This window comes from Phyllobates terribilis, unplaced genomic scaffold (assembly GCF_046119375.1).
Source record: "Phyllobates terribilis strain yellow unplaced genomic scaffold, ASM4611937v1 Scaffold_5__5_contigs__length_657084704, whole genome shotgun sequence".
Taxonomy (NCBI): Eukaryota; Metazoa; Chordata; class Amphibia; order Anura; family Dendrobatidae; genus Phyllobates; species Phyllobates terribilis.
Genome location: NW_027362765.1, coordinates 202,122,754 through 202,411,111, shown reverse-complemented (window position 1 = coordinate 202,411,111; position 288,358 = coordinate 202,122,754). Strand labels below are relative to the sequence as shown.

Sequence of the window (288,358 nt, the reverse complement as noted above, 5' to 3'; positions counted from 1 at the left end):
TTTATTTTCAGAGATGGTAAAGCTGCCCATTCTTCTTGGCAAAAAGCTTCCAGTTCCTGTAAATTCCTGGGCTGTCTAGCATGAACTGCGTGCTTGAGATCTCCCCAGAGTGGCTCAATGATATTGAGGTCAGGAGACTGAGATGGCCACTCCAGAACCTTCACTTTGTTCTGCTGTAGCCAATGACAGGTCGACTTGGCCTTGTGTTTTGGATCGTTGTCATGTTGCAACGTTCAAGTACGTCCTATGCGCAACTTCCAGGCTGATGAGTGCAAATTTGCCTCCTGTATTTGCTGATAACGTGCTGCATTCCTCTTTCCTTCAACTTTTACCAAGTTTCCTGTGCCTTTGTAGCTCACACATCCCCAAAACATCAGCGATCCATCTCCATGCTTTACTGTAGAAATGGTGTTCCTTACATCATAGGTCTTGTTGACCTCTCTCCAAATGTAACGTTTATGGTTGTGGCCAAAAAGTTCAATTTTGGTCTCATCATTCCAAATTGCCTTGTTCCATAAGTTTTGAGGCTTGTCTCTGTGCTGTTTGGCGTATTGTAGGCGAGATACTTTGTGGCATTTGCGCAGTAATGACTTTCTTCTGGTGACTCGACCATGCAGCCCATTTTTCTTCAAGTGCATCTTGAGATAGCTACACCGCTAGTTTTCAGAGAGTCCTGAACTTCAGCTGATGTTATTTGTGGGTTTTTGTTTGCATCCCGAACAATTTTCCTGGCAGTTGTGGCCGAAATTTTAGTTGGTCTACGTGGTTTGGTTTTTACAGAGCCCCTGATTTTCCATTTGTTAATCACAGTTTGAACGCTGCTGACTGGCATTATCAATTCCTTGGATATCTTTTTGTATCCCTTTCCTGTGTTACACAGTTCAACTACCTTTTCCCGTAGATCCGTTGACAATTCTTTTGCTTTCCCCATGACTCACAATCCAGAAACGTCAGTGGCTGGATGAAAGATGCAAGAGTCTGTTTGGATCCCAGAAACTCACTCAGCTTTTATGCATACACACTGATTACAAGTAAACAGGTCACAGGTGAGGATGTTACCTTTAGTAGCCATTCAAACCCATTTGTGTCAAATTCTGAGCATGTTATCAGGCCAAAATCACCAGGGTATGTGAACTTTTGATCTGGGTGATTTGGATGTTTTTGGTTGTCATTAAGATTTAAAAAGAGAAAACACAGTAGTTTGACAATAAATGGCTTCACCCAACCAATAACCATGAGTGGAGAAAAAGTTTTTTTGTTATTATTCATATTCTCTGAAACAAGGCCAAGAAAGCAAAAATTCTGCCTGGGTATGTAAACTTTTGAGCACAACTGTACCTGGATGAAGTCTTGGCAGATGGCATGGGCTGCTGACTCAGTCTGATCCCTGGTTGGGGTTACGACTGAAAACTTCGTGAAGTGGTCCATCATCACCAGGCAATATTCACAAATGTTATGAGATGGGCAAACCATGAGTTAATCCACCATTAACACTTCCAGTAGCTCAGACATCCTTATCACTTGTGTGAGTGCCCTCTGTTCAAGAGGCATAGCTAGTTCACACTGCTGGCACTTCCAGCAATCTTCTTCCACCCCCCTAACGTAGTTGTGGACAATAAAAAAGCTGTTGCAGCCATTGGAAAGTCCTTTCCGTTCTGAAGTGCGCCCCCCTCTCATAGGCTTCCTTCGCCACACTCCACGCACCATTCCTTCTGGAATCACTACTTGCCACGTAGTCCCGAACTGTCTAGGCAACTACACTATGTGCAGAATTATTAGGCAAGTTGTATTTTAGAGGATTATTTTTATTATTGATCAACAACTATGTTCTCAATCAACCCAAAAGGCTCATAAATATCCAAGCTTAATATTTTTGGAAGTTGGAGTGTTTTTTTTTTAGATTTGGCTATCTTAGGAGGATATCTGTTTGTGCAGGTAACTATTACTGAGCAGAATTATTAGGCAACTTCATAAAAACCAAATATAATCCCATCTCACTTGTTTATTTTCACCAGGTAAACCAATATCAGAGCACACAATTTAGAAATAAACAATTCTGACATGCAAAAACAAAAATCAAAAAAATTAGTGATCAATATAGCCACCTTTCTTTATGATGACACTCAACAGCCTTTCATCCATAGATTCTGTCAGTTGCTTGATCTGTTTTCGATCAACATTGCATGCAGCAGCCACCACAGCCTCCCAGACACTGTTCCGAGAGGTGTACTGTTTTCCCTCCCTGTAGATCTCACATTTTATGATGGACCACTAGTTCTCTGTGGGGTTCAGATCATGTGAACAAGGGGGCCATGTCATTATTTTTTCTTCTTTTAGAGCTTTACTGGCCAGCCACGCTGTGGAGTAGTTGGATGCATGTGATGGAGCATTGTCCTGCATGAAAATCATGTTTTCTTAAACGATACCGACTTCTTCCTGTATCACTGCTTGAAGAAGTTGTCTTCCAGAAACTGGCAGTAGGTCTGGGAGTTGAGCTTCACTCCATCCTCAACCCGAAAAGGTCCCACAAGTTCATCTTTGATGATACCAGCCCATACCAGTACCCAACCTCCACCTTGCTGGCGTCTGAGTCGGAGTGAAGCTCTCTGCCCTTTACAGATCCAGCTTCTGGCCCATCCATCTGGCCCGTCAAGAGTCACTCTCATTTCATCAGTCCATAAAACCTTTGAAAAATCAGTCTTAAGATATTTCTTGGCCCATTCTTGACGTTTTATCTTATGTTTCTTGTTCAAAGGTGGTCGTTTTTCAGCCTTCCTTACCTTGGCCATGTCCCTGAGTATTGCGCATCTTGTGCTTTTTGATACTCCAGTAACTTTGAAGCTCTGAAATATGGCAAAACTGGTGGCGAATGGCATCTTGGCAGCTTCAAGCTTGATTTTCCTCAATTCATGGGCAGTTATTTTGCGCCTTTTTTGGCCAACACGCTTCTTTCGACCCTGTTGGCTATTTGCCATGAAACGCTTGATTGTTTGGTGATCACGCTTCAAAAGTTTGGAAATTTCAAGACTGCTGCATCCCTCTGCAAGACATCTCACAATTTTGGACTTTTCAGAGCCCGTCAAATCTCTCTTCTGACCCATTTTGCCAAAGGAAAGGAAGTTGCCTAATAATTAAGCACACCTTATATACGGTGTTGACGTCATTAGTCAACATCCCTCCTCATTACAGAGATGCACATCAATAGATTTACTTAATTTTTAGTTGGCTCTCAAGCCTATGCAGTTGGAGTAGGACAACATGTATAAAAAGTATCATGTGATCAAAATACTCATTTGCCTAACAATTCTGCACACAGTGTATATCCACCTGTGTAACAGGTCATTCTTCATACAAAGTCACTGCCATTGTCCTAGCATCTGTAAGGAACCAATAGGCAAGGCTGCACTCTGTTCTTTGCTAAGCTTCTGGCCTAGGATCATCCACTTCCATAACTTCGAAAGTTCTGGATTTGACTGTTGTAGCTATACCCATTCATCTCATGGGCGTCCCAGCACTCGATTTTTTGATTCTTGGGAGGCCACGGGAACTGTTGCAAAGCATCTGAAATCTGGGGTCTCATCAACATCCAGCTCTTTGTCCACATCCTGGGCCGGTCGCTCATGGGTCACTATGGATAGGGCGTCCGTGGGGGTGTTTTCAGCTTTCACCTGATATGCTATCTTATGCTGGTACTTGGACATCCTCATGACCCAACGTTGTTCCAATGCTCCCTGTTTCGAATTTTCTAAGTGGGCAAGTGGGTTGTTGTTAGTCTGCACATTAACTTCAGACCCCGACAGATATTCCGCTAATTTTTCGGTCTTACCAGGGCTAAGAGTTCTAGTTTAAATGAGCTATAATTTTCAGGATTTCTCTCCGTGTACCGTAGGAACCTGCTAGTGTAGGCAATCATTAGTTCTTCTCCTTCTTGGACCTGGGCCAGCACCGCTTCTAGACCGTAGAGACTTCCATCCATGTGTAACACAAAGGGTTGAGAGTAGTGATGAGCGAGTATGTTTTGTTAACCCTTTCGTCGAGTATGCTCGGGCGAGCACCGAGTATTTACAGCTGCTCGGTGTTATGTTTGAATCTCTCCCGTGTGCATGATTTGCAACTGTTTGACAGCTTTAATACATGTGAGGAATGTGTAAGAAATATAATGGTGGAGTAGATGATAATGTCGTCAAGGTATATCAGCATCACCTCAAAGTTCAAGTCTCCAAGACACCTTTCCATCAATTAAACATCCCTGGTGCATTAGTTAGCCCCAGGGCTGGCTCCAGGTTTTTGTGGGCGTAGGGTGAAAGAGTCTCATTGGGCCCCTTTAACACATACCATGATTCATGATGCACAAATACAAACAGAATAATTGACCCCATATAATGCTCCATACCGCATAATGGACCCCACAAAATGCTCCATACAGAATAATAATTATTATTCTTATAAAGCCATTTATTCCATGGCGCTTTACATGTGAAAAGGGGCATACATAATAAAAAACAAGTACAATAATCTTAAACAAAAGATGTCATCGACTGGTACAGGAGGAGAGAGGAGCCCATATGGACCCCAAAATAGACCCCATATATTGCTCTATACAGAATAATGGGCCCCAGATAGCGCTCCATATAGAATAATAGGCCCCACATAGCACTCCATATAGTATTATGGGCACCACATAGTGCTCCATACAGTATTATGGGCACCACATAGTGCTCCATAAAGTATTATGGGCACAACATAGTGCTCCATACAGTATTATGGGCACCACATAGTGCTCCATAAAGTATTATGGGCACCACATAGTGCTCCATACAGTATTATGGGCACCACATAGTGCTCCATAAAGTATTATGGGCACCACATAGTGCTCCATACAGTATTATGGGCACCACATAGTGCTCCATACAGTATTATGGGCACAACATAGTGCTCCATACAGTATTATGGGCACCACATAGTGCTCCATACAGTATTATGGGCACCACATAGTGCTCCATATAGTATTATGGGCACCACAGTGCTCCATACAGAATAATGGGCCCCATATAGCGCTCAAACAGAATAATTGACCCCATATAATGCTCCATACCGAATAATGGACCCCACATAATTCTCCATACAGAATAATAATTATTATTATTATTATAAAGCCATTTATTCCATGGCGCTTTACATGTGAAAAGGGGTATACATAATAAAAAACAAGTACAATAATCTTAAACAAAAGATGTCACCGACTGGTACAGGAGGAGAGAGGAGCCCATATGGACCCCAAAATAGACCCCATATATTGCTCTATACAGAATAATGGGCCCCAGATAGCGCTCCATATAGAATAATAGGCCCCACATAGCACTCCATATAGTATTATGGGCACCACATAGTGCTCCATACAGTATTATGGGCACCACATAGTGCTCCATAAAGTATTATGGGCACAACATAGTGCTCCATACAGTATTATGGGCACCACATAGTGCTCCATAAAGTATTATGGGCACAACATAGTGCTCCATACAGTATTATGGGCACCATATAGTGCTCCATAAAGTATTATGGGCACCACATAGTGCTCCATACAGTATTATGGGCACCACATAGTGCTCCATACAGTATTATGGGCACAACATAGTGCTCCATACAGTATTATGGGCACCACATAGTGCTCCATACAGTATTATGGGCACCACATAGTGCTCCATATAGTATTATGGGCACCACAGTGCTCCATACAGAATAATGGGCCCCATATAGCGCTCAAACAGAATAATTGACCCCATATAATGCTCCATACCGAATAATGGACCCCACATAATTCTCCATACAGAATAATAATTATTATTATTATTATTATAAAGCCATTTATTCCATGGCGCTTTACATGTGAAAAGGGGTATACATAATAAAAAACAAGTACAATAATCTTAAACAAAAGATGTCACCGACTGGTACAGGAGGAGAGAGGACCCCATATGGACCCCAAAATAGACCCCATATATTGCTCTATACAGAATAATGGGCCCCAGATAGCGCTCCATATAGAATAATGGGCCCCATATATAGTGCTCCATATAGAATAATGGGCCCCACATAGTGCTCCATATAGTATTATGGTCACCACATAGTGCTCCATGCAGTATTATGGGCACCACATAGTGCTCCATGCAGTATTATGGGCATCACATAGTGCTCCGTACAGTATTATGGGCACCACATAGTGCTCCGTACAGTATTATGGGCACCACATAGTGCTCCATACAGCATTATGGGCGCCACATAGTGTTCCATACAGTATTATGGGCACCACATAGTGCTACATACAGTATTATGGGCACCACATAGTGCTCCATACAGTATTATGGGCACCACATAGTCCTCCATACAGTATTATGGGCTCCATATCTTGTTCCATACAGAATAATGCCCCCATATAGTACTCCATACAGTATAATGAGCCCCATATATTGCTCCATACAGTATAATGAGCCCCATATATTGCTCCATGCAGAATAATGGGCCTCATATAGCGCTCCATACAGAATAATGGGCTCCATATAGTGTTCCAAACAGAATAATGGACCCCATATAATGCTCCATACAGAATAATGGACCCAATATAATGCTCCATACAGAATAATTATTACTATTATTATTATTCTTATAGAGCCATTTATTCCACGTCGCTTTACCTGTGAAGAGGGGTATAGATAATAAAAATCAAGTACAATAATCTTAAACAATAGACGTCACCGACTGGTACAGGAAGAGAGAGGACCCCATATGTACCCCATAATCATAGAATCATAGAATGGTAGAGTTGGAAGGGACCTCCTGGGTCATCTGGTCCAACCCCCTGCTCAAAGCAGGATTCACTAAATCATCTCAGACAGATGTCTGTCCAGCCTCTGTTTGAAGACGTCCATTGAAGGGGAACTCACCACCTCTCGTGGCAGCCTGTTCCACTCATTAATCACCCTAACTGTCAAAAAGTTTGTTTCTAATATCTAATCTGTGTCTCCTCCCATTTAGTTTCATCCCATTGCTTCTAGTCTTTCCTTGTGCAAATGAGAATAAAGATGATCCTTCTACAATGTGACAGCCCTTGACATATTTGTAGACAGCTATTAAGTCTCCTCTCAGTCTTCTTTTTTGCAAGCTAAACATTCCCAAATCCTGCAACCGTTCCTCATAGGACATGGTTTGCAGACCAGTCACCATTCTGGTCGCTCTTCTCTGAACTTGCTCCAGTTTGTCTATGTCTTTTTTAAAATGTGGTGCCCAAAACTGTACACAGTATTCCAGATGAGGTCTGACCAAAGAGGAGTAAAGACCAATAATGACTTCACTTGATCTAGACTGTATGCTTCTGTTAATACATCCCAGAATTGTATTTGCCTTTTTTGCTGCTGCATCACACTGTTGACTCATGTTCAGTCTATGATCTATTAGTATACCTAAGTCTTTTTCACATGTACTGTTGCTTAGCTCTATTCCTCCCATTCTGTATATGCTTTTTTCATTTTTATTGCCCAGATGTAGTACTTTGCATTTTTCCCTGTTAAAAACCATTCTGTTGGTTGCTGCCCACTGCTCCAGTTTATTTAGGTCTTTTTGAATCCTCTCTCTCTCTTCTCTAGTATTAGCTATCCCTCCTAGCTTTGTGTCATCAGCAAATTTAATCAGTTTACCCTCAATTCCTTCATCTAAATCATTGATAAAGATGTTGAACAATACAGGTCCCAGGACGGAGCCCTGTGGTACCCCACTTGAGACATTCATCCAGCTGGATGTGAAGCCATTTACAATCACCCTTTGAGTCCGATCACTAAGCCAGTTATGAATCCACCTAACAGTTGCCTGGTCTATTGCATACGTGGTCATTTTTTCAATAAGGATGGTGTGAGATACTTTGTCAAATGCTTTGCTGAAGTCAAGATATACTATATCTACAGCATTTCCCTGATCCACCCAGTCAGTGATTCTGTCATAGAAGGAAATTAAGTTAGTCTGACATGACTTGTTAGTTATAAACCCATGCTGACTCTGGTTAATCACTTCATTCTTATCCAAGTACTTACATACATGTTGTTTAATAATTTGTTCAAAGATCTTTCCTGGTATAGAAGTCAGACTCACCGGCCTATAGTTCCCTGGGTCCACTTTCTTCCCCTTTTTGAAGATAGGAACAACATTTGCTCTTCTCCAGTCTTCTGGGACTTCTCCTGTTCTCCAAGAATTTTCAAAGATTATGGAGAGTGGTTCTAAAATTTCTTCTACGATCTCCTTCAGTACTCTGGGGTGTAATTCATCTGGACCTGGAGACTTGAACTCATTTATGTTAGCTAAATATTCCCTCACAATCTTTCTGTTTACAGATAACTTGGATTCTTCTATTCCTTTAAAAGGACAGTGAAGATCAGTTGATGTTACATTTTCTTTCTGAGAGAAAACAGATGCAAAATAGGAATTAAAAAGTTTGGCCTTCTCAACATCCTCTCTTACCATTTCTCCATTTTCATCCTGTAAAAATCCTATAGCATCTTTGACTTTTCTTTTACTTTTGACATACCCCCAAAATCCTTTTTTATTGCTTTTGACATCTCTTGCAAGCCTTAATTCATTGTCAGCTTTAGCTAACCTGATACATGCCCTGCAGGATCTGCAGACTGCATTATAATCTTCTTTAGATATGCCTCCCTCTTTCCATTTAATAAACATTTCTTTCTTTCTTTTTAGCATGTGTTTAAGTTCTGTGTTCATCCATCCTGGTTTCCTTAAATGCTTCCCATTCTTCCTACTTTTCGGGATTGTTAACGATTGTGCTTTGAGAATCTCATTTTTAAAAATTTCCCATCCTTCCTGGACATTTTTGTCCTTAAGGACATCCAGCCATTGGATCCCTCCTATTCTCTTTCTGAGTCTTTTAAAATCTGCCTTTCTAAAATCTAACCTTGAAGTTTGAGTCTTCACATGTCTTCCTCCTCTAGTTATCCAAAATTCTATAATAGCATGATCGCTGCCTCCTAGGGTCCCAGCCACTTTTACCTCCTCAACCATTTCCTCCTTGTTTATAAGGATTAGATCCAAAGTAGCAGATCCCCTTGTTTTCTCCCCTACCTTTTGGAAGATAAAGTTGTCAGCAAGAGAGGATAAGAATTTGCTTGACCTGTTAGTTTTACTTGAGAGAGATTCCCAACAAATGTCTGGATAGTTGAAATCTCCCATGACCACTACGTCATATTTTTTTGAGAACTTGGTCATTTGATACATAAAGAGTTCATCCATATCTTCAGCTTGCCCAGGTGGCCTGTAGTAAATGCCTACAATGGTGTCCTTTCCGTTGTTCTCTCCTTGTATTCTTACCCAAACAGTTTCCACAGAACTCCCAGTCTCTGAAGCTTCAATCTCTGTGCAGATATACGCTTTTCTAACATACAATGCGACACCTCCTCCTCGTTTATCAAGTCTGTTTCTTGCAGATAAGTTGTATCCTTTTAGCCTTTTATTCCAATCATGTGTATCGTCCCACCAAGTTTCAGTGATTCCAATGACATCATATTTCTTTTCCTGCGTTAGTAGTTCTAATTCTCCTTGTTTGTTGCCCATGCTTTGTGCATTTGTATAAAAACATTTTAGTTTGTGATTGGTTTCTCTTCCTCCCATATTTTTATTATTTAAATTGTTTTGTCTTTGTTCTTCCTTTCCACTTCCAGTAGCAGAGATCTCAATAGTATTTGTCAGCTGTATGGCTTTTTCTGGCCTTTTGCTTCCCTTCCCACATTGTTCTAGTTTAAAGCTCTCCTGATGAGTGCAGCAAGGCAATTTCCAAATACATGTTTTCCAGTCTTCGTAAGGTGCACCCCATCTCTAGCAAGTAGTCCATCGTATAGGTAATTCATTCCGTGATCCAGAAATCCAAATCCTTGTTGACGGCACCATCGACGTAGCCAGTTGTTCACCTGTAGAATCTTATTCCACCTCATTGTTCCATGGCCATCCACTGGGAGGATGGATGAGAAGACCACCTGCGCTCCCAATTCTTTCACTTTCTTGCCCAAGTCTTCAAAGTCACTGCAGATGGTTTCCAGGTCCTTTCTTGCGGTGTCATTTGTCCCCTCATGTATTAGCAGGAATGGGTAGTGATCTGTAGGTCTGAAGAGTCTTGATATCCTGTCAGACACATCTTTAATTTTTGCTCCTGGAAGACAGCACATTTCTCTTGAGGTTATGTCTGGTCTGCAGATAGCAGCCTCTGTTCCTCTTAACAGGGAATCCCCCATGACCACCACTCTCTGTTTTTTCTTCACAACATTCTTCTTTCTCCATCCAGGAGGATTCTGAGGGCTTACAAGGTTATTCATTGCTGGCAAAGTCTTATCTTGCTGTATTTCTTCATGGTTCTCCTGCGAGAGAGCCTGGTACTGGTTCCTGAGCAGTATAGGTGCTGACTGCCTCTCTATCCTCCTGCTTCTCTGGGTCACATGCTTCCATTCCTCTGTTTCCTCAGGTGCAGTTCGAATTTCTTCTCTTTCTGAATCATAAAGAGATAATTCTGCTCTGTCTAAGAACTCTTCACCTTCCTTAATGATTTTCAAGGTAGTTAACCTCTCTTCTAGATTTCGCAACTTTTCCTCCAACAGGGACACAAGCTTGCATTTCTGGCATGTGAAGTTTGGCTTTTCCACTGGCAAGTCTGTGAACATGTAGCAGGATATGCAGCTCACCAAATGGCTCCTGGACTCTTCCATGTTTTTACTGTTAATGTTCTGAAAACAGTGAAAAAAGCGTAAAAAAAAAGCTTCAAAATGCGCGCGCCTACCGGCGCGCGGTTTACCGATATCCTCTTTTCAGCTCCAACAGCCAAAATCCAGTGTTCTTTGAGCTCGCGGAGACTCTTCACTTACCCCAAAATGCAGTGGGAATATGCAAATTATCTCCTCAGGACTCCTCCCCTGGTTTACCAATGTCCTCTTTTCAGCTCCAACAGCCAAAATCCAGTGTTCTTTGAGCTCGCGGAGACTCTTCACTTACCCCAAAATGCAGTGGGAATATGCAAATTATCTCCTCAGGACTCCTCCCCTGGTTTACCGATGTCCTCTTTTCAGCTCCAACAGCCAAAATCCAGTGTTCTTTGAGCTCGCGGAGACTCTTCACTTACCCCAAAATGCAGTGGGAATATGCAAATTATCTCCTCAGGACTCCTCCCCTGGTTTACCGATGTCCTCTTTTCAGCTCCAACAGCCAAAATCCAGTGTTCTTTGAGCTCACGGAGACTCTTCACTTACCCCAAAATGCAGTGGGAATATGCAAATTATCTCCTCAGGACTCCTCCCCTGGTTTACCAATGTCCTCTTTTCAGCTCCAACAGCCAAAATCCAGTGTTCTTTGAGCTCACGGAGACTCTTCACTTACCCCAAAATGCAGTGGGAATATGCAAATTATCTCCTCAGGACTCCTCCCCTGGTTTACCGATGTCCTCTTTTCAGCTCCAACAGCCAAAATCCAGTGTTCTTTGAGCTCACGGAGACTCTTCACTTACCCCAAAATGCAGTGGGAATATGCAAATTATCTCCTCAGGACTCCTCCCCTGGTTTACCGATGTCCTCTTTTCAGCTCCAACAGCCAAAATCCAGTGTTCTTTGAGCTCACAGAGACTCTTCACTTACCCCAAAATGCAGTGGGAATATGCAAATTATCTCCTCAGGACTCCTCCCCTGGTTTACCGATGTCCTCTTTTCAGCTCCAACAGCCAAAATCCAGTGTTCTTTGAGCTCACGGAGACTCTTCACTTACCCCAAAATGCAGTGGGAATATGCAAATTATCTCCTCAGGACTCCTCCCCTGGTTTACCGATGTCCTCTTTTCAGCTCCAACAGCCAAAATCCAGTGTTCTTTGAGCTCACGGAGACTCTTCACTTACCCCAAAATGCAGTGGGAATATGCAAATTATCTCCTCAGGACTCCTCCCCTGGACCCCATATATTGCTCTATACAGAATAATGGGCCTCATATAGTGCTCCATATAGAATAATGGGCCCCACATAGCGCTCCATATAGAATAATGGGCCCCACATAGCGCTCCATACAGAATAATGGGCCCCATATAATGCTCCATATAGAATGGGCCCCATATAATGCTCCATATTGAATAATTATTATTATTATTCTTATAGAGCCATTTATTCCATGGTGCTTTACATGTGAAAAGGTGGTAAAAATAATAAAAAATAAGTACAATATTCTTAAACAAGAGATGTCACCGACTGGTACAGGATGAGAGAGGACCCCATATGGACCCCATAATAGACCCCATATATTGCTCTATACAGAATAATGGGCCCCATATAGCGCTCCATATAGAATAATGGGCCCCATATATAGTGGTCCATATAGAATAATGGGCCCCATAACATGCTCCATACTGAATGGGCCCCATAATATGTTCCATACAGAATAGGTCCCATATAATGCTCCATACCGAAAAATGGACTCCATATAATGCTTCATACAGAATGGGCCTCATATATTACTCCATATAGAATGGGCCACATTAATTGCACCATACATAGAAAATAAATAATCAAATACATATCTCTCCTCGTTCCCCGTTGGCTGCTGCTCCAGTCTCCTCAGCTCACGTCTCAGCGTTTTCTGACTCTCTGCACTGCTCAGCAAAGGGTGTGCTGCAGTGACATCATCGCGCCCTCTGCCCTGAGACATCAGAGAGTCAGAAGACGCGGAAGACACCGGAGCTGCGGAGGAAGAGGTAGAGGTGAGTAGTTCAAACAGGTTAAAGCACGGGGGCCCATGGGCCCCATAGCATGCCGGTTTCCCTACGGCGAGTGGGCCACCCCGCTCGCTCAGGGCCCCGGCACTTGCCTGAGTGGTGATGCCACTAGCCCAAACGGCATCCAATAAAAATAGAACAGTCCCATAGGGAGGATAAAAGCTGTCTACAGCCAATGTCGCTCGGCCATGGAGACTGGCCAAATCGAAAGAGGAAAAGTATCTAGCTTTCCTTAATGCCGAGAGGAATTCTTATCACGCCGTTTTGTAGCATGTGGGCCAGCAGATCCTTCACTTTTTGATACATCTGGGGCAGAATCTGACGATATCTTTCTCGTATGGGGGCTGTATTTCCCATATTGATTTAATGCTGGATGGCCTATGTGCGCCCAAAATTGTCATTGTGTCGGGCGTACACCTCCTGATATTGCCGCAACAGATCTTACACTTGTCTGGAGGAGAACTCAGTTAGATCTGCTTCCATCTGCTTCAATATACTACGGCCATCCCATGTCTTATACTGTCTCTTCTTCCAGTCTATGGACACAGACAATGTCCATGGGTCCCTATTCACAGGGGTCAAGTTCACAGCATCAGATTTTTCAAAGTCTTCTTGCATCACGATGTCATGCCAATTCCTTCCTGGGAGCCAGCCATAGGCTTTTATTCCGCTGAAATTAAGGCATCTCACTAGCACTCATCCTTGGTGCACTGTCGTCACAGTGTGGGTGACGAGTAGCCCCAGCATCACTTCTTCTGTCCCCTAAGTCTAAACCTGTACTTCCACTCCTTCAAGGGACAGCGGAGCTTGATGCAGCATAGTGAGCACTGTTTAACTATGTGGCAAAGTCAGAGCGGTTGTAGTGGGTACCACCACTTTTTTCAAGGTTTGGGGGTGCCTGGCGACTTCTGGATTTGACTAGCCCAGATTAGCTGTTGGAATACTCTTCTACTAGGGTGGTGCCATTTCGCTTCCTTGCTGGCCAGCCGCCAGGACCTATCCTACTTCCTTCAGGACATTGATCATCAATGTCACGATGGGTCCACGCCCGATGGGGCCCTTCACTAGCACGATTCCCTTCTTTCCTAGATTCTGTCTGCAAACTTGTATCTCCATCCATACCACCCCTGCTACTGAGATGGCTAACTGATTGGCGAATCAGACGAATAGTCGGACCCCATCTTGATTGGGCAACATTTGGGAAGCGCTGTCAGAAATATACTTCTGGCATTGTAAGTCACCTGAGACCCCGTATCCATTAGGCAACAAATTCTTTGCCTGTTCAGTTCAGCCCATGTAGTGGGACTCTCAGAAGTAATGGCTTTAGAGCCTTCAATCCTTCTTACAGAGGGACCTAGACCCGCAGTATGCTCCTTTACCGCGGGGCGCTTTAATTTAAAGGCCGCCTTCATTTTTGACTATCATGTCTAGGGCAACTCCTTGCTATGTGTCCCATTGCTTCACAGGTCCAATACTCAATTCTGTGCTCGTCTGGTGGGCGCCTAGATCTGTATCACTGTTCTCCGACAGGGGGATACCCCACCTCTAGTCGTTTTACATATCAGGATACAGGATTTTGTTCCTGGGTAGCTGCAGGGGCTCTTCTTATACTCCGTAGCTTCCCCTTGATCTGTCGCATTTCTTGCTGTAACTCATAGGCTCAGTCTGGTTCAACATTTGGCGCCCCCGAAGTCATTACTTCATGGCTTCGGACCAAACTTGCCACAGTCGGGGCCTCTTGTTCTCAGACTCTAGCTTCCGCTACAACCTCGAGGAAGCTCATGTTGGGATTGAAGCACAGACGTTCTTTCAGGGCTTGTCTCAGGTAAGTGTCTCTTAAGCCCGCAATCAGCTGGTCCCACAATATTTCATTAAGGGAGCCTAGTCCCCTATATTTACCTTTAGTTTTCTTAGTGATGTGAGCCATTACGTCTTGCAGAGCATTTACATATTAGGCAATCGTCTCTTCCTCTCTCTGAATCTGATGGAAGGGGCGAATATGCAGATTACCAAAATCGGTCATATCATCCTGCATGTCCTCTAGAATTTTGATCACTTTATCTACAGTATCTTGGCTGTCTGAACATGACCGTCTGTCGGGCCTCTCAGTCTGTAGAGCAAGTGTCATAGGGTGCATATGTAGCATACTTTTTAGTTATTCAACCCAGTCCCACATCATTAAATTTTCACCTGTAAATTTTGGTATGTTGCTGAGCATCACTTATAGGGGGAGGCTACCCCCTGTGGACTTGGCTACCGACTGATCCATAATTTCTGTGCTTGTGTGTTGCATCCTGACGACTATGCCAAGTGTTAACAGGTACTCGGATGCAACAGTGCAGACAATGATGAGACAGTGGTAATTAAACAATTATTTATTTGGCTAACACTTTGTCAAGGGTAACAGTGAACAATGACAATACAGTAAAATATGTCACAATCAGAAAACAGTAATACAATTAAACAGAATATCTATAAAGAGAGATTATATATATTATATACTCATCATATGTATATACTGTATATATATTTAAATTTATATATATAACTCGCCCCCTGGGCCGTGGGGCACTCGGATCCGGGCAATAGGGGAACGATGGGGGTAGTAGTGGCTACCCGGTTCCGTGGCTCAGGGTGGTCAGACCAGTGGTAGTCTGCGATGCGCTGTTGGTATGTCCGACTACGCCACCCGTGGATTGCGGTCAGTGCGAACCGCCGCTGCCAGGCAGACCGCTGGGGCTGATGATGTATGCAGCTGGGGTGGTGTGACTCCCCACAGGAAGAGTGCGGCCCCAGGGCAGTATAATGGAAGATGGGGGTGATGGTGTAGGGCGTCCCAGTACCGTTAGTGCTGGAGGAGCAAGGAGCACACAGACAACAGGTTGCAGTCCAGGGTCTTTACTAGAACAGGTAAACTGACCCACAAACAGTCCCGGCTAGGAGGGGACCTGGATGTCTGAGAGCAATTGGGAAATTGGCCCTGGTCAGGGTGAGGGTGTAGGCCTACCGTGCTTTCTGCGCTCCTTCTGGCTATCTCCTCCTTATAGGGTAACAGCCCACGTTTCCGAGCTCTCCGTGTATTCTCGCCTGTATGGCCTGCAACGTGGGCTCCTTTCTGCTCCCGGCCTGGTACGGCTTTGCTGGTCCCTTCTATTGTGGCAGGACCTCCGGGCTTCTTAGGCCAAGGAACATACAGTCCCCTGTGGACTGGTTATCTGCTGCAGGACGTGGAATCCTCACAGCCTCAGAAACCAAAGTCTGGTAGATTCAGTTCTTTGTCTGCCAAGACAGGCTCACTTCGCCTCTTGTCTCTGGCTTGTGGCTCTCCTACTGCCACACTTCCTCTTAGGGTGCAATACAACTGTCCCTCTCTGCTCTGGGACACTTCTCAGTGCTGAGACAGGTCGTCCAGTTCTCCCTAACCCTGCCCCCAGTTCCAGCTTTTATAGGGGCAGCCTGCTCCCCCTACTGGCCTGAGACAGGAGGTATTGCATGCTAATGTTCCCCTGACTAGAGAACCTCCCCCTTGCTCTCAGACACAGCTTTATTAGATTTTGTGGCATCCAGGTCAGGGTGACACATTCCCCCCTAGTAAAATTTAGTACTCCGGGACTAAACAATAAACAAGGATTATATGCATGACCATAAAATATTAACAGACAGACGACGCACAGCTTGAGTTCTTAAGGTCACAGTGTGGTCTGTGACCGGGTGTCCATATCACCAACACAACGGGGAGCCTTAACCAGGTGGGGGCCTGTCCTACCCCAAGTCCTTTATAGTCTTAGTTCATTCCTTGGTTAGGCTCCGAACGCAGTCCATACAAAGTCCCGGTTATTAAAAGTCAATAACCTTTGAGTCCGTATGGTAACTGCAAGAAACTGAAATACACTATTAATAATCATGCAGGTAACTTGGCAAACATTTCAATATTTTGCAACAGGGTTATTTACAATTTTAGTGCGCCCTATATTTTCCAGCGAGCGGGTATCTGTCCCTTTGTGCTCCTGGTTGACCTCCTTAACCCACTGTCTGGTGGTGGACCGACTTGGCTTTCCCCACTAGCGTTAGGGGTAAAGCTACCAGCTGGACTTACAGGCAGGGCATGCAGCTGTCTGCGGGTCCTTTGGCTCATCGCAGCCATGGCAGGCTCACTGTCAGCAGAGGGTTGATTCTCCTGGGCTGCTGGTACAGGCTCTTCTGCCTCTGGAACTGCTTACTCTTCTTCACCTTCCGGCTCTGGTGTTGGTTGTTGCTGTGCCGGTTGCAGGAAATGCAGAATGGGTACCACTATGGCATCGTTTATGCGAGTCCAGGACTGAGGGAACTCTCCGAGAACGGTGCTGATCATTTCTTCCTTGTCCTCTGTGGGTTCAAGGTCACTTTGATCCTCTTCTGCACTACGGAGTTGCTCGGGGCACCTTTTGAGGTGGTCTCTGGAGACGGTACTAGTGGTTTCTCCTCCGTCCTTGGTGATCACGCACACCTTCGGGTTGTCGTGATCAGACTGCAGTACGGTGTAGGGTTCCCTTTCCCACTGGTCGTCCAACTTATGTAGCCTTCTCTTTCGCTTCAGGACTTGCTCACCAGGTTCTAGGGGACCAGCAGGGGCGTGTTGGTTGAAGAGTCTTTCTTGCCTTTCTCTCACCTGGGCCAGGCTCCTCTCCACACTCTCCTGTACCTTCTTGTACTGCAGTTGCCTTTCCGTATCCCAGTCTGCATCCGGGGAGGTGTCTTCAGGTGTTAGGACTCCCATCTCCAGGTCTACGGGCAGCTTACCCGGTCTGGCTCGCATCAGGTAAGCCGCGGTGCAGTTGGTAGCATTCACCGAGATATGACTGTATAAGTCTATCATGTCCGGCAGTTTTTCTGGCCACAGGCTGCGTTCCTCCAGGGGCAACGTCTTCAGGAGATCAATGACTATATTGTTCATTTTCTCACACATCCCGTTGGTTTGTGGATGGTAAGGCGTTGTCCGAATCTTCTTACAGCCATAGAGGTTGCAGAACTCTTGGAAGATTTCAGCCTCAAACGCTGGACCCTGGTCTGTCAGGACCATAGCTGCATCCCACCTTGGGACCACGACTTGCCAGGTCAGCTCATGGGTCCGGTGGTTGACAATCCTTCTACACAGCTTGCCTTCGTAGAGGAATAGCTAGCTCTTCTCTTTCCATAGCAGCTTGGCTTCCTCTGGAGCATCCGGATCCATGCGGGCGTCTTCCTGGGTCAGCAGATCTTTCACCAGGCGGATTGCAGGGTCACTATCTTGGGTCTCGGCCCAGCTGTGGTGAGGTAGGGGATTAATCATAACGGTGGTTAAATCTTCCTCCTTCACACAGTGGGAGTATTGAGCGGCTCCGTACCGGTGAAACGCGGGGAGTTCTACCTCCTCCAGCTCTTCTGGGTCTTCGTTACCTTCAGGTAAGTGAGGCATTCTCGATAGGGCGTCAGCGTTGGCATTCGTTTTGCCTGCCAGGTACTTGATCACGAAGTCATTATTGGAGTGACGGGCCATCCACCGCTGTTCCAGGGCACCCAGTCTTGCATTGTCCAGGTGTGTCAACGGGTTGTTGTCCGTGTACAACTTTGCGGAGGCCAGGTAATGCTTGAAGCGTTCCGTTATGGCCCACACCACCGCCAAGAATTCTACAGTCATGGCCAAAAGTTTTGAGAATGACACAAAAATTATATTTTCACATGATCTGCTGGCCTCTGGTTTTTATTAGTGTTTGTCTGATGTTTATATCACATACAGAAATATAATTGCAATCATATTATGAGTACCAATAGGTTATATTGACAGTTAGAATGAGTTAATGCAGCAAGTCAATATTTGCAGTGTTGTCCCTTCTTCTTCAAGACCTCTGTAATTCTCCCTGGCATGCTCTCAATCAACTTTTGTACCAAATCCTGACTGATAGCAGTCCATTCTTGCATAATCAATGCTTGCATTTTGCCAGAATTTGTTGGTTTTTGTTTGTCCACCCGTCTCTTGATGATTGACCACAAGTTCTCAATGGGATTAAGATCTGGGGAGTTTCCAGGCCATGGACCCAAAATCTCTATGTTTTGTTCCATGAGCCATTTAGTTATCACCTTTGCTTTATGGCAAGGTGCTCCATCATGCTGGAAAAGGCATTGTTGGGCGCCAAACTGCTCTTGGACAGTAGGGAGAAGTTGCTCTTGGAGGACATTCTGGTACCATTCTTTATTCATGGCTGTGTTTTTAGGCAAGACTGTGAGTGAGCCGATTCCCTTGGCTGAGAAGCAACCCCACACATGAATGGTTTCAGGATGCTTTACAGTTGGCATGAGACAAGACTGGTGGTAGCGCTCACCTCTTCTTCTCCGAATAAGCTGTTTTCCAGATGTCCCAAACAATCGAAAAGGGGATTCATCAGAGAAAATGACTTTGCCCCAGTCCTCAGCAGTCCACTCCCTGTACCTTTTGCAGAATATCAGTCGGTCCCTGATGTTTTTTCTGGAGAGAAGTGGCTTCTTTGCTGCCCTCCTTGAAACCAGCCCTTGCTCAAAGAGTCTCCGCCTCACAGTGCGTGCAGAAGCACTCACACCAGCCTGCTGCCATTCCTGAGCACGCTTGGCACTGCTGGTAGTCCAATCCCGCAGCTGAAACAGTTTTAAGATACGGTCCTGGCGCTTGCTGGTCTTTCTTGGGCGCCCTGGAGCCTTTTTGACAACAATGGAAGCTCTCTCCTTGAAGTTCTTGATGATGCGATAGATTGTTGACTGAGGTGCAATCTTTGTAGCTGCGATACTCTTCCCTGTTAGGCCATTTTTGTGCAGTGCAATGATGGCTGCACGTATATCTTTAGAGATAACCATGGTTAACTGAAGAGAAACAATGATACCAAGAACCAGTCTCCTTTTAAAGTGTCCAGTGATGTCATTCTTACTTAATCATGACTGATTGATCGCCAGCCCTGTCCTCATCAACACCCACACCTGTGTTAATGGATCAATCACTAAAACGATGTTAGCTGCTCCTTTTAAGGCAGGACTGCAATGATGTTGAAATGTGTTTTGGGGGTTAAAGTTCATTTTCTGGGCAAATATTGACTTTGCAAGTACAGTAATTGCTGTTAAGCTGATCACTCTTTGACATTCAGGAGTATATGCAAATTGCCATTACAAAAAATTAAGCAGTAAACTTTGGAAAAATTACTATTTGTCTCATTCTCAATACTTCTGGCCATGACTGTAGCTTAAAGGAGCTGTAATTCTCCGGGTTCCTCTTGGTGGGCCTCAGCTTCCGGCTGGTGTACGCGATCACCCTTTCTCTGCCCTGTTGGTTTTGGGACAGTACGGCTCCCAGTCCCACATTACTGGCGTCGGTGTGGAGAATAAAAGGCTGGCTATAATCAGGGTAGGCCAGGATCTCATCCCCCGTGAGGGCCATCTTCAACTGGCGGAAGGATTCCTCTTCCGGTTTATCCCACTTGAAGGGTGGCTTTTGACTTCTGGACTTAGACTGTCCTATCAGGAGGTTCTGCATAGGAGCTGCCATCTTAGTGAACCCGGGGATGAGCCTTCGGTAGTAGCCTACCAACCCAACGAATTGCCTCACTTCCTTGATGTTCGAAGGGGTTGGCCAGCTCTTGATTGCCGTGACCTTGTCAGGGTCGGGGGCCACTCCTTCCGCACTTACCACGTGCCCTAGGTACTGGACCTTTGGTTTCAACAGGTGACACTTCGATGGTTTCACCTTCAGGCCATAGCCTGCCAGGGCTTCGAACACCTCGGCCAGGTGCTTTAGATGATCCTCGTAAGTCTTCGAGTAGACGATCACGTCGCCCAGGTAAAGGAGGACCGTCTCAAAGTTTCGGTGCCCTAGACAGCATTCCATCAGCCTCTGGAAGGTCCCTGGTGCGTTGCAGAGCCCGAAGGGCATACAGTTGAACTCGCTCAGTCCCATCGGGGTGGTGAAGGCGGTCTTCTCCTTGTCAGCCTCTGCCACAGGAACCTGCCAGTACCCGCTAGTAAGGTCCAAAGTAGAAAAGAAGTTAGCTGATTTTAGTGCGGCTAAAGAATCCTCTATTCTAGGCAGCGGGTATGCGTCTTTATGGGTGATACGGTTGATTTGTCTATAGTCTACGCACATTCTCATGGTGCCGTCTTTCTTTTTTACCAGAACCAGGGGGGCTGCCCATGGGCTACAGCTATCTCTAATGACCCCAGCTTCTTTCATTTCTCTTAGCATGCCCTTGGCGTTCTGATAATGTGCAGGGGGTACAGGTCTGTGTCTCTCTTTTATTGGTGGGTGGCTCCCTGTGGGGATGTGGTGTTCTATTCCTTTTACTCTGCCGAAGTCTAGCGGGTGCTTACTAAAGACTCTCTCGTACTCCTGTACCACCCGGTAGACTCCTTGTTTTTGGTGCAGGGGAGTGGAGTCAGCACCCACATGGAGTTTCTGGCATCAGTCCTCCTTTTGTTTCTGGGAGCCATTACCCTCCGCCTGTGGAGATGGAGGCAAGGGTTCCACGGCCCTGATAGCTTTGTGCTCAACAGCAAACAGTTTAGCAAGTGTAGCGTACCTGGGTAAGTGTACCGCCCTCTCTCCAATGTTGAGGATGCGGACGGGCACCCTCCCATGACGGACATCAACCACCCCCTGGGCTTTAAAAATGGTGGGCCTGCTGTCTGAGTACACGGGTTCTACCATGGCTTGGTAGTCTCTACCTCTCAACCCGATTGCAGTCCGACACCAGATCATCATTTCACTTTTGGGAGGCATGGAAATGGAGAATGGGTCACTCATTCTTACGCTACCGATCTCACCACCAGACAGTTCTACCTGCTGCCGTCTCATCAGGGCTTTTATCTCCTTGTTGAGGACTCTCTGTTGGCTGGAACTAGCATTCACCGCCACCTGTTGTAGAATTACAATTACCTCTGAAAGACAATTTTCAATCACGTTAGTACCCACAGTTATTTTAGGGTGACTTTCACGACGGTCAATGTCCACAATAATTACTCCCTGTGCCGGTAGTTCAACTTTACCAATTTTAATGGTCATCTCCTTGAACCCCATCTGCGGCACGGGCAAGCCATTACTGGCGATGATGCTCAAGTCACTGTCTGGATACCGTGTTATATCAGCATCAGTCCAATACTGTTTAAAAAGTACATAAGGGATAGTGGTTACTTGCGACCCGGTATCCAGCAATGCACTCATGGGGATACCGTCCAGCACCACGGGTAAAACCGGGCGCCCCCCAACGTACTTATCACGCCAATTATAAGGGCCTAGTGATCTTATGCCTGGGGGTTGGCCCTCTGCCCCAGGTTGGACCCGTTTAAATTACAGTACCTGGAAATGTGTCCGGGCTGGTTGCATCGACGGCAAATGGGCTGTCCATCCTCTGCGTAGCGGTCTGTGGGCCTCCCTCGGAACGACGGGATCCTCCTCTGTCGGCGCCACGGGACATCCTCCGGACTTGAAGCCAGCTCGATGGGTCTTGACGGGTCCACTTGTAACGCCTGGACGGTCCTGGTCAACGCTGCGACACTCCTGGTCAGCTCCTGGACTAGGTGATGCAGATCTTTCGATGGGGCTTGGTTCAGGGCCTGTGCATCAGCCCCCACGGAGTCCATAGAGGAGGGCGCCGCCTCCTGGTGGTAGGTGAGAGCAGGGCGCCGGGGGTTTATAGCGCCACTTGTTGTGGGTTCACGGAGCACCTTTATGGCCCTGTCCTTGAATTGGGCACAGGTCAGATCAGGGTTCTGAAAGAACATGAGGCGCAGCTGGGTCCTGTGGGCGCTAGACAGCAGACCTTCTATGAACTGTTCTGTTAGTAGCTTATCCGTATCCTGCACGCTGCCAGGGTCAGCTTGTTTGATGGTTCTCAAGGCTTCCTGCAAATTTAGGGCATAGTCTCTGATGCTGTCCTGTGCCCGCTGCTTACATCCGTAGAATCGCATTTTAATTTCAGCTGAGGTAACTGTATCAAAGGTACCCCGCAGCCAGGCCAGAATACCCTTTACAGTTCTTTTCTCCTCAGCGGGCCATGACTTTACCTCCCGCTGGGCTGCGCCAGTTAACTGCCCTGTCAGTATGCTAACCTTCTGTTCCTCTGTCAGGGGGTAAACTTGAAACAGACTGTACAGCCTTTCCTTAAAGTCAGTTAGGGCATGGGGCTCCCCTGAATACTTAGGCAGCCAGGCCGCTCCAGGAATGTAGGGCAGGGAAAATGGCATCACCGCTGCTGCAGCTGCGCTGGTGGTAGTGGGCGCCTCCGTGTCCGACATCTTCCTCCCCCCTAGTTAAGCGTGGCCTACCTTCTGACGATCCTCTTCTGTAGGCCGCGGCTCCGCTGGTGCTGCTCTGGACGAGGACCTTGCGTTGCGTCCTGGTGACGTCTGTGTCGCTCTCTCTCCCTTCCAGGACCTTGCGCAGCGTCGGTGCTGTTATGTTCTGCTACCAAAGCTAAGGAAAGAGAGGAGATCTGTCCCTACTATGAGACTCAGCTGAATCCCTACGATGTAACAGGGAACCTGATCCTGCGATCAGACCTGCTAAAGTCCTAATCTAGTCTGTACGAAGACCTATAGATGTGGGGAGGGAATCCCTACAAGTACTAAGGACTGGGAGGAATATGGGACACCTCCTAACAGAAATAGTAGCAGACAGACGAACAAACAAAATAGATAGAACATAGAGGTCCGTAGACCAAGCAAACTAACAGAGTAAGATACAGAGCACAGGCTAGCTAGAAAGTAGATATACAATGAAGTCCAGCAAAGCCAGAAGGGCGGAGCAGGACTAAATAGGCCAACAAGGTCATGTGACCAGCAAAGGAAAAAAAACCTAACAGCAAGGTTCTAACAGTACCCCCCCTTCTAAGAGGATCCTCCGGATCCCCTAGGACCAGGCTTATCAGGAAATCTCCTGTGAAACGCTCTGATAAGTCTGGACGCGGAAACATCATCTGACCTCACCCAAGAGTTATCCTCGGGTCCGAAACCTTTCCAGGCCACAAGATACTGCAAACTACCTCTATACCGTCTAGAGTCAAGGATGCGAGAAATTTCATATTCCCCGTCCTCCACCACCGGAGGAACAGAGGCAGAGGCGTCACCATCCGACACAACAGCTTTTTTTAACAGAGAGACATGAAAGACCGGATTAATTCTCCAGGAGGTAGGAACCTCCAACCTAACAGCAGATTGGTTGACAACCTGAAGCACCTTAAAGGGCCCTACAAACTTGGGACCCAATTTCTTAGAAGGAATCCTCAACCGCAGATTCCTAGAGGACAACCAAACCATGTCACCAACAGCGAACAAAACCTCCTGTCGTTTCCTATCAAAGTAGTCTTTAGATTTTCTGTTGGCCTCCTGAAGATTACCACGCACATCCGTCCAAACTCTTTCCAAATCACCGGAAAAATTCTCCTCCTCAGGCACGGCAGATCCCAACTTGGAGAACGACCCAAACGACGGATGTCTCCCAGAACAACAAAAAAAAGGCGAACAACCAGCAGAAGAAGATGTATGATTGTTCAGAGCAAATTCGGCAAGTGGCAGAAACTCAGACCACCCCTCTTGATTGTCTGCCACAAAACAACGCAAGAACTGCTCAACATCCTGGTTTTTCCACGAATCCCCCATCAATTACATTCAGTGTAGACCCGCAATCAACAAACACCCGAAATTCCATTAATTTTTCCTGAGCAATCGTGGAAGCAGCTAAAAATATACCCTTGGAATTTAAACAGGCAATACGGGCGTGACTGACCATTTTTTTTTCTTTCTTCATACGAAGCTCACAGCCTTTAATCAAATGACCAGTTTTTCCGCAATAGAAACACAAGCCTTGCGAAAAACGACGGTCTTTTTCTTGAGAGCGAGGTGCCACCGATCCAATCTCCATCGGTTCACCACTGTTAGTACACACATTATCATAACCAGAAACTGACATAGCAGAGGATTTGCTCTCATTAACCCTAGCACGCAGTCTTCTATCCACCCGTATAGCTAATTGCATAGCCTGTTGCAAATCTTCAGGTGTAGGATAAGCAATTAGCAGGTCTTTAACCCTTTCACTGAGCCCAGCAAGAAATAGACTTTTCAGAGCAGAATCGTTCCACCCTGTTTGAGTGGACCAACGACGAAAATGTGTACAATATTTTTCCATATTACCCGATCCTTGTTTTAGACGTCTCAACTCAGTCTCAGCTGATGCGACACGGTCAGGATCATCATATAATAGTCCCAAAGCAGAAAAAAAACTATCCACTGATCTGAAGCATGAATCACTAGGTTGCAAAGAAAAGGCCCACTCCGGAGGCTCTTTGCGCAAAAGTGACATTATGAACCCTACGCGCTGGGATTCATCCCCAGAGGACTTAGGTCTCAAACGAAAATACAATAAGCAAGCATTTTTAAATGAAAAAAATTCTCGGTGTTCACCAAAAAACAAATCCGGCAAACATACCTTAGGCTCCAAGAAATGTGCTCCAGGACAGTTACTCACGTGCTGATGGAGCTCGGCCACCTCCAGAGAGAGTCCCTGCAGGCGATGAGCCAAATCCTGAACCGACACCATGATGGAACAGAAAAATCTTTCCTTAGAGAATTTGCTGGCTGGACTTACTGTTATGTTCTGCTACCAAAGCTAAGGAAAGAGAGGAGATCTGTCCCTACTATGAGACTCAGCTGAATCCCTACGATGTAACAGGGAACCTGATCCTGCGATCAGACCTGCTAAAGTCCTAATCTAGTCTGTACGAAGACCTATAGATGTGGGGAGGGAATCCCTACAAGTACTAAGGACTGGGAGGAATATGGGACACCTCCTAACAGAAATAGTAGCAGACAGACGAACAAACAAAATAGATAGAACATAGAGGTCCGTAGACCAAGCAAACTAACAGAGTAAGATACAGAGCACAGGCTAGCTAGAAAGTAGATATACAATGAAGTCCAGCAAAGCCAGAAGGGCGGAGCAGGACTAAATAGGCCAACAAGGTCATGTGACCAGCAAAGGAAAAAAAACCTAACAGCAAGGTTCTAACAGGTGCGTGGGGCGGAGCTTCAGGTCTCGCGCGGTTTGGACGTCCACGCCCCTCTTCTTCCCGCGCGGCGTCCTGAAGATGGCGTCCGATGGCGGGAAAATGGCTGAAGATGGCGGGAACCGATGGAAGATGGCGGGAGACGGCGTGGAAATGGCGGGAAACGGCTCCGGATGGCGGGAAACTTCACTCAGGTAAGTGCAAAGTCTTTTCTAGGCACGCAATACCCGTTTGTGGCGGGTTGGTTACAATCCTGCCGACTACGCCAAAGCTGACTCGCCCCCTGGGCCATGGTGCACTCGGATCCGGGCAATAGGGGAACGATGGGGGTAGTAGTGGCTACCCGGTTCCGTGGCTCAGGGTGGTCAGACCAGTGGTAGTCTGCGATGCGCTGTTGGTATGTCCGACTACGCCACCCGTGGATTGCGGTCAGTGCGAACCGCCACTGCCAGGCAGACCGCTGGGGCTGATGATGTATGCAGCTGGGGTGGTGTGACTCCCCACGGGAAGAGTGCGGCCCCAGGGCAGTATAATGGAAGATGGGGGTGATGGTGTAGGGCGTCCCAGTACCGTTAGTGCTGGAGGAGCAAGGAGCACACAGATAACAGGTTGCAGTCCAGGGTCTTTACTAGAACAGGTAAACTGACCCACAAACAGTCCCGGCTAGGAGGGGACCTGGATCTCTGAGAGCAATTGGGAAATTGGCCCTGGTCAGGGTTAGGGTGTAGGCCTACCATGCTTTCTGCGCTCCTTCTGGCTATCTCCTCCTTATAGGGTAACAGCCCATGTTTCCGAGCTCTCCGTGTATTCTCGCCTGTATGGCCTGCAACGTGGGTTCCTTTCTGCTCCCGGCCTGGTCCGGCTTTGCTGGTCCCTTCTATTGTGGCAGGGCCTCCGGGCTTCTTAGACCAAGGAACATACAGTCCCCTGCGGACTGGTTATCTGCTGCAGGACGTGGAATCCTCACAGCCTCAGACACCAAAGTCTGGTAGATTCAGTTCTTTGTCTGCCAAGACAGGCTCACTTCGCCTCTTGTCTCTGGCTTGTGGCTCTCCTACTGCCACACTTCCTCTTAGGGTGCAATACAACTGTCCCTCTCTGCTCTGGGACACCTCTCAGTGCTGAGACAGGTCGTCCAGTTCTCCCTAACCCTGCCCCCAGTTCCAGCTTTTATAGGGGCAGCCTGCTCCCCCTACTGGCCTGAGACAGGAGGTATTGCATGCTAATGTTCCCCTGACTAGAGAACCTCCCCCTTGCTCTCAGAAACAGCTTTATTAGATTTTGTGGCATCCAGGCCAGGGTGACACATATACACATATACACACACAGTAGTGTTCAAAATAATGACAGTGTGTACAAAAACATGAGTTAAATACACAATCTTTATACTAGCTTTTATTTCCATGCATTGCACACTGTTTTCTAATTCAAAACATGAAGAGAAATGTATATAATTTTTAACTACTTTACAGAAAATATAAAAAAATGAACATTGAGCTGTTCAAAAAAATAGCAGTGTCTGCATTTGTCTTTACAATCTCACAATATGTACTCTTTTTTTAAGATTTAGCATTCCTGTGAATCACTAACCTAATATTTAGTTGTATACTCACAGTTTTTTAGAACTGCGTCACATCTGTGTCGCATAGAGTCAACTAACTTCTGGCCCCTGCCAACTGTTATTCCATCCCTCGATGCTTTGACTACATCCCACAATTTTCTGGCATTTGTTGGCTTTGCCTCAGAAACAGCATTTTTTATGTCACCGCACAAGTGTTTTATCAGATTAAGGTCTGGGGATTGGGCTGGCCACTCCATAACCTCAATTTTGTTGGACTAGAACCAAGATTTTGCTTGTTTACTGGTGTGTTTAGCGTCGCAGTCTTGTTGAAACACCCATTTTAAGGGCATATCCTCTTCAGCATAAGGCAACATGACATCTTCAAGTATTTTAATATATGCAAACTGTCTGCGGCCCTTGGACCCAAAAAGAACAATTTTACTTTCATCAGTCTACAAAATGTTTCTCCATTTTTCTTTAGGCCAGTTGATGTGTTCTTTGGCAAATTGTGGGGACTTCTTGCTAAGAGATTAGCTTCATACAGGTGTCTTCTAACTGTCACAGTACTCACAGGTAACTTGAGACTGTCTTTGATCATCCTGGAGCTGATCATTGGCTGAGCCTTTGCTATTCTGATTATTCTTTGATCTATTCGAATGGTTTCTTCCACGTCTCTGGTTTTGCTTTCCATTTTAAAGCATTGGAGATCATTTTAGCTGAACAGCATATCAATGTCTGCATTTCATTATAAGTTTTACCCTCTCCAATCAACGTTTTAATCAAAGTATGCTGTTCTTCTGAACAATGTCTCAAACGACCCATATTTTTCAGGCTTTCAAGGAGAAATGCATGTACAACATGTGCTGGCTTCACCCTTAAATAAGGGCCACCTGAGTCACACCTGTTTCTTCACAGAATGATTGACCTCACTAATTGAACTCCACACTACTATTATTTTGAACACACCCTTTCAATTAATTATTCAAATACACAGACTTAAAAACATGCAGATCATGAATGCTGAGTCTGTTGTCTTTCTTAGAATCTACTGCACAAACTGGTAAATTATTTCACATGGGGTAATATAATTTATGCCAAAAACGGTGATTAATCTGGTTAGTCATATTGTACTGCTATTATTTTGACAACTACTGATTCATATAGATATATACACTGGTCAAAAAAAATAAAGGGAACACTCAAATAACACATCCTAGATCTGAATGAATGAAATATTCTCATTGAATACTTTGTTCTGTACAAAGTTGAATGTGCTGACAACAAAATCGCACAAAAATCATCAATGAAAATCAAATCTATTAACCAACGGAGGCCTGGATTTGGAGTCACCCTCAAAATTAAAGTGGAAAAACACACTACAGGCTGATCCAACTTTGATATAATGTTCTTAAAACAAGTAAAAATGAGGCTCAGTATTGTGTGTGGCCTCCACGTGCCTGTATGACCTCCCTACAATGCCTGGGCATGCTCCTGATGAGGTTGTGGATGGCCTCCTGTGGGATTTCCTCCCAGACCTGGACTAAAGCATCCGCCAACTCCTGGACAGTCTGTGGTGCAACGTGACGTTGGTGGATGGAGCGAGACATGATGTCCCAGATGTGCTCAATCGGATTCAGGTCTGGGAAACGGGCGGGCCAGTCCATAGCTTCAATGCTTTCATCTTGCAGGAACTTCTGACACACTCCAGCCACCTGAGGTCTGGCATTGTCCTGCATTAGGAGGAACCCAGGGCCAACCGCACCAGCATATAGTCTCACAAGGGGTCTGAGGATCTCATCTCGGTATCATCTCGGTACCTAATGGCAGTCAGGCTACCTCTGGCGAGCACATGGAGGGCTGTGCGGCCCTCCAAAGAAATGCCACCCCACACCATTACTGACCCACTGCCAAACCGGTCATGCTGAAGGATGTTGCAGGCAGCAGATCGCTCTCCACGTCTGTCACATGTGCTCAGTGTGAACCTGCTTTCATCTGTGAAGAGCACAGGGCGCCAGTGGCGACTTTGCCAATCCTGGTGTTCTGTGGCAAATGCCAAGCGTCCTGCACGGTGTTGGGCTGTGAGCACAAACCCCATCTGTGGACGTCGGGCCCTCATACCACCCTCATGGAGTCAGTTTCTAACCGTTTGTGCAGACACATGTACATTTGTGGCCTTGCTGGAGGTCATTTTGCAGGGCTCTGGCAGTGCTCCTCCTGTTCCTCCTTGCACAAAGGCAGAGGTAGCGGTCCTGCTGCTGGGTTTTTGCCCTCCTACGGCCCCCTCCACGTCTCCTGGTGTACTGGCCTGTCTCCTGGTAGTGCCTCCAGCGTCTGGACACTACGCTGACAGACACAGCAAACCTTCTTGCCACAGCTCGCATTGATGTGCCATCCTAGATGAGCTGTACTGCCTGAGCAACTTCTGTGGGTTGTAGAGTCCGTATCATGCTACCATGAGTGTGAAAGCACAACCAACATTCAAAAGTGACTAAAACATCAGCCAGAAAACATTGGTACTGAGATGTGGTCTGTGGTCCCCACCTGCAGAACCACTCGTTTATTGAGTGTGTCTTGATAATTGCCAATAATTTCCATCTATTGTCTATTCCATTTGCACAACAGCATGTGAAATTCATTGTTAATCAGTGTTGCTTCCTAAGTGGACAGTTTGATTTCACAGAAGTTTGATTTACTTGGAGTTTTATTCTGTTGTTTAAGTGTTCCCTTTATTTTTTTGAGTAGTGTATTTATATATGCACACTGTTCTTTATGTCTACAGTTAAGGAGTAGTGATAAGCGAGCATGTTTGCTACTGCTCGGTGCTCGCCCAAGCATCTCATTGTTCGAGATGCTCGGCGCTCGCCGAGTATTTCCAGGGTTGCTCGGCGGGAGCTCGGGTCTCCTCCCTGCATGTTTGGCGCCCTTTAGAGCGCCATATGAACATGCAGGGATTGACTGCCACTCACTGTAATTCCGTAGCCATGTTGGTTGTGGCATTACAGTGATTGGCTGGCCACACAGCGTCATCAGGTCTATATCAGACCTGGGGCCACCATGCTCGTCACAGTCACTCCGGAATCAGACAGTGTAGGGAGAGGTGCTGCTGAGCTAGGGAGAGATTTGCTTGTTTCTAGTTAGTGTAGGTGTACCAAACTATATTAGAGATACATATCCATCTCAACAAAGAGTCCTTCTGAGGACTAATCTATCTGCAGAGATATCAGGAAGGCAGTGTATATAGGCAGGCAGGGTATATAGCAGAGTGCAGTGCATATAGCACAAAAGGCTCTATTCCAGTTTTGTCTGCTGCTGTTTGATATTTCTAGAAATAGGCCCAGGTCTCAGGGGCCAGGAATAATTTTTTTTGGATCTTAATCCTCATTATTTGCTTAAAAAGCAATCCAGAGAACACCGTTTTTCTGTTCCATTTGCTTGTTGGCACTGCAGAATACAGCCAGATCCTTTCCATATTACAGCGCTAAAAATCCAGCTATTTAAAACTGTTGTTTGTCCGTCACACGGATCACATAAAATTGCGCTGAAAATACTGCCATTTCTGGCCTCCATTAAAAAAAATTTCAGTGTGTCAGTGAAGCAATTGACACCAGTTTGCTGTTCAAAATAGTTACCTACAGGCCAGGTATTTAAAACCATGTTTTCTCCATCACACGGATCACATATACGTTTTCGGAAAATACTGCCATTTCTGGCCTCCATTCAATTTTTTTTCAATGTGTCAGCAAAGTTTTTGACACCAGTTTGCTGTTCAAAATAGTTACCTACAGGCCAGGTATTTAAAATTGTGTTTTCTCCGTCACACGGATCACATATACGTTTTCAGAAAATACTGCCATAGATTGCTGTTCAAAATAGTTACCTACAGGCCAGGTATGTAAAACTGTGTTTTCTCCGTCACACAGCTCACATATACGTTTTCAGAAAATACTGCCATTTCTGACCTCCATTAAAAAAATTTCAGTGTGTCAGTGAAACAATTGACACCAGTTTGCTGTTCAAAATAGTTACCTGCAGGCCAGGTATTTAAAACTGGTTTGTCCGTCACACGGATCACGTAGAAGTTTGCTCCAAATTCAGTCATTTGTAGTGAGCGTGGAAGATATTGTCCTCCATTTAAAATGGGTAAGGCACGTGGAAAGGGACGGGGAACTGGACGTGATGGTGATGATGGTGCATGCAGAGGCCAAGGCCATGGGCAAGCTGAAATTATGCCACAACAAACACCCACATCTTCTCGCTCGACCTTCCTGTCCCAATTAATAGGGGACCGCCGAACCCCACTATTGAACACAGAGCAGTGTGAAAAGGTTATTGGTTGGATAGCCGATAATGCTTCCAGTCACTTAGCCACCACCACCACTACCTTGTCTTCCACACGGTCAAGTCTCAGTAGCTGTAAGTCTGGACCGCATATTCCTCACCCTGAACCTCCTTCCTCCCACCATGTCGAGTGACCAGAGACAACTGATCCCACACTTGGACACTCTGAAGAGCTGTCCACTTTTCCATTTATAGATTCGGGTCTCTCGCCCGGTCCACTTGAAGCGGGGCAAGAGGAGATCGCATGCAGAGATGCCCAAATATTTGAGCAGCCACGGTCACACGAAGGCGACGGTAGGAAAGTGTCACAAGAGGAGGACAATGATGAGACAATTGCCAGAAAGTCAGGAGGAGGACCAGAGTGCGGAAGTGGAAGACGAGGTGGTGGATTATATAGTAACTGACCCAACCTGGCAGGAGGACATGCAGACCGAGGACAGCAGCACATAGGGGGAGGGAGGCAGAGCACCCCAACAGGCAGGAAGAAGCAGTGTGGTGGCCGCAGACAGAAGGCAGGCAACCATTCCCCGTAACACCAACACGACGGAAGTTGCCAGTACAACTGTTAGGTCTTCCCGAGTCTGGTTGTTTTTTAGAGACCCTGCCAATAACCCCAAAAAAGCCATTTGCACCACCTGCTAGGCCAGCATCAGCAGGGGTGGCAAAACGACCAGCCTGACCACCACCAGCATGATCAGGCACATGGCAGCAAAGCACCCGACTTTGTGGGCCGAACCCCAGGGTCCAGGAACAGCGGGTGGCACCATTGCTTCTTCCGCTTTAGTGCCAATCCCCTGTCCATGGTGCATGCGAAGATGCCTCCTGCCCTGCACCTGTCGTTGCACACTCTCAAGTAGCAGCATCAGGAAGCATGTCCACGTCCTTGTACCAGCGCAGCATTCAGTTGTCCATACCCCAGTTCTTGGAACGCAAGCGTAAATCCGCAGCCAACGCCCCACAGGTCACACTAATAAATTCCCACATTTCATGACTGCTTGCGCTCGAAATGTTGCCTTTTAGGCTCATGGAGAAGGAAGCATTCCGCAACCTGATGGCGGCGGCCGTCCCTCGGTACTTTGTCCCCAGCCGACACTATTTCTCCCCGTGTGCCGTCCCCGCATTACACAAGTACGTGTCCCAAAACATCTCCCGTGCCCTCAACAACGCAGTTACTGGGAGAGTCCACCTGACAACGGACACATGGACAAGTGCTTGTGGCCAGGGACGGTACATCTCGCTGACGGCACACTGGGTTAACATAGTGGAAGCCGGGACCCAGTTGGATCTTGGGACGGAACACGTCCTCCCGACGCCAAGGATTGCGGGCCCTAGGTCAATCAGGGTTACCCCCACAGTCTACAGCTCCTGCACCTCATCCTCCTCCTCTTCAGCCTCCATGTCTAAAATGACCACATCAGTCACAAGCTGGAAGCACTGCAGCACTGCCTCGGCCAAGCGGCAACAGGCTGTGCTGAAGCTAATATGCTTAGATGACAAACCGCACAATGCTGAAAAGTTGTGGACAGCTCTGAAAGAGCAGGCAGATCTGTGGCTCACACCACTGATCCTACAGCCAGGCATGGTCGTGTGTGACAATGGCCAGAACCTTCTGTCGGCTCTGAGGCGAGGTGAGCTCACATACCATGCCTGGCCCATGTGCTTAACTTCGTGGTTCAGCGGTTTCTCAAATCCTACCCGGAGCTGCCGGATCTGCTTGTTAAAGTACAACGCATGTGTACCCATTTTAGAAAGTCACCTACAGCTTCTGCCACCCTTGCCGTGTTTCAGCAGCGTTTGCAGCTTCCGGCTCACAGACTGGTATGTGATGTCCCCACGCATTGGAACTCTACACTGCAGATGTTGGGAAGGATTTGTGAGCAGAAGAGAGCAGTTGTTGACTACCAGTATCAACAAGGCCCTCGGTATTCAGTTCAGACAGCACACATAAGACCTCAGGAGTGGACATGGATGTCAGACATATGTACCATCCTCCAATACTTTGAGGACTCCACCAAGATGGTGAGCGGCGATGACGCCATAATTAGCGTCACCATCCCGCTTCTCTGTCTTCTGAAAAGCTCTCTGCTCACAATCAAAGAGGATGCATTGCAGGCAGAGCACGATGAGATGGAGCAAGAAACCATACAGGGTGATTACACAGAGCCTAGCCCCATCTCATCCCTACGTGGATTGGGTGACAATGAGGAGGAAGAAGAGGAAGAACAGGAGCTAGTTTCATGCACTATAGACGGTACTACCTGCACAACTATCATACTGTCTGCTCAGCGTGGATGGCCAGAGGACAGAGAGGAGGAGGAGGAGAGCATGGTCAGTCATCCTCTTGGTGAGGACACAGAAGTCTTGCCTTTTAGCAATCTGGCACACATGGCTGAGTTTATGTTACGCTGCCTTTCCCATTACCCTCGCATTCTCAAAATTTTGGGTGATAGTCATTACTGGTTGGTGACACTTCTAGACCCACGCTACAAGGAGAACTTTACATCTCTTATTCCTGAGGCTGACAGGTCTACAAAAATGGGGCAGTACCAGAAGGCCCTTGTTGCTGAACTATTAAAAAAATTCCCATCTGAAAATGCTAGCGGCAGAGGTCACAGTTCGTTGGACAACCAAGGAGTACAGGTGAGATAGACACAAATGCAATCCAGCAGAGGCAGGGGAACACTGTCAAAGTTCTGGGACAGTTTTCTCAGACCATCCCATCGCACAGGCCCTGAGGTGCGTGCTACTCTCACAAAGAGTGCAAAGTTTGTGAAGATGCTGAGAGAGTACCTTGTCGACCAACGTCCTCCGTGATTCCCCTGTGCATTATAATTATTGGGTATCCAAGCTGGATACGTGGAATGAACTGGCTCTCTATGCCTTGGAGGTCCTGGGCTGCCCTGCCGCTAGCGTTTTATCAGAGCGGGTTTTTAGTGCCGCTGGTGGAATTATAACTGATAGGCGCATCCGCTTGTCAACTGAAAATGCTAACAGGCTGACTCTTATAAAAATGAGCAAAGGCTGGATTGGGCCAGACTTCTCAACACCACCGAATGATAGCAGTGTAACATAAACTCGAATCCAGTGTCTTTTTTTGGGAGGTGTATTCCCATGCACCTCTTCACACCCACACATTGGTATACGCTTCCTGATTTTGGCTATTTTGTCTTGTCCTCCTCCTTCTCCTCATCCTCATCCTCCACCACCATATCTCCAGGGTGACCGTGGTCCGTGATGCAACACCCACATAATTGTTTTAAAGGGTGTTTATGATGCCCGTAAATAAAAAAAATTATGCAGTATGTTCATGTATACCCCCCAAGGGTAAATGTTTGTCAGCCCATACACTTAGTGCATGGGCATTACAAGTATAGGAGGCCCGCTCCTTTCTAATGGGAACATTTTTTTATGAGGCCCTCTAAGTCTCTTCCAAGGGGCACTGGAGTGTCCCCCTAATTTTTGGCAGCCCTTGCATTCACAATGCCAACACTATCGGAGACCCTCTCCTTTGTAATGGGAATTTGTCGTTACTGTGGCCTTGCTCTATGTGTCTTTAAATTGTTAGTGGGGTTTTCCTAAATTTGGTCAGCCGTTGGACTCACTGCATACCCTATAACTGTATTGCAGACCCTCTCCTTTCTAATGGGAACATGTCGCACTTGTTACTGTGGCTCTGCTCTATGTGTCTTTAAATTCTTAGTGGGGTTTTTCCTAAATTTGGTCAGCCGTTGGACTCACTGCATACCCTATAACTGTATAGCAGACTCTCTCCTTTCTAATGGGAATTTGTCGTTACTGTGGCCCTGCTCTGTGTCTTTAAATTCTTAGTGGGGTTTTTCCTAAAATTGGTCAGCCGTTGGACTCACTGCATTTCCTATAACTGTATAGCAGACCCTCTCCTTTCTAATAGGAACATGTCGTACTTGTTACTGTGGCCCTGCTCTATGTGTCTTTAAATTCTTAGTGAGGTTTTTCCTAAATTTGGTCAGCCGTTGGATTCACTGCACACCCTATAACTGTATAGCAGACCCTCTCCTTTCTAATAGGAACATGTCGTACTCATTACTGTGGCCCTGATCTATGTGTCTTTAAATTGTTAGTGGTTTTGTTCCCAAATTTTGACAGCCCTTGCAGTCACAGCATGGGCATTACCACTATAGAAGACCCGCTCCTTTATAATGGGAACATTTTTTTTACTGAGACCCTCCTCTATGTCTCTTCAAAGGGGTATTGGGTTGCGTAGCCCTTGCAGTCACTGCATAAGCAATAACAGTATAGGAGACCAACTTGTTAATAATTGGAACAACAAAGCATAGCCAGCTGATGTCTCTCTAACAATAGCGAGGGCCGACTGCTGGCCTTTTAAGAATAGTAAGGGCCGCCTGATGGCCCTATAAAAATAGGCTTTGTGACTTTCAGAGTCCCTCCATCATAAATGAAACAGGATATGTCTGATGATGTGCCAGATAAGGTTGTAAAATGTTAAAATGACACTTCCCAGTGAATGCATTTGTCTTAAAAAATAACGTAAAATAAAACCTCTGTAGGATCTTTCTTTAGTATAAAAAACAGAGTAATATAACCTCAATGTAATCACATTGCTCAGCTCCTGCACCTCCTCCTCCATCTCCAAAATGACCACATCAGTCACAAGCTGAAAGCACTGCTGCACTGCCTTGGTCAAGCGGCAACAGGCTGTGCTGAAGATAACATGCTTAATGCTTAGGTGACAAACCGCCCACCGCTGCAGAGTTGTTGAAAGCAGTAACTCAGAAGCCTGATCTGTGGCTCTCGCAGCTGAACATACAGCCAGGTATGGTCGTGTGTGACAATGGGCAGAACCTGGTAACAGAGAAATGACAGCCGGAGTAGATACGGTTTCACTCTATGCCAGTCCTTTCACCGAGCTAAAGAATATGGCTGTGGTGAAATACAACTACCACTGAGAAGCTGTTTCAGATTGAAAGACAGCAGCTGCAAAGTTAGCGCTATCATGAACTCTCCTGATGTAGAAGCCAGGGCACACCAGAGGATTCTCTGGTGGGACCGTCCAACCCTGCCGAGAAGCAATCCTGGCTAAGAAAAGTGTGTGGGAAGGTTCCCGGACACTCTATGGCTGCTATTTTATTGAGGTGGAAACCCACGCAAACACAGGGAGAACATACAAAGTCCTTGCAGATGTTGTCCTTGCTGGGATTTGAACCCAGGATCCCAGCGCTGCAAGGCTTCTGTGCTAACCACTGATCCAATGTGCTGCCGTTCACCCTCTAATATCTAACAGGCTGGAGAAACTTGCACCTACTGCCACTATATCTTCATCTAATTTGTGAGAAACTAATGTATTTGGGCAGCCACTCAGTCTACCAAATAAAATTCCTGAAAAGGAAATTGGGGATGGCTTCGCTACTGGTACTGGGGGCAGTGCTAATACCATGGCGTCGTAACATAGTTTACTGGAAATATTCCAGGCAGGTAGGAGGCAAGCAAATTCCCACAGAAAAGTACCCAGCAGTAATGTTCAGGGACCCGCGCTTGTAGAAGGCAGAGACAACACCGGGAGAAATAGTGACGGCTGGGGACCGAGTATGGACACAGGGCATGAGGCATGAGGTTGTGAAAAGCTTCCGCCTCCACGAGCCTAAAAGGCCACATTTCAAGTGCAAGCTGTTGCCCAGAAATCTGGCAGTTTAGTATTGCGGCCTGTGGGTGGGTGGCTGGCTGCATATTTGCGCTTGCATTCCAGAAAACTAAGCAGATGGTGGCCTCTATCATCATCATGGCCTCACCTCGGCACTATGAACTCTCCTGAAGGAGAAGCCAGGGCCCACCGGAGGAGTCTCCGGTTTTCTGGTGGGTCCATCCAACCCTGCCGAGAAGCAGCCCTGGCTAAGAAAAGTGTGGGGGAAGGTTCCCAGACACTCTATGGCAGCTTTTTTAATGTGGATCGGATGTGCTTATGTATGTTATTTCTCAAACCGCATTGCAGATCAGGCCATTGCCCAACTCTGTAGTCATGAAATTAAATGAGCAAAGAAAGATGTTTGTGTGTCAAAGCACCACCAACAAGTGCGAGTAGATGTTGAACGGGCTGCCATTGCCTCTGCAACAAGCTGCATTAGAGGACTTCCTGGGAGAAATGACACACAGAGTAGATACAGTTTCCCTCTATGCCAGTCCTTTCACCGAGCTAAAGAATATGGCTGTGGTGAAATACAACTCTCAGCAAAAAAAAGATGTGGACTGGCTCCGTACCGTCCCTGCCACATTCACCTGTCCACGTGTTTGTGGTTAGGCGGTCCTTCCCAGTAAGTGCACTGGGGAGGGCACGGGTAATGTTGTGGGACCCGTGCTTGTGGAAGGTGGAGACGATACCGGGACAAATAGTGTTGGCTGGGGACCGAGTATGGACACCCCGCCGCCGCTGGAATGAGGTTATGAAAAGCTTCTGCCTCCACGAGCCTAAAAGGCACAATTCAAGTGAAAGCAGCTTTAGAGGACTTCCTGGGAGAAATGACAGCTGGGTAGATATGGTTTCCCAAGTCCTTTCACCAAGCTAAAGAATATGGCTGTGGTGAAATACAACTCACCAAAAAAAGCTGTGGACTGGCTCCGTACTGTCCCTGGCCACATTCACCTGTCCACGTGTTTGTGGGTAGGCGGTCCTTCCCAGTAAGTGCACTGGGGAGGGCACGGGTAATGTTGTGGGACCCATGCTTGTGGAAGGCGGAGACGACACCGGGACAAATAGTGGCAGCTGGGAACCGAGTATGGATACCCGGTCGCCGCCACCAAAAGATTGTGGACAGCTTCCACCTCCATGAGCCTAAAAGGCCACACTTCAAGTGCAAGCAGCAGTCAAAAATTTGGCAGTATAGTATTGCAGCCTGTGGGTTGGTGGGTGGCTGGCTGCATACTTGCGCTTGCTTTCCAAGGAATGGGGTAGGGACAACTGAACGCTGTGCTGCATTGGGACAAGGACGTGGACGGTGATTGCTGCAAGTCTGCAATGACAGGTGCATGGCAGGAGGCATCTTCGCATGCGCCAAGGATCACTTATGATGGGCACACCTTTAGGCAGTGACCTGGGAGTTAGAAGTGCTTCCAGGGGTCTTCCTCATGCTGTTCCCATGTCTTTTCAGCACTGTATGCACGTGTCTGATGATGTGTCACACACCACATGGCCAGATAAGGTTGTTAAAATGAAATTTCCCAGTGAATGCATTTGTCTTGGTTGAAAGCAATGCAAAAGTGCAAAAACGCATCAAAAACGCTATGTGTGAGCATAGCCCAAGGTGTGGAGGAGTATTTTTGTTTTTGGTTATTTATTTTGCCTTATATACAAGTCATTACCCTAGAAAGGATGTTCCTTAACATATTTCCCAGGAAAATCCATTTTGGTTTCGTTTTTGTATGTTTTATTGTGAGTCCGTAAAAGTGGCGTAATACTCTGACAACGTTGTTGACAGCAGTGACCTGGGAGTCAGAAATGCTTCCAGGGGTCTTCCCCATGCTGTTCCCATGTCATTTGAGCACTGTTCCCATCGATTTGGGCAATTTTTGGGCCCTCTGCAGACCGCCGGGGGGAGCCGCCTGAAAAATGCTCGAGTTTCCCATAGACTTACATTGGGCTCGTTGCTCAGGTCGGGCACCCGAGTATTCCAATTTGCTCGACCCGAGCAACGAGTATCCGAGCATTTTAGTGCTCGATCATCACTATTAAGGAGCTGTTATCGTAAGTCTTGTCTAGTCCTAAAGCCCCAACCTAATGGGTTTCACTCTCACTACTGGGCCAGTCACTGTTGTCTTTCCTCTAGATCGCCCAAATCGCCACACAGGCCCTAACGGGGTTCGACGATACTGCCCGCTAGTCCGCAAGTCCCAGATAGGTGAGTTACTTGGTATGCGGTACGCTCGCCACACTGCCGCCTTCATTCCCTGAAGCACAGCCCCGGTCCTCACTCTGTACCGTATGTCTACGCTAAAAGTAACGGCACACATGAATGCTCTCTCTGCGTCTGGATCTCCCTCTCAGCCCTGGCTCGGCTCACTCGGCTAGGATCTTCTGGATCTGGTCTCTCGTCCCTGGCACTGGCTTGGCCCACTTGGCTCGGATCGCCTGCATCTGGTCTCTTGTCTCTGGCCTTGGTCGGCCCACTCGGCTGGGATTTCACGGATCTGGTCTCTCGTCTCTTCACTCACATCTGATCTCTCATAATCACTAATATAAGCCAGCTCGCTGTTGCGCACGTCAAACTACTAACCTTACCCATATATGTGTATGTGAAAATATTGTTTTGCCACCTTGAAAGTCACCTTTTATTTTTTGAAACTGACATATGTGTACATCCCAACAATATTTTTGACCATTGCTTTTGCCATATTTAAAGTAACTATAATGCTTGACTACATTTAGTGTCATGTGTTTGCAACAGCCACAACACCAGCCCAACAATAAGTTAATATTCATTGTGATGTTAGTGGTTGCGTAAAACATGTACACCTTGCACTATATAGTAGCTTCAAATACATATACAGTAGCAATTTATTGTGGTACACCCATATGTAAATATGTTTGGCTCATGCCCCTCTTTTATAATGTCTGCTCATGGGACCTTACTGTCTCCCTAAATAGCAACAAATACCTGCTTTACTATTGGCAGGAAAAATCCTCTGTATCAATGATTATTAACAGCTATGAGGATACTCTATTAAAATATAACCTTTAATAACATATGTATAAAATCTATTAAATCCTCCGTCTCTTCAAAGTGGATAAACATATCAAAACATCCCTGATAACATCAGGACTAGTGTTGAGCGAACACTAAAATGCTCGGGTGCTCGAAGCTCGGGCCGAGCTCACCGTGATACTCGGGTGCTCGACCCGAGCAACGAGCCCAATGTTAGTCTGGGCAGTCATTTAAAAGCCTAACAAGTGCCCAAAACGATAGTGACAGTGCTCAAATGACATGGGGACAGCATGGGGATTGCCCCAGGAAGCATTTCTGACCCCCAGGTCACTGCTGTCAACAATGTGGTCAGAGGTATTAAGCCACTTTTAAGGGCTCACAATAAAACGTTCAAAAGCGAAACTGAAACTGCTTTCCTGTGAAATATGTTAAGGAAGTTCCTTTCCAGGGTAAAGACTTGTGTATAAGGTAAAATAAATAACCCCCCCAAAAAATACTCCTCCACACCTTGGGCTATGTTCACAAGTAGCATTTTTTATCCGTTTTTGCACTTTTGTATTGCTTTCAACCGTGACAAATACATTCATCGGGAAATGTCATTTTAACATTTTACAATTGTGGCACCCCAGGGGTCTGGTTTCCACAGTAATAGCAGTATTACGTCTGTGAGCAGGTGGGAGGTCTCCTGGGCAGGAATCCTAAGCATGCCACACCTCCTGCCCAGTCCTGGGAGGGGAAGAACTTCCCCTATATAAACTGGGGAGAGAGAGGAGTTTCAGACAGAGACGGAGTCTGGTCTGGACACGCAGAAACAGGGACAGATAGACATCAGGAGCTCTGTAGGAGCCAAGGAGAAGCGCCAGGGGCTGGAGCTGTGCAGAGCTCGCCCTGGGAGAAGGTACAAAAACCGGACACAGGAGTCCGAGGCTGTGGGGACTAAGATATACCCAGCAGCAGAATCTATCCGGCAGGAGATTCCAGGTCCTCTGGCCATAAAAGCCCGGAGGCTCAGTCACAACGAAGGGACCAGCACCGCCATCCCGGAGCGGAGGCTAACAGGAGGCCCCAGGTCACCAGCCATACGGGTGAGCACCACACGGTATACCCAGGGACGTGGGCTACCTGTAACCGCCGAAAGCAGGGTAGCCAGGAAGGGTACAGACTAACGGCCTACAACTCCACCTGGCCAGAGAAACTCCGGCTTACTCGCAGACTAACCAGGCCCCAACTACTAGCCAGTACTCCCGGGGGAATTTGCCTTGTACCATCAGTAAAGACCCTGAACTGTACCCTTGCGTTTCCGTGCTTCCTTGTCGCACCGTTAGTGCTGGGACATCCACACCATCACTCCCAACATCATCCACATCCGCTGCCCTGAGGCCATACCTCTCCCGTTGGGGGTTATATCAACATTGCTGCACACCTATACCACCGGCCTCAGCGGTCTGCCCTGCAGCGGCGGTTTCATAACCGCATTCAACGGGTGGCGTAGTCGGACACTAATACCATCATACCAATAACCGCCACTTAGTTTGACCACCCTGGGCGCGGACCGGGTCACCGCCACACGAAGACTACTACCCCCATCGGATCCGGCTCCGGGTATCCCCCGCGCGCACGCGCGCCGCACTACAGCACTGGCCCAGGGGGTGAGTCAATTTTGGCGTAGTCGGCAGGATTACGTGCCCGCAACCACCGGGTACTGCGTGCCTGAAAAAAGAGACTTTTATACTTACCTGTGGTGAAGTTTCCCGCCGTCCGGAGTCGTTTCCCGCCATCTGGAGCCGATTCCCGCCATCCGACGCCATCTTCTGCCTTCTTCCCGCCATCCGTGGAGTTTTCCCGCCATTGGACGCCATCTTGAGGGCGCCGCGCGGGAAGAAGAGGGGTGTGGACTCCGAAAGCCCGCGAGAACTGAAGCCCCGCCTCACGTCCGGACGTTGCGTAAGGTCCTGGAAGGAGCCCAGCAGACGCCGACATCACAGGAGCGCGACGGAAGGTCCTCAACCCTGACGATCCACTGCGGAGCCGCGGCCTACGGAAGAGGATCATCGCAAGGTAGGCCACGGTCCACTAGGGGGGAGGAGAATGTCGGATACGGAGGAGAGCTTCACCGCAACAGCCGCCGCCAGCGCCACCGCTGCTGCGGTCATGCCTTTCACCATGCCCTATATCCCGGGGGCAGCCTGGCTACCCCAGTACTCAGGGGAGTCACATACCCTAAATGACTTCAGAGAAAGGCTGGATAGCCTCTTCCAGGTGTATCCCCTCACGGAGGTGCAAAAAGTGAGCATCCTGGTGGCCCAATTAATCGGGGCAGCCCAAAGGGAGGTAAAGTCCTGGCCACCTGGGAGGAAGAGGACTGTCAGAGACATACTAACCCGGCTGAAAGACACATTTGACACCCGCACCTCAGCCGAAATAAAGCTCAGATTTTATGGGTGCAAACAACGGGCACATGAGAGTATAAGAGACTATGCTCTAAACCTACAAGAGGCCCTGAGAGCCATTAAGCAGGCAGACCCTGACAGCGTGGGAAATGAAGATAAGCTGTTGACTGAGCAATTTATTGAGGGTCTACTGTGCAATGCCCACCGGACCCAGTTGCGGGCAATGGCCTTACAGGACCCTGACCTGGACTTTGCACAATTCAAAGACAGAGCCATCCGGGTGCTCCGAGAACCGGCACCAGGTGGCGCTGTGACCCACAGGCACCCTGCTATCACTTACCACCAGGGGACGGCGCCCTTGTCTGCAGAGCCTGTGGGAGCTGATGCGCAGGCTTTAAACAGTGACCCGGCTACAGACCTGCACCATCAGGTCCAAGAGCTGACTAAGAGCGTTGCCACGCTAACCAGAACTGTGCAGTCTTTACAGGTCTCTTCTCCAGGAAAGATCCAGCTGGCATCCGGACCGGAGGACGTCGACTGAGGAGGACCCCACCGGCCAGAGGAAGACCCAGCGACAGATACAACGAGGATGGACGACCCATCTGCCGCCGCTGCAATCAACCCGGACATGTGGCAAGGTACTGTCATTTAAACGGGCACAACCTGGGGTAGAGGGCCAACCCCCAGGCATAAGACCATCAGGCCCATCAAACTGGCGTGATAAATACGTAGGGGGACGTCCAATCTTGCCTGTGGTACTGGATGGCATTCCTATGAGTGCCCTACTAGACACCGGGTCACAGGTCACCACCATCCCGTACGTGCTCTTCAAGCAGTACTGGAATGACTCGGACATAACCCGCTACCCAGATGACGACCTGAGTATCATCGCCAGCAATGGTCAGCCCGTGCCGCAGGTGGGATTCAAAAAGGTGACCATTAAGATCGGTAAAGTCGAACTGGCGGCACAAGGACTGATTATAGTGGACATAGACTGTCATGAGAGTCACCCTAGAATCACCCTGGGAACCAATGTAATTGAAAATTGTCTTGCAGAGGTGATTCTCATTTTACAGCAGGTTGCCAAGAACGCCAGTTCCGGCCAGCAGCGTGTGCTCCAAAAAGAGATCCGGGCACTGATGAAGCGGCAACAGGTGGAACTATCTGGTGGTGAGATAGGTAGCGTGAGAATGTGTGACCCGTTCCCTATTGCCATGCCCCCAAAAAGTGAGATGATGATTTGGTGCCGGGCAGCTATTGGTCTAAGAGGTAGAGACTACCAAGCAATGGTAGAACCCGTCTACTCAGACAGTAGGCCCACCATTTTGACAGCATGGGGGGTGGTCGATGTACGCCATGGGAGGGTGCCCGTTAGCATCATAAATATCGGTGAGAGAGAAGTACACCTGCCCCGGTATGCCACGCTAGCTAAATTGTTCACCATAAACCAGAATTCTGTACAGGCCGTGGAACCCTTGCCTCCATCTCAACCAGAGGAAGGTAACGGCTCTAAGAAACCAGTGGGGGACTGGTGTCAGCAACTACATCTGGGTACCGACTCCACTCCCTCACACCAGAAACAAGGAGTCTATCGGGTGGTTCAAGAGTACAAGAGAGTGTTTAGTAAACACCCGTTAGACTTCGGGCGAGTAAAGGGGGTAGAACACCACATCCCCACGGGAGACCATCCTCCCATAAAGGAGAGATACCGACCCGTACCCCCTGCACACTACCAACACGCCAAGGGGATGCTTAGAGACATGAAGGAGGCTGGGGTAATCAGGGACAGCTGTAGCCCCTGGGCAGCTCCACTAGTCTTAGTGAAAAAGAAGGACAACACTATGAGAATGTGTGTAGACTACAGGAAGGTCAACCGTATCACACACAAAGATGCGTACCCGTTACCAAGGATAGAAGAGTCCTTAGCTGCATTAAAATCTGCTAACTTCTTCTCTACTTTGGATCTCACTAGCGGGTACTGGCAGGTTCCTGTAGCAGAGGCAGACCGGGAGAAGACCGCATTCACCACCCCGATGGGTCTCAGCGAATTTAACTGCATGCCGTTCGGGCTCTGCAACGCACCAGGAACCTTCCAACGGTTGATGGAATGCTGTCTGGGACACCGGAACTTCGAGACGGTCCTGTTATACCTGGACGATGTCATCGTCTATTCCAAGACCTACGAGGACCACCTGAAACACCTGGCAGAAGTGTTCGAAGCCCTGGCAAACTACGGCCTAAAGGTGAAACCCTCCAAGTGTCACCTCCTGAAACCAAAGGTGCAATACCTGGGACACGTGGTGAGTGCTGACGGAATGGCTCCTGACCCTGATAAGATCACCGTGATTAAGGACTGGCCAAGACCCTCCAGCATAAAGGAAGTGCGGCAGTTCCTCGGGTTGGTAGGCTACTACCGAAGATTCATTCCCGGTTTCACCAAAATGGCAGCCCCTATGCAGGACCTCCTGATAGGTCAATCTCGAAAAGCCAAAAACCAGAAGCCGCCCTTCAGGTGGGAAAAGCTGGAAGAGGAGTCCTTTTGCCAGCTGAAGATGGCCCTCATGGGGGAAGAAATCCTGGCATATCCAGACTACAGCCAGCCCTTTATCCTCCACACGGACGCAAGTAACATCGGGCTAGGAGCCGTGCTGTCCCAGATCCAGCAAGGAAAAGAACGGGTAATCGCTTACGCTAGCCGAAAGCTACGACCCACCGAGAGGAACCCTGAGAATTATAGCTCATTCAAGCTGGAGTTCCTGGCAGTAGTGTGGGCAGTGACCGAACGTTTTAAGCATTACCTTGCCTCCTCCAAATTCATCGTGTACACGGATAACAACCCGTTGACACACCTGGACACTGCAAGGCTCGGTGCTCTGGAACAGAGATGGATGGCTCGCCTGTCTAACTTTGAATTCACCATCAAATACCGGGCAGGACGCTCAAATGCCAACGCGGATGCCCTGTCTAGAATGCCGAACTTACCGGACGTAGGGGAAGATCCAGAAGATCTGGAAGAAGTTGAGCTCCCTGCGTTCCACCGTCATGGGATTACCCTGTATTCCCACCGTGTGAAGGACAGGCGCTCCGCGACGTTCAATCCCTTGCCCCACTACAACTGGGCGGAGACGCAAGACAGTGATCCTGCAGTCCGTCTGGTGAAGGAAATGCTGACCCAAGCCGATGCCAGTCTGGACCCAGACGCCCCAGAGGAGACTAAGCAACTGTGGAAGGAGAAAAGTAGGCTGTTCCTCTACAGGGAGAAGTTGTGCCGGAGAATGGTTAACTCTCGAACACATGAGTTGACCTGGCAGGTAGTGGTCCCCAGACGAGACGCGGCTATGATTCTGGAGGCGAACCACAACGGAGCAGGACATTTCGGGTGGAAGAAGCTGGAGTTCTTATTGCGTGAGCGGTTCTACTGGGTAGGCATGAGAGGAGCCATCGAGAGGTGGTGCAGAGACTGTGGACCGTGCCACCTAAGAAGGAAGGACCGTGCCAGCCAGAAGACTCCCTTGCAGCCCATCATCACCCGACAGCCACTGGAACTGGTAGCCCTGGACCATGTGAAACTGGCTCCAAGCAGATCTGGGTATGTCTACGCCCTCACAATCATAGATCATTACTCCCGGTTCCTGGTGGTGGTCCCGGTCAAGGACTTAACGGCTCAAACAGCAGCTAGAGCCTTCCAGCAGCACTTCTGCCGTCCACACGGGTACCCGGACCAAGTGCTGACAGACCAAGGGCCAGCCTTCGAAGCGGAAGTCTTCCAGGAGTTCTGCAACCTGTATGGCTGCACGAAGATAAGAACAACGCCCTATCATCCACAAACTAATGGACTCTGCGAGAAGATGAACCAGGTGGTGATAGACCTCCTGAAAACAATGCCCCTGGAAGAAGGCAGTATGTGGCCTGAGAAGCTGCCTGATCTGGTGGACCTATACAACCACATCCCTGTAGGTTCTACCAACTGTACCCCGGCTTACCTAATGAGAGCGAGACCTGGTAAGCTGCCTATCGACCTGGATATGGGAGTCCTGACGCCCGAGGACACCTCGCCAGAGGCAGACTGGGATACAGGGCGGCAGCAGCAGTATCGGAAAGTGCAGGAGAGCGTGGAGCGAAGTCTGTCTCAAGCTAGAGAAAGGCAAGAGAGGGCTTATAATCAGTATGCTCCCGCTGTTCCCCTGGTACCTGGAGAGCAGGTCTTGAAGAGGAAAAGACGGCTCCACAAGTTGGACGACCAGTGGGAGAAGGACCCATACACCGTACTGCCATCAAGCCATGAGAGCCCAAAGATTTGCGTGATCAGTAAGGATGGAGGAGAAACCACAGCCGTTGTCTCCAGAGACCACCTGAAGAAGTGTCCCGAGCAGCTGCAAAGCCCTGAAGAAGATCAAGAAAACCCTCAACCTGCAGAGGAAAGGGAAGAAATGATCAGGACTGTACTCGGAGACTTCCCCCGGTCTTGGACACAAGTAAACGGTGCTGTCGTGGTACCCGTCCTCACCTTTCTCCAGCCAGCCCCGCAAGTGCCTACAGAAGAACCAGTAGAGCTGGAAGAGCAGCCGGCCCAAGAGGCAGAAGAGTCCACACCAGCAGTACAGGAGGATCAACCCTCTGCTAGTAGTGAGCCTGCCGTGCCCCTAGTGAGCCAAAGAGTGCGCAGAAAGCTGCCCAGCCTGCCCATAACACCTCCTACACCCTGTAGTGCAGGACCAGTTAGTGAGCTCCGTAGTTCCACTAGGGTTACCAGAGGCCAGATGCCCGTACGTTGGAGAATCTAAGTTGGCTAGTTGCTTTAACTATTTTATGTTTACCTGTTTTGTTGTAGCCGTTGCTAATTATGTTTTTCAGTTACAGGTTTCTTTATATGGACTGACAGGTTATGGACAGTGAGTAACCGGAACTCTGTTGTAAATATGTTTGGAGCGTAACCCAGGAATGGACTACAGACTGTTAAAGACTCGGGGCAGGACAGACCCCTACCTGGTTACGGCTCCCTGTTCTTTGGTGAAATGGACACCCTTATTGCTTCCCGGTTACGGACACGCCGTGACCATCTCATGTATTTATTTGTTATTGTTTATACCCTGTTATGTTTAGTCCGGGAGTACTAAATTTCACTAGGGGGGAATGTGGCACCCCAGGGGTCTGGTTTCCACAGTAATAGCAGTATTACGTCTGTGAGCAGGTGGGAGGTCTCCTGGGCAGGAATCCTAAGCATGCCACACCTCCTGCCCAGTCCTGGGAGGGGAAGAACTTCCCCTATATAAACTGGGGCTGAGGCAGGGTTAGAGAGAGGAGTTCCAGACAGAGACGGAGTCTGGTCTGGACATGCAGAAACAGGGACAGATAGACATCAGGAGCTCTGTAGGAGCCAAGGAGAAGCGCCAGGGGCTGGAGCTGTGCAGAGCTCGCCCTGGGAGAAGGTACAAAAACCGGACACAGGAGTCCGAGGCTGTGGGGACTAAGATATACCCAGCAGCAGAATCCATCCGGCAGGGGATTCCAGGTCCTCTGGCCATAAAAGCCCGGAGGCTCAGTCACAACGAAGGGACCAGCACCGCCATCCCGGAGCGGAGGCTAACAGGAGGCCCCAGGTCACCAGCCATACGGGTGAGCACCACACGGTATACCAAGGGACGTGGGCTACCTGTAACCGCCGAAAGCAGGGTAGCCAGGAAGGGTACAGACTAACGGGAAGGCCTACAACTCCACCTGGCCAGGGGAACTCCGGCTTACTCGCAGACTAACCAGGCCCCAACTACTAGCCAGTACTCCCGGGGGAATTTGCCTTGTACCATCAGTAAAGACCCTGAACTGTACCCTTGCGTTTCCGTGCTTCCTTGTCGCACCGTTAGTGCTGGGACATCCACACCATCACTCCCAACATCATCCACATCCGCTGCCCTGAGGCCATACCTCTCCCGTTGGGGGTTATATCAACATTGCTGCACACCTATACCACCGGCCTCAGCGGTCTGCCCTGCAGCGGTGGTTTCATAACCGCATTCAACGGGTGGCGTAGTCGGACACTAATACCATCATACCAATAACCGCCACTTAGTTTGACCACCCTGGGCGCGGACCGGGTCACCGCCACACGAAGACTACTACCCCCATCGGATCCGGCTCCGGGTATCCCCCGCGCGCACGCGCGCCGCACTACAGCACTGGCCCAGGGGGTGAGTCACAATCTTATCTGGCCATGTGCTGTGACACATGCATACAATGCTGAAAAGACATGGGAACAGCATAGGGAAGACCCCTGGAAGCATCTCTGACACCCAGGTCACTGCCTAAAAGTGTGCCCATCAGAAGTGATCCTTGCCGCATCAGAAGATGCAGACTTGCAACTATCCCCGTGCAAGTCCTTGTCCCAGGGCAGTGTTCAATTGTACCTCCCCCATTCCTTGTAATGCAAGCGCAAGTATGCAGCCAACCAACCACCCACCCACCCGCAGGCTGCAATACCATACTTCTAGCTTTCACTTGAAATGGGGCCTTTTAGTTTGGAGGAGGCCAAAGCTGGCCACTACCTCATGGCTGCTTCGGCAGCGAGGTATCCATATTCGGTCCCCAGCCGCCCCGCGGCCGGGTGTCCACACACAGTCCCCAGCCGCCTGGGGGCGGCCGGGTGTCCATAAACGGTCCCCAGCCGCCCGTATTTCTCCTGTTACCTTCCCACACACTTTTCTTACCCTGGCCTGCTTTAGGGCAGCATTGCACAAGCCTACCAGAGAACCAGACTCCTCCGGTGGGCCCTGGCATCTCCATCAGGGGAGTTGAGAGTGCCAAGGTGAGGAGCATGATGATGATAGAAGTTAGCATCTGCTTTGTTTTCTTGGAATGCAAGCGCATCTATGTAGTAGCAGCTAGGCCTGAGGTGGTCAGCGTTTTGGCGCATATCCTACCTCCTCCGAGGATTGCTGGATGTTTTCCTGCTACTATCCCAGTTCTATGACTCCCGTTAAAACAAAGCTTCAGGTGTTAGAACTCTCCTGTTAGGTTTTTTTTAGTTTGCTGGTCGCATGACCATTTTTGCCTATTTAATCCGGCTCCGCCCTCCTGGTCTTGCTGGACTTCATTGTGTTTACTACTCTTGAGCTAGCTTGGTGCTCTGTTGCCGTTCTCTGTTAGTTTTGCTAGGTCTTCTGACCTCTATGCTTTTTGTTGTGTGTTTGTCTTTGACTGCTACTATTTCTGCTAGGAGGTGTCCAACTTATCCCAGTCCCTAGTTCTTGTAGGGATCCCTCCCTCACATCTATAGGTCTTCGTTCAGACTAGCCGAGGACTTTAGCGGGTCTGATCGCAGGATCAGGTTCCCTGTTACATCGTAGGGATCTAGTTTAGTTCTATTGTAGGGACAGTTCTCCTGTCTTTCCTTAGTCCCTGTAGCAGATCATAACAGTAAGTCCAGCCCTAAAAGAAAAAAAAAAAAAAAAAATTTTTTCTAAGGAAAGACCTCCAGTTTTCCATCATGGTCTCGGTTCAAGATTTGGCTCAACGCTTGCAGGGACTCTCTCTGGAGGTGGCCAAGCTCCAACAACACGTGAGTAGCTGTTCTGGAGCACATTTTGTGGAACCAAAGGTACGTCTTCCTGATTTATTTTTTGGCGAACAACAAGATTTTTTTTCTTTTAAAAATGCTTGTTTATTGTATTTTCGTTTGAGACCCTGATCCTCTGGTGATGAATCACAGCGCATAGGGTTCATAATGTCACTTTTGCGCAAAGATCCTCAGGGATGGGCCTTCTCTCTCCAACCTAGTGATCCGTGTTTTAGATCAGTGGATAGTTTTTTTTCTTCTTTGGGTTTGTTGTATGATGATCCTGATCGTGTCTCATCTGCTGAGTCTGAATTGAGACGTTTGAGGCAGGGATCAGGTAATGTGGAAAAATATTGTTCTCACTTCCGTCGGTGGTCTGCCCAGGTGGGGTGGAACGATTCAGCTTTGAAAAGCTTGTTTCTTGCAGGGCTAGGTGAAAGGGTTAAGGATTTACTGATTGCTTATCCCACACCTGGTAACTTGCAGGAGGCTATGCAATTAGCTATACGGGTGGACAGGAGACTGCGTGCAAGGGTTAATGAGAGCAAATCCTCTGCTATGTCAGCTCCGAGTCTTGAGAGGGTCTGTGCTGACAATGGAGAGCCGATGGAGATTGGGGCGATGGCACCCCGCTCTCAGGAAAAAGATCGCAGGCTTTCTGAAGGCTTGTGCTTCTATTGCGGAAATTCTGGTCATTTTATTAAGAATTGTGTGCTTCGTATAAAGAAAGAAAAAAAAATGGTCAGTTATGCCCGTATTGCCTGTTTAAATTCTAAGGGAGTATTCCTATCTGCCACTACTGCTGCTCAGAATGAATTAATTGAATTTCGGGTATTTGTGGATTGTGGTTCTACTCTGAATGTGATTGATGGGGGATTCTTGGAAAAACTTAGATTAGAACCTAAAACTTTGTCATCCCCTATTGCTGTGGTTTCTGTTGATGGCTCTCCCTTGAAGAGTGTTACTCATAAGGTCTGTGAATTTCCCCTCACTATTAATGGTATTCACCAAGAAAATTTGGATTTGGTGGTATTGGATAATTTGCCTTCTCCAGTAATATTGGGGTTACCCTGGTTAAAATTGCACAATCCTGTACTGGATTGGTCTACCAATGAAATTAAGTCCTGGAGCCCTAAGTGTTATGAGAAGTGTTTTAACGGACGTATTGCTGCTGTGGATAAAGGGGAATTGCCTGTACCTATTCAGGATTTTTGGAGAGTTTTTTCTGAGGAGGAGTCACAAATTTTGCCTCCCCATAGAGACTATGATTGTACCATTGAATTTGTCCCTGGAGCGACTCTTCCTAAAAGTCGTTTATTTAATCTTACTATTCCTGAGAGAAAGGCTTTGGAGGAATACATACAGACAAGCTTGGCCGCCGGTCACATTAGGCCTTCCAAGTCTCCTGTGGCTGTTGGATTTTTTTTTGTAAAAAAAAAAGATGGCGGTTTACGTCCTTGTCTGGACTTTCGTGAGATTAATAAAATTACTGTACGCAATCCTTACCCACTGCCATTGATTCCTGATTTATTTAACCAGTTAGTGGGGGCCAAGTGGTTCTCTAAAATTGATCTCCGGGGGGCATACAATTTGTTGCGCATGAAGGAGGGTGATGAATGGAAGACTGCTTTTAATACTCCTGTGGGTCATTTTGAGAATCTGGTTATGCCTTTTGGTCTTACCAATGCTCCAGCATTTTTTCAGAATCTTATTAATGACATCCTTAGACCTTTACTCGGCAAAAATGTGGTTGTGTATTTGGATGACATTCTGATTTATTCGCCTGATCTGGAGTCTCATTGGCGGAGCGTACGTGAGGTATTACAGTTATTAATGGACAATTCACTTTTTGCTAAGCTGGAGAAATGTGAGTTCGCTGTACAGAGAATTAGTTTTTTGGGCTACATTATCTCCAGTGAAGGTTTTGAGATGGACCCGGTTAAAGTTCAAGCTGTGCAGGAATGGCCTAGGCCTATTGGTTTGAAATCGATACAGAGGTTTTTGGGTTTCGCCAATTATTACAGAAAATTTATAAAAAAAATTTCTATTATTGTCAAACCGCTGACCGATCTCACCAGGAAAGGTGCTAATGCGGTTCAGTGGACTTCTGAGGCCATTGAAGCTTTTGTGTTTCTAAAGGAGAGGTTCACCTCTGCTCCCATCCTTATGCAGCCTGATGTGACTAAGCCGTTTTTGGTTGAGGTTGATGCTTCTTCGGTGGGGGTCGGTGCGGTGTTGTCTCAGGAAAACAAGGATGGAGTACATCCCTGTGCCTTTTTTCAAAAAATTTTTCTGAGACTGAACTTAATTACGATATTGGTAATCGGGAATTGCTGGCGATTAAACTTGCATTTGAACACTGGCGTCACCTCTTGGAAGGTGCTGAATTTCCCATTCAGGTTTTCACTGATCGTAAAAATCTGATCTATCTTGATGCTGCCAAGCGCTTGAATGCCCGTCAGGCTAGGTGGGCACTTTTTTTCTCGCGGTTTAATTTTTCCGTTACTTACATCCCGGGTACCAAGAATGTTAAAGCGGATGCTTTGTCTCGCAGCTTTTCTCCCATGGTCGGTGTTGAGGAGGAAGAGGAGAGCATTTTACAAGAAAGTGTTGTGATTGCTGCTTTGGACTCCGTTTTGGAGGATGAGATTCTTAAAGCTCAGGAGAATGCCCCATCTAACACTCCCCATGGGAGGTTGTTTGTGCCTAGGACCTTTAGGAGAGATTTGTTTGTTGAGTGTCATGAGTCTCGGTTGGCAGGTCATCCAGGAATTTCTGAGACCAAGAGACTTGTGGGTCGCAGTTTTTGGTGGCCTGGATGGCAGAAGGAAGTCATTAAGTGGGTGCGCCAATGTACTGTGTGTGCTAGATCCAAGTCTTCGCATGCTCCTGCTGCGGGGTTGCTTTGCCCTCTGGAGGTTCCTAATGCACCTTGGACACATCTGGCTATGGACTTTATTACTGACCTTCCCCCCTCTGAAGGTTTCACGGTCATCTGGGTGGTCGTGGACCGTTTTAGCAAGATGTGTCACTTGGTTCCCTTCATCAAACTGCCTTGCGCTAAGACACTCGCTAAGACCTTTGTCAAGGAAATTGTCAGACTACATGGTGTTCCTACTGACATTGTTTCTGATAGGGGACCTCAGTTCGTGGCTCGTTTTTGGCGTGCCTTTTGTGACAGGTTGGGAGTTAATTTGTCGTTTTCATCTGGATATCATCCTGAGTCTAATGGCCAGACAGAAAGGAAGAACCAGGATGTTGAGCAGTTCTTGCGTTGTTTTGTGGCAGACAATCAAGAGGGGTGGTCTGAGTTTCTGCCACTTGCTGAATTTGCTCTTAACAACCATACATCCTCTTCTGCTGGGTGTTCGCCTTTTTTTTGTTGTTGTGGGAGACATCCGTCTTTTGGGTCATTCTCCAAATTGGTTTCGGCTGTGCCTGAGGAGGAGAGTTTTTCCGGTGATTTGGAGAGAGTTTGTACGGATGTGCGTGGTAATCTTCAGGAGGCTAACAAAAAATCTAAGAGGTACTTTGATAGGAAACGGCAAGAGGTTTTGTTTGCTGTTGGTGACATGGTTTGGTTGTCCTCTAAGAATCTGCGATTGAGGATTCCTTCTAAAAAATTGGGTCCCAAGTTCGTAGGGCCCTTTAAGGTGCTTCAGATAGTTAACCAATCTGCTGTTAGGTTGGAGGTTCCTACGTCCTGGAAGATTAACCCGGTGTTTCATGTTTCTCTCTTGAAAAAAGCTGATGTGTCTGATGGTGACGCCTCTGCCACTGTTCCTCCGGTGGTGGAGGACGGGGAATATGAAATTAACCGCATCCTAAATTCTAGACGGTATAGAGGGAGTTTGCAGTATCTCGTCGCTTGGAAGGGTTTCGGACCTGAGGATAACTCATGGGTGAGGGCGGATGATGTTTCTGCTTCCAGACTTGTCAGAGCATTTCACAGGAGGTTTCCTGGTAAGCCTGGGCCTAGGGGATCCGGAGGATCCTCTTAGAAGAGGGGGTACTGTTAGAACTCTCCTGTTAGGTTTTTTTTAGTTTGCTGGTCACATGACCATTTTTGCCTATTTAATCCGGCTCCGCCCTCCTGGTCTTGCTGGACTTCATTGTATTTACTACTCTTGAGCTAGCTTGGTGCTCTGTTGCCGTTCTCTGTTAGTTTTGCTAGGTCTTCTGACCTCTATGCTTTTTGTTGTGTGTTTGTCTTTGACTGCTACTATTTCTGCTAGGAGGTGTCCAACTTATCCCAGTCCCTAGTTCTTGTAGGGATCCCTCCCTCACATCTATAGGTCTTCGTTCAGACTAGCCGAGGACTTTAGCGGGTCTGATCGCAGGATCAGGTTCCCCGTTACATCGTAGGGATCTAGTTTAGTTCTATTGTAGGGACAGTTCTCCTGTCTTTCCTTAGTCCCTGTAGCAGATCATAACATCAGGTGATAAATTATGGATGAGGTGGTGGCAAAGGAAAAGAGCAGGAGGAACAGGGACCATTCACATCAATATCAGGCCAGTCAACCACACATGTCTTGTAGGATATGTTTCTGTACCAAAAGGAGAGGTTCGGCTACACAGTTATTGGGCATACAGTGAGTGCAATGCCTACCAAAAATTTAGAGGCACTCCAATGCCCCTTGGAAGTGATATGGAGGTCAGAGGGCCTTAACTAAACCATTTTTTCCATTTATAGCAACTGGGTCTCCTGTGCACTGTTGGCCTAAGCAGTGAATGGAAGGCTTTCCAAAAATTATGAGGAACTGCAATGCCCCTTGAAACAGACGTGGATTACAGCGTACTAAAAACCTTCTACCCATTATTGGGGTGTGGGTCTTCCTTAGTGTTTGCCTATGCATTGAAAAGCAAAAGCTGACTAAAATTAGGAGGAAGTGCAATGCCCGTTGGAAGAGTCGTGGAGGTCACAGTAGCTTAACAAGACGGTTTTAATGCCCCTTGGAAGAGACGTGGAGGTCGCAGTAGCTTAACAAGATGGTTTTAATGCCCCCTGGAAAAATGGTGGAGGTCGCAGTAGCTTAACAAGACGGTTTTAATGCCCCTCGGAAGAAACGTGGAGGTCGCAGTAGCTTAACAAGATGGTTTTAATGTCCCTTGGAAAAGTGGTGGAGGTCGCAGTAGCTTAATAAGACGGTTTTAATGTCCCTTGGAAGAGACGTGGAGGTCCCAGTATCTTAGCAAGACAGTTTTAATGCCCCTCGGAAGAGAAGTGGAGGTCACAGTAGCCTAACAAGACGGTTTTAATGCTCCTTGGAAAAGTGGTGGAGGTCACAGTAGCTTAACAAGACGGTTTTAATGCCCCTCGGAAGAAACGTGGAGGTCGCAGTAGCTTAACAAAGACGGTTTTAATGCCCCTTGGAAAAGTGGTGAAGGTCGCAGTAGCTTAACAAGACCGTTTTATTGCCCCTTGGAAAAGTGGTGGAGGTCGCAGTAGCTTAACAAGACAGTTTTAATGCCCCTTACAAGAGCCATACAGTACAGCATCTTAAAAATATTATTCCCATTATTGGGGAGTGGGTCTCCCACAGTCTTTGCTTATGCCTTCCAAGCAAAAGCTGACAAAAATAAGGACGGAGGAACTTTCAATAATGGCAACACGGACCACGGTCACCCTGGTGGTATACTGGTGGTGCAGGCTGAGGGTAAGGACAAGAACATAAAACAGCCGAAATGAGGAAGCGTATACCCATGTGTGGGTGTGAAGCGGTGCATGTGAATACACTTCCCGAAATAACACAGTGGATTTGACTTTGTTACTCTGCTGTCATTTGGTAGTGATGAGAAGTCTGGCCCAATCCAGCCCTTGTTCATTTTGATAAGGGTCAGCTTGTCAGCATTGTCAGTTGACAGGCGAATGCGCTTATCAGTTATAATTCCCCCAGCGGCACTAAAAACACGCTCCGATAACACGCTAGCGGCAGGACAGGCCAGGACCTCCAAGGCGTACAGAGCGAGTTCATTCCAAGTGTCCAGCTTGGATACCCAATAATTTAAAAGGCACAGAGGAATCACGGAGGATGCTGGTACGGTCGGCAAGGTTCTCCCTGACCATCTTTTGAAACGTTCCACTCCTTGTGAGAGTACCCCGCGCCTCAGGGTCTGTCCGAAGGGAGGGTCTGAGAAAACTGTCCCAGAACATTGACAGTGTTCCCCTGCCTCAGCTGGATTGGAGTTGCGTCTCTCTCGCATGTACGCCTTGGTTGGGCAACGAACTGTGACCTCTGCCGCTAGAGTGTTCAGATGGGAAATCTTTTAACAGTTCTGCAGCAAGGGCCTTCTGGTACGGCCCCATTTTTGTAGACCTCTCCACCTCAGGAATAAGAGAGTGAAAGTTCTCCTTGTAGCAGGGGTCTAAAAGTGTCACCAACCAGTAATGACTGTGACCCAACATTTTGACAACGCGAGGGTCACGGTTAAGGCAGCGTAACATAAAGTCAGCCATGCGTGCCAGACTGGTAACGGGCAAGACTTCCGTGTCCTCACCAAGATGACGACTGACCATGCTCTCCTCCTCCTCCTCCTCCCCCCTGTCCTCAGGCCACCCACGCTGAACCGACAGTATGACAGTTGTACAGGTACTGCCATCTACAGTGCATGATACAAGCTCCTGTTCTTCCTCCTCCTCCTCTCCCTCATTGTCCCCCAATGCACGATGGGATGAGATGAGGCTGAGCTGTGGGTAATCGACCGCTATGGCTTCTTGATCCATCTCCTCATACTCTGGCTGCAATGCCTCCTCTTTAATTCTCTGCAGAGAGCGTTGCAAAAGACAGACAAGTGGGATGCTGACGCTAATGATGGCGACATCGCCACTCACCATCTTGGTGGACTCCTCAAAGTTTGTCAGGATGGTACATATGTCAGACATCCAGGTCCACTCCTGAGGTCTTATGTGTGGAGTCTGACTTGAATATCGATGGCCTTGTTGCAGCTGGTACTCCACAACTGCTCTCTTCTGCTCACAAATCCTTTGCAACATGTGGAGGGTAGAGTTCCAACGTGTGGGGACATCACACACCAGTCGGTGTGCCGGAAGCTGCAAACGCTGCTGCAACACAGCAAGGGCGGCGGAAGCTGTAGCCGACTTGCGAAAATGAGCTGACAGGCGGCGTACTTTGACGAGCAGATCTGGCAACTCGGGGTACGATTTAAGAAACCGCTGAACCACGAGGTTAAGCACATGAGCCAGGCATGGTACGTGTTTGATCTTGCCTCGCCTCAGAGCCACCACCAGGTTACGGCCATTGTCACACACAACCATGCCTGGATGTAGGTTCAGCGGTCTCAGCCACACATCTGCCTGCTCTTTCACAGCTGTCCACAACTCACAAGCAGTGTGAGGTTTCTCACCTAAGCTTATGAGTTTCAGCACAGCCTGTTGCCGCTTGGCTGAGGCAGCACTGCTGTGACTGATGTGTGATATCTGAGATGGAGGCTGAACATGAGGAGGAGGATGATGCGCAGGAGCTGTACATTGTGGGGGCAACTCTGACTGACATAGGGCCCACAATCCTCGGTGTGGGGAGGATGTGTTCTGTCCCAAGATCCGACTGGGTCCCGGCTTCCACTATGTTTACCCAGTGTGCCGTCAGTGAGATGTACCGTCCCTGGCCACAAGCACTTGTCCATGTGTCCGTTGTCAGGTGGACTCTCCCAGTAACTGCGTTGTTGAGGGCACGGCAGATGTTTTGGGACACGTGCTTGTGTAGTGCGGGGATGGCATACCGGGCAAAATAGTGTCGGTTGGGGACCGAGTACCGAGGGACGGCCACCGCCATAAGGTTGCAGAAGGATTCCGTTTCCACCAGCCTAAAAGGCAGCATTTCCAACGCAAGCAGTCGTGAAATGTGGGAATTTAGGACTGTGGCCTGTGGGGCGTTGGCTGTGAATTTGCGCTTTCGTTCAAAGGTCTGGGATATGGACAATTGAACGCTGCGGTGGGACGTGGACGTTGATGCTGTTTCTTGAGAAACTGCCATAACAAGTGAAGACTGAGAGGAGGGGGCATCTTTGCATGCAGTATGGACAGGGGATTGCCTTGCAAGCACAACAGGGGGTTCTATTACATGCACAACAGCGGAAGAAGAAGTGGTGACACCCGCTGACACTGGTCGTGGACCCTGGGGTTCACCTCACAAAGTCGGGTGCTTTGCTGCCATGTGCCTGATCATGCTGGTGGTGGTCAGGCTGGTAGTTTTGTCACCCCTGCTGATGCTGGCATGGCTGATGGTACAAATGGCCTTTTTGGTGTTATTAGCAGAGTCTTTAAAGAAATTCCAGACTCTGGAAGACCTACCGGTTGTACTGGCAATGTCCCTCGTGTTGGTGTTACGGGGAACGGTTGCCCGCCTTCTGTCTGCAGCCACCACACTGCTTCTTCCTGCTTGTTGGGGTACTCTGCCTCCCTCCCCCTGTGTGCTGCTGGCTTCGCTCTGCGTGTCCTCCTGCCACGTTGGGTCAGTTACTAGATCATTCACCACCTCCTCCTCTTCCACTTGCGCACCACGTTCCTCCTCACTTCCTGGCAATTGTGTCTCGTCTTCATCCACCTCTTGTGACAAATTGCCAGCGTCGACTTCCTCTGGCCGTGACTGTTCAAATATTTGGGCAACGCTACATGGGATCTCCTCTTCCACCACTTCAAGTGGAGCAGGCGAGGGGCACAAATATGGAAATGGACCAGTGAACAGCTCTTCAGAGAGTCCAAGTATGGGATCAGTTGCTGTCTGACGACACTCGGCATGGTGGGATTAAGGAGCATCAGGGTGAGGAGGAGTATGCAGTCGAGACTCACAGCTACTAAAACTTGACCATGTGGAAGACAGACCGGAGGTGGTGGTGCCCAGGTAACTGGAAGAATTATCTGATATCCAATTAATAACCTGTTCACACTGATCAGTTCGCAATAGTGGTCTTGTTGTTGTGTGCTTCCCTAGTAATTCGGTCAAGAACTGGGAGCGAGAAGATGTGGCTGTTGGTTGTGGCACATTTTCACCTTGGCCACGGCCCCGTCCTCTACACGCACCATCACCTGAACGTCCAGTTCCACGTCCCTTGCCACGCGCCTTGCCCATTGTAAATGAAGTAAAATAGCTTACACTCGCACTATCAATGGAAAAAGGGTAATAAAAAGGAGATTAGAACCGTGGAAGAGGAAAACCACAGTTACATTTTTCTGGCCTACACCAGAATCTTTCAAACAGATATATATGTGTCTGAACAATCAGGGAGACACAATTACTGTTTTTCTTTACGGAAAAAATACTAAAAGCTGGATAATACAGAGATTTGACCCGTGGCACTGCAAAAACCACAGTTATATTTTTCTGGCCTACACCAGAATCTTTCAAACAGATATATTTGTGTCTGAACAATCAAGGAGACACTATTACTGTTTTTTTTTTTACAGAAAAAAATGCCAAAAAAAGAATAATACAGAGATTTGACCTGTGGAACTGCAAAACCACAGTTATACTTTTCTGGCCTACACCAGAATCTTTCAAACAGATATATTTGTGTCTGAACAATGAGGGAGACACTATTACTGTTTTTTTATGTCAAAAAATGCCAAAAACAGGATAATACAGAGATTTGACCCGTGGAACTGCAAAACCACAGTTATACTGTATTTTTCTGGCCTACACCAGACTCTTTTAAACAGATATATTTGTGTCTGAACAATCAGGGAGACACTATTACTGTTTTTTTTGTACGGCAAAAAATGCCAAAAAAAGGATAATACAGAGATTTGACCCGTGGAACTGCAAAACCACAGTTATATTTTTCTGGCCTACACCAGACTCTTTTAAACAGATATATTTGTGTCTGACCAGTCAGGGAGACACTATTACTGTTTTTTTATGGCAAAAAATTACAAAAACAGGATAATACAGAGATTTGACCCGTGGAACAGCAAAGCCACAGTTATATTTTTCTGGCCTACACCAGACTCTTTTAAACTGATATATTGGTGTCTGAACAGTCACAGACACACTCAATTTTTTTAGGGGGGGTAGGGGATACCAAAAGGTTAATAAGATGCGTATTTGGACAGTCTGACTGAGGAAAAAAAAATACAGGATTTAGATGAATAAAAAAAGGATTTTTCCTTGCCCCTGAGACCGGGGAATAAGTCTAGCAATTTGACCAGCAGGAGCACACAGGACTGTAATGCAGCGTTTGCTGGTATAACCACTGCGTCTCCTATACAGCCTACCTGCCTGCCTGATATCTGGGATGGATATTAGTTCTGAGAAGGACTGTTTGTTTGATTTGGCAGGCTTTAGAGACCCTACACTACCTATTTCGCAGTATAAATCTCTCCCTAGGTCAGCAGCACTCTCCCTACACTGTCTGATCCGGAGCGACTGTGTCCAAGATGGCGGCTCCCGGTTTTAAATACTTGAAGTGACGCTGTGCAGCCAGCCAATCACTGTAATGCCCACAAACAACATGGCTGCGGCATTACAGTGACTGGCTGGCAATCCCTGCATGTTCATTGGCTCTGTAAAGAGCGGAGACCCGAGCTCCCGCCCGAGTAACCCGGAAATGCTCAGTGCTCGCCGAACATCCCGAGTAGTGAGATGCTCGGGCGAGTACCGAGCAGTGTCGAGCATGCTCGCTCAACACTAATCTTCACCAATTGATCTCAGCTGTGATATCACTTCCATAATAGAGAATATATGCTTCTGAACGTCATTCTCTGCACTTAGTCTCATACTGTAAAGCTTTCTTAGCAGAAATAACTTGTGATTTAAGTTGGGTCTTTCATGTAGCTTTCTTAGTGCTTCCCACATTCCCTTTGCTGTATCCTCATTCCTTATGTGGATTAATTGAGCATCATCCACTAATAGGCTGATGGTAGCTCTTGCATGTCTATTTTTCTTATCCCATGTCTGATTATCCTCATCAGGTCTATCTGCAGTGATTACTTCCCATAAATCATCTTTAGACAATAACATTTCTACTTTGAACTTCCATAACTGATAATTCTCATTATTCAGCTTAGCTACTGTGAGTTTTAGCTCTGTGCTACTTGTCATCTTTAACTTGTCTTATTTGTTTGGAGAGAATTGTACTGAAGAATTCTACTACATTCACCAGGGTCTTGCTGAGAGTTCCAGTGTCCTGAGTGCCTGGGGTCCTCGGTGCCTGGGCCCGTAACCTGTTGCACAGCTTCTGGATACCCACAGTTGCGGTAGAAACTTCACAGAGCAGATTACACGGGATAACAAGCTTTTACTTCTCAAGACATGAGGTAAAGGAAAAAACGCACAGTCACACAGTACTGCACCAGGAAGTAAGAACAAAAAAAAGAAAGTACAAGAGAGACTTTTCTATTTTACAAAGCAGTAAACAAGGAAACTTTACACAACATCGCTATCTACTGTCAGATCAGCATAAAGTCCTCTTTCACACAAATAAAGAAGTCCACAACTGTTGCATATACCAACACTCACAATGATTGCTGGATTATTAGGGCAGTCATATGGGATAACGTCTGATGGCCACGGTTTCAGGCAGCTGCTTAATAGTATGGTATTTGTCAGCGATCAAGTGTCAATTGGTTAAACAAAACACAGGTGGCTGACTTTAAAAGGAGTGGAATATTTGGCACGCTTCACAAAATTTTTGCATTATTACGGGAGTCTGAAAAACACAAGGACACAGTAAACCAAACATATAAAAATACTCTGCTGTAAAAAAAAGTAAACCGCAACTGCTAGAAAAATGTGATAAAAAACATGGTATTTACTGAACCAGCATGGCTACCACAGCATCTTGCAGCGACATGCTATTCCATCCGGTCTGCGTTTAGTTGTCCAACTAACATCATTTCTTTTTCAACAGGATAATCACCCCAAACACACCTCCAGGCTGAGTAAGGGCTATTTGACCAAGAAGGAGAGTGATGGGGTGCTACGCCAGATGACGTGGCCTCCACAGTCACCAGACCTGAACCCAATCAAGATGGTTTGGGGCGAGCTGGACCGCAGAGTGAAGGCGAAAGTGCCAACAAGTGCTAAGCATCTCTGGGAACTCCTTCAAGATTGTTGGAAGACCATTTCCGGTGACTACCTCTTGAAGCTTATCAAGAGAATGCCAACAGTGTGCAAAGCAGTCATCAAAGCAAAAGGTGGCTACTTTGAAGAACCTAGAATACAAGACATATTTTCAGTTGTTTCACACTTTTTTGTTAAGTACATAATTCCACATGTATATACTGTATATATATTGTGGAATACCTATTCCAACTATAAAGAAGCAAATCTCTCCCTGACGCAGCAGCACTTCTCCCTATTCTGCCTGATTCCGGGGTACACTCTGACGAGCATAGTGGCGCCAGGTCTTATATAGACCTGATGACGCTGTGCGGCCAGCCAATCACTGTAATGCCTACAACCAACATGGCTACGGCATTATAGTGTGTGGCAGGCAATCCCTACATGTTCATTGGCTCTCTAAAGAGCGCCAAACATGCAGGGAGGGGACCCGAGTACCGAGCAGTGGCGAGCACTTTCGCTCATCACTAACCACCAGTTCAGAACTAAATATTATCAGCATAAAATGTAGTGGTATACCACCATTATTTAAAACCACTGTACTAGGACTGATATTACCGCTATATAGTGACCATAAAATGGTAATGTCAGTTCTACACCAGTGCTCTGCAGATCATATATGTGTATACTGTACGGGTTCTCACCAGTGATGCTCTCAATAATTGTAGTAATTAATTTTCTTTTTTTCTTTTCCATTCAGCCCAGACCGCCATGGCCACTTCAATTCGTAACTCATCCCTGGAAATTGTAACACATATCTTTGTTACTTATTGCTTTTCAAGCCCTATCCTCACATTTCCCCACCTCTATACAAACCATATAGTGCTATAACTAGTGCCCTAGAAAATAACAATGCCCCCCTCTGTGCCCTGCACAGTTATAGTACACTCCTTTGGGCCTCACACAATAACAGTGCCTCGTCTGGGCCCCTACACAAAAATAATGTTACACTTATACTTCCTCATAGTCATAATGTTCCACTGTATCTCCTTACAGTTACCATATTACCATGTCTCCCTGTGTCTTCTTTAATTATATAACCCCTTGCGTTTTATTAATAATAATAAAAACAACTCTCCCCCAGTGCTTTCTAATAATAATACCCCTGTACTTCCCTGCAACAATACTGATCCCCCACAGGCCTATGATGGCCATCACAGCCCCCTTACCCAATAAAATGGCAGCCACAGTATGGTGCTCCATAGCCCGCCTATATACAGTATGACTGTGCGACACCCCAGGGGTCTGGTTGCCGCAGTAATAGAGATATTATGTCTGAGAGCAAGTGGGAGGTTTCTCTGGTCAGGGTCCCTAAACATGCAACACGGCCCACCCAGACCTGGGAGGGGAGGAATCTGCCCTTTTAAACTGGGTCTGGGGCGGGATTAGGGTAGTCAGAGTGAAGCTGCAGACAGAGTCAGAGTCTGGAGAGGGAAAGGAAGAACTAGGAGCTCTGTAGGAGCAGTAGCAGAAGTCCAGGGGCTGGAGCTGAGCAGAGTTCGCCCTGGACAAGGACACTAAAACCGGACACAGGAGTCCGAGGCTGTGGGGACTGATCTACACCCAGCAGCAGAAACCAGCCGGCAGGGGATTCCAGGTCCTCTGGCCATAGAAGCCCGGAGGCTCAGTCACAGAGAAGGGACCAGCGCCGCCATCCAGGAGCGGAGGCTAACAGAAGGCCCCAGGTCACCAGCCATAAGGGTGAGCACCACACGGTATACTCAGGGACGTGGGCTACTTGTAACCGCTGACAGCAAGGTAGCCAGGAAGAGTGCAGATTAACGGGGAGGCCTACAACTCCACCTGGCCAGGGGAACTCCTGCTTGCTCGCAGACTGACCAGGCCCCTTATACTAGCCAGTACTCCCGGGAGGGTCTGCCTTGTATCATCAGTAAAGACCCTGAACTGCACCACACGTCTCTGTGATTCCTTGTCGCACCAGCACCATCAGCACTGGGACCCTCACACCATCACTCCCATCATCTCTCACATCAGCTGCCCTGAGGCAATTACTCCCATACTCGGCTGCGCAACCAACATCAGCCTCAGCGGTCGGCAGCGCAGCGGCGGTCCCCACTGACCGCAATCCACGGGTGGCGTAGTCGGACACTTATTACAATACAAATAGACTGCCACTGGTTTGACCACCCTGGGCACGGATCGGGTCACCGCCACGGAGAACTACAACCCCCAGCGATCCGGCTCCGGGTATTCCCCCTGCACAGCACAGGCCCAGGGGGCGAGTCAACTTTGGCGTAGTCGGCAGGATTTCGTGCCCGCAACCACCGGGTACTGCGTGCCTGAAAAAGAGACTTTTATACTTACCTGTGGTGAAGTTTCCCGCCGTCCGGAGCCGATTCCCGCCATCAGACGCCATCTTGGACCATTTCCCGCCGTCTTCTGCCTTCTTCCCGCCATCCGCAGCTGCTTCCCGCCTTCGGACGCCATCTTCGGGACGCCGCACGGGAAGAAGAGGGGCGTGGACGCCGAAAGCGCGCGAGATCCTAAGCTCCGCCCCACGCTCCGTCCCACGCTCTGACGCTGCGAAAGGTCCTGGAAGGGAGGAAGAGCGACGCTGACGTCATCGGAGCGCGACGCCAGGTCCTCAACCCCGACGATCGACTGCGGAGCCGCGGCCTACGGAAGAAGAGCATCGCAAGGTAGGCCACGGTCCACTAGGGGGGAGGAAGATGCCGGATACCGAGGGGAGCTCCACTGCCACAGCCACCGCCAGCGCAACCGCTGCAGCAGTCATGCCATTCACCATGCCCTATATCCCGGGGGCAACCTGGCTACCCCAGTACTCAGGGGAGTCACATACTCTAAATGACTTTAGAGAAAGACTGGATAGCCTCTTCCAGGTGTACCCCCTCACAGAAGAGCAAAAAGTGAGCATCCTGGTGGCCCAATTAATCGGGGCAGCCCAAAGGGAGGTAAAGTCCTGGCCACCTGGGAGGAAGAGGACTGTCAGAGACATACTAACCCGGCTGAAAGACACATTTGACACCCGCACCTCAGCCGAAATAAAGCTCAGATTTTACGGGTGTAAACAGCGGGCACATGAGAGTATAAGAGACTATGCTCTAAACCTACAAGAGGCCCTGAGAGCCATTAAGCAGGCAGACCCTGACAGCGTGGGAAATGAAGATAAGCTGTTGACTGAACAATTTATTGAGGGTCTACTGTGCAATGCCCACCGAACCCAGTTGTGGGCAATGGCCTTACAGGACCCTGACCTGGACTTTGCACAGTTCAAGGACAGAGCCATCCGGGTGCTCCGAGAACCGGCACCAGGTGGCGCTGTGACCCACAGGCGCCCTGCTATCACTTACCACCAGGAGACGGCGCCCTTGTCTGCAGGGCCTGTGGGAGCCGATGCGCAGGCTTTAAACAGTGACCCGGCTACAGACCTGCACCATCAGGTCCAAGAGCTGACTAAGAGCGTTGCCACGCTAACCAGAACTGTGCAGTCTTTACAAGTCTCTTCTCCAGGAAAGATCCAGCTGGCATCCGGACCGGAGGACGTCCCGTGGCGCCGACTGAGGAGGACCCCAACGGCCAGAGGAAGACCCAGCGACAGATACAACGAGGACGGACGACCCATCTGCCGCCGCTGCAATCAACCCGGACATGTGGCAAGGTACTGTCATTTAAACGGGCACAACCTGGGGTAGAGGGCCAACCCCCAGGCATAAGACCATCAGGCCCATCAAACTGGCGTGATAAATACGTAGGGGGACGTCCAATCTTGCCTGTGGTACTGGATGGCATTCCTATGAGTGCCCTACTAGACACCGGGTCACAGGTCACCACCATCCCGTACGTGCTCTTCAAGCAGTACTGGAATGACTCGGACATAACCCGCTACCCAGATGACGACCTGAGTATCATCGCCAGCAATGGTCAGCCCGTGCCGCAGGTGGGATTCAAGGAGGTGACCATTAAGATCGGTAAAGTCGAACTGGCGGCACAGGGACTGATTATAGTGGACATAGACCGTCATGAGAGTCACCCTAGAATAACCTTGGGAACTAATGTGATTGAAAATTGTCTTGCAGAGGTGATTCTCATTTTACAGCAGGTTGCCAAGAACGCCAGTTCCGGCCAGCAGCATGTGCTCCAAAAAGAGATCCGGGCACTGATGAAGCGGCAACAGGTGGAACTATCTGGTGGTGAGATAGGTAGCGTGAGAATGTGTGACCCGTTCCCTATTGCCATGCCCCCAAAAAGTGAGATGATGATATGGTGCCGGGCAGCTATTGGTCTAAGAGGTAGAGACTACCAAGCAATGGTAGAACCCGTCTACTCAGACAGTAGGCCCACCATTTTGACAGCACGGGGGGTGGTCGATGTACGCCATGGGAGGGTGCCCGTTCGCATCATAAATATCGGGGAGAGAGAAGTATACCTGCCCCGGTATGCCACGCTAGCCAGATTGTTCACCATAAACCAGAATTCTGTACAGGCCGTGGAACCCTTGCCTCCATCTCAACCAGAGGAAGGTAACGGCTCTAAGAAACCAATGGAGGACTGGTGTCAGCAACTGCATTTGGGTACTGACTCCACTCCCTCACACCAGAAACAGGGAGTCTATCGGGTGGTTCGAGAGTACGAGAGAGTGTTTAGCAAACACCCGCTAGACTTCGGGCGAGTAAAGGGGGTAGAACACCACATCCCCACGGGAGACCATCCTCCCATAAAGGAGAGATACGGACCCGTACCCCCGGCACACTACCAACACGCCAAGGGGATGCTTAGAGACATGAAGGAGGCTGGGGTAATCAGGGACAGCTGTAGCCCCTGGGCAGCTCCACTAGTCTTAGTGAAAAAGAAAGACAACACCATGAGAATGTGTGTAGACTACAGGAAGGTCAACCGTATCACACACAAAGATGCGTACCCGTTACCAAGGATAGAAGAGTCCTTAGCTGCATTAAAATCTGCTAACTTCTTCTCTACTTTGGATCTCACTAGCGGGTACTGGCAGGTTCCTGTAGCAGAGGCGGACCGGGAGAAGACCGCATTCACCACCCCGATGGGTCTCAGCGAATTTAACTGTATGCCGTTCGGGCTCTGCAACGCACCAGGAACCTTCCAACGGTTGATGGAATGCTGTCTGGGACACCGGAACTTCGAGATGTTCCTGTTATACCTGGACGATGTCATCGTCTATTCCAAGACCTACGAGGACCACCTGAAACACCTGGCAGAAGTGTTTGAAGCTCTGGCAAACTACGGCCTAAAAGTGAAACCCTCCAAGTGTCACCTCCTGAAACCAAAGGTGCAGTACCTGGGACACGTGGTGAGTGCTGACGGAGTGGCTCCCGACCCTGATAAGATCACCGTAATTAAGGACTGGCCAAGACCCTCCAGCATAAAGGAAGTGCGGCAGTTCCTCGGGTTGGTAGGCTACTACCGAAGATTCATTCCCGGTTTCACCAAAATGGCAGCCCCTATGCAGGACCTCCTGATAGGTCAATCTCGGAAAGCCAAAAACCAGAAGCCGCCCCTCAGGTGGGAAAAGCTGGAAGAGGAGTCCTTCTGCCAGCTGAAGATGTCCCTCACGGGGGATGAAACCCTGGCATATCCAGACTACAGCCAGCCCTTTATCCTCCACACGGACGCAAGCAACATCGGGCTAGGAGCCGTACTGTCCCAGATCCAGCAAGGGAAAGAACGGGTAATCGCTTACGCCAGCCGAAAACTACGGCCCACGGAGAGGAACCCTGAGAATTATAGCTCATTCAAGCTGGAGTTCCTGGCAGTAGTGTGGGCAGTGACCGAACGTTTCAAGCATTACCTTGCCTCCTCCAAATTCACCGTGTACACGGATAACAACCCGTTGACACACCTGGACACTGCAAGGCTCGGTGCCCTGGAACAGAGATGGATGGCCCGCCTGTCCAACTTTGAATTCACCATCAAATACTGGGCAGGACGCTCAAATGCCAACGCGGATGCCCTGTCTAGAATGCCGAACTTACCGGACGTAGGGGAAGATCCAGAAGATCTGGAAGAAGTTGAGCTCCCTGCGTTCCACCGTCATGGGATTACCCTGTATTCCCACCGTGTGAAGGACAGGCGCTCCGTGACGTTCAATCCCTTGCCCCACTACAACTGGGCGGAGACGCAAGACAGTGATCCCGCAGTCCATTTGGTGAAGGAAATGCTGACCCAGGCCGATGCCCATCTTGACCCAGATGCTCCGGAGGAGACCAAGCAACTGTGGAAGGAGAAAAGTAAGCTGTTCCTCTACAGGGAGAAGCTGTGCCGGAGAATGGTTAACTCTCGAACACATGAGTTGACCTGGCAGGTAGTGGTCCCAAGACGAGACGCGGCTATGGTTCTGGAGGCATACCACAACGGAGCAGGGCATTTCGGATGGAAGAAGCTGGAGTTCTTGTTGCGTGAACGGTTCTACTGGGTAGGCATGAGAGGAGCCATCGAGAGGTGGTGCAGAGACTGTGGCCCGTGCCACCTGAGAAGAAAGGACCGTGCCAGCCAGAAGACTCCCTTGCAGCCCATCATCACCAGACAGCCACTGGAACTGGTAGCCCTGGACCATGTGAAACTGGCTCCAAGCAGATCTGGGTATGTCTACGCCCTCACAATCGTAGATCAATCATTACTCCCGGTTCCTGGTAGTGGTCCCGGTCAAGGACTTAACGGCTCAAACAGCAGCTAGAGCCTTCCAGCAGCACTTCTGCCGTCCACACGGGTACCCGGACCAAGTGTTGACAGACCAAGGACCAGCCTTCGAAGCGGAGGTCTTCCAGGAGTTCTGCAACCTGTATGGCTGCAAGAAGATAAGAACAACGCCCTATCACCCTCAAACCAATGGACTCTGCGAGAATATGAACCAGGTGGTGATAGATCTGCTAAAAACCTTGCCCCTGGAAGAACGCAGTCTGTGGCCTGAGAAACTGCCCGACCTGGTGGACCTGTATAACCACATCCCTGTAGGTTCCACCAACTGTACCCCGGCTTACCTAATGAGAGCAAGACCTGGTAAGCTGCCTATTGACCTGGATATGGGAGTCCTGACGCCTGAGGACACCTCGCCAGAGGCAGACTGGGATACAGAACGGCAGCAGCAGTACCGGAAAGTGCAGGAGAGCGTCGAGCGAAGTCTGTCTCAAGATAGAGAAAGGCAAGAGAAGGCTTATAACCAGTATGCTCCCGCTGTTCCCCTGGAACCTGGAGAGCAGGTCTTGAAGAAGAAGAGGCGGCTCCACAAGTTGGACGACCAGTGGGAGAAGGACCTGTACACCGTACTGCCATCAAGGCATGAGAACCCAAAAATCTGCGGAATCAGTAAGGATGGAGGAGAAACCACAGCCATTGTCTCCAGAGACCACCTGAAGACGTGTCCCGAGCAGCTGCAAAGCCCTGAAGAAGATCAAGAAAACCCTCAACCCGCAGAGGAAAGGGAAGAAATGATCAGTACCGTACTCAGAGACTTTCCCCGGTCTTGGACACAAGTAAACGGCGCTGTTGTGATACCCGTCCTCACCTTTCTCCAGCCAGCCCCGCAAGTGCCTACAGAGGAACCGGTAGAGCTGGAAGAGCAGCCGGCCCAAGAGGCAGAAGAGTCCACACCAGCAGTACAGGAGGATCAACCCTCTGCTAGTAGTGAGCCTGCCGTGCCCCTAGTGAGCCAAAGAGTGCGCAGAAAGCTGCCCAGCTTGCCCATAACACCTCCTACACCCTGTAGTGCAGAACCAGTTAGTGAGCTCCGTAGGTCCACTAGAGTCACTAGAGGTCAGATGCCCGTTCGCTGGAGAATCTAAACCAATGCACTGTAAAGTTGACTGTTTATTGAAAAATGTTTATGGTTTATGTTTGTTGCCTGTTACTAATTATGTTTCTCAGTTACCCTGCAGATTTATTTGGACTAACAGGTTATGGACACTGGATAACCGGAACAGTTTTGTAGATAGTTGCACCTTGGTGCCTCTTGCGAAGACGGCCGCGGAAGAGAAAACCTGTCTGGCGTGGCCTACTTGCGGCCCAAAGTAGTTAGTCCAGCCTTGCAGCCACGCCCAAGGACAACGCAAGGGGTTTGCTTTGGACAGGTCCCCTACTTCCCTTAAAAACTTCACCTTGGGTGATATGGACACCCGGTCACGGAAACGCCGTGACCTCTACAGACTAAAGTTTCTTGTGAATATGTTATTGTATTATTGTTATACTTTGTATTTATGTTTCTTTAAAAATGTGTTTAGTCCCGGAGTACTAAAATTTACTAGGGGGGAATGCGACACCCCAGGGGTCTGGTTGCCGCAGTAATAGAGATATTATGTCTGAGAGCAAGTGGGAGGTTTCTCTGGTCAGGGTCCCTAAACATGCAACACGGCCCACCCAGACCTGGGAGGGGAGGAATCTGCCCTTTTAAACTGGGTTTGGGGCGGGATTAGGGTAGTCAGAGTGAAGCTGCAGACAGAGTCAGAGTCTGGAGAGGGAAAGGAAGAACTAGGAGCTCTCTAGGAGCAGTAGCAGAAGTCCAGGGGCTGGAGCTGAGCAGAGTTCGCCCTGGACAAGGACACTAAAACCGGACACAGGAGTCCGAGGCTGTGGGGACTGATCTACACCCAGCAGCAGAAACCAGCCGGCAGGGGATTCCAGGTCCTCTGGCCATAGAAGCCCGGAGGCTCAGTCACAGAGAAGGGACCAGCGCCGCCATCCAGGAGCGGAGGCTAACAGAAGGCCCCAGGTCACCAGCCATACGGGTGAGCACCACACGGTATACTCAGGGACGTGGGCTACTTGTAACCGCTGACAGCAAGGTAGCCAGGAAGAGTGCAGATTAACGGGGAGGCCTACAACTCCACCTGGCCAGGGGAACTCCTGCTTGCTCGCAGACTGACCAGGCCCCTTATACTAGCCAGTACTCCCGGGAGGGTCTGCCTTGTACCATCAGTAAAGACCCTGAACTGCACCACACGTCTCTGTGATTCCTTGTCACACCAGCACCATCAGCACTGGGACCCTCACACCATCACTCCCATCATCTCTCACATCAGCTGCCCTGAGGCAATTACTCCTCCCGTGGGGAGTTATCCCATACTCGGCTGCGCAACCAACATCAGCCTCAGCGGTCGGCAGCGCAGCGGCGGTCCCCACTGACCGCAATCCACGGGTGGCGTAGTCGGACACTTATTACAATACAAATAGACTGCCACTGGTTTGACCACCCTGGGCACGGACCGGGTCACCGCCACGGAGAACTACAACCCCCAGCGATCCGGCTCCGGGTATTCCCCCTGCACAGCACAGGCCCAGGGGGCGAGTCAACTGTCCATATAACCCTATACTCTGTATGATGCCCCATAGCCCCCCTATAAACTGTATGATGGCTCATATTCCACTATGCAGAGTATGATTCCCATAGCACCCTATACCCAATATGATTCCCCACACCCCCCTAAACAAAATATGATGCCCTATGGTACCCCTATACACAGTATGATACTCCATAGTAACCCTATATACAGTATGGTGTCCCATAGTCCCCCTATATTCTATGTGACTGCAGACTAGTGAATCCTCACAGCGCGCACAATGCACACTGTCAGGATTTTCCGGTGCCAGTACTAGGAGCAGGCGGTCATGTAACCACATGTATGCTGTATACATACTTCCAGCCACATTCCCACAACACGTGAGCAGCCTTGCTCAATTCACTTGTATTGAGCGAACCCATGCATGTCTTGTTGGTATGTGGCTGGGAGTATGCATATAGGCACTGGAATATCCTGACAGTGCACACTATGAGGATTCACAGGTCTGCAGTCACATATTGACTGTAGACTTTGGTGTCAAACCTAGACAGCCCCTTTAAATATTTTATCTAGGTGGGTAATGACAGCCAGGGAGAGGGACCTGTATAAGATGAGAGGGAATAGATCATTAGAGCAGGTAGTGGGGCGAGAAGAAGTGAGGAGCCTGGTAAACTTTTGTGACCAATTCAAAGATGGAAAGTGAACTTGATGACGTACAGGAGGAACAAGTCTTTTAAGGATTGTTGGCTATTTAGGTGTTGAGGGTGGTGAAGTTGGCTTGTTTGGAGAGGTGAAGGGCAGAGTTATATGTTTTAAACATACACTTAAAATAGATGACGTCTTTGACCAAAAGGGCTTTTCTCCACAGACGTTTGACACATCTAGAGCACCGCTGGAGAAAACATATATGCAGCATGTGCCAGGGTTGCTGCTGTCTCTGCAGGGAGTTCTGGTGTAAGGGGTGCAGCTGCATCAAGGGTACTTTCCAGTGTTTTATTATGTTTCAAAGCTGAGTTAGGACATGAGGTGGAGGAGATTGGGGCCAATGATAACTGCAAATTCTTCATAAGTTGCTGGGTATTTTTGGTGTGGTAAGTATGGGTGAATATACAATGCTCAAAAAAATAAAGGGAACACTCAAATAACACATCCTAGATCAGCACTAAGGGGGATAAATAGTACAAAACCCACAACTTAAGATCAACCAAGATATAAATATTTCATTACCAATATTGGTGACATGGGTCACCTCTAAGAACACGAATCCAGCCCTACTAATTTAAATCTATCGGCAGAGGGTGGCGCCCCAGTGATTAAACCTTGTCGCCTCCACTCCTTGGTGGATATTTCTCAAATCTCCTAGAAATCACAATATTTAATATGTTCAAGGATATATAAATACACTGCTCAAAAAAATAAAGGGAACACTTAAATAACACACCCTAGATCTGAATGAATGAAATATTCTCATTGAATACTTTGTTCTGTACAAAGTTGAATGTGCTGACAACAAAATCACATAAAAATCATCAATGGAAATCAAATTTATTAACCAATGGAGGCCTGGATTTAGAGTCACCCCCAAAATTAAAGTGGAAAAACACACTACAGGCTGATCCAACTTTCATGTAATGTCCTTAAAACAAGTCAAAATGAGGCTCAGTATTGTGTGTGGCCTCCACGTGCCTGTATGACCTCCCTACAATGTCTGGGCATGCTCCTGATGAGGTTGTGGATGGTCTCCTGTGGGATCTCCTCCCAGACCTGGACTAAAGCATCCGCCAACTCCTGGACAGTCTGTGGTGCAACGTGATGTTGGTGGATGGAGCGAGACATGATGTCCCAAATGTGCTCAATCGGATTCAGGTCTGGGGAACGGGAGGGCCAGTCCATAGCTTCAATGCCTTCATCTTTCAGGAACTGCTGACACACTCCAGCCACATGAAGTCTGGCATTGTCCTGCATTAGGAGGAACCCAGGGCCAACCGCACCAGCATATGGTCTCACAAGGGGCCTGAGGATCTCATCTCGGTACCTAATGGCAGTCAGGCTACCTCTGGCGAGCACATGGAGGGCTGTGCGGCCCTCCAAAGAAATGCCACCCCACACCATTACTGCCCCACTGTCAAACTGGTCATGCTGAAGGATGTTGCAGGCAGCAGATCGCTCTCCACGGCGTCTCCAGACTCTGTCACGTCTGTCACATGTGCTCAGTGTGAACCTGCTTTCATCTGTGAAGAGCACAGGGCGCCAGTAGCGACTTTGCCAATCCTGGTGTTCTGTGGCAAATGCCTAGCATCCTGCACGGTGTTGGGCTGTGAGCACAACCCCCATCTGTGGACGTCAGGCCCTCATACCACCCTCATGGAGTCGGTTTCTAACCGTTTGTGCAGACACATGCACATTTGTGGCCTACTGGAGGTCATTTTGCAGGGCTCTGGAAGTGCTCCTCCTGTTCCTCCCTGCACAATGGAGGAGGTAACGGTCCTGCTGCTGGGTTGTTGCCCTCCTATGGCTCCCTCCACATCTCCTGGTATCTGCTCCATGCTCTGGACACTGTGCTGACAGACACAGCTACCCTTCTTGCCACAGCTCGCACTGATGTGCCATCCTGGATGAACTGCACTACCAGAGCAACTTCTGTGGGTTGTACTGTAGACACAGCCTCATGCTACTGTACCTCTAGTGGTGAGAGCAATGGCAAAATGAAAAAGTGACCAGTACAACAGGCAAAAAGGATGAGAAAAGAGAAATGGTCTGTGGTCACCACCTGCAGAACCGCTCCTTTATAGGGGGTATCTTGCTAATTGCCTATCATTTCTACCAGTTGTCTGTTCCATTTGCACAACAGCAGGAGAAATTGATTCACAATCTGTGTTGCTTCATAACTGGACAGGTAGATTTCACAGAAGTGTTATTGACTTGGAGTTACATTGTGTTGTTTAAGTGTTCGCTTTATTTTTTGAGCAGTGTATAATTACCAGAAAGAAATAAACAGATCTGTATTACAATACGAACATGAAAGAACCGAGGTGGAGTCAAAAATTGATGTTTCTTAGCAACCATTATGTCATACCTATTATATAAAGCTCTGTCCTTTATATAGAATCTTCAGAGTGCTTGTATTCTATCGACACAAACAGTTCCTTTTCCAGTACCTTACATACACTGGTAAGTGTCAAGACAACTCTTACAAAAGGGTAAAGCGCAAGACTAATTAGATACAGAGGAATGCACGATGTAATATGACTATGGACTTCCAAAAGTATTACAATTTAAAATTGTAAAAATTACACCAAACCATCAATAAAATTAAATAATTTCTTGATACAATATTGTCAATAATGAAATATATTTTCTCTCTTATCTAGTTTTGTAGCATCATCCTTAGAATCTACAGCATTCAAATGGCAGACAGAAACGATGAGGAACCAACAAAGGTATGTCTTACCATTACTACTCTTTGCAAATATTCTGCTGCCCATCAACATTGTGTTTCACACAAACCTTAAGTGAGCTTTAACATTTTGTCCACTACTTTGTATTAGTTTAAAGTGAACCCAGTGTGCTCTAAAAAAAAAAAAAAAAAAACAACAACTCACCCGTCATGTACTGATGCCATAGTCCCACATTAGACTCCTGGCATTTCTTTTTTGCTGAGAGGAGTACGGGGACCATGGAGGCAAATTTTTGCCATCATTTGCATGGTAAAACAAGCAAGTCTAGGTAAAGATTAATGTTTATGCAGAAATTGTTTTTCATTTTAACATTGAGAAATAGTTGATGTCATCCACATGAAGTGTCTAAGAAGGGTAGACGTGTTTAAAACTTTCTAAGTATAGTGGGTATTCCCATGATTGTTGTGAATACATTACATAAGTTTTGTTATTCCTGATCAGGAGCAAAAGACTGGAATACAAAAGATTGGAATTTTAAGGGGGCAAAGTGTTCAAACCTGCTGATGGTGGGAGGAACAATTTATATTTTCATATGATAATCCTTTCAATAATCTTTTGGTGTGGAATATACATTGGTGACTTTATCTAAGGTTAAAAGGAATGTGCCATATAAAGTTTTCCACATTGTAATGATCTAGTATGTGGTTTATGTTATCAAGCGCACCAAGTACAATCTCAAGTATGTGTGATTTACATTGCATAAATTTAGAGTACATTCTTGTGAGCATCTCTGTAATAGATGGCCCCTTCAATAGAAAGTCTAGTGAATGTGTCTAATGTGTCTAGGCATTTTTTCACATTCACAATAAGGACACGTTATCATTTTTAGCATACACCATAAAACAGGTAAACTGTCATAAATTAAGGGAAGGTAGAGATAGGCTCCTTTTAAACAGGGAAGCATTATAGATATTTACACTGAATACAAAGCTATCATAGAGGCTAAATCTCCATAGAGAAATTATGCTTCATTACTAGTTAAATGTATTGTCCAAATTTTGACAGCTCTTAGTTAAAGGGAAGGTGCCTTAAAAAATGTTTTTCAACAATTAAAAAAAATGTAAAGTATTAATGTTTTGATTTTTTTAAAAAAAAAATTCTTATTTGTTTTTAATGAAAATATGAAAAATAATTCCACAATAGCTCAGAAACCAGCGAATCGCTCCACACAGTTTACTGGCCCCCATAAAATGCTCCATACAGAATACTGGCCCCCATAAAATGCTCCATACGGAATACTGGCCCCCATATAACGCTCCATACGGAATACTGGCCCCCATAAAGCTCCATACAGAATACTGGCCCCCATATAAAGCTCCATACAGAATACTGGCCCCCATATAACGCTCCATACAGAATACTGACCTCCATAAACGCTCCATACAGGATACTGGCCCCCATATAACGCTTCGTACAGGATACTGGCCCCCAAATAATGCTCCATGCAGGCTGTTCCCCCTACATAATGCCCTATGCAGGCTGTTCCCCCTTATAATGCCCCATGCAGGCTGTTCCCTCCCTTATAATGCCCTATGCAGGATATCACCCCCCATATAATGCCCAATGCAGGATGTCACCCCCCATATAATGCCCTATGCAGGATGTCCCTTTCCCCCCCATATAATGCCCTATGCAGGATGTCCCTTCCCCCCCATATAATGCCCCATGCAGGATGTCCCTTTCCTCCCCATATAATGCCCCATGCAGGATGTCCCTTTCCCCCTCATCTAATGCCCCATGCAGGATGTCCCTTTCCCCCCCATATAATGCCCCATGCAGGATGTCCCTCCCCCCCATATAATGCCCCATGCAGGATGTCACCTCTCCCCCCATATATTGCCCCATGCAGGATGTCACCTATCGCCCCCATATAATGCCCCATGCAGGATGTCACCTCCCCCCCATATAATGCCCCATGCAGGATGTCCGTTTCCCCCACCATATAATGCCCCATGCAGGATATCACCCCCTCTCTTTAAAATGTCCCATGCAGGATGTCACCCCCCCATATAATGCCCCATGCAGGATGTCACCCCCCATATAATGCCCCATACAGGATGTCACCCCCCATATAATGCCCCATGCAGGATGTCACCCTTCCATATAATACCCCATGCAGGATGTCACCCCCCCCCCATATAATGCCCCATGCATTAAAAAAAAATAAAAATCAAATACTCACCTCACTTATGCCCGAATCTGCCAGGCGTCAGAGGGATCAGGCCGCAATAAGGGAACCGGTCCCTGGACTAGCCGAGTTACTTTACGTCTCAGCTAGAAAACTGGAGGCTTCTGCACTTTCAAGGTGCAGTTGCCACATTTGCACCTAAGCCACCGAAAAGGGCACCAAGCAAGGTCCGGGAACTTCAAGTTGCCCAGAGGGATCTCAAGTTACCCGTTCGGGACTTTGTGTGGCGGGGCGCAGGGCAGGAGGGAGAGACCCAGCGCGGGAAGTCGGCTAAGAAAGGAACATACAGAGAGGGGTCCCGTTAAGTGCTCTTGAGAAACTTGAGGGAGTGCTGAACCCCCTGCCTGGTAAACGCAGTGCGACGTGGGAGACTGTCAGCTATCTAGTGCTACCTGAGGAACCTGAATAACTGTGAGTAAACTCTGATGACTGCACCCCACTGTTTCTGTCAGTTATTTCTACCATGCTATCGCTCCTGCACTACAACGCCCAGCATCGCCATCTGCACCTACACTGCCCTGGAGCTGAGCTCTGCCTGTGGGGAGCCGCACCAACCCAGCTGCCCTAACACCTGCTCCAGAGGTCTGCAGCAGCGCTGGTACTCATTACCAGAAACCACAGGTGGCGTCACAAGACAAAACCATTTATCATCCCTTCAAGCAACAACCCCATTTTAAGAGTGACCCCAGGGTACGGGCCCAGGAGCCGACCGCCGTGACATCCTAAGAAGATAAAGGCCCGGGTACCGAGTCCCCCCATATTCCCCTGGACGAGTCATACTCTTCCTGGCGTCACGAACAGGATTCAAAAAAACCCGTTATCACCGGGTATTGTGCGCCTAGAGACTGTTTTTCTTTACTCAATGTGGCGCCCGCCCCAGAAGAACGGGCGCCATTATGTGTGTACTCAAAGAAAACAAGGAATCACCTCCCATTATGGGCCGAGTCCCAGAATGGCGCCAAAAGCGAGGCCCGCCCCAAGCAACAGTGACCATGTATGTAGATGTGTCTATCAAAGTGGGGGGGGCGCCCCTAGGAGTGACCGACAACAGGCTGCCATGGAACCTCCCCCGAAAGTGGAGAGGGGGAGGAGAAAAGCAGTGGAGACAGGGTGTGGTCTTAACCAGTCTAGACAGACCGCACCCGGCAGCCAGCATGGACGGAAGCCAGGACCGAGCCTCCGCCTCTGGCCTGCAGCAACAAGTAACCCCCCTCACCCTGGAGGGAGCGATATCTAAGCGGTCCCCGGAGGATGCCAAATTCCTCCAGGCTGAAGTGCAGGAGCTGAGCCAGCAAGTGGAGAAGGCCGAGCAAGCAGCTGTTGTCAGATTGAAGTGCAGGAGCTGAGCCAGCAAGTGGAGAAGGCCCAGCAAGCAGCTGTTGCCAGATTGAAGGAGGAGCTGCTGGCGAAGATCGCAACCCGGCGGCAGCCAGCGCTGCGTGCCACAAGCGGCACCCCAGCCCCGGCGGAGCCTGATGACCGCCAGGAGGCTGCGTGCAGCACAGGAGCAGGTAGGAGAAGTTCCCCTGTCCTGGGCGCTGAAAGCGCTGATCTGCTCCTGGGCATCCTGCAGAAGCCTCTGTCCCCGGGCGCGTACGCCCTAGAGCAGCCGCTGAGCCTGGAACCTCCAACCCCGGGCGCCGACTCCACGGACCTGCTGCTCGGCTCCCTCCCAGAACCGCCAGCCCCGGCACCCGAGTGGGTGTACGGAGCCCCCTCTTTTGACTGGTCCGCCAAGTATGAGGAGCAGCAAGAACCCCCTCTAATCCCTGTACCAACACCTCCGGCTGCCCGCTAAGAAGGAGAAGAATTTAGGTGGGACAACCAGGGGGGGGGGGACCAGATGGGGTTCCCACAGGAGACCCAGGCCCAAGCTCTGCAGAGGGAGGAATTCTGCAGACAGGAACTCCTGCAACTGGCGAAGGAACGGCGCACCCGGCGGGTGCGCTGGGAGCAAATGGAGGCCCGGAACAAGGCCCCCAAAGCTCAAGTCCGCCAAACGGAATCAGTCCAGCCTAGTCCCCGTGCGGAGGGACTAATAGTTAAGTTTGACCTGGACGCCGGATGGGGCTTTATCCGAGATCCGCAATTTGATAGGGACATTTTTGTTAATCGGCGGGATGTCGAGCCCCACCTGGAACAGGGCCATCCCGACCGAAATCTTTACCCCGGTGACCATGTCACGTATACCAGGCACCACGGGGAACGGGGGTAGTATGCCCTCCAAGTGCATCGTGTGGTCGAGGAGGAAGAGGACATGCCCCTGCAGCCTGAGGCTGATGACCCGGCTGGGTCAGTCGGCAAAAACCAGAAGTACCCCCCCCAGGCGGGGACACCACTACTAAGTACAGTAAGTGGGACTGAACACTGTGTAAAATAGGTACCCGTAAGGGTACAGAAAATTTGTTTTGTGTGAACTAAAAAAAATAATGTGTGCCTTTAGTTACCCGTGAGGGTATAGAGACTTGCAGGCTGAGGACTGTGAGCAGCCGAGAACTGTCCGTTGTAAATAGTTGCACTTATTAAAGTGCCCCCTATTGGTTTTATATTAAGAGACCACTGAACAAAAACCTGTTTGGCGTGGCCGAAGACGTGGTCCAACACCTGGATCACTTATGCCCTGTAGCCACGCCCAAGGCCTACGTTAAGGGTTTTCAGACGGGTTCCTCATGCTACTCATGTTGCACCTTCACCAGTGAGATGGACACCTGGTTATGGGACTCACTGTAACTTTAAGAAGAATGTCTTATATGAAAAATGTTTTATATACTTGAATAAAGTTTTATAATGTTTTTGATAAAAGTAACCAGTAACGTTTAAGAAAAAGTGCCTCCCATAAAGGGAAGAAAGCATTTGTTTATAATCTTATATGTGATGCATCTAAAAACTGCATGTCTGTAATATACCGTGTTCCAGCCTGCGGACGTGCTGTGTTTTGCCGGGGGGGAATGTGGCGCCCCTAAGGGTTCAGTCGCCACAGAGGTACTGCACCTCACCCAGAGGTGTGGCATCTCCTTCTCTCAGGTAAGGATGGAGTACTGCCCGGGACCCCAACACCTGCACTCAACACTACACTACTCCAGGCCAGCTGGAAGGGCATTATGCACTTCTTTTGCTGCCCCGTCCCTGGCTGGAGTGGCGGGAACCCAAAGTGAGGGGGGAACCAAGTAGTGGGTGTGGGTAGAGGACGCAGACCAGGGGAGCACTTGAAGATATATATATATATATATATATATATATATATATATATATATATATATATATATATATATATATATAGGAAAGCCATCTTTTTTTAGGGAGTTGAGTTCAGTCTGAGGTGGAGAAGTGGAAGGAGCAGGGGCTCTGCAGGAGCTCTGCTCAGGAGGCAGGCTTGGCCTGTCATGCCCAAGGGAGAGAAAAGGAGTGGGAGCAAGGGCGGAAGGCTCCAGTAACAGAAGGGATCCCAGGGGGTACGGTGAGTGCAGGACGGCACCCGTACGCCCGAATCTGCCAGGTGTCAGAGGGATCAGGCCGCAATAAGGGAACCGGTCCCTGGACTGGCCGAGTTACTTTACGTCTCAGCTAGAAAACCGGAGGCTTCTGAACTTTCAAGGTGCAGTTGCCACATTTGCACCTAAGCCATCGAAAAGGGCACCAAGCAAGGTCCGGGAACTTCAAGTTGCCCAGAGGGATCTCAAGGTACCCGTTCGGGACTTTGTGTGGCGGGGCACAGGGCAGGAGGGAGAGACCCAGCGCAGGAAGTCGGCTAAGAAAGGAACATACAGAGAGGGGTCCCGTTAAGTGCTCTTGAGAAACTCGAGGGAGTGCTGAACCCCCTGCCTGGTAAATGCAGCGCGACGTGGGAGACTGTCAGCTATCTAGTGCTACCTGAGAAACCTGAATAACTGTGAGTAAACTCTGATGACTGCACCCCACTCTTTCTGTCAGTTATTTCTACCACGCTATCGCTCTTGCACTACAACACCCAGCATCGCCATCTGCACCTACACTGCCCTGGAGCTGAGCTCTGCCTGTGGGGAGCCGCACCAACCCAGCTGCCCTAACACCTGCTCCAGAGGTTTGCAGCAGCGCTGGTACTCATTACCAGAAACCACAGGTGGCGTCACGAGGCAAAACCGTTTATCATCCCTTCAAGCAACAACCCCTTTTTAAGAGTGACCCCAGGGTACGGGCCCGGGAGCCGACCGCCGTGACATCCTAAGAAGATAAAGGCCCGGGTACCGAGTCCCCCCCATATTCCCCTGGGCGAGTCATGACCCCACTCCGTCCACTTCTATGGGAGCAGTGATATAATGTGGGACCCCGCTCTGTCCATTTTTAAGGGAGCAATGATGTAATGTGTGACCCCCGATCCATACACTTCTATGGGAGCAGTGGTGTAATGTGTGACCCCCGCTCCATCTGACGCGCCCCCTGGGCCAGTGCTGTTTGGGGATTACCCGGAGCCGGATCAGATGGGGGTTGTAGTCTCCGAGTGGCGGCGACCCGGTCCGTGCCCAGGGTGTCAAACTCAGTGTGTGGCAGTCTTTACAGATGTTGTTAAAGGTCCTTAGTGTCGACTACGCCACCCGTTGATTTGCGGTCAAAAGGCCGCCGCTGCAGAAGGGTCCGCTGAGGCTGTTGGTATGTGTGCAGCTCTGGTAGTATAACCCCCAACGGGAGGTGTATAGCCTCAGGGGGTCAGATGTAGAAGATGGTGGTTGTGAAGGTGCAGGATGATTCAGCAAGAAGACTCAGAGTCGGGCTGTGCAGTTCAGGGGTTTTTACTTACGGGTGTTCTTATGGTCACTCTGGCCTGAAGCGACCACCCGAGCCGTGCTGCGTCCACCAGGTCCTGGACTCGGCCAACCCCCAAGCAATTCTGGAGCGTGGTCCTGAGCTCCTGTCTGACTTTCCCTCTCTTCTGGCCGTTCTCACCAGGGATCCACCTATGTCTGGCTCCCTCGGGTCTCTTGGTGGGTGCACCTCTTCTGGGTTCCCTGACCCTATACTTGGTATGCCCTCCTAGTGGATTTAGTGAGGGTCGTGGCAGATCCTGCCCACGACCTCCGGTCTCTGGCTAAGGTGTGCTTTGTCCTCTGCCAGCTTGGGATCCGGTACCCTGGGTGCCAACCCTTCACCCTGCTGTTTGTATTCTGGGGTCTTGGGGTTCCTTCTCCTTCTCTCTGGGTCCTTCTGACTCCTCTCTCAGACTTGGCCTTGGAGCTGGGCCCAGCCGGAACCACAACTCCCTGTCAACCCTTCTGGCTGAGCTTCTCTGCTCTGCTCCTCTGACTAAACTCTGACAGACTGACCCTGATCTAAGATGGTGCCCACCTTATATACTCCCTCTATGTGTGAGCTCAGGTGACCAGCACCCAATGAGCTCCTAGCCTTACCCAGACTGCTCCCCCTATCTGCCCCTACACTACTGGGATGTTCCACCCCCCTCCCACTCCAGCCAGGGACAGACACTGTCGTACCTGCACATAAACTGGTGGGAGTACCGTCGGTCTGTCCCCCGGAAATGGGATGTATGTAGTGTATGCAGCTAACTGAGCTCAGTTCCACACTCCATCCTTACCCGGGAGTGGAATACCACACCTCTGGCTTGAGGCGTAATACCCCTGTAGCAGCCGAATCCTCAGGGTGCTACACATCCACTTCTATGGGAGCAGTCGTGTAATGTGTGACCCCGCTCTGTCCACTTCTATGGGAACAGTGGTGTAATGTGTGACCCCACTCTGTCCATTTCAATGGGAGCAGTGGTGTAATGTGTGACCCTGCTCCGCACACTTCTATGGGAACAGTGGTGTAATGTATGACCCCGCTCTGTCCATTTCTATGGAAGCAGTGGTGTAATTTGTGACTCTGCTCCATACACTTCTATGGGAACAGTGGTGTAATGTGTGACCCCGCTCTGTCCATTTCTATGGGAGCCGTTGTGTAATGTGTCACCCTGCTTCGTACACTTCTATGTGAGCAGTGGTGTAATGTGTGACCCCGCTCTGTCCATTTCTATGGGAGCAGTGTTGTAATGTGATGGGCATTAGATACATGGTCTGTTATCTCAGTATGAGGCTCCTGTAGCGACTTACACTGATATAGCAGAGCTGAGCCAGTGATCAGAGCACAGGAGCGTGATGACTACCCTGCTGTGCTCTGAAAATGGAGGCGGCGAGCAGTGATCAGCAGCCTGGTGTTGTTCTACTAACATGAGGCTGCGAGCACTGCTCACCGCCACCAATACTCACCTTACCTCGGATCAGGGCTGTGGAGTCATAGAATCATAGAATCATAGAATCATAGAATGGTAGAGTTGGAAGGGACCTCCTGGGTCATCTGGTCCAAACCCCTGCTCAAAGCAGGATTCACTAGATCATCTCAGACAGATGTCTGTCCAGCCTCTGTTTGAAGACGCCCATTGAAGGGGAACTCACCACCTCTCGTGGCAGCCTGTTCCACTCATTAATCACCCTAACTGTCAAAAAGTTTTTTCTAATATCTAATCTGTGTCTCCTCCCATTTAGTTTCATCCCATTGCTTCTAGTCTTTCCTTGTGCAAATGAGAATAAAGATGATCCTTCTACAATGTGACAGCCCTTGACATATTTGTAGACAGCTATTAAGTCTCCTCTCAGTCTTCTTTTTTGCAAGCTAAACATTCCCAAATCCTGCAACCGTTCCTCACAGGACATGGTTTGTAGACCAGTCACCATTCTGGTTGCTCTTCTCTGAACTTGCTCCAGTTTGTCTATGTCTTTTTTAAAATGTGGTGCCCAAAACTGTACACAGTATTCCAGATGAGGTCTGACCAAAGAGGAGTAAAGACCGATAATGACTTCACGTGATCTAGACTGTATGCTTCTGTTAATACATCCCAGAATTGTATTTGCCTTTTTTGCTGCTGCATCACACTGTTGACTCATGTTCAGTCTATGATCTATTAGTATACCTAAGTCTTTTTCACATGTACTGTTGCTTAGCTCTATTCCTCCCATTCTGTATATGCTTTTTTCATTTTTATTGCCCAGATGTAGTACTTTGCATTTTTCCCTGTTAAAAACCATTCTGTTGGTTGCTGCCCACTGCTCCAGTTTATTTAGGTCTTTTTGAATCCTCTCTCTCTCTTCTCTAGTATTAGCTATCCCTCCTAGCTTTGTGTCATCAGCAAATTTAATCAGTTTACCCTCAATTCCTTCATCTAAATCATTGATAAAGATGTTGAACAATACAGGTCCCAGGACGGAGCCCTGTGGTACCCCACTTGAGACATTCATCCAGCTGGATGTGAAGCCATTTACAACCACCCTTTGAGTCCGATCACTAAGCCAGTTATGATTCCACCTAACAGTTGCCTGGTCCATTGCATACTTGGCCATTTTTTCAATAAGGATGGTGTGAGATACTTTGTCAAATTGAGGAGTCGGTAAGCCAAACCTTCGACTCCGACTCCTCAATTTCCATGACACCGACTCCGACTCCCTCATACGTGGCTCATGTTTAAGTGATAAATTTACTGTAGCACAGATTCATATTAGCTCAAAGTCTAGACCCTTAGATCAGGAACAGGACAAACATTTATAGGACATTTCATAACTTTCCCAAATTCTTATGAAAAACATATTCCCCACAAACTGCATTGTACTACTGTACCCAATTTATTATATATTTTAGGAGTTGGAGTCGGTCCATTTTATACCGACTTCGGCTTCACCAAAATGGACACAGACTCCGACTCCACAGCCCTGCCCTGGACCTCCACATCCTGGTACCTCCTGTCACGGTTGTGTGTAGATTGGAAGCTCCTGTGAGGCCCCTTCCAGCAGCTCCTCTCTAGATGGCTCAGTGCTGGGGTGACTAGAATAGAGCGGATATACTGAGGATCTCACCGGAGCCTTCACTGTAGACGGCTCAGTACTGAGGTGACCGGAGCTGCTGTAGCAAGGTCCTCACAGGAACAGCTCCAATGTAGACGGCTCAGTACTGAGGTGACCGGAGCTGCTGTTAACGAGGTCCTCACAGGAGCAGCTCCAATGTAGACGGGTCAGCACTGACAGGACCAGAATGGAGGTGATTCCAGCAGCTCCTCAGACTCCATTCTAGTCGCCTCATTACAGGACTGGCTAGAATGGAGTCACTGCAGTGAGGAGCCTGGGTTATAATGAGGTGCAGGAAGTAATGAGCTCACAGGAGTTTTTTTCTCTTGAATAAAAATTAAGTAATATATTGAACCAGCTTTATAAAAGTAAAGATTTTTTGGCTTGTAAATGTTTTTTGGGGGTATTGCTCAAGTTTTTAATGGAGTAAACATAAAAAAATTATATAATAATTTTTTTACATAATTTTTTATGTATTTCTATAGGGCCAACAATTCTGCAAAATTCAGTTTTTCCTGATTAACAAAACTTTCATTTTACTTACAGCTTTTTGTAATATATTCACCGTATTTTTTGGACCATAAGATGCACTTTTTTTCACCCAAATTTGGGAGGAAAATAGGGGGTGCATCTTATGGTCCGAACGTAACTTGCCGGTGGTGCGGTGGTGGTGGAGCGGGATCGCAGGGCCCTCCGTTCCCTCCCTCCATCAGGAAGGCGGCGACATCAGATGAAGAGGTGAGGCGGGCCGGTAACTGGCTGGGGCTGGGGCCTTGGCGGGTAAGGGGGCCAGTGTCTGGCTGTGAGGCAGAGCTGCGTGAGCGGCTTTCCGGTGGTCGCGGCCATCTTCCTGAAGCTGTGATCTACAGGAAAATGGCCGCCGGCGCATGCGCTCTACCACACCGACGGCCATTGTCCTGTAGATCACAGCTTCAGGAAGATGGCCACAGGCACCAGAAGCCGCTCTGCCACGCCACTCACAGCAAGACACCAGCCCCAGTACCAGGCCCCCAGCCAGGCACCGGCCCCCAGCAAACAACCAGACACCAGCCCCCAGCCAGGCACCGTCCCTGCAGCATCTCACCTCTTCTGCTGCAGCTGCTGGGGTTCCTGAGGGAGGGAACGGAGGGCCCTGTGATCCTGCTCCACCACCACCGCAACCCCCCGCTGCTGGATCACAGACTTCTCACATCCAGCATTCCTCTACTTCCGCCGGATTCCTGAAGGACCCTGCTCCTGTGACCCCCGCTCCACCGCCCCCCCAGGTAAGATATCTATTCAGACTATAAGATGGACCCCCATCTTATAAAAAATATTGTTTTTCCTATTTTCCACCCCAAAATTTGGGGTGCTTCTTATGCTTCGTTGCGTCTTATAGTCCGAAAAATACGGTATATATAAAAAAAATAATCACACATAGTGCTGATTGTTCAGCTTGATAGAATTCGACTTTTCCCTGTCTGTACACAAGTCTCAGCAACACCATCATTTTGAAGAGTGGGAGGAGCTTTGAGGAGAGGGGCGTGACAAAGCGCAGCCAACAGTCATCATAATTTACAACAGAAAAGTGACAGAATTGTATGGGGTCACTGGAGTAAGGTTGTCGTAATTTATGCTACCTGTGTTGTAAATTAGTATGACTGTCAGCTGCACTAAGTCACGGGCTCGACAGTCTCTGCAAAGCTCCGCTCACTTTTCACAAGGGTAGTGCTGAGATTTGTGTAGATACGGGAAAAGTCGATTTCCATCAAAACTGAACAATCAGCACTATGTGTAACTTTTTATATTACGAAAAGCAACAATAAAATTCAAAAACCCTTCCCCGCACAGCCCCCCAGCATCCAGTCGCACGTGACTGTCATTAACCCCTTCCCCATGCAGCCCTACACAATGAACATCATCCCCTCACACAGTATCCTAGCATGCATCATCACCCCCTTCCCCATATAACCCCCCAGCATTCAGCATCATCCCATTCCTCGAATAGCCCCCAGCGTGCAGCCCCCTCAAGTAACATCTCCTTCTTTACCGCACAGCCCCCCAGCATGCAGCCCCACTCAAGTAGCATCCCCCTTTTACTGCACAGCCTCCCAGCATGCAGCGTCACTATCATCAGCCTCTTCCCCACTCAAGGAACATCAACTCTTTTCCTATGAAAGCCCCCTAATAAGCAGCCCCATACAAGTAGCAGCAGCCCTTTTTCTATGAAATCCCTCTAATAACCAGCCCCATACAGCAGCCCCCCTGTAGTAACATCATCCATGCTTCAACAGCAGCTCCTTCCCTGTGCAGTCCTCAAACATGCAGCCCCCATGTAGTAACATCAGCCATGCTTCTTTGCCCCCCAAAATACATCCTAGGACCACTCATACAGTGTTCCTGTGGTCCTGTGTTTAAAACGTAAAACACACACTTCCCATCTCCACAGCTTCATCATGCAGCCGCTCACTCCTCTCTTCCACACAACTTATCTCTCCTCCTCAGTCAGCAGCCTTTGCATAACGCAGCTTCCTGGTGGAGGAGGAGGCCTCCCCCCTACTGTGACATCATCCAGGTAGCAGGAGGAAACTGGACCTCACAGCATAGCTGTGGGCTTCAAAAAGATGGAGTCGATCTCCTCCCATAGCTGTGACCTGGACCGCCCAGTGGGCGTTCCAGGTCACAGCTAAGGCTGTTTCAATGCAGCATATGCGGTCTTAGACTGACTGCAGATTCCCATGTACAGGGGCTTGCCGTATTTGAGGTGTGTAACTGCTGTTACACACCAGAAAATGCAAATGGAAGCCCCCAGTTGTTGAATAAAATAATAAAAAAAACAGTGAATTTAATTTTGTATTAAAAATAATTGATTTTATAATCAATAATTATGAATACAAAAATAAAAATGGCAGCACCTTCCCTTTAAAGGTAATGGTATATATGTCTATCTTATTGTTTTTTTAAAACAATACTTCAACGTTAGTTTTCTGTTGATACCCATGACTCATATACATAAGGAATGTTGTGACGCACAATTTTTAATCCTTTATTATATCTAATCAGAAACCAGCTGTAAAGTTATTTCCTGCTACAAGGTCTTACAATTATTGAATGATAGCTTGTTTTCTGATATGCCTATATTGTATTATCTACATAACATTCAGTGATTGAGGGGTTAAATCAGGGCCGGCTCCAGGTTTTTGTGGGCCCTGGGCGAAAGAGTCTCAGTGGGCCCCTTTAACACATACCACAATTCATGATGCACAGATACCGCAGAGAAATATACAGTTGTATGAAAAAGTTTGGGCACCCCTATTAATCTTAAGCTTATTGTTTTATAAAAATTGGTGTTTTTGCAACAGCTATTTCAGTTTGATATATGTAATAACTGTTGGACATAGTAATGTTTCTGCCTTGAAATGAGGTTTATTGTACTAACAGAAAATGTGCAATCTGCATTCAAACAAAATTTGACAGGTGCATAAGTATGGGCACCCTTATCATTTTCTTGTTTTAAATACTCCTACCTACTTTTTACTGACTTACTAAAGCACTTTTTTTGGTTTTGTAACCTCACTGAGCTTTGAACTTCATAGCCAGGTGTATGCAATCATGAGAAAAGCTACTTAAAGTGGCCACTTGCAAGTTGTTCTCCTGTTTGAATCTCCTCTGAAGAGTGGCATCATGGGCTCCTCAAAACAACTGTCAAATGATCTGAAAACAAATATTATTCAACATAGTTGTTCAGGGGAAGGATGCAAAAAGCTGTCTCAGAGATTTAACCTGTCAGTTTCCACTGTGAGGAACATAGTAAGGAAATGGAAGAACACAGGGACAGTTCTTGTTAAGGCCAGAAATGGCAGGCCAAGAAAAACATCAGAAAGGTAGAGAAGAAGAATGGTGAGATCAGTCAAGGACAATCCTCAGACCACCTCCAGAGAGCTGCAGCATCAACTTGCTGCAGATGGTGTCACTGTGCATCGGTCAACTATACAACGCACTTTGCACAAGGAGAAGCTGTATGGGAGAGTGATGCGAAAGAAGCCGTTTCTGCAAGCACGCCACAAACAGAGTCGGCTGAGGTATGCAAAAGCACATTTGGAGAAGCCAATTTCTTTTTGGAAGAAGGTCCTGTGGACTGATGAAACCAAGATTCAGTTGTTTGGTCATACAAAAAGGCGTTATGCATGGCAGCAAAAAAACACAGCATTCCAAGAAAACACTTGCTACCCACAGTAAAATTTGGTGGAGGTTCCATCATGCTTTGGGGCTGTGTGGCCAATGCCGGCACCGGGAATCTTGTTAAAGTTGAGGGACGCATGGATTCCACTCAGTATCAGCAGATTCTTGACAATAATGTTCAAGAATCAGTGACAAAGTTGAAGTTACGCAGGGGATAGATCTTTCAGCAAGACAATGATCCAAAACACTGCTCCAAATATACTCAGGCATTCATGCAGAGGAACAATTACAATGTTCTGGAATGGCCATCCCAGTCCCCAGACCTGAATATCATTGAACATCTGTGGGATCATTTGAAGAGGGTTGTCCATGCTCGGCGACCATCAAACTTAACTGAACTGGAATTGTTTTGTAAATACCTTCATCCAGGATCCAGGAAATCATTAAAAGCTACAGGAAGCGACTAGAGGCTGTTATTTTTGCAAAAGGAGGATCTACTAAATATTAATGTCACTTTTCTGGTGAGGTGCCCATACTTCTGCACCTGTCAAATTTTGTTTGAATGCAGATTGCACATTTTCTGTTAGTACAATAAACCTCATTTCAAGGCAGAAACATTACTGTGTCCAACAGTTATTACATATATCAAAGTGAAATAGCTGTTGCAAAAACACCAATTTTTAGAAAACATTAAGCTTAAGATTAATAGGGGTGCCCAAACTTTTTCATATAACTGTATATACAGTGGGTACAGAAAGTATTCAGACCCCTTTAAATTTTTCACTCTTTGTTTCATTGCAGCCTATTGGTAAATTCTAAAAGGTTCTTTTTTTCTCATTAAAGTACACTCTGCACCCCATCTTGACTGAAAAAAAACAGAAATTTAGAAATTTTTGCAAATTTATTAAAAAAGAAAAACTGAAATATCACATAATCATAAGTATTCAGGCCCTTTTCTCAATATTTAGTAGAAGCACCCTTTTGAGCTAGTACATCCATGAGTCTTCTTGGGAATGATGCAACAAGTTTTTCACACCTGGATTTGGGGATCCTCTGCCATTCTTCCTTGCAGATCCTCTCAAGTTCCATCAGGTTGGATGGTGAGCATTGGTGGACAGCCATTTTCAGGTCTCTCAAGAATGGGCACACAGTTGTTCTGAAGCCACTCCTTTGTTATTTTAGCTGTGTGCTTAGGGTCATTGTCTTGTTGGAAGGTGAACCTTCGGCCAAGTCTGAGGTCCAAAGCACTCTGGAAGAGGTTTTCATCCAGGATATCTCTGTACTTTGCCGCATTCATGTTTCCTTCAATTGCAACCAGTCGTACTGTCCCTGCAGCTCAAAAACACCCCCATAGCATGATGCTGCCACCACCATGTTTGACTGTTGGGATTGTATTGGGCAGGTGTTGAGCAGTGCCTGGTTTTCTCCACACATACCGCTTAGAATTAACACCAAAAAGTTATATCTTCATCTCATAGACCAGAGAATCTTATTTCTCATAGTCTGGGAGTTCTTCATGTATTTTTGAGCAAACTCTATGTGGGCTTTCATATGTCTTGCACTGCGGAGAGGCTTCTGTCAGGCCACTCTGCCATAAAGGCCAAACAGGTGGAGGGCTGCAGTGATAGTTAATTTTGTGGAATTTTCTTCCATCTCCCTACTGCATCTCTGGAGCTCAGCCACAGTGATCTTGGGGTTCTTCTTTACCTCTCTCACCAAGGCTCTTCTCCCACGAATGCTCAGTTTGGCTGGATGGTCAGGTCTAGGAAGACTTCTGGTGGTCCCAAACTTCTTCCATTTAAGGATTATGGAGGCCATTGTGCTCTTAGGAACCTTGAGTAATGCAGAAATTATTTTATAACCTTGGCCAGCTCTGTGCCTTGCCACAATTCTGTCTCTGAGCTCCTTGGGCAGTTCATTTGAGCTCATGATTCTCATTTGGTCTGACATACACTGTGAGCTGTGAGGTCTTATATAGATAGACAAGTGTGTGCCTTTCCAAATCATGTCCTATCAGTTTAATTAAACACAGCTGGATTCCAATGAAGGAGTAGAACCATCTCAAGGAGGATCACAAGGAAATGGACAGCATGTGACTTAAATATGAGTGTCTGAGCAAAGGGTCTGAATACTTATGACCATGTGATATTTCAGTTTTTCTTTTTTAATAAATTTGCAAAAATGTCTACATTTCTGCTTTTTTTCCAGTCAAGATGGGGTGCAGAGTATACTTTAATGAGAAAAAAATGAACTTTTTAGAATTTACCAATAGGCTGCAATAAAACAAAGAGTGAAAAATTTAAAGGGGTCTGAATATTTTCCGTACCTACTGTATATAGTACAATGCCAAAATTTCACTTCTTACATTACATGAGTGATATCTATTGTAAATTCTACAATAGCTTAGAAACCGGCAAATCCTCGCAGCGCACAGTGCAGACCGGACAGTATAGTTCTCCATACAATATTATGGGCACCACTAAGTCTCCATACAGTATTATGGGCCCCATATATTGCTCCATACAGAATAATGGACCCCATATATTGCTCCATACAGAATAATGGACCCCACATAATGCTCCATACAGAATAACTGAACCCATAAAATTCTCCATGCAGAATACTGGCCCCCATAAAATGCTCCTTACAGAATACTGGCCCCCATATAACGCTCCCTACAGAATACTGGTCCCCATATAATGCTCCATACAGAGTACTGACCCCGATAAAACGCTCCATACAGTATACTGGCCCCAATAAAATGCTCCTTATAGGATACTGGCCCCCATTTAACACTCCATACAGGATACTGGCCCCCTTATAATGCTCCATACAGGATACTGGCCCTCATATAATGCTCCATACAGGATACTGGCCCCCATATAGCGCTCCATACAGAATACTGTCCCTCAAATAATTCCCCAAGCAGGCTGTGCCTCCCACATAATACCCCATGCAGGCTGTGCCCCCACATAATGCCCCATGCAGGCTGTGCCCCCCACATAATGCCCCATGCAGGCTGTGCCACCCACATAATGCCCCATGCTGGCTGTGCCACCCACATAATGCCACATGCAGGATGTCCCCCCCACATAATGCCCCATGCAAGATGCCCCCCCCCATATAATGCCCCATGCCGTATGTCCACCCCCACATATTGCCCCATGCAGTATGTCCCCCCCATGTAATGCCCCATGCAGGATGTCACCCCCCATATAATGCCCCATGCAGGATGTCACCCCCCCCCATATAATGCCCCATGCAGGATGTCACCCCCCATATAATGCCCCATGCAGCATGTCACCCCCCATATAATGCCCCATGCAGGATGTCACCCCCGATATAATGCCCCATGCCTCCATACATAAAAAAAAAAATCAAACACTCACCTCACTTCTCTTGACATTTACCTGAGTGATTCTAAAGCCTCATTTATACGACCGATTTTTACATACGGGTACTGTTTGTTGTCTTCATGGATAACACTCGTATCCGTGATAGTTTATGAAGCCATTCACATGTTTTATTTATGAAACTATGGAAAGTTGGAAAAAAAATTAGAAAAATGTGCAATTTTGAACATTGAATTTTATGCCCTTCTTATAAAAGATAGTCATACCACATGAAATAGTTAATAAATACATGTTCGACATGTCTACTATACATTGTTATTTTTTTTTTTGCTGGGATGTTAACTCCTTCAACCCCGAGCCTGTTTTCACCTTCATAACCAGGCCAAATTTTACAATTCTGACAAGTGTCAATTTATGAGGTAATAACTCTGGAACGCTGTAACGAATCCCACTGATTCTAAGAATGTTTTTTTTTATGAAAAATCAGACTTCTTGCTAGTGGTAAAATTTAATCGATGTGACTTTTGCAATTTTCAAACTTTTAATTTGTATGCCCTTAAATCAGAGAGTTATGTAAAAAAAAAATACTTAATAAATAACATTTTCCACATGTCTACTTTACATCAGCCCAATTTTTGAAACATATACAGTACAGACCAAAAGTTTGGACACACCTGCTCATTTAAAGATTTTTCTGTATTTTCATGACTATGAAAATTGTACATTCACACTGAAGGCATCAAAACTATGAATTAACACATGTGGAATTATATACTTAACAAAAAAAGTGTGAAACAACTGAAAATATGTCTTATATTCTAGGTTCTTTAAAGTAGCCACCTTTTGCATTGATGACTACTTTGCACACTCTTGACATTCTCTTAATGAGCTTCAAGAGGTAGTCACTGGAAATGGTCTTCCAACAATCTTGAAGGAGTTCCCAGAGATGCTTAGCACTTGTTGGCCCTTTTGCCTTCACTCTGCGGTCCAGCTCACCCCAAACCATCTCGATTGGGTTCAGGTCTGGTGACTGTGGAGGCCAGGTCATCTGGTGTAGCACCCCATCACTCTCCCTCTTGGTCAAATAGCCCTTACACAGCCTGGAGGTGTGTTTGGGGTCATTGTCCTGTTGAAAAATAAATGATGGTCCAACTAAACGCAAACCGGACGGAATAGCATGCCGCTACAAGATGCTGTGGTAGCCATGCTGGTTCAGTATGCCTTCAATTTTGAATAAATCCCCTACAGTGTCACCAGCAAAGCACCCCCACACCATCACACCTCCTCCTCCATGCTTCACGGTGGGAACCATGCATGTAGAGTCCATCCGTTCACCTTTTCTGCGTCGCACAAAGACACGGTGGTTGGAACCAAAGATCTCAAATTGGGACTCATCAGACCAAAGCACAGATTTCCACTGGTCTAATGTCCATTCCTTGTGTTCTTTAGCCCAAACAAGTCTCTTCTGCCTGTTGCCTGTCCTTAGTAATGGTTTCCTAGCAGCTATTTTACCATGAAGGCCTGCTGCACAAAGTCTCCTCTTAACAGTTGTTGTAGAAATGTGTCTGCTGCTAGAACTCTGTGTGGCATTGGCTTGGTCTCTAATCTGCGCTACTGTTAACCTGCAATTTCTGAGGCTGGTGACTCGGATAAACTTATCCTCAGAAGCAGAGGTGACTCTTGGTCTTCCTTTCCTGGGGCGGTCTTCATGTGAGCCAGTTTCTTTGTAGCGCTTGATGGTTTTTGCAACTGCACTTGGGGACACTTTCAAAGTTTGCCCAATTTTTCAGAAAGACTGACCTTCATTTCTGAAAGTAATGATGGCCACTCTTTTTTCTTTACTTAGCTTTTTTCTTGCCATAATACAAATTCTAACAGTCTATTCAGTAGGACTATCAGCTGTGTATCCACCTGACTTCTGCACAACACAACTGATGGTCCCAACCTCATTTATAAAACCTGACAGGGTACACCTGTGAAGTGAAAACCAGTTCCGGTGACTACGTCTTGAAGCTCATCAAGAGAATGCCAAGAGTGTGCAAAGCAGTCATCAAAGCAAAAGGTGGCTACTTTTAAGAACCTAGAATATAAGACATATTTTCAGTTGTTTCAAACTTTTTTGTTAAGTATATAATTCCATATGTGTTTATTCATAGTTTTGATGTCTTCAGTGTGAATGTACAATTTTCAAAGTCATGAAAATACAGAAAAATCTTTAAATGAGAAGGTGTGTCCAAACTTTTGGTCTGTACTGTATATTTTTTTGTTAGGACGTTAGAAGGGTTAAAAGTTGACCAGCAATTTTTCATTTTTCCAACAAAATTTACAAAACCATTTTTTTAGACACCACATCACATTTGAAGTGACTTTGAGGGGTCTATATGACAGAAAATAGCCAAAAGTTATGCCATTCTAAAAACTGCACCCATCTAGGTTCTCAAAACCACATTCAAGAAGTTTATTAACCCTTCAGGTGCTTCACAGGAACTGAAGCAATGGGGAAGGAAAAAATGAACATTTTACTTTTTTTCACAAAAATGTTACTTTAGACGCAATTTTGTTATTTTCACAAGGGTAACAGGAGAAAATGCACAATACAATTTGTTGTGCAATTTCTGCTGAGTAAGCCAATACCCAATATGTGGGAGGAAACTATTGTTTGGGCACGCGGCAGGACTCAGAAGGGAAAGAGCACCATTTGATTTTTTGAATGCAAAATTTGCTGGAATCAGAGCCTCTGATGTGCCTAAAAAGTGGAAAATCCCCATAAGTAACCACATTTTGGAAACTAGACCCCTCAAGGAATTTCTCTAGACATGTTGTGAGCACTTTGAACCTTCAGGTGCTTCACAGAAGTTTATAACGTAGAGCTGTGAAAATAAATTAAAAAAAATAACTCACATTTTTCGCACAAAAATAATTTTTTAGCCCCAATTTTTTTATTTTCACAAGGGTAACAGGAGAAAATGCACAATACAATTAATTTATTTCTCCTGAGTACACCGATACCTAATATGTGGAGGAAAACTGGAGTGACGTTTTGGAAAGCAGACTTTGATGGAATGGTCTGCAGATGTCATGTTGCTTTTGGAGAGCCCCTGATGTGCCTAAACAGTGGAAACTCCCCACAAATGACCCCATATTGGAAACTAGAACCCTTAAGAAATTTATCTAGATGTGTGGTGAGCACCTTGAACCCACAGGTGCTTCACAGAACTTTAAAATGTTGATCTGTGAGAATGAAAAATATTTATTTTTTCCCACAAAAAAGTTCTTTCAGCCACAATTTTTTTCATTTACACAAGGATAGCAGAAGAAAATGGACCCCAAAATTTGTTCTGCAATTACTCCCGAGTACACCGATACCCTATATGTGGTCGAAAACTACTTCTGAGGCACAGTGCAAAGCTCAGAAGGGCAGAAGTGCCATATTGGAGTTCAGATTTTGCTGTACTCGTTTGATGGTGCCATGTCATATTGATAGAGACCCTGAGGTACCAGAGCACCTGAACCTCCCATAAGTGACCCCATTTTACAAACTACACCACTCAATGAATTCATCTCGGGGTGCAGTGATCATATTGACAACACAGGTGTGTAACAGAATTTTATGTGTTAGCCCCAAATTTTACATTTTCACATTGAGAAAAGGGTAAAAATGGCACCAAAATTTGTCCTAGAATTTCTGCTGAATGTAGAAATACCCCATATGTGGCTGTACAGAACTGCTTAGCCACACAACGAAACTCGGGATGGACAGTACACTATTTGCCTCCTGGAGATTTTCCTCGAATAGTTTGAGGACTCTATATACAGAGTACCTAAGTACTATAAGAGCAGAATCCCCCTCAAGTGACCCTATTTTGGAAATGATACCCCTTTGGGAATTAATCTACTGGTGTAGTGACGATTTTGATTCCATGGGTGTTTTCCCAGATACAAGCAGCAGTGGATGTTGCTGAGTGAAAATTGCAAACTGTCATTGTAGTGCCCAGTACGTTGTAGTCACCAGTACATTGTAGTGCCCAGATCAGGCTTCTGGAGACATGCACCTGAAAATTAGGCAGCTTTCTGTACAGAAATGCCAAATATGTGGACTCTAAATGTGATTTAGGCACACTGTGGGGCTCAGAAAGGAGGACGCATTTGGATTTGGGAGTGCAGAATTTGCTGAATTTCTTTTGGGGGGCAAGGAGCCATAGCGCTTTTACAGAGCCTTTGTACTACCAGTAACGTGGAAGCCTCCTATATTTCCATTAACAAATGATGGACCTGAGTGGGGACTTGCTTTTTTGTGGATTGAGTTGAAGCTTTTATTGCAAACATTTTACATAACATTTAGGATCACATTTATCCGGTGCTCTACGCAGAACACTTATATGGGGGTTTCCATCTAAATCTCTGAGTGATGGGATTTAGATGAAACTCCCGAGGGAGCCACTCACTATAATGAGGCAGCAGAGTTACTTTGGACTCTGTCTGGCCTCTGTTCAATGTTGTCCTTTTCAGAAGTGCACAAAACTGTGGCGGACTGCGCTTTTATGCAAGCCTAAAAAGACAGACACCGCCGGATCATAGGTCAGACTGCATCCACAGTGACTCCATCTGCCTCGCTATAAAGAATCTTCTGCAGGTGGTTCCATCTGAATCACGTATTTCAGAGATTTACATGGAAACCCCAGTGTAAGTGCTCAGCGCAGAGCTCAGGATAAATGTGAGCAGAGCCTTTCTGCAACCTTTGGGAGGCAGAATGAACAAATCAACAATAGGTGAAGAATTAGTTTTATTTATTTTTTTCACCGTTTCTTATGCAGTATCAATGATTAGACGTCTTTATTCTACGGGTTGGTGCGATTACAGCGATGCCAGATTTATATATATATTTTTTTAAGTTTGGCTGCTGTCACACACTAAAAGACGCTTTTTATTGCGCATCGCCATATTTTGAGAGGTATATTTTTTACATATTTCTGCTGACAGACATGGGACGAGTTGATGTTTTTATTGGTACAATTTTCGGGCGTATGACATTTTTTGATTGCTATTCCGATTTTTGAGAGGCAGAATGAACAAAAACCAACAATTCAGGAATTGTTTTTTCTATTTTTATTGTATGCAGTTCCGCATGCAGTAAATTGATAAGGAAGCTTTATTCTTCGGTTCAGTACAATTACAGCGTTACCACATTTATATAGTTTTTTATGTTTTGGTGTTTTTATACAATAAAAACTATTTTATAGAAAAAAATATATTTTTGCATCGCTTTATTCTGAGAGCTATAACTTTTTTATTTTTCCACTGTGAAACTATGTGGCGGCTTTTTTTTTGCGGGACAGGATGACGTTTTCAGAGATACCATTTTTTCTAACATTCGTCTTTTTGATCATGTTTATTCCACTTTTTGCTTGATAAATCAAAGGTTTTTTGCCTCATTTTTTTTTTTACGGTGTTAACTGAAGGGTTAATTAGTGGGACAGTTTTATAGGTCGGGTTATTCCGGATGCGGCGATACTAAATATGTGTACTTTTCTTTGTTTATTAGAACAGTGCATCGCAGGCAGGGAGGAGGAGTGTCTGCTACTGATCTTAGCAGGAGCTTACAGGCCACCGTCCCTGGGTGACCCCATGGCAATTTTTCGGTCTGGGTTCACCATGGAGATCATCGGCACTCTATCTCCCTCTGCGATGACCATCAATGTCGCTGTCACTATTGACAGCGGCATCAGTGGGGTTGAATATTTGCGATCGGTGCTAGTGACGCGCCCCCTGGGCCGTGGGGTACTCGGTGCCGGGCCGGTCGTTGCTAGGGGAGATGTCACCGTGGCGGTGACCCGGTCCGTGACCCAGGGAGGTCAATAAAAGGGGGATTATTTACAGGGGATTATTAAAGTTCTTATATACAATTAGTGACGCCACCTGTGGTATGTGGCTATATGGAGCCGCCGCTGCGGAGCAGGTCCTCTGGAGCTGGTGTGAATACAGCAGAGTTGGTTCAGCTCTCCACAGGCAGAGCTTAGCTCCAGGGCAGTGTAGACGTTGCTGTCATGGTGTAGTGCAGAGGATGGCGCAGTTAATAATCAGTCCACACTTAATGGCAGTTTCCTCTTATCTTTACTTGCGGTGGTTAGGCAGACCGGGGCACGGGTACTAGCTGGTAGTAGAGGTCTGGGCGGCCTGGAAGCAAGTTGGGGGATCCACCTAGCCAGGTGGAGTTGTAGGCCTTCCCTTCGCACTACCTCTTTGGCCCTGATGCTTATAGCTGTGCTGCGGCCCTCGTCCCTGAGTAAAACATCTTTGTGTTCACCCGTATGGCAGGCAGCTCGGGCCTTCTTGGAATGTCACTCCCACGTGGTAGTGCTGGGCCCTATTGTGCTGCTGAGCCTCCGGGCGTCTGATGGGGTCAGGAGACCTGCAGTCTCCTGCCCTCCGGTTTCTGCTGCTGGGCTTTCGGTGCCCCACAACCTCGGATTCTGGTGTCCGGCTCTTCTGCGCTTCCTCTGGGGTGAACTGCCGTGCAGCTCCACTCCCTAGGTCTTTCCTCATCCACGTCCTGACTTCAACTCCTTTCACTAACTCTAACTAACCCCGCTTCCAGATTCCAGTTGCTAAGGGGAGGAGCTCCCCTTGCTGGTCTGGAGCCAGGAAAGTGTTGCATGCTAGTATACCTGACTAGGGGACCCCTGCTTGCTTCCAGGCATGGCATCACCCTTTGTGAGGGAGGCAATGCCACTGTGGCAACCGGACTCCTGGGGTGCCACACTAGTACCGATCATGGACGTTGTTGCAGGGTGTCAGCTATCATATAAAGCGGACACCGCATTTGCTCATGGTGGCGCTCAGCATGAGCCCGCACGATCGTCAGGAAGTATGCGAATGTCGGGAAGTGGTTAAAAGGGCTAAAAGTTTAGCAGTAATTTCTCATTTTTTCAATAAATTTACAAAACCTATATTTTTAGCGATGACTTCACTTTTAGACTTTGAGCGGCTTATATGCCAGAAAACCCACAAACAAGACCCCATTTTTTAAACTGCACCCCTCAAAGTATTTATTACCGCATTGAAAAGGTTTGTTAATCTTTCAGGTGCTTCACAAAATGTAATGCAAACTAGAAGAAAAAAAATCAAAAATTCCAATTTTCTTACTAAAATGTTGCTTTAGCCTTAAATTTTTGATTTTCACAAGGTTAAAAAGAGAAAATGGAACCCACAATTTGTTGAGTACAGGCATAACCCATATGTGGTTGGAAATTATTGGGGCTCACGGTAGGCCTCAGAAGGATTTGATTTTTGCAGCTCAAATTAGGCTGGAACAGATTGCACATTTTTTGCTGAAGTAGATTGTGGACACCAAAACAACAACAACAAAAAAAACTCACATCATTTTGGAAACTACACCCCTTGAGGAATGTATCTAGATTAGTGATAAGCGAAAGTGCTCGCCACTGCTTGGTACTCGCCTGAGCATCTATGTGTTCGACGAACTCGGCTAGTATTTCCAGGTTGCTCGGGCGGGACCTTGGGTCACCTCCCTGCATGTTTGTCACTCTTTAAAGAGCTAATGAACATGCAGGGATTACCTGCCACGCACTGTAATGCCGTAGCCATGTTGGTTGTTGGCATTACAGTGATTGGCTGGCCCTACAGCGTCATCAGGTCTATTTAAGACCTGGCGCCACTATGCTCGTCATAGTATACCCAGGAATCAGGCAGAGTACAGAGAGGTGCGGCTGCGTCAGGGAGAGATTTGATTCTTTATAGTTATTATAGGTATTCCACAACATATATACAGTATATATCCATCTGAACTAACAGTCCTTCTGAGGACTAATCCAGCTGCATATATTCAGTGGTGATAGCAGGAGTTAGACAGACAGGCAGTGTATGTGGCAGACTGCAGAGCATGATACAGCACAAGAGGGTCCATTGAACGTCCTGTTAGTATAGGTATTCCACAACATATATATATATATATATATATATATATATATATCCATCTGAACTAACAGTACTCTCTGTCAGACATATCACCTATAAGGCTATGTGCCCACGATGCAGAAATGCTGCATATTTTTTACGCTTCTCCCTGGCAGGAAAAACGCATGCGGATTTTACATGCATTTTTCCCGCCAGTTAGAAGCATTTGACAAGCATTTTTGCATGCATTTCTGCATGCGGGTTTTCCAAGCGACTTTAGCATCACTTGGAAAAGTGCTTGACAACTTGTTCACACTATATAAATCCATGCAACCGGCATGGATTTATATAGTGTGACCAAGTTAGTTTTAAAAAAAAGAATAAGAATAGTAAAAAATAAAAAAAAAGATTATACTGAGCTTCCGATGTCCTCCCAGTGTTATCTCCGCCGCGTCCGGTCTCTTGCACTGCTCGCGGTGGTGTGAAGGACCTGCGGTGACGTCATTCAGTCATGTGTCAGGTCACATGACTCAATGACGTCATGGCAGGTCCTTCACAACAGCGCGAGCTGTGCAAGAGACCGGTCGGAGCGGACAAAACACCGGCAGGACATTGGAAGGCAAGTATAATCTTTATTTTTTATTTTTAATTCTTTTTTTTACAGTTTCTATGGTACCCAGGTCTGGATGAGAGTCTCCTCTTCTCCAGACCTGGGTACCATCCGCACATTGAACCGTGTGATATCCGCATGTACAGATGCAGTGATGCGGATGTCACGTGGTCCAATGCAAGTCAATGGCGGCGATTACGCTGCGTGTCCGCAAAATTAATGGACATGCTGCGGATTTTTGAGCGCAGCATAAATGCTGCGGAATAATCTGCAGCATGGGCATTGACATTGCGGCTTGTCATTGGGGACCATGGGGGACGGATTACCAAGCGTTTCCCAAGCGTTTACGCTGCGTAAATTCCGCAGCATAAACGCTTGGAAAATGCTTCGTGGGCACGCTGTTATGAACTGCTACAAGCACTAAGGAAAGATAGGAAAACTGTCCCTACAATAGGACTAAGCGGATTCCCTATGATGCAGCGGGGGACCTGTTCCTTGTGAACGGACCCGCCTAAGTCCTCGGCTAGTCTGAACGCAGACCTATAGATATAAGGGACGGGTCCCTACAAGAACTAAGGACTGGGATATAGTTGGACACCTCCTAGCAGAAATTGTAGCAGAGCAAAGACAAACAAACAAAAAGTACTAGTGGTCAAAAGACCAAGCAAACTACAGAGTAAGGTACAAGGCACCTGGCTAGCTTAAGAGTAAATGTAACACTGAAGTCCAGCAAGGCCAGAAGGGCGGAGCGGGATTATATAGGCAGAAAGTCATGTGACCAACAAAACAGAAAAAAACTAACAGAAGGGTTCTAACAGTACCCCCTCTTCTATGAGGATCCTCTGGATCCTCCTGGCCCAGGTCTATCAGGAAACCTCCTGTGAAGCGCTCCGACAAGTCTAGGAGCAGAGACATCATCCGCCCCTACCCAGGAGTTATCCTCGGGACCGAGACATTTAGAAGCGACAAGATACTGCAATCTCCCTCTATGCCATCTAGAATTAAGAATGCGAGAAATTTCATATTCCCCGTCTTCCACCACCGGAGGAACAGAGACAGTGGCGTCCCTATCAGAAACATCAGCTTTTTTCAATAAGGAAACATGAAACACCGGATTAATCTTCCAGGAGGTAGGAACCTCCAACTTAACAGCAGATTGGTTAACTACCTGAAGCACCTTAAACGGCCCTACAAACTTCGGGCCCAATTTCTTAGAAGGAATCCTCAACCGCATATTCTTAGAGGACAACCAAAACATGTCACCAACCGTAAACAAAACCTCTTGACGTTTCCTGTCAAAGTACCTCTTGGATTTTTTGTTAGCCTCTTGAAGGTTACAATGTACATCAGTCCAAACTCTCTCCAAATCACCAGAAAAATTCTCCTCCTCCGGCACAGCCGATACCAATTTAGAGAATGACCCAAACGACGGATGTTTCCCAGTACAACAAAAAAAAGGAGAACACCCAGCAGAAGAGGATGTATGGTTGTTCAGAGCAAATTCAGCCAGTGGCAGAAACTCAGACCACCCCTCTTGATTGTCAGCCACAAAACAACTCAAAAACTGTTCAACATCCTGGTTCTTTCTTTCTGTCTGTCCATTAGACTCAGGATGATATCCAGATGAAAATGACAAATGAACTCCCAACCTGTCACAAAAGGCACGGCAAAAACGAGCCACGAACTGAGGTCCCTTATCGGAAACAATGTCGGTAGGAACGCCATGGAGTCTGACAATTTCCTTAACAAAAGCCTTAGCGAGTGTCTTAGCGCAGGGCAGTTTGATGAAGGGAACCAAGTGACACATCTTGCTAAAACGGACCACGACCACCCAGATGACAGTGAAACCCTCAGAGGCAGGAAGATCAGTAATAAAATCCATAGCAAGATGCGTCCAAGGTGCACTAGGAACCTCCAGAGGGCAAAGCAACCCCGCAGCAGGAGCATGTGAAGACTTAGATCTAGCACACACAGTACATTTACGCACCCACTTAATGACTTCCTTCTGCCACCCAGGCCACCAAAAACTGCGACCTACAAGTCTCTTAGTCTCCGAAATTCCTTGATGACCTGCCAACCGAGACTCATGACACTCCACAAACAAATCTCTCCTAAAGTTCCTAGGCACAAACAACCTCCCATGGGGAGTGTTAGATGGGGCATCCTCCTGGGCTTTCAGAATCCCATCTTCCAAAACGGAGTCCAATGCTGCTATCACAACACCTTCTTGTAAAATGCTCTCCTCCTCCTCGGTACCAACCATGGGAGAAAAATTGCGAGATAAAGCATCAGCTTTTACATTCTTGGTACCCGGGATGTAAATAACAGAAAAATTAAACCGCGAAAAAAAAAAGTGCCCACTTAGCCTGACGGGCATTCAAGCGCTTGGCAGCATCAAGATAGATCAGATTCTTATGATCAGAGAAAACCTGAATGGGAAATTTAGCACCTTCCAAGAGATGACGCCAATGTTTAAATGCGAGTTTAATCGCCAGCAATTCGCGATTACCGACATCGTAATTAAGTTCGGTCTCAGAAAATTTTTTGGAAAAAAAAAGCACAGGGATGTACTCCATCCTTGTTTTCCTGAGACAAAACAGCAACCTCGACCAAAAAAGGCTTGGTCTCATCAGGCTGCATAAGGATGGGGGCAGAACTGAACCTCTCCTTGAGATACACAAAAGCTTCAATGGCCTCAGTAGTCCACTGGACCGTATTCACACCTTTCCTGGTGAGATCGGTCAGCGGCTTAACAATTATAGAAAAATTCTTAATGAATTTTCTGTAATAATTGGCGAAACCCAAAAATCTCTGTATCGATTTCAAACCAATAGGCCTAGGCCATTCCTGCACCACCTGAACCTTCACCGGGTCCATATCAAAGCCCTCGCTGGAGATAATGTAGCCCAAAAAACTAATTCTCTGCACAGCAAACTCACATTTCTCCAGCTTAGCAAACAGTGAATTGTCACTTAACAACTGCAATACCTCACGTACGCTCTGCCAATGAGACTCCAGATCCAGCGAATAAATCAAAATGTCATCCAAATACACCACCACATTCTTACCAATCAATGGTCTTAGGATGTCATTAATAAGGTTCTGAAAAAATGCTGGTGCGTTGGTAAGACCAAAAGGCATAACCAGATTCTCAAAATGACCCACCGGAGTGTTTAAATCAGTTTTCCACTCATCACCCTCCTTCATACGTAACAAATTGTTTGCCCCCCGGAGATCAATTCTAGAGAACCACTTGGCCCTCACTAACTGGTTGAACAAGTCAGGAATTAATAGCAGTGGGTAGGAATTGCGTACTGTAATTTTATTAATTTCGCGAAAGTCCAGACATGGACGTAAACCACCGTCTTTTTTGTTTAACAAAAAAAAATCCAACAGCCACAGGTGACTTAGAAGGTCTAATGTGACCGGCGGCCAAGCTTGTCTGTATGTATTCCTCCAAGGCCTTTCTGTCAGGGATAGTAAGATTAAATAAGCGACTCTTGGGAAGAGTAGCTCCAGGGACAAACTCAATAGTACAATCATAGTCCCTATGGGGAGGCAAAACTTGCGACTCCTCCTCAGAAAAAAACTTCCAAAAATCCTGAATAGGTACAGGTAATTCCCCTCTTTCCACAGCAGCAATGCGACCGTTACAACATTTATCATAACACTTAGGACTCCAAGACTTAATTTCATTGGTAGACCAGTCCAGTACAGGATTGTGCAATTTTAACCAAGGTAACCCCAAAACCACTGGAGAAGGCAAATTATTTAATACCGCCAAATCCAAATTCTCTTGGTGAATACCATTAATGGTAAGGGGAAATTCAAAAACCTTGTGAGTAATATATTTCAAGGGAGAGGCATCAACAGCAACCACAGAAATAGGAGATGACAAAAGTTTGGATTCTAATTTAAATTTTTCCAAAAATCCCTCATCAATCACATTCAGTGTAGAACCACAATCCACAAATACCCGAAATTCAATCAACTCCTCCTGGAATGAGGTGCTTCCAGAAAGAAATACTCCTTTTGAGTTTAAACAAGCTATATGGGCGTAACTGACCTTTTTTTTTTTCTTTGTTCAAACGAAGCACACAGTTCTTAATAAAGTGGTCAGATTTACCGCAATAAAAACATAATCCCTTAGCAAATCGGCGGTCTTTTTCCTGAGAGTGGGGTGACATCGCCCCAATCTCCATCGGTTCTCCACCTTCCGAGCAGACCCTCTGAAAACTAGGAGCTGCCATAGCAGTAGATTTCTCTTCGTTAATCCTAGCACGCAGTCTCCTGTCCACACGTATAGCTAATTGCATTGCCTCCTGCAAGGACCCAAGTTTTGGGAAGGCAATCAGCAGATCCTTAACCCTTTCACCTAGACCAGCAAGAAACAGACTTTTTAATGTCGAGTCATTCCATTCCACTTCGGCCGACCATCTTCTGAAGTATGTACAATAATTTTCCACATCACCTGATCCCTGCTTCAAACGTCTTAATTCAGTTTCAGCAGATGAGACTCGATCAGGATCATCATACAACAATCCCATAGCAGAAAAAAAATCTTCCACAGATCTAAAACACGGATCATTAGGTTGTAAAGAAAATGCCCATCCCTGTGGTTCTTTGCGCAAAAGTGACATTATAAACCCAATGCGCTGTGATTCATTCCCCGAGGATCTGGGTCTTAAACGAAAATATAATAAACAAGCGTTTTTAAAGGAAAAAAAATCTTGCTGTTTACCATAAAAAAAATCTGGCAGACCTACCTTCGGTTCGACAAAATGCGCTCCAAGACAGCTACTCACATGTTGCTGGAGCTCGGCCACCTCCAAAGACAGTCCCTGCAGGCGTTGAGCCAACTCCTGAACCGACACCATGCTGATATCTGGATTTCTTTCCTTAGAGTGTTTTATTTATTTTGGGCTGGACTTACTGTTATGAACTGCTACAAGCACTAAGGAAAGATAGGAAAACTGTCCCTACAATAGGACTAAGCTGATTCCCTACGATGCAGCGGGGGACCTGTTCCTTGTGAACAGACCCACCTAAGTCCTCGGCTAGTCTGAACGCAGACCTATAGATATAAGGGAGGGGTCCCTACAAAAACTAAGGACTGGGATATAGTTGGACACCTCCTAGCAAAAATTGTAGCAGAGCAAAGACAAACAAACAAAAAGTACTAGTGGTCAAAAGACCAAGCAAACTACAGAGTAAGGTACAAGGCACCTGGCTAGCTTAAGAGTAAATGTAACACTGAAGTCCAGCAAGGCCAGAAGGGCAGAGCTGGATTATATAGGCAGAAAGTCATGTGACCAAAAAAACTGAAAAAAACTAACAGGAGGGTTCTAACACACGCAGCCTAAGGCTAAGTGCCCACGATGCAGAAATGCTGCATATTTTTTCCGCTTCTCCCTGGCAGGAAAACGCATGCAGATTTTACATGCGTTTTTCCTGCCCTGTAGAAGCGTTTGACAAGCGTCTTTGCATGCATTTCTGCATGCGGGTTATCAAGCGCTTTTCCAAGCGATTTTAGCATCACTTGGAAAAGTGCTTGACAACTTGTTCACACTATATAAATCCATGCAACCGGCATGGATTTATATAGTGTGACCAAGTAATAGTTAAAACAAAAGAATAAGAATGGTAAAAAATACAAAATAAAGATTATACTTACCTTCCGATGTCCTTCCGGTGTTTTCTCCGCCGCGTCCGGTCTCTTGCACTGCTGGCGGTGGTGTGAAGGACCTGCGGTGACGTCATTCAGTCATGTGTCAGATCACATGACTCAATGACGTCATGGCAGGTCCTTCACAACAGCGCGAGCAGTGCAAGAGACCGGACGCGGCGGAGAAAACACCGGGAGGACATCGGAAGGTAAGTATAATCTTTATTTTTTACTTTAAATTCTTTTTTTAACAGGTTCTATGGTACCTGGGTCTGGATGAGAGTCTCCTCTTCTCCAGACCTGGGTACCATCCGCAAATAGAAATGCATAATATCCGTGTGTACAAATTGTACTGACACGGATATTATGCGTTTCAATGCCAGTCAATGGCGGCAATTACGCTGCGTGTCCGCAAAATTAATGGCCATGCTGCGTATTTTTCCGCAATGATAATCCGCAGCGGAAATTTCCGCAGGATGTGCACAGCACATGCGGATTATCATTGGGGACCATGTGGCACGTATTACCAAGCGTTTTTTAAGCGTTTTCGCTGCGGAAATTCCGCAGCAAAAACGCTTGAAAAATGCATAGTGGGCACTTAGCCTAAGAGTGTTTCAAAATCAGCCATTTCTTCCATTTTCATTCCGTTGCAGTGTGTCGGTCAAGCTAGTCACACTAGGTGTCTGTGAAGAATAGTATTAGTAAATTACAGGCCTTCTATTTAAAATCGTGGTTCTCTGTCAGACGTATCACATATAACTGCGTTAGAAAATCAGCCATTTCGAGTGAACGTGGAAAATATTGTCCTCCATTAAAAATGGGCAAGGTGCGTGGCAAGGGACGAGGACGTGGACGTGATGGTGCATGCAGAGGTCGAGGACGTGGCCGTGGGCAAGCTGAAATTGTGCCACAGAAAACGCTCAAATCTTGTTGCTCGACCTTCCTGTCCCAATTACTAGGGAACCGCAGAACACCACTATTGAACACAGAGCAGTGTCAAAAGGTTGTTGGTTGGATAGCAGATAATGCTTCCAGTCACTTTGCCACCACCACCACCCTGTCTTTCACATGGTCAAGTCTCAGTAACCGTGAGTCTGGACCGCATATTCCTCACGCGTTTTTGCCGCTGCGGAAACTCTTAAAAAAAGCATCGTGGGCACACAGCCTAACAATTTAAAGACATAAAGAGCTGGGCCACAGTAACGACAAGTTCCCATTAAAAAGGAGAGGGTCTGCTATACAGTTATAGGGTATGCAGTGAGTCCAACGGCAGCCAGAATTTTGGAAAAACCCTACTAACAATTTAAAGACACATAGAGCTGGGCTACAGTAACAACATGTTCGCATTAGAAAGGAGAGGGTCTGCTATACATTATAGGGTATGCAATGAGTCCAACGGCTGCCAAAATTTAGGAAAAACCCTACTAACAATTTAAAGACACAAAGAGCTGGGCTACAGTAACGACATGTTCCCATTAGAAAGGAGAGGGTCTGCTATACAGTTATAGGGTATGCAGTGAGTCCAACGGCTGCCAAAATTTAGGAAAAACCCTACTAACAATTTAAAGACACATAGAGCTGGGCCACAGTAACAACATGTTTCAATTAGAAGGGAGCCGGTCTGCTATACAGTTATAGGGTATGCAGTGAGTCCAATGGCTGCCAAAATTTAGGAAAAATCCTGCTAACAATTTAAAAACACATAGAGCTGGGCCTCAGTAACGACATGTTCCCATTAGAAAGGAGAGAGTCTGCTATACAGTTATAGGGTATGCAGTGATTCCAATGGGTGCCACAATTTAGGAAAAACCCTACTAACAATTTAAAGACACAAAGAGCTGGGCCACAGTAATGACATGTTCCCATTAGAAAGGAGAGGGTCTGCTATATAGTTATAGGGTATGCAGTGAGTCCAACCTCTGCCAAAATTTAGGAAAAACCCCACTAACAATTTAAAGACACATAGAGCTGGGCCACAGTAACGACATGTTCCCATTAGAAAGGAAAGGTATGCTATACAGTTATAGGGTATGCAGCGAGTTCAACGGCTGCCAAAATTTAGGAAAAACCCTACTAACAATTTAAAGACATAAAAAGCAGGGCCACAGTAATGACATGTTCCCATTAAAAAGGAGAGGGTCTGCTATACAGTTATAGGGTATGCAGTGAGTCCAACGGCTGCCAAAATTTAGGAAAAACCCTACAAACAATTTAAAGACACATAGAGCTGGGCCACAGTAATGACATGTTCCCATTAGAAAGGAGAGGGTCTACTATACAGTTATAGGGTATGCAGTGAGTCCAACGGCTGCCAAAATTTAGGAAAAACCCCAATAACAATTTAAAGACACATAGAGGTGGGCCTCAGTAACGAAGTATTCCCATTAGAAAGGAACGGGTCTCCCATACTTTTTGCCTATGCAGTGACTGCAATGGCTGTCAAAAATTTGGAGGCACTTCAATGCCCCTTGCAAGAGTTGCAGAGGTCGGAGGGCCTCCTGAAAAAAATGCTCCCATTATTAGGGAGTGGGTCTCCCATACTGTTTACCTATGCAGTGAATGCAACAGCTGCCAAAAATTTGGAGGAAATTCAATGCTCCTTGCAAGAGATGTAGAGGTCGGAGGGCCTCCTGAAAAAAATGCTCCCATTATTAGAAAATGGGTCTCCAATACTGTTTGCCTATTCAGTGAATACAACGGCTGCCAAAAATTTGGAGGAACTCCAATGTCCCTTGCAAGAGACGTAGATATGTTGATATGGTACAAATGGTAGTGATATGGTGGTGGAGGATGAGGATGCGGAGAAGGAGGAGGTCAAGAGCAAATAGACAAAATCAGAAAACGTATACCCATGTTTGGGTGTGAAGACAGAGGTGCATGGGAATAGAGTTAGACCTCCCAAAAAAAGACACTGTATTTGAGTTTATGTTACGCTGCTATCATTCGGTGGTGTTGAGAATTCTGGCCCAATCCAGCCCTTGTTAATTTTTTTCATTTTCATAAGAGTCAGCCTGTCAGCATTTTCAGTTGACAGGCGGATGCACCTATCGGTTATAATTCCACCAGCGGCACTAAAAACCCACTCTGTCAAAACGCTAGCGGCAGGGGAGGCCAGGATCTTCAAAGCATAGAGAGCCAGTTCATGCCACTTGTCCAGCTTGGATACCCATTAATTATAAGGCACATCATGGAGGACGTTGGTATGGTCGGCAAGGTACTCCCTCAGCATCTTCCAAAACTTTCCCTCCTTGGGAGAGTACCCTGCGCATCAGGGCTTGGGCGATGGGAGGGTCTGAGAAAACTGTCCCAGAACTTTGACAGTGCTCCTCTGCCTCTGCTCGATTGCATTTGTGTCTCTCTTGCCTGACTCCTTGGTTGTCCATCGAACTGTGACCTCTGCCACCAGCGTTTTCAGATGGGAATTTTAATAATTCCGCAACAAGGGCCTTCTCGTACTGCCCCATTTTATTAGGCCTGTCCTGCACAGGAATAAGAGACAGAAAGTTCTCCTTGTAGCGTGGGTCTTGAAGAGTCACCAACCAATAATGACTGTCACCCAAAATTTGGACAACGCAAGCATCACGGGAAAGGCAGCGTAACATAAACTCAGCCATGTGTGCCAGACTGCAAAGAGGCAAGACTTCTGTGTCCTCACCAAGAGGACGACTGACCATGCTCTCCTCCTCATCCTCTTCCTCTTCCTCCTCCTCTCTGTCCTCGGGTCATCCACGCTGAACAGATGGTATGACAGTTGTGCAGGTAGTACCATCTATAGCGCAGGAAACTAGCTCCTGTTCTTCCTCCTCCTCATTGTCACCCAATCCATGTTGGGATGAGATGAGGCTGGGCTGTGTGGAATCACCCTGTATGGTTCCTTGCTCCATCTCATCGTGCTCCGCCTGCAATGCATCCTCTGCAATTGTGAGTAGAGAGAGTTTCAGAAGACAGGGAAGCGGGATGGTGATGCCAAATATGGCGTCATCGCCGCTCACCATCTTGGTGGAGTCCTCAAAGTTTTGGAGGATGGTGCATATGTCTGACATCCATGTCCACTCCTGAGGTCTTATGTGTGGAGTCTAAACTGAATATCAACAGTCTTGTTGATGCTGGTAGTCAACAACTGCCCTCTTTTGCTCACAAATCCTTCCCAACATCTGCAATGTAGAGTTCCAATGCGTGGGGACATCACAGATCAGTCGATGAGCCAGAAGCTGCAAACGCTGCTGAAGCACGGCAAGGGCAACAGAAGCTGTAGCTGACTTTCTAAAATGGGCACACAGGCGGCGCACTTTGACAAGCAGATCCGGCATGGTTTTGAGAAACCGTTGAACCACGAAGTTAAGCACATGGGCCAGGCATGGTACGTGTGTGAGCTTGCCTCACCTCAAAGCCGCCACCAGGTTCCAGCCATTGTCACACATGAACATGCCTGGCTGTAGGGTCAGCGGTGTCAGCTACAGATCTGCCTGCTCTTTCAGAGCTGTCCACAACTCTTCAGCATTGTGCGGTTTGTCACCTAAGCATATTAGCTTCAGCACAACCTGTTGCCACTAGGCCGGGGCAGTGCTGCAGTGCTTCCAGCTTGCAACTGATGTGGTCATTTCGTAGATGGAGGCTGAAGAGGAGGAGGAGGTGCAGGAGCTGTAGAATGTGGGGACATGGCCAGCAATCCTCGGCGTCGGGAAAACGTGTTCCATCCCAAGATCCGACTGGGTCCCGGCTTCCACTATATTAACCCAGTGTGCCGTCAGCGAGATGTACCATCCCTGCCCACAAGCACTTGCCCACGTGTCCGTGTTTAGGTGGACTTTCCCAGTAACTGCGTTGTTGAGGGACGTCTAATGTTGTGTGACACGTCCTCGTGTAATGCGGGGACGGCACACCAGGAGAAATAGTGGCGGCTGGGGAACGAGTACCGAGGGACGGCAGCCGCCATCAGGTTGCGGAAAGCTTCCATCTCCATGAGCCTAAAAGGCAACATTTCGAGCGCAAGCATTCGCGAAATGTGTGAATTTAGTAGTGTGGCCTGTGGGGCGTTGGCTGCATATTTGCACTTGCGTTCCAAGGACTTGTGTAGGGACAACTGAATGTTGCACTGGGATAAGAACATGGACTTGCTTCCTGATGCTGCTACTTGAGAGTGTGCAATGACAGGTGCAGGGCGGGAGGCATCTTGGCATGCGCCATGGACAGGGTATTGGCGTGCATGCACAATAGCAGAGGAAGCAGTGGTGTCACCCGCAGACACTGTTGCTGGACCCTGGGGTTCGGCCCACTTAGTCGGGTGCTTTGCTGTCATGTGCCTGATCATGCCTGCCGGGTTGGGTCAATTACTATATCATCCACCACCTCGTCTTCCACTTCTGCACCCTGGTCCTCCTCCTGACTTTCTGGCAATTGTGTCTCATCATCATCATCCACCTCTTGCGACAGTAATTGCACTTTCCCACTGTTGCCTTCATGTGACCGTGGCAGCTCCAATATTTCTGCATCGCTGCACGCGTTCTCCTCTTGATTCGCTTGAAGCTGGCCGGGCGAGAGGCCCGAATCTACAAATGGAAAAGTGAACAGCTCTTCTGAGTGTCCAGCTGTGGGATCAGTTGTCTCCGCGCACTCGGCATGGTGGGGGAAGGAGGATCAGGGTGAGGAATATGTGGTCCAGACTCACGGCTACTGAGATTTGACCGTGTGGAAGACAGGGTGGTGGTGGTGGTGGCAAAGTGACTGGAAGCATTATCTGCTATCCAACCAACAACCTTTTGACACTGCTCTGTGTTCAATAGTGGTGTACTGCGATCCCCTAGTAATTGGGACAGGAAGGTCAAGCGACAAGATGTGGGTGTTTGTTGTGGCACAATTTCAGCTTGCCCACGGCCACGTCCTCGTCCTCTTCATGCACCATCACCATTACATCCACTTCCCCATCCCTTGCCACATACCTTGCTCATTTTAAATTGAGGACAATATTTTCCACGTTCACGAGAAATGGCTGATTTTGGAACGCAGTTATATGTGATACGTCTGACAGAGAATCACTATTTTAAATAGCAGGCCTGTAAGTTACTAATATTATTCTACAGTGAGACCTAGTGTGAATAGCTTGACCAACACACTGCAACAGAATGGAAATGGAAGAACTGGCTCCTTTTGGAACACTCTTATAGGTGATATGTATCACAGAGAACCACGGTTGTAAATAGCAGGCCTGTAATTTACTAATACTATTTTTCACAGACTCCTAGTATGAATAGCTTGACCGACACACTGCAACAGAATGGAAATGGAAGAACTGGCTGCTTTTGGAACACTCTTATAGGTGATATGTCTGACAGAGAACCACGGTTTTAAATAGCAGGCCTGTAATTTACTAATACTAGTCTTCACAGACACCTAGTGTGAATAGCTTGACCGACACACTGCAACAAAATGGAAAAGGAGGCCAATATTTTCCACGTTCAGTTCAAATTTCTGGCTTTTTATCACTGTAATATGGAAAAGATCTGGCTGTATTCTGCAGTGCTAACAAGCAAATGGAGCAGAAAAATGGTGTACTCTGGATTGCTTTTTAACCAAATAACCAGGATTAAGATTAAAACTTTGCCCTGGCCCCTGATATACAGTACAGACCAAAAGTTTGGACACGCCTTCTCATTTAAAGATTTTTCTGTATTTTCATTATTATGAAAATTGTACATTCACACTGAAGGTATCAAAACTATGAATTAACACATGTGGAATTATATACTTAGCAAAAAAGTGTGAAACAACTGAAAATATGTCTTATATTCTAGGTTTTTCAAACTAGCCACCTTTTGCTTTGATGACTGCTTTGCACACTCTTGGCATTCTCTTGATGAGCTTCAAGAGGTAGTCACCGGAAATGGTTTTCACTTCACAGGTATGCCCTGTCAGGTTTAATAAGTGGGATTTTTTGCCTTATAAATGGGGTTGGGACCATCAGTTGTGTTGTGCAGAAGTTTGGTGGATACGCAGCTGATAGTCTTACTGAATAGACTGTTAGAATTTGTATTATGGCAAGAAAAAAGCAGCTAAGTAAAGAAAAACGAGTGGCCATCATTACTTTAAGAAATTAAGGTCAGTCAGTCCGAAAAATTGGGAAAACTTTGAAAGTGTCCCCAAGTGCAGTTGCAAAAACCATCAAGCGCTACAAAGAAACTGGCTTACATGAGGACCGCCCCAGGAAAGGAAGACCAAGAGTCACCTCTGCTTCTGAGGATAAGTTTATCCGAGTCACCAGCCTCAGAAATTGCAGTTAACAGCAGCTCAGATTAGAGACCAGGTCAATGCCACACAGAGTTCTAGCAGCAGACACATCTCTTCAACAACTGTTAAGAGGAGACTTTGTGCAGCAGGCCTTCATGGTAAAATAGCTGCTAGGAAACCACTGCTAAGGACAGGCAACAAGCAGAAGAGACTTGTTTGGGTTAAAGAACACAAGGAATGGACATTAGACCAGTGGAAATCTGTGCTTTGGTCTGATGAGTCCAAATTTGAGATCTTTGGTTCCAACCACCGTGTCTTTGTGCGACGCAGAAAAGGTGAACGGATGGACTCTACATGCCTGGTTCCCACCGTGAAGCATGGAGGAGGAGATGTGATGGTGTGGGGGTGCTTTGCTGGTGACACTGTTGGGGATTTATTCAAAATTGAAGGCATGCTGAACCAGCATGGCTACCACAGCATCTTGCAGCGGCATGCTATTCCATCCGGTTTGCGTTTAGTTGGACCATCATTTATTTTTCAACAGGACAATGACCCCAAACACACCTCCAGGCTGTTTAAGGGCTATTTGACCAAGAAGGAGAGTGATGGGGTGCTACGTCAGATGACCTGGCCTCCACAGTCACCAGACCTGAACCCAATCGAGATGGTTTGGAGTGAGCTGGACCGCAGAGTGAAGGCAAAAGGGCCAACAAGTGCTAAGCATCTCTGGGAACTCCTTCAAGATTGTTAGAAGACCATTTCTGGTAACTACCTCTTGAAGCTCATCAAGAGAATGCCAAGAGTGTGCAAAGCAGTCATCAAAGCAAAAGGTGGCTACTTTGAAGAACCTAGAATATAAGACATATTTTCAGTTGTTTCACACTTTTTTGTTAAGTATATAATTCCACATGTATTAATTCATAGTTTTGATGCCTTCAGTGTGAATGTACAATTTTCATAGTCATGAAAATACAGAAAAATCTTTAAATGAGAAGGTGTGTCCAAACTTTTGGTCTGTACTGTATGGGGCTATGTCTACAAATATCTGTAAGAACAGCAGCAGCACACAGAACGTTAAATGGACCCTCTTGTGTTGTATCATGCACTGCAGTCTGCCACATACACTGCCTGCCTGCCTAACTCCTACTATCACCACTGAATATATGCAGCTGGATTAGTCCTCAGAAGGACTGTTAGTTCAGATGGATATATACAGTGAAGGAAATAATTATTCGATCCCTTGCTGTTTTTGTAAGTTTGCTCACTGACAAAGACATGAACAATGTATAATTTTAAGGGTAGGTTAATTTTAACATTGAGAGATAGAATATCCCCCCAAAAAAATCAAGAAAATCACATTGTATAAATTAGATAAATTTATTTGCATTTTGCAGTGAGAAATAAGTATTTGATCCCCTACAAACCATTATGAGTTCTGGCTCCTACAGACCAGAACTCATTACCTGCATTACCTAATCAACTCATTACCTGCATTAAAGACAGCTGTCTTACATAGTCACCTGCATAAAAGACTCCTGTCGACAGACTCAATTAATCAGTCAGACTCTAACCTCTACAACATGGGCAAGACCAAAGATCTTTCTAAGGATGTCAGGGACAAGATCATAGACTTGCACTGAGCTGGAATGGGCTACAAAACCATAAGTAAGATGCTGCGTGAGAAGGAGACAACTGTTGGTGCAATAGTAAGAAAATGGAAGAAATTTCCAAATGACTGTCAATTGGCATCAATCTGGGGCACCATGCAAAATCTCACCTCGTGGGGTATCCTTGATCATGAGGAAGGTGAGAGATCAACCTAAAATTACACAGGGGGAACTTGTTAATGATCTCAAGGCAGCTAGGACCACAGTCACCAAGAAAACCATTGGTAACACATTATGCCTTAAAGGTTTAAAATTCTGCAGTGCCCACAAGGTCCCCCTGCTCAAGAAGGCACATGTCCAGGCCCCTCTGAAGTTTGCCAATGAACACCTGGATGATTCTGTGAGTTATTGGGAGAAGGTGCTATAGTCAGATGAGACTAAAATTGAGCTCTTTGGCATTAACTCAACTTGCCGTGTTTGGAGGAAGAGAAATGCTGCCTATGACCCAAAGAACACCGTCCCCAATGTCAAGCAGGGAGGTGGAAACATTATGTGTTGGGGGTGTTTCTCTGCTAAGGGCACAGGACTACTTCACCGCAATAATGGGAGAATGGATGGAGCCATATACCGTAAAATTCTGAGTGACAACCTCCTTCCCTCCGCCAGGACATTAAAAATGGGTCGTGGCTGGGTCTTCCAGCAAGACAAAGACCCAAAACATACAGCCAAGGCAACAAAGGAGTGGCTCAAAAAGAAGCACATTCAGGTCATGGAGTAGCCTAGCCAGTCTCCAGACTTTAATCCCATAGAAAACTTATGGAGGAAGTTGAAGCTCCGAGTTGCCAGCGACAGCATCAAAATCTTAATGATTTAGAGATGATCTGCAAAGAAGAGTGGACCAAAATTCCTCCTGACATGTGCGCAAACCTCATCATCACCTACAAAAAACGTCTGACTGCTGTGCTTGCCAACAAGGGTTTTGCCTCCCAGTATTAAGTGTTGTTTGTCAGAGGGATCAAATACTTATTTCTCACTGCAAAATGCAAATAAATTTATCTAATTTATACAATGTGATTTTCTTGATTTTTTGGGGATATTCTATCTCTCAATGTTAAAATTAACCTACTCTTAAAATTATAGACTGTTCATGTCTTTGTCAGTGGGCAAACTTACAAAAACAGCAAGGGATCAAATAATTATTTCCTTCACTGTATATATGTTGTGGAATGCCTATACTAACTATAAACAAGGAAATCTCTCCCTAGCTCAGCAGCACCTCTCCCTACTCTACCTGGTTCCAGGGTAGACAGTGACGAGCATAGCAGCACCAGGTCTTATACAGACCTGATGACGCTGTGGGGCCAGCCAATCACTGTAATGCCCACAACCAACATGGCTACGGCATTACAGTGCATGCAATCCCTGCATGTTCATTGGCTCTCTAAAGAGCGCCAAACATGCAGGGCGAGGACCCGAGTTTCTGCCCGAGCAACCCGGAAATACCCGCCTAGCGCCGAGCTTGTCGAGCACAGTGATGCTCGGGCGAGTACCGAGCAGTGGCGAGCATGTTCGCTCATCACTAATAAGGTATCTTATTATGTTTATTTTAAATTTTTCCTTTTTTCCCATTTTCCTTAATAAACCATATGTTTCCTTTCCCCTTCTCATCCTTAACTCTTTCCACTCATTATTTTTCCTATATCTTTCATCCCTTTAAATTTCACTTTTTTGCTTTTATTTTGTTCTTGTTTTCTTCTATATTACTGTGTATTTATAATGTCTCCCCCCCTTTTCTTTATTACTATGTATTTATAATATGTCCCCCCCCCCTTTTTCTTTACCCCATTTATGTAAAAAATCTTTAATAAAAAACACTTTAACAAAAAAGGTGCCCACTGTGCTCCTAAGGACACTGCTGAACTGTGCGATTTTGGTGCTTTTTTTTCCCTCTAGATGCTTCTATGTGGAGCCTAAAGAAAACGCAGATACTTTTTAAAGTGCAGAATTAAAGCTTTTCCATACTATAAAAAGCACATTAAAAACGCGGCTTCACATCTGCACCAGAAACGCATCAAATAAGGGGAAGAATATTGTTTTTGTGTAGCAGGACCCACAGATGGCGTAGTGCTGGCCCTGGGTGATCAAAAGCCGCGCCGGGAACTATGGATGGTTAGAGATTCGCGGCCTCCTATCCAGCCGACAGGTACCACTGATCTGGATGCTGGACTGGAGTCCCGTGAAACCATCCACTTATCTCTAGTCCCAACTGTCTCGGGCAAACATACTTCTCATCTCTCATATGCTCCCTTTCTCAAACCCTAAACAGCTATTCAGTACTTTTAATTCTCTCCTCCGTCCACCAGCACCACCTCCCTCTCTACTCATCTCAGCTGAAGACTTTGCCTCATTCTTCAAGCAGAAGATTGATACCATCAGAAAAAGCTTTTGCCATAAGTCCCCACAGTCCCTCCTCATATCTACTCAACTCTCCAAAACCAGCTTCTCCGCCATCACGGAAGATCAACTTTCCTCTTTACTCTCAAAGTCACATCCCACCACCTGTGAACTTGACCCAATCCCGTCTCACATCATCCCAAATTTTACCACAGTCTTCATCCCAACCCTAAGCCACCTCTTCAACCTGTCACTAACAACTGGTGTCTTCCCCTCATGCTTCAAACATGCCTCGATAACACTCATCCTCAAAAAGCCATCCCTTGACCCATCCTCTCTATCAAGCTATCGCCCCGTATCACTTCTCCCCTATGCCTCAAAACTACTAGAACAACACGTCCATCTTGAGCTGTCCTCTCACCTCTCCTCCTGCTCCCTCTTTGACCGCCTCCAATCTGACTTCCGACCGCACCATTCTACTGAAACTGCCCTGACTAAAGTCACCAACGACCTACTGACGGCCAAATCCAAGTGACACTACTCTGTCCTTCTCCTTCTGGGCCTGTCATCTGCCTTTAACACAGTAGACCATTCCCTCTTACTGCACTATCTCATCTCTCGGCATCACCGACTTGGCCCTATCTTGGATCCCCTCATACCTAACTGAACTGACATTTAGTGTCTCCCACTCACACACCACCTCCTCATCTCTCCCCCTATCTGTCGGTGTCCCCCAAGGCTCAGTTCTGGGACCCTTACTCTTCTCCATCTACACCTTCGGCCTGGGACAGCTCATAGTCTCACGGCTTTCAGTATCACCTCTATGCTGACGACACACAGATCTACCTCTCTGGACCTGACATCACCTCCTTACTAACCAGAATCCCACACTGCCTGTCCTCTATTTCATCTTTCTTCTCTGCTAGATTCCTAAAACTTAATATGGATAAAACTTTATTCATCATCTTTCCCCCATCTCACTCAACCTCCCCATCTGACCTATGCATCAAAGCCAATGGCTGTCCACTCTCCCCAGTCCCGCAAGCTCGCTGCCTCGGGGTAACCCTTGACTCTGATCTCTCTTTCAAACCTCATATCCAAGCCCTTTCCACTTCCTGCCGACTCCAGCTCAAAAATATTACCAGGATCCGCACATTCCTCAACCATGAATCTGCAAAAACTCTAGCACACGCCCCCATCATCATCTCTCGCCTCGACTACTGCAACCTCCTGCTCTGTGGCCTCCCTTCTAACACTCTCGCACCCCTGGAATCTCTCATAAACTCTGCTGCCCGACTAATCCACCTGTCACCCCAGCTGTTCCCCTGCCTCTCCCTTCTGCCAATCCCTTCACTGGCTCCCCATTGCCAAGAGACTCCAGTTCAAAACTCTAACCATGACATATAAAGCCATCCACAACCTGTCTTCTCCATACAACTGTGACCTAGTCTCCCGATGCTTACCTGCACGCAACCTCCGATCCTCACAAGATCTCCTTCTCTACTCCCCTCTTATTTCCTCTTCCCACAATCGCATACAAGATTTTTCCCATATATCCCCCCTATTCTGGAACTCTCCACCCCAACATATCAGACTCTCGCCTACCGTGGAAACCTTCAAAAGGAACCTGAAGACCCACCTCTTCTGACAAGCCTACAACCTGCAGTATCCGTCGCTCCACCATGCCGCTGCACGACCAGCTCTACCCTCACCTACTGTATCCTCACCCATCCCTTGTAGAATGTGAGCCCTCGTGAGCAGGGTCCTCTCACCTGTACCAGTCGCCGACTCATTTTTGCTCAAATTATTGTGCTATGTATACCCCTTTTAAACATGGAATTAATGGCACTATAATAATAAATAATAATAATAATACAGCGGACAGTCCTGGATTTGGGACTGCGCCCTGCAGTCTCGGGCGTCCCTCATTACCAGCGCCCCTCTGACAACTCCTCCTGTCGGGGGAGAAAGATAATGGTAAATGGGCGTGGATTGGGGTGTGGCCAGGGGCATGGCAAAGATTTGCAGCAGATGTGTCCCTCTTTCTCCTCTGAAAAAGTTGGAAGGTATGGGTAACAGTCACAAGATCTCAGTGTAAGTCTATGAGAGCCTTGTTCTGCCTCTCAGACTTATAATGAGTAGTGACCTCCAGATCGGTAAGCAAACACTGCAGCTTTCCCGGCAGGTCACAAACTGCTGGAGACCGACCAGAGTGGCACTGAGAAAAGATGAAAACAGCAGCTGGTAAGTATTAGGGGCAGAGAACTTAGATTAGTAGCTCCACTCCAGCACTGCACTAAAAAAGAAATACTGGAGAGGTGCTTTAAGTTTATATATTGATAGATTGGACTTTTATGGACGCGGCGTTATCGCAAATGTGTATTTTTTTTCTATTTTGTAGTATCTATATTTTTAATGGGGAAATGGGGGATGATTTTAATTTTTTCATGCTTTCATTTTACTTTTTACTGTATTTATTAGCCCCTATACGTGACCTGAACCTGAATCTTTTCTCTAATGCCAAATTAGCTATAGCTCGACTTTACACTGTGTCTGGGCCTGAACATACAGCCATGAAAAATTGTGAACAAAAGTTTACAGAAAGTCCATATCTGTCCTTCCTCCTTCCCTATAGCTTCTACATTTGTCTTTGTAAAAATGAAAAATTGTGGCCTCAGTCCTTGCCTCGACTTTTGAGAACTGAACAAAATCACGGTTATTAATACATATCCACTTCCACTCATCCTTGACCTTTATAAAGCTTATGGGGGCTTAGTGGTTTTCTAAGCTTGACCTTAGAGGGGCTTCCATTTTGATATGCATCAAGAAAGATGATGAGTGGAAAATGGCATTTTTACCATCTGAGGGCTTATTTGAAAATGTTGTCATGCCATTTGGGTTAGCCAATGCTCAAGCAGTATTTCAAAACTTTGATATTTTTTCTGATTGCATTGGGAGATTTGTTGTGATTTACCTTGATGATATTTACATTTTTTCGCCTGATTTGGATTTTCACCAGGAACATGTCCATCTAGTATTACAAAGATTGAGGTGAATTCTTTGTTTCTGAATTTTAGAAAAGTATTTTTTCTGTTCAGGAAGTTTCATTCTTGTGGTTCATTTTATCGGCTGATGGGTTTAAGATGGATCTTAGAAAGGTTCATCCTAGTGACCTGAAATCGTTGCAACGTTTTCTAGCATTCGCCAACTATGATAGGAAATCCATTAGGGGTTTTTCTCAAATTAGTGACAGCCCAGTTGTCCAATCTAAGGCAGGGGCATGCTGGGCTGTCAATATTGTGAATGACAGCCCATATGTCCAATCTGGTCGGGCCTGTGGGGTTCCCTCCAGGTGTCAGCTGTTCAGGGTGATTACCTGGCTATCTAGCTGGCTAGCAATGGTTAGACCATTGCCAGTTGTAGCATTGCTCACTGGTGTGCTTGCTCTATGTTCTGATCTGTGTTGGCGGACATTGAATTTGCATTTTGACTACTTGTTTGTATTACCCCTTTCGCCTTTGACGCACTCTGACCTTAGTTAACTAACCCCAGACTTTGACTCAGACTATTCGTTTGTCTTACCCCTTTGTCTTCGACATATCCTTCTGTCGTTTGACCTGGAACTCCTTGACTTCCCCGCCCCACAGCAAGTGAATCAGCATCAGTTTGGTTCTATATGAATTCAGTGAAGAAACAGGAACGTGTTTTCTGAAAATTACAATCATATGAATGGAAAGTGTGCATACATCCTAATTGCATTGTGTTGGGGAGAGCGTATTAGTTGTAGTATACTTGCCTGTTCAAGAAAAACTATGCCTCTGTTTACATCTGTGTTCTTCATTTCCACTTTTCTCCTCTGCCATAGGAACAGGACAGTGAAAATAAGGGGAGCAACAGATCTGTCCCATGACTCCAACACTGCCCAATGAACACATTGACTATAATAGGGTCTGTTGGGTTTCCGTTGTCGTGTCCATTCTTTTAGGTTAAGTTCCCACAATGAGTTTTGGTGAGTTTTTGATGCTGTGTATTTTCTCTGCACAAGAAATGTAGAGTCTTGCATTTCCAACAAAGCAATTGTAGATTCCATTCAATTGTGTTGGAGTTAGGGAAACTCCCACAAAATTGGGAGTTTTCAATTTTCAGCTCTCAGTTGCTTCCAAAACCCCACTTAGTGTGGCTGATGTTTGGACATTATTATTTCCATCTCAGCTAATAGCTGAGATCAGAATAACCCTTTAATTGTGGCATTCATTAACGAGCCCTTACAGAAGTTATAGATATTGAATACAGTTCTGGTACTGTATGTAATATGAGTCTGGTTCTGGTAATATGTAGTGTTGAGCGAGCATGCTTGACACTGCTCGGTACTCGCCCTAGCATCTCACTACTCGGGATGTTCGGCGAGGACCGAGCATTTCGGGGTTACTCGGGCGGGAGCTCGGGTCTCCGCCCTGCACGTTTGGCGCTCTTTACAGAGCCAATGAACATGCAGGGATTGCCAGCCAGTCACTGTAATGTCGCAGCCATGTTGTTTGTGGGCATTACAGTGATTGGCTGGCCGCAGAGCATAACCTCGAGTATTTAAAACCGGGCGCCGCCATCTTGGACACAGTCGCTCCGGATCAGACAGTGTAGGGAGAGTGCTGCTGATCTAGGGAGAGATTTATACTGTGAAATAGGTAGTGTAGGGTCTCTAAAGAATGCAAAATCAAACAAACAGTCCTTCTCAGGACTAATATCCATCCCAGATATCAGGCAGGCAGGCTGTATAGGAGACGCAGTGGTTATACCAGCAAACGCTGCATTACAGTCCTGTGTGCTCCTGCTGGTCAAATTGCTAGACTTATTCCCCGGTCTCAGGGGCCAGGAAACATCCTTTTTTTTTCATCTAAATCCTGTATTTTTTTTTTCCTTAGTCAGACTGTCCAAATACGTGTCTTATTAACCTTTTGGTATCCCCCCCCCCAAAAAAAAAAAATGAGTGTGTCTGTGACTGTTCAGACACCGATATATTTGTTTAAAAGAGTCTGGTGTAGGCCAGAAAAATATAACTGTGGTTTTGCAGTTCCACCGGTCAAATCTCTGTATTATCCTTTTTTGGGCATTTTTTGCCGTAAAAAAAACTATAATAATGTCTAACTGATTGTTCAGACACATACATATCTCTTTGAAAGATTCTGGTGTAGGCCAGAAAAGTACAACTGTGGTTTTCCAGTTCCACAGGTAAAATCTCTGTATTATCCTTTTTTTTGGCATTTTTTGCAGTAAAAAAAAAACAGTAATAGTGTCTCCCTGATTGTTCAGACACAAATATATCTGTTTGAAAGATTCTGGTGTAGGCCAGAAAAATATAACTGTGGTTTTGCAGTTCCATGGGTCAAATCTCTGTATTATCCAGCTTTTGATATTTTTTCCGTAAAGAAAAACAGTAATAGTGTCTCCCTGATTGTTCAGAAACAAATATATCTGTTTGAAAGATTCTGGTGTAGGCCAGAAAAATATAACTGTGGTTTTGCAGTTCCACGGGTCAAATCTCTGTATTATCCAGCTTTTGGTATTTTTTCCGTAAAGAAAAACAGTAATAGTGTCTCCCTGATTGTTCAGACACAAATATATCTGTTTGAAAGATTCTGGTGTAGGCCAGAAAAATATAACTGTGGTTTTGCAGTTCCACGGGTCAAATCTCTGTATTGTACAGCTTTTAGTACTTTTTCCGTAAAGAAAAACAGTAATAGTGTCTCCCTGATTGTTCAGACACAAATATATCTGTTTGAAAGATTCTGGTGTAGGCCAGAAAAATATAACTGTGGTTTTGCAGTTCCATGGGTCAAATCTCTGTATTATCCCTTTTTCTGGCATTTTTTGCCGTAAAAAAAACAGTAATAGTGTCTCCCTGATTGTTCAGACATATATATATCTGTTTGAAAGATTCTGGTATAGGCCAGAAAAATATAACTGTGGTTTTGCAGTTCCACGGGTCAAATCTCTGTATTATCCAGCTTTTGATATTTTTTCTGTAAAGAAAAACAGTAATAGTGTCTCCCTGATTGTTCAGAAACAAATATATCTGTTTGAAAGATTGTGGTGTAGGCCAGAAAAATATAACTGTGGTTTTGCAGTTCCACGGGTCAAATCTCTGTATTATACAGCTTTTGGTATTTTTTCCGTAAAGAAAAACAGTAATAGTGTCTCCCTGATTGTTCAGACACAAATATATCTGTTTGAAAGATTCTGGTGTAGGCCAGAAAAGTATAACTGTGGTTTTGCAGTTCCAAAAGTCAAATCTCTGTATTATCCTTTTTTGGGCATTTTTTGCCGCAAAAAAACAGTAATAGTGTCTCCCTGATTGTTCAGACACAAATATATCTGTTTGAAAGATTCTGGTGTAGGCCAGAAAAATATAACTGTGGTTTTGCAGTTCCACGGGTCAAATCTCTGTATTATCCTTTTTTTGGCATTTTTTGCCATAAAAAAAACAGTAATAGTGTCTCCCTGATTGTTCAGACACAAATATATCTGTTTGAAAGATTCTGGTGTAGGCCAGAAAAGTATAACTGTGGTTTTGCAGTTCCACGGGTCAAATCTCTGTATTATCCAGCTTTTGATATTTTTTCCGTAAAGAAAAACAGTAATAGTGTCTCCCTGATTGTTCAGACACAAATATATCTGTTTGAAAGATTCTGGTGTAGGCCAGAAAAATATAACTGTGGTTTTGCAGTTCCACAGGTCAAATCTCTGTATTATACAGCTTTTGGTATTTTTTCCGTAAAGAAAAACAGTAATAGTGTCTCCCTGATTGTTCAGACACAAATATATCTGTTTGAAAGATTCTGGTGTAGGCCAGAAAAATATAACTGTGGTTTTGCAGTTCCACGGGTCAAATCTCTGTATTATACAGCTTTTGGTATTTTTTCCATAAAGAAAAACAGTAATAGTGTCTCCCTGATTGTTCAGACACAAATATATCTGTTTGAAAGATTCTGGTGTAGGCCAGAAAAATATAACTGTGGTTTTGCAGTTCCACGGGTCAAATCTCTGTATTATCCAGATTTTGGTATTTTTTCCGTAAAGAAAAACAGTAATAGTGTCTCCCTGATTGTTCAGACACAAATATATCTGTTTGAAAGATTCTGGTGTACACCACATAACTATAACTGTGGTTTTGCATTTCCACGGTTCAAATCTCTGTATTATCCACTTTTGGGCCTTTTTTACATAAAAAAAAACAGTTTGAGTGTGTCGCTGACTGTTCAGCCACAAATATATCTATTTAAAAATGTCTGGTATACGCCAGTAAATTAGAACTGTGGTTTTGCAGTTCCACTGTTCAAATCTCTGTATTATCCAGCTTTTGGTCTGTTTTACGTAAAAAAAAAACAGTAATAGTGTCTCCCTGTCTGTTCAGTCACAAATATATCTGTTTAAAAGATTCTGGTGTAGGCCAGAGAAATAGAACTGTGGTTTCCTCTTCCATGGTTCTAATCTCCTTTTTATTACCCTTTTTCCATTGATAGTGCGAGTGTAAGCTATTTTACTTCATTTACAATGAGCAAGGCGCGTGGCAAAGGACGTGGAACTGGACGTTCTGGTGATGGTGGTGTAGAGGACGGGGCTGTGGCCAAGGTGAAAATGTGCCACAACCAACAGCCACATCTTCTCGCTCCCAGTTCTTGACTGAATTACTAGGGAAGCACACAACAACAAGACCACTATTGCAAACTGATCAGTGTGCACAGTTTATTAATTGGATAGCAGATAATACTTTCATTTACCTGTGCACCACCACCTCCGGTCTGTCTTCCACATGGTCAGGTTTTAGTAGCCGTGAGTCTCAAGCGCATACTCCTCCTCACCCTGAGGCTTCTTCCTCCCACCATGCCGAGTGTCGTCAGACAGCAACTGATCCCACACTTGGACACTCTGAAGAGCTGTTCACTGGTCCATTTCCATATTTGTGCTCCTCGCCTGCTCCACTTGAAGTGGTGGAAGAGGAGATCCCATGTAGTGATGCCCAAATATTTGAACAGCCACGGCCACAGGAAGTCAACGCTGGCAATTTGTCACAAGAGGTGGACGATGACGAGACACAATTGCCATGAAGTGAGGAGGAGGATCGTGGTGTGCAAGTGGAAGAGGAAGAGGTGGTGGATGATCTAGTAACTGACCCAACATGGCAGAAGGACACGCAGAGCGAGGCCAGCAGCACACAGGGGGAGGGAGGCAGAGTACCCCAACAGGCAGGAAGAAGCAGTGTGGTGGCCGCACACAGAAGGCGGGCAACCGTTCCCCGTAACACCAACACGAGGGACGTTGCCAGTACAACCGGTAGGTCTTCCAGAGTCTGGAATTTTCTTAAAGACTCTGCTGGTAACCCCAAAAAGGCCATTTGTACCACCTGCCATGCCAGCATCTGCAGGGGTGACAAAACTACCAGCCTGACCACCACCAGCATGATCAGGCACATGGCAGCAAAGCACCCGACTTTGAGAGGTGAACCCCAGGGTCCACGACCAGTGTCAGAGGGTGTCACCACTGCATCTTCCGCTGTTGTGCGTGTAATAGAACCCCCTGTTGTGCGTGCAAGGCAATCCCCTGTCCATACTGCATGCAAAGATGCCCCCTCCTCTCAGTCTTCACTTGTTATGGCAGTTTCTCAAGAAACAGCATCAACGTCCATGTCCACGTCCCACCGCAGCGTTCAATTGTCCATATCCCAGACCTTTGAATGAAAGCGCAAATTCGCAGCCAACGCCCCACATGCCACAGTCCAAAATTCGCACATTTCACGACTGCTTGCGTTGGAAATGCTGCCTTTTATGCTGGTGGAGACAGAATCCTTACGCAACCTTATGGCGGTGGCCGTCCCTCGGTACTCTTTTCCCCAGTCGACACTATTTTGCCCGGTGTGCCATTCCCACACTACACAAGCACGTGTCCTAAAACATCTGCCATGCCCTCAACAATGCAGTTACTGGGAGAGTCCACCTGACAACGGACACGTGGACAAGTGCTTGTGGCCAGGGACGGCACATCTCCCTGACGGCACACTGGGTAAACAGACTGGAAGCCGGGACCCAATCAGACCTTGGGACGGAACACATCCTCCCCACACCGAGGATTGCGGGCCCTATGTCAGTCAGAGTTGCCCCCACAGTGTACAGCTCCTGCGCATCATCCTTCTCCTCATGTTCAGCCTCCATCTCAGATATCACCACATCAGTTACAAGCTGGAAGCACTGCAGTACTGCCTCAGTCAAGCGGCAACAGGCTGTGCTGAAACTCATAAGGTTAGGTGATAAACCTCACACTGCTTGTGAGTTGTGGACAGCTGTGAAAGAGCAGGCAGATCTGTGGCTGAGACCACTGAACCTACATCCAGGCATGGTCGTGTGTGATAATGGCCGTAACCTGGTGGCGGCTGTGAGGTGAGGCGAGATCACACACGTACCATGCCTGGCTCATGTGCTTAACCTCGTGGTTCAGTGGTTTCTTAAATCGTACCCCGAGTTGCCAGATCTGCTCGTCAAAGTATGCCGCCTGTCCGCTCATTTTCGGAAGTCGGCTACAGCTTCTGGCGCCCTTGCTGTGTTGCAGCAGCATTTACAGCTTCCGGCACACCGACTGGTGTGTGATGTCCCCACACGTTGGAACTCTACCCTCCACATGTTGCAAAGGATTTGTGAGCAGAAAAGAGCAGTTGTGGAGTACCAGATGCAACAAGGCTGTCGATATTCAGGTCAGACTCCACACATAAGACCTCAGGAGTGGACCTGGATGTCTGACATATGTACCATCCTGACAAACTTTGAGGAGTCCACCAAGATGGTGAGTGGCGATGACGCCATCATTAGTGTTAGCATCCCACTTGTCTGTCTTTTGCAACGCTCTCTGAAGAGAATTAAAGAGGAGGCATTGCAGCCAGAGTATGATGAGATGGATCAAGAAGCCGTAGCGGGCGATTACACACAGCCCAGCCTCCTCTCATCCCAATGTGCATTGGGGGACAATGAGAGAGAGGAGGAGGAGGAAGAACAGGAGCTGGTATCATGCGCTGTAGACGGTAGTACCTGTACAACTGTCATACAGTCGGTTCAGCGTGGGTGACCTGAGGACAGGGGGGAGGAGGAGGAGGAGAGCATGGTCAGTCATCATCTTGGTGAGGACACGGAAGTCTTGCCCGTTACCAGTCTGGCACACATGGCTGACTTTATGTTACGCTGCCTTAACCGTGACCCTCGAGTTGTCAAAATGTTGGGTGACAGTCATTACTGGATGGTGACACTTTTAGACCCCCACTACAAGGACAACATTCACTCTCTTATTCCTGAGGTGGAGAGGTCTACAAAAATGTGGAAGTACCAGAAGGCCCTTGCTGCAGAACTGTTAAAAAAATTCCCATCTGAACACGCTAGCGGCAGAGGTCACAGTTCGTTGACCAACCAAGGCGTACAGGCGAGAGAGACGCAACTTCAATCCAGCAGAGGCAGGGGAACACTGTCAACATTCTGGGACAGTTTTCTGAGACCCGCCCAGCTTACAGGCGCTGAGGCGCAGGGTACTCACACAAGGAGTGGAAAGTTTCAAAAGATGGTGAGGGAGTACCTTGCCGACCGTACCAGCATCCTCCGTGATTCTTCTGTGCCTTTTAATTATTGGGTATCCAAGCTGGACACTTGGAATGAACTCGCTCTATACGCCTTGGAGGTCCTGGCTTGCTCTGCCGCTAGCATGTTATCGGAGCGTGTTTTTAGTGCCGCTGGGGGAATTATAACTGATAAGCGCACTCGCCTATCAACTGACAATGCTGATAAGCTGACCCTTATCAAAATGAACAAGGGCTGGATTGGGCCAGACTTCTCATCACCACCAAATGACAGCAGAGTAACATAAAGTCAAATCCACTGTGTTATTTTGGGAGGTGTATTCCCATGCACCGCTTCACACCCACACATGGGTATACGCTTCCTCATTTCGGCTGTATTTTGCTCATCTCCTTATCCTCAGCCTCCACCACCACTATACCACCAGGGTGACTGTGGTCCATGTTGCCAGCATTGCAAGTTCCTCCGTCCTAATTTTTGCCAACTTTTGCTTAGAAGGCATAGGCAAAGACTATGGGAGACCCACTCCCCAATAATGGGAATAATGTTTTTAATATGCTGTACTGCATGGCTCTTGTAAGGGGCATTAAAATCGTCTTGTTAAGCTTCTGCGACCTGCACCACTTTTCCAAGAGACATTAAAACCGTCTTGTTAAGCTACTGCGACCTCCACGTCTCTTCCAAGGGGCATTAAAACCGTCTTGTTAAGCTACTGCGACCTCCACGTCTCTTCCAAGGGGCATTTAAACCGTCTTGTTAAGCAACTGAGACCTCCACCACCTTCTCAAGGGGCATTAAAACCGTCTTGTTAAGCAACTGCGACCTTCACCATTCTTCCAAGGGGCATTTAAACCATCTTGCTAAGCTACTGCGACCTCCACGTCTCTTCCAAAGGGCATTAAAACTGTCTTGTTAAGCTACTGCAACCTCTACGTCTCTTCCAAGGGGCATTTAAACCATCTTGTTAAGCTACTGCGACCTCCACGTCTCTTCCAAAGGGCATTTAAACCGTCTTGTTAAGCTACTGCAACCTCCACGTCTCTTCCAAGGGGCATTTAAACCGTCTTGTTAAGCTACTGCGACCTCCACCATTCTTCCAAGGGGCATTTAAACCTTCTTGTTAAGCTACTGCGACCTCCACGTCTCTTCCAAGGGGCATTAAAACCGTCTTGTTAAGCAACTGAGACCTCCACCACTTTTCCAAGGGGCATTAAAACCATCTTGTTAAGCTACTGCAACCTCCACATCTCTTTCAAGGGGCATTTAAACCGTCTTGTTAAGCTACTGCAACCTCCACGTCTCTTACAAGGGGCATTTAAACAATCTTGTTAAGCAACTGAGACCTCCACCACTTTTCCAAGGGGCATTAAAACCATCTTGTTAAGCTACTGCGACCTCCACGTCTCTTCCAAGGGGCATTAAAACAGTCTTGTTAAGCTACTGCAACCTCCACATCTCTTCCAAGGGGCATTTAAACCGTCTTGTTAAGCAACTGAGACCTCCATCACTTTTCCAAGGGGCATTAAAACCGTCTTGTTAAGCTACTGGGTCCTCCACGTCTCCTCCAAGGAGCATTTATACCGTCTAGTTAAGCTACTGCAACCTCCACGTCTCTTCCAATGGGCATTTAAACCATCTTGTTAAGCTACTGCAACCTCCACGTCTCTTCCAAGGGGCATTTAAACCATCTTGTTAAGCAACTGAGACCTCCACCACTTTTTCAAGGGGCATTAAAACCGTCTTGTTAAGCTACTGCGACCTCCATGTCTCTTCCAAGGGGCATTTAAACAGTCTTGTCAAGCTACTGCAACCTCCATGTCTCTTCCAAGGGGCATTTAAACCATCTTGTTAAGCTACTGCGACCTCCACGTCTCTTCCAAGGGGCATTTAAACCGTCTTGTTAAGCTACTGCAACCTCCACGTCTCTTCCAAGGGGCATTTAAACCATCTTGCTAAGCTACTGCGACCTCCACCATTCTTCCAAGGGGCATTCAAACCGTCTTGTTAAGCTACTGCGACCTCCACGTCTATTCCAAGGGGCATTAAAATCATCTTGTTAAGCAACTGAGACCTCCACCACTTTTCCAAGGGGCATTAAAACCATCTTGTTAAGCTACTGCGACCTCCATGTCTCTTCCAAGGGGCATTTAAACCGTCTTGTTAAGCTACTGCAACCTCCACGTCTCTTGCAAGGGGCATTTAAACCATCTTGTTAAGCAACTGAGACGTCCACCACTTTTCCAAGGGGCATTTAAACCGTCTTGTTAAGCTACTGCGACCTCCACGTCTCTTCCAAGGGGCATTTAAACCGTCTTGTTAAGCTACTGCGACCTCTACGTCTCTTCCAAGGGGCATTAAAACTGTCTTGTTAAGCTACTACGACCTCCACGTCTCTTCCAAGGGGTATTTAAACCGTCTTGTTAAGCAACTGAGACCTCCACCACCTTCCCAAGGGGCATTAAAATCGTCTTGTTAAGCTTCTGCGACCTCCACATCTCTTCCAAGGGGCATTTAAACTGTCTTGTTAAGCTACTGCGACCTCCACCATTCTTCCAAGGGGTATTTAAACCATCTTGTTAAGCTACTGCGACCTCCACGTCTCTTCCAAGGGGCATTAAAACCATCTTGTTAAGCTACTGCAACCTCCACGTCTCTTTCAAGGGGCATTAAAACCGTCTTGTTAAGCTACTGTGACTAGTGTTGAGCCACCCCCGTAGTGTTCGAGTTCGGTTCGGTTCGTCGAACACCCGTGTGTTCGCCGAACTGTTCGTCGAACTGTTCGTCGAACACCTTCGAACACCGTTAAAACCAATGGCAGGCAAACAAAAACACATAGAAACACATAGAAAACACCTTCAAAGGTGTCCAAAAGCTGACAAACTGCTCAGAAGACACAACTAACACATGGAAAAGTGACAAGTACATATAGTCATGCGAAAAGAAAAGAGGTGGAGGAGTAAAAGGAGGGGGAGACACAGATATAGGCATGTCATGCCCTTCTAAAATCCAAAAAGTGAGAAGCCGAGACGGCCAGTCCGCTCCTGCCCGTGCCACCTCCGTGTCGCCGGGTTTGTGCCAGAGCCGCGGTGAACCCTGACGGCCAGCCCCCCTCTCCCAATACTGGTGCCTGTCCGCTGGTGGGTCGAGAGAGCCCCCCTGTGGTGGAGGCAGCTCTAAGCTTTTTAATTTAAATTGTCCCTCTAATTTGAATGAATACACTTTAAATCCATTTACAAGGATCTATTGGAGGGCAAGTCTCATGCCAGCAGCCGCGTAATTCCAGCTCCAGTAGCGTCCACTAAAGCTGCTGCAGTTAAAAAGCTTTTATAAGGATCGAGCTCGGCTGTCCACCGCAAGGCATCCTAGTGCCAGTCCCAGCCCCTATGCCTTGGGGTGCCTCCTGATGCTCTTCACTAAGTATCCCGTGGTCCCGAAGCATTTCCTTTGAAAAAATTAAGTGTCCAAACTACAGGTGGTGTAGCTTGCTTAACAGCCGGGATAATCCGCTGACTAGCAGACACTGCTACTAGGCACAAAGTATTTCCTGGGCTAGATGCAGTTAAAAATTTGTAAGTAGATACTCTCGTTGGATGCTGAGAAAGCATTCCATAGAGTCTCCTGGCACGCCATATATGATTCTCTTAAAAAGCTTGGGGTAGGGGTCTAGGGGACCCTTTTATAGCCAAAATCACGGCCCTGTATCACAATACGTCACCTAGGCTGAAGATAAATGGAACTGTAGCACCGAGGGCTCGGTTGCTACAGACGTATTGCACCTCACCCAGAGGTGTGATATCTCACTCTCAGATAAGGATGGAGTGTGGATCAGGACCCGACACCTGCATGCATTACACCACATTGCCGTGGGGCAGGGCGACCAATATGCCCCTGAGATGGGCACGACAGTCCCTGTCCCTGGCTGGAGTGGGGGGAGGGAACACTGAGGAAGGGGAACCCTGCAGTGCAGGAGCAGGGAGGAAGCAGTTCCTGGGTGCATTGAGAAGGGAGTATAAAAGGTGGGCACCATCTTAGTTCAGTGCAGAGAAGTCTGAGCAGAAGTGGCAGGGAGCAGGGGCTCTGCATGAGCTCTGCTCCGGAGGCGGGCCTAGTAACAGAGGCCCAGGCCTGCAAGAGGGAGAAGGAAGGAAGAGGAGCGGAGAAGGCTCCAGGAACGAGGAATGAAGGGATCCCAGGGGTGCGGACGGGCGAGTCGCCACCGCACGCCCGAATCCACCTGCGTGGAGGGGTCAGGCCAAAGGGGGAGACCGGTCCCCGAACTAGTGGAGGCAGGAAACGACCCTCAGCTAGAAACCGGAGGCTCTGACATTTTATGTGGCGCAGCCCCTTGCTCCACCCGCTAGGAAGGCACCACATAGGGTCAGGGAAACTGGCGCCAAGTTTACCAAGAGGAGGCCCGAGGCAGCCGGACAGAAGTGTTGGTAAGAAAGGCCAGACAAAGGACACACAAAGGGGGTCCTGTGAAGCGCTCCAAAGTTATCTGGGAGTTGTCTGAGCCCCTCACCTGGTGAGCACAGTACGACGTGGGCAGCCGTTACCTGCAGACGTGGTCTGGATAATAAGAACTGTGAGTAAAGGCCCTGAACTGCATCACTGACTCCGTGTCGTTACTGCTGCTGCCCTGCACCATCACCCCCATCCTCCGCATACACTGCCCTGAGGCTATACTCCTCCCGTGGGGAGTTATGCTACGCTCTGCTGCACCCACAACACCAGCCTTAGCGGTCTGCCCTGTAGCGGCGGTTCACTCTGACCGCAATCCACGGGTGGCGTAGTCGGACATTTAAACATCAAAACCACATAAATAGTTCCGCCACTGGTTTGACCGCCCTGAGCCACGGAACCGGATCGCCGCCACGAAGACTACAACCACCAGCATCCACCAAAAAGGGTCCGGCTCCGGGTGTCCCAAGGCCCAGGGGGTGCGTCAGAACATTTTCATCACCTTTCACAATCACCAATGGGACAAGGCAGGGATGTCCTCTGTCCCCTCTCTTATACATCCTAGTGACGGAGCACCTGCTCTCATCAATTCGCCATAACCCCAATATTAGGTGGATTGAGGTGGGAGGCACCGAGTACAAGTGCTCTCTATTTGCTGATGATGTCCTAGTATATATCACTCAATCACATATATCCATCCCTGCTGTTATGGCTGAAATAGATCACTTTGTTACATGGTAAAATTTTAAAATCAATGCAGCGAAGTCTGAGGCCCTCGATGTCTCCCTCCCTAAATCCATATAGGATTCCATCCAGTCCAACTTTCCCTTTGCCTGGCCCTCACAGGGTATCAAATACTTAGGAATTCCTATTCATAGAGACCTCTCCCATCTATGTTATCTTAATTTTGGGCCCTTTATTGAACAATTCCATACAGACCACGGTTGGCAAGTTAGAACTGTAAGATTCACTACGTGAACCACTGGTGTTTTGTGGAAAAGCACATGTACACCGCGTTCCAAATTATTATGCAAAAAGTGTTTAGGAGTGATAAGGGAAGAATTTGTTTGTTTGTCAGTTAAACTCATTGATGGTGATGTGTGTCAGGGCTCTTTATATCACTGTAAGCAATTGCAGACACCTGTGCTAATTAGTTTGGCAGGTGTGTCCAATGAAAGGCAAGACTACTTAAGAAGGCTCTCTCACATTATTAAGCAGCCTACATTTTCTGCCAAAATGGGAAAGAAAAAGGATGTGTCGGCTGCTGAGAAGCAACAAATTGTGGAGTGTTTAGGTCAAGGCATGACTACAATCAACATTGTGCGATGATCAGGATGAAGTGTCTTGGCAATCAAGAAGTATGTAGCTGATTCACAGTACACACGTGTGCGTGCTGATAAGGGCAAATTGAGGACTCTTTCCTACAGGCAATTACGTCAGGTTGAAACAGCAGCGGCAAAAAAGCCTTGTCATAGCAGCAGACAAGTTTTTGAAGCTGCTTGTGCCTCCAACGTCCCCCGAACAACAAGATGCAGGGTCCTTCAGAGGTTTGCAGCTGTGCATATGCCATCCTGTCGACCTCCTCTATCCACTTCACACAAGCAGAAACGGCTCCAGTGGGCCAAACATTACATGAAGACTGATTTCAAAACTGTTTTGTTCACGGATGAGTGCCGTGCAGCGCTCGATGGTCCAGATGAATGGAGTGGAGGATGGCTGGTTGATGGACACCCCACGCAAACACGGCTACAGCGCCAACAAGGAGGAGGTGGAGTAATGTTTTGGGCTGGAATCATGGGGAGAGAGATTGTCGGCCCCTTTAGGATCCCTGAAGGCGCTAAAGATGAACTCCATAATGTATGTGGATTTTCTCAAACAGCACTTCCTGCCATGGTTCAAGAAGAAGAACCGTGTATTTCACAGCAAGATCATTTTTCTGCATGATAATGCACCATCTCATGCTGCACATAAAACATCTGCATCTCTGGCTGATATGGGCATAAAAGGGGACAAACTTATGGTGTGACCCCCATGCTCCCCTGACCTCTACCCCATTCAGAACCTTTGGAGCATCATTAAAAGGAGTGTCTATGATGGCGGGAGGCAGTTCACATCTAAGCAACAGCTCTGGGAGGGTATTCTGTCCTCATGCAAAACAATTGAAGCAGAAACCATCCAAAACCTGACAAATTCAATGGACGAGAGAGTTCAGAAGCTCCTTTCGAACAAGGGGTCCTATGTGAAAATGTAACATCACCTAGAATAAAGTTTTGAGTTGAAAACTGTTTGATTTCAGTTTCTAACAACCTGCTAATGCTTATAATTTCAAAAATGACCATTTTTTTGGTCTTTATTAAAATGAAAAGGTTGATCGAAAAGTTTGGGGGATCTAAGAGTGTGGCAACCCAGTAGTCATGATTACTTCGAATTCTGACAATATGAGGGTCATGCTGCAGGTAGTGCAGCAAGAAGGCACTTATGTGTCTTGCGCATCTCGGAGCCCCAAAATTATTTTCCGGGCTAGATGCAGCTAAAAATTATTTTTAATTTTAAATCTGGTGAAGCTTATTATAGATGGCCTAATAGGATCAGTGCTGCACACTGCTACAAAGCCCAAATTATTTTCCAGTCAAGATACAGATAAACATGATTAGTAATTTGAAAGCTTAAAACGGTTGGTAGGGTGATTTTAACCAATCATCAAGCTTTTACTCTCCCCAGGATGACACAGGGGTAGAAAAGTCGTTTCGGATCCATGATTTGTTCATCTTTATGAACGTGAGTCTGTCTACATTATCAGTGGAGAGCCGCGTGCGCTTATCTGTCAGCACACCACCAGCAGCGCTGAACACACGTTCAGACAGAACGCTGGCTGCGGGGCATGACAAGATCTCCAAGGCGTAAGTGGCTAGCTCCGGCCATTTATCCAGATTGGAAGCCCAAAGAGAGCAAGGGTCCAGTGACACAGTCGTGGCTTCAATGTTTACTTGGAGATACTCCTGTACCATCGTCTCTAGGCGTTGACTATGTGTCAGACTTCTTGTCTCCTGTGGCCTTGCAAAGGATGGGCTAAAAAAGTGGTGAAATGATTCCGCAAAATTGATGTTACCAGCAGATACTGTGGTTCTGTTACGGTTTGAGTGCTGAACACTTGACGGTCCCACGGTTGGCAAGTTGGAACTGTGAGATTCACTACGTGCACCACTGGTATTTTGTGGAAAAGCACATGTAAGATTCTGCAACAGTCTCTGCTGATACTCCTGCATGCGTGCATCCCTTTCTATGGCAGGAATAATTTCTGCAAATTTACTTTTGTACCGGGGATCTAACAGTGTGGCAACCCAGTAGTCAGAATTATTTCTAATTCTCCCAATTCTAGGGTCATGTTGCAGGTAGTGCAGCAAGAAGGCACTCATGTGTGTTGCGCATCCAGGAGCACCAAGTCCCTGTTGTGTTGGTGGCGAGGTAACAATCATGCTTCCTTCCTCTGTCGTCTCCCCCCAACCTCGCACAACAGAAATGTGATCAAGGTCTCCCCCATCTGATGAGTCTTCCATCAGTTCGTCCTCCACTTCTTCCTGGGCTCCTGCACCTTCCTCACTAGTTTGGCTGCTACCATGCGCCCTGGTAAAATCATCTCCCCCACCCTCACATGCCTGCCGCCTTGGTGCTGCCGACCGTCTGGACCTTGCAGATGTTAGCCCTTCCGCATACAACTCCTCCTCCTCTACTTCCTCCACCTCCTCTTGTGCCACCACCTGACTCCGAATTCTGTTTAACATGTGCTCCAGCATGTAAATCACCGGAATAGTCATGCTGATAATGGCATCGTCAGCACTAAACATCTTCGTCGCCATTTCAAAACTGTGCAGAAGGGTGCATAGGTCCCTGATCTGAGACCACTCCTCCAGCGTGATTTGCCCCACCTCTGAATCTCGTTGGCCCAGGCTATACGTCAGAACGTATTGCACCAGGGCTTGTCGGTGCTGCCACAGTCGCTGCAACATGTGCAGAGTTGAATTCCACCGGGTAGGCACATCGCATTTTAGCCGGTGAAGTGGCAGGCCCAACGACTTCTGTAGAGATGTAAGTCGCTGAGCTGCGGGATGCGAACGGCGGAAGTGAGCACACAGCGACCGTGCCCTCTGCAGAAGGCCATCTAGTCTGGGATAGTGGGCTAAAAATTGCTGGACAACCAGGTTCAACACGTGAGCCATACAAGGCACGTGTGTGACATTGCCCCGGCGAAGGGCCGCACCCAGGTTTGCAGCATTGTCGCACACGGCCTTCCCTGGTTTCAGGTCCAGTGGAGACAACCATTCATGAAATTGGTTCTCCAGAGCTGACCACAACTCCTCAGCTGTGTGACTCACATTTCCCAGACATTTCAATGTAAAAACCGCCTGATGACGTTGAGCCCTACTGCCAGCATAGTAAGGAGGTGTGCAGGATCCCTTCTGCGCAGTTAGAAAGCTTGTGGCATGACCAGACAGCCTTTGGGTGCAGGTGGAAGACCGAGAGGAGGTTGAGGAGGCAGAAGCAGTGGAGGAAAAATGACATAAAGAGGATTGACGCACAACTCGTGGGGACGGCAAGACTTGGACAGCAGCCCCTTGTCCTGCTGTCACCATAGTTACCCAGTGCCCAGTCAGCGACATGTAACGCCCCTGTCCATGCCTACTCGTCCAAGTGTCTGTGGTGAAATGCACCCTGTCACACACAGAGTTTCTCAAAGAAGCGGTGATGTTGTGTGCGACATGCTGGTGGAGCGCAGGCACACCTTTCTTTGAGAAGTAGTGCCGACTGGGCATCTGGTACTGGGGCACTGCGACGGACATAAGGTCTCGAAAATCCTCTGTGTCCACCAGGCGGAAAGGCAGCATTTCTGTAGCCAAGAGCTTGCAGATGGTGAAATTCAACCTCTTAGCTTTCTCATGGCTAGGAGGAAATGGTCTTTTACTTGTCCACATCTGAGGGACCGAGGGCTGGCTATTGTGCTTAGACGGGGTTGATAAGGGTGTCCCCGGCAAACTGCCGGTCTGTGAGGAAGATGCAGGCGGACATGTTAGGTTGCCTTGATCCAAAGGTGGTGCTATCGATGTCGGACAGCGCTCAAGACCAGCTGGTGTTACCACCTCCAAAGAAAATGATGACCTGCCAATCACGCTGGCTGTTGCGGGTAAAGAGGTGGCAGGTCTGCGCCCCAAAACAGGTGTGACTGCTGTCCCCCCAGTCACAGAGGATGAAGAGGCCGCGGATGCACAAGATATGGCAGACGGTGGTTGGCCCGGCCAGCTAGACCGCATTGTAGCACACTGAGCTTCCCACTGCAACTTATGCTTCATGTCCATGTGCCGGTTCATGCATGAAGTACTCAAACTATGTATTTTTTGGCCTCTACTTAGCTTTTGCTGACAAATGTTACAGATAACACGAGTTGGGTCATCTTTATCGATCTGAAAAAATGCCCAGGCTATGCAAGGCTTAGCACCCATGCGACCTGAAGAGCCACCACGACTTGTGGTGAGAGGCAGAGTTGTGTTTGAGGATGCAGTTGTTGACGTGCTTCCAGTACTACGTCTCTGTCCAGGAAGGCGCAACCTGACCTCGTCGTCACTAGCATCTTCCTCCACCTCCTCTGCTGACCTCATCTCTTGGCTGACTGTGGGTTGACAGTAAGTGGGATCTCCGACCTCATCATCATCACCCTGTGCGTTATCACACCCGTCGTCCTCAGAGCCAACCTGTTCCTGCCCTGACAAAAAACTAAAGTTGTCGCTCCAATCAGGTATTTGAGTCTTATCATCGTCTTCCTCATTGTCTCCACCAACAGGAGTTACAGTTTGGGAATGAGGGTCTACATTATGGTCAGAACCTTCTGCGTCTGGTCCTGGATCCGACTCATAAAGATTCTGGGCATCAGTGCAGATCATTTCCTCGTCTGGATTCACAGAAGCGCTGGAGTCGACCTCTGATTCCCAGGCTATAGTATGAGTAAACAGCTCTGCAGACTCAACCATCTGTTCTACCTCATACTCAGACGGGCAGCTGGAGATTTGGGAGCTGTGAGGAAGCAAGTGCGATTTGGGTGACACCTTTGAGGACTGGAGTATTTGTGATGTTGAAGTTGATGTGGAGGAGAGCCCACTTAAAGGAGCACTTGATATCCGTTGAAGCACCTGCTGTTTTTGTGCCTCATCTGGAATTTGTAGCGATTGGCGTGGCCGTAAGAAAGGGATCTTATCACATTGTCCGCTAAAAGAAGTAGACATTTTAGTTTGGCTGGAAGATGGTCTTTCTTCTGCACCTACCCCACGGACACAACCTTTTTTCCCCTTCCCAACACGCCTATTCCCCTTTCCACCAGCAGCAGGCCTTTTTCCACTCATTTTGGTGGTTAACTAATTCACAACTCTGGAGTTGTTTGCACAAAAAAACAATGGATGGTAACCGAGCAGAGCTGAGTGGCCAAACTGTGGTATTAGGCCAAAACTATTGGCTGGGTTAGATGCAGAAAAAAATTATTTTTAATTTGCAACCTGATGGAGGTCAGTATAGATGGACTAATAGACCAAGTCCCACACACCGCTAGAAGCCCAAATATTTTTTCAGAGCTAGATGCAGAAAATTTTTTTATTCAATTTGCAACCTGATGGAGGTCAGTATAGATGGACTAATAGACCAAGTCCCATACACTGCTAGAAGCCCAAATATTTTTTCAGAGCTAGATGCAGAAAAAAATTATTTTTAATTTGCAACCTGATGGAGGTCAGTATAGATGGACTAATAGACCAAGTCCCACACACCGCTAGAAGCCCAAATATTTTTTCAGAGCTAGATGCAGAAAAAAATTATTTTTAATTTGCAACCTGATGGAGGTCAGTATAGATGGACTAATAGACCAAGTCCCACACACCGCTAGAAGCCCAAATATTTTTTCAGAGCTAGATGCAGAAATTTTTTTTATTCAATTTGCAACCTGATGGAGGTCAGTATAGATGGACTAATAGACCAAGTCCCACACACTGCTAGAAGCCCAAATATTTTTTCAGAGCTAGATGCAGAAAAAAATTATTTTTAATTTGCAACCTGATGGAGGTCAGTATAGATGGACTAATAGACCAAGTCCCACACACTGCTAGAAGCCCAAATATTTTTTCAGAGCTAGATGCAGAAAAAAATTATTTTTAATTTGCAACCTGATGGAGGTCAGTATAGATGGACTAATAGAACAAGTCCCACACGCTGCTAGAAGCCCAAATATTTTTTCAGAGATAAATGAAGAAAAAAATTATTTTTAATTTGCAACCTGATGGAGGTCAGTATAGATGGACTAATAGACCAAGTCCCACACACTGCTAGAAGCCCAAATATTTTTTCAGAGCTAGATGCAGAAAAAAATTATTTTTAATTTGCAACCTGATGGAGGTCAGTATAGATGGACTAATAGACCAAGTCCCACACACTGCTAGAAGCCCAAATATTTTTTCAGAGCTAGATGCAGAAAAAAATTATATTCAGTTTGCAACCTGATGGAGGTCAGTATAGATGGACTAATAGAATGATGCTATGCCCAAAAGATTTTACTTCACTAGGTGCAGTAAAAAAATTGGTATTCTATACACAGGTGGTATATCTTGCAACACAGATAGGCTACTCCACTGACTAACACACTCTGCAATAGGCCAAAAAGGATTAGCTTTGCTAGATTCAGCCAAATGCTGTGAAAAAAACTTGCACAGCACTGGCACAGACCTGCCTGGCAAAAACTGATAGGAACTGATGTAACCTAGTCCTGAAAAGGACTCCAATTACAATTAGTCTTTACTCCCACAATCTATCTATTTAAGAGCACAGACCTGCCTGATAAAAGTCGTAGGAAATGCTGTAACCTAGTCCTTAAAAGGACTGCAATCACAACTATTCCCTACTCCCAAGCTATCTGTATATTTGTGCGAAAATTGGCTTGAAACTAACAAGGTATAGCGCACACAGCAACAGCGGTGCCGTCTAACACGCAGCTGCAGCAGTGAGAAAATGGTGGCGACGGGGAAAATGGCTTGGTCTTATAGGGCAAGGACATGTGACATACACTGCCAATCACACATGCCCTTGCTTGTGTGAAAAAAAGCACTTCGCTCCGTGTGTGCGCTGCTGATAGGCTGACAGATTGCACCTCCCCACTGCAAATGCGGGAAAGAGAAAAAAAAATGGAGATCTTCATTGTTCCTGCAGAGATCCATCCCCTGCCCCTCCCCCCGCCCCGCTGTACACTCAAACTGCGTATTAACATTAATTTTCATCATTACTGAGAAAAAATCCAGTTATGATTTTGGTGCACGAACAGTTATCGAACATAACCTCGAACAGCCGAATTTTTCTCAAATTGTTCGTGTTCGCCGACCGGCTCGAACACCGCCCAAAACAGCTCGAATTTGAGATTGGCGAACAGTTCGAGTAGAACAACGCTCATCTCTAACTGCGACCTCCACCATTCTTCCAAGGGGCATTTAAACCTTCTTGTTAAGCTACTGCGACCTCCACGTCTCTTCCAAGGGGCATTAAAACGGTCTTGTTAAGCAACTGAGACCTCCACCACTTTTCCAAGGTGCATATAAACCGTCTTGTTAAGCTACTGCGACCTCCACATCTCATCCAAGGGGCATTTGAACCGTCTTGTTAAGCTACTGCGACCTCCACGTCTCTTCCAAGGGGCATTAAAACCATCTTGTTAAGCTACTACGACCTCCACGTCTCTTCCAAGGGGCATTTAAACCATCTTGTTAAGCAACTGAGACCTCCACCACATTCCCAAGGGGCAATAAAACCATCTTGTTAAGCTACTGCGACCTCCACGTCTCTTCCAAGGGGCATTTAAACCGTCTTGTTAAGCTAATGCAACCTCCACGTCTCTTCCAAGGGGCATTTAAACTGTCTTGTTAAGCTACTGCGACCTCCACCATTCTTCCAAGGCTATTTAAACCATCTTGTTAAGCTACTGCGACCTCTACGTCTCTTCCAAGGGGCATTAAAACCGTCTTGTTAAGCTACTGCGACCTCCACGTCTCTTCCAAGGGGCATTTAAACTGTCTTGTTAAGCAACTGAGACCTCCAACACCTTCCCAAGGGGCATTAAAACCATCTTGTTAAGCTACTGCAACCACCACGTCTCTTCCAAGGGGCATATAAGCCGTCTTGTTAAGCTACTGCAACCTCCATGTCTCTTCCAAGGGGCATTTAAACTGTCTTGTTAAGCTACTGCGACCTCCACCATTCTTCCAAGGGGTATTTAAACCATCTTGTTAAGCTACTGCTACCTCCACGTCTCTTCCAAGGGGCATTAAAACCGTCTTGTTAAGCAACTGAGACCTCCACCACCTTCCCAAGGGGCATTAAAACCGTCTTGTTAAGCTACTGCGACCTCCACGTCTCTTCCAAGGGGCATTTAAACCGTCTTGTTAAGTTACTGCGACCTCCACGTCTCTTCCAAGGGGCATTTAAACTGTCTTGTTAAGCTACTGCGACCTCCACCATTCTTCCAAGGGGTATTTAAACTATCTTGTTAAGCTACTGCGACCTCCACGTCTCTTCCAAGGGGCATTAAAACCGTCTTGTTAAGCTACTGCGACCTCCACGTCTCTTCCACGGGGCATTTAAACCTTCTTGTTAAGCAACCGAGACCTCCACCACTTTTCCAAGGGGCATTAAAACCGTCTTGTTATGCTACTGCGACCTCCACGTCTCTTCCAAGGGGCATATAAACCGTCTTGTTAAGCTACTGCAACCTCCACGTCTCTTCCAAGGGGCATTTAAACCATCTTTTTAAGCTACTGCGACCTCCACCATTCTTCCAAGGGGCATTTAAACCGTCTTGTTAAGCTACTGCGACCTCCACGTCTCTTCCAAGGGGCATTAAAACCGTCTTGTTAAGCAACTGAGACCTCCACCACCTTCCCAAGGGGCATTAAAACCGTCTTGTTAAGCTACTGCGACCTCCACGTCTCTTCCAAGGGGCATTTAAACCGTCTTGTTAAGTTACTGCGACCTCCACGTCTCTTCCAAAGGGCATTTAAACTGTCTTGTTAAGCTACTGCGACCTCCACCATTCTTCCAAGGGGTATTTAAACTATCTTGTTAAGCTACTGCGACCTCCACGTCTCTTCCAAGGGGCATTAAAACCGTCTTGTTAAGCTACTGCGACCTCCACGTCTCTTCCACGGGGCATTTAAACCGTCTTGTTAAGCTACTGCAACCTCCATGTCTCTTCCAAGGGGCATTTAAACCTTCTTGTTAAGCTACTGCAATCTCCACCATTCTTCCAAGGGGTATTTAAACCATCTTGTTAAGCTACTGCGACCTCCACGTCTCTTCCAAGCGGCATTTAAACCGTCTTGTTAAGCTACTGCGACCTCCACCATTCTTCCAAGGGGCATTTAAACCGTCTTGTTAAGCTACTGCGACCTCCACGTCTCTTCCAAGGGGCATTAAAACCGTCTTGTTAAGCAACTGCGACCTCCACGTCTCTACCACGGGGCATATAAACCGTATTGTTAAGCTACTGCAACCTCCACGTCTCTTCCAAGGGGCATTTAAACCATCTTTTTAAGCTACTGCGACCTCCACCGTTCATCCAAGGGGCATTTAAACCGTCTTGTTAAGCTACTGCGACCTCCAAGTCTCTTCCAAGGGGCATTTAAACCGTCTTTTTAAGCTACTGCGACCTCCACGTCTCTTCCAAGGGGCATTTAAATCGTCTTGTTAAGCTACTGCGACATCCACGTCTCTTCCAAGGGGCATTTAAACCGTCTTTTTAAGTTACTGCGACCTCCACGTCTCTCCCAAGGGGCATTAAAACCGTCTTGTTAAGCAACTGAGACCTCCACCACCTTCCCAAGGGGCATTAAAACCGTATTGTTAAGCTACTGCGACCTCCACGTCTCTTCCAAGGGGCTTTTAAACCGTCTTGTTAAGCTACTGTGACCTCCATGTCTCTTTCAAGGGGCATTTAAACCTTCTTGTTAAGCTACTGCGATCTCCACCATTCTTCCAAGGGGTATTTAAACCATCTTGTTAAGCTACTGCGACCTCCACGTCTCTTCCAAGGGGCATCTAAACCATCTTGTTAAGCTGCTGCGACCTCCACCATTCTTCCAAGGGGCATTTAAACTGTCTTGTTAAGCTACTGCAACCTCCACGTCTCTTCCAAGGGCCATTTAAACCGTCTTGTTAAGCTACTGCATCCTCTCCGTCTCTTCCAAGGGGCATTTAAACCGTCTTGTTAAGCTACTGCGACCTCCACCATTCTTCCAAGGGGAATTTAAACCGTCTTGCTAAGCTACTGCGACCTCCACGTCTCTTCCAAGGGCATTAAAACCGTCTTGTTAAGCTACTGAGACCTCCACCACCACTCCACCACCAGGGGCATTGATATTGTCTTTTTATATCACTGCGAACTCCACCACTCTTCCAACGGGCATTGCATTTCCTCCTAATTTTAGTCAGCTTTTGCTTTTCAATGCATAGGCGAACACTAAGGGAGACCCACTCCCCAATAATGGGTAAAAGGTTTTTAGTATGCTGTAATCCACGTCTGTTTCAAGGAGCATTGCAGTTCCTCATAATTTTTGGAAAGCCTTCCATTCACTGCTTAGGCCAACAGTGCACAGGAGACCCAGTTGCTATAAATGGAAAAAACGGTTTAGTTAAGGCCCTCTGACCACCATGTCACTTCCAAGGGGCATTGGAGTGCCTCGAAATTTTTGATAGGCATTGCACTCACTGCGTGCCCTATAACTGTGTAGCCGAACCTCTCCTTTTGGTACAGAAACATATCCTACTAGACATGTGTGGTTGACTGGCCTGATATTGATGTGAATGGTCCCTGTTCCTCCTTCTCTTTCTCCTTTGCCACCACCTCATCCATCATTCATTACCTGAAGCTTTGTTTTAACGGGAGTCATAGCACTGGGATAGTAGCAGGAAAACAATCCTCGGAGGAGGTAGGATATGCGCTAAAATGCTTACCACCTCAGGCCTAGTCGCTACTATATACATGCGCTTGCTTTCCAAGAAAACAAAGCAGATGCTAACTTCTATCCACCTCAGGCCTAGCCGCTACTACATACATGCGCTTGCATTCCAAGAAAACAAAGCAGATGCTAACTTCTATCATCATCATCATGCTCCTCACCTTGGCACTCTCAACTACCCTGATGGAGAAGCCAGAGCCCACCGGAGGAGTCTGGTTCTCTGGTGGGCTCGTCCAATGCTGCCCTAAAGCAGGCCGGGCTAAGAAAAGTGTGTGGGGGGATGTTCCAAGGAGAAATAGAGACGGCTGGGGACCGTGTGTGGACACCCGGCCGCCGGGCGGCTTGGGACTGAGTATGGATGCCTCGCTGCCGAAGCAGCCTTGAGGTAGTGGCCAGCTTCGGCCTCCTCTAAACTAAAAGGCCCCATTTCAAGTACAAGCAAGCTAGCAGTATGGTAATGCAGCCTGAGGGTGGGTGGGTGGCAGGTTGCACACTTACGCTTGCATTGCAAGGAATTGGGGAGGTACAATTGAACACTGCCCTGGGACAAGGACTTGCACAGGGATAGTTGCAAGTCTGCATCTTGTGATGCGGCAAGGATCACTTCTGATGGGCACACTTTTAGGCAGTGACCTGGGTGTCAGAGATGCTTCCAGGGGTCTTCCCCATGCTGTTCCCATGTCTTTTCAGCACTGTATGCATGTGTCACACAGCACATGGCCAGATAAGATTGTAAAATGTTAAAATGACGTGCATTTGTCACGGATGAAAGCAATACAAAAGTGCAAAAACGCATAAAAAATGCTACTTGTGAACATAGCCCAAGGTGTGGAGGAGTATTTTTGCTTTTGGTTATTTATTTTATCTTATACACAAGTCTTTACCCTGGAAAGGAAGTTCCTTAACATATTTCACAGGAAAACCGTTTCAGTTTCGTTTTTGAACTTTTTATTGTGAGCCCGTAAAAGTGGCTTAATACCTCTGACCACGTTGTTGACAGCAGTGACCTGGGGGTCAGAAATGCTCCCTGGGGCGATGCCCATGCAGTCCCCATGTCTTTTGAGCACTGTCACTATCGTTTTGGGCACTTTTTAGGCTTTCTACAGACTGACGGGGGTGCCGCCGCAAAAATGCTCGGGTCTCCCATAGACTAACATTGGGCTCGTTGCTCGGGTCGAGCACCCGAGTATCACGGCGAGCTCGGCCCGAGCTTCGAGCACCCGAGCATTTTAGTGCTCGCTCAACACTAGTAATATGTTCATGGTACAAGCTTTGCTCTGATAAAATATTTATGGTCTAAGCTTCATTTTCGTTCTGTAATTATGGTATGATTTTGGTTCTGGTGCTTTATAGAAGTTGGACGTTTGATACTCAAACAGTAGGACAGCAGAGGGAGGTGCTTCACAGAATTTTACAACATTGAGCAGTGAAAATGAAATAATGCATTTTTCCTGCAAAAATGTTGGTTTTGCCCCAAATTTGTAATTTTCACCAGGATTACGGGAGAAAATGGACCATACCATTTGTTGTGCAATTTCTCCTGAGCATGCTAACACGCCAAATGTTGTGGAACACTACTGTTTGGGTGCACGGCAGGATTCGAAAGGGAGGGAGCACCATTTGACTTTGAGTGCAAAATTGGCTGTAATAGATAGTGAACGCCATGTCATGTTTGCAGAGCCCCTGATGTACTTAAGGCTATGTGCCCACGATGCAGATTTTTTCCTGAGCGTTTCTGCCTCTCCCTGGTAGAAAAAAACGCATGCAGATTGTACATGCGTTTTCCTGCCAGGGACATGCGGAAGTGAAGCGTTCTTCACTTGAATTTCCGCATGCGGGTTGACAAGCGTTTTCCAAGCGATTTTAGCTTCACTTGGAAAGTGCTTGTCAACTTGGTCACACTATATAAATCCATGCAAACAGCATGGATTTATATACTGTGACTGAAAAGGATGGTTAAAAATAAATATATACTTACCTTCTGATGGCCCCCAGTGTCTTGATTCCCTCCGTTCTCCCTTGTAGGCAGCAGTACACTGAAGGACTTGCCGACGTCAGCGTCGCGTGACCCGTCACATGACTATGACGTCAGCGCAGGTCCTTCAGTCCATCACAAGCTTCCGGCAAGTGAAGACAAGGAGAGCGGGGGCCGCCAGAGGGTAAATATAATCTTTATTTTTTATTTATTTATTTTTTTTTTTCACAGTTTTCTATGGTACCCAGGTCCGGAGGAGAGTCTCCTCTCCTCTAGACCTGGGTACCATCCACACATTAGAACGCGTGTATTCCGCAAGTCCTTATCTAGTGAAGCGGAATGCACGCGTTCTAATGCAAGTCAATGGCGGCGAAAACGCAGCACTTCCGCAAAATAATTGGTAGTGCTGCGTTTTTTTCCGCAATGATAATCCGCAGCGGAAATTTCCGCAGCGTGTGCACAGCACATGTGGGGAACATGGCAGGCCTTCTACCATGCGGTTTTTAAGCATTTCTGCAGCGTTTTTGCCGCTTTGGAAATGCTTAAAAAACGCATCGTGGGCACACAGCCTAAACAATGGAAAAACCCCACAAGTGATCCCATTTTGAAAACTACATCTCTCAAGGAACTTATCTATAGATGTGGTGAGCACCTTGAACCAACAGGTGCTTCACAGAATTTTATAACGTTGAGCCGTGAAAGTGAAAAAATACATCTTTCCCACAAAAATGTTGATTTTGTCCAAAATAGTTTGGGCAAAATCAATTTTCAATGCCCACCACTAACATTGATAATCCATACGATCGCCATACTAAATGCAATGACAGCCCAGACCTAACAAAAAGGTATTAGCTGCAAAGGTATGAGAACACAGGTCGAATAATGATATTGCCATGCAGATATAGCATTAGGATGAAACCCATCCACTTTACTGAAAGTACGACACCTAGGAGAAAATGAACTTTATTTCTCCCAGGAACTGCTGGCCTTTCAGTCATGCGGTCATGGCTGCAGTCACAGCACTGAAAGCAACAATAGTAAGCATGCTTCAGCACTGAGAGAGGCAGTTGTAAGCACAAGGGGCTTTCAGCACATGATGACTGTTCAAACCAAGTACAGGCTCTCTGTGCTTTATGGCGGCCAATCATTTATATACACCTTCCCGCCTGCTTATTTTCCCATTTATCTCCTCCCTACTCTGGCTCTATGAAGCCAAAGCTATCAATCAAATAAGGGGGTGGGGTGAGGTGGAGTTAGAGAGTCAGCAAGCAGGTGGGAAGGTGTATTTAAATGATTGGCTCCACCGTGAAAGCACCGAGCGGCAGGACTTAATTTGAACAGTCATTCTGTGCTGACAGAGTCCCTTTAAAGCTTGCTTTGCACTGCATCAGTGCTGAGCCGGGTGTGCTTACAGCTATCGCTAACTATATACTGAGCGGTAACTCTTGCCACGCAGGCACGTCTGTATGACAGAAAGCTGTCAGCTTCCAGGAGGAATAAAGTTTATTTTCTCCCGAGTACCGCACTATCAGTATGGCAGCCAGGCACCCTCATAACGCTAGTAACCGTATAGATTAACCATATAATTGCGGCTAAAAAGTGGTACCTTTCAAAGAGAAAATATGATAATGATAAAATAGTGGCGTGAAAAAAAAATGACTATGATCAAAGTTAAATAGAAAATTAAGGACATTAACATATAACAATATAAAATAAACAACCACAAAATTAGTACAGATAATGCTGAGCACAGTGCTGACAAATTTCTATATTCAAATTAATTTGTGCTAAAATATAATAACCCAATTATGAGAATCAATGTGAAAAAGAGGAATTTATGAGCTGTGATGAAACAATAATAAAAAAAAATTCTCTGCCCTTTGTAACGCATAATGCATAAGCTGTGTTTTTTTCCGCAATGCCATTGGCTCCAAAAGCTCCTTTCAGCAAGATTCGTGATGGTATTATTCTGCATAATTTTCACTTGCCAATAAAATAATTGAGATCTAAAACTTTTCAGAAATGACTTTACTTTTGTTTTTCATTTCGGTTTTATATAAAGTCCTCTAATGTGAGACACTATAGTAAGACCTGAAATTAATATATCAATTATCATTTTCCTTGACAATATTTAAAAAGAAATTATATTGGAAACCCTGACCTCTTGTTTTTTTTCCCCACATTAGGTCTTTAATGATCCAGTACATGGACATATTGAATTGCCTGCCTTGGTAGTCTACTTTATAGACACTCCTCAGTTTCAGCGTCTGCGATATATTAAACAGCTTGGTGGCCAATATTATGTTTATCCAGGAGCTTCCCACAACAGATTTGAGCACTCAATTGGGTATGTAAAATATATTTTTAAGAAACTAAAATATTTATTAGATTTATAGTAGAATAAAGTACATCAACTTTTAAATGGTGTATTAATATCTATTTCCACACAATATTAACACAGAATTATAACATGCAAATTTAAACAAAAAAAGCAACACTATTTTCTTAACTCCCATCCTCCTGCCCATCACGCACAACCCACACCCACATGGCTTCCAGCAATATATTTTTTTCTAAAATACCTGTGCACTTAACTGTCAGCATGTAATTGTCTGTAAGCATTTCTGACATCATGCATAGGTCCTGTCCGAAATTGAGTTGTTTCAGTTAGATCCTCAATGCCCCCTTACTTCATCCCTGTCCAACATACAGTGGCATCCTGCAAACCATTGGATCCCTCATTTTAAGCACACCAGGGCCGAACTGGGGCAAAAAAAGCAGCCCCGCCACATAAAGCCCACATGCTATAACACTCCCCACCCCCAATCAGTAAATTTTGATTTACTAAGTAATGCCCCTCAACATTCTCCTAAAGGAGTTATTTGAAGAGACACATGTGAATGGCAGCAGTGCGTATACCACAGCTCCATTTACATGGTGCTCTTCAGCGCTCCAATTCTCAGGATCATGGGGGTCACAGCAGTAGGATCCCCAACAATTGGAAAGTTGTCCCCTATCCAGAGGAGAGGGTATTACTTGGGATAACCCATGTAAACAGGTTTTTAAGATTTTTATTTGCCCATAGGAAAATAGAAAATAATAAACCAATATTGACCCTCTCGAAGTCCAATGTCGCCTCTCCGACAACAGGAACGGAGGAGAAGTGGTATTGTGCAGCGTATATATACAGGACAGGAGGAGAAGTGGTATTGTGTAGTGTATATATACAGGACAGGAGGAGAAGTGGTACTGTGCAGCGTATATATACAGGACAGGGGAAGTGGTACTGTGCAGGGTATATATACAGGACAGGGGAAGTGGTACTGTGCAGGGTATATATACACGACAGGGGAAGTGGTACTGTGCAGGGTATATATATAGGACAGGGGAAGTGGTACTGTGCAGGGTATATAGTTGAAACCAGAAGTTTACAAACACTATATAAAAAGACACATATGCATGTTTTTCTCAACATCTGACATGAAATCAGAATAAACCTTTCCTGTTTTAGGTCAATTAGGATTACCATCATTTTTAATATTTGCCAAATGCCACAATAATGAAAGTCAAAAGTTTACATACATTTAATTAGTATTTGGTACCATTGCCCTTAAACTGAATGACTTGAGTCAAATGTTTGTGATATCCTTCCACAAGCTTCTCACAATAGTTGGTCAGAATTTAGGCCCATTCGTCCTGATCAAACTGGTGTAACTGATTGTGAAGACCCGGTGTCTTCCGTGGGTGTAGCGCTACTCAGACAACAAAGGGTGCGGGTAAAACAGTGTGGCAATACTTTATTGAACCACAAAGCGGACAATAAGCACGCAGAACAGTCCCAGCAAACATCCAAGATGGTACAACATTACACAGTCTCACCCTTCCTTCTCCGCCCGCCTGGGATAGAACAGCTGCGACTTTGGAGACTTCCAGGGCTGACTACCTCAACCAGTGGCCCACCGCTTCTGGCGGGCCCCCACAGAGAGAAGGTAGCGGCAAGCTTAGGAAGCTAGCAGTCCATCAAGGTACAAGGCCAGGAAACCCAAGTGTCCAACCCTGGCCTCTCCGAGAGTTTCCATGGGGCCAGGTGACTGGTGGGTCCCTCCTGGCAACTCCAAATGTCTCCATGGGTTCTAGGCGACCGGTGGGTCCCTCCTAGCAACCCCAAAACAACATATCCATGGGGCCAGGTGACTTCTTCATCCTCTCCTGATCTCCCCAAAAGTATCCATGGTCTCCCTGATGGTTAAATGGAGCAAATCCGTATCTTTCCAGTCAGGGCCGATACCCTTAGACTGGAATCATGTAGAATAAAAATCTGTGTCTCTTTGGGTAATGCCATGCAATCTGTAATGCACACGCCCGGGCTGAGCGGCGTGTGCGTGTGATTCCACTGGACCGTGCCGGAGAGTGAATGCCTGGAGGGGCGTAACTAGGTATTCACCCGATCCAACCAGGGTCGCACGACGGCATACGACGCCAGTGCACCAAGGAGGAACCGAGCAGAGGGACCAGGTGCTACTCCAGGACAGACCCCGGACACGGCTGTTGACCCACACAGGGGAATACAGGAACAGACTGGTTAGGCTGGCACACAGACTGGTGGGTATAGGCAGGCACGACTGGTATGCAGGCAGGCGGGTATGCAGGCAGGGGGGTACAGGCAAGCACGGCTAGAGTGCAGACAGGGAGGCACTAGCAGGTAGGAACACAGGCGGGATAGGACCCAGTACACACTGGGACTCAGGAACAGAACCACAGATGTGGCGGACAAACACAGCAGAGTGAGGCCGCCCAGAGAGGTGAGCGAGAGCAGGGCAGGACGAGACCGCCTGGAGCGGGGAGCAAGAGTAGAGCAGGACGAGGCCGCCTGGAGCGGGGAGCAAGAGTAGAGCAGGACGAGGCCGCCTGGAGCGGTGAGCAAGAGTAGAGCAGGACGAGGCCGCCTGGAGCGGTGAGCAAGAGTAGAGCAGGACAAGGCCGCCTGGAGCGGTGAGCAAAGGGTCAGAGCTGAGAGAGACTGCCGGAGCAGTGAGCAAGGAGTCAGAGCAGAGCGAGACTGCCGGGGCAGTGAGCAAAGGAGTCAGAGCAGAGCGAGACTGCCGGAGCAGTGAGCAAAGGAGTCAGAGCAGAGCGAGACTGCCGGAGCAGTGAGCAAAGGAGTCAGAGCAGAGCGAGACTGCCGGAGCAGTGAGCAAAGGCAGAGCAGGCTAGAACCGCCGGAGCGGTGAGCAAAGGCAGAGCAGGCTAGAACCGCCGGAGCGGTGAGCAAAGGCAGAGCAGGCTAGAACCGCCGGAGCGGTGAGCAAAGGCAGAGCAGGCTAGAACCGCCGGAGCGGTGAGCAAGGCAGAGCAGGCTAGAACCGCCGGAGCGGTGAGCAAGGCAGAGCAGGGGGGACAGGGCTCCGTTCACACGGAACAGACAGGAAGGGAAAGGCAGAACCAGATACCCACAGGGTACTTGCAGTGAAGTAGCGAGTGGACCACTAACTCACAAACGGGAGTACAGTGACAACGAGCAGGAGTTAGGTACGAGTTCAGACTCTGCAGAAAAAGGAAAGGTACTGACATAGAGAAACACGGGAAACAGGCTAGAAGAGTATACAGACAAGAACAGACACAGTAGCAAGATAAAGGAGCGGGTCTAGGTAGCAGCCCCTAGAAGGCGGGAGGAACAGGCTAGGAGCGTGTTCAGACAAGACAGACAAGATACAGGAGCGGGTCTAGGTAATCGGCCCCTAGAAGGCGGGAGGAACAGGCTAGGAGCGTGTTCAGACAGGCCTGGAAATACAGCCTCCAGGATAGGCAGACAAGAGAACACAGAAGGGACCTGGCACATTCAGAGTGCAAGAGCACACTAAATGAAACACAATGCTCAGGCAGGGATTGATTGGAGCAGCTGGGTTAAATACCAGGTGACAGACAGCAATAGGCTGAGGACACACAAGGGGTGTGCCTGCAGCAGGTACAAAAAGCAGGAAGTGATCGGGCGCCGCCCTTAAGCAGCAGAAACAGACACAAACAGACAGCATGGAGGGAAGCCAGAGAGACACTCTGGACTGGAGATCAAGTGCGCGCTCTTGCACAGTGGGAGATGGACCACTATGCAAAGACGCCGCCAGGTATGTTACACAATCCATTTGCTGTCCTGAAGGATGTCTCTCATTCTCCTTCTAAAGTCTTTCTGGTGTTCCTTGATTCTATGTCCCAAGTCTGTCTGCTACAGAAGCACATGTCCTATCTGCTTCTCTGGGCTCAGCCACCTGAATGGCAGAACTGCTCTCACCCTCCTTCCCCAAAAGCTAAGTGTGCATTAGTGGAGGTATATCTCAGGCCGACCACATCACCTGGGTCTACATATGAGACTCCCTGTGGTGAAGGCTCCACCGGAACTTCTTTTAACACTTACACAATGGGCCTGGACGATTTTTGAACAATGGTTAGAGGCTCCTGAGATACTAATGAGATTAGTGGAATGCTGGACACTTTACAAGTTAAATTAGTGTACATAAACTGACAAGCAAGCAGAACATTAATAAAACACAGCCAGCAATCTGTAATAAAACACAATAATGTATTTCTCTTGGATTAACAAATCTAATTGTCTTGGTTATTACGATTTTAAGCTGTATTGTCACACTGATTCAGGTTTGTAGGTTGCCTTGCTCACACCTGCCTTTTCAGCTTTGCCCATAAATTTTCAATAGGATTGAGATCAGGGCTGTGTGATAGCCACACCAAAACATTGACTTTGTTATCCTTAAGCCACTTTGTTACCATTTTGGCAGTATGCTTCGGGTCATTGTTCATTTGGAAGACCCATTTCGGCCCAAGCTTTAACTTCCTGGCTGATGTCTTGATATGTTGCTTCAGTATTGCCACATAATCTTCTTTTCTCATGATGCCATCTATTTTGTGAAGTGCACCAGCACCTCCTGTAGCAAAACAACCCCACAACATGCCGCCACCCCCGTGTTTCACAGTTGGGATGGTGTTCTTAGGCTTCCAAGCTTCTCTCTTTTTCCTCCAAACGTAACAAAGGTCATTATGCCCAAAAAGTTCAATTTTAGTTTAATCAGACCACAGGACATGTCTTCTAAAATTAAGGCATTTGCTCCTGTGTGCATTTGCAAACATTAATCTGGCTTTTTTATGCTTGTTTTGGAGTAATGTTTCTTTCCTGGCAGAGTGGCCTTTCAACCCATGTTGATACAGTACTCGTTTCACTGTAGTTATTGACTTACTAGCTTCAGCCATCATTTTCACAAGGTCTTTTGCTTTTGTCCTTGGGTTGATATGCATGTGTCAGACCCAAGGGCATTCATCTCTAGGACACAGAACCCGTCTCCTTCCTGAGCGGTATGATGGCTGGACATTCCCATCTTGTTTGTACTTGCGTATAATTGTTTGTACAGATGAATGAGGCACCTTCAGGTATCTTGAAATTGTACCCAAGGATGAGCGAGACTTGTGCAAGACCACTATTCTCTTGCTGATATCTTGGCTGATTTCTTTAGACTTTCCCATGATGCTACACAAAGAAGCAGTGTGTTTCAGGTGTGCGTTAAAATACATCCACAGGTGTGTCTCTAATTAACTTAGAAGTTGCCAAAAAAACAGATCAGAAGCTTCCAAACACATGACATCATCATATGGACAGTCAGAATTGTTTAAAGGCATAGTAATCTTAGTGTATGTAAACTTTTGACTTTGCAGTAAGTAATAAAACTGCTGTAAACATTCTCTCTCTCTCATTCTGGCATTTGTCAAATATTAAAAATTATGGTAATCCTAATTGACCTAAAATGGGAAAGGTTTATTCTGATTTCATGTCAGATATTGAGAAAACATGAGTATATACAGGACAGGAGAAATGGTACTGTGCAGTGTATATATACACAGTATAATACAGATAATGAGAATTACACCCAGCATACAGGACAGGAGAGATATTTACAACTCCACAATATATGCTATAATCAATTATATACTATGCTAAATAATACAGTGTGGAGCAGTGTATATAGTATATATATAGTATATACTGTAGAGATGTGCCAGTGTATAAAGTGAGGATTCCACACTATATATATGCACAGCACCATATTATACACTATATTATGCTGTATAAATCACATAGGATACAGCAACAATATGGCATATACATGATAGGAGGCTAAGTGCGGCATACAGTACAGACCAAAAGTTTGGACACACCTTCTCATTTAAAGATTTTTCTGTATTTTCGTGACTTTGAAAATTGTACATTCACACTGAAGGCTTCAAAACTATGAATTAACACATGTGGAATTATATACTTATCAAAAAAGTGTGAAACAACTGAAAATATGTCTTATATTCTAGGTTCTTCAAAGTAGCCACCTTTTGCTTTGATGACTGCTTTGCACACTCTTGGCATTCTCTTGATGAGCTTCAAGAGGTAGTCACCGGAAATGGTCTTCCAACAATCTTGAAGGAGTTCCCAGAGATGCTTAGCGCTTGTTGGCCCTTTTGCCTTCACTCTGCGGTTCAGCTCACCCCAAACCATCTCGATTGGGTTCAGGTCTGGTGACTGTGGAGGCCAGGTCATCTGGCGTAGCACCCCATCACTCTCCTTCTTGGTCAAATAGCCCTTACACAGCCTGGAGGTGTGTTTGGGGTCATTGTCCTGTTGAAAAATTAATGATCGTCCAACTAAACGCAAACCGGATGCTGTGGTAGCCATGCTGGTTCAGTAAGCCTTCAATTTTGAATAAATCCCCAACAGTGTCACCAGCAAAGCACCCCCATACCATCACACCTCCTCCTCCATGCTTCACGGTGGGAACCAGGCATGTAGAGTCCATCCGTTCACCTTTTCTGCGTCACACAAAGACACGGTGGTTGGAACCAAAGATCTCAAATTTGGACTCATCAGACCAAAGCACAGATTTCCACTGGTCTAATGTCCATTCCTTGTATTCTTTAGCCCAAACAAGTCTCTTCTGCTTGTTGCCTGTCCTTAGCAGTGGTTTCCTAGCAGCTATTTTACCATGAAGGCCTGCTGCACAAAGTCTCCTCTTAGCAGTTGTTATATAGATGTGTCTGCTGCTAGAACTCTGTGTGGCATTGACCTGGTCTCTAATCTAAGCTGCTGTTAACCTGCAATTTCTGAGGCTGGTGACTCAGATAAACTTATCCTCAGAAGCAGAGGTGACTCTTGGTCTTCCTTTCCTGTGGTGGTCCTCATGTGAGCCAGTTTCTTTGTAGTGCTTGATGGTTTTTGCAACTGCACTTGGGGACACATTCAAAATTTGCCCAATTTTTCAGACTGACTGACCTTCATTTCTTAATGTAATGATGGTCACTCGTTTTTCTTTACTTAGCTACTTTTTTCTTGCCATAATACAAATTCTAACAGTCTACTCAGTAGGACTATCAGCTGTGTATCCACCTGATTTCTGCACAACACAACTGATGGTCCCAACCCCATTTATAAGGCAATAAATCCCACTTATTAAACCTGACAGGGCACACCTGTGAAGTGAAAACCATTTCCGGTGACTACCTCTTGAAACTCATCAAGAGAATGCCAAGAGTGTGCAAAGCAGTCATCAAAGCAAAAGGTGGCTAATTTGAAGAACCTAGAATATAAGACATATTTTCAGCTGTTTCACACTTTTTTGTTAAGCATATAATTCCACATGTGTTAATTCATAGTTTTGATGCCTTCAGTGTGAATGTACAATTTTCAACGTCATGAAAATACAGAAAAATCTTTAAATGAGGATGTCAGGAAAACGACACCCACTTTTGGGTCAGACCTTGCAGCTCTCTGGCGCCCCCTTATCCTGCTGGTCACACACGGTATTGACCAAGGATAAGCACGGGTGCAGCTGCTCTAATTTATGTCGACTATTGCGGCACGTGATGTGACAGGATGTATATATACCACCAGTTCCTTCCAGGAACGTATATATACCTCCGACCAGCCACCCTCAAACCACAATATCACATAAATACTGGTATACTGCCACCACCGATCGCTTAACAGGTGGATCGGGTACCTGGTAGGTAACGTGAATTAGCGGATGAGGAACGTGTTTGCTCGACATAGGACAAGAAGGACGAAACTGGTAAATAATTAATGATTTACTCCCAAAAGGGGGGCAGTGTTTACAAAATATATACAAAATATTATAAAGGAGACAATTTACATGTATGCATAAAACAGTTATTAAAATAAAAGGGATAAGTAATAGCAAAACCTGCGCCACGAGGTGATGGTCTCAGATTCTGTGGGGGGGACGGCTCCCCGGAAATTAGACGTGATTCTTCCGCACAGCGTGGAACGCGTGCTTCTGGCGTCCCTGAGAAGAACGCACTACCCAGGACAGTTCGATTAATTCCCAATACCCACAGTTTCAAGCAAACCCTAAAAACACATTTCTTTAGACTGGCATATCGCCTAAACACACTCTGTCCATCCCAGCTTTCCCCCATATTAAAATCTTCTTCAACTTCGGGTTCAAACCAACCATGCACATAATAGCCTCTGTCAGGACTGCACACATACTGGCTGGCGACAAGTCCATGTATTATTATTTATCCTATTCAGTATATCAAGGCTGCATTATACAATATATGTACTTTTTACCTTTTGTGTCTCCCCCACTTCCTCATAGACTGTAAGCTCGCGAGCAGGGCCCTCACTCCTTTTGATATGAGATATGCTTATTCTGTATTGTCTGTATATGTTCCCCCTAAAATTTGTAAAGTGCTGCGGAATATGTTGGCGCTATAAAAATAAACTTATTATTATTATTATTAAATGAGAAGGTGTGTCCAAACTTTTGGTCTGTACTGTATACAGTACTCCTTTTCCTCACTCCCCTCCAATATACAGTCACATCCTGCAAGATAGGCAAAACAAAAAGGCTTACTCCCCCTAACATAAGCCAGATTTAACATAAAGCTACGTGTAGAGCCAAAACTTTTCAGACCCCTCCAATATACATTTCTATGTTAAGAAAAAAAAATTATATATTTACACAAACACACAGCTCGTTTTGGCTACCTATAACATACAACTCCATTAAAAAAAAAAGCCACATCACTTCCCTCAACCACCTCTAAAAAACCCATGTGGAAAACATCCCTCCTTTTAAGCTTGCTCCTTAAAAAGCTCAATCACTTTATGTAGTAATAACTCTGGAATGCTTCAACATAGCCCATTGATTTTGTGACACATGATACTTTATAATAATGGTAAATTTAGGTTGATCTGTTTTGCGTTTATTTATAAAAATATCTGAAATTTGACAAAAATGTTTTAAAAATTGCAATTTTCAAACATTGAATGACTATTCGTTTAATCCTAATAGTCATACCACACAAAAACATTAAGAAATAACGTTTCCCTCATGTCTGCTTTACGTCAGCACCATTTGTAAAGTGTTGCTTTATTTTGTTAGCATTTTAGAAGGTTTAAAAATGTGGCAGTAATTTTTCATTTTTTTCAAGGAAATTTACAAAACTTATTTTCATAGGGACCTGTTCAGTTTTGAAGTGACTTTGGGGGTCCTATATGTTGGAAACCACCCAAAAGTGATACAATTTTAAAAACTGCACCCCTCAACCTATTTAAAACTGCTTTCAGGTAGCTCATTAACCCTTCTGGGTCTTTTCAGGAAGTAATGGAAAGTGGCATGACAAGAATGAAAAAGTTTATTTTTACCACCTAAATTTTGATAACTTCTGAACAGGCCACTATAGCCGGCAGACTCTAAGGCAGTTATTTGGCCATGAACTGTGATGGCAAACATCAGGACCACAAAATCAAGATATCGGGATGCCGATGAGGTTAAAGAGGGAGCCCCCACACTCTATTTACTATTTAGATTCTGTAGTCACTATTGACAGCAGAATCTAAGGGGGTAAACGTCCATGGTCGGTGCCAACACTGATCATGGCTGATGCAGCAAGTTGTCAGCTATAGTGTACAGGTGACAGCTACAGGATTGCCACATGTCGGGGAACGCTGGTCTCTTATATCGCAGGTCAGTAAAAAGACGTCTGGTGGTCACTAAGGAGTTAATAAACATCACTCTTTCAGCCCTCTACAATATACAGTTTAATTTAAATAATATCACCTCCCATAGCCCACCAATATGAAATCCCATATAAAAAAATGACTGTCCATCCTTTATGCTGCCTCCAATATAGAGCCTTATACTGTAAAACTCAATTTCTCTCCAATTACCTATAAATACGTGTAGACAAGTATTGTTGCCTTATGTTAAAGAGGTTGTCCAAGATAATGAAAAGTCAACCATGGGATGAAAATCTATATTACAAAAAAATGAAAACGTATATACTCATCCCTTTTATTCCTGCTATTCCAGCTTCTCATCTCTGATAATCTGGCTTGCTTGCTGTAGATGTAAAAACCTATATACAACAAGTGACCACTGCAGCAAATTGCTAGCCTCAGCAGTATCATGCCATATACTGCTGAGGGCAGTGATTGGCTGAGGCTTTCACATGGGTTATATGGCCTGTGGCATCTACAGCTATTGTGAACAGAAGAAGTGTTCCTGAGTATCTGGGAAGCACTATTAATTAAATTAGTAATGTGTTAAAGTAAAGGAAGCCTGAGCATCTCAATGCCCCACCAATGTGTGAAAGTAAACAATGCCTGACCTACTCAATGCACTGCCAATGTCTTAGGTAAACTATGCCTGACCAACTCAACATCCCCCGCTGTTGTTACATTTGCAATTGTGTATTTTCTCATTAACTCATATAAACTTTTTTTGTTCAGAGTAGACACTTTTTTCAGACATAAAAATCTTTTTCCACTAAATAAGTTCATCAAATTACCCTTTTTTCCAAAGATGTTTTATGGTTTCACATATGTCTTGGACTGGTGGCCTAACACCTTGCATTGTTCATGCTTGTATGGCGGAAGCAAACTTTGGGATCCTGAAACAGCAAGAAAAGCAGCAAAAGGCCAGCAAAACCTGCTTTTTGTCTGCAGCTTTTTTTTACTGCCAAGAGATCAGGTTTTTAGCTGCAGAAAAAAAAAGCAACGTTTTAACATAGCCTAAGGGCCCCCTTGAGACTCCGCTCAGGCTCCACCCCAGCTCCATCTCTACCACTCAAACCTTCCACACTCACACCGCCCTCTCTTGGAAAAACTCCACTTCTGCACCACATTTTCACCAATCACATATTAACAGTTCCCATCAAACATCATATCACATACACAGCCATCAGCTTTTGATTAGGCCAAAAGATTTTTAAGCCTGCCACCACAAAAAGGTAGACTCTTTTGGCCGGGCCCTACTCTACTCTAACCTATTAGGCTATGTTCACATGTTCACACGCTGCGTTTTGTCCTTGCGGAATTGGGTCAAAAAAAGCTAAGGAATCCTTATGTCAGCAAAGTATGACAATACTGAATTGCTGTGCACATGTTGAGTAAATGTCCTTGAGGATTTGGTATGCGTTTAAATCTGCAGCATGTCAATTGTTTTTGCGTTTTTGCTCTGCTTATTTACTAATGAGTACATACTAAATCAGTCAAAAATGAAGGGCAAAAATGCACCAAATCCAAGCTGATTTTCCACAGCATTTTTGCTGCCAAGAGGTGCAGAAATGCTGCAGAAATTTCTGAAAGCAAATACTCAACGTGCACACAGAGTCTTAAATATTTCTTAAAATATCCAATACTCTTTTTAGAAATATTTTTAGTTATTTTTCTTTAAGGGAATGTGTCATATACATTTTTTAAAATGATCAATAATACCACATACAAGGAACAAATACTGCCCACACCATGACCAGACCACATACTGCCACCACATAATGACCGAATACTACAATACTGATCATTAATAAAAAAACACAATACTAATATTACCATAAGTGCCATTATATACACAGGAGCTTTGTACATAGTATACAGTGTATAGTGTAAGTGTACAGATAATACAGTGATCACCAGTGACATTATACACAGGAGCTCTGTATATAGTGTCAGTGTATAGGTAATACAGGGATCACCAGTGACATTATACACAGGAGCTCTGTATATAGTGTCAGTGTACAGGTAATACAGGGATCACCAGTGACATTATACACAGGAGCTCTGTATATAGTGTCAGTGTACAGGTAACACAGGGATCACCAGTGACATTATACACAGGAGCTCTGTATATAGTGTCAGTGTACAGGTAATACAGGGATCACCAGTGACATTATACACAGGAGCTCTGTATATATTGTATAGTGTTACAGATAATACAGTTATCACCAGTGACATTGTACACAGGAGCTCTGTATAAATTGTACCGGCAATACAGTTATCACCAGTGACATTATACACAAGAGCTCTGTATATGCTATATAGTGTATAGTATCAGTGTAAAGGTAACACACTTTTAGTTGAAGTCCTTCATCTTTGCTTTTCTTCATCCAGCGCAGACCGACATCACTCCTTCCAGCCAGGACTCGTCTCTGCAAAAAAAACCACATAGTTATCCAAAGCACATTCCCCACTTTCCCCCCAACTTCTACAATATGCCAGATGAAGAAAAAAGCGACATAGTGCCATCCTGCACAATAACAGGACCCCCCTCAATTTATCATTTGCTCTCTTCCACCCTCAATTCATCATCATTCACTGTACTTCATCCCCCAGTCTCAATTCATGCTCATTTGCACCCCCTCCGCACACTCATTTAATTCATTTTATTAAAAAAAAAAAGTTTTTCATACTTACCTCTGAGATGATCAGCCCGAAGGCGCAGCTCCACCTCTGCTATTGCGGCAAGTGGCGCACGTACAGGCGGTGCACAAGCACAAAGTACATTATACCCTGCGGCACAATGAGCAAAAGCACAAGAGGGTGGTGGCAGGGCCCGGACTGGGCTTGAGCCGCCCCTCTTTCCTTCTGCTCCCCTTGCCCCATATAAAAGTGAGGGAAGTAATGCCCTGATAGCGGCCCGACCTAAGCATACGCACACACATTAAAGGGGTTTACTCACAAACAGAAGTTCATTTTAATCAATAGATCTTGGAATAATAATAATTTCCACAATTGGATGTGTTTAAATAAAATGTTCCTGTGGTGAGATAATCTTAGAAATGTGCCCCTGCTATGTACTGTGTAATGGCTGTGTCTGACCGTGCAGGAACATGGTCTGATCATACCACATCTCCTGGGCAGGGGAGGAAGAAAAAGAGTATTTAGACATTACAGCACACTATCTCAGCTGACTCTTTTTGTGAGGTAAAACATTTCCCTGCCTGTTTTTAAACAATGTTTTACTTCAAAGAAAGAATCAGCTGTGATCCCATGCTGTCCTGTCTGTATACTCTTTTGCTTCCTCCTCAGCCCAGGAGCTGTGGTATGATCAGACCATGTTCCTGTATGGTCAGACACAGCCATTACACAGTACACAGCAGTGCACATTTATGAGATAATCTCAGTACAGGAAAATTTTTGGTGCAGAAATTTCTGCTTTAAATACTGAATGTGTGCATATACCCTAAGGATCAATTTACACCTATGTTTTTTTAATTTCTGAGCTATATGCTTTTCTTAACTCCTTTGCAACGTAGGATGTAATAGCAAGACTTTGCAACTCACCATGTAGCTTTATAATGGTTGAGCAGTCATAGATTAGCTATAATTTTAGAAAAGACATGTATCGCAAATCCAAAAATCACACATTGATCTATTGTGGATAATCAAAAATTTACAAAACTGAAGATGAAGTTCTTAGTTTAACAATCGGATCAGACTGTATAAAGTCCCCTGCCTTGTTATGGTGAACGTCTTAGTGGGTCACTGACCTAAAATGTGCAGCGGCATGCGCCGACCACTGCTGAAGCCACTGTTGTCACGGGTGTGTCGCCACGAAGATCGTCACGATTACACAGCCTGACTTCTCGCAGCTGACTTTTTGGTGCTTTGTGTTTTTCGGCAGTGAGGGAGTTAATTCTCTCTCTCTCTGTGCTAGACGAGGTCCAGCCTCGCCCAGCTGCAATCAATGCTGCTGTAGTGAGACTCCTTCAAATGCCTGCTGGTCTGTTAGGGAAGTGTCGGTGAAAGCATTTCATGCAGACTAACAGAGCGGATCGTGGTATTTGGAGTTTCAGAGATAAGTGTATTTGGAGTGTTTTTTCCCTTCCTCGCTTTATCATTTATCTCCTTTCCCGTTGGTGTTCCCTCTGTTGTAGTTGTGTAGTTTTTGTATGCAAGGTGGTTTTGGTTTTTCCCTTGTACTGTCTCGTTCGTCTAAGTACTGTGTGTGGGCATATTATTACTTGTCCCCTTTTGTTGTGATCGGGGTCCTTCTCAGGACTAGATTACTTAGGTGCAGGGATCCTCAGGAGGTAGGGGTTACGCTGGCGGCCTGGACCTCTGTACCTTTAACAGTACCTCCAGGTTGAGGGATTAGTCAGGGCCCCAGCTTAGGGTCAGCTTAGGCCCCCTACCTCCAGTATACAGAGACAGCGTGACAACTGTGCACCAACATGGGAAGGGACCTGGTGCCTACAGCACCCATGCTGCAAGGCAAAACCCCCATTGTTCCAGATCACCCCACAGACCTAGCATTACAGCACCAACACCAAGTGAAAGGAGCTAAAAAAAAAAAAAAGATCTCACCTTCCCTGTCTGTTCTCAGACTGTGATGAAGAAGTCTTTTGGCATTAACTCAACTCGCGTGGCTTTGTGAGCAGCAGAGGGCAGTAGTTGAATTCCATCGACAACATGCCCTTCAGTATTCCTGTAAGCCTCGGCACATAACAATCGACGAGTGGGCATGGATGTCTGACATCTGTGAGGTTCTACAAAACTTTGAGGAATCAACCAAGATAGTGAGCGGCAATGATACCATAATCAGCATAACCATCCTGCTTCTGTGTCTACTCAAATGCTCGCTGCTCACAATTAAAAAGAAAGCTTTGCATGTGGACCTGGTGGAGATGGAGGGAGAAAGTACACAGGGTGATACTACCCAGCCTCATCTCATCTCATCTTCTTAGCACTGATTGGGTGATAATGAGGAGGGAGAGGCTGAGAAGGAGGAGGAGGTACAGGAGATGGCTGCCTGCGCTACAGAGGGTACTATGTGTGAAATCATATGGGGACCTAATGTATTAAAATTAGAACTTCACTTAATTCACCTTAAAAAATTACCGCACACTGACAGACAACACATAACATATAGAATATAATAAAAATATATCCCAATGATACACGCCAATGGGACGTTGTGTATATGTACCCTGATAGACCCTGTATTGAGCCTGCGCTGAACCTCTACCTATTTGCAGAGGTCGGCACCTTAGGGGGAATGTTGTGGTGCCCCTGCTCTTCGGCTATCTCTGAAGTGCCCTGGTGTGTCCTATTCAAAAATTTGTCACCGCAGAGAAACACGTAGGGAAATACTAATACTAGACAGAGTTATTCCTACAGCACTAAGGGGGATAAATAGTACAAAACCCACAACTTAATATCAACCAAGATATAAATATTTCATTACCAATATTGGTGACATGAGTCACCTCTAAGAACACGAATTCAGCCCTACTAATTTAAATCTATCGGCAGAGGGTGGTGCCCCAGTGATTAAACCTTGTCGCCTCCACTCCTTGGTGGATATTTCTCAAATCTCCTAGAAATCACAATATTTAATATGTTCAAGGATATATAAATACACTGCTCAAAAAAATAAAGGGAACACTCAAATAACACATCCTAGATCTGAATGAATTAAATATTCTCATTGAATACTTTGTTCTGTACAAAGTTGAATGTGCTGACAACAAAATCACACAAAAATCATCGATCAAAATCAAATTTATTAACCAATGGAGGCCTGGATTTAGAGTCACCCCCAAAATTAAAGTGGAAAAACACACTACAGGCTGATCCAACTTTCATGTAATGTCCTTAAAACAAGTCAAAATGAGGCTCAGTATTGTGTGTGGCCTCCACGTGCCTGTATGACCTCCCTACAACGCCTGGGCATGCTCCTGATGAGGTTGCGGATGGTCTCCTGTGGGATCTCCTCCCAGACCTGGACTAAAGCATCCGCCAACTCCTGGACAGTCTGTGGTGCAATGTGACGTTGGTGGATTGAGCGAGACATGATGTCCCAGGTGTGCTCAATTGGATTCAGGTCTGGGGAACGGGCGGGCCAGTCCATAGCTTCAATGCCTTCATCTTGCAGGAACTGCTGACACACTCCAGCCACATGAGGTCTGGCATTGTCCTGCCTTGGGAGGAACCCAGGGCCAACTGCACCAGCATATTGTCTCACAAGGGGTCTGAGGATCTCATCTCGGTACCTAATGGCAGTCAGGCTACCTCTGGCGAGCACATGGAGGGCTGTGCGGCCCTCCAAAGAAATGCCACCCCACACCATTACTGACCCATTGCCAAACTGGTCATGCTGAAGGATGTTGCAGGCAGCAGATCGCTCTCCATGGCGTCTCCAGACTCTGTCACGTCTGTCACATGTGCTCAGTGTGAACCTCCTTTCATCTGTGAAGAGCACAGGGTGCCAGTGGCAACTTTGCCAATCCTGGTGTTCTGTGGCAAATGCCAAGCGTCCTGCACGGTGTTGGGCTTTGAGCACAACCCCCATCTGTGGACGTCGGGCCCTCATACCACCCTCATGGAGTCAGTTTCTAACCGTGTGTGCAGACAGATACACATTTGTGGCCTGCTGGAGGTCATTTTGCAGGGCTCTGGCAGTGCTCCTCCTGTTTCTCCTAGCACAAAGGTAGAGGTAGCGGTCCTGCTGCTGGGTTGTTGCCCTCCTATGGCCCCCTCCACATCTCCTGGTGTACTGGCCTGTCTCCTGATAGCGCCTCCAGCCTCTGGACACTACGCTGACAGACACAGCAAACCTTGCCACAGCTCGCATTGATGTGCCATCCTTGATGAGCTGCACTACCTGAGCAACTTCTGTGGGTTGTAGAGTCCATCTCATGCTACCACGAGTGTGAAAGCGCAACCAACATTCAAAAGTGACCAAAACATCAGCCAGAAAGCATTGGTACTGAAATGTGGTCTGTGGTCCCCACCTGCAGAAACACTCCTTTATTGAGGGTGTCTTGATAATTGCCAATAATTTCCATCTATTGTCTATTCCATTTGCACAATAGCATGTGAAATTGATTGTCAATCAGGGTTGCTTCCTAAGTGGACAGTTTGATTTCACAGAAGTTTTGCTTGGGGGGATTGGGATCAGAGACCCTTCAGTTTCCTTGTCTGAGTCGGAATCACAGATGCCTTCCGAATCCTGTGTATCGCTAAGGCGTCTCCTGCTGGGTGAACCAGGGTGGAGGCCTTCTCTGGTCGGGGATCGAAGTTTGATTTACTTGGAGCTATATTCTGTTGTTTAAGTGTTCCCTTTATTGCAATACCAGAAGGCCCTGGTCCAGGGCCGGCGTCAGCACCCGGCGCACCCGGGCAAGTGCCGAGGCCCTGAGCAGGCTGAGGGGCCCACTGGCGGTTGCGCACCCCGCCGGGCTATGGGCGGAGGAGAGCGGTGTCAGTGCCCGCCCTTCACCTCCGCTTGCTCAGGGCCCCGGCAGCCGGATACTTACCTCTCCCCGTGCCTCCGCAGATCCGCTGTCTTCCTGCTCTGCGCTCCCTGTGACATCTCAGGTCAGAGGGCGCGGTGACGTCTTTCCACGCCCTCCCCTAAGCCATCACAGGCCCCGCAGAGCGGGAAGATGCCAGCGACGCTGGAGTCCAGACCCGAGCAGCTGCAGCAGGTGAGGAGGAGTGAGATGAGTATTTGATTTTTTTTTTAATGTATGGAGGCATGGGGCATAATATGGGGGGATGACATCCTGCATGGGGCATAATATGGGGGAGGTGACATCCTGCATGGGGCATTATAAAGGGGGGGTGACATCCTGCATGGGGGCTTTATAAAGAGAGGGGGTGACATCCTGCATGGGGCATTATAAAGAGAGGGGGGTGACATCCTGCATGGGGCATTATAAAGAGGGGGGGTGACATCCTGCATGGGGCATTATAAAGAGGGGGGGTGACATCCTGCATGGGGCATTATAAAGAGAGGGGGGGTGACATCCTGCATGGGGCATTAAAAGGGGGGGTGACATCCTGCATGGGGCCTTATAAAGAGAGGGGGTGACATCCTGCATGGGGCTTTATAAAGAGAGGGGGGGACATCCTGCATGGGGCATTATAAAGAGAGGGGGGTGACATCCTGCATGGGGCATTATAAAGAGAGGGGGTGACATCCTGCATGGGGCATTATAAAGAGAGGGGGGTGACATCCTGCATGGGGCATTATAAAGAGGGGGGTGACATCCTGCATGGGGCCTTATAAAGAGGGGGGGTACATCCTGCATGGGGCATTATAAAGAGGAGGGGTGACAGCCTGCATGGGGCATTATAAGGGGGGGGGGACAGCCTGCATGGGGCATTATAAGAGGGGGGGACAGCCTGCATAGTGCTTTATGTGGGGGGAACAGCCTGCATGGAGCATTATAAGGGGGGGGGACAGCCTGTATGGGGCATTATGTGGGGGGTAACAGCCTGCATGGAGCATTATAAGGGGGGGACAGCCTGTATGGGGCATTATGTGGGGGGTAACAGCCTGCATGGAGCATTATATGGGGGCCAGTATTCTGTATGGAGCATTATAAGGGGACCAGTATCCTGTATGGAGCGTTATATGGGGGCCAGTATTCCGTATGGAGCCTTATATGGGGGCCAGTATTCCGTTTGGGGCCTTATATGGGGGCCAGTATTCCATATGGGGCCTTATATGGGAGCCAGTATTCCGTATGGGACCTTATATGGGGGCCAGTATTCCGTATGAGACCTAATATGGGGGCCAGTATTCCGTATGGGGCCTTATATGGGGGCCAGTATTCCGTATGGGGCCTTATATGGGGGCCAGTATTCCGTATGGGACCTTATATGGGGGCCAGTATTCCGTATGGGACCTTATATGGGGGCCAGTATTCCGTATGGGGCCTTATATGGGGGCCAGTATTCCGTATGGGGCCTTATATGGGGGCCAGTATTCCGTATGGGGCCTTATATGGGGGCCAGTATTCTGTGTGGAGCGATTCGCCGGTTTCTGAGCTATTGTGGAATTTACAATAGATATCGCTCATGTAATGTAAGAACTGAAATCTTTGCATTGTACTATATATATATATATATATATATATATATATATATATATATATATATATATATATATATATATATATACAGTACAGACCAAAAGTTTGGACACACCTTCTCATTTAAAGATTTCTCTGTATTTTCAGGACTATGAAAATTGTACATTCACACTGAAGGCATCAAAAGTATGAATTAACACACGTGGAATTATATACTTAACAAAAAAGTGTGAAACAACTGAAAATATGTCTTATATTCTAGGTTCTTCAAAGTAGCCACCTTTTGCTTTGATGACTGCTTTGCACACTCTTGGCATTCTCTTGATGAGCTTCAAGAGGTAGTCACCGGAAATGGTCTTCCAACAATCTTGAAGGAGTTCCCAGAGACGCTTAGCACTTGCTGCCCCTTTTGCCTTCACTCTGCGGTCCAGCTCACCCCAAACCATCTTGATTGGGTTCAGGTATGGTGAATGTGGAGGCCAGGTCATCTGGCGTAGCACCCCATCACTCTCCTTCTAGGTCATTGCCCTGTTGAAAAGTAAATGATGGTCCAACTAAACGCAAACCGGATGGAATAGCATGCCGCTGCAAGATGCTGTGATAGCCATGCTGGTTCAGTATGCCTTCAATTTTGAATAAATCCCCAACAGTGTCACCAGCAAAGCACCCCCACACTATCACACCTCCTCCTCCATGCTTCACGGTGGGAACCAAGCATGTAGAGTCCATCCGTTCACCTTTTCTGCGTCGAACAAAGACACGGTGGTTGGAACCAAAGATCTCAAATTTGGACTCATCAGACCAAAGCACAGATTTCCACTGGTCTAATGCCCATTCCTTGTGTTCTTTAGCCCAAACAAGTCTCTTCTGCTTGTTGCCTGTCCTTAGCAGTGGTTTCCTAGGAGCTATTTTACCATGAAGGCCTGCTATACAAAGTCTCCTCTTAACAGTTGTTGTAGAGATGTGTCTGCTGCTAGAACTCTGTGTGGCATTGACCTGGTCTCTAATCTGAGCTGCTATTAACCTGCGATTTCTGAGGCTGGTGACTCGGATAAACTTATCCTCAGAAGCAGAGGTGACTCTTGGTCTTCCTTTCCTGGGGCTGTCCTCATGTGAGCCATTTTCTTTGTAGCGCTTGATGGTTTTTGCAACTGCACTTGGGGACACATTCAAAGTTTTCCCAATTTTTCGGACTGACTGACCTTCATTTCTTTAACTAATGATGGCCATTCGTTTTTCTTTACTTAGCTGCTTTTTTCTTGCCATAATACAAATTCTAACAGTCTATTCAGTAGGACTATCATCTGTGTATCCACCAGACTTCTGCACAACACAACTGATGGTCCCAACCCCTTTTATAAGGCAAGAAATCCCACTTATTAAACCTGACAGGGTACACCTGTGAAGTGAAAACCATTTCCGTTGACTACCTCTTGAAGCTCATCAAGAGAATGCCAAGAGTGTGCAAAGCAGTCATCAAAGCAAAAGGTGGCTACTTTGAAGAACCTAGAATATAAGACATATTCTCAGTTGTTTCACACTTTTTTGTTAAGTATATAATTCCACATGTGTTAATTCATAGTTTTGATGCCTTCAATGTGAATGTACAATTTTCATAGTCAGGAAAATACAGAAAAATCTTTAAATGCGAAGGTGTGTCCAAACTTTTGGTCTGTACTGTATATATATATATTTCTCTGCAGTATATGTGCATCATGAATCGTGGTATGTGTTATAGGGGCCCACTGAGACTCTTTCGTCCGGGGCCCAGAAAAACCTGGAGCCGGCCCTGCCCTGGTCTGTTACAATACTGACGTTGCACTGCTGGAATCCAGTGGCTGAAGGAGCACAAACAGGAACAGCAAGTGGTAGTAGATGTCCTTGGAGTTAGCAGAGGAGTTGTAGGAAACAATCTGTAGATAGGTAAGAACAGTCTGGGGAAGACAGTTCGGAGATGGACACTGGAGCTAGACTAGACAGCTTGACACTCAAGCAATGTATGAAAGATCCATGTGGTTTTAAGTAGGCCCAAACAGGAAACAAGATGGATTCCACGGGTTCAGAATTTGCCATCTTAGTAAAGGGCAATTGCAGAATACAATAGTAGAATCTAGTGGTAAGGAGTGAAATTGCAGCACCATTATTAAGGTGAACAATGGCAGCCACTAGCAGTCAAACTGTAGAAGGACAACAGGAATCCTGACATAGTCAAACAATTAGTGCAAAAATTTCCATCTGACAACGCTGGCAGCAGAGGAGCAACCAAGGAGAAGAGACGAGGGGGACACACACCAGATATAACATAGGTAGGGAAACATTGTCAAAAGTTTGGGATAGTTTCATTAGACCCTTCCAGCACCCTAGCCCTGATACGGGGGGTAGTCTAACAAAGAGGGAAAAGTTTTTAAAGATTGTGAAGGAGTACCTAGTCGACCGTACCAGGGTCCTCTGTGATTCCTGTGCCATACAACTATAGGGTATCCAAGCTGAGCTTGTGGCATGGACTGTCCCTCTACACCTTGGAGGTGCTGGCGTGCCCTGTCGCTAGCGTTTTGTCAAAGCAGGTTTTTAGTGCCACAGGGTGCATAATAGCTGATAATAACTGCCTGTCAACTGAAAATGCTAACATGCTGACTCTTATCAAAATGAACAAGGCCTGGGCTGGCCCTGACTTCAAAACCCTACTGGATGACAACAGCGGAACATAAAGCCAATTTAAATGTTACTTTTTTTTCTGGTGTATTCCCATGCACCCCTTCCCATCCAAAAAAGGGTATACAGTTCATGGTTTCGTCTTTTTCATGTTCTCCTCCACCACCATATCAACAGGGTCATCATGTGGCCCTCGCTCCAGACTTTTAGAGAGTCATCATGTAGCCATCGCTCAAAATTTTTAGAGGGTCATCAGGTGGCTCTCACTCATTTTTAGAGGGTCATCATGTGGCCCTCGCCCATAATTTTTAAAAGGGCTTCATGCGACCCTCACTCGTAATGTTTCCAGGGTGTGTATGATACCCTCCATCATAATTTTTACAGGATATGTATAAGGCCTACCTTTTCAATTCTCTTATATGTATATGTATATATGTTTATTCCCCAAGGGTAAATGTATTTTAGCCCTTACACTTAGTGTATAGGCTTTACCAGTCTACGATTCTCAGTTACTAAAAATGGGGGGACAAAAAATTTTGAGGCCTTCCTCTATGTATCTTCCATGGTGTATTGCAGTCCCTCCTTCTATTTTTTGGCAACCCTTGCAATTAGTGCATAGGAGTCTAGGAGTCCCACTACCTAATAATTTTAACAGAATGTGTATGAGGCCCTCCTTTATGTCTAATACAGCGTGTATTGGAGTCCCTCTTTCTTCTAATTTTTAGCAGTTCTTGCATTGTCCGCATAGGCTTTGTGACTTTCAGAGTCCCTCCTTCATAAATTAAACAGGATGTGTCTGACTATGTCTCACGCACCACATGCCCAGATAATATAGTAAAATGTTAAAATTATATTTACCAGTAACTACTGGTGGGTATAGTTTTATTTCCCACTCTACTATGTCGTCTACTGTAGTCATAGGCGACAAGAAAATACGGTGGTGAGAGATGGCCTGGCTATTAAAGGGTAGAGGCGACGTTTTTTTGCTTTTTTATTATTTTAATTTGGCCTTATATACAAGTCATTATATAGTAATGTTTCCTAACATTTTTTCCCGTAAAATCCATTTTATCTTCAGTTTGGTATGTTTTATTGTCAGTTCATAAAAGTGGAGTAATACTCTGACAACATTGTTCCCAGCAGTGACCTGATAGTCAGAGATTCATCCAGGCATCTTTCCCATGCTGTTCCCATTCCATTTGAGCACTGTTTCCATCCATTCAGCAATTTTCCTGCCTCCCTAGCCATCCTGTTAGGGTCTTCTAAAAAAAATGCTTGGGTTTCCCCATTGACTTCCATTATACTCGGTACTCAAGTTGAGCCCGTCCGAGCGTTCAACCTGCTTGATTAGAGTACCGAGCAATCGAGCATTTTACTGCTCGATCATCACTACAGCACATCCAAAAATCACACTCTAATCTATTGCGGCTAAGATAAAATTTAGAAAATGGAACATGAGGTTTTTACATTCTGATCATACCCTAACACTCTATTGACACCTACAGTTATATGAAAAAGTTTGGGCACCCCTATTAATCTTAAGCTTAATGTTTTATAAAAATTGGTGTTTTTGCAAAAGCTATTTCAGTTTGATATATGTAATAACTGTTGGACACAGTAATGTTTCTGCCTTGAAATGAGGTTTATTGTACTAACCGAAAATGTGCAATCTGCATTCAAACAAAATTTGGCAGGTGGATAAGTATGGGCACCTCACCAGAAAAGTGACATTAATATTTAGTAGATCCTCCTTTTGCAAAAATAACAGCCTCTAGCCGCTTACTGTAGCTTTTAATGATTTCCTGGATCCTGGATCAAGGTATTTTTGACCATTCCTCTTTACAAAACAATTCCAGTTCAGTTAAGTTTGATGGTCGCCGAGCATGGACAGCCCTCTTCAAATGATCCCACAGATGTTCAATGATATTCAGGTCTGGGGACTGGGATGGCCATTCCAGAACATTGTAATTGTTCCTCTGCATGAATGCCTGAGTAGATTTGGAGCGGTGTTTTGGATCATTGTCTTGCTGAAAGATCCATCCCCTGCGTAACTTTGTCACTGATTCTTGAACATTATTGTCAAGAATCTGCTGATACTGAGTGGAATCCATGCGTCCCTCAACTTTAACAAGACTCCCGGTGCCGGTATTGGCCACACAGCCCCAAAGCATGATGGAACCTCCACCAAATTTTACTGTGGGTAGCAAGTGTTTTTCTTGGAATGCTGTGTTTTTTTGCCGCCATGCATAACGCCTTTTTGCATGACCAAACAACTCAATCTTGGTTTCATCAGTCCACAGGACCTTCTTCCAAAAAGAAATTGTCTTCTCCAAATGTGCTTTTGCATACCTCAGCCGACTCTGTTTGTGGCGTGCTTGCAGAAACGGCTTCTTTCGCATCACTCTCCCGTACAGCTTCTCCTTGTGCAAAGTGCGTTGTATAGTTGACCGATGCACAGTGACACCATCTGCCACAAGTTGATGCTGCAGCTCTCTGGAGGTGGTCTGAGGATTGTCCTTGACTGATCTCACCATTCTTCTTCTCTACCTTTCTGATGTTTTTCTTGGCCTGCCACTTCTGGCCTTAACAAGAACTGTCCCTGTGTTCTTCCATTTCCTTACTATGTTCCTCACAGTGGAAACTGTCAGGTTAAATCTCTGAGACAGCTTTTTGTATCCTTCCCCTGAACAACTATGTTGAATAATCTTTGTTTTCAGATCATTTGACAGTTGTTTTGAGGAGCCCATGATGCCACTCTTCAGAGGAGATTCAAACAGGAGAACAACTTGCAAGTGGCCACTTTAAGTAGCTTTTCTCATGATTGCATACACCTGGCTATGAAGTTCAAAGCTCAATGAGGTTACAAAACCAAAAAAAGTGCTTTAGTAAGTCAGTAAAAAGTAGGTAGGAGTATTTAAAACAAGAAAATGATAAGGGCGCCCATACTTATGCACCTGTCAAATTTTGTTTGAATGCAGATTGCACATTTTCTGTTAGTACAATAAACCTCATTTCAAGGCAGAAACATTATTGTATCCAACAGTTATTACATATATCAAACTGAAATAGCTGTTGCAAAAACACCAATTTTTATAAAACATTAAGCTTAAGATTAATAGGGGTGCCCAAACTTTTTCATATAACTGTATGTAATTTTTGTTTTGGTTAACTCCTCGACGTAGGACGTAATAGCAAAAACATTGCAACTCGCTATAAACTTTAGAATATTATGAGCAGTCATAGATTAGCTCCACTTGCTCATCTGCGTAGATGAAATTTTATTTTGACACAATGAACAACTGCACTTTATGGTGTCAAGAAGATTTCTATAGTTTTCAGTAGAACATTTGATCAATCAATCAACTAGAGGGACTTAACAAAAGTTAATCTCTTAAATTAATGTTTAGAACACTTTTATGTGGTAAACTTTATTTTAGAGATTATTTTGTAAAACTCACAAACTAATTATTTCTGTAAAACTCATTATTTTGTAAAACTCACCTGATTTAACTATTCTGTTTTAATTTCATAGTGTTGCTTATCTGGCAGGATGCCTTGTAAAGGAATTACAGAAGAGGCAGCCAGAATTGAATATTGATGAAAGAGATATTTTGTGTGTCCAGATTGCCGGCCTGTGCCATGACTTGGGTAAATATTAACCTAGATACTAGATATTTACAGCCACAAATGTTTATCCCTCTCCCATACTAATAGTTCTGCTACACGTCACTTGTCTCATCTATTGTATTATTTCTGTGTCTTGTTGTGTATAAATATGTGACTCTTCAGATTTTACGTTATACTATGCCCGATGAAGAGACCTGAGTAATCTCGAAAGCTTGCAATTCATTACCATCTTTTCAGCCATTAAAAGGTATCAACCACTGAGGACTCTCAAGTCTAAATATTTTTCTAACCTAGATATTGAAAATTTGTTATGTGTGTGTGTATATATATGTGTATGTGTGTATATACAGCTCTGGCAAAAATTAAGAGACCACTGCAAAATTTTCAGTTTCTCTGATTTTTCTCTTTATAAGTATATTTTTGAGTAAAATGTATATTCTTGTTTTAGTCTATAAACTACTGACAACATGTATCCGAAATAATAAAAAACAAACAGTGCTTTCAGACCTCAAAGTACTCATGTTTTAACTGTGAAATCAATATTTGGCAATATTTGGTGGACTAACCATGATTTTTAATCACAGCTTTCATTCGTCTTGGCATGCTTTCCACCAGTCTTTCCATGCTTTCCAATAGAAAACTGTTCAGTGGTCTCTTTAAGTTTGCGAAAGCTGTGTATATATATATATATATATATATATATATATATATATATATATATATATATATATATATATACATATATATATATATATATATATATATATATATATATATATATATATATATATATATATATATATATATATATATATAATTTTGGTAGGTCAACTCGCTTAGCTGCTTCCGGAAGTAGACTCAGAAACTGAGCTTTCTCTGCAGGCATTATTATATGGCATACAGTCCTGCAGCTCCAGCAAAATAAACACGGCCTTACTGGCAAAACAACAAAACAAAAGATAAACGATAGCACAGTCCATATGTGTGTGTGTGTGTGGTTCGCTCACACAGGTTATGTCCAGCCTTCAGCTCCTCTGTGACCTATGGCTGTCCAGTCTGGAGACCTTGCCTCTCCAAACACAACACAGAGAAGAAAAAAAGGACTGAACATTTAAAGCATGCTCAGCCATACCCTGAGGTGGAGGTATGGGGAATGACTTCCCTCCTATCTCTACGTCATTCCCATAAAACCACACCCTTCAAAAGAGGTAACCCCCAGCATATAGGTCTCAGTTCACACAGGAAAGCATCCTGAGTGAGACATACCTCCCCTCGCATATAACACCACTGACTCGGTCACAACATATATACATATAATTATATATATATATTGTGAGACAGTGAGGGGAATCATATGCGAGGGCCGGTATGTATCCCCCTGGATGCGCATGGAAGCTTACTGAACACGCTGGAGTGCATTGCAATCACAGCCACAGCTGTACAAAGGCCTTTTCTGGGTTGTGTCAAACTCAGATGTGTTTCACCACCACCCCTACTACCCTGTGCTGAACCCCTAGATACGTCTCTGATTACTGTTACACGCACGCCGCTAGGTTATTATTATTATTATTATTAATTTGATTCCATGGCGCTGTACATAAGAATGGGTTACATACCAAATACAGAAGATATCACTTACAGTAAACAAATTAACAATGATAGACTGGTTCAGAGGGAAGAGGACCCTGCCCTTGTGGGCTTACATTCTACAGGAATGGGGAAGGAGACAGTAGGTTGAGGGGTTGCAGTAGCTCCGGTGTTGTTGAGGTGGCAGCAAGCAAGGTCATGGCAGGCTGTAAGCTTGTTTGAAGAGATGGGTTTTCAGGTTCCGTCTGAAGGATCCAAGTGTGGGGGATAATCGGACGTGTTGAGGCACAGAATTCCATAGGACAGGGGATATTCGGGAGAAATTTTGGAGGCGATTGCGTGAGGAACGAAGAAGTGTGGAGGAGAGAAGGAGGTCTTGGGACGACCAGAGATTACATGAGGGAATATATCAGGAGATTAGTTCAGAGATGTACGGAGGAGAGAGGTTATGGATGGCTTTCTAGGTCAGTGTTAGTAGTTTGAACTGGATACGCTGGGGAAATGGGAGCCAGTGAGAGGATTTGCAAAGGGGGGTAGCAGAGGAGTAGCGACGCGAGAGATGGACCAGTCACGCAGCAGAGTTAAGGATGGACTGGAGGGGTGCGAGAGTGCTAGCAGGTAGGCCACAGAGGAGGATGTTGCAGTAGTCGAGGCGGGAGATGATGAGGGCATGCACAAGCAGTTTAGTAGATTTAGGGTTGAAGAAAGGACAGATTCTGGAAATATTTTTGAGCTGGAGGCGACAGGAGGTGGCGAGAGCTTGGGTATGGGGTTTGAAGGACAGCGCTGAGTCAAGGGTTACTCAGAGGCAGTGGATTGTCGGTACAGGGGAAAGAGTGATGTCATTTATTGTGATAGAAAGATCAGGTGGGAAAGATATGAGAGATGGGGGAAAGATGATGAGTTCAGGTTTGTCCACATTGTGCATTGAGGTTCAGATAGGGGCAAGACAGGTTACATGAATTCTTTGGAATCCTGGGGGGACGGGTACTCAGGGCGACCATAGACCATGTGCTGCAGCTTCTCTCAGGCACACAGTGGTATTGACCCTCAGGGACAGACAGGTAGATTGTTTCACTTGCTGACCAGACACACTTGACAAGAGTCCTCATAAACGGTAGAACAGTAGCATTTAATAAGAAGCCGCATAGCCAGTGTGTTACGCTCGTGCCCGGATTGACTGGCGTGAGCGTGATTAGTGATCCCACTGTACCATGAACCGAGAAGTGCCTGGAGGGGCGTAACTAAGTATCAACCCGACCCGACCAAGGTCGGTGGGCAAGTCAGAGCAGAGAGAAGCCGCCAGAGCAGTGGGTAAGGCAGAGCAGAGGGAAGCCGCCGGAGCGGTGGGCAAGTCAGAGCAGAGAGAAGCCGCCGGAGCAGTGGGTAAGGAAGAGCGGAGCAAAACTGCAGGTGCGGTGGACAAGGCAGAGAGGACAGTGCTCTGTTCACATGGAACAGACTGGAAAATACAGGAAGATGGCTGGAACACAGGAGGAAGATACGGAGGAAGGGAAAAGGGACAAGCAGAACCAGATACACACAAGGTACTTCCTATGAAGTAGCGAGTGGACACAAAACTCAAAAACAGAAGTACAGAGACAACAAGTTGAAGTTAGGTGCAGGTTCAGATACTGCAGGAAAAGGGAAGGTACGGACATAGAGACAAACAGTTAACAGGCTAGGATACTGTTCAGACAGGAACTGCTACTGCAATGAGATACAAGAACGAGCCTGGGTATACAGCCCCCAGAGTGGCAGAAACAGACTAGAAGTCACAGGTAACAGGCCTGGGTATACAGCCCCCAGAGTGGTGGAAACAGACTAGAAACAGGACAGGACCTGGCAATTCAGTAGCAAAGACTAACTGAGTGAAGGTGTTGCTCAGGCCCCTCCTTCTGGGTGCAGGGGGTTTAAATATCCAGTGACTCAAAGCAATAGGCTGGAGATGCATTAGGGGTGCGCCCACAGCAGCTATAAGAATCAGGAAGTAACCGGGCCGCCGCCCTAAGCAGTCAGTCAAGAGACATGCACACAGCATGAACTGGAGCAAGGTTTGTAGGCTGGACTGACAGGTAAGATTGCGGTCTTGCATAGAGGGAGGTGGTGCACTATGCAAGCACGCCGCAAGGGATGTTACAGTACCCCCCCCTTTACGCCCCCTCTTCTTCAAGCCTGCAAGAGTCTTCTGAAGAGAATTTGGAGGCCAATCCTTCTCTTCAAGAGGATTACCTCTTCTGTCCATTAGAGGAAACGAAACTGGTCTCATTATCTTGGTGACTAGGATGCTTCCTCCTATCAAGCTATCCTCAGCAACAGATGAAGTGGGTGAAGTACCAGGAACAGCACACAGGAAAGTCTCTCTCCATTTGTTATCAGGTAGCACCCTGGTGGATTCAGGAGACAACTGGAGGTCCTCCGCCTGGTTGGAGGGGTGCAGAGACTCAGGGGTAACCACCGCCTTGACGTACACTTTGCCAAGCTTACTGGATGAAGTGGGCGGCGTACCCGGTACCAAGTGTAGGAAAGTCTCTCTCCGTTTATCAGGTAGCACCCCGGGAAATTCAGGAGACAACTGGAGGTCCTCCACCTGGTTGGAGGGGTGCAGAGACTTGGAGGTAACCACCGCCTTGACGTACACTTTGCCAAGCTTACTGGATGAAGTGGGCGGTGTACCAGGTACCGGGTGTAGGAAAGTCTCTCTCCGTTTATCAGCTAGCACCACGGGAAATCCAGGAGACAACTGGAGGTCCTCCGCCTGGTTGGAGGGGTGCAGAGACTCGGGGGTAATCACTGCTTCGAAGTTCACTTTGCCAAGCTTACTGGATGAAGTGGGCGGCGTGGCGTACCAGGTGTAGGAAAGTCTCTCTCCGTTTAACAGGTAGCACCCCGGGGAATTCAGGAGACAACTGGAGGTCCTCCGCCTGGTTGGAGGAGTGCAGAGACTCGGGGGTAATCACTGCTTCGAAGTACACTTTGTCAAGCTTACTGGATGAAGTGGGCGAAGTACCAGGTACAGGGTGTAGGAAAGTCTCTCTCCATTTGTTATAAGGTAGCACCCCGGAGGATTCAGGAGACAACTGGAAGTCCTCCGCCTGGTTGGAGGGGTACAGAGACTCGGGGGTAACCACCGCCTTGGTGGACGTAAGGCCAGATTTATTAGAGATGGAGGGTCCTTCCTTTGGGACCATCTTCAATCTGGTTTCAGAGATGACAAGTCTGTAAGGCGGGACGGTACCTGAAGCCAGATCATTGGTACAATCGTCGAGACTGCGTGGGGACGTCGCTTCCGCTTGTCTTCCTTCGGAGACTTCAGTGCACAGCGAGTCAGCGACTAGCAGATCTGGTGAACAAGAAGAAGAAACTGCATACTGTCCTGAAGATATGGGGACTGGACACCCCTTGTACCTTAGCAGTCCTCCAGGATACACCATGCAGGATCTCCAGACCTGAGCGGGCACTAGATCTCTTGGCTCTGGACGACCTGTGGGTAAGCCAGTCAGCACCTGGAATGTGAACTTCTTCATGTGTAATGCCCCAATCTGGAGCTTAATTTGTACAGACATATTTTGACTGTTTCTGAGTAGGGCTCGTCCTTCTGCTGACAATGCCCAATTCGGCTTCTGGAGTTGTCGGATGGGAATCAGACACCGACTCTTCAAGGCTTTAAGCCCGAAACTTCTGGTTAATCCGAGGCCTTCACTTGCCACGGAGACAGTCATGGTCATCTGTGGAGAAGAAACACTAACGCCAAGGGCAGCCTCTCCTACAGGCCTAATGTCTTGGGATTCTCCAACCTTCGCTGGACAAAGACCGTCAAGGGGTCCCAAACCACCGCAGCGGGACCGCAATCCGATTTTGTGACTGAGTTCTGGCTTCTGCTTTGCCTGACGAACATAGTCATCCTTCATGGATTCTGTGCGGAAAGCTGCTACAGGCTGAGGAACAGGAGGTCTTTGGGAGGACAGAACCTGACGTGACGGTTTACCTCTACGCCTAGCACGTCTGGACTGCCTCTTGAGGTTGGGAAGAGAAGTATTCTGTGGAGCATAGCCATCCTGTGTGGATTCTAGGTGGGCTGCAGTCTCTTCGGGCTGGAGAACTGGTAGGCTACCTACACACATTACCCATCGGGGCTGCTCCGGGATATTGGAAAGGGAAGCTTTCGCTGAGGCTTCAGGATTAGGGTCATCGAAGACCATTAGAAAGGCCACCAGGAAGGCCTGCAGGTCAAAGATGATAGGATCCCATGCTTCCCATAGGGGGGTGATCCATTTCAAGGCATCACCCGCTAGGTAGGACATCATGAATGCTACTTTAACCTGATCAGTAGGAAAATAGTGAGCATAGAACTTGAAATGCAGCATGCATTTCTCCACAAATGCACTGCTTCGTTTTGGATCCCCATAGTACCGTAGTGGATCCACAGGAACGAGTGCTGATAGATCCATTTGGGCTGGTGCATAAATCGCCTGGGCCATAGCTTGAGAAAAAAAAATGTTCTTGGTGCACGTATTCGCCAGACAAGGATTCAAAATGTCTCTGAGAGCGAAAGGCCGTGGGGCTCAATGGGAACCATGGCCTGAGCAAACTGTTACGCTCGCGCCCGGACTGACTGGCGTGAGCGTGATTAGTGATCCCACTGTACCATGAACCGAGGAGTGCCTGGAGGGGCATAACTAAGTATCAACCTGATCCGACCAAGGAGAAACCGAGCAGAGGGGCTTGGTGCGACTCCAGGTCAGACCCCGGTCACAGTTGTTCACCCACACCGGGGAATGCAGGAATAGGCAGGTTAGACTGGCATACAGGCAGGTGGGTATTGGCAAGTACGGCTGGTATGCTGACAGGTGGGTACTGGCAAGTACGACTGGTATGCAGACAGGTGGGCACTGGAAAGCACGGCTGGTATGCAGACAGGGAGATACTGGCAAGCACGGCTGGAGTGCAGACAGGGAGGTACTAGCAGGTTGGAGCGCAGGCTGGGTAGGGTCCAGTACAGACTGGGAGACACGTACAGAGCCGCAGATGTGGTAGACAAGCAGAGTAAAGCGAAACCGCTGGAGCGGAGGACAAGGTGAGCAGAGAGGAACTGCTGGTGCGGTGAGCAAGCAGAGAGGAGCGAAAACCGCAGGTGCGGTGGGCAAGGCAGAGCAGAGCGAAACCACCGGAGCGGTGGACAAGGCAGAGCAGAGAGAAACCGCAGGTGCGGTGGACAAGGCAGAGCAGAGCGGAACCACCACAGCGGTGGGCAAGGCAGAGCAGAGAGAAGCCGCCAGAGCGGTGGGCAAGTCAGAGCAGAGAGAAGCCCCCGGAGCGGTGGGTAAGGCAGAGCAGAGAGAAGCCACCGGAGCGGTGGGTAAGGCAGAGCGGAGCGAAACCGCAGGTGCGGTGGACAAGGCAGAGAGGACAGGGCTTTGTTCACATGGAACAGACTGGAAAATACAGGAAGGTGGCTGGAACACAGGAGGAAGATACGGAGGAAGGGAAAAGGGACAAGCAGAACCAGATACACACAAGGTACTTCCTTTGAAGTAGCGAGTGGACACAAAACTCAAAAACAGAAGTACAGAGACAACAAGTTGGAGTTAGGTGCAGGTTCAGATATTGCAGCAAAAGGGAAGGTACGGATATAGAGACAAACAGGTAACAGGCTAGGATACAGTTCAGACGGGAACTGCTACTGCAATGAGATACAAGAACGAGCCTGGGTATACAGCCCCCAGAGTGGCGGAAACAGATTAGAAGTCACAGGTAACAGGCCTGGGTATACAGCCCCTAGAGTGGCGGAAACAGACTAGAAGTCAGAGATAACAGGTCTGGGTATGCAGCCCCCAGAGTGGCGGAAACAGACTAGAAACAGGACAGGACCTGGCAATTCAGTAGCAAAAACTAACTGAGTGAAGTTTTTGCTCAGGCCCCTCCTTCTGGGTGGAGGGGGTTTAAATATCCAGTGACTCACAGCAATAGGCTGGAGAAGCATTAGGGGTGCGCCCACAGCAGCTATAAGAATCAGGAAGTAACCGGGCCGCTGCCCTAAGCAGTCAGTCAAGAGACATGCACACAGCATGAACTGGAGCAAGGTTTGTAGGCTGGACTGACAGGTAAGATTGCGGTCTTGCATAGTGGGAGGTGGTGCACTATGCAAGCACGCCGCCAGGGATGTTGCACAGTGCAAGTTAAGTCTTATGAGCAACAGGCTCCAGTGACAACAGTACAGTTTCCTTAGCAGCACAGCAGTTCACAGTCTTCCCAGTAGTAAAGGACAGCACAGTTCTAATGCAAAGGCACATTAATGAACACAGCATTCTTTACAGTGAGATGGAGGAGGTGGGGAGGGTTTGCTGAGGGAGATGATCCCTGTGACACCATTTCTTATGGTCCTTATCTTTCTGCTTTACAATGCTCTGCACTGCTAGTTCAGGAACTGTACCTGACCTGTGCTTAGCTTCACTCCTGACTTGAATCCTTTTCACTTGCAGGGGCACTTCTGTGAGATACAGAACACACATACCACCTTTCTCTTGGGCTCCAGCCAGACAGTAAACAACTTCCCCACAATCCCCCTGGGGCTCTGCTAAAACACTCCCCTTCTCCTGGGACTGTGTTAACCCCTCTAGTTGCTGGATGCTTCTGGAGCACAACACTTCCTGTCTCATGTGCTTGTGTTACTTCTAATAGTTGCTGAATGCTTATAAAACAACAGCACTACTTCTGCATGTCACATTACAGAATATTAGGCTTGTCAGTTTTATAGTGACACACAACTTATTAGATCCTGCTTAAAGTACACGGTAAAAGGCTAACATGAGGTAGGTACAGAAACCCTTATTCCAGCGATGAATCACTTAGTTTACTTGGTACAGCAGTTATGATAGAATTACTGTTTTCTCTGCTGCAGATTTAGCAGAGCTCAGAATGTTGAGCCCTGTGTAACCCCACCCACACCACTAATTGGCAGCTTTCTGTGTACACTGCATATTGACAGAAAGCTGCTAATGAGTGGTGGGGGTGTGGCTGGACTGGGGGGGCAGCTTGAAATGAAATTTGTATACTTTTATGTTATTTATTCTTGGTATTTCCTCATTCATTATGAATTGAACTCTATATTATTTATTCTATTATGAATGAAGAACTGAATTGTTTTATTGTGCGCTGGCACTTTATTTGTTGTATTTATACAATCATATTTTTGCACTCTGCACTTTTGTGACTACTATATTCATAGATGGGAATATCATGAAGCACTATTTTGATCATTTACTAAGTCTATAGGACTTTCTATTTGATTAAAGGGAATCTGTCACCCCCTGGCACTTATCTGACCTCTTATATGGGCATACAGGTGATAGAAATGTAAATCTATACCTACCTGTATGCTTCATATTACAGGTCTTGTTGCTGTGAAATGTCTTTTTATTCAATCAAGTTTCTGATGCTTGCAGGCCCGGGGCCCTGAAGCAATCCCCCCCTGTGGTAATTATAATGCTTCCCCCCTCTTCTGCATGTCACAGTGCCCTGTGATATGCAGTTTCAGTAGCCAAATACAGGCACTGTGACATTCAGGGGAGGGGGGAAACATTATAATTACCACAGGAGGCGGGGATTTTTTCAGGGCTCCGTGCCTGCAAGAATCAGAAACTTGACTGAATAAAAAGACATTTCACAGCAACAAGACCTCTAATATGAGGCCTACAGGTAGGTATAGATTTACATTTCTATCACCTGTATGCCCATATTAGAGGTCAGATAAGTGCCAGGGGGTGATAGATTCCCTTTAACTATTTTGTCCTGGTCTCTGGGTCACTCCTTACAATATCTTTACATCATAAATTTTGTATTCCTCCACCTTCATTTATTTTATCTTGTCTGTCTTGTATATGATTTTTATTAATGTGTCTTGTCCACTTTATTCTCAATAAAGATTATTTTAATATTTCATTATCGGTCCTGTGCTGGCTTTTGTAGGTATTATTAATTAATCTTTATATTTCCAGCTGTTGTATTCACTAGTCCATAATTTATGCTACTATTCTCTTTTGTAGGCGTTCAAATATTATTTAATTTAGATCCCTCTTTTGTTCATTCACTTTGCATTAGTTTTGCAGCATTTTTTTCCACACCTGCCTTACATCTTTGCACAGTACTTTATGTGTGTGTATATAAACATGTTTTCGTATTGAAATAGCTCATATTTTTATCAATTTGTTTCAGGTCATGGACCATTTTCTCATTTATTTGAAAAAAGATTCATGCTCCGTGCAGCTTCTGACAAAAAATTTGAGGTGTGTTTCAAATCTGACCAAAGATCTATAAGTAACTTTATGAGTTTATACATATTTTGGAAAATCCCGATTTCAGTATTAAATAAAAACAAATCATACACCAGGGGAAGACGGCATAGCACAGTCATTGCCCTTCAGTGGTGAAAGGCCTTTTTTTGGAGGATGCAGATACCATTGAAACTGAAACGAGTGTGGCTGATTGGGCAGACCCTGCCTGATGTGTGGTCTAGCCGAATGATCAGTACATGCCGACTTGTGAGAAAAACTTAGAATAACTAGAGATCTGAGGGGAGATTTGTTGGGCAGAAAACCTAAAGTGACACCATTTTAAAAACTGCACCCCTCAAAGTGCTCTACACCACATTCAAGAAGTTTATTAACCCTTTATATGCTTCACAGGAATTAAAGCAATGTGGAAGGAAAAAATGAAAATTAAGATTTTTCCCACAAAAATGTTGCTTTAGCCCAATATTTTTCATTTTAACAAGGGTAACAAGAGAAAATGGACCCCAAAATTTGTTGTGTAATTTCTCCTGAGTAAACCGATACCTTGTATGTGGTGGAAAAGTCCTGTTTGGGCTCATGGCAGGACTCCGAACGATTGGAGCACCAGTTGACTTTTGGAGGGCAAAATTGTCCTGAATAGATAACTGATGCCATGTCGCATTTGCAGAGCCTCTAATGTGCCTAAATAGTGGAAACCCCCCCCAAAAGTGACCCTATTTTTGAAACTACACCCCTCATGGAATTTATCTAGAGATGTGCTGAGCTCCTTGAACCCACAGGTGCTTCACAGAATTTTATGTTGAGCTGTGAAAATAAAAAATAAAAAATTCTCTTAATGTTCTTTTAGCCCCAAAGTTTTCATTTTCACAAGGGTAGCCGGAGAAAGTGGACCATACAATTTTTTTTTTGCAATTTCTCCTAAGTACACCGATACCCCACCGATACACAAAGGTGTATTGAGCATTTTTTAACCCTCAGGCGAGTTACAAATTTGTATAACATTGGGCTGAGTAAATGAAAATTACCATTTTTTTCCACTAAGATGTTCCTTTGGCCCCAAGTTTTTAATTTTCAAAAGGGATAATAGGAGAAAAGGAACAGTACAATTTGTTACACAATTTCTCCTAAGTGCGGAAATACTCCATATGTGGTTGAAAACTACTTTTGAGGCACAATACAAAGCTCAGAAGGGAAAGAGCGCCAGATTACAGTGCAGTTTTTGCTGTTATGATTTGCGGGTGCCATGACACATTGGCAGAGCACCTGAGGAGCCAGAACAGCAGAAACTTCCCATAGGTGATCCCAATTTACACCTCATAAAGAATTCATCTTAAGGGTGAAGCAATCATATTGACACAATGAGTGTGACACAGAACTTTATACCATTTGGGGTGAAAAATAATTACAATTTTACCACACAAATTTTTTTTTAGTCCCAGATTTTACATTTTCACTAGGGAAAATGGGTAAAAATGGCACCAAAATTTGTCACACAATTTCTGTTAAACGTGGCAATAACATATGTGCCTGTACAGTACTGCTTAGTCATACAGCGAGACTCGGGAGGGAAGGAGCTCTATTTGATTCTTGGAGCACAGATTTTCCTAAAATAGTTTGCAGATTATTATTATTTATTATTATAGCGCCATTTATTCCATGGCGCTTTACATGTGATAGGGATATACATAGCAAAGACATTTACATAATCTTAACAAAACAAGTCAGCGACTGGTACAGGAGGAGCGAGGACCCTGCCCGCGAGAGCTCACAGTCTACAAGGGATGGGTGAGGATACAGTAGGTGAGGGTAGAGGAGGTCATGCAGTAATGTGGTGGAGCGGTGGTTATTGCAGGTTGAAGGCTTGTCGGAAGAGGTAGGTCTTCAGGTTTCTTTTGAAGGCTTCCATTGTAGGCGAGAGTCTGATGTGTTGGGGTACAGAGTTCCAGAATAGGGGGGATATATGGGAGAAATCTTGTATGTGATTGTGGGAAGAGGAGATAAGAGGGGAGTAGAGAAGGAGATCTTGTGAGGATCGGAGGTTGCGTGCAGGTAAGTACTGGGAGACTAGGTCACAGATGTATGGAGGAGACAGGTTTTGGATGGCTTTGTATGCCGTGGTTAGGGTTTTGAACTGGATTCTCTGGGCAATGGGGAGCCAGTGAAGGGATTGACAGAGGGGGGAGGCTGGGGAATAGCGGGGGGACAGGTGGATTAGTCGAGCAGCAGAGTTTAGGATAGATTGGAGGGGTGCAAGAGTGTTGGAAGGGAGGCCACAGAGCAGGAGGTTGCAGTAGTCGAGGCGGGAGATGATGAGGGCATGCACTAGTGTTTTTGCAGAGTCTTTGCTGAGGAATGCACGGATTCTGGAGATTTTTTTTTTTTTTTTGAGTTGGAGTAGGCAGGAAGTAGAAAGGGCTTGAATATGTGGTTTGAAGGAGAGATCAGAGTCCAGGGTTACCCCAAGGCAGCGAGCTTGTGGGACTGGGGAGAGTGAACAGCCAATGACGTTGATGGATAGGTCAGATGGGGGATATGAATGAGAGGGTGGAAAGATGATGAACTCTGTTTTATCCATGTTGAGTTTTAGAAATCTGGCAGAGAAGAAGGATGAGATGGCGGACAGACATTGTGGGATTTTGGTTAGTAGGGAGGAGATATCGGGTCCAGAGAGGTAGATCTGTGTGTCATCAGCATAGAGGTGATACTGAAAGCCGTGAGACTCTATGAGCTGTCCCAGGCCAAAGGTGTAGATGGAGAAGAGCAGAGGTCCTAGAACTGAACCTTGGGGGACACCGACAGATAGGGGGCGAGATGAGGAGGTGGTGCATGAGTGGGAGACGCTGAATGTCCTGTCTGTTAAGTATGAGGTGTTGCTTGGATTTGGCAGTTAGTAGGTCGTTGGTGACTTTGGTCAGGGCAGTTTCAGTCGAGTGATGCGGTTGGAAGCCAGATTGCAGGCGGTCGAAGAGGGAACAGGAGGAGAGGTGGGAGGACAGTTCAAGGTGGACATGTTGTTCTAGTAGTTTTGAGGCAAAGGGGAGAAGTGATATGGGGCGGTAGCTAGTCAGAGAGGATGGGTCAAGGGAGGGCTCTTTGAGGATGGGTGTGATTGTGACATGTTTGAAACATGAGGGGAAGACACCAGTTGTTAGTGACAGGTTGAAGAGGTGGGTTAGGGTTGGGATGAAGACTGTGGTAAGGTTAGGGATGAGGTGGGATGGGATTGGGTCAAGTTTGCAGGTGGTGAGGTGTGATTTGGAGAGTAAAGAGGAGACTTGACCTTCTGTAATGGTGGAGAAGTGGGGTTTGGAGGAGGAAGGTTGAGTAGATATGAGGAGAGGTTGTGCGGGCTTTAGGCAAAAGCTTTGTCTGATGGTGTCAATCTTCTGATTGAAGAATGAGGCAAAGTCTTCGGCTGAGATGAGAGAAGAGGGAGGAGGTGCTGGGGGACGGAAAGAATTGAAAGTGTTAAATAGCTCTTTAGGGTTGTGAGACAGGGAGGATATAACAGAAGAGAAGTAGGTTTGTTTTGCTGTAGTGAGCGTGGACTTGAAGATAGTGAGGGATTGTTTGAATGCGATGAAGTGCTCGATGGAGTGAGACCTTTTCCATCTCCTCTCCGCAACCCTGGAGGCCCATCACAGTTCTTTAGTAAGTTTGGTGTGCCGGGTTGCCTGTTGATTGTGCGAGATTTAGTATGTGTAAGAGGGGCGATCGAGTCGAGAGCTGCAGCTATTGTGGTGTTATATGAAGCGGCAGCAACATCTGCATTGTGTAAGGAATTTATGTCTGTAAGAGGGAGAAGGGATTCAGAGAGTGAGTGTAGGTCAAGGTGTTTGAGGTTTCTGCGAGTGTGTGTAAGTTGGTGGAGTGGGGATGGTGCACTTGGAGAGGAGAGGGTAGAGAATGTGAGGAGGTTATGGTCAGAGAGAGGGAGTGGTGAGTTAGAGAGGTTAGATAGGGAACAGAGGCGGGTGAAGATGAGGTCCAGTGTGTGGCCATCTTTATGAGTAGCTGCCGAAGACCATTGAGCAAGGCCGAAGGAGGAAGTGAGGGATAGGAGCTTAGAGACAGACGAGTGGGAAGTGTCAATGGGGATGTTGAAGTCACCCATTATGATAGTGGGTATGTCAGTGGAAAGGAAGTGAAGCAGCCAGGTGGTGAAGTGGTCTAAGAAAGTGGTGGATAGCCCTGGGGGTCGGTAAATGACGGCCAGTTGGAGGTCAGAGGGGGAATAGATGCGCACACAGTGCACCTCAAAAGAGGGGAGTATAACAGAGGGTGGCAGTGATATTTGGGTGAAAGCGCAGGTATCTGACAGGAGAAAACCTACGCCTCCACCATGTTTGCCGTTGGGGCAGGGGGTGTGGGAAAGGTGGAATCCGCCATATGAAAGTGCAGCTGGGGAGGCTGAGTCAGAGGCGGTGAGCCAGGTTTCGGTAATGGCGAGGAAGGAAAGTTTGTTAGTAATGAAAAGGTCGTGGATGTAGGAAAGTTTGTTGCAGACGGAGCGAGCGTTCCATAGAGCTCCTGTTACAGCAACTAAGGAAGTGGGGATTAGTTGGATGGGTATGAGGTTAGAAGGGTTGCGACAGTTTGTGGAAGGTCGTGGATAGGAGGTAGAAGTAACTGTGGGGATATGGCGAGGAGGACCAGGATTTGGAGAGATATCTCCAGCAGTGAGGAGGAGCAGAGAAAGTGTTAGCAGGTGGGAGCAAGAGAGAGCATTAGGTAGCTGTCTGTGCTTGGAGATCCAGGATTGAATGTTGAGGAATAATTCGGAAGAGGAGGTGAGATGAATGGGGAGGATGGAGGGAGAGATGAAGAGTTTCTTACTAGGTGTAGGGATTTGAGGGGTTATTAGAAAGTGGAGGACTGTAGAGGAAAAAGTGAGAGCTAACAGAAACATAGTTAAAAGGGAGTAAGTGGTCAAAGTGTTGGTTACCTGACTCCTGCCCTGACTAACGGCCTCTGAAATAACTGCCACTTATCTCCGAAGCCACTTTGCACAAGAAGACGCGTGCACAACCCAGCACGCGTGCACCCCTTAAAGAGCTTCTAAATATATAGGGAACACTAAACCATCAGATGAAGGGCATTGTGGGAGCTGCTTGTGGCTAAATTAGCAGCTGGTCATCTCACCATGAGATGGCTGGGTGATCAAAGACAGGGCTAGGACTCTGCAGGCTCTGCAGTTTAGCACCTCTAAACATCAGATAAAGTCTACAGTGGGGAAAGGACAAACATATGTGAGTATTGAGTGGAAAGGGACAGATAGAGCAGAAATATCAAGCAGAGAATTCTACTAGTGAGTTGAATCAGGAGAGCAGAGCATTAGATGGCGGCATATACAGCAAGCAGAGGAATTAGGCAGGAGGAGAGCATGTACTAGTGAGTTAAATCAGGAGAGCAGAGCATTAGATGGCGGCATATACAGCAAGCAGAGGAATTAGGCAGAAGGAGAGCATGCACCAGTGAGTTGAATCAGGAGAGCAGAGCATTAGATGGCGGCATATACAGCAAGCAGAGGAATTAGGCAGGAGGAGAGCATGTACTTTTCTAGTAAACAGACAAAGACATCTCAGATCTTTACGTTACTCGACGTGAGCCCCCTGTTTATTCCATATTTAGAGCCCCAAGGTGCCAGAAGAGCAGAATACCTCCTCAAGTGACCCCATTTTTGAAATTATACCCCTCTGGGAATTTATCTACAGATGTAGTGACCATTTTAACTCCATGGGTGTTTTACAGAAGCAAGCAGTAATGTATATTGCTGAGTGAAAATTTCAAATCTGCCATTGTATGCATGAGTTATACATACTCCCAGCCAGTGGGCACAGCCTCACTTCCATACACTTGCTCTATATAAGTGTATGGAGCGAGACCATGCCCACTAGAGGTACCTGGCCGGGAGTATGTATAACGCTTACATACCCTCCGGTCCCGGGTCAGAAACTGGTGAATCCCCGCAGTGCACAGTGTGTGTGCTGGGGGGATTCATAAATCTGCAATCACACAGAGTGACTGCAGATTTATTGATTTGGACAAAACAACCCCTTTAATCTCTTGTTAATGTAATAATGAAAATAAAAAACACACCTCACATGCTCTAGAGCTAGCTTGTTGACAGTAAATACAGCCACTGGCTCTATGTATGTCCCCCCATCCACCTTGTATGTTCTTAGTGTCATCCCCAACTGTTCCTAATCTCATGCTAGTCCCCCACCACAGTAATACATCTACACATTGGCAGATGCAAGGAGACATCATTCTACTTTATTGATACAGAACTTGCATTTCCCTCCTTATCTTGCTTTTGCTACAAAAAGCTTCTTTCTGGTTGTCTTGATATATTTATTGCTGCTCAGACATAATGTCACGCAAGGTGTAGGAAAGACTAAGTGCAAAACAAAGGGAAGAGGGGGAGGAAGCCCAAACACTAGGGAAAGGGGGAGTGGAGACCCCTAGGTAGATCTAATATCACCCTGCCTACCCTACCATCCCTATATAGGTTTCACACCTATCGCCGAGCAGGACCCTGAGCCCTGTATGTTCCTGGAGCTTGGCCCTAGATAGCCAGGGGGAGGGGTGATCACTGGTCAGGCCCCACTATAAAACTAAAGACAACAAGGTAGACAAAGAAAGGGAATAAACTTAGCTTGACACCAGAAAGATAACGTCAACTGTCCTCCAAGGGCACCAGAGAAGAAGCTAGCCAACTGTCAGTTCTCCTAGCCTGCTCAAAGGTACATAGAACTATAACTGGCGATTCCCAAGAGCAAACTGAGAGGTTTTAACTACCAAGTAAGGGTGTGTCAATCAGCAGCTGAAGGGTGGTCGCCGCTGGGTCTTGAAGGGAGAATGATTAAGAAGGCGTCTGCAATGCCAAGCGCAGTGACCTCCCAACAGCCAGATCCAGAGCGACTGTCTGTTACACCTGACACACCCATGACGCATAGCAATCAGAATATGGAGATGGAGCTGGGAGATAGCATGCAAAGAGAGAAGAGTGGGACCGGAAAATCAGGACTCTCTTTACACAAGCTGATAACTGATGAACATCCATTCATACGAATGTCCGTTCCCAATCATCAGCCTCTGTAAACATGCAGCTTCTCTGCCAACAATAGAGTGAGATATTCATTAGATGGCTGATGGGATAATTTGTACTGGCAGAATAATCATTGCTGTTGACAGTACATCGCCCTGCATAAACAAAGGATATGCTGCCAATATGCATGGTGTATAAGGGCAGAACAATCCAATAAGCATCAGTCCCTCTTCATTCCCCCTGCATTTTTTAGCTGCCCTTTTACTAAGCTTTATGGATCCTCGTCATTGTTCACCTAGGGGGTGCCAGGGAGTTTTTTTTTTTTTTCTTGGTTTGTATTTGATGTTTAGAGCACCTTTATTATGAAATATTAATAACATACTGTTCTAAATAAAAATACTGTTAAAGATTCCTTTATAACCTGGAACCAGTTTTAAAACTATGTTTGATCGTTATGCTGAAAACCTGTATTAATTAATAAATTTTTACACTTTACTTAAACCAATGTAAATTTGTTACTAATGAAATTTTATTTTTAGCATGTGGAGATTTCCGAAAAAATGCTTGACCATCTAATTGAGTCCAATAATTTGGAGGAAGTAATGAAGAAATATAAGTTGGTCCTGGAAAAAAATGTAGATTTAATATTTATCAAGGAGTTGATAACTGGACAACCCAAAGACAAAGGAAATCAAAACAATAAAGAAGTAAGCAAAAAAATTGTCATCGCTAATTAAAAACGGTTTCTAACTCATGACATTAGAGAGTAACTACATATGCATAGAAAACAGTAAAGAGGGCCACCATATTCTCCAGTTCAGAGTGGGTCAAAAAAGTTAGACCCTAACCAACCCCACATTCAGGTTGTTAATACACGTTAGATGCCAAGGGTAGCACGCGCTGTTTAAAGGGAATCTGTCACCACTTTGTAGTTATCAGACCTCTACTATGGCCATACAGGGTATAGAAAAGTAAATCTATAGTTACCTGTATGGCCCATAGTAGAGGTTTCATTGCAGAGAAAAGCGTTTTAATCAATTCTATTTTGTACAGGCTTGGCGTCCGGGGGACGCCAAGCAATCCCCGCTTATGTGCTTATTATTCCCCTAAATACCCGCGAATATGCTTAATTGTCATATTCCCCCCTCCCCTGCACGTCACAGGCCCTGTGACGTTCACTGTGCTCCCTGACCTGCCGGGCATGCGCAAAGCGCCGCTCACATAGAGTGCGCTTTGCTTTCTCCCGACCCTGTCTCTCCGTGCACTGCACCGCAGGTTTCTATTGCGCAGGCGCCGGGAGTCACTGTCCCTTCCCAGTGCCTGCGCAATAGAGCCCTGCAGCGCAGTGCACAGGCAGACGGGGCCAGGATGAAGCAAAGCGCGCTCTGTGTGAGCGGCGCTTTGCGCTTGCCCGGGGAAGTCAGGGAGCACAGTGAACGTCACAGGGCCCTGTGACCTGCAGGGGAGGGGGGAATATGATAATTAAGCATGTAGGTGGGGATTTAGGGGCATAATAAGCACATAGACGGGTATTTCTTGGCGTCCCCCGGACGCCAAACCTGTACAAAATAGAATTGATTAAAGCGCTTTTCTTTGCAATCAAACCTCTACTATGGGCCATACAGGTAAGTATAGATTTACTTTTCTATACCCTGTATGCCCATAGTAGAGGTCTGATAACTACAAAGCGGTGACAGATTCCCTTTAAGTGGCTGTTGTGGATGACTGTGGCATGGTCCTTTAAATATCTTTTAAATACAGTATCAATTAGTAATAGCATTATTTGGTAATTGGCTTTGTACGTATCACCTAAAATGGCTGTAGCTTTATTACATATTGCAGAAGACAGAGAAGAATCATTGCATGACCATGGCCCACCAGGCTTCCCCATAATGCCTTGCAATTATCACATGGTATAGGACAGCCAATCAGTAGGAACTATAGGTCAGAGTTTTTCACTGATCAGTCATAGAGAGTATAAATGCAGAAGCAGGAAATGGTGCTTTAATTTTATGGGGGGGGGGGTGGATGGTGAAAGGATGATAGAGCTCAGAAAAGCCCCCCATGAACTTTAGATAGCTGTTGACCAAAAGATGGTTAAAGGGAACCTGTCACGTCCCAGTTGCTATGTACACTGCCCCATTGCTTTGTTAGTGATGCAATGTGCATCACTAACAAGCTTTTTTCATTAAAATTGGTGATAGTATAACATAGCTCCTAATCGTCCCGTATACAGCGGGAAAGTCCCGATTTTGAGACTCTGCCCCGCTGTCATGGGTGGGATCTACTTGTCCAGCACGCAGTGAAAAGTAGCCACCACGCCCTCTGTAGCCATGGGCCATGCTCCCTCCAGCCTCGGGCCACCTCCCCCCCGTACTCCCCTTTATGAACTTCACAGGAGCAGTGATCCATCCTGCAGAGTGTGCGGCTACCAGCCTGTGTCCTCAAATCAGTCAGCGCTGTGTGCAGGAGAGGACAGGAATGCTGATACAGCCCTGTGTCTGCTGGACCATACAGGGACTTGGGGAGCTGAAACTGCTGCTGTGCTGCAGGGGTTGATAGTTTTTATTTGCTCAGTGAGATTAGGGCTTGACATGGTAGCCTGCCTGGCAGAACAGAGCTGCTGGGTCCTATCTGCACACCCAGTTCAGCTCTGCTAGTAACTTCTCTCTCTAACTACAGCTCCTATGGAGACTCAGCTACAGGGCAAAGTGTAAAATGTGCAAAACCACACATGGCATTTCTGGTGACAAATCCTGTGAAAAATGTATGTGTGTATGTGGCACCCCAGGAGTCCTGTTGCCACAGTGGCATTGCCTCTCTTATAGGGGGTGATGCCATGCCTGGAAGCAAGCAGGGGTCCCCCTAATCAGGTTTACTAGCAAACAACACTTTCCTGGCTCCAGACCAGAAAGGGGAGATCCTCCCCTTAGCAACTGGAATCTGGAGGCGGGGTTAGCAAGAGTTATTGAGAAGAGTTGCAGTCAGGACAGCGAAGAGGAAAGACCTGGGGAGTGGAGCTGCATGGCAGTTCATCCCAGAGAGAAGCGTTGAAGAACCGGACCCCAGAGTCCGAGGTTGTGGGGCACTGAAGGCCCAGCAGCAGAAGCCAGAGGGCAGGAGACTGCAGGTCTCCTGGCCCCACCAGATGCCCGGAGGCTCAGCAGCACCATAGGGCCCAGCACCACCACGTGGGAGCGACATTCCAGGAAGGCCCGAGCTGCCTGCCATACGGGTGAGCACAAAGAGGTTTTACTCAGAGACAAAGGCCGCAGCACAGCTTTAAGCAGTAGGCCCAAAGAGAATAGCGCAGAGGGAAGGCCTACCACTCCACCTGACGAGGTGGATCCCCAACTTGCTTCCAGGCCGCCCGGGCCACCATTACCAACTAGTACATGTGCCCCTCGTGCTCTGACTAAACTGCAAGTAAAGATAGAGGAAACTGCTATTAAGTTGTGGACTGGTCATTATCTGCGCCATCCCCTGCACTACACTGCACAGCAACATCTATAACATCACCACTTCCTGCCCTGGAGCTTAGCTCTGCCTGTGGAGAGCTGAACCAACTCTGCTGCATCATCATCAGCTCCAGGGGATCTACACCGCAGCGGCGACCCCATATAGCCGCATACCACAGGTGGCGTCACATTATATATAAAAACTTTATCCCCTTTTATTGACCGCCCTGGGTCACTGACCGGGTCTCTGGCACTGTGACATCCCCCAGCATCGACCGGCCCGGCTACCAAGTACCCCACGGCCCAGGGGGTGCGTCATGTACATCTATGTATATTTTTTCCCCATAATTTTAATTCAGTTTATTAACCTCTTCACGACATGCGCCGTACATGTACGGCACATGTCGGGGGTCTACCTTTCTGAGGATATGACAGCTGATCTGATCAGCTGCCATTGTGCCCCTAACAGCCATGGGTGGAATCATGATTCACCCGTGGCTGTTAACATGTTAAATGCCGCTGTCAAACATGTCCGCAGTGGAAGGCCGTCACTAGTCCTACCCATCGGCGCCCGTGACACGTGAAGGTGAGAAAGTTCTGGTGGCTCTGACTGTGAATGAGGGAACAGAAAATATCCCACAGGTCCCAACTAGAGATGATCAGGGCACACAAATGCCGTCCCGGCAGCCCTAGGTGATCAAAAGCCGCCAGGAACGATGGATGGTTAGAGATTCGTGACCTCCTGTCCAGCCGCCAGGTACCACAGATCTGGACGCTGAACCAGAGACCCGGGAGTCTATGGTAACGGGGCGTGGACTGGGGTTTGACCAGGGGGTGTGGCCAAAATGTGCCACAGCGCACTACTCTATTGAGTGTCTAGAGATATATGGAAAAAACTGGCATTGCAGCAACTTGTGAATAGAAAAGAGTGGAAACCTGAAGATACAAAAGGGAAACCCCACACGTTACGCTTTTCAGGCTTCCTCAGGGGTATATCGTATAGCTATAATATTTATGCTGTATAGTCCTGTATTAGAGTCGCACATGTGATATGTAATTTGAATGCATTACAGTTATATTTACATGCCCTTTTTAACATGTTATACAGTTATATGAAAAAGTTTGGGCACCCCCTATTAATCTTAAGCTTAATGTTTTATATTAATTGGTGTTTTTGCAACAGCTATTTCAGTTTGATATATGTAATAACTGTTGGACACAGTAATGTTTCTGCCTTGAAATGAGGTTTATTGTACTAACAGAAAATGTGCAATCTGCATTCAAACAAAATTTGACAGGTGCATAAGTATGGGCACTCTTATCATTTTCTTGTTTTAAATACTCCTACCTACTTTTTACTGACTTACTAAAGCACTTTTTTTGGTTTTGTAACCTCATTGAGCTTTGAACTTCATAGCCAGGTGTATGCAATCATGAGAAAAGCTGCTTAAAGTGGCCACTTGCAAGTTGTTCTCCTGTTTGAATCTCTTCTGAAGAGTGGCATCATGGGCTCCTCAAAACAACTGTCAAATGATCTGAAAACAAAGATTATTCAACATAGTTGTTCAGGGGAAGGATACAAAAAGCTGTCTCAGAGATTTAACCTGTCAGTTTCCACTGCGAGGAACATAGTAAGGAAATGGAAGAACACAGGGACAATTCTTGTTAAGGCCAGAAGTGGCAGGCCAAGAAAAACATCAGAAAAGCAGAGAAGAAGAATGGTCAGATCAGTCAAGGACAATCCTCAGACCACCTCCAGAGAGCTGCAGCATCAACTTGCTGCAGATGATGTCACTGTGCATCGGTCAACTATACAACGCACTTTGCACAAGAAGAAGCTGTATGGGAGAGTGATGCGAAAGAAGCCGCTTCTGCAAGCACGCCACAAACAGAGTCGGCTGAGGTATGCATAAGCACATTTGGAGAAGCCAATTTCTTTTTGGAAGAAGGTCCTGTGGACTGATGAAACCAAGATTGAGTTGTTTGGTCATATAAAAAGGCGTTATGCATGGCGGCAAAAAAACACAGCATTCCAAGAAAAACACTTGCTACCCACAGTAAAATTTGGTGGAGGTTCCATCATGCTTTGGGGCTGTGTGGCCAATGCCGGCACCGGGAATCTTGTTAAAGTTGAGGGACGCATGGATTCCATTCAGTATCAGCAGATTCTTGACAATAATGTTCAAGAATCAGTTACAAAGTTGAAGTTACGCAGGGGATGGATCTTTCAGCAAGACAATGATCCAAAACACCGCTCCAAATCTACTCAGGCATTCATGCAGAGGAACAATTACAATGTTCTGGAATGGCCATCCCAGTCCCCAGACCTGAATATCATTGAACATCTGTGGGATCATTTGAAGAGGGCTGTCCATGCTCGGCGACCATCAAACTTAACTGAACTGGAATTGTTTTGTAAAGAGGAATGGTCAAAAATACCTTCATCCAGGATCCAGGAAATCATTAAAAGCTACAGGAAGCGACTAGAGGCTGTTATTTTTGCAAAGGAGGATCTACTAAATATTAATGTCACTTTTCTGGTGAGGTGCCCATACTTATGCACCTGCCAAATTTTCTTTGAATGCAGATTGCACATTTTCTGTTAGTACAATAAACCTCATTTCAAGGCAGAAACATTACTGTGTCCAACAGTTATTACATATATCAAACTGAAATAGCTTTTGCAAAAACACCAATTTTTATAAAACATTAAGTTTAAGATTAATAGGGGTGCCCAAACTTTTTCATATAACTGTACATCACATAGGAGACACTGTGACTGCTGCATACATCACATAGGAGACACTGTGACTGCTAAATAGATCTCATAGACCAGAACACACAGCACACTAACTCCGCCCACAAAACATCTTAATGCTGGCACTGGCCAGCATCAGATGCAATCCGGCATTGCATGCACTGCAGCATTCATTAGTGAATGCTGAGTGCACATGCTCTATAGAAAAATGAAGGAGCCAGTGACTGGAAAAATGGGGCCATCTGCCAAAGCATTGTGGCCCACCAGGAATCTGCCCAGGGCTGGATTAAATTACATCGGCTGGAGGTTCCTCACTTCTGCTCTATAGCAAAATCAAACAGCACAGATGAAAGAGAGCAGACTTGCAGGGTTTCACTTCCCAAATATGGAAGACCTGATATCATTACCTAAATTCTTTGCCCTAATTTGATAGCACAAACTAAAATATTTCCCTACAAATGTAACACAGGTGCAGGAATGCAATGCACAGAGACCACGAGGTGGAAGCAGTCGTCAGGGATTTATATAACCATTTTATAGACATAACAATTATTTTAAAAGGGTTAATATGTAACAATGGAATCAACAATAACTTGAAATAACAATCAGAAGTCTTTTCAGTAAGTAACAGTAAAGTTCTTTGCAAAAATGTGATGCACCCAGTCGTGGGAGTCACCACGTACTTTCTATTTGTATATATATTGCCTTAGCGGGGGTCACCGGTTTTTCCAGCTATGCCGCAAGTCTCTTCTGGATATAGTCAATCAAATCCCTTTTAGCCTCCCACGCACCAACCGGTCCCCTCTCAACCTGAAGTCCTAATTCCAGCTGTACCTGGTACCGTAGGTGAAAGTTGGAAGTGACGGCCCTGCTCACTTGCGCGGTTCCTCCACTAATGCTGGTGTGCCTCTCCTGTCGCAGGCTTCTCTCAGCTCTTCTCGGCTTGACCACCAATGGTAGTCTCTCAGGCTTAGGGCAAGGGGGTCCAGACCTCGGCTCCTGACAGGCGATGTCAGATCCCAGTGCAGAGAGTGGGCCTTGACTCTGGCCAACATGTGCAGAACTCGGGGCACTTCTGTGAGGGGTCTGGACCTTATCAGGCAGCGTCCGGCACTTAGGTGACACAAGCCTCCGGCTGAGGCCTGTCACGCTGGGTTCTGCGGCACCTCTGGAGCACGTCTGCTCTGAAGCTTGACGCCAAATCTACCTTTGGCTTGGCGCACTGGACTTTTATATCCAAGAAATCCTTCCTGGAGGTCACCTGATCAGGTCCGGCATCTAAATTTCCTCCCCTTCAAATCTAGCAGAACTTGGTTCGGCTTGATTTTGCCTGGCCAGCAGATGGCAGTCTCTCTTCACCACTGGCACATCCTGCAAGAGTTCTCCTGAGGTTTCATTGCTTTCTACTACACAATCAATGCAAGACTTTTATTCAGTTACAGAAACTAGGCCCAAACTTACACTTGAGAAAAACCTGGTCCAAATGCCTTACAATGGATCTATGGAATCTATAGAGTGAAGGTAATGTATTTGCACCAGGTTTTTCCTCAAGTGTAGTTTGAGGACTTTACTGTGTCTGCAGAAACCATGGGCATCATGAACAAGACAGTGGCTGCGTTGTTGCAGCCACATATGTTTTACTCTAAAATGGTATGACAAGTCCCCGACCACTTTTCCCTGCTCTACTCCCCTAGCAGAGGAAAGAAACATAAATAGGAGTCTTGCAATAGAAAAAAACACGTTGAGTACTCTAAAAGGACCCTTAGGCTAAATTCCTATTCGGTGCGTTCTTCATGCTACAGATTTTGCACCGAATTTGTGCACCGATTAGCTAAGGCCATGATCACACTATGTATTTGCGATGAATTATTTTAAGTGATTTTCCAAAAATGCATTAAATATGGTGAAAAATTAGTGTTTTTGAAAAGTTTTGAAAGTTGCAAACACATTGTGTACTTGCGTTTTTTCATTGCATTTTTTTTTTAACATGCGTTTTTATCGAATTTTTCAGCTGCGGGTTTTGTCTCCTTTTGGCATATGATGTTTTTAATAAAAATATTTGTTTTGCCAATTTCCTGCTACTTAACTATGAAACGCAATTAAAATGCAGTTAATCTGCAGATTTTCTATCTATTTAAAGAGAATTTGTCAGCACGATTTTTTGACGTAAAGTAAAGACATGGCTATAATGGCTCTGTATTCAGTGTCATAACTAGAGTCCGATGAACCCCAGTGCAAGATTAGGATCGGACCCCCCCATTCTAGTATATATGTCACTCATCTTGGCCCCATCTTGGTATATATAAATACCCTCCATACTGGTATATATGTCCCTCATCCTGGCCTCATTTTATTTTATTTATTTATTTTACTCACTTATATAGCGCCATTAATTCCACAGCACATAACAGACATTATGGGCACTGTCCCCATTGGGGCTCACAATCTACATTCCCTATCAGTATGTCTTTGGAATATGGGAGGAAGCTGGAGAACCCAGAGGAAACCCACGTAAACACGGGGAGAACATATACAGTACAGACCAAAAGTTTGGACACACCTTCTCATTTAATGATTTTTCTGTATTTTCATGACTATGAAAATTGTACATTCACACTGAAGGCATCAAAACTATGAATTAACACATGTGGAATTATATACTTGACAAAAAAGTGTGAAACAACTGAAAATATGTCTTATATTCTAGGTTCTTCAAAGTAGCCACCTTTTGCTTTGATGACTGCTTTGCACACTCTTGGCATTCTCTTGATGAGCTTCAAGAGGTAGTCACCGGAAATGGTCTTCCAACAATCTTGAAGGAGTTCCCAGAGATGCTTAGCACATGTTGGCCCTTTTGCCTTCACTCTGCGGTCCAGCTCACCCCAAACCATCTCGATTGGGTTCAGGTCTGGTGACTGTGGAGGCCAGGTCATCTGGCGTAGCACCCCATCACTCTCCTTCTTGGTCAAATAGCCCTTACACAGCCTGGAGGTGTGTTTGGGGTCATTGTCCTGTTGAAAAATAAATGATGGTCCAACTAAACGCAAACCGGATGGAATAGCATGCCGCTGCAAGATAATGTGGTAGCCATGCTGGTTCAGTATGCCTTCAATTTTTAAATAAATGCCCAACATTGTCACCAGCAAAGCACCCCCACACCATCACACCTCCTCCGCCATGCTTCACGGTGGTAACTAGGCATGTAGAGTCCATCCGTTCACCTTTTCTGCGTCGCACAAAGACACGGTGGTTGGAACCAAAAATCTCAAATTTGGACTCCTCAGACCAAAGCACAGATTTCCACTGGTCTAATGTCCATTCCTTGTGTTCTTTAGCCCAAACAAGTCGCTTCTGTTTGTTGCCTGTCCTTAGCAGTGGTTTCCTAGCAGCTATTTTACCATGAAGGCCTGCTGCACAAAGTCTCCTCTTAACAGTTGTTGTAGAGATGTGTCTGCTGCTAGAACTCTGTGTGGCATTGACCTGGTCTCTAATCTGAGCTGCTGTTAACCTGCGATTTCTGAGTCTGGTGACTTGGATAAACGTATCCTCAGAAGCAGAGGTGACTCTTGGTCTTCCTTTCCTTGGGCGGTCCTCATGTGAGCCAGTTTCTTTGTAGCGCTTGATGGTTTTTGCAACTGCACTTGGGGACACTTTCAAAGTTTGCCCAATTTTTCGGACTGACTGACCTTCATTTCTTAAAGTAATGATGGCCACTCGTTTTTCTTTACTTAGAATTTGTATTATGGCAAGAAAAAAGCAGCTAACAGTCTATTCAGTAGGACTATCAGCTGTGTATCCACTAGACTTCTGCACAACACAACTGATGGTCCCAACCCCATTTATAAGGGAAGAAATCCCACTTATTAAACCTGACAGGGCACACCTGTGAAGTGAAAACCATTTCCGGTGACTACCTCTTGAAGCTCATCAAGAGAATGCCAAGAGTGTGCAAAGCAGTCATCAAAGCAAAAGGTGGCTACTTTGAAGAACCTAGAATATAAGATATATTTTCAGTTGTTTCACACTTTTTTGTAAAGTATATAATTCCACATCTGTTAATTCATAGTTTTGATGCTTTCAGTGTGAATGTACAATTTTCATAGTCATGAAAATACAGAAAAAACTTTAAATGAGAAGGTGTGTCCAAACTTTTGGTCTGTACTGTATACTCCTTGCAGATGTTGTCCTTGGTGGGATTTGAATCCAGGACCCCAGCGCTACTAGGCTGCAGTGCTAACCACTGAGCCACCGTGCTCATCCTAGGATATATATGTCCTCCATCCTGGTATACATGTACCCATTCCTGGCACCATACTGGTATATATATCCCCCATCCTGGTATGTATGTTCCCCATCCTGATTTATGTCCCCCATTCTGCCGCTGTTCTTTAATGCATAGAAAAAAATAAACAATTATACTCCCCTCCCATCCATTGCCGTGCGGCGTCCTCGTCTGAAGCCGACAGCTGACTTGAGCGTACAACTGACGGGCGTGCATGATGTCACTGCCATGCGCCCCCCAGTCACAGGCTGACGTCAGCTGCTGAACTCTAATTGGTTGGCAGCGTGTATTGCTGAGCACGGACCCGATGGGTCTCTGTGCCGCAATACACTCTAGCTGAATGTGCATCCAAGGACGTACATCCAGTTGAGGTTTGCACTGGCATTGGGGGGCGCCTCATCTACCCGCAGGGGCCCGGTCGTGGCTGTGACCACAGTTGTTACATCCCTGTCTGCAATAGAGATTACATTGATACCTTTGGTAAAGAAATCGTTTGTTGTTCTTCTTTAATCATTATTTGAAGTTTTCTGCTAATTAGATTTCAGTGCACAGGGGCTGGACTCTGCACTGGGTCTTCTGCTCCCTATCTGTGATTCCTTGGCCCCTCCTTCTGCCTCCAGTCTGTGAATGGCCTGCCCCCTCTGTGTGAAATCTCAGCAGTGGCCTAAAAGACAGGAAGTAGAAGACCCAGTGCACAGTTCAGCCCTGTGCACCGAAATCTAAGTAGCAGAAAACTTCAAATGATGATTAAAGAAGAACAGCAAAGCGGATTTCTTCACCAAAGGCTTTAATGTAATCAGTATTACATCACCATTATAGCCATGTCTTAACTTTGTATTACAAAAGTGTGCTGACAAGTAAAGATCTAGTTCGGTGCAGGGCGGTAGCCACGGGCGAGGCACTCGTCTCCTTTTATACCCTGGTGCGCTACATGAAAGTGTGGGTCCTGGCTGGGTGTGTGGGTTTGTGCTGTGAGGGTCTTACGCCCGTGCTTGCCGCATGTAACCGGTGATGTGGGCTGGTCAGGACCATAGGTTCCACAGTTCAATAATGGAGACCACCATTCCAAAATAAAGTCTTTACTGAACGGTAACTTGGTAAGGACTATATACAAGGGATAGCAGGTACAAAGTGTTATGGACTTTTCCTTTACAATATGAAGCATTTTGCACACAGTATTCTTCCTCGGTAACTTACTCCAGGGCTTTCTAGGCACACTGTTTTCTCCCTACTTCACCACAACCAACCGCATGCTATGGTCCTGATCAGCAAATCTCCTTACTTGCTTTGGGGTTCTGCGTCATTTTTCTTACACTACTGGTGCCTTGAAACATTTGCACTTGGGACCCCCACTAGTTTATCATACTCAGTCCTGCTTAGGTCCGTTACCTTTCGTTTTGTGTTACAAGCACTAGGGTTCGTGACTCGGTGTCCCTTCCAAGGACCCTTTTCCAGAAGTCCACTCTGTATTGTCAGTAGTGTTGAGCCACCCCCGTAGTGTTCGAGTTCGGTTCGGTTCGTCGAACACCCGTGTGTTCGCCGAACTGTTCGTCGAACTGTTCGTCGAACACCTTCGAACACCGTTAAAACCAATGGCAGGCAAACAAAAACACATAGAAACACATAGAAAACACCTTCAAAGGTGTCCAAAAGCTGACAAACTGCTCAGAAGACACAACTAACACATGGAAAAGTGACAAGTACATATAGTCATGCGAAAAGAAAAGAGGTGGAGGAGTAAAAGGAGGGGGAGACACAGATATAGGCATGTCATGCCCTTCTAAAATCCAAAAAGTGAGAAGCCGAGACGGCCAGTCCGCTCCTGCCCGTGCCACCTCCGTGTCGCCGGGTTTGTGCCAGAGCCGCGGTGAACCCTGACGGCCAGCCCCCCTCTCCCAATACTGGTGCCTGTCCGCTGGTGGGTCGAGAGAGCCCCCCTGTGGTGGAGGCAGCTTTAAGCTTTTTAATTTAAATTGTCCCTCTAATTTGAATGAATACACTTTAAATCCATTTACAAGGATCTATTGGAGGGCAAGTCTCATGCCAGCAGCCGCGTAATTCCAGCTCCAGTAGCGTCCACTAAAGCTGCTGCAGTTAAAAAGCTTTTATAAGGATCGAGCTCGGCTGTCCACCGCAAGGCATCCTAGTGCCAGTCCCAGCCCCTATGCCTTGGGGTGCCTCCTGATGCTCTTCACTAAGTATCCCGTGGTCCCAAAGCATTTCCTTTGAAAAAATTAAGTGTCCAAACTACAGGTGGTGTAGCTTGCTTAACAGCCGGGATAATCCGCTGACTAGCAGACACTGCTACTAGGCACAAAGTATTTCCTGGGCTAGATGCAGTTAAAAATTTGTAAGTAGATACTCTCGTTGGATGCTGAGAAAGCATTCCATAGAGTCTCCTGGCACGCCATATATGATTCTCTTAAAAAGCTTGGGGTAGGGGTCTAGGGGACCCTTTTATAGCCAAAATCACGGCCCTGTATCACAATACGTCACCTAGGCTGAAGATAAATGGAACTGTAGCACCGAGGGCTCGGTTGCTACAGACGTATTGCACCTCACCCAGAGGTGTGATATCTCACTCTCAGATAAGGATGGAGTGTGGATCAGGACCCGACACCTGCATGCATTACACCACATTGCCGTGGGGCAGGGCGACCAATATGCCCCTGAGATGGGCACGACAGTCCCTGTCCCTGGCTGGAGTGGGGGGAGGGAACACTGAGGAAGGGGAACCCTGCAGTGCAGGAGCAGGGAGGAAGCAGTTCCTGGGTGCATTGAGAAGGGAGTATAAAAGGTGGGCACCATCTTAGTTCAGTGCAGAGAAGTCTGAGCAGAAGTGGCAGGGAGCAGGGGCTCTGCATGAGCTCTGCTCCGGAGGCGGGCCTAGTAACAGAGGCCCAGGCCTGCAAGAGGGAGAAGGAAGGAAGAGGAGCGGAGAAGGCTCCAGGAACGAGGAATGAAGGGATCCCAGGGGTGCGGACGGGCGAGTCGCCACCGCACGCCCGAATCCACCTGCGTGGAGGGGTCAGGCCAAAGGGGGAGACCGGTCCCCGAACTAGTGGAGGCAGGAAACGACCCTCAGCTAGAAACCGGAGGCTCTGACATTTTATGTGGCGCAGCCCCTTGCTCCACCCGCTAGGAAGGCACCACATAGGGTCAGGGAAACTGGCGCCAAGTTTACCAAGAGGAGGCCCGAGGCAGCCGGACAGAAGTGTTGGTAAGAAAGGCCAGACAAAGGACACACAAAGGGGGTCCTGTGAAGCGCTCCAAAGTTATCTGGGAGTTGTCTGAGCCCCTCACCTGGTGAGCACAGTACGACGTGGGCAGCCGTTACCTGCAGACGTGGTCTGGATAATAAGAACTGTGAGTAAAGGCCCTGAACTGCATCACTGACTCCGTGTCGTTACTGCTGCTGCCCTGCACCATCACCCCCATCCTCCGCATACACTGCCCTGAGGCTATACTCCTCCCGTGGGGAGTTATGCTACGCTCTGCTGCACCCACAACACCAGCCTTAGCGGTCTGCCCTGTAGCGGCGGTTCACTCTGACCGCAATCCACGGGTGGCGTAGTCGGACATTTAAACATCAAAACCACATAAATAGTTCCGCCACTGGTTTGACCGCCCTGAGCCACGGAACCGGATCGCCGCCACGAAGACTACAACCACCAGCATCCACCAAAAAGGGTCCGGCTCCGGGTGTCCCAAGGCCCAGGGGGTGCGTCAGAACATTTTCATCACCTTTCACAATCACTAATGGGACAAGGCAGGGATGTCCTCTGTCCCCTCTCTTATACATCCTAGTGACGGAGCACCTGCTCTCATCAATTCGCCATAACCCCAATATTAGGTGGATTGAGGTGGGAGGCACCGAGTACAAGTGCTCTCTATTTGCTGATGATGTCCTAGTATATATCACTCAATCACATATATCCATCCCTGCTGTTATGGCTGAAATAGATCACTTTGTTACATGGTAAAATTTTAAAATCAATGCAGCGAAGTCTGAGGCCCTCGATGTCTCCCTCCCTAAATCCATATAGGATTCCATCCAGTCCAACTTTCCCTTTGCCTGGCCCTCACAGGGTATCAAATACTTAGGAATTCCTATTCATAGAGACCTCTCCCATCTATGTTATCTTAATTTTGGGCCCTTTATTGAACAATTCCATACAGACCACGGTTGGCAAGTTGGAACTGTGAGATTCACTACGTGCACCACTGGTATTTTGTGGAAAAGCACATGTAAGATTCTGCAACAGTCTCTGCTGATACTCCTGCATGCGTGCATCCCTTTCTATGGCAGGAATAATTTCTGCAAATTTACTTTTGTACCGGGGATCTAACAGTGTGGCAACCCAGTAGTCAGGATTATTTCTAATTCTCACAATTCGAGGGTCATGTTGCAGGTAGTGCAGCAAGAAGGCACTCATGTGTGTTGCGCATCCAGGAGCACCAAGTCCCTGTTGTGTTGGTGGCGAGGTAACAATCATGTTTCCTTCCTCTGTCCTCTCCCCCCAACCTCGCACAACAGAAATGTGATCAAGGTCTCCCTCATCTGATGAGTCTTCCATCAGTTCGTCCTCCACTTCTTCCTGGGCTCCTGCACCTTCCTCACTAGTTTGGCTGCTACCATGCGCCCTGGTAAAATCATCTCCCCCACCCTCACATGCCTGCCGCCCTGGTGCTGCCGACCGTCTGGACCTTGCAGATGTTAGCCCTTCCGCATACAACTCCTCCTCCTCTACTTCCTCCACCTCCTCTTGTGCCACCACCTGACTCCGAATTCTGTTTAACATGTGCTCCAGCATGTAAATCACCGGAATAGTCATGCTGATAATGGCATCGTCAGCACTAAACATCTTCGTCGCCATTTCAAAACTGTGCAGAAGGGTGCATAGGTCCCTGATCTGAGACCACTCCTCCAGCGTGATTTGCCCCACCTCTGAATCTCGTTGGCCCAGGCTATACGTCAGAACGTATTGCACCAGGGCTTGTCGGTGCTGCCACAGTCGCTGCAACATGTGCAGAGTTGAATTCCACCGGGTAGGCACATCGCATTTTAGCCGGTGAAGTGGCAGGCCCAACGACTTCTGTAGAGATGTAAGTCGCTGAGCTGCGGGATGCGAACGGCGGAAGTGAGCACACAGCGACCGTGCCCTCTGCAGAAGGCCATCTAGTCTGGGATAGTGGGCTAAAAATTGCTGGACAACCAGGTTCAACACGTGAGCCATACAAGGCACGTGTGTGACATTGCCCCGGCGAAGGGCCGCACCCAGGTTTGCAGCATTGTCGCACACGGCCTTCCCTGGTTTCAGGTCCAGTGGAGACAACCATTCATGAAATTGGTTCTCCAGAGCTGACCACAACTCCTCAGCTGTGTGACTCACATTTCCCAGACATTTCAATGTAAAAACCGCCTGATGACGTTGAGCCCTACTGCCAGCATAGTAAGGAGGTGTGCAGGATCCCTTCTGCGCAGTTAGAAAGCTTGTGGCATGACCAGACAGGCTTTGGGTGCAGGTGGAAGACCGAGAGGAGGTTGAGGAGGCAGAAGCAGTGGAGGAAAAATGACATAAAGAGGATTGACGCACAACTCGTGGGGACGGCAAGACTTGGACAGCAGCCCCTTGTCCTGCTGTCACCATAGTTACCCAGTGCCCAGTCAGCGACATGTAACGCCCCTGTCCATGCCTACTCGTCCAAGTGTCTGTGGTGAAATGCACCCTGTCACACACAGAGTTTCTCAAAGAAGCGGTGATGTTGTGTGCGACATGCTGGTGGAGCGCAGGCACACCTTTCTTTGAGAAGTAGTGCCGACTGGGCATCTGGTACTGGGGCACTGCGACGGACATAAGGTCTCGAAAATCCTCTGTGTCCACCAGGCGGAAAGGCAGCATTTCTGTAGCCAAGAGCTTGCAGATGGTGAAATTCAACCTCTTAGCTTTCTCATGGCTAGGAGGAAATGGTCTTTTACTTGTCCACATCTGAGGGACCGAGGGCTGGCTATTGTGCTTAGACGGGGTTGATAAGGGTGTCCCCGGCAAACTGCCGGTCTGTGAGGAAGATGCAGGGGGACATGTTAGGTTGCCTTGATCCAAAGGTGGTGCTATCGATGTCGGACAGCGCTCAAGACCAGCTGGTGTTACCACCTCCAAAGAAAATGATGACCTGCCAATCACGCTGGCTGTTGCGGGTAAAGAGGTGGCAGGTCTGCGCCCCAAAACAGGTGTGACTGCTGTCCCCCCAGTCACAGAGGATGAAGAGGCCGCGGATGCACAAGATATGGCAGACGGTGGTTGGCCCGGCCGGCTAGACCGCATTGTAGCACACTGAGCTTCCCACTGCAACTTATGCTTCATGTCCATGTGCCGGTTCATGCATGAAGTACTCAAACTATGTATTTTTTGGCCTCTACTTAGCTTTTGCTGACAAATGTTACAGATAACACGAGTTGGGTCATCTTTATCGATCTGAAAAAATGCCCAGGCTATGCAAGGCTTAGCACCCATGCGACCTGAAGAGCCACCACGACTTGTGGTGAGAGGCAGAGTTGTGTTTGAGGATGCAGTTGTTGACGTGCTTCCAGTACTACGTCTCTGTCCAGGAAGGCGCAACCTGACCTCGTCGTCACTAGCATCTTCCTCCACCTCCTCTGCTGACCTCATCTCTTGGCTGACTGTGGGTTGACAGTAAGTGGGATCTCCGACCTCATCATCATCACCCTGTGCGTTATCACACCCGTCGTCCTCAGAGCCAACCTGTTCCTGCCCTGACAAAAAACTAAAGTTGTCGCTCCAATCAGGTATTTGAGTCTTATCATCGTCTTCCTCATTGTCTCCACTAACAGGAGTTACAGTTTGGGAATGAGGGTCTACATTATGGTCAGAACCTTCTGCGTCTGGTCCTGGATCCGACTCATAAAGATTCTGGGCATCAGTGCAGATCATTTCCTCGTCTGGATTCACAGAAGCGCTGGAGTCGACCTCTGATTCCCAGGCTATAGTATGAGTAAACAGCTCTGCAGACTCAACCATCTGTTCTACCTCATACTCAGACGGGCAGCTGGAGATTTGGGAGCTGTGAGGAAGCAAGTGCGATTTGGGTGACACCTTTGAGGACTGGAGTATTTGTGATGTTGAAGTTGATGTGGAGGAGAGCCCACTTAAAGGAGCACTTGATATCCGTTGAAGCACCTGCTGTTTTTGTGCCTCATCTGGAATTTGTAGTGATTGGCGTGGCCGTAAGAAAGAGATCTTATCACATTGTCCGCTAAAAGAAGTAGACATTTTAGTTTGGCTGGAAGATGGTCTTTCTTCTGCACCTACCCCACGGACACAACCTTTTTTCCCCTTCCCAACACGCCTATTCCCCTTTCCACCAGCAGCAGGCCTTTTTCCACTCATTTTGGTGGTTAACTAATTCACAACTCTGGAGTTGTTTGCACAAAAAAACAATGGATGGTAACCGAGCAGAGCTGAGTGGCCAAACTGTGGTATTAGGCCAAAACTATTGGCTGGGTTAGATGCAGAAAAAAATTATTTTTAATTTGCAACCTGATGGAGGTCAGTATAGATGGACTAATAGACCAAGTCCCACACACCGCTAGAAGCCCAAATATTTTTTCAGAGCTAGATGCAGAAAATTTTTTTATTCAATTTGCAACCTGATGGAGGTCAGTATAGATGGACTAATAGACCAAGTCCCACACACTGCTAGAAGCCCAAATATTTTTTCAGAGCTAGATGCAGAAAAAAATTATTTTTAATTTGCAACCTGATGGAGGTCAGTATAGATGGACTAATAGACCAAGTCCCACACACTGCTAGAAGCCCAAATATTTTTTCAGAGCTAGATGCAGAAAAAAATTATTTTTAATTTGCAACCTGATGGAGGTCAGTATAGATGGACTAATAGAACAAGTCCCACACGCTGCTAGAAGCCCAAATATTTTTTCAGAGATAAATGAAGAAAAAAATTATTTTTAATTTGCAACCTGATGGAGGTCAGTATAGATGGACTAATAGACCAAGTCCCACACACTGCTAGAAGCCCAAATATTTTTTCAGAGCTAGATGCAGAAAAAAATTATTTTTAATTTGCAACCTGATGGAGGTCAGTATAGATGGACTAATAGACCAAGTCCCACACACCGCTAGAAGCCCAAATATTTTTTCAGAGCTAGATGCAGAAAAAAATTATATTCAATTTGCAACCTGCTGGAGGTCAGTATAGAAGGACTAATAGAACAAGTCCCACACACTGCTAGAAGCCCAAATATTTTTTCAGAGCTAAATGAAGAAAAAAATTATTTTTAATTTGCAACCTGATGGAGGTCAGTATAGATGGACTAATAGACCAAGTCCCACACACTGCTAGAAGCCCAAATATTTTTTCAGAGCTAGATGCAGAAAAAAATTATATTCAGTTTGCAACCTGATGGAGGTCAGTATAGATGGACTAATAGAATGATGCTATGCCCAAAAGATTTTACTTCACTAGGTGCAGTAAAAAAATTGGTATTCTATACACAGGTGGTATATCTTGCAACACAGATAGGCTACTCCACTGACTAACACACTCTGCAATAGGCCAAAAAGGATTAGCTTTGCTAGATTCAGCCAAATGCTGTGAAAAAAACTTGCACAGCACTGGCACAGACCTGCCTGGCAAAAACTGATAGGAACTGATGTAACCTAGTCCTGAAAAGGACTCCAATTACAATTAGTCTTTACTCCCACAATCTATCTATTTAAGAGCACAGACCTGCCTGATAAAAGTCGTAGGAAATGCTGTAACCTAGTCCTTAAAAGGACTGCAATCACAACTATTCCCTACTCCCAAGCTATCTGTATATTTGTGCGAAAATTGGCTTGAAATTAACAAGGTATAGCGCACACAGCAACAGCGGTGCCGTCTAACACGCAGCTGCAGCAGTGAGAAAATGGTGGCGACGGGGAAAATGGCTTGGTCTTATAGGGCAAGGACATGTGACATACACTGCCAATCACACATGCCCTTGCTTGTGTGAAAAAAAGCACTTCGCTCCGTGTGTGCGCTGCTGATAGGCTGACAGATTGCACCTCCCCACTGCAAATGCGGGAAAGAGAAAAAAAAATGGAGATCTTCATTGTTCCTGCAGAGATCCATCCCCTGCCCCTCCCCCCGCCCCGCTGTACCCTCAAACTGCGTATTAACATTAATTTTCATCATTACTGAGAAAAAATCCAGTTATGATTTTGGTGCACGAACAGTTATCGAACATAACCTCGAACAGCCGAATTTTTCTCAAATTGTTCGTGTTCGCCGACCGGCTCGAACACCGCCCAAAACAGCTCGAATTTGAGATTGGCGAACAGTTCGAGTAGAACAACGCTCATCTCTAATTGTCAGTCAATTCATTTCAGGATCTCGCTACCCCTCGCCTTTGGTCTCCTCTTATTATTTATCACCCATTATCAGCACTGCTCACTTTGCACTCCAAACTCTTAATTAACTCACACCCAGGAAGCAGTCACTTGCGCTACATCCTTATACCATCAGTCTTATACACTATGCCTTACACTATCACATCGTATACTATACATTACTAACATCATCTATCTTACATTACTACACACTATACATTTTGCATAACCATATCATAATACATTACACAGGAACATATTTCATTTCACATGGCACATTACATCACAATATGCACAAAGAGGCAGGACACTATTCACATTACATTCAAACTCGTTTCTTCAAGGGGGAAACGCGGTCAGCCTGTCCATACCCTTATGAAGATATTGCTGTAATGGCGCTGTAATACTGATTACATTAATACCATTGGTGAAGATATCCGGTTTGTACAGCTGTTTTGTATTGCCAGTTCAAGAGAATAAATTAATAAGTTAATAGTAATGAGCATTCTTTTTTCATTTTGCAGTGGTCTTATCTTGGGCGTGGAAAAGATAAAAGCTTTCTTTATGAGATTGTGGCCAACCAAAAAAATGGCATGGATGTGGACAAAATGGACTACTTTGCCAGGTACCTGTTATCTTGGATATACTGTTAGATGCAATTCATCAATAACTATTGGTTCCTGGTGAGGCTGGGTTCCCTTACGAAGCGGTAGCGTAATACAAATTGGAGTGGTGTTGAAGGGGTTGTGGCATGCCCTCCATGGTCAGTATCATATGTTTACCTTGATATACCTTGTCCATCCTTTTGGGTTTTTTCTATATCTGGCACGATGCGATAAATATCTATTAATACACTGGAGTATCCTTTGGTCACTAGACATTTCTACATATTTTTGTTCATAATTTATTGTCATCAGAAATTTCTATATTTAACCGGTTCCCGACCGCCCACTGTAGATAAACGTCCGCGCCGACGTTTAAAAACGGTGGGTGGTCTCGCAGTGCTCAGGACCCCCAGGGTCTTGCAAGCACTGCGATTCCGGTGCAGAGCGTTAGCTCTGACAGGGTACATCATCGGGACCTGATTAGATCAGGTCCCAGTGATGTTAACCCTTTGCTGTCTTCTATATGCTGCGATCTATAGTGATCGCGGCATATAGGAGACAGCAGGAAGAGAGGGGGTCGTCTTACTTACCTCCGAAGACCTCCGTTTCGTTTGAGGACCTGGGGTTGCTATGGCAGCTGGAGGTCACATGACCGCCTCCAGCTCTGCCATATATGGTGTCCTTCCTGTCTGGCTTCAGCCTGTATGTAGCTGATGCCAGACAGGAGACTGACTGAAACAGTCAGTGAAGATCTCATGTAATGTAATATATGTCTATTACATTACATGAGATCAGTGATCAGAAAAATAAAAATTAATGTCCCATACAGGGACTAAGTAAAAATGTAAAAAAAAGTTAAAAAAAAGTTTTTAAACTATTAAAAAAAAAATCACAAAATAAATAAAAATAAATAAATAAAATATTAAACCAATAAATCCGTATATTATTACAAAACCAAAAAAAGTACACATATTTGGTATCGCCGCGTCCGAAACAACCCGAGCTATAAAACTGTCACACTAATTAACTCCTTCTGTGCACACCGTAATAAAAATAAATAAAAAACGGAGCAAAAAAATATGCTTTTTCATCATATCGCCAAACAAAAAGTGGAAAAAAATGCGATCAAAAAGCAGAATAGAAATAAAAATGGTACCACTGAAAACTTCATCTTGTTCCGCAAAAAAAAGCCGCCATACAGCTCCATCAGCCGAAAAATAAAAAAGTTATAGCGCTCAGAATAAAGCAATGCAAAAAAAATATTTTTTTTTCTATAAAATTGTTTTATTGTGTAAAAGCGCCAAAACATAAAAAAAATACAGTAAGTGTAGTATCGCTGTAAATGTACTGACCCGAAGAATAACGCTGCCTGATCACTTTTACCACACGCAGAACGGCATAAAAAAAACTCAAAAAACAATTCCTGAAGTGTTTGTTTTTGTTAACTTTACCTCCCAAAAAGCGGAATAGAAAGCGATCAAAAAATGTCACGTACCCAAAAATGGTTCCAATAAAAATGTCAACTCGTCCCGCAAAAAACAAGCCGTCACATGACTCTATTGGCCGAAATATGGAAAAATTATAGCTCTCAAAATATGGTGATGCAAAAACTAGATTTTGCAAAAAAAGCGTATTTTAGTGTGTGACAGCTGTCAGTCATAAAAACCCGATATAAATCTGGTATCTCTGTAATCGCACCGACCCGAAGAATAAAGTAATCTAATCAGTTATATCACACTAGGAACGGCATAAAAAATAAATAAAACAAATATTATTCACCTGCTACTGATTTGTTTATTATGTCTCCCAAAGATCCCAGTAAGGCTCTGCTCACATTTATCCTGTGCTCTGCGCTGAGCACTTACACCAGAGTTTCCGTGTAAATCTCTGAAATACGTGATTCAGCCAGAACCCATGATGGAAGATTCCCTGTAATGAGGCAGATATAGGCCACTGTGGACGCCGTCTAGCCTGGGATCCCACGGTGTCATTTGTTTTAGGCGTGCATAAAAGTGCGGTTGGCCACAGTTTTGTGCACTTCTGAAAAAAAGGACACCACTAAACAGAGGCCAGACGGAGTCCAGAGTAACTCTGCTGCCTCATTATAGTGAATGGATCCTGCAGGGGTTTCATCTGAATTACATCACTTGGAAATTTAGATGGAAACCCCGATGTAAGTGCTCAGCCTAGAGCGCCGGATAAATGTTACGTAAAATGTACCCAATAAAAGCTTCAACTCAGTCCTCAAAAAAAGCTAGTCCCCACTCAGGTCCATCATCTGTTAAAAATATAAGGGACTTCCAAGTTACTGGTAGCAGAAAGGCTCTGGAAAAGCAAAATGGTCCTTGCCCCCCAAAAGAAATTCAGAAAATTTTGTGGTCCCAAATCCAAATGCCTATTCTACAATAATTTGTTCTCCAATTGTCAAATAGCACTCCTTCCCCCTCAAATCTCACCGTATGGCTAAGTGGTACGATACAGCCACATATGGGGTATTGACACTTTTAGAAGAAATTGTGTGACACATTTCGGCACCATTTTTACCCATTGCCCTGTGTGAAAATGTAAAATCTGAGGGTAAAACATTTTTTTGTGGTAAAAATATAATTATGCTTTTTTCACTGCCCAATGGTATAAATTTAAAAATTAAAAAATGCTCACTACTTCCCTAGATGAATTCCTTGAGAGGTGTAGTTTACAAAATGGGGTCACTTGTGGGGGTTTCTGCTGTTTTGGCATGTCAGCGACTCTTCAAATGTGACATGGTGTCTGCTGCCTATCCCAGCCAACATAGCGCTTCTTTCTCTTCCGAACCCTGCCGTACACCAAAGCAGTGGTTTTCCCCCACATATGGGGTATCGGCGTACTCAGGAGAAATTGTACAACAAATTTCATGGTGCAATTTATCCTGTTACCCTTATGATAATGCAAAATTAGGGAATGGAAAACATTTTTTATGGGAAAAATGTGAAAATTTTATTTTTACGGCTCAATATTATAAACTTCTGTGAAGCAGCTGGGGGTGCAAGGTGCTCACCACACATCTAGATAAGTTCCCTAAGGGGTATAGTTTCCAAAATGGTGGCACTTGTGGGGGGTTACCACTGTTTAGGCACATTAGGGGCTCCCCAAATGTGACATGGCGTCCGCTAATTATTCAAACAAATTTTACATTCAAAAGTCAAATGGCGCTCCTTCCCTTTCAAACCCTGCCATGTGCCCAAACAGTAATTTGCCTCCACATATGGGGTATCGGCGTGTTCAGGAGAAATTGCACAACAAATTTCATGGTGCAATTTATCCTGTTACCCTTATGATAATACAAAATTAGGGAATGAAAAACATTTTTTGAGGGAAAAATGTGAAAATTTTATTTTTACGGCTCAATATTATAAACTTCTGTGAAGCAGCTGGGGGTGCAAGGTGCTCACCACACATCTAGATAAGTTCCCTAAGGGGTCTAGTTTCTAAAATGGTGGCACTTGTGGGGGGTTACCACTGTTTAGGCACATTAGGGGCTCCCCAAATGTGACATGGCGTCCGCTAATTATTCAAACAAATTTTACATTCAAAAAGTCAAATGGCGCTCCTTCCCTTTCAAACCCTGCCATGTGCCCAAACAGTAATTTGCCTCCACATATGGGGTATCGGCGTGTTCAGGAGAAATTGCACAACAAATTTCATGGTGCAATTTATAGTGTTACCCTTATGATAATACAAAATTAGGGAATGAAAAACATTTTTTGAGGGAAAAATGTGAAAATTTTATTTTTACGGCTCAATATTATAAACTTCTGTGAAGCAGCTTGGGGTGCAAGGTGCTCACCACACATCTAGATAAGTTCCCTAAGGGGTCTAGTTTCCAAAATGGTGTCACTTGTGGGGGGTTTCCACTGTTTAGGCACATCAGGAGCTCTCCAAACGCAACATAGCGTCTGCTAATTATTCAGACAAATTTTACATTCAAAAAGTCTAATGGCACTCCTTCCCTTCCGAACCCTGCCGTGCGCCCAAACAGTGGTTTTCCCTCACATATGGGGTATCAGCACTCTCAAGAGAAATTGCACAAAAAAATTTGGGGTCCATTTTTTCATGTTACCCCTGTGAAAATAAAAAAATTGGGTCTAAAGTAACATTTTTGTGAAAAAAGTTAAATGTTAATTTTTTCCTTCCACATTCCAAAAATTCCTGTGAAGCACCTGAAGGGTTAATAAAGTTCTTGAATGTGGTTTTGAGCACCTTGAGGGGTGCAGTTTTTAGAATGGTGTCACTTTTGGGTATTTTCTGTCATAAAGACCCCTCAAAGTGACTTCAAATATGATGTGGTCCCTAAAAAAATGTTTTTGTAAATTTTGTTGGAAAAATGAGAAATCGCTGGTCAACTTTTAACCCTTATAGCTCCCTAACAAAAAAAAATTTTGGTTCCAAAATTGTGCTGATGTAAAGTAGACATGTGGGAAATGTTATTTATTAACTATTTTGTGTGACATATCTCTCTGATTTAAGGGCATGAAAATTCAAAGTTTGAAAATTGCAAAATTTTCAAAATTTTCACCAAATTTCCGATTTTTTCACAAATAAACACAAGTTATATCGAAGAAATTTTACCACTATCATGAAGTACAATATGTCACGAAAAAACATTCTCAGAATCAGGGGAATACGTTGAAGCGTTCCAGAGTAATTACTTCATAAACTGGCAGTGGTCAGAATTGAAAAAATTGGCCCGGTCACGAAGGCAAAAACAGGCTCTGGCGCGAAGTGGTTAAATTATTGACATTCATTATTTTCATGAATTTGCTTGTTTGCAAAATGCACTTTGATATCTGCTATTTATAGTATAATTATTGATCCAGTTTGGTTATTTTCAATCATGGCACATCCCTCCCTTTTTATGTTATTTTTAATATTTTTTTCTGTGTTTCGTATTGTTTGTATCTTTATTGTTCTCATTAGGGGTGGGCTAACCCAAACGGTAAAGTTTGGGGTCCGTACCGAACACCTAGTGTCCATGCACAGACCTCAAATATAGACTTCTCCCTGAAGTCCGAGTTAGTGTTTGGGTTCGGCTGCCCGGACATCTGGCGTTTCCCACGCTATCATCTGTGTGACAACACTAGAAACACCGGCTCTGATAGGAGGTAAGTTCGTTACCACAGGTCAGAGCGCTACAGTTCCCATGCTGCAAATATGACAGCGCGTGAGACAGCAGCTGTGACCGGCACTAAAATAGGTACCGCCGATCACAGGCGTCGGCTGATGAGAGTACTACTCTCATCATCCTACACCTGGTCTCACTGATAGCAGCGAGAGCTGGCGAGGCTGATGAGAGTATTCACCAACCAGCGCCTGTGGAATAAATAATGAATAAAAATGATGTGCAGTCCCTCTATTTTTGCTAATCAGTGCAAATACCATATGTGAGCTTTATACTGGCTGGTTATCAAAAATAAAGAGGACCTCATGCCATATTTTTAAATTATTTAAATAGATAATTTACAAAAATGGTGTGACTTCCCCCTCACTTTTGACAACCAGCCAAACTAAAGCAGACCACTGGGGGCTGGTATTCTCAGACTGGGAAGGGGCCATTTATATTGGCCCTTCCCAGCCTAAAAATAGCAGCCCGAAGCCACCGCAAAAGGCGCATCTATTACATGCTCCAATTCTGGCACTTTGCCCGGCTCTTCCCACTTGCCCTGGTGCAGTGGCAAGTGAGGTAATATTTGTGGGGCTGATGTCAGCTTTGTAATGTCAGTTGACATCAAGCTCACAGGTTAGTAATGGAGAGGCGTCTATAAGACACTCCCATTACTGACTCTATAGTCAAATGTAATAAAGACACATACACAGGAAAAGTCTTTTAATTGAAATAAAAACAGAGTCCTTTATTTGAAAAAACACTCCACACCCTCTTTCACCTATTTATTACATAGTAACGTAAGTTGAATAAAGACCTAGGTCCATAAAGTTCAACCTTTCTCCCCCAATTATACTCCCCATGCCAACACTACACCAACTTACTGGAACTAGGCCTCACAAATGAATTACCATTTTTATTATTACTGCACTATTACAATTACAAATAAGCCAGTTTATAATTTTTTTAATTACTTTTATTTTGGTATTACTGTTATAGTATTACTAAAATCCCTGTACCTAAATCTGTTGATCCAGAAGAAGGCAAAAACCCCAGGATACATTCAGCCAATTTGCATCACGGGGAAAAATTCCTTATTGACCCCGAGAAAGGCGATCAGTACAAGAACCCTAGATCAAAAGTACTACTATAAGTGTAACATTTTATCTAATTTAACTGTAGCCCACAATGTTATGTGTATCGAGGAAATCATCCAGCCCTTTTTTGAACGCTGTTAAAGTATCTGCCATTACTACCTCTTGTGGTAGGGCATTCCACAGCCTGACTGCTCTGACTGTAAAGAACCCTTTCCTGTTTAGGTGCTGGAATTGCCTTTCTTCTACCCATAATGAGTGCCCCCTGGTCCTTAGTATGGTCTTTGGAAGGAATAAGTCATGTGCTAGACCTTTGTACTGACCACACACATATTTATACATGTAAATGAGATCCCCTCTGAGGCGTCGTTTTTCTAAGCTAAACAAGCTCAACTTTTTCAACCTCTCATCATATGAGAGGCCTTCCATCCCTTGTAATATTCTAGTTGCCCACCTTTGAACTGACTCTAACTTCTGAATATCCTTTTTAAAATGTGGAGCCCAAAACTGGATCCCATATTCTAGATGTGGCCTCACCAGTGATTTATAAAGGGGTAACAATACGTTGGGATCACGAGCTTTTATTTCTCTTTTTATACACCCTAAAATCTTGTTTGCTTTTGCGGCAGCTGCTTGACATTGAGTTCTGCTGCTCAGCTTACTCGTAACCAGAATACCCAAATCCTTCTCCTGTTCTGTAGTCCCGAGTATACTCACATTTAATGTATATGTAGCAATAGGATTACTCCGTCCTAGGTGCATTACTCTACATTTATCTACATTGAATCTCATCTGCCAAGTGTTTGCCCATTCAGACATCTTATCCAGATCGTTCTGCAATATCGTAATGTCAAGATCAGATTTTAATATCCTACATAGTTTGGTATCATCAGCAAAAACTGACACTTTACTCACAATCCCATCCCCCAGGTAATTAATAAAGAGGTTAAAGAGAGTCCTAGCACAGATTCCTGTGGCACCCCACTGCTGACTATGTCCCATTTAGAAAATGTACCATTTATAACGACCCTTTGTTTCCTATCATTTAGCCAATTCCTTACCCATCTACATATAATTCCACAAGTCCTTGCTTCTGTAGCTTCAGTATATGGCTGCTATGTGGTACAATATCAAATGCCTTTGCAAAGTCCAAATACAGTGGGTACGGAAAGTATTCAGACCCCTTTAAATTTTTACTCTTTGTTTCTATAGCATCGGCGTCTCTGCCCTCTGCCAGGCAGAGACGCTGTCCCCCTTACCGCCGTGGTTCTGCTCCGGCTTCTTCCGGCCTCCCTGCAGCTTCTGCTGGTGCACGCAGCTTCCCTGGCTCTCTGTGCTTAGGGCGCGCGCTCCCTCCCTCTTAAAGGGGCCGCGCGCACCGTCCTAAAAAGTCCCCGGCCAATGGCCGGGAGACTTTCCCTATAAAAGGAACCTCCTCCAATATGGAGTTGCCCATGCAAGGTTGTTGCTTTGTGTTACTTACTTTGCTTCAGCCTTCAGGTCCTCTGCAAGTCAGTCCTGTCCGCCAGCCTGTTCTACAGTCCAGTCCGCCAGTCTGACTACTATCCAGCCCGACAGTCTGTCTATAGTCCAGTCTGCCAGTCTGTCTATAGGCTCTGCCCACTCGCTTACCTGGAAGCACCTGCCTGTTACCTGCCGTGCCCGCCAGCCTGCTTTACCTGGAAGCACCTGCCTGTTACCTGCCGTGCCCGCCAGCCTGCTTACCTGGAAGCACCTGCCAGCAATCTGTTGTGCCCGCCTGCCCGCTTACCTGGAAGCACCTGCCAGCTACCTGTTGTTCCCCCCAGCTTGCCTACCCGGAACACTCGCCTGTCAGCCTAATCAGCCTGCTTGTCTACCCGGATCACCTGTCACTCTGCCTGCCGAGCTCATCCGCTGTACCGGTCAGTTCCTGCCTTCTGACCCATGGGAGTCACCTGCTCTCATACAAGGTCGGTCCCAGAGTGGCACCTGGTCCCTCTGCTCGGTTCTTCCCTGGTTCACGGAGTCGGCTGAGCCGAGTAGATACTTAGCCACGCCCCTCTGGCCCCTCCTTGCACAGCAGCACAGAGGTTCCGCCACCCGGATCCGTAACAGTTTCATTGCAGTAATTTGGTAAAGTCTAAAAAGTTTTTTTTTTTTACTCTGCACCCCATCTTGGTTGAAAAAAAAACAGAAATGTAGAAATTTTTGCAAATTTATTAAAAAAGAAAACCTGAAATATCACATGGTCATAAGTATTCAGACCCTTTGCTCAGCATTGAGTAGAAGCACCCTTTTGAGCTAGTACAGCCATGAGTCTTCTTGGGAATGATGCAACAAGTTTTTCACACCTGGATTTGGGGATCCTCCGCCATTCTTCCTTGCAGATCCTCTCCAGTTCCATCAGGTTGGATGGTGAATGTTGGTGGACAGCCATTTTCAGGTCTCTCCAGAGATGCTCAATTGGGTTTAGGTCCGGGCTCTGGCTGGGCCAGTCAAGAATGGTCACACAGTTGTTCTGAAGCCACTCCTTTGTTATTTTCACTGTGTGCTTAGGGTCATTGTCTTATTGGAAGGTGAACCTTCGGCCAAGTCTGAGGTCCAGAGCACTCTGGAAGAGGTTTTAATCCAGGATATCTCTGTACTTGGCCGCATTCATGTTTCCTTCAATTACAACCAGTTGTCCTGTCCCTGCAGCTGAAAAACAACCCCATAGCATGATGCTGCCACCATGTTTCACTGTTGGGATTGTATTGGGCAGGTTATCAGCAGTGCCTGGTTTTCTCCACACATACCGCTTAGAATTATCACCAAAAAGTTTTATCCTCGTCTCATCAGACCAGAGAATCTTATTTCTCATAATCTGTGAGTCCTTCATGTGTTTTTGAGCAAACTCTATGCGGGCTTTCATATGTCTTGCACTGAGGAGAGGCTTCAGTCTGGCCACTTTGCCATAAAGACCCGACTGGTGGAGGGCTGCAGTGATAGTTGACTTTGTGGAACTTTCTCCCATCTCCCTACTGCATCTCTGGAGCTCAGCCACAGTGATTTTGGGGTTCTTCTTTACCTCTCTCACCAAGGCTCTTCTCCCACGATTGCTCAGTTTGGCTGGACGGCCAGTTCTAGGAAGACTTCTGGTGGTCCCAAACTTCTTCTATTTAAGGATTATGAAAGCCACTGTGCTCTTAGGAACCTTGAGTAATGCATAAATTCATTTATAACCTTGGCCAGATCTGTGCCTTGCCACAATTCTGTCTCTGAGCTCCTTGGGCAGTTCCTTTGAGCTCATGATTCTCATTTGGTCTGACATGCACTGTGAGCTGTGAAGTCTTATATAGACAGGTGTTCCTTTCCAAATCAAGCCCTATCAGTTTAATAAACACAGCTGGACTCCAATGAAGGAGTAGAACCGTCTCAAGGAGGATCACAAGGAAATGGACAGCATGTGACTTAAATATGAGTGTCTGAGCAAAGGGTCTGAATACTTATGACCGTGATATTTCAGGGTATTTTTTTAAGAAATTTGCAAAAATTTCTACATTTCTGTTTTTTTCAGTCAAGATGGGGTGCAGAGTGTACTTTAATGAGAAAAAAATGAACTTTTTAGAATTTATCAAATGGCTGCAATGAAACAAAGAGTGAAAAATTTAAAGGGGTCTGAATACTTTTCGTACCCACTGTAAATCACATCAGCCGCATTACCAACATCCAGATTTGCACTTACCTCCTCATAGAACCCCAACATGTAGGTTAAACCCGACCTATTCTTCATGAATCCATGTTGATTATCATTTATTATATTATTCTCTGCAATATACAGTTAGGTCCATATATATTTGGACAGAGACAACATTTTTCTAATTTTGGTTCTAGACATTACCACAGTGAATTTTAAACAAAACAATTCAGATGCAGTTGAAGTTCAGACTTTCAGCTTTCATTTGAGGGTATCTACATTAAAATTGGATGAAGGGTTTAGGAGTTTCAGCTCCTCAACATGTGCCACCCTGTTTTTAAAGGGACCAAAAGTAATTGGACAGATTAAATAATTGTAAATAAAATGTTAATTTCTAGTACTTGGTTGAAAACCCTTGGCTGGCAATGAGTGCCTGAAGTCTTGAACTCATGGACATCACCAAACGCTGTGTTTCCTCCTTTTTGATGCTCTGCCAGGCCTTCACTGCGGTGGTTTTCAGTTGCTGTTTGTTTGTGGGCCTTTCTGTCTGAAGTTTAGCCTTTAACAAGTGAAATGCATGCTCAATTGGGTTGAGATCAGGTGACTGACTTGGCCATTCAAGAATATTCCACTTTTTTGCTTTAATAAACTCCTGGGTTGCTTTGGCTTTATGTTTTGGGTCATTGTCCATCTGTAGTATGAAACGACGACCAATCAGTTTGGCTGCATTTGGCTGGATCTGAGCACACAGTATGGCTCTGAATACATCAGAATTCATTCGGCTGCTTCTGTCCTGAGTCACATCATCAATAAACACTAGTGACCCAGTGCCACTGGCAGCCATGCATGCCCAAGCCATCACACTGCCTCCGCAGTGTTTTACAGATGATGTGATATGCTTTGGATCATGAGCTGTACCACGCCTTTGCCATACTTTTCTCTTTCCATCTTTCTGGTAGAGGTTGATCTTGGTTTCATCTGTCCAAAGAATGTTCTTCCAGAACTGTGCTGGCTTTTTTAGATTTTTTTTTAGCAAAGTCCAGTCTAGCCTTTTTATTCTTGATGCTTATGAGTGGCTTGCACCGTGCAGTGAACCCTCTGTATTTACTTTCATGCAGTCTTCTCTTTATGGTAGATTTGGATATTGATACGCCTACCTCCTGGAGAGTGTTGTTCACTTGGTTGGCTGTTGTGAAGGGGTTTCTCTTCACCATGGATATTATTCTGCGATCATCCACCACTGTTGTCTTCCGTGGGCGCCCAGGTCTTTTTGCATTGATGAGTTCACCAGTGCTTTCTTTCTTTCTCAGGATGTACCAAACTGTAGATTTTGCCACTCCTAATATTGTAGCAATTTCTCGGATGGGTTTTTTCTGTTTTTGCAGCTTAAGGATGGCTTGTTTCACCTGCATGGAGAGCTCCTTTGACCGCATGTTTACTTCATAGCAAAACCTTCCAAATGCAAGCACCACACCTCAAATCAACTCCAGGCCTTTTATCTGCTTAACTGAGAATGACATAACGAAGGGATTGCCCACACCTGTCCATGAAATAGCCTTGGAGTCAATTGTCCAATTACTATTGGTCCCTTTAAAAACAGGGTGGCACAGGTTAAGAAACTGAAACTCCTAAACCCTTCATCCAATTTTAATGTGGATACCCTCAAATGAAAGCTGAAAGTCTGAACTTCAACTGCATCTGAATTGTTTTGCTTAAAATTCATTGTGGTAATGTCTAGAACCAAAATTAGAAAAATGATGTCTCTGTCCAAATATATATGGACCTAACTGTAACTCTGCAGGTCATCTCTTATGGTGCCCTCAAAAACTTAGCACACTACTAATGTCAGACTTACCGGACGGTAGTTACCTGGATCCACCTTCTTACCTTTCTTAAAAATTGGTACCACATTGGCTATACTCCAATCCTGTGGCACTACCCCTGTTACAAGAGAGTAAAGAATTCGAGATACAGCGGTTTATCAATTACTGACCTCAACTCCCTCGGTATACGTGGATGAATACCATCTGGTCCAGGGGATTTGCCAATGTTTAATTTGCTCAGGCGCAGGCGTACTTCTTTTTGTGTTAAACTAGTTATATTAGGAGGTGAACTTTGATTTTTGCCCTGTTGAAAGATTCCTGGAACAGACTGTTTGTTGGTGAACACAGATGAAAAGTGTTTAATATCTCAGCCTTTTCTTTGTCATCTATAATTATCTTAGTGTTATCTTCTTTTAAAGGGCCGATACCATCTGATTTTCTCTTTTTGGCATTGATATATGTATTTAATCTTTAGAATGTCCAAATACCTGTTTAACCACGATTGGCACTTCTCAAATGCATATACATAACTACAGACCTCACTAGGTGTTCTATTTATCCCTGGCGATAACTAGAAGTGACACATGTTATTTCAAATAAAATATTATTTTTATTAAATATCTCAAAATTGTTAAAAACATACAAGGTGCAGGAAAAACGGTACAGGAGCTGTAATACCCAATAATGAAGGCAATCTTATATAAAAAAAATTCAACACTGATTATAGTTCCAAATCAAGTAAAAATACATATGCATGATTGTATTTGGCAATGGGCACCCTGCTTTTTAGTACAATTGGTTCAGATGCTGTATTATTATACTTGATATTCCAATGCAAGGTGAAAAACAATGCAAAAAAAATATATATATACATACATAGCAAATGCTAATACACCTGTAGATACAAAGCATTTAGTGTCTCATATTGCTCACTGCCCTCTAGCCTAAATACTTGAAACACATGCCCTAAGGTCTATAATGTTTTTATCAAAGCAAGGGCTTCATATGTGGAATCAAATTCTTGAAATTCCCAGGTGCATTTAATGGTATACTGGTGAGGCTAAATGCCACAGGATTCATCTATGTGAACACATCCTCAATGGTCATGAAATTTTAGCCTAATATCCCTCAGAATGAAAACTATCATACACATGTATTGAAAAAACTGGTGAAACTTAAGGTTGTTTTTACCTGTTTAAAGAACACTGTGGTATCTAAGTGGGAGCTCCTGTGCTCAGCCCCGACGTGCATGTTTTGCCCCCCGAAGTTCCTGGTTTTTGCATTTCCTTTTTGAAATGTTTTATTAAATATTAGATTGAAACTTACCATATTATGGTCTCTGCTTCCCAAATGCTCCCGGACCTGTAGATCTGAAATTGTATGTGGTCTATTTGACAGCAGCAGATCCAGCAGATTATCTCCCCTGGTTGGTTTATCTACAAGCTGAGAGAGGTAATTGTCCTGAACTGTAGATAAGAACTTGCAGCTTTTAGCACAACTGGAAGATTTTATGTCCCACTGAATATCTGGATAGTTAAAATCCCCCATAATAAGGACCCTATTATTATTTGCTGCATTTTTAATTTGTTCCAGCATCTCGTCCTCTACCAGTTCAGCTATATGGAGTTTGTTACAAACCTCCTAAATTAGCAGCTTTCCAATATGGCCATCCCCACGTACATTTACACAGACTGACTCTACATTGTCGCAGCTCAATGTTGTCATTGAGCACAGGTTTTAAGTTGGATCTTATGAAAATACACACCCCTCCACCTTTTTTGTCTTTCCTGTCCTGTAAATGTAGTGTACAGTAAATTAAAAAATAATAAAACACCATATTCCGCACTTGCCCAACAATAAACCATATGCCCCACGACATGCTCCAGCTCTGCTTCATCTGGATTTCACGGCTGAGCAGTGGCATGATGCGACCACTCAGCCGTGAATCCAGGAGACACTGAGCTTAAGGCTATGTGCGTAAGTTGAGTATTTGATTGCAGAAATTTCTGAAAGGTTTCTGCATCTCTCGACTGCAAAAATGCTGCGGAAAAAACGTGCTTTTTGCATGTGTTTTTTCAGCGTTTTTGTACAGCAGTGAATGCTTTTTGGAGGTAAATAAAGATATTTTAAAAAAGAAACATGGGACATTGCTTTACCTCTTGGATTACAGTTGGACCTGGGGTGAGTATATTGGGTTAATTTAAATGATTAAAGAATGTGTCTGCTTTATTTCAAATAAAGTGTTTTATTTCTTGTTGTGTGTGTATTTAACTCTTTATTTACTGGATTAGTAATGAGGGAGTCTTGCTGACACCTCTTCATTACTAAACCTTGGGCTTGGTGTCAGCGACACCTAATCCCATTACCTAATCCCATAACCCTGATGTTCCCTGGCTATTAATAACAGCTCACAGCTGTTTGGTTAGCCTTTAGGGTACGTCCCCATGATCAGGAACCAGCAGCGCTTTGGATGCAGCATATTTTTGCTGTGTCCAAAATGCTGCATTCTAATGCTGCACTTGTTTTGTCAGTACATGTTGATGACATTTGCATGTAATGACATTTCAATTAGTCAAAATCTGCAGCGGAGACTTGCATCTTCGCTACAGAAATTGACATGCTGCAAGTGAGTTTACGCAGCATTAAAAACAAGCACAATGGACATGGGATTTTTTATAAATGAAATAAAGTGAATTAAATTTTAAAAATGGCATGGGCTCCCGCTTCATTTTATAACCAGCAGAGGGAAATTTGACTACTGGGGGCTGATATTACTAGCCAGTGAAGGGGCCATTAGCCAAAGATGTTCCCTGGCTATTACTAACAGCCCGCAGCTGTTTACTTAGCCTTTACTCACTAGATTACAGGGGGACCCCAGAAAAAAAATTGATGTAGGGTCCCTCTATAAAATCTAACCAACAAAGGCTAAACAGACAGCTGTGAGCTGATATTAATAGCCAGGGAAGGATCTATGGATACTGGCCCCCTCCGAGGCTAATAATATCAGCCCTCATAGGCCCCAGAAATGGTGCATCTGCTTAGCCTCAGCTCTTCCCACTTTCCCTGGTGCGGTGGCAAGTGGGGTAATAAGGTTGGGGTTCATGTCAGCCTAGTATTGGCAGCTTGTAAAAAAACAGAACAGGGCGCAATGGGTGACTCAGTAATAAAATATGTGGGGGGGTGTGGGAATGGCTACTAACCTTATGGAGTTGTGCACCTCTGCAAAACCCCAGTGTAAAGCTCCACAGGCTGCGCTCCATTCATGGCTGTCATCTGCTTTCAGCGGCGTTCAAAGATCCTGATCTCGTGACGGTCAGTCACGTGATCAGGTTAGTTGTGCTTACCGCCGAGATGGAAGCCCAGCTTCACCGCCACTCCCGGCAGCGTTCCAGAGGGGCTAGGGCCGCGCAGCTTGGAAACCAAGGTAGTGACTACTTAATTATCTTCATCCCACAGGTGGATGAACAGGTAAATGGAGGCAGCTCTACCGCACCCCAACCAGGGGGAAAAAAAACAATCAGTGAATGTGAATAGCGGTATCAGAGCGCCAATAACAGGGCAAAAATTAAATTAAAATGACTGATTTATTAACACACACAATGCGTTTCGGTGGACAAGGCCACCTGATGATTGTATTGGCAGCCCAGGGGTTAGTAATGGAAAGGCATCTATAAGACACCCCCATTACTAACCCCGTAGTAAGGTTTTGAAATAAACACACAGCCTGAAAAAAATCCTTTATTTGAAATAAAAGTCCACACTGTTTTAATAATTTATTTAAAAATAAAAAACACATTTATACTCACCTAACGTCTAATCTCCGAAGCCACTGTCTCCAGTAAGAAAACAAAAATAAAAAACAACCAAATCCCTCACCTGTCTGACATGATGACATAATCCAGAGTGTCCCACAAAGATCTGGGTCAGTTCTAGAGCAGTCACATCAGCAGTCACTGATGTGTCTGCTCTAGAGGACATCTGGCTACACATTGACATGAGTGTAATCACCCCTGTGACAGTGCATAATCCTGAGCTGCCGGGAGAGAGGTCTCCGAAGTTCAATCAGCTAATAAGCTCCGGTGACCTCACGGCGATACACTGACAGGAGCGTGATCGCTCCTGCATTGTATCGCCGGCTGTTTTTTTGTTGTTTTTTTGTATTTTAATATTTATTTTAACTTTTTTTTCACTGCGCGCACAGGCACCAGCTGATGAGACTACTCTTCCCATCAGCGGTGCCTGCTTTCGCTATTACCAGATGCAGCAGCTGTAGGCTGATGGGAGGAGTAGTCTCTGATCAGCTGATGCCTGTGACCTGCGGTCAATTCCTTGTGCATTTTTGCCGAGTTTTTAACCCATTTAGTCAGTCAAATACGCAGCAAAAATGCACAGCAAATCTGCAAACATTTTTATACCTTGCTGCAGATTTGACTGACTCAATTGAAGTCAATGGGTGGAAAACGCAGCTAAACTGCACAAAGAATTGACATGCTGCGGATTTAAACGCAATGCAAATCCTGACCATGTCATGTCACATCATATGTATAGCACTTCAGGATTGTCATTCACTATGCTGGCACAAGGATTCCCTAGCATTTTTGTGCCATTTCCAAACAGAAAAAACGAAAACGAACCAAAAACCACAGTGTTCTCACACAGCCTAACAGTAGTTTGGATGAGAAATTAATAGGTCATGGACTATTTTATCAGGTGTAGACAGTTGGCTTAAATAGAAATATCCTATATGAATAGTTACCTTTTTTTTTTACCTTTGGCAACGTAGAAAAAAAAGCTAACTTTTCAATTTAGCGAGTCGTAAGCTTACAGCATTGCACAAAGTCCAAAAAAAGAAGAAAAAAAAACTTTAAAAGGCTGTGCTGATGGAGAAAGAATCACTTTCTGCAAAGATGGAGAATGAGGGTTGTTTTATTAGGACAACACGTTTCAATGCCAGATAGGCGTCTTTATCAAGTAATAATAAAACAGAAAAAGATAGCTAGCTTCAAGTCCCCTAATGGGACTATTAAATACAGTAAAAAGTAAAAGAAATGTTTTTAAAAATATGAAAAAAACACAAGTTCAAATCACTCCCCTTTTTCTTCATTAAAAATAAAACAATTTAAAAAGATACACATATTTGGTATCGCTGCATTCGTAAAATTCTGATTTATCAATATGTAAAACAAATTAATCTGATCGGTAAACAGCATAACAAGGAAAAAAATCAAAATGGCAGAATTAAGTTTTTGGGCCGCCGCAACAATGCGATAAGAGGCGATCAAAATATCGTATCTACCACAAAATGCTATCAGTAAAAACATCAGCCCAGGATGCAAAAAATAAGCCCTTACACAGCACTATTTCCCGAAAATATTACTGGTCTCGGAAAATGGCGTTAAGAAAAGGTTTTTTTTACGAATTTCAGAATATTTTTTCACCACTTAAATAAAAATAAACATATACATGTTTGATATCGACCTAATCGTACTGACCTACATGATTATATTACCAGGTTAGTTTTATCATATAGTGAACATCGTAAATAACTCTCCCACCCCCCTAAAAAAGTGAAATTGCACTTTTTTGCAATTTCAATGCGCTTGTATTTTTTTCCCCGCTTTACAGTGCATTACATGCCAAAATGAATGACGTCATTGAAAAGTACAACTCATCTAACAAAAAATCGAGCCCTCATATGACTAAATTAACAGAAAAATAAAAAACTTATGGCTCTTGAAAGAAAGCGAGGAAAATAACGAAAATGAAAAAAATGAAAAATCGCCCAGGGTGAAGGGGTAAAGGACAACTACTTAAGAAGGACATTCCATATTATTAAGCAGGCCACAGGTTTCAAGCAACATGGAAAAGAAAAAGGATCTCTCTGCTGCTGAAAAGCGTCAAATAGTGCAATGCCTTGGACAAGGTATGAAAACATTAGATATGTCACAAGATTTCTTCCAGACAAATTTATCGGATTAAGAGAGCAGCTTCTAAAATACCATTTAAAAGCAACAAATAGTTATTTGGAGCTGCTGGTGCCTCTGGAGTCCCGCAAATCTCCAAGTGTAGGATCCTCCAGAAGCTTCCAGTTGGGTATAAATCTACTATTCGGCCACCCCTAGACAATGGTCACAAGAAGAAACAGTTGCAGTGGGCCCAGACACGCATGAAGACAAATTTTAAAATGGTCTTATTTACTGATGAGTACCATGCAACCCTGGATAGATGGATGGATGGATAGATGTATAATAGATGTCCAAGTCCAGATGGATGTAGTAGTGAATGATTGGTGGATGGCCACCATGTCCCAACTAGGCTGTGATGTCAGCAAAGAGGTGGCAAAGTCATGTTTTGGGCCAGAATCAAGGGAGAAAGCTGGTAGGCCCCTTTAGGATCCCTGAAGTTTGAAAATGACCTTGCCAAAGTAAATAGAGTTTCTGACTGACCACTTTCTTCCATGGTACAAAAAGAAGAATCATGCCATCCACAGCAAAATCATCTTAATGCATGATTGCATTTGCACCATCTCATTCTGCAAATTATATCTCTGAGTCAGTGGCTGCTATGGGCATAAAAGGAGAGAAACTGATGGTGTGGCCGCCATGCCCCTCTGACCTTAACCGTATTGCGAACTTTTGAAGTATCCTCGAGAAAATGATCTATGAGGGTGGGAGGCAGTTAACATAAAAACAGCAGCTCTTTTAGGCTATTCTGACACCCTGCAAAGAAATTCAAGAAGAAACTATCCAAAAACTCACAAGTTTAATGTATGCAAGAATTGTGAAGGTGATTTGTTCAATCAAAAACATCTTTTGATTTCAGGAAATGTGGCCTATTAATGCTGCAAATTCAACAAATGACCATTTTCAGTTCTTTACAATTTATCAAATGTTTGGAAACTCGGTTGTGCATAATAATTTGGAACAGTGCATTTTGAGTTTTTTTAGTTTTGAAAAAAAAAAATACTGTTATCATTGGAAGTGTGTCCAATAAAATTTAATTTATACTCTTAACGGTTGATGATTTGAACATTATACTGACTCATTTGCATCTACCATTTAGGAAAACCAGAGAATTCTAGCATTTGCATAATAATTTGGAATGCAGGGTATGTCGTTACTATATAAATAAATAAAATAAATCCTGAAGAAAAGCAGTTCTATACCAAAATGATTTTGATTTCTATAAATTCGAATTATTCTAATATAAAGAAAAACCCCTCTTGGAAAGTTAAAAACATATATTAAGATATTTATGAACTCCAACCTTAGGCCTAAAGCCCCCATGCAGAGACTAATGTTGGCCGAACCTGCTGATAGTGTTGGGTTTGGCTGACAGTCTAATGTGTATGGGAGTCCTGAACAATTTATTGTCGGGAGAAATATTGATGCGGCATTTTGGACTGTTGATTGTATTGTCTCCTGGAGAAAAGCTGCCAAAATGACATGTCTGGCGACGGCTCTCTCCTAGATAACACATGTGAGCTTAGCCAAAACCCCGTTAACTTAATGTCACGGGTGTGTCAGATATAACAGACAGTCACTCTGCATCTGGTTGCAGAAGGGCTCTGCGTTTGGAATTGTAGACACCTTCTTAATCCTTCTGAGATTTGAACAAAGCGGCAACCTCCCTCCTGCTCTGATTGACACACCCTGGTCTGGGTGTTTATAAACTCTCAGTCTGCATCAGGGAGTCACTGGTGATATTCTCATTTTCCCTTGTGAAGTCTTGGAGCTATAGCAGTTGGCCAGATTCCTCTCTGGTGCCCTTGGAGGATGTTTGGTGTTATCTCTCTGGTGTTTGCTCAAGCTAAGTTTTCCCCCTCTGTTTGTCTCCCTTGTTGTCTTTAGTTTATAGTGGGGATTGACCAGTGCTCACCCCCCTCCCTATCTAGTGACTAGCTCTAGGGATATACAGGGCTTAGGTTCCTTTCTTGGCGATTGGTGTGGAACCAATATAGGGAGGGTAGGGTAGGCAGGGTGTTATTAGATCTGCCTAGCGGTCTCCTCTCCCCCTTTCTCTAGTGTCTGGGCTTCATTCCCCTCATCCCTTTGTGTTGCACTCAAGCTTTCCCACACTGTGCGTGACACTTAAACCCAAGTATCCTAAGGTCCCTGGTTATAAATAAAAACAAGGTAATTGATGAACATATTCTAAGACTCTATTTTCTAACATAATAAACATATTCCTCGAAATTAAAAACTGTATGATATCAAAAGTAAATAGAGAAAAAGTACAGTTGTGGTCAAAAGTTTACATACCCTGGCAGAATTTTTGCTTTCTTGGCCTTGTTTCAGAGAATATAAATGATAACAATAAAACTTTTTCTCCACTCATGGATATTGGTTGGGTGAAGCCATTTATTGTCAAACTACTGTGTTTTCTCTTTTTAAATCTTAATAACAACCAAAAACATCCAAATGACCCTTATCAAAAGTTCACATACCCCAGTTCTTAATACCGTGCCCCCTCTAACATCGATGACAGCTTGAAGTCTTTTGTGGTAGTTGTGGATGAGGTTCTTTATTTTCTCAGATGGTGAAGCTGCCCATTCTTCTTGGCAAAAAGCTTCCAGCTCCTGTAAATTCCTGGGTTGTCTAGCATGAACTGCACGCTTGAGATCTCCCCAGAGTGGCTCAATGATATTGAGGGGTCAGGAGACTGAGATGGCCACTCTAGAACCTTCACTTTGTTTTGCTGTAGCCAATGACAGGTCGATTTGGACTTGTGTTTTGGATCGTTGTAATGTTGGAACATCCAAGTACATCCCATGCGCAGCTTCTGGGCTGATGAGTGCAAATTTGCCTCCAGTATTTGCTGATAACGTTCTGTATTCATCTTTCCTTCAACTTTTACTAAGTTTCCTGTGCCTTTGTAGCTCACACATTCCCAAAACATCAGCGATCCACCTCCGTGCTTTACTGTAGGAATGGTGTTCCTTTCATCATAGGCCTTGTTGACCTCTCTCCAAATGTAATATTTATGGTTGTGGCCAAAAAGTTAAATTTTGGCCAGAAGTTTTGAGGCTTGTCTCTGTGCGATTTGGCGTATTGTAGGCGAGATACTTTGTGGCATTTGAGCAGTAATGGCTTTCTTCTGGCGACTCGACCATGCAGCCCATTTTTCTTCAAGTGCATCCTTATTGTGCATCTTGAAACAGCCACACCGCTAGTTTTCAGAGAGTCCTGAATTTCAGCTGATGTTATTTGTGTGTTTTTCTTTGCATCCCGAACAATTTACCTGCCAGTTGTGGTCGAAATTGTTGTTGGTCTACCTGACCGTGGTTTGGTTTTTACAGAGCCCCTGATTTTCCATTTGTTAATCACAGTTTGAATGCTTCTGAGTGGCATTATCAATTCCTTGGATTTTTTGGGGGTATCCCTTTCCTGTGTTATACAGTTCAACTACCTTTTCCCGTAGATCTTTTGACAATTCTTTTGCTTTCCCCATTACTCACAATCCAGAAACATCAGTGGCTGGATGAAAGATGCAATAGTCTGTCTGGATGCCAGAAACTCGCTCAGCTTTTATGCACACACATTGATTACAAGCAAACAGGTCACAGGTGAGGATGTTACCTTTAGTAGCCATTCAAACCTATTTGTGTCAAATTCTGTGCATGTTATCAGACCAAAATCACCAGGGTATGTGAACTTTTGATCAGGGTCATTTGGATGTTTTTGGTTGTCATTAAAAAAAAAAGAGAAAACACAGTAGTTTGAAAATAAATGGCTTCACCCAACCAATAACCATGAGTGGAGAAAAAGGTTTTTTGTTATCATTCATATTCTCTGAATAAGGCCAAGAAAGCAAAAATTCTGCCAGAGTATGTAAACTTTTGAGCACAACTGTATATAGCAAAACACTGTTGCATAAATATTTTATTTTAATACATCAAATGCAACAGTAATTTTGATGGCATATCATAGAATAAAGAACTTTAGCTATGAAAACAGTGCACACCAACAAGTATTAAAAAAATCTGTCACCAGGTTTTGGCCACCTAAGCTGAGAGCAAAACATAGAGACAGAGACACTGATTCCAGCAATGTATCATGTACTGGGTTGTTTAATGTAGGTTTGATAAAATCACTGTTTTATAAGTAGGAGATTATGACTTGAGGACTAGTAAAGCTGATGCTAGGTAGTCAAGCATATTCATTAGCTCTGTATAACCCCACCACTGATTGTCAGTTTTCATGTACAGTGCACACAGAAAGCTGCCAGTCAATGGTGTGGGCGGGGTTATACAGAGCTCAGCATTCAGAGATCTGCTAGATCTGCAGCAGATAAAACAGCGATTTTTATCAAAATGACAGCAAGCAGCCCAGTAAGTGATACATTGCTGTAATCAGGGTCTCTGCCCCTACATTATGCTTCTCTCAGATGGGGTAACAAAAAATGCTACCCTTTAAATGGTGTCTGGTTATGAAGGGTAAAACAAAAATTACATGACTTGAAGTGGTTGAAATACTCAGGCCCATGTTGGCCATAATTCCTATTTTGATGTTTTGTAACCAACACAATTCTTTCTACCAGAGCAGCAAAATGCATCTCACCTCATAAGTTAGGCTCACATGGGGAGGTGGATTCACTAAGCCTCAGGCCTGGGTGGTCACATGAACCCCAAGCATTTGTGCCGCTTCCTCGAGAACACGTGAAACCGTGAGGACTTGGACAAACAGCAATCTCAGGAGCAGCAGGGATGGTGCAGTACGCCAAACATAGGAATCTAGAATTTCAGTCCGAAGACATATGGATGTGTGTTAATGGACTTCAAATAGACCTAGGGCAGGAGTGTGGAAACTCAGTTTCACAAGCAGTTTACAGCCCTGGAGGACCTTTTATCCAGCCCCTGGGCAGATTCCCAGGGACCGCAGTGCTTGGGCCGGCAGCTGTATTTTGACGGCCACCAGCCCTTTAGTTTTTTCTTGCTCTGTGAGCATGCGCGCGCAGTGTTCACTACTGAACGCAGAGGCGCATGCAATGAAAGATTATGTCCTGACACCAGTGCCAGCATCAGGACTTACTCTGTGGGCGGAGTTATCGCGTGATCTGTACGGCCCCCGAAGGATGGCAGAAAAAAGGTTCCCCACCCCTGGTCAAGAAGAATGATGTAATTGATCCATCCATGCCGGGCGACTTGTAAGACCCAACGTGGAGCATAACAGAGAGCAGCTGACCCAGGTGAAGGAAGTGGAGCCCAGGATACCAAGGACAGGTGTGTAACAATAACACCTGCATGGAGTATAATTAAGGTATTGCTCACCATGAAATAAACTGTGGTTACTCCACACAGCATAGATCATTTATAAAATGCTCTTTTTGAGGAAATATACAGCTAATATGTCCCCTACATATCATTTGCATTTATTTTCATAACAAGCAAGCACCATAACAAAATTGTGTGGCTACAAAATAGGAAAGAGTATGGAAAGCTAGCGCGGCGAATTTTTTCATTGCACATTCTTTTTCAAATTCAATTTGGAATGAAAATCATGGTAATATAGTCTCATGTAAATTCAATTATTTTTAAATCTTGACTTGGATTAGTTAAATGCCCACAATATTATTTCTCTCTTTATAGGGATTGTTATCATTTGGGTATGAGAAATTCATTTGATCATAAGAGATTTCTTGCACTTGCTAGAGTCTGTGAAGATGAGGATGGAAAGCACATTTGTATCAGAGACAAGGTAAGTCATTTTCATTAGAAAAAATATCCGCAAAGAGCAGCACAACAATGCAGTCTTAACTCTTTAAATAGGTATTTCCAATATGATCGTTTATAGCATTCAGTGGGTACGGAAAGTATTCAGACCCCTTTAAATTTTTCACTCTATGTTTCATTGCAGCCATTTGGTAAATTCTAAAAAGTTCATTTTTTTCTCATTAAAGTATACTCTGCACCGCATGTTGAGAAAAAACAGAAATGTAGAAATTTTTGCAAATTTATTAAAAAAGAAAAACTGGCCTTTAAAATGTAACCTTTATTTCAATTCTTAAAAATATCCAATATATACAATAAAATATTTCGTCCCCACCCAAGCACAGTATAACCAAAATGGCTAAGACAAAATGCCATACACAAGAGAAAAATGCACTGACTTAAACTACATTTCAGTGGAAAGCCCTTTTTCTCAAGCATGCTTTCCCCCCAAAATTTGGGAGGAAAATGGGGGGTGTGTCTTATGGTCCGAATGTAGCTTACCGGATAGTTGCGGTGGTGGAGCGGGATGGAAGGGCCCTCTGTTCCCTCCCTACCGCAGGAACCCGGCGGCGGCGACAGCAAAAGAGGTGAGAAGCTGCGGGGCCAGTGTCTGGCTGTCGGTGGTGAGGCAGAGTGTGCGTGCACTACTTTCCAGTGGTTGCGGCCATCTTCCTGAAGCCATGATCGACAGGAAAATGGCCACCCGAGCCGGCGCATGCCCAGACTGGGAAAGATCAGCTGAACCATCGTTTGACCTACAGTTATCCAACTTGTACAGAGGACTCAAACACTTGTTCGACTGACATATACAGTATGGCCTCATTCAGATGACTGTATTTTCAGTCTTTGTGTTGTCCATGTGTGCAATGGACCGCACACTATCCTTATAATGATCTATTGTCAAGTGTAACAAATTAAGGATTACTACATCAACATTAATGCATGATAAGATCCACCATCATTACATGAATTCAATACAAGAGCCACCATCAGCACATGACAACAGTTCCAAACTGATCATCAATGCATGAAGACAGCTCCAAAACCATCCTCAATACAGGAATACAGCACAAGAACCACAATCAGTACATGAATAACTAACCGAAATCAGCACCAATATATGAATACAGCACTAAAACCACCGTCAGCATCAGTACATGAATGCAGCACCAGAACCACCATCAGTACATTATTACATCACCAAAACCCCCATCATTATAAGAATACGGCACCAGAACCATCATCAGTAGATGAATACAGCACCAAGCTTAGAACAGTGATCAATTATAATGTCAGGTCATCCCCCGGCATGTAGAATTGTATAGTTTGTCCTTTATAATGGTAGGGAGATGTTGGAAGCCTTTACAAGACATTATCAGACCAAGGATCATGCAAGAACCATAGTACTGACCAGATGTAGGCACTGGCACTATTAAATATTTAATAAGTACCTTAACTTTTGTGAGATATCTTTTATATTTAAGGCTTTTTAATTCTGAGCAGATTCATAGGGGTATAGGTCCTGAACCCCCACTGATTACTCAAAAGAACTCTTAAAAGTGTTCAGCTCATTAAACAGGAACACAAAGCCTCTAACTTTCTACTTCCATACTCGGCTGTGTTCGCTCCTGCCTCTCGAGCTATGTAATTCTAAGAGGACTTTTGAGCGATTCGATCTCAAGATCCAGTCCCTCACCTACCTGCTCAGAATTTAAGAGCCTTCAACATATAAAAACATTCCAAATGTTTATTTTTAAGGTGCATAACAGTCTGGTGCAGCCTGTCCTAAACAACCAGGTGCACGGTGCCATCACAGCCTGGTGTAGAGTGCTCTGATAGCCTGATGCAGCGTTCTGTAATAGGGCAGGCTGCACCAGGCTGCTATCAGAGCACTCTACACCAGGCTGTGATGGCACCGTGCATCTGGCTGTCTATGACAGGCTGCACCAGACTGTTATGGCACTCTACACCAGTCTGTTGAGACACTGTGCACCAGGCTGTTTAGGGCAAGCTGCACAGGACTGTTATGGCACTGTGCACCAGGCTGTTATGGTACTCTACACCAGGCTGTTATGGCACTGTGCACCAGGCTAATAGGGAGGCTGCACCAGGCTGCTATCGAACTGTACACCAGGCTGTTATGGCACAGTGCACCAGACTGTTTAGGGCAGGATGCACCGGATTGTTATTGCACTCTACACCAGGCTTTTATTGCACTGTGCACCAGGCTGTTAGGGCATGCTGCACCAGACTGTTACAGAACGCTGCACCAGGCTGTCATAGCAGTCTACACCAGGCTGTGATGGCACTGTGCACCAGGCTGTTTAGGGCAGACTGCACCAGACTATTATGGCACTCTACACCAGGCTGTTTAGGGTAGGCTGCACCAGACTGTTATGGCACTCTACACCAGGCTGTTATGGCACGCTGCACCAGGCTGCTATCACACGCTGCACCAGGCTGTTAAGGCACTCTACACCAGGGTGTCATGACATGTTGCACCAATCTGTTATGGCACACTGCACCAGGCTGTTATGGCATGCTGTACCAGGTTGTTAGGGCACCGTGCACCAGGATGTTATGGCACTCTATACCTGGCTGTTTTGGCACTGTGGACCAGGCTGTTATGGCACATTGCACCAGGCTGTTATGGCACATTGCACCAGACTGTTATGGCACATTGCACCAGACTGTTATGGCACTATGCACCAGACTTTTTAGGACAGGCTGCACCATACTGTTATGGCACTGTGTATAACACAACGGTCAAAATGTAAATTCCCAAAATGCAATATAAACACACAAGCTGCCACTAAATCAGTTCAGGTTAAAAAGGAATATATAGAACTAATGAATTAAAAGTATAATATTTTATTGAGGTATACACATAAAAAAATAACAAAAGTATAAAAAAGTACTTTAAAAAGCAGGAACCTTCAAATTCCCTACGTCTGAGCTTACCCAAATGTGTGGTGATTGCACTTAGCCCAATGATTAAATATATAGGTATAACCCTGGAAATAATCACCATATGCAGTATAACCATTAAATCAATTGATAGCAAAGTTAGGTGTCATTGAATAATATAAAGTGCCAGTGCATATAGAAACAAATTAATCCTAACTAATGCAAAAAAAGTAAATTACGAGGTCACCATAAACCAGGTGGTGTACATCAATATTTGCAAACAACAAAGCTGTCTCAAGATCCCTCTGTATATAGTGAATAGTAGGTTGAATTGTATAGGGAAATGAGATAGTGGTATGCAAAGAGGTATAGGGATTATAGGCTTATACTCACACAAATGGGAGCTTGTAGGGTACCAACCCCGACGACGCCGTTTCGCAAGTGCTTCTTCAGAGGGGGCGCCCCCTCTGAAGAAGCACTTGGCTGTTATAACACAAGGCTGTTATGGCACTGTGCACCAGACTGTTAGCACAGGCTGCACAAGGCTGTTAGGTCAGTGTGCACCAGGCTGTTTAGGATACGCTGCACCAGGCTGTTATGCCACTGTGCACCAGTCTCTTAGGGCATGCTGCACCGGGCTGTTATCACACGCTGCACCAGGCTGTTAGGCCAGGCTGTTATGGCACTCTACACCAGGGTGTTATGGCACTCTACACCAGGCTGTTATGGCAGGCTGCACCAGGCTGTTATAGCACTATGCACCAGGCTGTTAGGGCATGCTTCACAAGGCTATTAGAGCATTCTACACCAGGCTGATATGGCACTGTGCACCAGACTGTTTAGGGCAGGCAGCACCATACTGTTATGGCACTCTGCACTAGGCTGTAAGGGCCGGCTGCACCAGGCTTTTAGGGGAGGCTGCACCAGGCTATAATGGCACTGTGCACTAGGCTGTTAGGGCAGGCTGCACCATGCTGTTATTGGACTCTACACCAGGCTGTTATGGCACTGTGCACCAGGCTGTTTAGGGCAGGCTGCACCAGACTGTTATGGCACAGTGCACCAGGCTGTTAGGGTAGGCTGCAGCAGGATGTTATGGCACTGCGCACCATGCTGTCAGGGCACTGTGTGTAAGGTGCCCCAGCGAGGTAGTCGTGGGCGAGCTGTAGCCCCCTCTCGCTCTGGCACCCTGCAGACAATTCGTGTCCTCCCTCTGATGTGTGGCTGTGTATGTGGGGCTCTCCACTTACTTCAAACCATCCGATCGCGGCTGTCTCCAGGCATTTCTCTTCTGGGACCAGGGCAGCAATAAATTCAGAGGACACGAGGTTCTTAACCATAACTTGGACTTTACTTGGGGAAGAGGAATATGTACAGTATTTACAGGCAGATATAATGGATAAGGCCCGACAGGTTATTATCTCCCTCACAGGTGCTGGCAACATCTTCAGCCCTGGTTCCCTCTTTAAGTGAAGCATCTCTGTGACTCTAATCTCTAGCCCAAGAGACTCTTCTGCAATACCAACAGTGTTCCGGTTCCAATATCTCCCCCACGTCTTAGCCTGGAGTCCTATTTATCTTCCTCTGCTTCCTGCAGACTAGAAGTGCCCCAGGTCCTCAATACCTCTGTTGAGTTTCTCCGGCTGGCTAACAGGACTCTTGCGTAGGGAGACTTTTACACTGGTGATCCCACTGTCTGAGGGTATGGAGCTCCCGTCTACCCTAGCAGCCACCATATAGTCAGGCTGCCTGTACAGTTCACTGTCCTATCTCTTACTACTCATCACTTCCTGCTTCTGGAAACTAAACAGGGATTTTCCAAAAGTGCCCACCCTCTGTGGGCTGCCATCACACAGCATTAACCCCATCACTGTCTGTAACACTGCTAGCAGACTCAACCTGACATCTGCACCCGTGACAGTGGCATCTTGTGGCTGGTTACAGGTACTGCAGCCCACAGGGAGTTATGCCAGGAACAAGCTCTATAACACTCAAGGCTTGATCAGGGCACTAAGTTCCCCCCTCCACTCTACTGACTGGACCACTAGAGCTAACCCCTTAGCTTGGCCCACCAACAGTTTAGAGAGGTCTAACTACAGGAACACTTTTGTTAACTACCTCAGTGCCAAAGGAAGGCTATGTCCTTCCCCACTATTACATTCCTCGACACTTTAATGTTGGTCGTCCCCGACCATACTAAACAATCAATAATGATCAGCAGCTATGACATCATATCACATTGCTACATTTTGTAACATACCTGGCGGCGCCCTTGCATGGTGGTCCATCTCCCACTGTGCAAGAGCGCGCACTTGGTCTCCAGTCCAGAATGTCTCTCTGGCTTCCCTCCATGCTGTCTGTTTGTGTCTGTTTCTGCTGCTTAAGGGCGGCGCCCGATCGCTTCCTGCTTTTTGTACCTGCTGTGGGTCACACCCCTTGTGCGTCCTCAGCCTATTGCTGTCTGTCACCTGGTATATAACCCAGCTGCTCCAATCAATCCCTGCCTGAGCATTGTGCTTCATTCAGTGTGTGCTTGCACTCTGAAGGTGCCAGGTCCCGTTCTGTGTTTCTCTTGTCTGCCTGTCCTGGAGGCTGTATTTCCAGGCCTGTCTGAACACGCTCCTAGCCTGTTCCTCCCGCCTTCTAGGGGCCGATTACCTAGACCCGCTCCTGTATCTTGTCTGTCCTGTCTGAACACGCTCCTAGCCTGTTCCCCCCGCCTTCTAGGGGCCGATTACCTAGACCCGCTCCTGTATCTTGTCTGTCCTGTCTGAACACGCTCCTAGCCTGTTCCTCCCGCCTTCTAGGGGCCGATTACCTAGACCCGCTCCTGTATCTTGTCTGTCCTGTCTGAACACGCTCCTTGCCTGTTCGTCCCGCCTCTCTGGGGGCCGTATTCCCAGACCCGCTCCTGTATCCCGCTGCAGTGTCGGTCTCTTCCGTACACTCAGTTCCAGTCTGAACTCTCTCCTATCCTTTACCTGTTTTGCCTCTATGTCCGTTCCTTTCCTTTTTCTGCAGAGTCTGAACTCGTACCTAACTCCTGCTTGTTGTCTCTGTACTCCCGTTTGTGAGTTTGTGGTCCACTCGCTGCTTCACTGCGGGTGCCCTGTGGGTGTCTGGCTCTGCCTTTCCCTTCCTGTCTGTTCCGTGTGAACAGAGCCCTGTCCGTCCTGCTCTGACTCCTTGCTCACTGCTCCGGCAGCCTTGCTCCGCTCTGACCCTTTTGCTCACTGCTCCGGCAATCTCGCTCCACTCTTATCCTTTTGCTTACTGCTCCAGCAGTCTTGCTCTGACTCCTTGCTCACTGCTCCAGGCGGCCTCGTCCTGCTCTGACTCCTTGCTCACTGCTCCAGCAGTCTCGCTCAGCTCTGACCCTTTGCTCACCACTCCTGGCGGTCTCGTCCTGCTCTGCTCTTGCTCACCGCTCCAGGCGGTCTCATCCTGTTCTGCTCTTGCTCACCGCTCCAGGCGGTCTCGTCCTGCTCTGCTCTTGCTCACCGCTCCAGGCGGTCTCGTCCTGCTTTGCTCTTGCTCACCGCTCCAGGCGGTCTCGTCCTGCTCTGCTCTTGCTCACCGCTCCAGGCGGTCTCGTCCTGCTCTGCTCTTGCTCACCGCTCCAGGCGGTCTCGTCCTGCTCTGTTCTTGCTCACCGCTCCAGGCGGTCTCGTCCTGCCCTGCTCTTGCTCACCGCTCCAGGCGGTCTCGTCCTGCCCTGCTCTTGCTCACCGCTCCGGGCGGTCTCGTCCTGCCCTGCTCTCGCTCACCTCTCTGGGCGGCCTCACTCTGCTGTGTTTGTCCGCCACATCTGTGGTTCTGTTCCAGAGTCCCAGTGTGTACTGGGTCCTATCCCGCCTGTGTTCCTACCTGCTAGTGCCTTCCTGTCTGCACTCTAGCCGTGCTTGCCTGTACCCCCCTGCCTGCATACCAGCCGTGCCTGCCTATTCCCACCAGTCTGTGAGCCAGCCTAACCAGTCTGTTCCTGTATTCCCCTGTGTGGGTCAACAGCCGTGTCCGGGGTCTGTCCTGGAGTAGCACCTGGTCCCTCTGCTCGGTTCCTCCTTGGTGCACTGGCGTCGTATGCCGTCGTGCGACCCTGGTCGGATCGGGTGAATACCTAGTTACGCCCCTCCAGGCATTCACTCTCCGGCACGGTCCAGTGGAATCACACGCACATGCCGCTCAGCCCGGGCGTGTGCATTACACATTTACTAAAATATTTTAGTACACGACTGGTCCTGAAGTCTTCTTCTTGAGTAGGAGACCAGCCCTTCTCGGTTAAGGGCCCCGGAACTGCAATTCAGGACAGTCCATTATCAACTCTCAAACTTCTCCTTCTTCTTCAAACTTCTTCTTCGAAGGCTGCATTCTGAGGCATACGGTCACAGGGAGCACCCCATGAGTCACTTTCTTCTTGGCCCTAGCGTGGGTCACCGGTTCTTCCCGCTAGGCCGCAAGTCTCTTAGATTTAGAGGACAGTCATCCTCACAGTGTGCCTCAGTGTTTCAAATTCCAGCAGAAAAAGGTGCAACAAGCGCAACAAAAATAAAAATAAAAACAAAAAGAGCAGCTCTCTTGAGCACACAACTTAGTGCTGCTTAAGGCCTTCCTGGCCTGGGAGGTAGGGAAACAGTCCTCCATTTTTCGACTTAACTCAACATGGGGCACTCCGCCCCCACTGGGAAACAGTCCCAGAAACAGGACCACAGCTGGTGGATCCTAGTAGAGGAAGAAGTAGAAGGTCAACGGACCTTTTAGCCAACTAGCTCACTTCTTCCGGGCCTCCTTCTGCTCCTTCATAAAGGCGGCCCATGCTGTAGATGAAGGTGGATTTTTCCACCTCCAAGGCTGATCAGGGTACCTACTGGGCCCAGGTTCCTCATCCGAGGACGTGGCACTGCCGCAGCCAACCTGGGTAGGGCCATAGCTGGTAACTGTGAAATTGTGAACCACATTACTGGTGCCAGCCTGAAATCTTCTGGCAGCTCCCTGCTCAACTGCCTCAGCCCCTTCTGGGTGTTTGATTGCTGAGTCAGCATCAGGCGCCTCACTGAGAGAGTTGGCTCTACTGCAGCTCGTGAAGTCTTCCTCCTCTTCACTTACGATGTCTTCCCACTGTTGTTTCCTTCATTCGTCCTCCTGCAGGACACCGGCCTTGGGAGGGGGTAAGAATCCTTTAGGGGCTTCTCTAGCCCAGCGCTGCAGGGCCTCTCTCTTGGCCCTTCGCCGGAGGACCTTCTCGTCCTTCTCAAGGACATCCTCCCACTCATACGGTCGGGTGAGCGCAGCCACGTACCACCCCCTGGAACATTCACACTTTACAAAGTGTACTATGTCTCCCACACGCAGATTGTGGAGACGGTCGGGCAGATAGTCCCGCTTAATCACTTCGCGGGTCACGAACACCTCGTGCCCGGTCCACTCCTCTTCCAGAAACCCGTACCCCTCACGGATGCGGAACTCTATGACCCGCCCCCGGGGCTGGGAAGCCTCCACCGACTCCCTCCGCGCCGCGTTGGACCCTTCCAGCCAGCCTCTCAGGAAGGTATCGGTCCATCGCCGCTGTTCCCGTGGCGTCATCGGGGGATTGCGGGTAGTCCACTTCAGACTACCGAGCTCGGTGTAACGCTTCGCCGAGGGGGCGTTTGGGCCTCTAGTGCCAACTGCCACAAATTTTCCCGTGCGGCCTTCCTTCTAGGAGGCCTCGCCTCCGCATCAGCTTCCTCAGGCCTAGGGGCCTCCGCCGCTGCCCCGGGAGTTGTCATTAGTGGCTCCGCAAGCGGGACCAGCCACCAGGGTATGGGCCGCTCACCTTCATCAGGCCATGCTGTGGCAGCTGCTTCGGCCCCACCGGGATGTCCTTCGCCATCCGCCGAGGAGGAAGCATCTTCCGGCATCCGGCTCCAACTCCACACACGCAGTTCATGGATGAGCAGACCCATCTCCGGGTTAGGCCTAGTGGACCACTGGATGGCCACTGGGGGCAAAGGCAAAGACTCACGGGCAGCGTCCGCGGGTGAGTGACTTCCGATTGCGGCCCCTGGGGTGATCAGCTTTAGGATTTCCTCCTCACCGCTCATCTCGGACAGGTCATCCGATCCTCCGGCTGCCATCTTCCTAGAGCGTCCACTGCAGCACCTCCTTCCTCTCATGCCCTGGACAGGAAATGGCGCTGACTGCTTCCCGATGATGCGCGTCCTGCGCGTCCAACTCGTCACTCTCGGCAGCTCCGCCTTCAGCCGCGCCCCTTCTCTGTGCGCGCTGATACTCACTGGGCCGGACTTCACTTTGCACCGCACCTTCTTCTTCACTGGATGTCCCATCCTGGGACGCATCTTCACTGCTGGGCCCATCCTTCTTTGGGCCGGAACTCGTAGGGGCTGGACATCTTTTCGCGCTCTCCGGCGCCGTCCACTCCCACGATAAGCGGTTCTTCTCCTAGACTTTACCGCTGCTGTCACCATCTTGGAATCCATGCTTCGGGCCGCCATCTTGGGCCGCATGCCTTCCAACACTTTCTCTTCAGTGTTCTGCGTCGGCTCTTCCCCGTTTTTTTCATGCAAGGAGCTCGCATCCTGCCAACTACGCCAAATGTAAGGTGCCCCAGCGATGTAGTCGTGGGCGAGCTGTAGCCCCCTCTTGCTCTGGCACCCTACAGACAATTTGTGTCCTCCCTCTGATGTGTGGCTGTGTATGTGGGGCTCTCCACTTACTTCAAACCATCCGATCGCGGCTGTCTCCAGGCATTTCTCTTCTGGGACCATGGCAGCAATAAATTCAGAGGACACGAGGTTCTTAACCATAACTTGGACTTTACTTGGGGAAGAGGAATATGTACAGTATTTACAGGCAGATATAATGGATAAGGCCCGACAGGTTATTATCTCCCTCACAGGTGCTGGCAACATCTTCAGCCCTGGTTCCCTCTTTAAGTGAAGCATCTCTGTGACTCTAATCTCTAGCCCAAGAGACTCTTCTGCAATACCTACAGTGTTCAGGATCCAATATCTCCCCCACGTCTTAGCCTGGAGTCCTATTTATCTTCCTCTGCTTCCTGCAGACTAGAAGTGCCCCGGGTCCTCAATACCTCTGTTGAGTTTCTCCGGCCAGCTAACAGGACTCTTGCATAGGGAGACTTTTACACTGGTGATCCCACTGTCTGAGTGTATGGAGCTCCCGTCTTCCCTAGCAGTCACCATATAGTCAGGCTGCCCATACAGTTCACTGTCATATCTCTTACTACTCATCACTTCCTGCTTCTGGAAACTAAACAGGGATTTTCCTAAAGTGCCCACCCTCTGTGGGCTGCCATCACACAGCATTAACCCCATCACTGTCTGTAACACTGCTAGCAGACTCAACCTAACATCTGCACCCGTGACAGTGGCATCTTGTGGCTGGTTACAGGTACTGCAGCCCACAAGGAATTATGCCAGGAACAAGCTCTATAACACTCAAGGCTTGATCAGGGCACTAAGTTCCCCCCTCCACTCTACTGACTGGACCACTAGAGCTCACCCCTTATCTTGGCCCACCAACAGTATAGAGAGGTCTAACTACAGGAACACTTTCGTTAGCCTTCCTCTGGCACTGAGGTAGTTATGTCCTTCCCCACTATTACATGTGCACCAGGCTAGGAGGGCAGGCTGCACCAGACTGTTATGGCAGTCTACACCAGGCTGTTATGGCACTGTGCACCAGACTGTTAGCACAGGCTGCACCAGGCTCTTAGGGCATGCTGCACCAGACTGTTTAGAATACGCTGCACCAGGCTGTTATCAGGCGCTGCACCAGGCTGTTAGGGCAGGCTGTTATGGCACGCTGCACCAATCTGTTATGGCACGCTGCACCAATCTGTTATGGCACGCTGCACCAGGCTGTTAGGGCACTGTGCAGCAGGATGTTATGGCACTGTCCACCAGACTGTTATGGCACTGTGCACAAAGCTGTTAGGGTAGGCTGTTATAGCACTGTGCACCAGGCTCAAATTAAAATGACAGCACAACTAGTGATCCTGTTTTTATGTAGGCCGGGTCATGTGTTGTGCTAGCCAATCACAGCATGCCAAGTCTTGGCATGGCTGTGATGGCTCAGAAAGTGTCCACAGCTTAAAAGCTTGTGAATTGGCTGCAGCCTTTCAACAAACTTTATTCGGCACAGAACTCGAACAGTAAAGCGGACTTCCGTTAAAAAGTCCGTGTTCGGAGTTTGGCACTGGACACTAGGTGTCCGGTACGAACCCCGAACTTCACAGTTTGGGTTCACTCATCCATACATATAACCAGTGTAAATGCAGTTGGCTTGCAATGGCCTGTAGTTTGTTCTCTAACTGACAAGTCATTGTGTAGTTTTTGTCTTATAATGACCATTATATAGTTGAACTCTTAGTACATCACCAAAATGACAGAATTGTTTTCATGTTAGGCAAATTACGTGTTTGCCCAGGGCCTAGTTTTTGTTTCCAGAAAACAGTATCAAAAGGAAACCTGGCAGTGGAAATATTTTGCCTCATTGTCGATATTGGGCAAAGCATTTATTTATATTGAATGTTATGTCCTAATATATACAGAACGTTGTGGCTATTTACAGCACTATAATACTGTTTCTCTTCCCTGGAATTAATCTGTATGATTAATGCAATGCAGGAAAAAGTTATGTGAGTGATTTATAGGAGTATTGTATGAATACTCCATACTCAATACTACACATTGTTTTGACAATATTATTCTGGTGCTCTATTCTAGTATTATTTTAGTACTATATGGTGGTAGTATTGGGTTACATATGACAGTAATATGTGAACATTCGATGATGGGATTATTTTTGTTGTATTTGTGCACCTAATGCCAATAATTGAACATTGCATGTCAGTATTAACAGTATTTATAATATTATTGTATGGATGCTTTATGGAGGAACCCCTTCACGACATTTGACATAAGTTTACGTCATGGTTGGGAAGGCGTTCCCGCAAAATTACGTAAATTTAAAAAAAAAGTGAAATAAAACGCAATCCAAAAGCCGAACGGTAATAAACATGGTATTGCTTAAAACGCCATCTTGTTCTGCAAAAATAAGCTGTCACACAGCTCCATCAGCAGAGCAATAAAAAAGTTATAGCTCTCAGAATACAGCGATGCAAAAACAATTATTTTTTTTATAAAATAATTTTTATACAGACTGACTCTCTGTGTACCTGTTAATTCATGTACTGGACTGGTTGTCATACTAGGAATCACATGACTATGCTTTCTATAATGAAGTAAAGTAAGTGTATAGATGTAACTGAAGTGGGACTAAATAAATTATACAGCAGAATATTGATGATTAGTAAGCATTATACTGTATGGGTAAAAATTGCTGGAGTGCTTCAAGTCTTATAGTTATTTATTAGGATAACTAATCTGTCATTTTCTCCTTTCATCAATATTTAGGAATTCTGGAATGTTTATGATTTCTTCTACACACGGTACAGTTTGCATCAACGTGCATGCCAGCATAAAATTGGAAACAGCATTGAAATAATGTATGTATAAAAAATCCTTATGGCCACTTTACTCATTTTTGGTCAGTTTTTTGCATTATTATATGTAAGAAAAAAAATTAAGATTAACGGATATGTCAGGGAAATATTGAGAAATATTGAAAATATTCTTTCTCCCACTGTCATAGATATTAAGAAGTCTTTCTCCCAAGCCCCTCTTCACCCCTCCCTTATCCCCCATCTGTCATAGGAGAGTTGACAGTCCAGCATCTGTCTCTCTGCAATTTATCACTCACAGCTGAAGTAGCTTAAACAAATGCTGGCACACAAGAGGTGCCACCAACCTACTTAAAATGCGAGTGTGTTTTCCCCTGGCAGGCAGGGAATGATTAGACGCAGGCTTGCGACAATTTGCATGTAGCTGAGGAAGTTTCATTCCCAGGACTTCAAAAGGGGTTTAACACAGACTCCAGGATGTACGGCTCCTATTCAAAATATGGAATAACTAAAAATCCATAATTCTGATAATGATGGGACCCATATTTTTAGTGGCAGGGTTAGCCAAGCAACAAGGTGCTTATTTTTTCATAGCCGTAAGCCCCTCCGGGGGGCGGTGGCGCAATAGTAACAAAATAGCAGATCACAAGTACGCTATGTGTGGTCTCTAAATAAAGTTAAAATCATAATAGAAAATATGGTATCACTTTTGGGGGTCTGGGATCAACCAGCGATAAGTTATCCCAAAAAATCCGGTATCTTAAATAAAATGTGCAGACTGGAGACCATTCATTGCGGGAGATATATTTATTACATGCAACAGATCCTGTTCGATAACAGTCTAATCAAGCAGAATGTCTCCCCGCCACCTATATTGAATCATTTCACTGATCATATAGTAAGTTTCTGCTTTAATCCTTATTATTTTATGTATTGTATTGTCCCCTTTTGTAACATCTTGTATATTTTTCATAACACTGCCTCCCTTTTGGATTAAATATAAAATTTAATAGTTCTGTTTCTTTTGTTCTGTAATCGTTCCCTCCCTTGAAGCCATATACGCTACCAGAACGCAGGTGTCCGCCCAGGCCTGTATTATATTTCAAATTTGTACGGTGGTGGCAGCGAATAATATTAATAATCAGGCTATCGTGAAGCTGACAGTGACCGTACGGGGGCGTATACACATATTCCATGCGTTGGAATCCAGAGGTGTGACACCATATGCTCACTGGTCGCTTGCCGATACCTATGTAGTGAGTAGTCGGGGCCAGCGACGGCAACGGCGAGATATTGCGTGATCTCCCCGATGTCGTCGCTGTGGAACCCTGACAGGATACAAAAATTGTTATCTTCTTAATAAATTTGCTTCTCTTTACTGTTACATTATAAATTACGATAGTGTAGCCAAAAGTAATCTCAGGCCATGCTTATATGTAGCGTAAATGCTGCGTTTTTTGCTGCTACTTTTTATTTGCATTTTTCCTCCAGTCATCCACATAAAATGCTCAGTAACAATCTTCTCTGATTGCGGCATTTTTATGATTTTTTTGCCGCATTTCCCCCTTAATTTAATGCATTTTTGGTGCATATTTGAAGAAGCATTTTGTTATTCAATTTTTAGCATGTAAAAGCTTTGATGCTATGCTTAAAACCACTGCGTTTTTACATACAGTATGTTTTTTCAGGCTCTCCATAGAATCCTACAAACAAAAAAGGCACCAAAGAACGTACATTCTGCAGTGTCTTGAAAAACACAGTGGGGATGAGTTTTTATGAAATCACATCCACTTTGCAAGCACAGTTAAAAGCAGCAAAATTTTCTGCACAAAAAAATTCAGTGGGAAAAAAAGCAGTATTTCCACTTCAAAGGAGCATGGCTTTAAAGTTTATTTATGCAACGTTTATTTATAGAAGTTAACAGTGTAACATTTAACTAGACTCTTCATCTGATAAAATACACATATGATATGAGTATTCAGCATGTCTTATGAAGGTTTAAAAAAAAAAAAAAAAGGACGAATAACACTGGGATATGGGAATGAATGGAGAAGGAACAGGTTTTAAAAAGCAGCATTTCATTGCCGTACTATAACAAGTATGATTTTTGTATTATATCTTGTAATAATTATGCAGTTATGTAAAATATATAGTTCATAAAATGAAGTAGTAGATTTTAGATAACTGCATAATTAAAATCATAACTAGAAATAAGCGAACTTTTAAATGTTTGGCTCGTACCAGCTCGGCGAACTTCCCGATGTTCGCCAAATAATTTGTCAAATGGTTGGTCGAACATACGGATCACACTGAATGTCCTGTCTGTTAGGTATGAGAAGATCCAACAAAGGGCCAAGTCTGTAATGCTAAGAGATCAGAAAGTCTGTAGTAAGAGGGAATGGTCCACTGTGTCGAAAGCAGATGCCAGGTCCAGGTGGACTAACTGGTGTCACTTGGATTTGGCAGTTAGTAGGTCGTTGGTGACTTTAGTCACTACAGTTTCAGTGAAAAGGTGCAGTCAGAAGCCAGATTGTAAGCGGTCAAAGAGGGAGCAGGAGAAGTGGGAGGACAGTTGAAAATGGATGTTTTGTCCCACTAGATTTGAGGCATAGGGGAGAAGTGATATGGGGCGATAGCTAGACACAGAGGATAGGTGAAGGGAGGGCTTTTTGAGGATGGGTGTGATCGAGGTATGTTTGAAGCATGAGGAGAAGACCCCAGTTGTTAGTGACTGGTTGAAGAGGTGGGTTAGGGTTGGGATGAAGACTGTGGTAAGGTTTGGAATGAGGTGGGATGGGATTGAGTCAAGTTCACATTTGGTGAGATGTGATTTGAGAGTAAAGAGGATAGCGGAGAAGCTGGTTTTGGAGGAGGAGAGTTGAGTAGTTATGAGGAGGGGCTGTGTGGACTTTAAGCAACAGCTTTGCCTTAAGTTGTCAATCTTCTGCTTGAAGAATGAGTTAAAGTCTTCAGCTGAAATGAGAGTAGAGGAAGAGAGAGCTGGTGGATGGAGGAGAGAATTGAAAGTACTGAATAGCTGTTTAGGGTTGTGAGACAGGGATGATATGAGAGATGAAAAGTAGATACAAGTGCTTCTCATTAAATTAGAATATCATCAAAAAGTTAATTTACAGTATTTCAGTTCTTCAATACAAAAAGTGAAACTCATATTATATGGAGTCATTACAAACAGAGTGATCTATTTCAAGTGTTTATTTCTGTTAATGTTGATGATTATGGCTTACAGCCAATGAAAACACAAATGTCATTATCTCAGTAAATTAGAATACTTTATAACAACAGCTTGAAAAATGTTTTTAAAATCTGAACTGTGGCCTACTGAAATGTATGTTCAGTAAATGCACTCAATACTTGGTCGGGGCTCTTTTTGTATTAATTGCTGCATCAATGTGGCGTGGCATGAAGGTGATCAGCCTATGGCACTGCTGAGGTGTTATGGAAGTCCAGGTTGCTTTGACAGCAGTCTTCAGATTGTCTGGATTGTTGGGTCTGGTGTCTCTCATCTTCCTCTTGACAATACCGCATAGATTCTCTATGGGGTTAAGGTCAGGCGAGTTTGCTGACCAATCAACCACAGTGATACTGTTGTTTTTAAACCAGGTATTGGTACTTTTGGCAATGTGGACAGGTGCCAAGTCCTGCTAGAGAATGAAATTTCCATCTCCAAAAAGCTTGTCGGCAGAGGGAAGCATGAAGTGCTCTAAAATTTCCTGGTAGATGGCTGCGCTGACTTTGGTCCTGATAAAACACAGTGGACTTACACCAGAAGATGACATGGTTCCCCAAACCATTACTGATTGTGGAAACTTCACACTAGACCTCAAGCAGCTTGGATTGTGTGCCTCTCCACTCTTCCTCCAGACTCTAGGATCTTTATTTCCAAATGAAATGCAAAATTTACTTTCATCTGAAAACAACACCTTGGACTACTGAGCAACAGTCCAGGTCTTTTTCTCCTTGGCCCAGGTAAGACGCTTCTGGCGTTGTCTATTGGTCATGAGTGGCTTGACACAAGGAATGCGACACTTGTAGCCCATGTCCTGGATACATCTGTGTGTGGTGGCTCATGAAGCAAAGACTCCTGCAGCAGTCCACTCCTTGTGAATCTCCCCCAAATTTTTGAATGGCCTTTTCTTAACAAGCCTTTCAAGGCTGCTGTTATCTCGGTTGCTTGTGCACCTTTTTCTACCACACTATTTCCTTCCACTCAACTTTCCATTAATATGCTTGGATACAGCACTCTGTGAACAGCTAGCTTCTTTAGTAATGACTAGTGTTGAGTGAGAATGTTCTGTCCGAGTATGCTCGGGCCGAGCTCAGAGTATTTATAGCTACTCGGTGATATGGTTGAATCGCTCCCATGTGCATGATTTGCAACTGTTTGACAGCTTTATTACATGTGAGGAATGTGTAAGAAATAGACATTCCTCACATGTAATAAAGCTGTCAAACAGTTGCAAATCATGCACACGGGAGCGATTCAACCATATCACCGAGCAGCTATAAATACTCGGAGCTCGGCCCGAGCATACTCAGCGAAAGGGTTAATAGAACATACTCGCTCAACACTAGTAATGACCTTTTGTGGCTTACCCTCCTTGTGGAGTGTGTCAATGACTGCCTTTTGGACATCAGTCTTCCCCATGATTGTGGAGCCTACTGAAACAGACTAAGGGACCTTTTTAACCGCTTAGGAAGCCTTTGCAGGTGTTTTTTGTTAATTATTCTAACTTACTGAGATAATGACTTTTGTGTTTTCATTGGCTGTAAGCCATAATCATCAACATTAACAGAAATAAATACTTAAAATAGATTATGACATGGAGTTATGCAACCATGACAAGCACTGCATCCTCAGCCCCAACTCTGGCAGTGGCCAGTAGCGTTCATGGGTCTGAAGTTCGCAGGGGCGGCAAGTGTTGCCTAGCCTGGGTCTTTTTTGAGACCGCAAAAAATGACACAACTCACATTATTTGCCAACTTTGGTAAAAATGACAGAGCAGGGTAAAAAAAAATGCAATAATTTGACTACTACATGCGTGATCAACAAGCGTTAATCTGGGAATCGCACTGTGCTAAAATGCAGACTAGCGGGCCTCACCAACCACCAGCCGCCCCATCAAACGCATCTTCTTTTTCCTCCTCCGTCACCGTGGCAAATGTTCTCACACGGGTCTCCGGCCGCAGAACCTTGACTTGTTTTCCCGTTATAGTCAGGGTGAGTGAGAGCCCATCAGCTGTTACGGAAGTGGACATGCCTGCTGTTTTTGACTGATCTCAGACACCGAGCACACCACATGTTTCTCAATCCACCATAACATCACCGCCTGCACCTCTCTCATGGTCCAGCAGCTTGTCGTGTTCACCCTACTCCACCCTCTCTCAGCACAGTAGCTTGCCCTCAATCCCACAGTTGTGGTCACGTATAATATTGTTTCCTCCTACACATGCCAAAACAAAGAGCTTGAACTTCACCATCTCCAATCTGTTGGCCACGGAAATGCTGCCTTTCCGCCTGGTGGGTACAGACGTTTTCCAAGAGCTGATGTCTTGGAATCCCCAAGGCTTGTAGGGCGCTTGGGGATGGAGAACTAAACCACTACCTACCAGAAAATGGAGAACTAAGCTACTAGACAACAGCAGTTTTAGAACTAAACTACTAAACACCTAGGGTTGGAGAACAAAACAAATACACACCAGAACATGGAGAACTAAACTAATAGACAATAGAGGTTGGAGAACTAAACTAATAAACAGCTAGGGTTGGAGAACTAAACCAGTACACACCAGGGGATGGAGAACCACTAGACACCAAGGTGTCATTAGACACCAAGTCTTGAAATCCCCAAGGCTTGCGGGACAAACCTCTGTATCTAACACTTCCTCTAGTGCTTTTGCCTCCTCCACCCCCTCTAGGGCCTCCACCTGCGCCCTTAACCTCTGCCTTAATGAGACACGCGTTCCAACAGTACAGAGAGGTTTCTCCCCACCTCCGTGCTGCGCAGCCAGGGCTCGCCGCAATCAGGCAGTGTTTAAATTAATATGCCTTGGAGATCGCAGTCAGACAGATCAAGAGTTGTGGGCAGCTATCCATGCCGACTTTTAGCAATGGCTCTCTCCACTGAACCTGGAGCCAGGGAAGGCCGTGTGCGATAACGGTGCAAACTTGGAGGCGTCCCTACGCCGAGGCAACCTCACACACGTGCCATGCATGGCTCACATCCTCAACCTGATGATACAGCAATTTCTCTGCCACGATCCCAGCCTGGATGCTCTGCTGCAGAAACCATAGTCGCTGTGTGCTCACTTCCGCCATTAGCAACACGCAGGTCATCGACTTGCGTCACTACAGACATCTCTCGGCCTACTGGTTAACCGGTTGATATGTGATGTGCCGACACGGTGTAATTCAGGTCTGCACATGTAACAGTGACTGTGGCACCAGCGATAAGCCCTGAACCAGTATCTTATGTTGTATAGCCTGGGCAAACGCAGTACGGACGTGTTGCAAATCAAACTTGTGGAGTGGACACAGATGAAGGACCTCTGCGCCCTTCCGCACCCTTCTGCACATTTTAGAAATGGCTATTAAGATGGTTAGCACTGATGATGCCATCATCATCATCATCACTAGGGTTGAGCGAGTATGTTCTGTCCGAGTATGCTCGGGCCGAGCTCCGAGTATTTACAGCTGCTCGGTGATATGGTTGAATCGCTCCCGTGTGCATGATTTGCAACTGTTTGACAGTTTTATTACATGTGAGGAATGTGTAAGAAATAGACATTCCTCACAAGTAATAAAACTGTCAAACAGTTGCAAATCATGCACACGGGAGCGATTCAAACACATCACCGAGCAGCTGTAAATACTCGGAGCTCGGCCCGAGCGTACTCGGCGAAAGGGTTAATAGAACATACTCGCTCAACACTAATCATCACTATTCCCGTCATCCACATACTAGAGCACATATTGAATAGTCTGCGGGAGGAGTTGGTGTTCCCAGGGGAAGAGGAGGAAGCAGAGGAGGATGCAGAAGGGCTAACAATATCTCTAAGTTCTGGACTGTTGTCGCACAGTCGGTTGCCATGGGAGAGTGGATTACAGTGATGGGGGGGATCACGGTACCAGGCAAACTGGTACCCGCCACCAACACACTATTATAATAATAATTTTTATTTCTATAGCACCAACATTTTCTGCAGATCTTTACATTTTACACTATGGACTTGGACCTCATGAAGAGACCAACCCATGATCGCCTTTTTACAGCACTATCGGCAACATGATTGCTGCCCATTTTTGTTAGGGTTACAAATAGTGCTGACTACTGGGTTGACACTCTGTTCAATACACAGTCCAAGATTAAATTTTATTTATTATAACAGGCTAATTAAGGTCTGAAACCTTGGTCAAAGTTATCTGAGCACACAAATCTCCAAGGGAGCCCAAACTTTTGCATGCCAAAAGTCTCTCTGATTCTGTGTTACTTAAAAATAATAAAATAACAATTACAATAATGTCATTAACTATAAACATCACAAATCAACTTATTTGGTGACCCAGAAAATCGTAGCAACCAGAACAACACAGAGATCAGATTATTTATGGAGATTGGTAAATGGTGTAAAAAATGGCGTAATTTATTTTTTTCTCTATTAAACCCATAAAAATGTAATAAAAATGTAACGCTGAGGCCATGTTCAAATGTGGTGTAATTGCTGAGTTTTTTCTACTGATTTTTTTTCTGTACGTCCACATCAAATGATGCAATAACAATCTTTTCTGATTATTGCATGTTTGCGTGTTTCTTTTATGCGTTTTCTCCCTTTTTTTATGCATTTTTGGTAGAGATGTGAATCAGTGTTTTTAATGGTTATTTAATGGTACAGAAAAGCTTTGATTCTGCACTGAAAAAAAAATGCAGTTGCATTTTTATTTGCATTTTTTTCAAGCTCCACATAGAAGTTTATAGAGAAAAATAGCAGCAAAGCCGCACAGTACAACAGCATCTTTAGACACACCGAGGGCAGGAGATTTCATGAAATCATATCCACTTTGCTTGGACATTTAGACCATGTTCACATGTGGTGTAAATGCTGTGTATTTTCTGCTGCTTTCTATGCACAGAAATTCTGCTGTGTTTAACTGACCAAGTAAAGTGGAGGTGATTTCATGAAAACTGTGCGTTTAAAGACGCTGCTGAACTATCCGGTTTTGGTGCTTATTTTTTCTCTAGAGGCTGCCTGGAGCCTAAAAGCAACGCACGTAGAAAACTGCAGTTACTTTTATAAGTGCAGAATCATAGCTTTTTTCTGTACTATAAAAAAACACTTAAAACCACTGCTTCACATCTGCACCAAAAACGCAGCAAATAAGGGGGAAAACACATGAAAAATATGCAGCAAAAATGCAACAATATTGTTAGTTCCGTAGCTTGGTGCAGACACAGACTGCAGAAAACAAGAAACACAGTACTATGCAAAGTGTGAATACGACTTTACAGGCAGAAAATAGTCAGATGTCATATATTGAAGCTTATATAAAGATGAGAAAGTTCTGGCTGCCCTGACTATGAATGAGTGAATTAACAAAAAATAAATCCACAGTTCCCAAATAGAGATGAGCATGAAGTAGAAATGACATCACGCCAGCCCTGGCTAATCAAATGCCTCCTGTCTAGCCGCCAAGTACCTCTGACATGGATGCTGGACCGGAGTCCTGTGAATCGATCCACTCATCTCTAATCCCAAACATCTTGGATACAGTGGGCGTCTGCTGAATGTCCATCACTGCCACTGCCCACTCTGACATTTCCTTCTGGGAGTTGTCAAAATTTGCCCCAACACGCTATGGGTGCCGCATGATTTTTCCCTCTTTGTTCTTCAAACGTTGGGAGTTTTGTTAAAGGTTAATTAACAGAACTAGAAAAAAGGAATTGTTTCAGATGAGGCTAGATACTTTTGCCACATATGATGCACTTCGATTTTAAAGAGAACCTGACAGCTGATTCATGCTGCCCGATCCACAGGCAGCATGTAATCAGGTACCGCCTGCATGATTTCAGCCATATATATTTAACTCTGAAAAAGCCACCTTGGACCCACCTGTCCTAGCAGTCTTTCATGCAAGCATGGTCCCCAGCTGCTATTAAACTATGTTTTTCTCTGAAACGCTGCAATGCTTCAGAGTTAAAAAAAATACATGGCTGAAATCATGCAGCCAGTGTCTGATAAATGCTGCCCATGGATCGAGCAGAATTTATCAACTGTCTGGTTTCTTTTAGCTTTTGTTCCATTTCTAAAAGGCTGCAAAATTGTTGTATTTATAATTATGGATGCTGTATTTATCAGTAGAATATTTATGTGTCAACTCAACATTCTTTGCTAGTCTATGCAGTTGTTGTTTTTTGGTCTACTTTTGCTTCATCAATTTTTTTTTAAAATGCTCCAGGATCACAGATGCTTTATTGAAAGCTGATTCACATATAAAGATAAAAGGATCAGATGGGAATTCCTATACAATCTCTGGCTCAGTGGATGACATGGTTGCCTATACCAAGCTCACAGGTGAGTTTATTTTCTGTAGTTGGTAAGATTTTAACTGCATACATCTACTTGCCACACTTATGGCCTTGTGCTGTGTTATTACATGATGTGTCAGTGTTCTGAGCAAAGGGGTTATACAGCTGGGTGCACTTCCCATAAAAAGATATGCAGTGTATTGTTATGACAAGGAGCAGTCATAAAAGAGTAAACAGGGGGCCTGACGAAAAGTTTTAGACTGATTTCTGGTGTAACACTCCTTGAACTTCTGACTTTTTATGTTAGTCTCGACCAGCTCTGTCATAGTGGGAAAGGCTGGGGTAGGATGGGGCGTGGCTATGCCAGCCCAACAAATTAATCATTATTTACACCCAGGGCTGACATACATTTTTAGTGGTGGTGTAAGAGTAGTGGACTGTATTGCCACGTTCCTACTTACTGCCTAATGTGGAGAAGCTCAGCTCCTGAATTCCCTCCACACATGCGGACCCCTTCCAAGAAAGTTACTTTACATCCTAATGCAGGAATGGGTTAAGGGAATGTGTCAAGAGTTGTGACTTCTCTGAAGTGGACCTTCTAAATGTACGCCTGTTTGTCCCTAGTAGTGAAGCATACCTCCCAAAGGAATCCACGTGAAAGAGTGTATATAGAATCTAGTGTGTTCTAGGATTAAAAGACCATTTTCATTGCTTAAAATGGTCCTACACATCAAATCCAGTATAATATTTTAGTAAATAGTCTCACACAGACATAGTGCAAAAAGACTTTTATCAGGTAAAGGTATTTCAGTGATACTTATTCATAATTCCAAACATGAGCCCAAAAACAGTGCAAACCAAATGTACTAGTTGAAGGACTATATAAGATGGCCGTATCAATAGGACGCCCTGTCCTCCCTTCAGAAAGCCACATAATGAAAAAATGTGCATCAAATTCCACGTTTCAGTTATCAAGTTTACTGTTTGCCTCACATACAAAACATCACAAGTCTATAAACTTGCGTCCTTCAGGGAATTAATCAACCATGTGCCATCCATGCAGGAGACCTGGGGCACAGAACAATCGTGTGCCGATACTGCAGCTCTATTCTATGAACTGCCCCCTCTTTTATCAGGAACGTAGCTGCAACGTTTCCACATGCTGGTTCTTTCTGTGCCCTGTGTCTCCTGCTCTTGTGTTTTTGCTTTACTTTATTATATATAAAAAAAAAATAATAATTGTAAGGTGGATTTTGGTGTGCATTTATTCATTATATGGCTGCCTAAAAAAACAACATATCATAATCAGTAAAACTCTATGTTGCGGGCGCGATCGCCACCGGGTGTCAGCTGATTGTCACAGCTGACACCCGGTGCTATGTGCTGGGAGCAGTTCCGCACCGCTCCCAGCACATTAACCCCCCCAATGCTGCATTGTGGTGGCAAGGGGAGGTGATTGCGATACTCACCTCTCCTGCCGGCGTCCAATGCTGTCTGCCGCGGCTTCCCGGATGTTGCCATGACGACCCAATGTCGTCATGACAACATCCTGGTCACCAGACAGCAGGAAGATACTTTGGTCATGCGCAGTGCATGACCAAAGTATCTTCTGCATCTGCAGCGCTGACAGCCTGTATAGCACAAGGATGGTGCTCCATCCCTATGCTATACAGGCGATCAGAGTAAAAAAAAAGTGAAAGTCCCATAGTGGGACAAAGTATAAAAGTAAAAAAAGTGTTAAAAAATGAAAAAAAATTTGTAAAAATATAAAAAAAAAAATAATCCATCAAAAATATAATGTACCGATCAATAAATAATATTATGAAAAAAAACAAAACAATAAAAGTACACATATTTGGTATTGCTGCGTCCGGAACGACCTGACCTATAAAACTGTCCCACTAGTTAACCCCTTTAGTGAACACGGTAAAAAAAAATAAAAAAAACGAAGCAAAAAACAATGCTTTATCATCATACCACCAAACTAAAAATGGAATAACACCCGATCAAAAAGACGAATATAAATAAAAATGGTACCGCTGAAAACGCAAAAAACAAGCCGGCATCCATCAGCCGAAAAATAAAAAAGTTATAGCTCTCACAATAAAGCGATGCAAAAAAATAATTTTTTCTATAAAATAACTTTTATTGTGTAAAAGCGCCAAAACATAGAAAAACTATATAAATGTGGTACCCCTGTAAATGTACTGACCCGAAGAATAAAGCTATCTTATCAATTTTACCACACGTGGAACAGAATAAAAGAATAAAAAAAAAAAAAAAATTCCTGAATTGTTGTTTTTTGTTTATTCTGCCTCCCAAAAATCGGAATAGAAAGCGATCAAAAAATGTCACATGCCCGAAAATGTTACCAATAAAAACGTCAACTTGTCCCGCAAAAAACAAGCCATCACATAACTCTGTCGGCCTAAATATGGAAAAATTATAGCTCTCAAAATATGGCGATGAGAAAACTAGATTTTACAAAAAAAATGTGTCTTTTAGTGTGTGACAGCTGTCAATCATAAAAACCCGATATGATTCTGGTATCGCTGTAATCGCACCAAACCGAAGAATAAAGTCATCTAATCACTTATACCGCATGAGGAATGGCGTAAAAAATAAACTCTAGGGTTAGGGTTGGGCTAGGGTTAGGGTTGGGGTTGGGTTAGGGTTGGGGTTGGGTTAGGGTTGGGGTTGGGCTAGGGTTGGGATTTTTTTCAAAAGTAAAAAAAAAAAGATGACGATATGGTGACTAGTGTTGAGCGCAAGTGCTCGCTACTTGAGTTTGCATCGGGTGCTCGGGTATGCACTGAGTATCGCGGGTGCTTAAGTAACATGCGTGAGTCTCCGCCCTATATGCTTCGTGGCCAAAAAAACCTCGTGGGGATTGCCTGCCATGCACGAGCGATCCCCGCATGGTTTTTTTTGGGTGTCTAATAGCCGTGAAACATGTGGGCGAGGACTTGAGCATGTCACTCGAGCACCTGCGATACATGGTGCATACCTAAGTACCCGATGCAAACTCAAATAGCGAGCACTTGCACTCAAGACTAATGACAACTTATTCAATATGATGACCTAATGTTATCAAATTCTGTGTCGTACCTCTGGGTTCAAAATGTTCACTATACCCCTTGATAAAATCCTTGAGGGGTGTAGTTTCCAAAATGGGGTCACTTGTGGGGGATTTCCACTATTTACGCACATCAGGGACTCTCCAAACGCGACATGGCGTCCGCTCTCTATTCCAGCCAATTTTGCGATCAAAAAGTCACACAGTGCTCCTTCGCTTCAGAACTCTGACATGCGCCCAAACACTGTATTTTCCCCATATATGGGGTATTGGCGTACTCAGGAGAAATTGCACAAAGGTTTTTGTGGTCCATTTTCTCCTCTTACCCTTGTGAAAATAAAAAAATTGGGGCTAAAACATCATTTTTGTGGAAAAAGTTTGATTTTTTTATTTTCACGGCACCATGTTATAAACTTCTGTAAAGCACTTGGGGGTTCAGGGTGCTCACCACACATCTAGATAAGTTCCCTGAGGGGTATAGTTTCCAAAATGGTGTCACTTTTGGGGGGTTTCCACTGTTTAGGCACATCAGGGGCTCCCCAAACGCAACATGGCGCCTGGTCATTAACGTGCAAACCACCTTGGGGGGTAAAGGGGTTAAATGTATTGATTGAGAAAACCACTTTATTAATTTAGCGCCAAAGGTATTGGTTAAAGCTAACATACCATAATTTGTCAAAATCCTCACATGTATCTCTCCATCCTAGATTGTATCTTTCAGCAGATTCTCCACGACGAGCTACCTGGCAGCCAAATACTGAGTAAATTGGAACGCAGAAAACTGTATGTGTTTCTGGGTAAGACGAAGCCAACTGCACACACTGAGATTACCAAGGTGAGTTGTGTTATATGAATCCTTACACTTGTATAGATAAGTAAACTGAAAAGCCATGAATATAGAAATGGAAAATTGCTTTCACGGTTTAGTTTTTACTATTGCTCCAATGTAAATACAAAATAAAAAAAAATCTAAAAAAGGCTTGATTATAAAAAATGACGCAATTTTGTGCCTGCACCTGCTTTGCAGACCTATGTCTCTCTGATGTTAAACTGAAAGCGAACTCTGTTGTCCGGTCCCACAGTCAAGCTCCCTTCCATCTGTTTGTATTTTCTAAATTACACTAGGGAGGTCAGCAAAAATGTCTACACAGATGGAAAAACATTAATAATTATTGATTGTGTGTTATAGAAGGACCGTGAAAAGATGGAAGATGAACTGGCCGAGTTTAGTTCAGAGAAGCTGACTGCAGAAGATTTCAGAGTGGATGTAAGTCTGCATTTTTTATAGTGTGATAAATTAAACAATTTAAAAAACCTCTTTGCTTCCTGTGTTGTGCATACTTGTGTAATAACCCTGCAAATTGACTAGTACAATGCTAAGATCAAGTTGCATTTTTTAATTCCAAGTTTATATCCATTGCAATCATTACAGAGGTCTACAAAAAAATATTTTTAGGAATCATCACAGTTGACCTTGTACTTTTCTGAATCATTTTTTTGTTCTGATTTCAAAAATGTATATAGTTTTTCTATAGCAGGTATAGTTTCCACAGAGCAGCATCATTATTATAAGGTATAGGAAATATACTGGCGACATTAAGAAAACAGTAATCTACATATCAGAAAAAAATGCTTGACCTTACAAAACAGTTTCTATTGAACCAAAATAATTTCACATGCAAAATAGAAACCAAAATATGAGCAAAAATTAAAAGTACTTGACATTAGACTGTCGTTGATACGATTTTTCAGGGTTGTCCCTATATAACATCCAACAGTAATCTGCCATCATTGAGTTATTCAAAAAACCCTGGTAGCGGTGTTCCAATACTTTAATGTCCTGGTGAAACCGTTCACCTTGTTCATCACTTACATCCCTAAGATTTAGAGGGAAGAAATCTAAATGTGAATGCAAAAACTGCATTTTCAGAGACATGCGACATCCAAGACACTGGTATGCATTTAGCAGTTCCTCAACACCTTCAACATATTCTGGAGATTTATTTTTTCCTAAGAAGTTTTCACAGATCCACTTGAAGCTTTTCCAAGCTCTCAATTCCTTATCATTTAGAGTTCCTTCAAACACATCATCTCTCATAAACACTCTGATGTGAGGGCCAACAAATACCCCTTCCTTCAGTTTTTCTGGTGAAATGCTGGAGAATTTCTGTGAAATGTACTGGAACCCTTGTGAAATGGTCTTTGCCATGGCTTTCACAAAGCTTTTAATCAATCACAACTTTATATGCAGTGGAGGAAGAAAGATTTTTGTTGGAGCAACTAAAGGATTATGCTGTACATCGTGTCTACCTGGAGCATAGATGTTTCTCTGTCCCCAATCACGTTGAATATAATGCTCTACTTTATTTCTACTGCCCCATAAACACAAGAAGCAACAATATTTTGTGAAACCTCCTTACATTCCCATTAGCAGACCAATCACTTTCAAATCTCCACTGATATTCCATTGCTGATGCTTATATTGTATAGCATCCAAAATAACTGACAGATTTTCATAACTTTCCTTTAGATGACATGAGTGAGCAATAGGGAGTGATGGTTTCATACTTCCATTGTGAAGCAGCACTGCTTTCAAACTTCTCTGGATGAGTCAATAAACAATCGCCAATCTGCAACAAAATACTCTTGATTCAGTTCTTCAAAGAGGCCATTCACATTGTACCAGTACACCATTGGTCCATCAACTGTGAAAAATTGTGTTACACTGTTATTTCTCTTTCGGTAATAACACACTTTGACATCATCATGAAGAAGATTCGTCTGTTTCAACCTAGACGCAAGAAGTTTGGCTTTATCTTTTGACAATGACAGGTCTCTGAGGAGATCATTTAATTCATGTTGAGTAAGGCATTCTGGCTGCTCGGCTGCTCCATCTCATCCTATGTGATACACTGCATTGAGCACTGAACCTAATCCCATCAAGTGATACCCTCAGCTGAGGCCTGTATCTCATACCATCCTGAGAGATAAAGTCTGTTTATCTAATCCTGGATCATGATACAGTCAGCATAGCTAATCCCAACGTGTGATACAGTTCACATATCTAATCTCAGTGTGTGATTCACTCCACTGAGCCATGTATCTTATCTCAGTGCATGATATAGCCCGTTTGTCTAATCCTAGTGCCTGATGCATGCCATATATCTAATCTCTCCACATGATACAGTCCACATATCTAATCCCTGCATGTAATACAGACTGCCTTTCTAATGCCATTGCGTGATACAGTCTGCGTATCTAGTCCCAGCACATAATACAATTCATGGATCTAATGACAGAGTGTGATACAGTCTACAGTCTAATCCCAGCATGTGATACACTCGCCGAATCATTTATCTAATCCCACCGCAAGATACAGTCCTCGTATCTAATCCCAGTGCATAATACAGCACACAGCACCAACTAACAGAATTGCCGCTGCCAGCTATCCTCGGTGATGCTGTCTACATCTCAGTATCACTGGCAGTCACCAATAAAGTAGCTCCACACTGCGATCCTAAACTTCATCCTCCCTTATCCTTTTGCAAATGTCCAGAAGATGAGGGGAGAAGTTATGTCACACATGTGAGCGGATCCAGCCCACATTTACTGCTGTCATAATGCGAGCAGTATACCAGACTTTCATGGCAAATGTCAGCAGCTGCTCCCCCTAGTGTTTAACAGTGGAAAATATCAAAACTGTTTAAATTATTTTTCATAATTTATGCCATTAAAAAATGATAATATTAAAAAAAAAAAAAAAAAAACATACTTTACATTTTTTTCAATGGTTGAAGAAATTTTTTTTGATGACACATTCCCTTTAAATGCAAAGAAACTATTGACTTCAGTATGAAGGTGGTTCGAAGACCATCATTGGATTTATCTCCCATTTTGTCCAGTGCAGCAGAACGTCAGCTGTAACACACAGCTAACACCCATGAACGATGGTTCACATTCCGCTCCAGCACAACACAATTACAGCAGACATTGCCAAGGGGATAGTTGAGATTCATTCATGAGAGATGTGAGGTCTAATTTCAGTAATCTTTATTTATCTATTTATTTGTTGTCATTATCAATCCAGCCCGTTTCTATGGATTATGGACAGAAAGAGAAGAATCCAGTTGAAAATGTGCGTTTTTACTTGAAGAGTGATCTAAACAAAGCTGTAAAAATCGAAAAAAGTGAGGTAGGTATATAATCATTAGGTTAGTTGGTTGGTACACTGGTGAGTAAAGGATAGTGTTCTACAGAATTATTCCAGGACAATATAGGAGTGAATACTAGAGATGAGCAAAATAAATTTGACTAGTATTTTACAAAAATCTGTATTCGCCAATATGGATTTAGCAGAATGGCAGATGCTGGTCGCCCTTTGATTGAACCATGAAAGACCGTCAAGATGTTAATAATTTGAATTTTGCCTAATCAGCTCATCTTTAGTAGATACCAGTTCTACACCTGTGTGTAGACTAGATAAGTTTATAGTACAGATACATCCTGTGATGTCCCTCTCATTGTAGTTTTTTACTTTCCCTTTTCTTCTCTATTCCATCATGCTATCTTCCATCCACAACTCGTCTCTGTAGAATGTAAATATACTGAACATCAACTAATGAAAATCAGAAATTGTTTTGTTTTTGAATTGTGGTTCAACAGAAAATGTTTGAAAAACAAACTAATGTAATTGGACATGAACATAAATGATGGTACCCAAAAAAACCTGAAAATAATTTGATCTTAAACTAAGGTGTCCTGTAATTACCATCACAGGTGTCTACAAACTTGTACTCATTCAGTCTGCTTTTTTTGAAGGGTGAAAAGTAGTCACTGTGCTGTTTAGTATTATGGTGTGTACCACACTAAACATGGACCAAAGAAAGCAAAGGAGAGAGTTGTCTCAGGGGATTAGAAAGAAAATCATAGACAAACATGTTAAAGGTAAAGTCTAGAAGACCATCTCCAAACAATATGTTCCTGTGACTACAGTCAGGGCCGGCTCCAGGTGTTCGTGGGCCCCTTTAACACATACCACGATTCATGATGCCCATATAGTGCTCCATACAGTATAACTGGTCTCATATATTGCTCTATTCAGTATAACGGGCCCCATATATTGTTGCATTCAATATACCGGGCCCCATATATTGCTACATTCAGTATAACTGGCCTCATATATTGCTCCATTATGTATAATGGGCCCCATACAGTGGATAAATGAAGCGTATAGGAAAAATATGAAACTCACAGAAAATACACATAAAACTACTTAACTACTTTATTAATATTATGTTAAAAACTAATAGAAAAAAACTCCCAAAATAGCAAATATAGTGTGCACCTGCAAATTGGGGTAATGAAAGAGTGGGGGAAGGGGTAAAACACTGACCCTACGTTGGCCCCTACCTATTTGCGGAGGTTGGCACCCTCTTGAAACGCCTGTGGCGCCCCCGCTCCTCGGCGGCTCTCCCCAACTCACCCTCTTAAGCCCTAGTCAAATCAAGGCAATAGGGGATATAGGATACCAGGTGACTAACCCACAATTCCTGGATACAGCAGACAAAAGTAATACACCTAACACACCACTACAACTCGGTGTAAGCAAGAAGTCAAAATATAGTAGTTAGTCAAATGTTTGGACATGGTATAGAGTGGTAGATGACACTGTACTGCCATTTGGCGCCACCTCCAACCTGATATTTGATTGAGGGGATGCATGGGGAACTTTACTGTTGATACCATCAGGAGCGGGGGCGCCACAGGCGTTTCAAAAGGGTGCCAACCTCCGCAAATACGTAGGGACCAGAGTAGGGTCAGTGTTCTCCCCTTCCCCCACTCTGTTTCATTACCCCAATTTGGGGGTGCACACTATATTGGCTATTTTGGGAGTTTTTTTCTATTAGTTTTTAAAATAATATTAATAAAGTAGTTTTATGTGTATTTTCTGTGAGTTTAATGTTTTGCCCCATACAGTGCTCCATCCAGTATAATGGATCCCATACAGTGCTCCAAACATTAAAAATAAACAAATATTCACCTGTTCCCGTTCCCCCGCTGCACAGAAGACGCGTTGTAGTGATGCCACAGAGTTCAGACTCGGGGGGAGTGATGGGAGAGGGAGCGTTAGCAAACGCTAACTCTCCCATCATTGTTTTCAACTGTATTGGCATCCAGGATGCCAAAATAGTTGAAAGTACAATCCGTGGGTGACCCGGTGCCACCTCTGGCACCGGGCCTCCTGGCTCATGGGTCCCATAGTGGCCCACCCACCCCCCGTTTGTCCAGGGCCCAGGCACTTGCCCAGGTTCGCCGGGTGATGACACCGAATCTGACTACAGTTGCACATTTATTCAGAAGTATATAGTCTATGGGACTGTAATCAACATCTCTGGACGTGGCTGTATGAGGAAAATTGATGACAAATTGAAGAGATGGATAATACAAATGGTAACCAGAGTCCAGAACAACTTCCAATGAGATTAGAGACGAACTCCAAGGTGTACATCAGTGTTAGATCGCAGCATCTGTCACTGTCTTGGCCGAAGTGGACTTCATGGAAGACAACAGAGCATGAATCCATTATTGAAAGCAAAAAATTAAAAAGCAAATTTGGAATTTGTCAAAATGGAATTTGCCAAGCCACAAAGCTTTTGGGAGAATGTCCTTCGGACAGACATGACAAAACTGGAGCTTTTTGGCAATTTACATCAGCTCTATGTTCACAGTAGCAAAAATGAAGCAAGCAAAGAAAAGAACATTGTATCTACTGTGAAACATAGAGGAGGCTCGATTATGTTTTGGGGCTGCATTGCTGCAACTGGCACAGGGTGTCTTGAATATGTGCAAAGTTCAATGAAATCTCAAGACTAAGGCATTCTGGAGCGATGTATGTTGTCCAGTGTCAGAAAGCTTGTTCCGAGTTGAGGGTCATGGATCTTCCAATAAGGTAATGACCCAAATCACACAGCTAAAAACATCCGAAAAATAGCTAATTGCAAAACATTTAACTATTCTGAAATTACTCCTATGAGCCCTGATCTAAATCATATTGAACATCTGTGAAAGGTGCCTGCAATCTGGAGAAGGCACCTTCACATCTGAGACAGCTGAAGCAGTTTGCTCACGAGGAGTGGGCCAAAATACCTGTGGATAGTCCCATTGACAGTTACAGAAATCGTTTGCTTGCAGTGACTGCCTCAAAAGGTTGTGCAATAAAATATTGAGTTAAGAGTACCATCATTTTTGTCCAGGCCATTTTCATTAGTTTTTTTTTTATTATTTTTCTATTGAACCAAAATTCAAAAGCAAAGTCTAATTTTCATTAGCTGATGAAAATTCAGTAAATTTGAATTTAAAATTTGTAAGTTTGTCTTACTTTAACAAAAGGGTGCCAACAATGTTGTGCATATGTGTATAACCATCCACAGTTCCCTAGACATTAATAATACCCATCCGTGATCAGGGGTGGACATACCGCCAGTTCAGCTGTATCAGGACCCAGAGGTGTAGGTGGGCCCGCCAACAACGGTGCCTACTTCAGTTGGATGTGCACCCAAAGACGAACATCTTGCTGAATGTATTGCAGCACAGAGACCCGCCAGCTTCTTGTGCTGCAATACATGGCGCCAGCCAATCAGAGACCAGCAGCTGACGTCAGCACTTTGCTGCCGGCTCCTGCACCGGCTACTGAAGAGGACACCGCACGGCGTGGGAACGCAGAAAGGTAAGAATAATTTTTTATTTTTTTTCTTATTTGTTGAAGAATAACATGGAACATTATTACTAAAATGGTCCCAGGATGGGGGACATGATACCGTGAAGGGCTCAGTATGGGGGACATTTTATAAAAAAGAGCCCACAATGAAGGACATTATTATAGGGTGGGGGACATTATACCAGGATGTGGGTCATTATTATATTGGAGCAAACACATATGTCTTTATAAGATATAGAATGCTACAACGGCCCATAAATCTGATCAACATGCAGTTGGGGCCAGATCCAAATTTTACCTGATAGCATCCTCTACCACCCCCCAATTCATTATATGACCCTGATAACATCTTTGCCCAACCCCTAATTTAAAATCACAATCTCCTATGAATGCCAGCTACAGCCTGGCTGTCATGGCAACCCATTGGTGCCCCGTGATCATATTATGGGCCTGCCAATGGACACGTGGAATGATGCGCCCCCCTACCAGCACGTGACAGTGGCATTTAACATGTTAACAGCTACGGGCAGAGCTCTGATTAATCCGCGACTGTTAGCTGATATAGTCAGCCATTATGTGCCTCTATCATCTTGTTGCATGGTTCATTCTGCGTGTCACTAAAACGATGCAAATACAGTTTCATCAAGTTTTACTACTTTTACTGGTTTTGTGCCACCATAACATTTTAGTTTTTCTAGTAATAAAGCTACAGTATGTGAAAGCTTGTTTTTTTTATGGATGATTTGACTATTTCATTTGTACAATTTGTTTTTTTTTTTATTTTTTTCATCACATTTTATTCCGTTTTCTTTGGGAGGCAGAATGAACAATTCTGGCATTTTTGAGGTGGTCAATCATGCATATTAAACAACATGATAATTTTATAGATTGAGTTCTAAAGATGTGGCAAATCAAATTCTATATATATATTTTTTTATATATCAATCATTTTTTTATTTGAAAAAAAGTTGTTGTTTTTTTACCTTTTTATGTATTCTAAAACATTTTAAGCTCCTATTCTGATTTTATTTGGAAGTCCCACTGCGAAATTTGATCATGCAATTGCTAGATTGCTCAAATATTATAGTTCTTTACTTCTGTATTACAGAGTATTTTGCCCTCAGAGTAATGGAAACATCTCAGACCTGAACGCTTGGCTGAAAGCTGCCATGATAAGTCATCAGCATCCTACAATTGCATTGCAGAGGAAAAAAAGGGGAGCTGGGGTGACAGAGGGAGCCCCTTTCTCTAATTGCTTAGTTGCAGTGGTATGAGAGCATTGCAAAATCATATTTTTTTTCACAAAGCTGGTCAACTTGAGCCATTTGAGATCAGTTGAGCCTAAAGAAAAGGTGTGAAGACCCGGGGTCTTCTGTGGACGTAATGCTACTCATACAACACAGGATGAGGGTAAAAACAGCGTGGCAATACTTTATTGAATCACCAAGCGGACAATAAACACATAGAACCGTCCCAGCAAATACCCAAGATGGTACAACATTACACAGTCTCACCCTTCTGCCCGCCTGAGATAGAACAGCTGTGACTTTGGGACTTCCAGGGCCAACTACCTCAACCAGTGGAAGCTAGCAGTCCATCGAGATACAAGGCTAGGAGACTCGAGAGTCTCACCCTGGCCTCTCCGAGAGTTTCCAAGGGGCTAGGTGACCAGTGGGTCCCAATCTGGCTTCTCCGAATGTCTCCATATGTTCCAGTTGACTGGTGGGTCCTCCTGGCAACACGAAACAACATATCCATGGGGCCAGGTGACTTCATCGTCCCAACCTGGTCTCCCCATAAGTATCCATGGTCTTTCTGATGCTAAATGGAGCAAATCCATATCTTTTCAGTCAGGGCCGATACCCTTAGGCCGGAATCATGTAGAATCCAAATCTGTGTATCTTTAGGTAACATCCATGCTTCCAAGCTGATGGTCTCAGTCTGTGTGTCCTCTTGCTTCTCCTTGATTCTCTGCTCCAAGTCTCTTTTCAGCAGGATAGATAAACCCTTTTTCTATTTACATATAAAGGTCATCAGTCACAGGTTGGGGTTAGGGAGGGCATTACTCACATGGCTCAGCTCTCATTGTTTGAGCTAATCTATTTACATAGTTGGTATAGTAGGGGCTCTTTAAATCAACAATCAGGATTAATGGTCTGTTTTAGTAGCCTGTGTTAATCAACCAAAGAAGATCACAGGTTAAAAAGTCAACAAAAAAATAAAGGTACACTGCTGTTGCCATCAGAAAGTATGTCTGGCATAATTAAGATTTTACGCTGTATCGTCACAAAAGGTAAGGAAGACCATTAAAAATAACCCTGCTAAATGGCTTCTACAACAAAGAAATAGCAAACAATATTCACTGACATAATACATTTGGATACATATGTTATAATGTGTTTGCATTTACAGGTTTCACGCATTCTCCCTACAAATTTTCAAGAGCAGATCCTCCGTGTCTACTGTACAAAGACTGACAAAAAGAGTGTGGAAGCTGCTAAAGATTGTTTTGAGAAATGGCGCAGGGTATGGTAATTTAAAGCTAGGAATGTAATTTAAAGTTCCAGGTATTTTTGGTTCCCAAAGATGCTTTAGGCTATGTGCACACAACATCTTTTTATAGCAGATTCTACCTGAATTCTGCATAAAAAAGCACCGCAAAACTGCAACAAAAAATGAACATAATGTACAGCAGTGTAAAAATGACATGTTCTGTCTTTTGTTACTTCTCAAAAGTAGCAGAATGTGTATTCCTCAGTAGACTTCTGGTAGGAAGCATCTCACTAGTAATAGTTTAAATTATATAAAAAAGGGTGCAAACACAACAGCAAAACCTCAGCGAGTGCACCTATCAAAGACGTCCTATGCATATACCCTCTTATACATATAAAGACTCTAAGGTCTTATGTAGGCTTTTTTTTATTTTGATTGAGTTGATAAAGAACAGAAAGAAACAAATCTTTCAGCATTCAGTCTTAAAATAAAAAAAATAAAAAAACACTGCACCAAACAATTCTGTGTGACACACTATATGGTAATTACCCCTGAAGCGATATCTGGGTGGTGCCATTGAGGTGAAAAGTCATGCAGTGCCAATTCACCTCTAGGCTTGATTGACATTCCATATTGCAGAATACGTAATTCCAAGGCCTAATTCACATGTCACTTTTTCACACACGCGTGTTTTTTTTCACGGATCGCACTCGTACCTATGACAAACTATGGGGCTGTTCACATGTCAGATTTTTTTCTCGGACCGAGTGGTCCATGCAAAACCTTGGAAACATGCCTGATACTGATCCAAGTGTCCGATCAAACTTGGCAATGCAAGTCTATGAAACAATCTGACAGCATTCAGATGCCATTTGTGTGCTGTCCGTTTTTCAGCTAGATGGGAGAAGGGTGAGAAACTTTTTTTTTTCCTCATCAATGAAAAAACTGATAAATCTGATTAAACTGATTGAAAAGTTTTTCTTGTCGAAAAAAACGTACATCTGAATGAGGCCTTAGCTCTAGCAGCATCAGGTGCATGTGCAATGAAGGAAGATATACGGGAATCAGCTTCATCTATGCACTTCACATGCGGCAGATGTCCTTACACCTGCCAAACACCCAGATGAGAGGTAATTACGGTACCATATAAAATGTACATTACTAATATACTTTCATTTTTTTAATTAATGTGAAAATGCACACTTTATAAGGGGACATGTTGGCAACACTATTGCAAAGCAGTAATTTGCTATCAAAGTGTTTTAGGGTAGGAAAGTCAAGTGATGGGTTCCCTTAAAAACATAAAATGTGGGCAACCTATAGCCAGCAATAAAGGAAGAATAAGAGCTTACTGGATCGTGTGTAAATTGAGGTAAACAGTAATTACACTGATTTTTTTTATTTTATAAATCAACAGTGCATGTGAGCATAAACTTTATAATACATCTTATTAGAAAAAAAATGCCCGTTTCCGGTTATCAGTCACTTTATTTCTCCCTGCAGTGATTGTTCACATAAAAAAATTGTTTAATTCTGGCTACAACAGAGGTGCACAACCTTTTGATGTCCCGAGCACCAAATTTTGTGATTGTACCATGAGGGCCGGCTCATGGTTTTTATGGGCCCTGGGCGAAAGAGTCTCAGTGGGCCCCTTTAACACATACCACAATTCATGATGCACAGATACCGCAGAGAATATATATATATATATATATATATATATATATATATATATATACACATACAGTATATATATATATTAGTACAGGGCCAAAGATTTCACTTCTTACATTACATGAGTGATATCTATTGTAAATTCTACAATAGCTCAGAAACCGGCGAATTCTCTCAACGCACAGTGCAGACCGGACAGTATAATCCTCCATACAATATTATGGGCACCATATATTGCTCCATGCAGAATACTGGTCCCGATATAACGCTCCATACAGGATACTGGTCCCCATATAACTCTCCATACAGGATACTGGTCCCCATATAACTCTCCATACAGGATACTGGTCCCCATATAACGCTCCATACAGGATACTGGTCCCCCTATAACGCTCCATACAGGATACTGCCCCCTATATAACGCTCCATACAGGATACTGGCCCCCACATAATGCCCCATGCAAGATGTCACCCCCCCTTATAATGCCCCATGCAGGATGTCACCTCTCCCCCCATATAATGCCCCATGCAGGATGTCACCTCTCCCCCCCATATAATGCCCCATGCAGGATGTCACCTCTCCCCCCCCCATATAATGCCCCATGAAGGATGTCACCTCTCCCCCCCCCATATAATGCCCCATGCAGGATGTCACCTCTCCCCCCCATAAAATGCCCCATGCAGGATGTCACCTCCCCCCCCATATAATGCCCCATGCAGGATGTCACCTCTCCCCCCATATAATGCCCCATGCAGGATGTCACCTCTCCCCCCCATATAATGCCCCATGAAGGATGTCACCTCTCCCCCCCCATATAATGCCCCATGTAGGATGTCACCTCTCCCCCCCATAAAATGCCCCATGCAGGATGTCACCTCTCCCCCCCATAAAATGCCCCATGCAGGATGTCACCTCTCCCCCCATATAATGCCCCATGCAGGATGTCACCTCTCCCCCCCATATAATGCCCCATGCAGGATGTCACCTCTCCCCCCCCATATCATGCCCCATGCAGGATGTCACCTCCCCCCCCCAAATAATGCCCCATGCAGGATGTCACCTCTCCCCCCCCATAAAATGCCCCATGCAGGATGTCACCTCTCCCCCCCATATAATGCCCCATGCAGGATGTCACTCCCCCCCCACATAATGCCCCATGCAGGATGTCACCCCCCCATATAATGCCCCATGCAGGATGTCACCCTCCCATATAATGCCCCATGCTGGATGTCACCTCTCCTCCCCATATAATGCCCTATGCAGGATGTCACTTGTCCCCCCCATATAATGCCCCATGCATGATGTCACTTGTTCCCTCCCCATATAATGCCCCATGCAGGATGTCACTTGTTCCCCCCCACCATATAATGCCCCATACCTCCATACATATAAAGAAAAAAAAAATCAAGTACTCACCTCACTTTGAACCTGCTGCCGCTGCTCCGGACTCCTCAGCGTCGCCAGCGTCTTCCCACTCTGCGCTGCCTGTGACGGCTCAGGAGAGAGCGCGGTGGAAACACGTCACCGCGCCCTCTGACCTGAGACGTCACAGCACAGCAGCCGCGGAAGAGACCGGAGCTGCTGCGGAGGCACGGGGAGAGGTAAGTATTGTGCCGGCTGCCGGGGCCCTGAGCACGCGGGGGGGAGGGGTGTGGAGACACTGACACCGGCACTGCCCCGCTCGTCGGTCCCATAGCGCGCCGGGGCGCCCGACGGTGAGTGGGCCCCCCCTCCTGCTCAGGTGCTCCGGGTGCTGACGCCGGCCCTGTGTACCATTCCCAAGGGCCACATAAAATTTAAAGTAGTATTCTGATATGAGGTATATACAGTGGTGTGAAAAAGTGTTTACCCCCTTGCTGATTTCTTATTCTTTTGCATGTCACCTCTCCCCCCATATAGTGCCCCATGCAGGATGTCACCTCTCATTCTTTTGCATGTTTGTCACACTTAAATATTTCAGATCACAAAACAAATTGAAATATTAGACAAAAGTAACACAAAATGCAGTTTTTAAATGAAGGTCTTTATTATTAAGGGAAAAAGAAATCCAAACCTATAGGGCCCTGTGTGAAAAAGTGATTGCTCCCTAAACCTAATAACTGGTTGGGCCACCCTTAGCAGCAACAACTGCAATCAAGCGTTTGTGATAACTGGCAATGAGTCTTTACAACGCTCTGGAAGAATTTTAGCCCACTCATCTTTGCAAAATTGTTGTAATTCAGCCACATTGGAGTGTTTCCGAGCATGAACCGCCTTTTAAAAGGTCATGCCACAGCATCTCAATCGGATTAAGGTCAGGACTTTGACTAACCCACTCCAAAGTCTTCATTTTGTTTTTCTTAAGTCATTGCCGGTGTGTTTTGGATCATTGTCCTGCTGCATAACCCAAGTGTACTTCAGCCTGAGTACATAAACAGATGGCCGGATATTCTCCTTCAGGATTTTTTGGTAGACAGCAGAATTCATGGTTCCATTTACCACAGCAAATCTTCCAGGTCCTGAAACGGCAAAACAGCCCCAGACCATCACAATACCACCACCATATTTTACTGTTGGTATGATGTTCCTTTTCTGAAATGCTGTGTTTCTTCTACGCCAAATGTAATGGGACATACACCTTCCAAAAAATTCAACTTTTGTCTCAGTCCACAGAGTATTCTCCCAAAAGTCTTGGTAATCATCAAGATGTTTTCTGGCAAAATTGAGATGAACTTTTATGTTCTTTTTGCTTAGCAGTGGTTTTCATCTTGGAACTCTGCAATGCATGCCATTTTTGCCCAGTCTCTTTCTTGTGCTGGAGTCATGAACACTGACCTTAACTGAGGCAAGTGAGGCCTGCAGTTCTTTGGATGTTGTTGTGGGGTCTTGTGTGACCCTCTTAGATTAGTCGTTACTGCGCTCTTGGGGTACTTTTGGTCAGCCGGCCACTCCTGGGAAGGTTCACCAGTGTTCCATGTTTTCGCCATTTGTGGATAATGGCCCTCACTGTGGTTGGGTGGAGTCCCAAAGCTTTATACATGGCGTTATAACCTTTTCCAGATTTAATTTATTAAGTTTGAGTTCCATACAGTGGCTCGCTAAAGTATTCACCCCCTTTGCATTTTTTGTGTTTTGCTAACTCACAACCTGTTCACTGTTTTGTTTTTTGGAGGGTTTGCATCAGTTCATGTAAAGAACATGCCTACAACTGTGAACATTTGGTTTTATTTTTATTGTGAAGCAAACAACAAATAACTGAAAACTTCAGTGTGCATAACTATTCACCCCCCAAAAGTCCGTACTTTGTAGAGCTTCCTTTTATGGCAATTACAGCTGCAAGTCGCTTTGGATACGTTTCTATGAGCTTTCCACATCTGGCCACTGGGATTTTTGCCCATTCCTCAAGGCAAAACTGGTCCAGCTCCTTCAAGTTAGGTAGTTTCCTCTGGTGAACAGCAATCTTCAAGTCTAACCACAAATTCTCAATTGGATTAAAGTCTGAGCTTTGACTGGGCCACTCCAAAACATTTACAAGTTTTACCTTAAACCACTCGAGTCTTGCATTAGTGATATGCTTGGATCATTGTCTTATTAGAAAGTGAACCTCTGTCCCAGTCTCAAGTCACTGACCAGCTGGAACAGGTTTGATCAAGAATATCACTATATTTTGCACCATCCATCTTCTCCTTGACTTTGACTATTTTCCCCGTCCCTGCTGCCGAAAAACATCCAAACAGCATGACGCTGCCACTACCATGTTTCACTGTGGGGATGAGGTTCTTAGGGTGATGAGCTGTGTTGGTTTCGTGCCAGACATAGCATTTACCTTGGTAGCCAAAAAGTTCAATTTTGGTCTCATCTGACCACAGCTCCTTCCCCCAATACATTTGGGGAGTCTTCCACATGTTTTTTGGCAAACTCAAAATGAGCCTTACAATTTTTGTGTGTAAAAAAAGGCGCTTTTTTCTGGCCAATCTTCCATAAGGGCCACCCTGATGGACTGTATGGCTTATTGTGGTCATATAGATAGATACTCCAGTCTCTGCAGCTCCTTCATGGTTACCTTTGGTCTATGTGCTGCCTCCCTGATTATTGTCCTCTTTGCCCGGGCTGAGTGTTTCAGTGGGCGGTCCTCTCTTGGCAGGTTTGCTGTGGTACTATGTCCTTTCCCTTTTGTGATAATGGATTTGATGGTGCTCTGGGGATCATCAGAGATTGGGATATTTTTTATAGCCAAACCCAGACTTGCACATCTCAACAACTTTGTCCCTGACTTGTTTGGAGACCTTCTTGGCCTTCATGGTGTTGTTTGGTTAATGGTGCCTCTTGTTTAATGGTGTTGCAACCTCTGTGGCCTTTCAAAAAAGGTGTGTATATGCTGACAGACCATGTGACACTTAGATTGCACACAGGTGGACTTCCTTTCACTAAGCATGTGACTTATGAAGGTAATTGCTTGCACCAGAAATTTGTAGGGGCTCCTTAGCAAAAAGGGATGAATACATACAGTACAGACCAAAAGTTTGGACACACCTTCTCATTTAAAGATTTTTCTGTATTTTCATGACTTTGAAAATTGTACATTCACATTGAAGGCATCAAAACTATGAATTAACACATGTGGAATTATATAGTTAACAAAAAAGTGTGAAACAACTGAAAATATGTCTTATATTCTAGGTTCTTCAAAGTAGCCACCTTTTGCTTTGATGACTGCTTTGCACACTCTTGGCGTTCTCTTGATGAGCTTGGTGGTCTGTACTGTATGCGCATGTCAATTTTTAGTTATTTTATCCCATAAATGTAATTATTGCCTACATTCTCTCACTTCACCAACTTAGTACTGATGCATCACACAAAAATCAGATTACAAAAATATTTAAACACAGGTTGTAATGTAAAAAAAAAAAAAAATAGGTAAAAAGCCAAGGGGGGAGAATACTTTCACAAGCCACTGTATATAGAATTTGTACTACTGAACACAAAGAGGTGCCTTTGCTCCCCTTTTAAGCAGTAAAGAAAAAAGGGATGAAGATGACCACAGAATGAGTGTAACTATGCCCATTTTATGAATGTTACTGAACACAGAAGAATCTGAGATAGCTGGGGGCCAGAAAGAATGGTATTGTGGGCTTCATGTACCCCCCAGGGGCCACAGGTTGTGCAACCCTAGTCTACAATCTATCTGCGGTGAAGGATCAAATTATAACTTTTGAGTTCTGACTATAAATGCATACGGAGAGGGGAAATGGAGAAGCTGGAGGGAGAAGGAGCCCCATAGATCACACTCCAGGCCAGACAAAGCTCACAGGAGGCAGTGGCTCTATGAGTATTAACACTATGAAAGGCAGCAATAGGCTATGCATGTAGTATAACATTTCTGTGTTATTTATGAGATAACCCCTCTTCCTAGAAATTAAGTCTGCACATTTCTGTTTCAGAACCGTGAAGAGGACTAATTTAATCTTGCCATACTTCACATGGATTGCAGTGCCCAAAGGTGACTGCAGAAGTCAACATTTATTCAACTCTGTATTTAGTAGTTTAGCATGTGAATCAAGAACAGGCTCTACATACATTATATGACATGGTCTTTTAGAATGATTACATGTAGGATATACAATATACACAAATATATAGAAGCTTCTAAGTTGATTCATGAGTATATGAAAATTGATGCTCTTGATATTGCACCAATGTAGAGATATACGCTTACATTGAAAATATAGCAGGTGGCTCTCAGATAGGTTAAGTAGTGGCAGTAGTAGTAGTAAAAGTATTTATTTTTCTATATTCAGACTTGTCGGTATATACGCAAAGAGTGATTACATGGATAACATGGAGTTAGTCCTGCTTTGTGAAATATAGCCTATAAAGAAACATGGGTTGCTATAAGTATACAACATCTTTTTGCTTGTGTAACCAGAGTCTCTCTCATTAGAAAATGTTAGTGACATCCATGTAAACTCATCTATTCTTTGGTTTAGAAAATGACATTATAAAGTCTAAGAAATCAAATTGTAAAAGTAGCAAATAAAGATTTACATTATCTTACCAAGCAATGGTTGTGTGGTTGTCGTTATTGAGTCCTAGTGTGGAGTATTAAATGGTGACCAGAATTTTACAATTTTACTTAAAATTGTTCCCTCTCTTCATATAATTAGCGCATTTCTCCTACAAAACCCAAACACTTCTATGCTATGGTTGTAAGCACTGCCCCTCAGGTAGTGCCACCTTTACAGTTTGTGAAAAAAAAATGAACATTTAACTTTTTTTTTTTTCACAAAATTTTTTTACTTTAGACCCACATATTTTTATTTTTACAAGTGTAACTGGAATTGTTGTACAATTTCTAGTGAGTATACTGATACCCCATATGTGGGGGAAAACTATTGTTTGGGTGCATGGCCGGGCTCAGAAAGGAAGGAGCGGCGTTTGAGTTTTTGAACGCAAAATTGGCTGGAATCGAGAGCGGACGCCATGTCGCATTTGGAGAGCCCCTGATGTGCCTAAACAGTGGAAACCCCACACAAGTGACCCCATTTTGGAAACTAGACCCCTGAAGAAATTTATCTAGACATGTGGTGAGCACCTTGAACCCACAGGTGTTTCACAAAATTTTACAACGTTGAACTTTGAAAATGAAACAAAAACTTGATTTTTTTTTTACAAAATGTTGTTTTGGCCCCAATTTTTTTTCATCTTCACAAGGATAGCAGGAGAAAATGGACCCCAATAATTGTTGTGCAATTTCTTCCGAGTATGCCGATAGCCAATATGGTGGAGAAAACTCCTGTGTGGGCGGATGGCAGGGCTCAGAAAGAAAGGAGTGACAGTTTGGAACACAGACTTTGATGGAATGGTCTGCGGATGTAATGTCACATTTGGAGAGCCCCTCATGTGCAGAATAAAACTCCCACAAGTGAACCTATATTGGAATTGATCTAGTGTATACGTAATTATATAGAGTTCATCAGGTTGGCATAAGTGAGTAGTGTAACGCGCATCAGATTGGCATACATGACTAGTGTAGAGGGCATCAGGTAGGCATACGTGAGTTGTGTAGTGTAGGTCAGGCAGGGGAGGACACTGACAGACATTGGCCTCTGTGCAAGATTTGTGTCTTGGCCCCCCCCACCATCAAGCCCCACCCACATAAACACGGCCACATTTACATGTATATTCACAATAAACACAATATAATAAAAATCACACATGGCCATTTACACATTACATACGCACGTACATAGTAAACGCATGCACTAAAGAATATATAACATATGCACATACACAATGACAATGTTGTGATCTACTCGTTCACATCACTAAACGATTTTTCTGGTTTATTCATTCATAGTTGTAAAAGCCATAACTTTCATTTACGCATGTTTCACTATATAAGATGTTAACTGTCACTTTGCCAAACAGGTATATAAAAATGTTACAATAATATTAAAGAGAATCTGTCATCAGGATTTTATAACCCAAACAAATGGCATATTATATATTAGTATAGCGGGGGGAAAAAAAGCAATCACCATTTTTTACACTATTTTCTGATCACCGTTAATATACTGTTATCTGTATTGTACGGGCTGTTACGATTATAGGGATGCAAATGTTATTTTCTTGTGATGTTCATATTTAAAAAGTGCATTAAAATGTGATTATTACTATATTACAAGTATATAGAGATGTACTGCTATATAGAGACGTATGTGCCTGTAACGAAGAATACGATTTAAGACACAAAAAAAATCTACTTTTCTTAGAAATGCAGCCTGTGGATTACTCTTTATGGTGTTTTGAGTTAATTTGTTATTTTTTTCTGTTAGGTTTTTAGTGACTGATATATGTTTATATTTCTTTATTTTTAATGGCGTAAGGAGGGCTACTAGAATTTTTTTTTGCAAATTTTAAAAAACTTAATTTTTTATTTATTTTTTGCCTTAGGGGACTTGAACTTGCAATACATAGACAAAAATAATGTTCTTCTACAATGCCTAGCCATAGACTGAGCTTCATAGGAGGGCAAAAAACAAACCCATTATAGATGGTACCCGCAGTGCTATTGAATACTCTGGACACAATTTGCATTAGTACTGTCACATGGCAACACTTTTCAGCTTGATAGATGAAGTGTCATGGTCTGCCAGGGAAATGATGAGTCTCCTGTAGTCCTGCTGCTCCTGAAGTCAGTCTGCCATCTGCTGTGATCCTGCAACGCACACCCCAAAGGGCAGAAATACATAACTACAGGATCTGACAATTATTAAAAGGGCTACGACTGTGACTATAAGTAAGAGAGCAAACTGAGCACTGCATGTGGAGCAAATTATTAAAAGGGTTATCTGGAACTATGTTTTTCTATGGGTCCTAAGCACTTATTGACAGGTAGATTCTCCTGCTTAATGTGTCATGACATTGATAGAGCAGTTACTTCTCTTCCGCTCTGCTGTATTGACAGGGCATTGCTGCCAATGTCATGTTGATTGACAGCCGGTTCCCAGCAGTAGGCAGCAGGGAGTCGGCTTTCATTCTGCATGGACGCCCTGTCAACACAGCAGAGAGGAAGAGAAGGAACTGCTCTGTTGATGTGATGTCACAGGAAGCAGGAGAATCACCGGCAGGAGCAAGCTGTGACCAGGAAAGATCAGTGCATGGTACACTCACAGCACCGACCTCCAAGCACACAGTCATTAAATCGCTGCTGTCGTCAGGGACAGCGCTGCCTCCTGTCACTGCTGCTCTGAAGAATCTGACCTGCAGCAGTTACAGCTCCCGGCCATCCCTCACCTTGTACTCTGCAAGGAGAAGAGGACACAATGGCAGCTGGAGGAGACACAGGATGGATCCAAAAGCCATGGGAGACTACACTAGCAGGGAGGAGGAAGCAGCTACCTGCTCTGGGAGACCCCTCTGACAGTTACTGCAAAATGTAACACTGCCAAGCCTTGCCCCCGCATATGTGACTGAAGAGATGCTTCTGTATCATAGAGCCGGTGGCAGCATTAACAGGACAGGAAGGGGGACCCTAACAGCGTCTTTTGCAGACTGCGCGGCCCCCTCGGTGTGCAAATGAATCAGGTACGGGCCTCTTCCTCTCCTCTTACTCTTGTAGCTGCCGTCGGCTCTATGACATAAGACACTTCAGCGGCTGATCGGGGCCCCAGTGCAACTGCATTGGCGGTATGTCCACCCTTGACGTCATGTTAGCATACGTGACTTGTGTAGTGTACGTTAGGTTGCCATACGTGAGGAGGGTGTATCCAAAACGTGCATCAGGGTCAGCATGCCACACACAGTTCTTTCACAGCACCAGGTATTGCGCCCTTTAGTGCATTTCATATATGGCCAATTTATTATTTGTTTACACTATTTAGCCAAATGCAAGTGTGAGCTGTATCATAAGCATTGCGCATATATTCCCTTCTTTGCTTCATGGTGGCTATGGGGTGGGCTTTATAAAACATGTCCAGAGCTCCCAACCATCCCAGTTTCCGCGGGACTGTCCCTCTGTGAGGGCTCAGTCCCGCATCCCGTCAAGGCTCAGCTGTTCTCCTGGCTGTGGAGGGTGGTGGGCGTTGTTGCGGTGGTGGAGCAGCAGGCACAGGTAGTAGCTGGCAGCTGCAACTACCATGTATGCCCACTGGTAAAGAAAATGCATATTCATTCCTCTCCACAACCAATGGGCGTGGAGAGGAGTGAATATTCATTGTCCTTAATAGCGCACCTGTGAATCGGAGCCACCGGTTTCCTACTGCGGCTCCGCGATCCTGTGTGCCCGCTATTAAAGAGAATGAATATTCACTCTTCTCCACTCCCATGGGCCCCGGCCCTGCTGACTGTGTGCGCTACTAAGGAGAATGACTATGCACTCCTCTCCATGCCCATAGTCCCAGCGTGAAGAGGAGTGAATATCCCTACAGCTCACCTTGGCATCTGAGGGTGCATAGCAGTGATGTCATGCACTGCTCAGATGCTGAGATCAGCTGCTGGCAGACAGGATGCAGCGCTGGAGCAGAGGGGAGGAAGGAAGGGGAGTATAAGTGTTTATTTTTTTTCATGGGTGCAGTGAAGGGGGGCCATGTATACCAGGATAGGGGACCATGCATACCAGGATTGGGTCTGAGGGGGCCATGCATACCAGGATTTGGGATGAGGGAGGTCTTGCATACCAGGATTGGGGATGAGGGGGCCATGAATACCAGGAATGGGGATGAAGGCTGTCTGCTGAATGCCCCTCATTACCAGGGCCCCTCTGACAACTCCTTCTACCAGGGGAGAAAGTAATTGTAAATGGGCGTGGATTGAGGTGTGGCCAAAATTTGCTGCGCCGAATGCACGAGCTCTCCCTCTTTCTCTTCTTCAAAGCCTGGGAGATATGCATATCTAACATCTGTTCTACACCCTTCTACAGTGGAGCATTTGTACACATACACAGGCTCCATATAACCCACTGAGAACACAATTCTAATACCGACAGCACCTACAAGGTGGCATGGTTGTATCTAAGTGGCTATACATCAACCATCCACTACACATATGCCCTATAGGAATGTCTTAAGTTCCACTTATGTATTTTTATTTTTGTAAGTATTCACTGGCCACCTCGTGTGGGCTGATTTGAGGTGTTCTATTTTGGCTTTTTTATACAAAATTGTCCGGTACTTATGAATTATGAATAATTTGTTATTTAATTACACAATATATAATCATATTTGCTGTTTTTAATCGTGTCTGTGCACTCCTGTTGTACAGTGCCACCATAATCCATAGGCTGAAAAATAAAGGTTTTTTAATTTATCTTTTCCTCTTTGACCATTTTTTGGGGTCTTTTCTTCCACTGGGTATACGTGAGTTCTGTAGAGTGCATCACGTAGGCATACGTATATTGGGTAGTGCACGTCAGTTTAGCATGTGTGCGTTGTGTAGTGTGTCAGGTTGCCATAAGTCAGTTGTATAGTGTACGTCAGGTTGCCATATGTCAGTTGTGTAGTGTTCGTCAGGTTGCCATAAGTCAGTTGTATAGTGTACGTCAGGTTGTCATATGTCAGTTGTGTAGTGTTCGTCAGGTTGCCATAAGTCAGTTGTGTAGTGTTCGTCAGGTTGCCATAAGTCAGTTGTATAGTGTATGTCAGGTTGTCATATGTCAGTTGTGTAGTGTTCGTCAGGTTGCCATAAGTCAGTTGAATAGTGTACGTCAGGTTGTCATATGTCAGTTGTGTAGTGTACACCAGGTTGTCATACGCGAGTTATGCAAGTCAGAAATGAATTTAGTACTCCATGGATGTGTGGTACAGTTTGAAGCATTGTTTTATACACAGGCCAGGTTTGTTGGGGCAGGTATCGCATTGCCAAATGGCGTCCTTTCTTATCCCCCTTCTGTAACACACTCGGCACCTTTTTTGCGACCTTCCTTTCCTTGAGGTTAGTGGGACCTCACTGGGGAAATGTTGCCCTGGTATGATACAGGCACCTTCAGTTCCGGGAGTACTGGGGCCTGCTCCTTCCTGATTGCCAAATATCAGGGCCTTGATCACTACTTCCTGTAAACTGAAAGTACAACGCAGCGGTCTGGCCTGCACATAATGATAGCACAAAAGCGTTGTACAATGTGCATGGCCAGCTTTTTGTACCACACCTTGACTTTTCTCATGGCACTGTACGGCTGGAAGACTTGATCAGAGGGATCAATTACCCCCATATTCTTCTTGTACCCCAGAACACAGTCTAGTTTGTGGACCTGTGTAGAAGTACCTCGCCCAGTGCTGGGGGTGCTTGCCATCATGATGTATGGTGGTCAAGAAAAGGACATCCCTCTTGTCCTTGTAATTGACCACCAGCATGTTGTCACTACATAGGGTGAGAGCAAAGCCCATTCTGAGCAGCAGCCCAATTAGCGTCTTAGCGAGGCCTTTATGATTTTTGCAGACCGTACTGCATGCTGCGGTAGCTCGCCCGCAGAGAGGGACTAGAAGAGTGGGATGCTGGTATAAAAGTTATCTACGTAGAGATAATCTTGATCCAGCAGTGGGTATACCAAATCCAATACAATTTTCCCACTCCCAGGACAAGGGGGCATTCAGGAGGTTGAATCTGAGGGTCCTTCCCTTCATGAACTCTAAACTTGTGGGTGTACCTTGAGGTACTCTCGCACAGCTTGTAGAGTTTAATTCCATACCTGGCCCTCCTACTGGGCAGGTATTGTCGGAATTTGAGCCTCCCCTTGAAATGTTTTAGGGACTCATCCTCACAGATGTCCCTTTTGGGAAACATACACCTCAGCAAACTTGTTGCTGAAGTGCTCAATGACCAGCCAAACTTTGAAAAGTCGGTCAAAGTTGGGGTCATCTTGAAGACACCGTGCATTATCGCTGTAATGCAAAAAACTGTGGATGGCCTACTCGTGTTTATGGGTCATAGCCATGCGGAACACTGGAGTATTGTATAAAACATCAACACTCCAATATTGCCAAAGTTCTGGGTTATTCACCAACCCCATGTGAAGAACAAGGCCCCAAAATGTCTTCATTTCTTCTGCGTCTACAGGGGTACAGTTAAAAAATGAAGCAGTGGTGTTTTGAGCCAAAAATTGCCAGGCGTACAAATTTGTCTCAGCAGAGATGAGGTTTACAAAACCCTCAGAGAAAAAGACTTTGAGAACGTCTTTTTCTGTGAGGCCAGTGGTGTCAAATTGGATTCCTGATTGCGCCACAAAATCAGGAATCTGTGGCTCATAATCTTGAGGAGGCGAGGTCCATACAGGGTCAGTAACGGTGGACGGTGGTTCATTTTTTGTCCTGGGGTGTCTGTGTGGCGGTTCGGTATCACTTGAAGAGGAGGAGGATGAAAAATAAAGGAAGGTGGCATTCTCTCCCTCCACATCAGTGTAGGAGGAAAGGAAAGCATATGCCTGCTCCGCTGAATGGGACATTTTTTCACATATGCGTTGTTTGTGTGTGTACCAAATTGTGTTTTTTTTTTTTTTCTTTTTTTTTTCTCTAAATAAACACAAAGAATAGAATCTACATAGCAAAAGATAAAGAGAATATAAAAATTTGGTAAAATAAAAAACAAAGTTACTAAACGGACGTCAGTAAAAAAATAAATTATCGAGCGCCGGCAACTGACATAACCCTGACTATATTAAGTAAAAAATACTGTAGTAGTTGCCGATTACTACAGTACATTTTTATGCCTGAAACACTGAAAAAGCTGTGCTTGGCTCCAAGGCCGGTAGTTCTCACCTTAGTATGGCGCAGTGCCTCTACCCAAATCTTGCTGGGAACTCTAGGGGAATGCGTGAGGGTCTTCCTCTTCTGCCAGGGGTCAATTTGGAAACCCCTGTTCATGCTACATACTCACAAGAGATGACATTAAAAAACCCAACAGATTAATTGTACAATTGTTAAATGGTGTAAAAGAGGGCATAACAAGGAACAGCAAACAAATGGCATGGCCTGGATTCTGTGATAGAGTGGAACACCAGTCTCTGGGGTGTAAGACAGTACAGCTATACACATTTTATATATATATATATATATATATATATATATATATATATATATATATCCCACAAATATACCTATGCGACTAACACACAGTTTTAGTGTAAAAACTGGAAGAGCAAAAAGCGCAATAGGGTCTTATCCAGAATAACAAGAGTAAAGATAGATGAGAATTTACTCACCTGGTAGGGATTGTGTGACCACAACTACAGAAGACAAATTAAAAGCCAGCTGCCGCAGATTCACAGGAGGAGAGATTATTGCTGAAGGAATGGAACGGGTTAATCCTGTGCTGCCAAATCGATGTGTGGAGACAGAACACTAGATGAATGGGTAAGTAGTTTGTCAACGCGTTTCGAAGTTACACCAGAACTTCTTCCTCGGGACAAACTACAGATCTGTAGTTTGTCCTGAGGAAGACATTTTAGGGTAACTTTGAAACATGTTGACAAACTACTTACCTATCAATCTAGTGTTCTCTCTCCACAAGTCCATTCAGCAAAATAAGATTAACCCCTTCCATTCCTTCACCTATCACTACCACACAGTTGAGAAACACACTCCTAACTAAAAAACACAACCCACAAAAGGCTGCAGGAAAGTAAGTAATACAGTCCAATGTTGGAGCCCAGTTGCCGTGGATATTGGAACACTTTCAGCAACTAATGATGCACTTAACTTAATAAGAGCAAAATTTCCCTCCTGGATGGTCCTCTTATAAGCCCCTTGCACGTGGAACCAAAAGTCCCAACAACACACTCCCTTAGAAAGCAGTTCTGTTATAAATTTCTCAACAGTGGAACCACATGTTCCAGCAGTAGCTACTCACTCCTTGGTGTAGCAGGCCTGGGGCCACACAGATTCAACCTGGAGCTGCAGGGTCCAGGTGCCTGGAACATGGAATGGATGGCAGGATCCTCCTCAGAGGTAAAGGCAGGTGACGGTAGACATTTAATGGTAACCTGGCTGGTCTGCAGGTGTGATTCAGAATCATCTCCTCTCTTCACACACTGAGTCGTTTTCTGCTCTCCAATGTAAGGCTCTCAGCAGCCTTTAATGGAGAAACACAAACATGTCCTCTTGCCCAGCCAGCTCCTCCCTTCTTCTCTAATAGTGATGGGAAGTTCACAACCGATCTGAGAGTGTTTTCTCCCTGCTAGGAACGATGGGAGCCAGCAACCCAGTGAGAGTCACTAAAGTCTCTGAATGGCCATCACTGGGAGTAAAATTACAGTAATCGGTGTCCAAATCTACTCCAACCCGAACCAAAACTATGCCCACCCATCGTTTTCATTGGCTTACTGCAAGGTGAGGTTTTGGCTGTTAGGGGCTCCGGCCACGTCAATTTCATCTTTTCTTCTAATTATTTTATTTTAATTTCATCAATTTCAAACAACCAGCTTTGTTTTTTGAGCTGAGTCAAGTGATCCAGATCACCAAAAAGAGCTGGACTGACCATCACTATTCTCCAACTTGAGCAGCCAGTCTCTTCCTCTGCTATGCCTCCTCTTCCAGGATGCAAAGAGGAGCAGAAGCTGCTGGGAGCAAGGCCACAATTAGGGCATTACTGATGTATGGGGCCCAGTGAGCAGAAGCAGATGGGGGGCCCGGACTGGGAGAGACATGCTGCGCAGCCTGCGCGGAGGCAGCACAGCCGAACCACGGAATAAACAGCGCAGCAGACTGCGTGGCACGCTGGGGCCTGGGCTACTTACTTTTCTTTAAGCCCCGGGGCCCCAATCACTCACATTTGCAGCTACTTGCATTGTATGGCCACAGCAGAGGGGGCCAGCCACGAATGACATCAGTTACGTCAGAAGCTGCCGACCCACCCTCTGTTGCTAAGCTGCCAGTGCGTCCAGTTACCCCATCCGACCACCCATTCACCCACCTGCTTGCCCACCCACCCGCTATTCTTCTTGTGACCCCTCCCTGCTCGTGAAGTTGGAGGCAGTCTGTCTGCTGCCTGCAAACTACTACTAAATTCAACCCTACGGACTGCTGCCTGTCTGCAATAAAAGGTACAGTCGCCTGTCTTAAACGGGATATTCCGGTAACCTCTTCTCTTATAACTTTTTTTGCCATTGATGTAGCTGTATGGGCTTTGTTTATTGAAGGACAAGTTGTAGTTTTTGTTGCCACACAGATTACAGATTAATTAACTCTTTGAGGGAGTTGGGAAAAACAGCAATACCGCCACCGATTTTTCACGTTGTAAATTTTGCAGTGTTACTTTTATTCTCTGGTTCAGACTGACAAGGCCACCATGAGGGCATTACTGGTATATGGGGCATTACGATTATAGTAATACTTTTTTTTTTTTTTTCACATCATTCTACTTGTGCCCCTTTTCAAAAATAAGTAATGGTCTTATTTTCATTGCTGCCTCTTAAAATCAAAAGAGTATTGGATAGTTTAAGAAAAGTTTAATAGGTTAGAGTA

At 45.5% G+C, this 288,358-nt stretch overlaps 1 protein-coding gene across 2 annotated transcripts; it reads left to right on the top strand.

Moving 5' to 3' along the window:
• Nucleotides 1–74,770: 74,770 nt before the first annotated feature.
• Nucleotides 74,771–278,448, top strand: LOC141272722 (deoxynucleoside triphosphate triphosphohydrolase SAMHD1-like). 2 transcript variants are annotated; one of them, XM_073683725.1, is made up of 15 exons: nucleotides 74,771–74,881; nucleotides 75,082–75,150; nucleotides 149,402–149,562; nucleotides 174,574–174,689; nucleotides 184,470–184,540; nucleotides 192,137–192,304; nucleotides 212,030–212,130; nucleotides 235,413–235,521; nucleotides 247,877–247,968; nucleotides 257,396–257,511; nucleotides 261,249–261,376; nucleotides 261,731–261,808; nucleotides 264,629–264,733; nucleotides 270,671–270,784; nucleotides 277,847–278,448. In XM_073683725.1, the coding sequence occupies exons 2-15, from the start codon at nucleotides 75,118–75,120 to the stop codon at nucleotides 277,862–277,864; spliced, it is 1,410 nt and encodes a 469-aa protein (XP_073539826.1). In that variant the 5' UTR covers nucleotides 74,771–74,881; nucleotides 75,082–75,117; the 3' UTR covers nucleotides 277,865–278,448. The 2 variants fall into 2 exon arrangements, with proteins under 2 accessions (XP_073539826.1, XP_073539827.1); XM_073683726.1 differs by lacking the exon at nucleotides 149,402–149,562.
• The last annotated feature ends 9,910 nt before the right edge of the window (nucleotides 278,449–288,358 follow it).

What these genes read in the sequence shown, in the direction of transcription:
- LOC141272722 (XM_073683725.1), top strand. Translation starts at nt 75,118, where the DNA reads ATGGCAGACAGAAACGATGAGGAACCAACAAAG. An exon ending in ACGATGAGGAACCAACAAAG is followed by an intron (nt 75,151 to 149,401) that starts GTATGTCTTACC and finishes TCCCCACATTAG; the next exon opens with GTCTTTAATGATCCAGTACA. An exon ending in TGCCTATACCAAGCTCACAG is followed by an intron (nt 257,512 to 261,248) that starts GTGAGTTTATTT and finishes TCTCCATCCTAG; the next exon opens with ATTGTATCTTTCAGCAGATT.